This window comes from Erpetoichthys calabaricus, chromosome 8 (genome assembly GCF_900747795.2).
Source record: "Erpetoichthys calabaricus chromosome 8, fErpCal1.3, whole genome shotgun sequence".
In the NCBI taxonomy this organism is placed as follows: Eukaryota; Metazoa; Chordata; class Cladistia; order Polypteriformes; family Polypteridae; genus Erpetoichthys; species Erpetoichthys calabaricus.
This window is the reverse complement of record NC_041401.2, coordinates 161,906,995-162,195,352: the sequence shown is the minus strand read 5'-3', so window position 1 is coordinate 162,195,352 and position 288,358 is coordinate 161,906,995. Positions and strand designations below refer to the sequence as shown.

General features: G+C 40.0%; 1 protein-coding gene and 1 pseudogene across 5 annotated transcripts; both read left to right on the top strand.

Annotated features, from left to right (window-relative positions):
- Nucleotides 1–117,589: 117,589 nt before the first annotated feature.
- Nucleotides 117,590–264,875, top strand: LOC114656226 (zinc finger protein 362-like). 5 transcript variants are annotated; one of them, XM_028807698.2, is made up of 9 exons: nt 117,590–117,740; nt 216,890–216,953; nt 228,599–228,845; nt 228,947–229,072; nt 232,152–232,476; nt 236,538–236,762; nt 237,011–237,089; nt 257,869–258,027; nt 259,733–264,875. In XM_028807698.2, the coding sequence occupies exons 2-9, from the start codon at nt 216,891–216,893 to the stop codon at nt 259,847–259,849; spliced, it is 1,341 nt and encodes a 446-aa protein (XP_028663531.1). In that variant the 5' UTR covers nt 117,590–117,740; nt 216,890; the 3' UTR covers nt 259,850–264,875. The 5 variants fall into 5 exon arrangements, with proteins under 5 accessions (XP_028663531.1, XP_051786337.1, XP_028663529.1 ...); XM_051930377.1 differs by having other exon boundaries at nt 117,605–118,140; XM_028807696.2 differs by lacking the exon at nt 117,590–117,740 and adding an exon at nt 166,948–167,039.
- Nucleotides 264,876–283,064: 18,189 nt separating this feature from the next.
- LOC114656809 (uncharacterized) lies at nt 283,065–283,218 on the top strand (annotated as a pseudogene).
- Nucleotides 283,219–288,358: the final 5,140 nt, after the last annotated feature.

Genomic DNA, 288,358 nt, shown 5'->3' with positions numbered 1-288,358 from the left:
GGTACACTTTTACTTTATGCAGATAATCAAAACATGTTTTTTCACTATGAACAGCTGACATCTCAATCTGGTTGTAAAAGTTTAATCTAGTGTGCCATCCCATACACTAGCAGCCTTTTGAATCCCTGCAGCTAAAGGCACTAACCAATCTACAATGCTTATTTCTTTTGGGAGTTCTAAGAAAACCTATACCTTGTGCTCACAGTGTACACCAGGGGTATCCAGCTCCAGTCCTGGTGGGCTGCAGTGGCTGCAGGTTTTCATTCTAACCATCTTCTTAATTAGTGAGCCATTTTTGCATGCCAATTAACTTGTTTTGCTTAGTTTTAAGTGATGTGACTCAGACCCCTTAGTTGTTTCTTTTTTCCTTAATGAGCTGCCAAACAATAATGAGACACAAAACAAGCCGCCACATGACTAGTTAATCTGAAAATAAAGAAGGGTGAAGGTCTCGGTCATGTTAGTCAGCTCAGGTCACCAAAACATCTTGACGGTGGTCTTAGAAAAAAACAGAAAATCAACAGTCTGCTGTGACAGAATGAGAGCAGCAACAAGTCATGATATTCAATAACAGCTTTAAGTAACAGCAAGAATTGGCTTCTCATTAAGAAACTGGTTGGAGTGAAATTGGCTGGAGTTTGACGTTCCAATTTAGCTGGTCATCTGTTGGCTTATTTCACGTCTAATTTCTGTTTGGATGCCATTTAATGAAGAAACGAATCAATTCAGAGGAATGAATCCTTAAAAACAGGGCTATTAAAATGAAGGGAAGAGGAATTAATTAGCAGTGAAACTGCTCGCTGATTAGGAAAAGGGTTAGAATGAAAACCTGCAGCCACTGCGGCCCACCAGGACCAGAGTTGGACACCCCTGGTATAAACTTTTGAATTCATAATTTCTGTAAGTTAAAGGGGGCAGAGCCATTGATGGCCATTTATTTTAGAAACAAGTTTGCAAAACAACATAAGTTCTAGGAAACATTGCTTTGAGCACTTTGCTTTTTCCTCCTTTCTGCTTACGAACTCTAACTCAGAAGAAGACCTATTTGAATTTAGAACCCCAGGAAGGACTAGAACTTTACGGAAAGATGAGATCCACACTCACTGAATACAAAATCCAGCCCACACACTAGACGAGTTAACTTGAATGGGTGTTGTTTTGAGTTTCAGAAACACCGCCACATTGAGCAATGGTTGGAGAAGCCTGAAGATCCTAAAATTGATGAGCCCACCAATTCATGGGAAGCACACAGGTTTGCAGTTTGCTTTACACATTCCATTTCCTACTGTAGAATTATCTGGAAACATTGAGGTTAGCAAACGCATTGTTTTTCTCTTTCTTAAATGTTCTGAACAAAGACCAAATTGTTGGGTCTTATTGTTGGTTTTGTCCACTGAAGTGAAAAGTGTTATGGTCTAATTTTTTTGTTAAAGGTTTATTTACCATTTGGGGGGTTTGAAACATATAGAATTGAATTCAAAGTCCACATTCATTCTGGCAATACAAATTTGTTTGAAATAGTTCAAATACTTACTTGTTTTACCACAACTGCATTTTGTTTTATTATGTATGAATTACTTGGCAGACATCTTTATCCAAGGCAACTTACAACATCAGAGATACAATTGACTACTTTTCCTTTTGATTTTTTAGTTGTAACACAGACTAGCTTTGAACCCACAGCCTCAAGGTTTAAAGGGCATAACCTTAACTCCTATTCCATACTGTCTTTTCTTATGGCTGCCACCATATTGTAACTACAATGTTTCTATGCTCGGATGGTCCGCAATGTAAGACTGAGACTTCATCAGTGCAACCATATAAGGACCAGTGAGTTGACTTCCTCTTCATCTGTGATTGCAGATTAAACCTGAAATGAATGTTGATTCTCTGTTTTCAGAACTTTCGCAACAAACTTTGAGCTAGATTTTAGGGCTAAATTTTGTATTGGGTAAAAGATCAGCCTGTCCTCTTGTTTGCAGACTTTGGCTCAAATCTTAGGCTACATTTATTCTTTCAAACATTTTAGATCTAGTAAAAACATTTCTAGGATGTTAATTATTTTAGTTTCTTTATTTTTACTATGCAACATCATACCTTAACAGAACAGGGTTTGGGACTTGTTCTGAGCTTCACAGAACCCACATTTAGTTCACACTGTATTTATATGGAATCATGGAAAAATTATTTTTCTCTTTAGAAAATATGAGGAATATCAAAATCGAACAGGTCTTCAAGAGACTATCATTTAAATCTCTGTTAGCAGAAGCATGGCTTGACCCAAGTTTCAGGATGATTTGACTTGTGACGCATGTGGCATTAAGGAGTAAGGAGGATCATGTAACACGAGTACCGGCTTGTTGCCATTAATGCTTATCACCAACCTCTGTAATTGTTGCTACAGTACATGTTTCAGATATACTAATATATTAAAAACTGAAATCCAAACCCTCTTTTTAATGACACTCTCTCTTGCTCTACTAATACATATTAGTAATTAAGGCCATTTCTCATTTCTTGTGAATTTGGCTAACACAGTTATCATACATATAAGAACAAAGAAATGTACAGAATATCAATGATGCACTTATGACTTGGAATGATTATTTCAAACTCCCAGGAAGATAACTGTGCAGGAGCAAGTCAGACATGTGAACTAATAAAGAACAATGCAGGATAAACAGACCAGAGATGGTTCTCATTTCTTAAGGGACCTTAGTAATTTAAAAAGTGTACATTACAGAATATACAAGAGGACAACAGACGATTGAAAAAAAATCAAAGGGTTTCAGACAATAAAATGATTGCAGGTAAATTAATATCTCTCTATTATAATCAAAGAATCTTGGGAAGAGAGAAGAGACGTGACTTTCTCAGGGAGATACTTGTACGTCCTGCGAGACGAGACTTTGTGCCAAGAGATTTAACCATACCCGGGGCTGGAAATAAAAGACGAAGAGTAGATGACAAAGTAGAACGTCGTAAAGAATTCAAAAACGTTGGCACGATACACATGGACAGTAGGTTAGAGTTAATGAAAGTACTAAAATTCGAAAGTCTCCATAAAATGATAGTAAAGATTGCATTAGTACAAACAAACGGAAATTATTACTCGGTGAAATAACGGAAAAGCGAAAAGAGATCGAATATATTGTTCAGATTTAAACTTTAAGTTGGAGACTTGTAGATCGTCTAATTCGTGTTGCCATCAGGGAAAAATAGTGCTTCTTCCCAATGAAGAGGTGTATTCGTGAGAATTAAAAGATTTGTTGTTTGGTGAAAGTGAAATCCAACACTGTCACGCCTGGGTCACAGAGTTGCACAGATACACGAGATTTTAGAGACAGAAACATTATTCAAACACTTCAAACAAATATAAGTGTCTTTCAGGAGTGAATTGAGCTCCGTGTGTAGTCGGAGGGGACAGTTCTGTCTCTCAATTAAAAGAATTGAAAATCTTCCTCTTCATAGGGCCACACCTCCGGAGCGGGACCCCCAACAGGAGCAGAGGATGTCTGGGGGAGAAGAGAGACAAGGCAGTGAGACAAAAGGACAGCTACTGTTAAATGTCTGAAGCACTGGGCGAGATGTAGATCACTTGGCACGGCGGCAGCAGCAGCAAGCCAGCAGCTGAGAGGAGGTTAAAAAAAACTATTTGTTTCCCATTGTATAACCGTTTAAGAGGGGGTTCTTGGAGGAGCAGGTGCTTTCAGCCCCCTTCAACCGAGTGGCAGAGACACTGGCACGTAGCAAAGGCCAGGGGTTGGCGAGCGAAGCGAGCAGGGGGCAAAGCCCCCTAGTTTTAATTAAAAATTGAATGGTGTGAATATCCTAAATTTTATATGTGGGGTAATATTTCTTCTATTATAAGGGTAAATTTTTATAGTAGTCAACAATTCATTTTTGATTTAAATTTTTTTTTGCATATGTTTTTGTGTTGTGGAGATCAGCCCAACTACAGACAGACACAGGACACACAGAAGTCCCAAAAACACACACGTTTAATTTTCTTTAATGTTTTTTACAGCACCGCATAATGCACAAATCCCCAAAAATACTCACAGTCCTTATTTTCCTTCCTTCTCTTTTTCTTCTTCTAATCTTCTCTGCCGCCTATACTCCTCTCCCACTAGCTCTGTCCTCTGCCTCCCGACTCCGGCTCCTTTAATGGAGTGAGGCGGCCCCTTTTATAGTTTACCCGGTTCTGCTCCAGGTGCTCCCTGATGACCTTCCTGCAGAACTTCCTGGTGTTGCAGAAGTGCTGCATGGGCACCCAGAAGCACTCCAGGTGTACCTGTCTCCTGTTCCGGCAGCACTTCCTGGTGTGGTGGAAGTGCTGCAGTCCATGGCTCCGGAACCATCCTGTCGCCCCCTGGCAGTGGCCACGGGCCCTAACAGGTTTGAGCTTCTAAGCCCCGATCCCATGGCCCTGATGCCAACCAGGGCGGCTGCCCCCTCTGTTGTCCTGGGGGGGGGGGATGGTATTGTGCCTCCCCCAGTCCGCCCATCCTCCAGGCATCCCAACTAGACAGGAGCCCCAGCCGTCCGCCACAGTGTATCAAACATGCAAAAGATCAAAATTAAAATAGATACAGGTGGAAGCTGAACTACAATGCCACTTATTTGCTACCAAGTAAGTATTTGCCACCTGGTTACATGCTACCATCTGCACTATTCATCAACAGCTGTAGACTGGCATAGAGTCTGCTCTTTCTGTTAATTATGAAGCATCATCATGTTTTTGTCTTACTTTTCATAACTGCATTAACTTTTCAGTGACATTGGATTTTTGTGCTCCTTATTACTTAAGTTGCCTGCAAATAGCCAAGAATTTCTTGTCACTAAGTCAGTCAACCAAGGACATGATTGCGGACAAATTTGTTGGTCCCCTTACAGCTCATTGAAAAAGTGATGCGTGCCTTCTGAAAAGTTATGAAATAAAAAACAATTGTTCAGTGTATACCTGCATGCCTTTGATGTGTCATTGAGTAAAAGCAAAGCAAGTGTGAAAAGAGATCAAATATCGCTTATTGTACAAAGACTTTCTAAAATGGCCTGGACACATTTGTTGGTACCCCTTGAAAAGACCATAAATAATTGGATTAGAGTGATTTTTCAAACCAGCTGTTTTCTTTCATTAATATCACACCATTTCTCCAATCGTGTAATCATTTAGCATATCTAAATGGAGAGAAGTAATTGCTCTGCTGTTTGGTATCATTGTGTATCCCACACTGAATATGGACCAGAGGAAGGAAAGGAGGGAGTTGTTTGAGGAGATCAGAAAGAAAATTATAGACAAACATGTCAAAGGGAAAAGCTGTAAGACTATCTTCAAGCAGCTTGATGTTCTTGTGACAACAGGTGCAAATATTATTATAACGTTTAAGGTCCATGGAACTGTAGCCACCCTCCCTGCACACAGCAGCAAGAGGAAAATCGGCCCCAGAATGGGCAGAAAGATAGTGAGACAAACAGCCACGGACAACTTCCAAAGAGATACCCTCTGAACTCCAAGGTCAAGGTCCATCAGTGTCTGATTGCATCATCCTTTGTTTTTTGAGTGACAGTGGGCTCAACGGAAGAAGACCCAGGAAGACTCCACTGTTGAATGAAAAGCATAAAAATGCCTAAAAAAATTTGTCACAATGGGTATTGACAAGCCACAATGCTTCTGTGAGAATGTCCTTTGGACAAATGAGACACTATTGGAGCTTCTTGGCTCTATGTTCACAGAGGAAAAAATTAAGTTTTCAAAGAAGAGCACACCATACCTACTGTGAAACATGGAAGAGGCTCAGTTATGTTGTGGGGCTTCTTTGGTGCAACTGACATGGGGTGTCTTGAGTCTGTCCAGTGAACAATGACCATCAAGACATTCTGGATTGTAATTAACTGCCCAATGTCCATCTCAATTGCAGGTCATGGATCCTCCAACAGGATATTGACCCAAACATGCAGCTAATAGCACCCGTGAATGGCTAAGAACAAAACATTGGACTATACTGAAGTGGCCTCCTATGAGCCCTGATTTAAATCCTGTTGAACATAATGGAAATAAATTAAACATGCAGTGTGGAGAAGACCCCCTTCAAACCTGGAGCAGCAGGAGCAGCTTGCTCAAGAAAAGTGGGACAACCCACCGATTGACAGGTGTAAAAGTCTCATGGAGAGCTACAGGAATCTCATATTTGCAGTGATTGCCTCAAAAGGCTGTGCAACAAAATATTGGGTTAAGGTTCCCATCATTTTTGTCTATGCCATTTACATTTATTTAAAGTGTTTTGTTGAATTAAAAGTCTGATTTTTGTTATATATGAAACAAACAATGATGGGTGCCCATTACATTTGTCAGTTGCAAGTTATTTCGGAAACAATTGTGGGTTTTTCATTTTTCATGGAGGAGTACCAACAAATTTGTCCACATCTTTACAGGGTGTTCCAAAAATGTATACATACTTTGAATTATAAATAAAATGTTTATTAAGCTACATCTATCTTTAATAATTCAAATTAAAGAAGACAAATGCAGAATCATTTTCAGTTACCGCAAGTGTTTAAACTGCTGGCCATTCTGGTCCAGGCACTGCCGATGAAACAGATCAACATTCAAAGTGTGTATACATTTTTTGTAACACCCTGTATCTGGAAAGAGAGAGGGAAAGAGACAGAGAGACTGGACAATGGTGATTCTGCATTAAGGTAATGTGGGCATCTGAGGCTACAATTCACACAGGCTTATCAAAATTGGACAATAAAAGATTGGAAAAATGTTGTCTGGTCTGATGGATCTCGATTTCTGATGCGACATTCAGATGATAGGGTCAAAATTTGACATCCACAACATGAAAGCATGGATCCATCCTGCCTTGTATCAATGGTTCTGGCAGGTGGTGATGGTGTAAATGTGTGGGGGATATTTTCTTGGCACACTTTGGGCCCAGGATCACCTTCCAGACTCTGGTATGCAATACCTCCCTGGGTGAGAGGGAACACGGTCACTCACTGTGTCCTCCGTTGTTTCTGTTACTACAGTGCGGTGAAACAGCCCTTTGAGGGCAACTGAACTCCGGCTACAGCATCCCAGAGGGCCTGCTTCTCCGGACTGGGATGCTGTAAAGCCAAGACTTTCCCAGAGAAGGGAATCTCACTTCAGGGTGGAATTCCCTATGACTGACCTGCTCAGACAAGTCCTTTATTCCTCAAAGCCTAGTTGGCTAGGTAGCCATACAAGAAGTCTGTTTTCTGTTTGCCACCAATCGCCTGTTTCTGTTCTGTTTTCTGGACAATATCATTAAATGGGGTGCCACCATTGGCAACCCAACTATTTGTCTGGCATTCATCATGATGTATAGAGATTAATGGCGGGCAGGGGCTGATGTCCCAACCAGAATCGTCCAATGTTCCTTACCTGACAATGAGGCTGTGATAGTGAATGACCACATGGAAAGGCAGATTTTTCCTTTCCTTAACCAGGGGATTGGAAGGGGGTGCCAATGTGGAAGTCAATACGTTGGCATCCAGGCAGGGATGGACTAAAGATCAAAGACATCCTGTTCTGACTATTTGCTTCCCCGTGCACTAGGTGGCAGTGTCCCTGGGCTACAATACCCATACAGACTGTCGTGGGGCATGCTGGGAGCTGCAGCCCTGTTGGGTTATGGGGATGCTGCAGGAAGTAGTAATACCTTTTTGTGGATCTTTTGCCTGATCTAGGAGTGCTTCCTACTGCCAATGTTCAGGCACTGGAAGTACTCCTAGGTCACATATATAAAAGAGAGCAACTCTGCTTCAACCAGACGAATTGAAGTCGGGTGTGGAGGATGTTCAAAGCTCACCTGGGAGGAGTAGAGGAAGAAAGAACGAGAGAGACAAGAATTGTATTTTCTGCAAAATGTTGTGTTGAAGGTACTTTATTGTAATAAACCTTTCATCTGAACTCCATGTTTGTGTCTGTGATGTTGTGGCTGGGGTTTAGGGCTCTGTGGCACCCACTACGGTGCATACTATAAATATAAAATAAATATATATGAAATAAATTACTAGATAGATAGATAGATAGATAGATAGGTAGATAGATAGATAGATAGATAGATAGATAGATAGATAGATAGATAGATAGATAGATAGATAGATAGATAGATAGATAGATAGATAGATAGATAGATAGATAGATAGATAGATAGATAGATAGATAGATAGATAGATAGATAGATACTTTATTAATCCCAAGGGGAAATTCACATACTCCAGCAGCAGCATACTGATACAAAAAAACAATATTAAATTAAAGAGTAATAAAAATGCAGGTATAAACAGACAATAGCTTTGAATAATGTTAACGTTTAAACCCCAAACCCCCCCCCCCCCCCAACCCCCCAGGTGGAATTGAAGAGTTGCATAGTTTGGAGGAGGAACGATCTCCTCAGTCTGTCAGTGGAGCAGGACAGTGACAGCAGTCTGTCACCGAAGCTGCTCCTCTGTCTGGAGATGATACTGTTTAGTGGATGCAGTGGATTCTCCATAATTAATAGGAGCCTGCTGAGTACCCGTCGCTCTGCCACAGATGTCAAACTGTCCAGCTCTATGCCTAAAATAGAGCCTGCCTTCCTCACCAGTTTGTCCAGGCGTGAGGTGTCCTTCTTCTTAATGCTGCCTCCCCAGCGCACCACCACATAGAAGAGGGCGCTCACCACAACCATCTGATAGAACATCTGCAGCATCTTATTGCAGATGTTGAAGGACGACATTCTTCTAAGGAAGTATAGCTGGCTCTGTCCTCTCTTGCACAGCGCATCAGTATTGGCAGTCCAGTCCAATTTATCATCCAGCTGCACTCCCAGGTATTTATAGGTGTGCACCCTCTGCACACAGTCACCTCTGACGATCACGGTGTCCATGAGGGGTCTGGGCCTCCTAAAATCCATCACCAGCTCCTTGGTTTTGATGGTGTTCAGGTGTAGGTGGTTTGAGTCGCACCATTTAACAAAGTCCTTGATGAGGTTACTATACTCCTCCTCCTGCCCACTCCTGATGCAGCCCACGATAGCAGTGTCGTCAGCGAACTTTTGCACGTGGCAGGACTCCGAGTTTTATTAGAAGTCCGATGTATATAGGCTGAACAGGACCGGAGAAAGTACAGTCCCCTGCGGCGCTCCTATGTTGCTGACCACAATGTCAGACCTGCAGTTCCCAAGACGCACATAATGAGGTCTCTTTGTAAGATAGTCCACGATCCATGCCATTAGGTATGAATGTACTCCCATCTCTGTCAGCTTGTCCCTAAGGAGCAGAGGTTGGATGGTGTTGAAGGCGCTAGAGAAGTCTAGAAACATAATTATTACAGTACCACTGTCTCTGTCCAAGTGGGAGAGTGATCGGTGTAGCATATAGATGATGGCATCCTCCGCTCCCACCTTCTCCTGGTATGCGAACTACAGAGGGTCGAGGGCGTGTTGGACCTGTGGCCTCAGGTGGTGAAGCAGCAGCCTCTCCATGGTCTTCGTCACATGTGACGTCAGAGCGACAGGCCGGAAGTCGTTCATCTCACTAGGACGTGATACCTTTGGGATTGGGGTGATGAAAGATGTTTTCCAAAGCCTCAGGACTCTCCCCTGTTCCAGGCTCAGGTTGAAGATGCGCTGTAGAGAACTCCCCAGCTCCGACGCACAGACCTTCAGCAGTCGTGGCGATACTCCATCTGGACCCACTGCTTTGATGACACGAAGTCTCTTCAGCTCTCTGCTCACCTGTGCTGCCGTAATTGTGGGTGGGGAAGTCCCTCCTATGCTGGTATCAGCAGAAGGATGGGTGGAGGGTGCAGTACTCCGAGGTGAGAGTAGGTTAGGGTGGTCAAAACTGTTAAAGAAGTTGTTCATTTGGTTTGTTGTCTTCACGTCTCTCTCGATGGTGGCACCCCGCTTCGAGCTGCAGCCAGTGATGATCTTCATCCCATCCCACACTTCCTTCATGCTGTTATTCTGCAACTTCTGCTCCAGCTTTCTCCTGTACTGCTCCTTTGCTGCCCTGAGCTGGACTCTGAGTTCCTTCTGCATGCGCTTGAGCTCATGCTGATCACCGCCTTTAAAAGCCCTTTTCTTCTGGTTCAAAAGGCCCTTGATGTCACTTGTAATCCATGGCTTGTTGTTATCATAGCAGCGTACAGTTCTTACTGCAACTACAATGTCCACACAGAACTTGATGTAGTCAGTAGTGCAGTCAACAACCTCCCCAATGTTCTCACTATGTGATCCCTGCAGGATATCCCAGTCTGTAGTTCTAAAGCAGTCTCTCAGTGCCTGCTCTGATATTGTAATAGAGGGTAGGTACTTTAGGAACTTTCAAAACTTGACTCAATGTTATTTTGGAGAATTAAGCAGGTAGGATTAGAAAGCTTTCTTAGGTTGAATATCCTGTTCTTAAATACACATGCTGTATATGTAAATATAGTGTCACACAATGCAGTGAATAGCTCTGCTGCTTTGTGAATCTAGTATTCTGTGTTTGAATCGAGCACCTGGCCATTGTCTCCTCATGTAAGACTGGATTTTCCACCCACATCCCCAAAGTGATGCAAGATGGCTAACTGGCACTTACAAATTGTTCATATAGGGGTGTGTAAGTGGACCGGACTGGTCTTGCTGGAATTCACTTAGAGCCCACTGTGACCCCAAATGTATTGGATAAATTAATGATTTCTTCTAGGAGCATCAAAGAGAGAAGTGTTGGCCCTGAGTGGCCCTCAAGGTGTCAGTCTATAAATTAACTATCTGCTTTCACTGATGAGTTCCTTCCTTTCATTTAATTCAAAACCATCAGTTAGTGAGTAATCACAGAATCTTTTGGACAGCCTCTTATAACTGTGTCCCCAATCTACAGTGTGGCCTGTAAACATGATACAAAAGGATCCCTGTTTATAAAAAGAGTTGAAGATAACATCATCCATACATACATCCATTTCAGGGATGTCAAGGTCCAAGCTTATATTGGCAGCACTGGGCATTAGGCAAGGACCAACTCTGCACAGGGCACATGTAAAGTCACGCATATCTTTGGGATGTTGAAGAAAAACTGCAGCCCCCAGAGTAAAATTGTTTTCAAACACATGGAAGAACATGCAAACTTCATGAAGATATTTCCAGACCTTGGTGCTAACCACTGCACCCCTATGCCATTTCTGCAATATTCAGTTCAATAGGAATGTGTTTAGCATTAGTTGAAAAGTTGATGGACTGACTGATTTATTGTCCACTGCTCTTAATGACAATACTTGACACAAGTGAACCACACATGCAGTAAAATCAAGACAAGATGACTGCTGCAGTAAACTCACAGTGCGTTGTTATTAAATATTTCTTGCTCAGTACACACTATATAGCAAAAGCATAGGGAAAATAAAGAAAATAAAAAGACAATGTACAACCAATAGAACACTTGCATTTTGCTGCTATTCTGGCATATCATTTAAAGCACTGGGGGATAAGACTTTAATTTAAGCAGTCAGCCACTTTGTCTTCCATTTTGCCAGGCTCCTCATTATTTTTTAGTAGGTAGTCTGATAAATCCACCTGCCTTTCTTTTAGAGACCTGGAGAAGATTGTCACCTCTCCATCCTCACTGATGTTGACCATCCAAATGTTCAGATCAGCACGTTAGTCATATACTAGACATGTCACCTTCAGTCTTATTATTCAGTCAGTATTACTACAGTCGGACTATTTTCAGTAACTATTGGATCAGATCCTTACATGTGGAGGCCCATTCAATAGCTACTGGTTCATTCAAAAAGAAAAAGCTCTTCAGGTCTGCTTTCTGCATAAACATATCTACAGTGCATCCGGAAAGTATTCACAGCGCATCACTTTTTTGACATTTTGTTATGTTACAGCCTTATTCCCAAATGGATTAAATAAATTTTTTTCCTCAGAATTCTACACACAACACCCCATAATGACAACGTGAAAAAAGTTTACTTGAGGTTTTTGCAAATTTATTAAAAATAAAAAAACTGAGAAATCACATGTACATAAGTATTCACAGCCTTTGCTCAATACTTTGTCGATTCAAGTCTTTTTGAATATGATGCCACAAGCTTAGCACACCTATCCTTGGCCAGTTTCGCCCATTCCTCTTTACAGCACCTCTCAAGCTCCATCAGGTTGGATGGGAAGCGTCGGTGCACAGCCATTTTAAGATCTCTCCAGAGATGTTCAATCGGATTCAAGTCTGGGCTCTGGCTGGGCCACTCAAGGACATTCACAGAGTTGTCCTGAAGCCACTCCTTTGATATCTTGGCTGTGTGCTTAGGGTCGTTGTCCTGCTGAAAGATGAACCGTCGCCCCAGTCTGAGGTCAAGAGCGCTCTGGAGCAGGTTTTCATCCAGGATGTCTCTGTACATTGCTGCAGTCATCTTTCCCTTTATCCTGACTAGTCTTCCAGTCCCTGCCGCTGAAAAACATCCCCACAGCATGATGCTGCCACCACCATGCTTCACTGTAGGGATAGTGCCTGGTTTCCTCCAAACGTGACGCCTGGCATTCACACCAAAGAGTTCAATCTTTGTCTCATCAGACCACAGAATTTTCTTTCACATGGTCTGAGAGTCATTCAGGTGCCTTTTGGCAAACTCCAGACGGGCTGCCATGTTCCGTTTACTAAGGAGTGGCTTCCGTCTGGCCACTCTACCATACAGGCCTGATTGGTGGATTGCTGCAGAGATGGTTGTCCTTCTGAAAGGTTCTCCTCTCTCCACAGAGGACCTCTGGAGCTCTGACAGAGAGACCATCGGGTTCTTGGTCACCTCCCTGACTAAGGCCCTTCTCCCCTGATCGCTCAGTTTAGATGGCCAGCCAGCTCTAGGAAGAGTCCTGGTGGTTTCAAACTTCTTCCACTTACGGATGATGGAGGCCACTGTGCTCATTGGGACCTTCAAAGCAGCAGAAATTTTTCTGTAACCTTCCCCAGATTTGTGCCTCGAGACAATCCTGTCTCGGAGGTCTACAGACAATTCCTTTGACTTCATGCTTGGTTTGTGCTCTGACATGAACTGTCAACTGTGGGACCTTATATAGACAGGTGTGTGCCTTTCCAAATCCTGTCCAATCAACTGAATTTACCACAGGTGGATTCCAATTAAGCTGCAGAAACATCTCAAGGATGATCAGGGGAAACAGGATGCACCTGAGCTCAGTTTTGAGCTTCATGGCAAAGGCTGTGAATACTTATGTACATGTGCTCCCTCATTTTTAATAAATTTGCAAAAACCTCGAGTAAACTTTTTTCACGTTGTCATTAAGGGGTTTTGTGTGTAGAATTCCTAGGAAAACAATGAATTTAATTCATTTTGGAATAAGGCTGTAACATAACAAAATGTGGAAAAAGTGATGCGCTGTGAATACTTTCCGGATGCACTGTACAAGCTCCATTTTGAGTGTTAAATCTCACAGACTTATGGCGTGATTCTAAAGCAATGTCAACATGAAGGATGGTCATGTCACATTTCTAGAAGTAACCCAGTTACTGATACATGACAAAAATGACATGCAGAGGCAGTAATGATTTTAAGTGTACTGCAGGCTACCCAGTCTGTTGGCTTGAACTACCGACTTAAATTTTATTTCCAGATTTTGCCTCTGCACATGCTAAACCTCAACACAATTTTGCATCTTTAAAAATGAGCACTGTTGCACTTCCATTTATACTGGCTGCACTCTAAAGAAGTGCCCACTGTGAGATATGCGAGATAGGCAAAATGAGTAAATAGAAGATTATTTCTGTGCTTTTTAAAATCATTTTCACAGATATGAACAGACAAGGGTGAAGCATGACTAAGCTAAATTTCTGGTTGCTTTAATGCTCCACAAGAAACTTGTAACCAAACTTTTAACTGCACTTTATTGGTATTATAGTGTCAGTGCCTGACATGAAATGGAAGAAATAACAGAAAAGAGAAACCTCACTGGGTGGAGGATGGCTGAGAAAGCAACTCTTTGTGATCCTCCATGCACATACACTGCTTAAGGGCTTGCGTGTCACTTACAGAATAAAACAGCTACAGCTGTCGGGTGTGTCCTTTGGGGAATGCTTACATTTCCAGGAAATGAGCAACTCATTGAATATTCATGACATTTTACATAATATTCAAAACTCCAGGAGTGAGTATCTCATTGAATATTCAGAAATCTAGATGATGTGTACCTTACTGAATATTCATGAATCCAGAAAAATGCTACCTCATTAAACATTCATAAATCCAAAAAAACAAATATGGTTTCATTAAATAATCAAAAATGCAGAAGATGGAGCACCTCATTAATTATATGCATACACAAAGAAGATATATCATCTCACTGGATGTTCAGAACTCAAGATAATGTGCACTTCAGTGATTAGTCCGAGTTTAAGCCTACTGTCACAGGTGCACAGTACTCTCAGATTCTATGTTGTACATCTGACCAACATGTAACACATCGCCAGTCTCCAGCTCCAGCAAGTGTTACTTGTTAAAAGTAGACCTTAAACTTGAAACCTCTGGATTCTTCTTCTTTGTAAAATCATACTCCCATGTTTTAGAATGTTATGTTATGTAATCAAATGAGCAGCTTGGTTTATGTTACTCATTCTGCTGGGTGAACACCTCATAGAAAATTCAAAATCTTTGGAGAGAGTGTCTCATTGAATATTTATGACGCAACAGGAGGAGCAACTTATGATTTATTCATAAATCCATTGGTGGGGCACTTCATTAATATTTATAACTCAGAATGAGGTGCACCTCATTGTCCACAGAAGGCACACTTCATTAAACGTTCATAAATCTGCAGGGTGAGCATCTTATGGAACAATCAAAAACCCACATATGAAGAGTTCATTGATTATTTATAACCTCAGAGGATGAGCAACTTATTTAATGTTCTTGACTCTGCAGGATAAAATCTTGTAGAACAATGAAAATTTCAAGGATGATTGTCAAATGAAATATTTAAGACTCAAGATGCTGTGCACCTTACAGAGCGCTGAAAACTCAGAAGGATGTGCACCTGATTAAATATTCATAAGTGGAGAGGAGGAGCACTTCATTAGTAATCATAGCTTAAAATCATAGGTAACTCACTAGGTGTGAATAGAAAATGCATCTGTACACCTTAGAGAAGGTCCAAAACTAAAGAGGATGAGTATCATAACTCCAGGGGATGCCCACTTAACTGAATGTTCATAGATCAAGATGATGATTTGGAGGCTGCGTGGGAACCTACTTCAGGTATTTGCAATCCTCATAAGCTTTGATAAAGTAGATCCAGCAACAATCTTTCGTCCTAAAGGTGAATCACATACTCAGGACATCTGTGGAAATTAAGGGGAAGTGCATTTAAAACTGAAGCCAGGAAGCACTTCTTTTATGCAAAGAGTTGTGGGACTCTGGAACAAACTATAGAGACATGTAGCTTTTAGAAGAAACCTTGACAACCTTTAAGACGAATCTGGATGAGATGCTGGAACAGCTTAGCCATTAGTGAAACAAACAGGCTTGATGGACTGAATGATCTCCTCTCGTTTGTCAAATTTATTATGCTTCCTATATACTGTATACAATTTCTCATTCAGGAACAATAAAGTTCACAGTGATCTTGAACTTGATCTTATCTACACTTATTATTATTTACTCAAAAACATGATGTGTAAATTATTAAATAGGACACATTCAGCATTCACCTCTCCAATAATTAAAAACTCATGAAGATGTGCACCTCATTCATAATTTAAGAGGAGGCATGCCTCATTAAACAGTACTAGCTAGGCGAAGACAGGTAATAGAATAAATGTTAAAATATTTGAGATCTCTTGCCCAAAGTGTACCCTCAACGTTCCTCCAATTCTTTCCTCTGTATCCTTGTGTGCTTCCTCTCTCAATCACATCCTGTAAGTCTGCTACACAGACTATTATTTCAAGGGGACTTTCTCAACTCCTGTATGTTTTTTGACTACCCCAATGGTAGACAGGCTCTCATTACCAGCTGTGAAAACATTATTTGTATTCTTGCCTCCGTGAATGTGACACAGTTAGCACGTCACTAGTATTTAGCAATCCAACATTGCTTAGTACATTATTCACTTTGTTATCATTAAAATGCTCCATTTTAAATCCTTTTTTGTAAAAACAAAACAAAAAGAATGGTTCTCAATCAGAAATTGAATTTTCATGTTATCAGACATACTACTGAGCCATCAAAGCCAAACCTGCCAATTAAATGGATTGGAGGGCCCAGGCACACACACATACATAGGCACAGACAATAGCATTTTATTATGTGATAAATTCAAAAATGAAGAGAATGAGCATCTCATTTGGTACATTATATGGTAGTAGAATTATTATGCCTTCATAATGCCTCACCTCTTTATAGTTTTGTTTCTTTTTAGTCATTCTGGTTGTCACAAAAACCAGAGACGGGAGTCATAAAAGGTTTGGTGCAGCCACCCGTATAATGTTTCCTGGCTGCCAAAGGGGTAAATTAATAGCACTGATATGCACAGATTGGAGTCCAAAACGGAACTTATTAGGTTAGTCGAATATGGTGGCTTTAAAAGTCAGCAAAGGAAGTGAGGTCATCAAGGGCAGAAGCAGAAGGGTCCTCTTCCATAGGCTTGGACCCAGATGTGATGTCATCAAAAGGGCCGGAACCGTAAGTCTCTTCATTCATGGGTTCTCCACCGTAAGTGACATCATCCAAGGGCCCAGAACCGGAAGTGATGTCATTATGCCCGAAACCAGAAGTGTCATCATAAGGGCCAGGCAGAATTTCCCGTGAACATTCTGCAGGAAAGTGAGAAAAATTGTCAATGCACTCCACCACACCCTGGTCTGGTGTGGAATTGCTCTCATTTACTCACATATATATATTTTTTATATTTTCGTTGGAAACGGTGAAGGTGGGACGAATAGTAATTGGCCATTAAAAAGTTGGTACAACTGGTACAACACTGGGAAAATTGCATCGCATTGATGTAATTTGTTTTTGAAATTCTTTATAGAGTTAAAAAAGGTGCAGAAACTTTTTGAACATCCTTCATGTGTATACATATATATATAAATATATATATTGTCACAGGAGGCTGGGGGCCAGACCCAGCCGGGATGCCTGGTAGGACGGGGAGGCAGTCAGTACGTCCCCCGGGCCGCAAGGGGGTAACCGCCCTGGATAAGCAGGGGACCACAGGGATGGGGCAAGGAGACACAAACCCGTGGGGGCCCATGGCTGCCGCCAGGGGTTGCCCCAAGTCTCCTAAAGCCCGGGAGATCTGCACTTCCGCCACACCTGGGAAAGTAGGGGAAGATCCTTCCAGCAACACCTGGAGTGCTTCCAGGTGCTCATGCGTCACTTCCTCCACACCAGGAAGTGCCACCGGAAGAACATCAGCAAGCACCTGGAGCACATCCAGGTGGATATAAAAGGGGCCGCCTTCCTACAGTCGGAGAGCTAGAGTTGGGAGCGGGAGCAGGACAAAGCTCCCGTGAGGAGAGGAAAGGCGGCCCACGGACGTTCAGAGAAAGGCCTGTGTGGAGGGTGATTGGTGCTGGGAGCACTGTGTGCTGTGAGGACTTTATTGTAGGAAATAAACGTGTGTTTTATAAAGAAGTGGTGTTTGTCTGATGGTGTTCGGACCCGTGCTCACAATATATATGCAGTGATCCCTCGCTATATCGCGCTTTGCCTTTCGCGGCTTCACTCCATCGCGGATTTTATATGTAAGCATATTTAAATATATATCGCAGATTTTTTGCTGGTTCGCGGATTTCTGCGGACAATGGGTCTTTTAATTTCTGGTACATGCTTCCTCAGTTGGTTTGCCCAGTTGATTTCATACAAGGGACGCTATTGGCAGATGGCTGAGAAGCTAGATTGCTTACTTTTATCTCTCTCTTGCGCTGACTTTCTCTGATCCTGACGTATTGGGATTGAGCAGGGGGGCTGTTCGCACACCTAGGCGATACGGACGCTCGTCTAAAAATGCTGAAAGATTATCTTCACGTTGCTATCTTTTGTGCAGCTGTTTCCTGAAACAACATGCTGCACAGTGCTTCGCATACTTAAAAGCTCGAAGGGCACGTATTGATTTTTGACTGAAAAACAAACTCTGTCTCTCTCTATCTCTCTCTCTCTCTCTCTCCCTGCTCCTGACGGAGGGGGTGTGAGCTGCCGCCTTCAACAGCTTTGTGCCGCGGTGCTTCGCATACATAAAAGCCAAACAGCCCTATTGATTTGTTTGCTAGAGATTGTTTTCTCTATCTATGTGACATTCTGTGCTCCTGACACGCACTCCTTTGAAGAGGAAGATATGTTTGCATTCTTTTAATTGTGAGACAGAACTGTCATCTCTGTCTTGTCATGGAGCACAGTTTAAACTTTTGAAAAAGAGACAAATGTTTGTTTGCAGTGTTTGAATAACGTTCCTGTCTCTCTACGACCTCCTGTGTTTCTGCGCAAATCTGTGACCCAAGCATGACAATATAAAAATAACCATATAAACATATGGTTTCTACTTCGCGGATTTTCTTATTTCGCGGGTGGCTCTGGAACGCAACCCCCGCGATGGAGGAGGGATTACTGTATATATATATATATATATATATATATATATATATATATATATATATATATATATACAGTATATATATATATATAACCTACAGATGCTCTTCAGCAAGTAAGGTGAATTAATCCTTGCAAGTTAAAGCAAATAATTTGCACAGGTGTCCCTACTTCTGTTGATTACTAATTTTTCCATTGTTAGGTCTGTTTCCTGCATTTCTTGGGGCATGGCCTCTGAGGTCGTGATGTGTGTTTAGTGGGATAAAAGGATGGCTAGCAGTTCAGTTCCTTATTTGGTCTGCGGATACCAAAACTCTCAAAAAAGCCACTTGTAAAGCTCTGCTCACATGTTACTTTCAGCTTTGACCTCTTTTCCGTTCTCTCAAGTTTGCATTTTTGTCTCCTGTTTGGTTTCCTTCGCTTCTTGAGCCATTATATTTTCCTATGTGCATCTTCCTGTCGTGCTCAAAACTTTTATGTGCCTTTAAGGTCAGGGTCATGATCTCTGTGAACACAATCCTAGAAACAGGTGAACACATCATGGCAATGGGATCCACAAAATGGTGGCAACCTGAGAGAAAAGACAAAATGGCATTGCAGAAAAACGTAAATCCATTTTACTCTTTGTTAAGGTGAAAAAGCACAAATATAAATCCAGACTTTTGAACTGCCCTGTGTCCAAACCCAATATTCAATATATACAGTAATTAGCCAGAAACTCTGACAGAACTTGCACAATACATTTTTAAAAATCAGAGATCCTAACAACACTATTATGGCCACCATGATCTCCCAAGTCACACGGTGTTATGATTTGTGCTTATTTAAAATTATTGCTCATCTATTGGAGTTCTGCTTATAACACTCTATATCTGAGTATAGGTTTTTGGAGGCATAGAGCCCAGTGTTAGTATCAGTGTTTTGTTCTGAGATCTTGTTTTAATTGTTATGTATTTTTTTCGTGTTTTTTTTCTGATGCCATATTTGTTTTTCTGGGCATTATCATTTTGAGCATCGATTGCTACAACCCTCAGAGATGCATGACGTTGATGTTATCACTGCAAAAGGATTATAGATCAGCACTTTGCATGTCCCAGGTCCTCAGTTTGCAGATAATTCAAAAGAAATCATGTTGCTTGTTGTGTTCTTGTTTAGCATTTCAGACCCTTTGTACTGAGTTTACTTTTTAGGTCTGATGAAAAATTGCACCAATTCTTAACATTATCTTTTTCTGGTATTTTTGACATTTCTTTCTCTAGTCACCCTTATTAATCTTTTTTATGGCAAAAATAATAACACACAGCATGTGCATCACGAGACTATGAACCATTCAGCTATCAGACATGCAAAATGTGGGTGAAGTTTAAAAACACAAAAGGGAAGAGTCCATGAAAAAACAATTACACAAAATAGAAGTATAATAATGATGTCACAAAGCAATGCTAAAAAATATGAATCACAAATAACAGTATTGTATTGTAAGATAATAAATCATGAAATGACCCACAGTTAACAGCTTCACATCCCAGAGTTAAAAAAAGGACATCACAACTACATTTATCTTATGTGCGATATTTCCTCTTGAAAATGACACTTTACAATCAAACAGCTCTGTACAGATAAAAAACAGTGGATTATGGGCTTTATCCTTAAAATGAAGCAGTTTGTTAACCTTTAAACCACCACATATTTGGGGGGTTAATGCATTCCCAGACGCCAAATACTTTTTTGCTGCACTTTTTAAGGAAACATCACAATTCACCAAGAAAAGGTGAAATTTTAATGGAGCACATATTTTTTTTTCATGCAAAGAGCATCACAATTACTGCAACGCTGATCTGATCATTTTACACACTGCCAATGAACTGTAAAAACTATAAAAAAAAACTACTGCAACAATCTATTGTTATATGTACAAGGTGCAACTGACACCATTGATTAAATTAAGTAAATCACAGAGCCAACTGCGCTTGAACTGTCTGCACTCACGTACACAGAGATGCTTGCAGGCTAGTCTAGTGCAGCTGCTGAATCCCAGCAACAGTGATACTGCAGTTCTGCCAGGGCCGGCAGTAGTCCTGAGCTGGCTGCTCAACAAATGTATGGCATGGACTGATCAGCTCCAGCGTGCTGGCAAATTGCACTGGGAACTGACTATAGCAGGTTGTGGTGGTTTAAGGGTTAAGGTTGGTAATTATATTTCTACAGTCCCTTATACATTGATAGGACCTCCACAAGACAGTGTGACCACCCCTATATGCCTCAATGCTTATATTAATAGCTTGAGAAGATCAGACAGCAATTGTGTAGTTCTCAAGTTTGCTGATGATACCACTTTGATTGTACCTTCTAACAATGTGGCACATTTTGAGGAAGAGACCAAGAGGATTTAAAGAAAGTGCCAGGAGCAGAACCTCCAACTGAATGTGAGGAAGTCAAAATAGCTACTCATTGATTTTACCACTGGTCATCCAGTTGAGAGAGTCAATAGTTTTATGTACCAGGAACTATATGAGATGACAGTTCAAACTTTTATGTACCAGGAACTATATGAGATGACAGTTTAAACATTTAAAGAAACTGTGACTCAAATTTCTCCAAACTATAAACACAAACTGAAAAGAGCTAGTTCACAAATTTCTACAATTCTCTTGTAAAATTAAATGCAGCACTCAAAACCATGTTCTCTTCTCAAAATGGATTCTTTCCACTAAAACAAAGCACACAGCTATTATATGTTTATGTCTTACAGAGCATCAAACAAACACTGATGTGATAAATTCAAATCACTATCACCAAAAGTATTCATGTGTGTTCTGGCTTCATGTTACATATTCAAATGCATACAAGTGTGTGGAAATCAGCTTCCTTTTTCTCATTTTGGTGAAGTGTGGAGTTTTTTGTCCCGAAATAGCATTTACAGTACTGCATGTGTATGCAACACAAATGTTACCTATTTTAGTACTAGATAGATAGATAGATAGATAGATAGATAGATAGATAGATAGATAGATAGATAGATAGATAGATAGATAGATAGATAGATAGATAGATAGATAGATAGATAGATAGATAGATAGATAGATAGATAGATAGATAGATAGATAGATAGATAGATACTTTATTAATCCCAAGGGGAAATTCACATACTCCAGCAAAATGTAGCAAAACTCATTAACTTCACCTATGTAATGTAAGTGCAATGAGAACCACTACAAAGAAAATCAGTGCACAGATACAAAAAGTTAACAAAAGAAATATTTATTTGTCACTGCATGGCAATGTGTCCAGCTGGACTGACAAAAGCAACTGCAAAATGCACTGGAACAGATCCCTCGGCATCCCAGCTCTGATCCTGGTCAGGCCAGAGGACCTCATTGACATCAGCTGTGATGTTCTCCCTGGCCAAGCAGGGGGAAATACACCTTGCATGGCGGAGGAACTTCCATTCCTGGCATTCATCTGTGTAGATGTCATCATGTGCCTCTTCCATTGCCTGGAGTAGTGCCACACACTCATGGGGTCTGCATTCATACACTTTACACCAATATGCTGAAAAGAATTCCTCTATTGGATTTATATAATATAAATATAATGGAAGGTACAACACAACAAAACGTGGGTTTCTGGTGAACCAGTCATGGACCAGAGTGGACCCAGGTGGAAACTTACATTATCCCAAACAACAATGAAGGTGGTCTTTTCCCCTGGAAGGATGAGGATATTTTTGAGTTTGTCAAGGAATGTTAGCAAATGAGAGTGTCATAGGGACCAAGTTGTGGATAGCAAAGTATGACTCCAAGCTGACCAATAGCAGCACACATGGTGACATTTCCACCACGCTGCCCAGGGACATTGACAATGGTATGGTTGCCAATAATGTTCCTCCCCTGCTGTCTGGTCTTCTGCAGGTTGAACCCTGCCTCATCAATGAAAATATATTCATAGGGAACAGCACAAGTTCATACATTCTCTGAAAAAGGGAGAATGAGCATATCAGACAAAAGGCTTACACACAAGATCCCTCGCTACTTCGCGGTTCACTTTTCGCGGATTCACGACTTCGCGGGTTTTTAAATACAAGTGATTGCCCACCTATCGCAGAAGTTATGTTCCAGACCCTTCAGCAACAGGAGAAAATCCGCGATATAGAAAGACCATATAAATAAACATTTTTATAGTTTAAGCCTTAAAATACCCATCCCACATGCTTTAAACACATGTAAACTTATAAAACACACTTTGTTAACACATATGATATGTGGATGTCGGGCTAAGGATATGAGTAACATCTCACTATTATAAAACATTTTAACTTCACGCAAGACAAGACAGTGAGACAGGAAAATTGGTGATGTACGGGCTTTTAAATTATTGACAGGCAGAGCGACAAGCAGCACAAAGCCAGCACAAAGTCCACTTCTCCTTAGCGTTCATTCAGCTCCCCACCCCCTTGACAATGCGAACTGCGCCTCCGGGGAGGGGGGTTTGAGCAAACGTGCGTTCAGCCCTCACACACGCACACACACACTCCTCCTTCTTCCGAACGCACAGAGCGACAAGCAGGCATTTTGGCAGAAGCAGCACAAAGTCCATTTCTGCTCAGCGTGAGTTCAGCTGCCCCCCTTCACAAAGCGAGTGCAGACACATTGACGTCTGATCGCTGCGTGCAGTGTGCAGTGTTGGTCTGCGGTGTTTAAGAATGTAGAAAGTGTTTAAGAGCATAGGAAGTGTTTATAAGAGCGTGGGAAAGGTTAACAAGAGAGTGAGAAAGGTTTATAAGAGTGTGGGAAGGGTTTATAAAGCCTTAAAATATGTATAAATAATAAAATAAATATAGGTCGCTACTTTGCGGATTTTCACCTATCGCGGGGGGCTCTGGAACGTAACCCCCGCGATAGGTGAGGGATTACTGTACATAGTAAAATGTCTATATAGAGTATGGAGGGGATGCTGCTCTCACATGCACATATTGGTATTGTTGCACCTTAACCCGGTCAGAGTTGCACTCAAATGGAACACAATATACCTGTGTCATCCTCAGCTGGTGTTGTTTCAAGACATGAGTTGATTGTGGACAGGCTAACCTGGTCAATGTTTGCAAAATGGACATTGTCTTCCAGGACTTTGTCTCTGATTTCCCTCAAGGTGATTGCATTATTTTCCAAAACCATGTTGATTATGTTGGTCTCTTCCTCGTCTGAATTTCTGACCTCTGCCACCTCTTGCTGGCAATCTTTCTGTTCTGTGAAAAATATATACACACATTATAAGATACACATTTTACTCTACAGCTATGTAAATGTAAGGCAATACATTACACTATAGGGTACATTTCTGTGAGCACTGTAGATATCCACAGAAACCATAAAGTTATGATATACTGTAATTACTGTAAAGAGTACTGTAAAATTTCTCAAGTAGTTATTTACCTATTCACTTCTCTGAAGGCCCTGATAACTGAGGCTACTGTGACATGGCTCAAATTCTGCTGGACTCAATGCCCAGCTTCAGTCATGATTACGCCATGATTGATTACGTGGTCCACCAAAGTTGCACATATTTCATTGGAAATATTGGGTCATCTTTGCCTTCCTCTTCCTCCTCCTCATCCTGGATTGCCTCTGCTGTCTGCCAGGCCTCCTCCTCCTACTCTTACTCTCACTCTCACTCTCACCAGTGATGTAGGAAGGCGGGTGCGGTGGGTGCGGCCCGCACTGGGTACCAGCTCTGAGGGGGTGACAAAAAATGAATGCACCTTTTTGTTACATAAAATAACATGTCAAACAATTTACATGGGCTTTAACAATCCCTAATTGCAGTAAATTGTGGGTGAACGATGTGATGCTGTAATGATTTAGTATTATTGTGTGGTGCGTGGGGGGAGGGGTGTTCTGTCTCGTTTCTTTTGAACTGTGCTGGTGCTCAAGTAAACAAACAACCGGTTCTGTGACTCATTGTCTCATCCCTGCCATAAATATATCATCGCCCCAAGTCGTTCTGTGCAACAGATGATATTTTTAACCTGAACATTATAACAATAATAGTGTGAATTTCCCATTGGGATTAATAAAGTATCTATCTATCTATCTATCTATCTATCTATCTATCTATCTATCTATCTATCTATCTATCTATCTATCTATCTATCTAAACAAGTTAACTTTAGGATCGTTCTACGAGCAAACGGATAATATCTCCCTCCCCATCCCACTATTTTAAGGCCCCTATATATACAAGCCGGGACACATGACAAAATCATGTGTCACAATTCTGGTTATTTGGCGATTTGGCGTAATTTTTTTTTTTACAGAAATTCCACGCCTAAGAAGATTTCTAAAAGCCACCAAAGTTCCAAAAGAAGAGTCTCTTGGTTGGACTTCCTTAAGATTCTTAGAGTTTGTGGTTGAATATGAACTTTTAGACTCTGTTCCCAATCTCACTTTAGCATTAAGATTTTTCTTAACTTTATGTGTTTCTGTTGCATCATGTGAGAGGAGTTTTTCAAAACTCAAACTAATTAAGAATAATCTCAGATCCACTATGAACCAAGCACAACTCTCTAGCTTAGCCATTTTGTCAACTGAAAATAGTGTAGCTGAAGGTATTGATTTTGATAACGCAATTTCAAAATTTGCAGAACAAACAGTTAGAAAGAAGAGAATCTAAGTATCGTGTTAAAGTACAGTTTGTTGGATTAGAGCCTAGAGGACGAAACTTGTAAACAATTGAGTTTTCATTAAATTGTATTATAATAATAATAAAGTTATGCACTAGGTACTATCACTATGAAAAAAGATTTCTTACATTGTACATTAAACTGGCTTATTAATAAAAAGGCATTTTACTTTTTTTTTATTCATAAAAAATTGTTTACAAAATAAATACTTAACTTTATGTCCTCTTTACTTAACCAATTGAATAAAAAAATTGCTTTCTCAATAAATTTCATTTTATATTTTGGTGGACATGGGGGTGACAAGTTTAAACTCCGCACCGGGAGCCACCAGATCTTGCTACGCCACTGATTCTCACTCTCACTCTTCCTCTGTGTTCTTGCTGATTCATCTTCTTGCCTAACACCCACATAAGTTACCTAAGGCCTCTTTTGTACTCTTGACACATGACTGAATTGTTCTTCCATTTGAGTTTGCACAGGTGCAACATGAGTAGTGCTAAATGGTAATCAGGGTGTTGCATTTTGAAGGCCAGCATTTCTAGGTAAATAAAGTGTTCTAAATGATGCAATTTGCATTCAGAGATTTGTAAAACTGTGATTTAGAATGATATTGGAGTGAGACCAATGGAATTGTGCTTAGAGTTTAACCGTTTGGAGTCATGCTGTTGATACATGAGCTTCACAATTTCAGTACTGTGTGCATAGTCCAATTTCTTGTGTGTACAAAATGGAGAAAAATTGTAAGAAGGCTGAAGAAAATTAACCTTTCAACTAGCAATCTACGGAACTATTAAACATGTCATATTGAAAACGTATTGTCCTTTTCATTTCAGGCCTGGTTTGGGAGACTGTCTATGGCTAATAAAAATAAACTTAGGGTCTACTCTTTGTGGGAAGAGAGAAATGGGATCAGTGGTAGCCCAAGATGGAAAATTATATGCACAGATAACCCATAGAGGTAAGTATGGATGGAAAAATTGGAAGAAGTTACCAGAAGTATTGTGTGATCCAAAAATTAAGGCAAAATTTAAAGGTAAGGTTTTAAAGACACTGGTAAGACCAGCAATGATGTATGAAAATGAGATATGGTCAGTGAAGGAAGCACAGGAGATGAATCTAGATGTGGCAGAAATGAGAATATTGAGATGGATGTGTGGAATTACAAAAAAGGATAGATAGATAGATAGATAGATAGATAGATAGATAGATAGATAGATAGATAGATAGATAGATAGATAGATAGATAGATAGATAGATAGATAGATAGATAGATAGATAGATAGATAGATAGATAGATAGATAGATAGATAGATAGATAGTGTCAATAAATAAAGAAGTTTCCACAATGGAAAAGAGTTGGGGACCGTCCCCGTATAATGTCCAACGGCCAAATAAAGCAAAAAAGGCAAAATCTGGTTCAAAATACTTTTTACAGTAATTGACAATGGAGTTTACAAAGATGCCGTTTTTATACTGAAGAAAATGGTGGGCGGAAATGATGTGGCAGGAGATAACGTCATAACTACCAGATGGATGTGACATCATCAAAAGGAAACTGGATGACGGAAGTGATGTCGTCAGTGGGAGGCGGATGAGGAAGTGATGTTTGATGGCCATCTTGGAAACCAGGAAGTGTGAGAGGTAAGTTATTTTTCTTCTTTTGGTCTGATGAAAAAGAGAGAGTGGCATTAGTTCTGCAAATCAACCCTTTGTGTCGCGATGTTTCACTCACCTCAGGGCTTGTTGACTGCTTCGTAAGCGCACGTGTGTGACAATCGATAGATAGATAGATAGATAGATAGATAGATAGATAGATAGATAGATAGATAGATAGATAGATAGATAGATAGATAGATAGATAGATAGATAGATAGATAGACACACACACACACTTTGATCTGAACACACACCAGAATGACTGTAAAGTAATAAAATTAAAAAGAAAGACAGGTTCTGACTTGGCTGTCACATGCACTGTGAGGCGTTATGCAGGTATAGTGTTATGGGTATAAAGTATTTCTTTACGCTCTTCTGTGTAAATTCCTTATTAATGTTAGTATGTCAGAGAGAGGATGTGTAGTGTTGTTTATAATGACACTCAGTTTTGTTTTAATTCTCTCCTTCGCTATGACCTCCATGTGTGTCCCAAAACTGACCTTGCCCTTTTGATTAACTTGTTGATTTGGTGGGCCTCTTTTGATGTTACCAGCCCAGCACAGTTGTAGAAGATGTGAAGGATGTCACTTCCCACATTAATGGAACACAGTCTCCTAAAAAAAGAGCCTGCTCTTTCCTTTCTTATATAGTTCCAGTGTGTTGGCGAGACCAGTCCATCCCTAAGTACTCGGCTGCAAGAGTCCTTACTCGAACCAGCAGCGGTGAGCACAACACACCCACCCTGCTCCGCCTTCACTGGCTCCCTGTGTCTTACAGAATCGAATATAAAATCCTACTAATAACCTACAAAGCCTTAAATAACCTCACGCCAAATTACATCAGTGACCTTCTCCATCACTATGTGCCTGTCCGCCCACTAAGGTCCTCTGATTCTGGCAATCTTGTTGTGCCCCACACTAATCTACACTCCATGGGTGACAGGGCCTTCAGCTGTATAGCGCCCAGACTCCGGAATGGCCTACCAAAATTAATCAGGTCAGCTGACTCCATGAATTCTTTTAAAAAACAACTCAAAACTCATCTGTTCAGGAAGGCTTTTAGCTCTACTTGACTTTATTCAGTTTACCTCTATGTCAAGATGCTCATATAACCTGTGTGACAATCGATAGATAGATAGATAGATAGATAGATAGATAGATAGATAGATAGATAGATAGATAGATAGATAGATAGATAGATAGATAGATAGATAGATAGATAGATAGCATAGGAAAGGCACTATATAAATTATTATTACTTGTAACAGTGGACCACCTCTACATCCACTTAACAGGGATGGCTGGATGATGTTAAAGGCATTGGGGAATTCAAAAATCATAATCCTCACAGTGCTGCCAGTTTTGTCCAGGTGAGAATAAGCCTTGTAGAGCAGACAGATAATTGCATCCTCCACTACTCCACTCCAGTCTTTGTCTGATAGACACACTGCAGTGCGTCAAGGTCATCTACCACAAGAGGACTGACATAGTCCAGGAAAGTGTCTCAGAGGTCTTCATGATGTGAGATGTAAGTGCCACTGGTTTGTAGCCATTAGATGAACAGTTGCCTGCCTTCTTTGGAACAAGAACAATGCAGGATGTTTTCCACAACAGCGGCACTTTCTGGATCCTTAGGGACAGACTGAACAGGTGACAGAGTACACCACAAAGTTGGTCAGCACAGACCTTTAAGAACTCAATGACTGACTCCATCTGTTGCAGATTTGGATAAAACAATCAGAGTTACAAAAAAATGTGGGAGAGATATCTAAGAGAGTACAGGAAAGTAGACTGAAGTGGTGTGGACATGAGATGAGGAGAGACAATGAATATTTGGTCAAAAGGCTGATGGGAATGTAAGTACAGGAGATGAGAAAGTGAAGGTAAGTGGATAAAGTAAAAGACAATCTGAAGGAAAAGGGCTTGACTGAGGACGAGCTGCAGGACCGAGGTGTAGGGAAAAGGTTGGTCAGGCACAGCAACACCACATAGAATTGGGAAAAACTGAAGAGGGAAAAGAAGAAGAATGAGTCAGCTTTTGTGGGCAATTGCATTTAGGGCTTCAAGAATTGTAAAATAAAAGAGCAAAAAGAAAAGCAGATAAGATTGAACAGGACCAGACATACTGCTTAAATAATTCTTTCTAAATTTAACCTCTGGGAGGCAACACTTGCTGCTAAAATGTAAAAGAACTAGAGGTAGGAATTGTTTTATACTAACAGTAATAAAACTTTTAAATAAGCCAAATTCAATTTTGTTGAAATAATTGCTGGTAATTATTTTAGAAATCAGTTTTAATGTATGTAAATATGGCACTACAGTAATTTGTATTTTATTGCAGGCCTTGTATGTAGGAATGTGTTCTTGTATGTTTACGTCTGGATCAAAGCATACTTCCACTTGTGGGCAATACAGGTAAACTAACCATAATATCCCTGAATTCGCTGCCACTTTAAATTCAGTCACAACAACTGTCATCTGTTTGTTAGATTTGAAACTTCACATTTCTTAATTACAAAGATATTTGTTATCAATTGCAGTTGAAAGTTTTGTGTTTCCATCAGAAAGGTAGATTGTGTCCTGCTTGCATTGAAAGGCTTCACATACTTTAAACCCTGTGACTAATGATCTCTCTTAATGACAGAATACAAAAGAAAGAAACTGAGAGTACTGTAACCCCCCCCCCCCCCCCCCCCCCCCATATTTCCACCCACACTTGGATCCCCTTTTCTCCCGAATTGAGGCCATTACCCACCACTTCAGTGTCCCAGACCTTTGACTTTCCAAATAGCAGGGCACACCAGAAACAAACAGGTCTCCCCCTGACAACAGAGTGATGGTAGAAAAATAATCGTAAAGTAATTATTTCCTAATAAATAAGAAAAATGCTAAAATATTCAGTTTAAAATTACTAAAATAATCACGTATATACTGCTACATTAGCATTAGCATTAGTACAAAACAGGGCTAAAGGCAATAATGTACACTAGGAGCCATAATGTAAAACATCAGTTAATAATATCATATTGATCAGTGTTCAACTACCTGGGAGGGGGCAGCATGAAGACTGAAAATAATTATTGTCGTGTAATAAAAGGGATATTCCATAACATACAAAGAGTTGGGGAATGTCCCCGTATAATGTTCAGTGGACAAAGCAAAGAAATAATTGAAAAAACAATCAACAACTCAAAAAAGCAATTGACAAATAAAAACAATGACATGGCGTTTTCATAGAGAAAAAATATGGCAGGTGAAAATGATATGGCAGGAGAGGACGTCGTAATGGGGGGTGCGGAAGTGACGTCATCATTGTGAGACAGAAGGTGATGTCATCGTTGATGTGACAGAAGTGACGTCATCTTCAGGAGCCGGAAGTGACGTCATCCTCAGGGAGCCAGATGTGACATCATCAACGGGAGACCGGATGTGACGTCGTCATCTGGAGTCAGATGTGGAAGTGATGTTGGGTGGCCATCTTGGGAATCCGGAACGTTATGTGGTGAGTACATGGGATTATTTCTCTTCTTTTGGTCTGATGATCAAGAGAGAGAGGTGTTAGTACCATAAATCAACCCTTCATCTTGCAATGTTTCACTCACCTCAGGGCTTGTTGACTACCTCCTAAACGCATGTGTGTGACATTATAAAATAGCAGCAATATACTAAACCACTAAAAATCAAACTACAGCAGAGATGTTAGACTTATCTTTTTTAAAGCCAACCACTTCATCAATATTCAAAACATGTTGCATATAGCAAGTAATGACTTAGTTTTCTCAAAGACCACCTTTAAAGTGTGTCTCGCATATAGATTGGAAATAATCACAAATATAAAGGTTTAGGGTATCCACCCCGTATATGTGAAAAGAAAAAGCAAAAGTGAAGCAATATAGCAATCTTTACAGAGTGAGATCAAAACAGAACTGAAGTATAGTGAACAAGATGGCATTTATATAGTGGGTTGACAGGAAGGGGTGTGTCTCTGGTGTGTGGAACCGGAAGTGAGGTCAGAATAGTCAGGCGGGTCTGCAGAACAGGAAAGAAAGAAGGTGTTGCTGGACGTTGCCACTCCCATTATACTTATTTAAGCTCATCAGCTGCCTCCCATTCACACGTGTGTGACGCTATACAGAGTTTAGCTGGACTACATTTACAAATGGCATTAAAATACATCTTGGGTGTCATCATCATGTCCACATAGACTGGATGGGCGCCTCACATAACACACAGCAATTACGAGTTTCATTGTCGTTCATGTTTATGTGCGCAACACAGTGCACAACAGCTGTTAAGTTAGCATCTGAACGGGCTACTTGTAATGATCCAGCAAGAACAAATGAAAACAAGGTGGCATACCACCCTTCCATAATGAACTTTAGTGTATTAGCATGATGGCAAAGATATGACAGTTTCTTGAAGGAGTTAGGACCACACACAACTGCGTCCACTCTGTGTCACTCCTGTGACTCACCCGACTGCTCCCATCACCCTACACACTTCTTTTATCTTTACTGCTCACTTGATTGTTGCTTGTGGAGGGGAAACACGTTTGCATTTCCACTCATGCTGAATGTGGCTATCACTGGTGGAAACGCTCCAGTGCTGACTCCAGAGGGTAATGAAGTAGCTCCGCTAATTATCATATGAAAAAATGTCTGCATTTTAAAAATTACGGTGGATTTTTTTATTTTGAAAATTGCTTGATCATTTTGTGCTTAAATTAAAAAGTGTTGCTTAAGGCTAGTAAGAAGTGAGCACCTTATGCTGTTATCAAAAATATCTGCAGTGAGAAATTCTGTATTTTGGTAATTACCGGTTAGTTTTTACTCTTAGAAAAGTCATTTTATGTTATGATTAAGGCATTCAGGTACTGGTAAAATCACTTTTATTTAATTAAAATATAAGACTGTTCTTGAAATGGTGTAATTATTTTGAATTATGCTTTAAAAAGCACTGGCCGTATATTAGCACCAGCAGCAAATGTGCTTTTGTTAATAAATGTAAGTTCAAGCACCTTTGTCAAGACTGGAGCAAAAGCACAAGAAGCCTGTGTAGTGTTGCCCTAACATATTCTCATGGTGCACTGAGGGACCTTGGAGGAAAGATTTTTGAAAACCAACGATCTGAATACTCAACCCCAAAATGATTATTAGAAAATATTAAAAAATATTTTTTGTATTTTTCATCTCATGTTTTTACGGAGAATGGATATAACAAAGTTTCTGATTGAATGAAACCAAATGGTGACCAACTCTGCACAACAGCAAACAACATCTGGTTCGAAACTGCATGTTCACAAAGGCTAATGGGTGGTTCAAACACACACCGAGCAGCACTCTGTTGGTAGTCTAGTTGAAGCCAAGGTCAAATGAACAAGGACACTCTGTTGGCCTGTGCAGATCAGTAAGCTATTTGGGTACCCATCCATAGTAAATATATAAGTTTAATATGTCACTGTGCTCTGTACAAAAAAATATATATATTTTATAAATCCACTTACACATACAGCTAACACAAGGCCAGATTTAGCACACAGGGGCTCATCATTTAGAACTGCTAGGCAAGCATTAGAAGGCAAGAAAGGGACAACTGTGAAATGGGCATTGTACTATTTCTGTGTGTCAGAGTCAGCATGACATTGGATCTTCTTTTCCTTGTTTGGAATGGCATGATTTACCTAAGTGGGGGCCTGCACATGGAGAAAGAGTATAAAGCCCTGGAACATTGCCCGGTACACCTTTGAAGCCAACAGACGGATGGGAGATACCGTCATCCGATCCAGAAAATCCTTTCAGCAAAGTGACAAAAATGGCAGACTGTATACATCAGGCATCCACTTTGGTGATAGTCTTGTCATGGCTTCCTCGTCTGTTATGCTGCGTAAACCTTCATTAAAGAAAGCTAAGTTATTGCTCCTATGTGATTTCTTTCTGCCATATCACTAAGGGAGGGGTACCGTCTTTTTACATTATATCTATATAGATTCAGATTATGTAACATGCCGCAATTACAAAGGAACTTGTTCCAACCAGGCTGGATTCACCATCTTCCACAAACGTTATGGTACGCCAGGTCATGAGTAGCAACAGTGAACAACATAATCCATTGATCTTCTCTGATGAAGGCATCCATGGTCATTTGACTTTGGCTTCAACTAGACTAACAATTGTGTGCTGCACTGTGCGTGTTTAAATGACCCATAAACCATCATGAACATGTTGCATTGCGTCAGCTTCTATCCATTGCAGTTACCACGTAATTTTCAAATGGACTTTGCTTTTTGATTTTCCCTCATAAAATAAAAAGGATATTAGCTAATATATTTGCTTTGTTGATGTGGGCTTGTGTGCGTGATGTTGATGGCTGACCATCTTTCTCTTCTCGCTTTAAAACCTTTCTACTCATTTAAAAACTTTTCGTGGAGTCATGCTTTTTTCATTTCCGTAATGAGCCAACATCCTTTAGTGAATTTCAGCAGGTTTCAGTCCTTTTCTCCAAATAAATCTCACTACAGTGCATTGTTCAACAATGATAGAATACCACAGCAAAGCATCCATGGTCATTTGACTTTGCCTTCAACTAGACTAACAACTGTGTGCTGCACTGTGCGTGTTTAAACGACCCATAAACCATCATGAACATGTTGCATTGCGTCAACTTCTATCCATTGCGGTTACCACGTAATTTTCAAATGGACTTTGCTTTTTGATTTTCCCTCATAAAATAAAGAGGATATTAGCAAATATAAAAAATAAACAAATAGATATAGAATAATGATTAATCAAGTTTAAAATATATAATATTTTCTTATTGGTGGACTAGGTAACTTAAAAATTAATTGGATTTCACAGCAGCTTGATGGAGAATGGAAATAAATTGCAGCTCATGGTTAAAAAAACAAAGTTTTCTTTTCTATGACTGCTCCAGTGTCTTTTAAAAAAGGAATAGTCACACAACAGATATTCATAACTTAAATAAACTTAGTCAGTATTTACAACTCCAGAAAAAATTACTTAACTATCTTACCTTACACATGCACCACTCTAGTTTCAATACTCATTCTCATTTTAGGGTGTAAGTGGCTGAAAGGATGATTATTTATTTGCCTGATGCCTTTATCCAAGGCCACTTACAACATTATGTTACAATTAGTTACATTTCTTTTGGTTTTCCAAATGGAGCACAGGCAGGTCAAGTGACATGCTCAAGATCACACAGTGTCAGTGGTGGGATTTGAACCCACAACTTCAGGGTTTGAAGTCCAAGGCCTTAACCACTACACTCCACTGCCTGCCCATGTTGCAGAAATAGGATGATGAGCTCACTCTCCATGACCAGGTGACATGCCTAGCAATTGTGGAAGTTCAGCCCCCAAACACAGACAGACAGACACCAGATGTCCAAAAATCACACACGTTTAATATTCTTTTCCTTATACAGCACCACACAATGCATAAATCAGCCACAATTAGTCCCTTCTTTCTTTTCTCTTTCCTCTATTCTTCTGCCGCCCTCACACCTCCACTCGTAAGCTCTGTCCTCTTCCTCCCAACTCCAGCTCAATTAATGGAGTGAGGTGGCCCCTTATATAATGCCATGAATGTGCTCCAGGTGCTTCATGATGATTTTCCTTGCAGCACTTCCAGGTGTGGCAGAAGTGCTGCAGTCCAACGCTCTATAATCATCTGAGCGCCCCCTGGCGGTGGCCATAGGACCCAACAGGGTTGAGTTTCTAAGTTCTGATCCCGTGGCCCCCATGTGGACTAGGGCGGCTGCCCTCTCATGGCCCAGGGGAGGTATTGTCTTTCTCCCAGTCCTTCGAGGCATCCCGGCTAGGCAGGATACCCAGCCATCCACCACACAATCTAAGGGGGCATTGGAACAGAACAGCTCTCCCACTGAATCACAAGAAGTCATTTGAGATGATCTGAACATCAAGACAAGATGACCCAATCTTTAGAAGGGGCTTCCCGAAATAAAGGATTACTTTATGTTGCAACTTTGGCTATTTGGCCAATGTTTCTCCACAAACCTGAAACTAAGTTGTGAAGGCATAACAACATCAAGCATTAGAAGAAAATGGCTTGTAGCTTTACTTTTAAAAGTGGTTTGTGTTCTTGAAGCGTGTACAAGATGGCAGCACATCTCCAGTGTAGGAGTCTCTGGTCCAACAGATAAATGGGGTTACTTATCAACCTTTGAATTCTTGGCTTCTCATTTGTGTCTTGGTCAATGGCATGGCCTGTAGAAAAAAAGATGTAGGAGAACATCCAGGAGATGTGAAGGAATTAATGTAAATCACTAGCTGGTATCACTCTGGAGGGTGTTGAAACTGCTGCTGGAGACAGACATCAGACCAGGCTACATGTGTGGAATCTTCATCTCTCCAGTTTTTTGAGCCTGTGTGCACAGCAGCCTCAGTCTTCTGTTCTTGACTGACAGGAGCAGAACCAAATGTGGTCTTCTGCTGTTGTAGCCCAATTGCCTCAAAGTTTGATGTATTGCGCATTCTCAGATATGTTTCTGCTCACCACAGTTGTACAGAGTGGTCATTTGAGTTACTTTAGCTCAGGGGTCTCCAACCTTTATTCTCCTGAGAGCTACTTTTACAAAATAAAAATGGCTGAAAGCTACTTATGTTTTCTAATGTTTATTCTCAAAGCTTATTTCATCCCAAACAAACTGAATAAGCTTGTTTTGCCTGAACATTTACAAAATGTTGTGTCCACAACTCAAATTTTGCATTTAAACATCACAAAAAAAATTTAGTTCACCTGCAAGTGCATTTTGTATGTCTGTTTGCATTTTCGAGTGTATCTCACACTATTGAATTAAAGCATGAATGCTGTCAAAACAAAACAATGCAATTCCAAATTCACTTCACAAGAGTATTCACATGTCCAGTTACATGTGTTTTTTAGTTAGTGAGATGACTGGCACTGCATGGAGTCAACAAGAGAGGCAGGTGTATGGTGGAGTGGAGCCACTTAGGTTCACTCTTATGGAGTCATCTAAATGTTCATCTGTCAGTCTTGTTCTCAACTTTAATTTCATGACATTCATGTCAGACTCACAGAGGTATGGAGACCCAAACAAAGCAGACATTTTCAGAGCTGCTTGGTGAGGATTCTTATAGCTATCTGGCTATACTAAGCTCTAGAAATGCTGAGAATGCTGTTGAGATTTTAACTGCACATTATTTTGAAGGTTTACTAATATACTGTATAATATATAAAATACAATGTCTCTCTTTCTGTCTGTATGTCTGTCCGCTTTTCACGAGAGAACTACTTAACGGATTTAGATCAGGTTTTTTTCTATAATTTGCTTGAACATTCTGGTTGATTTTGCGACTTCTCTCATTTTGCTATTCATCATAGTTCGCTTGCAGTACCGATTTATTTGCACAAAGCCAAGGGAGGGGCCTTTCTCACTCACTCACCAACTTCAGGGTGTGTTCCTTAACTCCGCTTAGCTAGCGATCGAGAGAACAATTGAATTCAATTTTGTTTGATATTCAAAATCAAGTGTTACTTAGGTCTTGATGAGTTTGAGTCCGGACATTCTCTTAAGCATATACCGCATTGAAAAGATAGATTGCAATTCAGATTGTGGATCGTGATTTTGTGTTAAAAGGATTGTGATATGGTTTTTTGGAAAGACCGCCCACCCCTAATTTGACTAATCAAGTTTTCAAATTTATGTTGAATTCCTTAACCCTTTGACAAGCTACTTGGAAAGGGGTTGCGAGGTACCGGTAGCTCACAAGTGATGTGTTGGAGACCCCTGCTTTAGCCTTTCAGTCAGCTTGACCCAGCCTAGTTATTCTCCTCTGCCCTCTCTAACCAACAAGGCATTTCTGTCCCAGAACTTCCACTCACTGGATGTTTTTTTTTGTATTTCTCATTATTTTGAGTATACTCCAGAGACTGTTGTGTGTGGAAATCCCAGGGTATCGGCAGTTACAGAAATACCCAAACCAGCCCATTTGGCACCAATAATCAGGCCCCCGTCCAGATAACATTTCTTTTTCCTCATTCTGCTGTTTGACATAAACATTAAGTAAACCTCCTGCCCTGTATCTGTCTGCATGATTTTATGAATTGCGCTGATGCCATATGACTAGCTTATCAGACAATTTGCATGGATAAGCAGTTGTTAGAACTTTAGAACATTAGAACAATCTAGACGAGAACAACCCCACCAAGCTCACCAGTCCTTGTCCACTTAATTCTTCTAAAAAGCAGCAAGTCTAGTTGTAAAAGTCCCTAAAGTCCTACTGTCTACCACACTACTTGGTTGTTTGTGTAAAAAAAAACTTCATAATGTTTGTGTGAAATTTACTTTAACAAGTTTTCAACTGTGTCCACGTGTTCTTGATGAACTCATTTTAAAATAACAGTCTTGATCCACTGGACTAATTCCCTTCATAAGTGTGTAGATGTTCTTAATAATTTTCTCAGTAAGAGTATAAATTCCAGCTAGTAAATTATTCCTAACAATAGTAAATGTGGCTTGTATTGTATCCTGTGGCCAATGTGGCTTAAAGGTAAAAGTGCCAGTAAAGGCTTTTGGTTCAAAACTACCTACTGACTCTGTGAGCAAATCCATGCAAATCCTTTAACACAGAGGTGGCCAGATCCCCATCATCATAACGACAGCTTATCTCAAGGTCACATATGCCTCAACGCTATGTATGTTAACACTACATAAACCAATCAAGAATGTGTGTACCTTGAAAACAGGATAAAGGGAGATTATAATATAATCTTTTTAATAGCACATCTAGTGAGGCTCAGATAAGTATCAGATAATGCTGATAAAATACCTGTGTGTCATCGCACACCTTTCATAATTTCCATTGAGTTAAATCCAAGTTAATGTTATTGTACTGAGTCACAGTTAACAGTGAGGGACTAAGGAAAGCACACAAGTGTTTTCAGTGATGAGTGATGGACTCACAAAAAGTCCACCCACTAGTGAAAAAACAATGTGTCCGGCAAATACCCCTCTCTACATAAAGCTTTGATTTTCAGCAGTAAGATACTATTGGCCAAAGCATACAAAAATGCTAAATTCTTATATGTGTAGAGCAAAATCTACTTTCAATCAAAATAAGTGTGCCAAGTTTCATTTGGATCAATGATTGATTCCTCAGCTATCATGTTTACAGGACCCACCCTGATACACACACAGACAGACATCACTCCAAAAGCCTAAAATATGTTGTGAAGCTTGGGTCACAAAGTTGCACAGGAGAGTTCAAGGAGTTGAAACTTTATTGCTGTTCTGCCAGTTACAAAAACAAGTCTCTTACAGAGGTGAACCGGCCTCACAGAGAACAGCTGTCAAATGTGATGCATCATCCCCAGCTCCTGCTCAAAAGAACACACAATTTTCTTCATCAAGGGGATCCAGTAGGCCAGCGGCAGCGGTCACAATGTAAACTTGTTGTCAGATTTTTGACCCCAGTAAATAAACTGCTCAAAACAATTAAAGTAACACTTTGTAAACACATCAGATCTCAATGGGAAAAAAATCCTGCTGGATATCTCTGCTGATATGGACTGGTAATGTGTTAGGAATGAAACATCACATCGTTTGATGAAAATGAAAATTATCAACCTACAGAGGGCTGAATTCAAAGACACCCTGAAAATCAAAGTGAAAAAATAATGCGGCAGGTGGTCCATTTTGCCGAAATTTCATTGCAGCAACTCAGAATCGTACTCAGTAGTTTGTGAGGACCTCACATGCTTGTATGCATGCCTGACAACGTCGGAAGGGGGGGGGGGGGGGGGGGGGGGGGTTTGGCATGCTCCTAATGAGACCACGGATGGTGTCCTGGGGGATCTCCTCCCAGATCTGGACCAGGGCATCACTGAGCTACTGGAGAGTCGGAGGTGCAACCTGGTGGTGTCAGATGGACCAAAACATAATGTCCCAGAGGTGTTCTATTGGATTTAGGTCAGGCGAGTGAGCGTGGGGGCCAGTCAATCGTATCAACTCCTTCATCCTCCAGGAACTGCCTGCATACTCTCGCTACATGAGGCTGGGAATTGTCGTGCACCAGGAGGAACCCAGGACCCACTGCACCAGCATAGGGTCTGACACATGGGTCCAAGGATTTCATCCCGATACCTAATGGCAGTCAAGGTGCCATTGTCTAGCCTGTAGAGGAGTCTGTGTGTCCCTCCATGGATATGCCTCCCCAGATCATCTGACCCACCACCAAACCGGTCATGCTGAATGATGTTACAGGCAGCATAATGTTCTCCACAGCTTCTCCAGACCCTTTCACATCTGTCACATGTGCTCAGGGTGAACCTGCTCTCATCTGTGAAAAGCACAGGGTGCCACTGGTGGACCTGCCAATTCTGGTATTCTATGGCAAATGCCAAACGATCTCCACGGTGCTAGGCAGTGAGCACAGGGCCCACTAGGGGACGTCGGGTCCTCAGGCCACCCTCATGAAGTTTGCTTCTGATTGTTTGGTCAGAGACATTCACACCAGTGGCCTGCTGGAATTCATTTTGTAGGGCTCTGGCAGTGCTCATCCTGTTCCTCCATGCCCAAAGGAGCAGATATCAGTCCTGCTGATGGGTTAAGGACCTTCTACAGCCCTGTCCAGCTCTGCTAGAGTAACTGCCTGTCTCCTGGAATCTCCTCCATTCCCTTGAGACTGTGCTGAGAGACACAGCAAACCTTTTGGCAATGGTACAAATTCATGTGCTATCCTGGAAAATTGCAACTACCTGTGCAACCTCTGTAGGGTCCACGTGTACTTTTTGTACTTTATATACAGTAGATGCTGACAGTATGCACTCACTACCCACTTCATTAGATTTGTCTGTCATTTCTTTTTTGTGGATTATGACCTTGACCCAATGGTGGCCCTGACTTGTGAATCATTGGTAGATAAAATCAATCAGATGATGTGGATATTTTCTCTAGCTGGAAATGAAAAATGATAGATAGTTAGCATAGAGTGACTGTCCTCTCAGTTATCATTTTGGTTCACTTTTTTGGGGTTTGTTTAAGTTTTGCTTATTTGCTTTCTGCAGCTTGTGTTGTTAACTGGTTCTGCAGAAAATGTGTGTCAACATAACTTCAGGCTTGTACAGGCTTGAGCACATAATGATATACACTTCATGACTTAGTATGAATATATTCTGGTGCTAATCTGGATATCCCAGATGTATTGTTTTGTAGATTATATTATATCTATCTTTATCCTGTTTCCAAAACACTTGATAGATTTATTTAGCACTGATGTGTGTACTGCTGTGGTTTGTGTGACCTTGAATTTTAAAATCCTTATTTCCTTATATATATGTGTATATATATATATATATATATATATATATATATATATTGCATGCTTATATTATTACCAGTAATGGTGCACTGCAAGATAACGTGCAGTGAATCCACTTGACTTGAGCATTCCTAGTTTTCATCCCCTTTCTCTGTATGTTTAGCATTTGTTTCCTCAGAGGTTGATGCGCTTGATGCTTCCTGAGCAGTTCTTCTTTTCTCTACCCTAGCAGCCTGCTTCTTCTCTTCTTCCGTTGGCATCTTTTCGTGTTAAAACTGATTAAGTCAGTGTTTGTCTTGCAATTACTTAGTACGTTTTCTTTAATTTTTCACTTAAGATGGCACTTAAGTCTTCGATCTGCCTCAAGAATGATTTAAGATATGAAGAGGTAGGGGAAGTGACGGCGAGTTGATCCTACAATAAAATAAAATAAAAAGAGGAATAACCTTAAAGGTCAATCATCACCCTGAAAGCGTATAGTAGATGTCACGTAGTATATGTGTACTAAATTTCAGGCCAATTGGTCAAATGGTTTGCGAGCTACAGGTGATTTTAAATCCTGGACAAACAAATGGACAGCCACGGTAGCATATTATATTATCTAATTTATATATAAAGATAATAATAATAATTTTTTACATTTATATAGCACTGTTCTCACTACTTGCCGCTTCGACCACCACTGGTATGTAACATCCACCTGGTTGACAGCAGCCACTTCTGCAGCAGTTCCCTCACCATACATTAGCTGTTAAGTTGTAAGAGAGATAGCCAATTAGAGACAGTCGATGATTAGGCAGGCCAGAATGACTAGGCCATGGAGGGCCTGGACATCACGATACACCCTACTCTTTACAAAGGATGCCCAGGGATCTTCAATGTCCACTGAGAGTCAGCACCTTGGTTTTATATCTTGGTGCCATTTTTACAGCACAGCATCCCTATCACTGCACTAGGGCAGGGGTGGGCAAAGTCATTCCTGGAGGGCCGCAGTGGCCGCGGGTTTTTGTTCCAACTCAGTTGCTTTATTAGAAAACAATCCTTGCCAATAATTAAATTTCATGGCTTGTTAGTGCTTTAACTCTGCTATGTCAAGTCATTCTCATATCTTAGATTTTTTTTTCCATTCTAAGGATATCATCCAAATACTTTGAAGTGTAAAACGGATAGGTAATTCTCAGTCCTTCACTTTTTTCTCTTCTCTTTCCTTCCAAGTATTTAATTAAACCAAATAGTGCACAATAAATACACACAGGTGTAAAGGGTAACAAGCAAAATGGATAACTGCTGGTTTCTTTTGTCATTTGCATCTTATTGCTAATAAGGAGCAACTAAAAACCGAGAATGCAGCTGTTTAAGACTTAAATAAGCAATAAGGGTTCAAAATCTTAATGAAGGAGATAACTAAAATGAAGCAGAAGTGTTTCTTGAGCAATAAGTGCTTCTTATTAAGCAATTGGGTTGGAACAAAAACCTGCAGCCACTGCAGCCCTCCAGGAATGACTTTGCCCACCCCTGCACTAGGGCATTGAGATTCATTTTCAGACCTCTGGGTAAGTACCTTCAGCTGGACTCTCCAACACCTCTTCCAGCAGCAACCCAAGCTTTTCCTGTTTGCTCTCCCATCCCAGTACTGGCAGGGCCTGAACACGCTTAGCTGCAAGTGGATGACATCTTCTGAGGGGCATGTGGTATGGCTGCTAACAATAGAACAAGCACTGGCACATAGAAATTACAGTAAATAATATGCAAAGCTAATAAAAACCAACAATAATGTAAATAATTAAGATAAATAACAATATTTCCATAAGCAAATTAATCAAACGTAAGCAAAAGAAGACATAGATAAAGAGATTTAAATGCCAGTAAAGGGAGGAACCCTGGATGAAACATAACACTGTTATGGCTTTGGTTTGCCTTTTCCTACAGCACAGCATGTCAGGTAATGCAAATCATTTGTTTGTCTTTAAGCAGTACAGAATGAGAAGAATGTGGCAGTGTCTTTCTGCTGGCTGGCAGGTTTCACTTAGTAAAGACGTTAAAGAGATGGAGAGGAAAAAGTCAGTGTGCTAAGCCTGTCATTTAATGTCCAGTACTGTCACAGTATCTTGTATCAAAACAACTTACGTCATCGTTATCTCACAGCGTGTCAATCAGACAAGGAAGCCCTGAATAAAGGAATCAAATGCATATTGTTTTGGCGTCCAGAGCCAAGCGTTTTAATGGAAAGCTTTCGACCATCTTTATCCAAAGAGAAATATCCATGGAAAAAGGTTCAAATTCTATTGCTCCTACTTTACAATTCTTTTCTTTTCTACTTGTTATAACTGCCACATTATTGAAAAGAAATGCTGTGAATTTCATTCACTTTCTGTGTGTGACATTAAGGGAGTGAAGGGGCAGGAGATGGTCAGAGTCTGAACTGTAAGCTGAAGTGGCACAAAGAACTATTGGGAATTAGACATGAGAAACGATTTACTAGGAATTGTTACCCAAACTGGGTACGTAGGGAATCAATACGTCAAGGGGCACACTGGGAATCTGATATACTGCATGGTCAGAGGGTGAACCATGAGGTGGTATGATTTAAAGAATTCAGAGTCAGTAGAGGGTCTCTTTCAAGAACACATGTACAGGCCCGGATGTTCACTGGCAAACTTAAGAAGGGCCTGCACATGTGCCTTCTTGAGCAGGGGGGACCTTGTGGGCGTTGCAAGATTTCAATCCATTACGGCGGAGTGTGTTACCAATGGTGTTCTTGGTCAATGTGGTCCCAACTGCCTTCAAATCATTAACAAGCTCCTCCCGTGTAGTTTTGGGCTGATCCCTCACCTTTCTCATGATGATCCCCACCCCATGAGGCAAGATCTTACATGGAGCTCCAGACTGAGGGTGATCGATGGTCATTATATACTTCTTCCATTTCCAAATAATCACAGCAACACTTGTCGCCTTCTCACCAAGCTTCTTGCTGAAGGTTTTGTAACCCATTCCAGCCTTGTGCAGGTATACAGTCTTATCCCTGATGCCCTTTGACAGCTCTTTGGTCTTGCCCACGGTGGTGGAGAGGTTGGAATGGAAGAAATTGATTCTGTGAACAGGTGTGCTTTATACACATCATGAGATGAGATCAGGAGTATCTGAAATTTATTGATTCATTGATTGTGGGAGCCAGAATTCTGGCTGGGTTGTAGGGGATCAAATACTTATTTCACTCAATGATATACAAATCAATTTATTAAAGATGCTAAGATTTTCACTGGGTGTGATGAGGATGGATAGGAATAGAAATGAGTACATTAGAGGGTCAGCTCAATTTGGACGGTTGGTAGACAAAGTCAGAGAGGCGAGATTGTTTTGGTTTGGACATGTGCAGAGGAGATGAGATGTTAAGAATATTGGGAGAAGGATGCTAAGGATAGAGCTGCCAGGGAAGAAGGGGAAGGCCTAAGAGAAGATTATTGGATGTGGTGAGAGAGGACATGCAGGTGATGGATGTAACAGAACAAGATGCAGAGGACAGAAAGGTATGGAAGAAGATGATCCGCTGTGGCAACCCCTAACGGGAGCAGCCGAAAGAAGAAGAAGAAGGTTTTTTCTGGATTTTTGGTTAATATTCTGTCTCTCTCCATTAAAATGAAACTACCATAAAAATTAGAGAGTGTTCATTTCTTTCTAAGTGAGCAAACTTAAATTCAGCAAGGGTTTAAATACTTATTTCCTCCACTGTGTAAGTTCCATAAATACTAAAATACAAAAATTACAAAATAAAAAATACATAAATACAAAATTCCCCACTAGGGGAGGAATTCTATCACAACCCCAAGTAGGAACATAAAAGCATTGAAGGATCTTTATAAAATATAAAGCTTTATTCTTGACAAAATCATTCTGTGAACAAAAGCAAGCTCCATTTGACACAAAGGCAAAACTGAATTGCCTAAAAAGCAAAGGCAATCCTAACCAAACAAATTCCAGTCCAATATCTGACGCAAAGTCAAAAAACAGAAAAAGGTTCAAAAATACTAGAAATCCACAAAAGTTGCAGCAGTCAGTTTTCCAAATAACAGGCCCTGCTTTACTAAAGAACAAATGACTAAAAGAGGGCATTCAAATCCAGTGATAAAGAGGCTCTGAAGGAAGTACAGCGTGTGCTGAAGAAAAAGCTGTGTGAAGGAAAGGAGGCTTACAAAGTTAAAACAGCTAAGCCAAACTCACTCAGAATAATATGACAGGTGTCTGGAAAGGACTGGGCATGGTTACTGGACTGAAACAATTGAGGGCTCAGGTGCTAGATGGGGATGTGGACAAAGCTATGGCCCTGAACTAATTTTTTAACAGATTTTCTCTCCCACTGCCTTCTCCTTCCAATGACCAGTGTCCACACAACATCCCAACTACATCAACAACTCCTACCATGTTAACTGGAATGGCTAGTGACAAGTCCACCTCTGACCCTCAGTGAGGGTTGTCCATACCTGAAGACCAAGTAAGGAGTCAACTAAAGAAGCTACACACAGTAAAAGGTGCAGGGCCGGATGAAGTCAGTTCTTAAGTTCTTATGAGTTCTTAAGGCCTGTGCTGACCAACTTTGCGGTGTCCTTTGTCATCTGTTCAGTCTGTCCCTACAACTTCAGAAAGTTCCATTGCTGTGGAAAATATTCAGCATTGTTCCTGTTCCAGACGCCTCTTCGCCTAATGACTACAGACCAGTGGCACTTACGTCTCACATCATGAAGACCTTTGAAAGACTGGTGCTGGACTGTATGAGTCCAATTGTAGTAGACCACTTGGGCCCACTGCAGTTTGCCTATCAAACAACGATTAGAGTGAAGGAAGCAATTATCTATCTGCTCCACAAGGCTTATTAAAGTATCTATCTATCTGTCTATCTATCTATCTATTCTGACCTGGACAAAGCCGGAAGCACTGTGGGGATTATGTTTATTTTGATTTCTCCTGGGCGGCACAGTGGCGCAGTGGTAGCACTGCTGCCTCACAGTAAGGAGACCTGGGTTTGCTTCCTGGGTCCTCCCTGCATGGAGTTTGCATGTTCTCCTCATGTCTGCATGGGTTTCCTCCAGGTACTCCCGTTTCCTCCCATAGTCCAAAGATATGCAGGTTAGGTGCATTGGCAATCCTAAATTGTCCCTAGTTTGTGCTTGGTGTGGCAGCCGGGGTTTGTTCCTAAGCCCTGTGCTGACTGGGATTGACTCCAGCGGACCCTGCGTTAGGATATAGCGGGTTAGAGAATGACTGACTGACTGATTGATTTCTCCAGTGCCTTCAATACCATCCAGCCATCCCTGATAAGGGGTAAACTGAGAGATGTGCAGGTGGACGAGCCTGTGGTGTCCTGGATAATGGACCATCTGTCAAGTAGATCTCAGTTTGTGAGACTCGAGGACTGTGTTTCTGATATGAATGTGAGCAACACTGGAGCACCACAACGAACAGACCTGTCACCATATACTGAAAAAAGGCAAAAGGTTTAAGTAATTGTCTTTACAGACTTTAGTCCAAAACAGAACTGGTGAGACAGACAAAGCATGGCAGTTTTAAAGCTGGGCAGGGGCAATGACATCATCTGGGCAGGAACCAGAAGTGATGTCATCGGCCCCAGAACCGGAAATGACATCATCATTAACCACAGCGCACCACCCCTCCCTTCCTGTACCTTTGCACACCCCTTCGCCATCGAGCAGAAGACACAGCCACGTATTCGAAGGCTTTCTGCATTTGCTCCAAGTGGTGATAACAGGGCTCAGGAGCAGGGACACGTACTTGTTGAGTTCTACACAGAGACAGGTCAGTTCTCCCAGAGCTTGAAACCGCCCAAAGTCCTTCAATGACCTCTATGAGGCCAATCATATTTTGAAAAGGTTGTCCCCAGGCTGGCTGGGTGAGATATTCGGGCAATGAATTCAACAGGAGGCAACAATCAAGGCGTTATTTATATCCGGCCTTAGCCAGCACCCGATTTTGCTGCATAGGCTAAATGCCTGAGAGTGGGTTGGCCGCTTGAGATCAAATATCCACCAGAAAAGTTTCCTCACCTGCTGGCTCGGGGCTCCCCCACCTTTCCCAAAGGACTGCCTTTGTGGGGTTCTGTTGGGCAGTCACTCACTTCAAGAGTCCAAAACAAGCCTCTTGCATTTCCCCCTTCTAGCACGACTCTATTCTGTTAGCCCCCTTTGCACTCTCCCATTGGTCTGTACTTAGTGCTGACCCCTGGGATGGAGCTTGCACCTGTTCATTCCAACCCGCGACCCACACCCTTTACTCAGCCACTTGGGTACAGTACTCTCCCACTTGGACCCTTAAGGGCTGAAATTCAAAAGTCAGGTCGTGCTCCCGGTTCCTCATGGAATCAACCATCCTGCCAGCTACACCACTGTGAAATAAATGCCAATGACACTGTTAAAAAGCCCAGGTGGAATTTCCTGTGGTCAGTCTGCAGAAGAAAAAGAGAAAGGATTGGTGCACTCTGCCACGCCTTGGTCTGGCATGGAATTATCCATTATTGAGCCCTTTAGCTGCCTCCCATGTGCACATGTGTGACACAGGCTTCTTTAATCTGAACATTACAGTACAGTGCAGCACAATCCTTCCTCCCTTTCTCTCCTTCCACTCTTCCTCATCAATCGGGCATTTATGGTGGACTTGCTAGGCAGAAGCAACTCTTGAGTAAAACGCATATGACAGCCAGCTTGGAGTTCTCAAACGGTTTTTAAAGAACTCTAAGAGCACAAAGGAAAACATTCTCTGGTCTGATGAGGCAAATACTGAAGTTTTTGGGTAGAACTCCAATGACTATATCTGGCAAAAACCATGCACTACTAATCACCAGCCCAATACGATAGCTACAGTGAATGTCAGCATCATGTTTTTGTATTGGGGTGATGGGACAGGGAGACTGATCAGAACTGATGGAAGGATGAATGCAGCCAAATAAAGAGTGTACGTGATGTTGGACTGGGGCAACAATTCACCTTTCAGCATGACAATGAGCCAAAGCATACAGCCAAGAAGATGATGGAGCACCTCTGGGACAAGTCAGGACTGTCCTTGAGTGGCACAGTCAAAGCCCAAACTTGAACGAATAGAACATCTGTGCAAAGACCTGAAAATGATAGTTTAAAGACACTTCTCATCCAGTCCAGTGGAGATTGAGAGGATCTGCCAACAAGAATGGGTTAAATTGCCCAAATCCAGGTGTGCAGAACTTGTAGAGATTTACCCAAGAAGACTCAAAGCTGTAATGGCTGATAAAGTTGCTTCTACGAAGTACCAAATTAAGAGTCTTAATACTCATATGAATTAGAAATTTCAGTTTTTGATTTTTAAAATTTTTGCAAACCTTTCTGAAAATATCTTTTCACTTTGTCATTATAGGTTATTGAGTGTTGATTCTTCTTCTTCTTTCGGCTGCTCCTGTTAGGGGTCGCCACAGCGGATCATCTTCTTCCATATCGTCCTGTCTTCTGCATCTTGTTCTGTTACACCCATCACCTGCATGTCCTCTCTCACCACATCCTTAAACCTTCTCTTAGGCCTTCCTCTTTTTCACTTCCCTGGCAGCTCTATCCTAAGCACCCTTCTCCCATTATACTCAGCATGTCTCCTCTGCTCATGTCCAAACCAATACAATCTCGCCTGTCTGACTTTGTCTCCCAACCGTCCAACTTGAACTGACCCTCTAATGTACTCATTTTCTAATCCTGTCCATCTTCGTCACAGCCGATGCAAATCTTAGCATCTTTAACTCTGCCACCTCCAGTTCTGTCTCCTGCTTTCTGGTCACTGCCACCATCTACAGCCCATATAACATAGCTGGTCTCACTACCGTCCTGTAGACCTTCCCTTTCACTCTTGCTGATATCCATCTGTCACAGATTACTCCTGACACTCTTCTCCACCCATTCCACCCTTCTTGCACTCTCTTTTTCACCTCTCTTCCACAATCCACGTTACTCTGTACTGTTGATCCCAAGTATTTAAACTCATCCACCTTCTCCAACTCTACTCCTTTCATCCTCACCATTCCACTGACCTTCCTCTCATTCACACACATGTATTCTGTTTTGTTCCTACTGACCTTCATTCCTCTCCTCTCTAGAGCATATCTCCACCTCTCCAGGGTCTCCTCAACCTGCTCCCTACTATCGCTACAGATCGCAATGTCATCAGCAAACATCATAGTCCATGGGGACTCCTATCTAATCTCGTCTGTCAACCTGTCCATCACCAATGCAAATAAGAAAGGGCTCAGAGCTGATTCCTGATGTAATCCCACCTGCACCTTGAATGCATCCGTCACTCCTACCGCAGACCTCACCACAGTCACACTTCCCTCGTACATATCCTGTACAACGCTTATGTACTTCTATGCCACTTCCGATTTCCTTTTACAATACCACAGCACCTCTCGAGGCACCCTGTCATATGCTTTCTCCAGGCCCACAAAGACGCAATGCAACTCCTTCTGGCCTTCTCTAAACTTCTCCATCAACACCCTCTGAGCAAACATTGCATCTGTGGTGCTCTTTCTTGGCACGAAACCATACTGCTGCTTACTAATCATCACCTCACATCTTAACCTAGCTTCCACTACTCTTTCCCATAACTTCATGCTGTGGCTCATCAATTTTATTCCCCTATAGTTACTGCAGTCCTGCACATCACCCTTATTCTTAAAAATCAGCACCAGTACACTTTTTCTGCACTCCTCAGGCATCCTCTCACTTTCCAAGATTCCATGAAACAATTTGGTTAAAAACTCCACTGCCATCTCTCCTAAACACCTCCATGCTTCCACAGGTATGTCATCTGGACCAACGGCCCTTCCATTCTTCATCCTCTTTATAGCTGTCCTTACTTCCTCCTTGGTAATCCGTTGCACTTCCTGATTCACTGTCTCCTCATCATCCGACCTCTTCTCTCTCTCGTTCTCTTCATTCATCAGCCTCTCAAAGTACTCTTTCTATCTTCTCAACACACTCTCCTCACTTGTGAGTACATTTCCATCTTTATCCTTTATTACCCTAACCTGCTGCACATCTTTCTCAGCTCGCTCCCTCTGTCTAGGCAATCGGTACAGGTCCTTTTCTCCCTCCTTAGTGTCCAACCTTTCAAACAACTCATCATTTGCCTTTTCTTTAGCCTTCGCCACCTCTCTCTTCACCTTGCGCCATATCTGCTTGTTCTCTTGTCTACTTTCTGCATCTCTCTGACTATCCCTTCTTTTTCCCCAACCTCTTCCTCTGTATACTCTCCTGTACTTCTCCATTCCACCACTAGGTTTCCTTTTCCTCCTTCCACTTTCTAGATGTCACGCCAAGCACCATTCTTGCTGTCACCCTTACTACTTCTGCTGTAGATGCCTAGCTATCTGGCAACTCTTCACTGCCACTCATTGCCTGTCTTACCTTCTCCCTAAACTCAACCTTGCAGTCCTCCTTTTTCAATTTCCACCATTTCATCCTTGACTCTGCCCTCACTCTCCTCCTCTTCTTGATCTCCAACATCATCCTATAGACCACCTTCCTATGCTGCCTAACTACACTTTCCCCTGCCACCACTTTGCAGTCTTCAATCTCCTTCAGATCAACTTTTCAGCATAGGATGTAATCTACGTGTGTGCATCTTCCTCCACTCTTGTATGTCACCCTATGTTCCTCCCTCTTCTTAAAATACATATTCACCACAGCCATGTCCATCCTTTTCACAAAATCCTCTATCATCTGACCTTCTTTATTCCTCTCCTTGACACCATACCTATCTATCACCTCCTCATCTCCTCTGTTTCCTTCATTAATATGTCAATTGAAATCCGCTCCAATCACCACTTTCTGTCCCTTGGGTACACTGTCCATCACTTCATCCAATTCACACCAGAAATCTTCTTTCTCCTCCATCGCACACCCAACTTGCAGGGCATATGCACTAACAACATTCATCATCACACCTCCAATTTCCAGCTTCATAATCATTACTCTGACACTCTTTTCACCTCTAAAACACTCTTGACATACTGTTCCTTCAGAATAACTCCTACCCCATTTCTCCTCCCATCTGCCCCATGGTAGAACAATTTGAATTCACCTCCAATCCACCTGGCCTTACTCCCCTTCCATTTAGTCTCTTGCACGCACAACATATCAACCTTCCTTCTCTCCATCATATCTGCTAATTCTCTCCCCTTACCAGTCATACTGCCAACATTCAAAGTTCCTACCCTCAGTTACACTCTCTTTACCTTCCTCCTCTCCTCCTGCCTCCGGACACGTCTCCCCCCTCTTCTTCTCCTTCTTCTTCTTCTTCTTCTTTTGCCAACAGTATTTCCGCCAGCGCCCTGTTGATTAACAGTACTGGTGGCGGTCATTGTTAACCCGGGGCTCGACTGATCCAGGATGGAAATTTATATTGTTGTCCGCATGTTGATTTGGCAAAAATTTACACCGGATGCCCTTCCTGACATAACCCTCCCCATTTATTTGGGCATGAACAAACACACTGGTTTGTGCATCCCCTGTTGGTGGGATAGTTTGTGATACTGGTTTACTTTTTCATTATAGGTTATTGAGTGTTGATTGATGGGCAAAAAGGCAAATGTATACATTTATAGTTAAATCTACAAAACAGTAAAGTGTTTGGAAAGTAGCACTGTATACTGTTTTTTGTATCTATCTGACATTATTCTATATTGGATGCAGCCATGCTGTTTATGGGTCATTATTTAAAATAATACTAGATGTGGGGCACGTGATATCAAGAAAGTGAATGTACAAAGGTCAAGCCAATTGATTTCTGGATCATCCAAGAATAAGAATCCACAAAAGACTTTCACGGTAGGCTTGGCTTTTTACTAAGGATTCATCTTCTGGTCGCACTTTAAATCTTTTTAGTGTCTACACACAGACATAACAACAGATCAGATAGAACCCTGCTGGGGCCCGTGGTGCCTGGACAACTCCGGAGCCTTGGTCTGCTGCACTTCCACCACATCCCGGAAGTGCTGCCAGAAGAGTAGTTGAATTCCCATGCAGCACTTCCGCCACACCTGGAAATGCTGTCAGAAGGTGATCAGAGAGCACCTGGAGCACATCCAGGTGCAGTATAAAAGAGGCTGCCTCACCCCATTCAGGGAGCAGTTGGGAGGCAGAGATCGGAGCTTGCGACTGGAGGAGTGGGAATTGTGTGTGCAGAAGAGAACTGTAAAATAAAAGTGTGTGCTTTTGGGCATTGTGTATCCTAGTGTCTGTCTGTGGCCAGGATTAACCTTCACAATACGCCCAGGCCGCCAGATGGAGCCCTCCCTGCAACATGGAGGAGCCCCGAATGCCAGCAGGGAATCATGGACAATGGAGTCTCTATTCACAACCCTGCTGGATACCATAGGGGTCGCCAGAGGATGCTACAGGGAGGCTCAAGGACTTGTATTTTCCCTATAACCCAGAAGTACGTCTTAGTCACAGCGACAGAGGAAATGACATACTTCCGGGATGAAGAAGAAGAGTTTTCACCTGACCCAGAAGTGCTGGATAATCACATGGACTGAGGGATCAGAAGCACTTCCGGGTCAAGGACTATAGAGGACTATGGGAGATCCCAGATGGGCGAGCTGAGTCGGGAGGAAGGGTGACAACGCGTCTGGGAGAGGAGGATTGATTATTGTAGTGATTATTGGATTATTTATGAGCATTGTGGAGTGGAGGGTGCTTGGTGCACATTATTATCCAAATAAAATAAGTTATTGGACTTTTATCTCGCATCTGACGTCTGATCTGAGGCTTCAAGGGGATGACAGCGCCCCCTATCTGTCACAATATATATATATATATATATAGGCCCTGACCCGACAGACACTGACACATCCGGGGGATGATAAAAGGAGCCGTCTCACTCCATTGGACGAGCCAGAGTCGGGAGGAAGGAGACGGAGCTTGTGTGTGGAGGAGTAAAGGTAGCAGAAAGAGAAGAAGAGTGAAGAAAGAAGGGACTGAGTTTGGGCTGATTAGAGCATTGTGAGGTTTTGTGAATAAGAGATGGCAATAAATGTGTGCGCTTTGGACATTTGGTGTCGTGTCTGCTGTGTACAGGGGGCTGCATTACCACAATATCAAAAAGAGTTACAACAAACTTATGCATGATATTTGGGCATTGAGTCCGAGGACAAACAGGTGGCATGAACTAGAGGTTCCTATGCATAATGGCTTAAAATGCCTACTAGTGGTGGAAAACCATCAAACCCTGGCTAGGCAAAAAAAAGCAAACATAGAATTTTTGTCAATAAAAAAGATATACTTTTACAAAAATGTTCTATGCCACAAAATAAGCTCTGAGGAATACAAAAAAGCAGCAGGGAATTCCTGAAAAGACAAAGGCAATCCAAGGCAAACAAGATCCAACCCACAAACAAAGAATATAAAGTCAAGAACAGTGCATAAGTTCAAAAAACCAGCAATTTCACAAAAGCACAGAATAAGCACAAAAGAAAATCACCAATGGCAGTGTAATGAACAGCAAGGGACTGTGGGTTTTCCTACACCTTCATGGGGCTGAGGAAAGTACTTTGACGATGAGAAACAAATCGCCCAACCTTTTGGGGAACCATCCACAAAACACATGGAACATAAAAGAGCAACCATAGACACACTGAAATTAAATAATACACAAAACTACTGTATATACTCATGTATAAGTTCTCCCGCGGATAAGTCGGGACTTGATTTTACTGTATAATTTCTTGTATTTTATAAAGTCGGCCATATAAGTCGAATGCAGAAGACTCATGCTATTGGTCCAAGAGATTATGATATGCTAACGCCCACCAGAGAGAGTAACCACGGACCACGCTGCCTTTTTTTCTATGTGGGTGTGGCAATACGCTGTATCAGTGCGTGCTCCTAACCTCTCTCTCTCTCTCTCTCTCTCTATTGTGCCTACGTGACCACACGGTAATATCCAAACCATTCTGAAGCAATGTTTGCACTGATTTGTGTTTTATGTATCTCACACCCTCATACACCTTTATCATAAGAGCATCTACGATGGAGCATTTGATCAGAAGAAAATATGAAGCTGGTGTAGACACTAGGGGTCTTTCTTAGTCCGTGAAACCCAACAGACAGATGTTCAGGACACACGTTTAAAAGCAGCAAGCAGAATTTTAATTCTTTTCTTAAATATAGTGCCCCAAGGCACCACAATCACCACAATTCACAATAATCAATAATCACCAATAATCACAATACTATAATTCTCCTCCCAGCAGCTCCATCACACTCCCTCCCAACTTCGGTTCTCTCTCTGCTGGGTGTCGACCAGTCCTTTATATTCCTTGACCCGGAGGTGCTCCTCCCCTTCCTCCGGGTCAAATGACACCTCATCAGTTCTTAAGCAGCCCGGAAGTACTGTGGGCTTCTGTCCTCCTGACTCTGAAGTACTTCTGGGTTGTAGGGAAAGTAGGAGTCCCCAGGTCCTTTATGAGCTCCCCCTAGTGGCACCCACGGCATCCAACAGGGTTGAGGAAATGGATTCCATGTCCCAGGATGCCCTGAGGGAATATGGGGTACAGCTACCATCCAAGGGAGCTGCCACCTAATGTTCTGGGGCAGTGTCCTAAAAATCCTGCCTTCCTGCATTCTTTCAGTACAGGGACGTCCTGGCAGGATTGAGCTGCCGGCCGTTTAATCACACTGGTTATAAATTAAACGTCGCTGAAGTAGCGAAAAAAATTGTTAATTGTGCTGCTGCAACAAAATTCGATGTGTCTGAGAAACTGGTGCAAGATTGGAGTAAGATGTAAAGAAAAAATTTAAGTGTCATATTTTTGAACGGGCGTATAAGTCGGGGTCTAATTTTATGATCGATTTTTCGGGTTTCAAGACCCGACTTATACGTGAGTATATACAGTAATCAGAAACACAATAATGCAAATAATTAACACCACTAATACTATTAACATAAACAAAAGAAGACAAATTGGACAAACGGACATAAAGAAGAAATCTGGGAGGAACCCTGTCTGAAACATAACAACAGGGAGTTCATGGAGTTTGGATGAGAGGTGAGTAAGAGAAGACGCTGAAAGGAAATTAAAAGCCCAGACAGAGAGATCATGTCTGAAGAGTGATGTTGCGCCGAAGAGATGCAGAGAATTAGTGGCTGACCTACACCATTTATTAATGGACCCCTGGGGTCAGAAATGGTAGAGTGGGTCAGTACATGAAGAAGCAAGTGTCAGAGTATATGCTGAAAGTTAGTGGTTGATCTGGGGAGACTTTAACAGAAATGGCAGCTGAGTCAGTAGAGGAACTGGGGAGGTGATTCTAGAGACACACAAGAAATCCAAGTCTTAACTGAGTGATGGCTTAATAATAAACGGGGGGGGCAGGGTCTAAACCAGGCACACGCAGAGTTTCTGCCTGCTTTATTAACAAACCGGGTGGGGAGGGTTCTGATGGTGTCGAGACCACTGCTACAGACTGTGAGACATTCATTGATAGATTGTAAAGTATTGCTGAGGTCAGTTAAAGTTGTCAGAGCAGCCAACAATCATTCAGACTGCTCGCTGGGCAATAAATTCAGAAGCGGCAGAAAGCCAATGATTAAATAAGCATTTCTTGACAGGCAGGAGATCTGACTGGGCAGCTTGCCTCACACCCAAGTCTTATCATTCTGATCTGAACACTTTATTCTTTGGTCCTCGCAGTCACCAAATAAATGGCGGGAGATGAAGTAAATAAGCTATACCGAGAGGCAGCGGCGTAGCGTGGGTGTCAGCCACCCGGGGCGGAGGAAAATTCCGCCACCCCCTTATTTAGGTATGGTTCAAATTTTTACAAGATATTATTATTTATTGTGAAATTTTGCCGCCCCCTAAAAGTGCCGCCCGGGGCGGGCCGCCCCTGCCGCCCCCACTACTCTACACCACTGCAGAGAGGGCAGGCAGTGGTTCTGGAGGTAAAAGAGAATATTTGCAGCTTTGGCGAGTCTGATGGTTATACAGGTATAATCTGGGCTTTGTTATTAGGGTAGTAAGGGGGGTTCCACCTTGATACATTATGGCAGGGAGCAAAGAAAACAGAGACCCCTTATGCTTACCTTGCAGATGTTCTGTCTGGATTTAAGTTTAGCAGGACAAGGTAAAATCAAACAGGAAAGGGAGATGGATGAGACAAAAATCAAAGTGAAAGTTGGAGCACAAAGGTCAAACCCGTGAAACAGAATATAAGGATTTAACACAGCCAAAACAAAACCAAAAATCAAAGTCAGAAAAACATGTAATTAACTTATCTGGGTGACTCCTTTAACCAAAACAACTTACAACATTTGAAATACACCTGGTTACATTTGTTTTGTTTTTCCAATTGCAGCACAGACAGGTGACGTGACTTACTCATGGTCACACAGTGCCAGTGCCCACATCCTCAGGGGTTGAATTCCAAAGTCATAACCACTATGCCACACTGCATATACAGTACATGTGTAAGTCTTGGCCATGAAAACATTTTTTTAAAACAACTCACTATCATGTCATTATCCACAATCCTGGATAGTTACCTTCAGTGGGATGCAAGTGTAAATATCCTTGCGTCAATGACATCATCTGTTACGACTTCTGGTACCGGCCAACTGACAACCCGCCATCACATCAAAGTGGCAGCAGTGCAAAATTGTGAAGACCATGCCAAAACAAGGAGAAATGCTAAATAATAATGAACAAATCTAACTTGTATTAAATACAAGATTACATCTTTCTGTTGTATACTGATACTGATACTCTGTGTAAGAAAGGACAGAGCCGGTTATACTTCCTTAGAAGGCTGGCATCCTTCAACATCTGCAATAAGATGCTGCAGATGTTCTATCAGACAGTTGTGGCAAGCGCCCTCATCTACGCGGTGATGTGCTGGGGAGGCAGCATTAAGAGGAAAGACGCCTCACGTTTGGACAAACTGGTGAGGAAGGCAGGCTCTATTGTTGGCATGGAGCTGGACAGTTTGACATCTGTGGCAGAGCGATGGGCGCTCAGCAGGCTCCTATCAATTATGGAAAATCCACTGCATCCACTAAACAGTGTCATCTCCAGACAGAGGAGCAGATTCAGCGACAGACTGCTGTCACTGTCCTGCTCCACTGACAGACTGAGGAGATCGTTCCTCCCCCAAACTATGCGACTCTTCAATTCCACCCGGGGGAGTAAACGTTAAAATTATACAAAGTTATTGTCTGTCTGTATACCTGCATTGTTATCTATCTATCTATCTATCTATCTATCTATCTATCTATCTATCTATCTATCTATCTATCTATCTATCTATCTATCTATCTATCTATCTATCTATCTATCTATCTATCTATCTATCTATCTATCTATCTATCTATCTATCTAAAAGAATCCTGGGATGAGACGTGACTTTTTCAGAGAGATACTTTCACGTCCCACGAGATGAGACTTTGTGCAAAGAAATTTAACCACGCCCAGGGCTGGAAATAAATGACAAAGTGTAGATGACAAAGTAGAACATCATAAAGAGGTTCCAAAATGTTGGCGCGATACACATGCAGAGCAGATTAGAGATTATGAAAATACTGAAATTCATAAGTCTCTCGAAAGTCTCAAAAAAATTATAGTAAAGATCACATTAGCGCTAACAAATGGAAATTATTACTCGGTGAAATAACGGAACAGCGAAAAGAGATCAAATATATTGTTCGGATTTACGGAGACTTGTAGATCATCTAATTCGTGTTGCCATCAGGGAAAGTAGTATTTCTTCCCAATGAAGAGACGTATCCGCGAGAATTAAAAGATTTGTTGTTTGGTGAAAGTGAAATTCACATACACGAACGGCAGAGACGTGAAGTGGATGGCACATAGCGCAGGACGGGGGGTTGGTGAGAGAAACGAGCAGGGGGCCAAGCCCCCTAGTTGAAATAAAAATGAAACTGAGAATTCCACAACTCCAAGAATACAAAATAATTATCACAGTAAAAAATGTATTAAATGACTGAAAAAGTAATCAAAATTAGATTCTTAATTCAAGCATTCATAACAGCAGGAATTCATCATGAGTGTGAGTTTTATTCCCACCATTTGGATTGAGATAGATAGATAGATAGATAGATAGATAGATAGATAGATAGATAGATAGATAGATAGATAGATAGATAGATAGATAGATAGATAGATAGATAGATAGATAGATAGATAGATAGAGTGCATCCGGAAAGTATTCACAGCACATTTTTCCACATTTTGTTATGTTACAGCCTTATTCCAAAATGGATTAAATTCATTTTTTTCCTCAGAATTCTACACACAACATCCCATAATGACAACATGAAAAAAGTTTACTTGAGCTTTTTGCAAATTTATTAAAAATAAAAAAATTGAGAAAGCACATGTACATAAGTATTCACAGCCTTTGCCATGTAGCTCAAAATTGAGCTCAGGTGCATCCTGTTTCCCCTGATCATCCTTGAGATGTTTTTGCAGCTTAATTGGAGTCCACCTGTGGTAAATTCAGTTGGTTGGACATGATTTGGAAAGGCACACACCTGTCTATATAAAGGTCCTACAGTTGACAGTTCATGTCAGAGCACAAACCAAGCATGAAGTCAAAGGAATTGTCTGTAGACCTCCGAGACAGGATTGTCTCGAGGCACAAATCTGGGGAAGATTACAGAAAAATTTCTGCTGCTTTGAAGTTCCCAATGAGCACAGTGGCCTCCATCATCCATAAGTGGAAGAAGTTCGAAACCACCAGGACTCTTCCTAGAGCTGGCCGGCCATCTAAACTGAGCGATCGGGGGAGAAGGGCCTTAGTCAGGGAGGTGACCAAGAACCCGATGGTCACTCTGTCAGAGCTCCAGAGGTCCTCTGTGGAGAGAGGAGAACCTTCCAGAAGGATAACCATCTCTGCAGCAATCCACCAATCAGGCCTGTATGGTAGAGTGGCCAGACGGAAGCCACTCCTTAGTAAAAGGCACATGGCAGCCCACCTGGAGTTTGCCAAAAGGCACCTGAAGGACTCTTAGACCATGAGAAATAAAATTATCTGGTCTGATGAGACAAAGATTGAACTCTTTGGTGTGAATGCCAGGCATCACGTTTGGAGGAAACCTGGCACCACTCATCACCAGGCCAATACCATCCCTACAGTGAAGCATGGTGGTGGCAGCATCATGCTGTGGGGATGTTTTTCAGCGGCAGGAACTGGGAGACTAGTCCGGATAAAGGGAAAGATGACTGCAGCAATGTACAGAGACATCCTGGATGAAAACCTGCTCCAGAGCGCTCTTGACCTCAGACTGGGGTGACGGTTCATCTTTCAGCAGGACAACAACCCTAAGCACACAGCCAAGATATCAAAGGAATGGCTTCAGGACAACTCTGTGAATGTCCTTGAGTGGCCCAGCCAGAGCCCAGACTTGAATCCGATTGAACATCTCTGGAGAGATCTTAAAATGGCTGTGCACCGACGCTTCCCATCCAACTTGATGGAGCTTGAGAGGTGCTGCAAAGAAGAATGGGCGAAACAGGCCAAGGATAGATGTGCCAAGCTTGTGGCATCATATTCAAAAAGACTTGAGGCTGTAATTGCTGCCAAAGGTGCATCGACAAAGTATTTAGCAAAGGCTGTGAATACTTATGTACATGTGATTTCTCAGTTTTTTTATTTTAAATAAATTTGCAAAAACCTCAAGCAAACTTTTTTCATTTTGTCATTATGGGGTGTTGTGTGCAGAATTCTGAGGAAATAAATGAATTTAATCCATTTTGGAATAAGGCTGTAACATAACAAAATGTGGAAAAAGTGATGCGCTGTGAATACTTTCTGGATGCACTGTAGATAGATAGATAGATAGATAGATAGATAGATAGATAGATAGATAGATAGATAGATAGATAGATAGATAGATAGATAGATAGATAGATAGATAGGCACTCTGTTTTGTTTTAATGCTGTCCTTCACTATGACTGCCAGAGTGTGTCCCCTAACTGAGTTGCCCTACGTTGCCCCTCTAGTGGGCATTTTGAGTATTTTTCATGACTTTATGCTTTGGGACTTTCTAGCTTATGACATAAATAAAAGTACTGTACTTGTAAAACCTATTTGAAAGTATCCACAGTCTTGAATGATGAGAGACATTAGCCACCCGCTTATATACGGTTGCATTAATGATGTCATGTGGCATGACTTCTGAGGCCAAACCCCCAGCAATGAACCATTGTGTCATGGTAGCAAACTCAAAAAATGGAGACATCCATTAAAAACATGTTGTTGTGTCGGTATTCCCAAATAAAAGTGAGAAAATAACGTAACAAATCCAAATTCACACTGGAAGTAAAAATGAAAGTGAATGTGACCAAAACCATGACAAAAAAAAATTAGATAACCTCTAAGAAAGATGTATCAAGCTCAGGCGAAATTAATAAACAAAAAGAAGTCTACCCTAACATCAGGGCTTTGTTGTCTGTTTTTGACCTCAGCCCAGTTTTTTGACTTTGATTTCTATCTTCTTCTGGTCTGGCAGGGTCATGAATGTAAAGTTTAGACACATACAGAATTTCATTTTCCTAATTATTTGTGCCTTTAGTCAATTTTTATCATTACTAATATTGCAGTGCTTTTTCTGACACCAATGTAGTGCTGTGTGGTGCTTGCCAGCACTGGCCCAATGGATTCATGCTCAATTTTCACTTTTTTTTAGTAGCTTGCTATTCTTAAATGGAACACTAGCTTTAAGCCACATTATGTAGGAAAAATGTCAAAACTTTGCAGGTTAGCCATTTTTATTTGCGCCCCTGCCCGCTGGCTCTGAAGCTGCTCATTTGCATGATGGAATGACAGCTCATATCATGGGTAAATCATCCCTGGCTAATGTAAGTTATCTAGCACTGCTACATTGTAATGTTTTATCATCACCACTTTCTATTTAGTTTTGAATTCTGGTTGTCACAAATGTTGTGTGTTTACTCATTGCCACAGCCTGTTTATGGGCACTATGCATGTTACTGGTTACAAAACTCAGGAGTCTTGTGACATATTGTGTCATTAATCCCTACCGATACAAGATGGTGGCTCACTACCTTCAGTATCCAAGTTTGCGGAGATCTTTAGCTAGTCAGATCTTTCCAGGGATAAATGAGACAAATCTTTGTGAGTTCCTTTTGATGTCAAGTCTGATTAGTGTTTTGGTCTTTGATTTTTTCGGTATTGTGAGTGTCATGGAGGACAGATGGGCATTCTGGCTGGATGACAACATGGCCTTTTGCCAAGATAGATGGACAAGCATTAGCCAGAAGCCAGGAATAGTTCCATTCCCCCATACATTAGATGGCAGTAGTTCATTGGAGATGTTCCAGCTTGGACACCGACAGGGGGTCCATGGGAACTGGAGTCTGGAAGTACAGCCCTTTCAGGATCTCTGGGTTCCACAAGAGGGCGCTGTTGGGGCACAACTGTTCTGTTTCTCAAACATCGCAGGAGTGTGGCCCACAAGTTATGCCGGACCACTATGGAGTCAGAGTCGGAAGGCCTCAGGCAACACTCAACTGGTGGAGGAAGGAGAGGAGAGAGTTTCATGGTTTTGTGTAATTATTGACTTGCTTATTGGTATAAAGTGCTTGGTGGATTAAACATCCATTATTTGAACCTGTGACTATGTTGGGAATTACTGGGTCTAAGGTTTGAGGTTTGGTGGTGCTCCCTAATGGTTACAGTATCTTTTGACTTCAGATCTTTGTTAGTATTAAGATGTTTGTTTCCCTTGTCTCCTGGTCCGGTTATTGATTAATCCTGACTGTGGCAGTACAAGCAGGGCAGATTCAGGTTGCTGTTAAAGGGTATGCCATGACTCTGCTTTGAGAGGAGGTAATATGGCATTCTACTGTGAGAACCTCACTAACAGAAAGAAAGCATCACTCTTTGCTAGGTTATTCCATACTGACTCTCAAATGATTGCCCATTACTTGCTAATGCCTGCCTAGAGTATAAAGTGTCATTATGCTATGCATTTTGTCTGGTCTTTTAAATGACAGTGCTGGCTGGGCAGCAGTGGCATCAGATTCTTCTCCTGCATGCAGACCAGCACTTGCTATCAAAATAAATCTTGGACTGAGTCACTCACAGTGCAGTCTGGACTTGACTGATAATTCAGAGGGGAAAAGAGCAAAGTGGACATCCACAGAAAATCCATTGCACAATTGTGCTGACATCCACAAAACTTCACATTACAAGTCACTCACAGGCAGCAGAACTGGAATCAAGAAAATGAATCGCATTCAGAGACTGTAAGAAACACCTCCAGGTATACTGGAGGATGCATATAATAAATCTACACAGCTCACGCTCTCTGCAATGTGCTTTCTGATTAACTGCACTTCCAATACAGCCCACAAATTACTGAGCAAGAAGAGCCACATGCACAAGGTGGTGACAGGCCAATCTGGGACTGCGCCATTAAATGCTGTATGGAGTGGCATGATAACATCTCGTATTGTCCTCTCTTTTACATTCTCTGGAACAAAACCTGGGAAAAGCACATCAGCCCAGGTCCTCCAGTCCTCTGTCCTGAGTGAAGAAGTCGGAAAGGCCTGGTGAAGCACTTACAGGTATCAACGTAAACCCTTGTCCAGGGCTACCAAAGTGAGGCTTATTGGCTCAAAAAATGCATGGAGGCCCTCCCATTCCAAATGTATCTCTAAACTCTGCTTGCTGTTAGTGATGCTCCTAACTTGGTACCAAAAAAAAACCAAAAACAAACTCATAATACTAAAAAACAATTTTTAAAACCAGAGTAGAGAGGCGTTGAGTAAAATGGCACCTTTTATTGGCTAACTAGAAAGGTTACAATATGCAAGCTTATGAGGTATCCATCCAACCATCCATTTTCCAACCCGCTGAATCCGAACACAGGGTCACGGGGGTCTGCTGGAACCAATCCCAGCCAACACAGGGCACAAGGCAGGAACCAATCCCAGGCAGGGTGCCAACCCACCGCAGTAAGGTATCCATAATGGCTAACAACAACAACAACATTTATTTATACAGGGTGTATCTTTGTAAGTATATGTGATAGAAAAAATTCGTAAGAAGGATTAGACAGCTATGATGTATCTAGTTTTTTTTTGTCTTTAGAAGTTTTATTTTGGCCATACTTGGGGAACTGAAAATCCACATGAGTCTGTTAAACATGAGAGAGATTCTCCTAAAGTTAATGTGTGGTGTGCTTTGGGAAAAAATCGAGTCATAGGGCCATTCTTTTTTGAAGGGCATGTTGTTAATGGTGATAGCTATTTAGAAATGCTGCAAAATTACTTTATTCCTCAACGTGAACAATTAGGACTGATAGAGAATACAGTGTTTTAACAAGCTGCAGTGGGCTGGCGCCCTGCCCAGGGTTTGTTTCCTGCCTTGCGCCCTGTGTCGGCTGGGATTGGCTCCAGCAGACTCCCATGACCCTCTGTTAGGATATAGCAGGTTGGATAATGGATGGATGGATGGATGTTTCAGAAAGATGGTGCTCCTTGTCACTTTGCATGTTAGACAGTTTCTACATGAGAAATTCCCTAATAGATGGATTGGAAGAGCTGGACCACTTTCTTGGCCTCCACGTTCACCAGATTTGACTCCATTGGATTTATTTTTATGGGGACATGTTAAAATTAATGTTTATTCAACCAAACCTCGATCTTTAGAAGACTTACAAGCTAGGATAACTGATGTGATTGCTGGTATTACTGAAAATCAGCTTGAAAATGTCTTCTGAGAACTACAGAATCGTATTACCCTTTGTATTAGTAATGATGGTGGACATGCTGAAAACTCACGAGAACAATAAAAAAATTAAGTGTTTCTTCTTTCTAATCATTTTTACAGATTCTTTCTATCACATATACTTACAAAGTTACAACTATTTTAAATTGCACACTGATTTTATGGACACCACGGTATAGCACGTTTCCATACAAATGAAGTAACTCAAAGTGCTTTACAAGATGAAAAAAGAAAAAAGAAAAAATATAAAAATAAAATTAGGCAATACTAATTAACAAAGAATAAAGTAATGTCCGATGGCCTGGGAGGACAGAAAAAAAAACAAAAAAACAAAATCTGCAGGGGTTCCAAGGTCACAAGACCACCCAGCTCCCTCTGGGCATTCTACCTAACATAAATGATCTCAATCAGTCCTCATGGTTTTCAGGCTTCACATGGAAGAACTTGATGATGATGGTCATGTGGACCTCTGGCCTTTAATCCATCAGTGTATGGACTGCACGGTGCTTTGATCAGGTGGTGGTGGCGCAGAGAAAGTAGGGCTTAGTACAGATATCGGAGTAATGAAAAAAATAATTAAATGCATATACAGAATATCAGGGTTACACTAAAATGAAGCTATGAGAAAGCCAAGTTAAAATAATTAGTTTTTAGCAGTTTTTTAAAGTGTTCCACTGTATTAGCCTGGCAAATTTCTATTGGCAAGCTATTCCAGATTTTATGTGCATAACAGCAGAAGGCCGCCTCACCACTTCTTTCAAGTTTAGCTTTTGGAATTCTAAGCAGACACTCATTTGAAGATCTAAGGTTACAATTTGGAGTGTAAGGTGAAAGACATTCTGAAGTATAGGATGGAGCGAGATTATTTAAGGCTTTGTAAACATCGTACATCACCTTAGAACTAAAACCACAGTATTAATACAAAAAATGTCTCAAAAGACTGCTAGCTTTTAACAGAGAAGACCACAACTTAAATTCAGTCGTGCTGATGACAACACAAAGCATGACCTCAAGAATCATCCATTATCCAACCCGCTACATCCCAACTACAGGGTCACGGGGGTCTGCTGGAGCCAATCCCAGCCAGCACAGGGTGCAAGGCAGGAAACAAACCCCGGGCAGGGCGCTGGCCCACCGCAGGGCACGCACACACACACACACCAAGCACACACTAGGGACAATTTAGAATCACTAATGCACCTAACCTGCATGTCTTTGGACTGTGGGAGGAAACCGGATTTCCCGGAGGAAACCCACGCAGACACGGGGAGAACATGCAAACTCCATGCAGGGAGGACCCGAGACCCGGGTCTCCTAACTGCGAGGCAGCAGCACTACCCACTGCGCCACCGTGCCGCCCACCTCAAGAACCAAGGGCCCTAAATTGTTATGACCAAACAGCGCACAAAAATGGCAGAATAGTATGTGACAGTGTTGTATCTCAGCCAGGTTTCCTCCACCGACTGGGATTCAAAGTCTCGTTTTATATCTTAGTTCATTTAGCTTTGAGTCATTGAGGTACGTTGTTATGTTTGTCTATGTTCCAAGTGTTTTGTGGGTGGTCCCCCAAGAGGCGGGGCCACCTGCCAATCATTGTCAATGACTGCCCTCTACCCTATAAATCCGGAGGGACTTCCACAGTTCCTCGTTGTTCATTTCAGATGATGTAGGGAGTGGAGAGTTTACTTGTGCTTTACTGTTGTGCTTGTGCTTATTGTGATTTTCTGGATTTTTGCCTTTCTGCTCTCTGTTTTTGACTTTGCCTTGGATTATTGTTGTAGGACTTTGTTCGGCTTTGCTGGCAACTCCTTTATGCCTTTTGCGCTCTTTGGAGCTTCACAATGCAATAGAGCATTTTGTGTGAATAAAACATTTTATTTTATATCAATCCTGCATTTGCCCTTATATTTATCTGGGGTTTAACAGGAAATCCCCCCTCAGTGGGCATTTTGAAAGTGTTTTTGGAACTTCTGTGCTTTGGGACTCCTACTCATAACACAGAGAAAATAACCAGAACTGACTGGGATTAAAAGTTAAAGTATAAGCAAGAGGCAGAAAAGAGACGGTAGAGTGGTGGCAGCTGATGTTAAAAAGAAGTTGCTTTAACTCCCCAGCACAGTTCAGTTACAAAAACACATAGTGAAAATATTTAGTATGAAAATATTTCTACTTAAAAATACAGTTCAGTCCCAAAATCGCACACAAGTGGGAAAAGCAAAACAAAAAAACACACAACACTTAATAAACCCCACTGGCAGTCATTTTCCAAACCATTTTGTGCTGAACAGGGCTGTGGGGGTGTTATAATATGTTTGTTATAATATTAAGTTTAATGTCACTGTCTCTGTGCACACCGTTATGGATTCATTCATACAGGCAGACCAAGTATGGTACGCAGGGGCTCAGCATTTAGAATTGCCAAGCCAAGCACAGGACTAGATAGCCAAAGACAACTGGAGGATTGTATAGTCAGCCTAAAGACAGAATAGTATATTTATGTCCTCTGTCAGGACAAAATCTTCTTTCCTTGTTGGGAGAATGAGAACTGCATGTAGGCATTGTGCTATTCCTGTAGTTTTTGAAGGTGGAGTTGAGTCCTTTCCTGTCCTTGTTTGGATCCAGAGAAAGAGCCTGACGTGGAGCAACCAGTATATAAGGATGGACCTACTGCCAATACACTTTGAAGCTATCGGACGGAAGATTATGTCCTCCGTCCGGAAAATCCTTTCAGCGTAGCGACGAAAGATGGCAGACTGCGTAGATCAAGATTCCCACCTTGATAGAGTCTGTCATAAGCTTTCCATCTGTGATACCGCGTTAAATCATCAGTAAAGAAAGCTAAAGTATATTCTTTTTTCTCATGTGATTTTTGTACCGCCATAATCACTATGGGAGGGATATCACCTTTTATATCATATGTCTATATTTTTCGGTTACTTAACATGTCGCAATTTCAAAAGAACACATTTCCGGAGAGCTAATGCCTCCAAAGGAAACAGGGGGTCTGCTGGAGCCTATCCCAGCTAGCACAGGGCACAAAGCAGGGAACAAACCCTGACAGAGTGTTAGTCCTTTGCAGGGCACACACAAGGGCCATGTTAGGATCGCCACTTCATCTAACCTCCATGTCTTTGGACTGCAGGAGAAAACTGGACTACCCAGAAGAAACCCACGCAGACATGGGGAGAACTTGCAAACTCCACACAGGGAGGACCCTGGATGTGATTCCTGGTCCACTATACCACGATGCCGCCCTCTGGACCCCACTGTGTCACTCCTAAAAATAATCCATCCATCCATCCATTTTCCAACCCATTGAATCCGAACACAGGGTCACGGGGGTCTGCTGGAGCCAATCTCCTAAAAATAATGAAAAATGGAAAAACGCTTCTATTCACAAGGGCTCTGACTTGCCTAAATAGCACAAAGAAGGAGTTAAATCACAGCCTTTCAATCGTCTTTACCTCAGCCCACAATGATTTTAATAAAGCTCCTTCTATGACAAAAACACTCACAGGAGTAAAACAAAGCTCCTGTTTTTCAGAAGATCACTGAGCCACCATACTACTCTTCCTCTGGCTCTCTCTTCACCCATGATGCTCACTTGCTTTCTCACAGAATCGATTGACCTCTTCCTACAGCAATTGCTGCCCTTTATAAAGAGAAAGCTTTCTCAGCCACCTATTCTATCTCAGCATCCAAGCACAACCCGTTTCTAATGTTAATTGGTTAACACAAAAAGACATCCACAAATATCTGAAACTAACCAAACTAAAACAGAGAGAATAAACAATCAATAAACCAAACCTTAAACTGAAATATAACACATTCCATAAATCATCTCCCCCAAGCCCAGCATTGTGCAAGTTCACACCTCGCAAGATCTAGCTCAAGGTTCAGTTCACGCAGATTAAAATGAATAAATTCACGTTCATAGTTCACCATTTAAATTTCGAACTAATTCATGTTCAGTTCAGTTTGTTTTGTATTTCTTAAGGAGTGAGAATAAATGACCCAATGGTTTACTTTTTCCAATTTTGCATACCTTATATTAGGCTATTACAGTGTTCTTGAATAAAATACAATAATTATGAAGACTTTTTTATTTAAAAACACTTTATTGAGTTATACCCAGCAACAAACACATGTAACCATATATGCTAATATCCTCCCAGTCAAAAAAGAAATTAAATAGATGGAAGTATCCATATAAATTTCCGCTCTGTTTCCAACCGTGTGACACAAATGATGACTGTGGAACCAGTGTGTGGGTGAATTAACCGATTACGCTGCTGGTCAAAATTTGTGTCACATATTGCACATCCAACAGGGAAAAATACAAAGTGGCCTCGTGAAGTACAATGTTCTCCTAAAAGCGAAAGCGGAGCTTCACCGCGTGCTCCTGTCAGCGGGGGTGCAGCTTAAGCACAAGCAGGCAGACACAGACAGTGCCTATTTGATTTGATGTTATTTTTTCCAAATACAAATAAATGGCAAAATATTTGTATAGAATAAATATTCGTAAAAACCCACTATTTGTGCTCATCCGAATACCGTATTCGGATTCAGCTCCACTAAGGCAAAGCGTTTAACCTGGACTTAAACCAGATTCAGAATGTCACTTAAAACTGAACTAGCTCACGTTCAAGTTCTTTACTTGCAAATACGTTACGTTAAGTTCACCATTCTTAGAAAAATGAGCTTGTTCAATGAATGCGCTCTTTTGAACTAGTTCATGAACAACACTGCCTAAGCCAATTAATTCAAGTCCTCCTGGCAGCCTGCAGGCGCTTGGTCAGAACAGCAAATTTAAACCTGACCAGTTGGCACGCATGCACACATATGAACAGACTCATAGACTAGGAATGGATTGGACTCACAAAGAGGTAAGCACATGTTTGCATTAGTCCTCCTACACTGTAAATTGTATACTAAAGTTTAACCAATGAAAAAACGTTGTGACTGCCAGGGTCACCCTCATGGACAGCAGGAAGCCCTGCATTGTGTCACTTTATAAAATGCTGTTCAGTCAGTAAACCTGACTGTTCAGCACAGTGAGGCTCATGATGCCATAGTATGAGGCCCCTAAAAGACCCATGAAATGGACCAGGGCCCTCCTTGATCTGACTGGAGAAGGCCTCACCTAAAGCAGCCTGACCCTAATACTCTACTACCCAACTTCGGCCTACACAGGCCCAAATGAAGACTTGGCTTCAAAATTACAAAAATAACGATTAACGTCCCAAAATATCAAAAATGCCTTTTAAGAGAGAAGGAAATCCATAAGAAACCTTTAACTTAAGAACTGAGATAATCTTTATAAATTAATATATTTATTGAAAGGGACAAAAATCAAAAGTGGCAAAGGCAGAAAAAAATGAAATGTGAGCCCCTAAGCTGTAGCATCATCTCAAGCCTAAATCTAGCCCTGATAAAGTTTCATTTGGGAGTATGTTCAGGCTCCACCATTCACCCGAAATGAGTCACTTCAGCTGCCAACAGTCTACTTGTATGTGCAAAGCATGTTGGGAAGTTAATTATGTTAAAAGGCATTACATACTGTAAACTACAGCTTGTGCTTTTGTGTTTAAGTGACACTGGCTTCTAGGAAAGTGACCATGCCAAGGCTCTGAGCTTGAAAGCTTGATCTCAGAGTGACATCTAGTGTTCCACTGTTAAGAAGACACATAAAATGAGACAGCTGGTCACACAAGGATTTCCAAGCACAAGCCCGAAGTCCAGGAATTCACGGAGACTTGGATATAAAGTGACAATTTATTGATGCAGGAGTAGCAAAGAGCCAGTGCAATAAAAGGAGGAAGGGTACAAGGGAGCCAAACACAGCAATGGATGGGATCTTTTGGATGGTAATCAATATAAACTTGCTGATGAAGGTGATCTGGTGGCTGTTCCATGCCTTTTATCTATTTACTTTTCAGTAATTTCATTTTGGACAGTTGCTCAAACAGTGAAGCACACTGCCATGGTGATAGAAGCCATTGAGTGTGAATTCTATGTCTGGTCATCGTCTGGTTGGGCATGTCACTTTCTCCTTGCGCTGTTTGTGGCTTTTCTTCACTATTACAAACATATCTATGTTCAGTAGGTGGTAACTCTAAACTGGCCCGGCATGAGTCAGGTTGCCCTTTTCAATTACGGTGGCTCCCTTCCCCATGTCAGTGAGGCCCAGAAAGACTTTCTAGAACTTTGTTACAAACAGAAAGAGCGATGATACAAATACGGTGCCTTGGAAAAGTATTCAACCCTCAATACTGTTTTCACATTTTATTATCTCAGATGCTAAACTTACAATATACTGAAGTCAAATTTTTCCAGGTGATCATTGAACAAGAATAGCAGTTGCCTTTATTTTGTCATTCTGAGTTGCAGAAGTCAGTGACTGCAGTTGGAGACATTGTCCAAACCTCAACAATCTTCAAGGGCCTTTATGGAGGAGTGGCAAGGAAGAAGCTCTGACTCTCCTTACCGATACAAAAATTGCAAATAGTCACTGCAGGGTATGTCACAGAAAGGTTTGTGATCTAATGAGACTAAAGTGGAATTTTTTAGCTTGAATATTAAACAGTACCGTGACAACAAAAAGTGTTCACCCCCTTGGATGTTTTCCCATTTTACGGTTATGCAACATTGAATCCCAGGGGATCTCATTTGGCTTATTTGATACTGGGCATCATAAAAAGACTCTTTAATGTCAGTGTGATAACAGGTCTCTTCAAAGTGGGATTAATTAATCTACTCTATGTATATAAAATCCTAAACCTAAAAGTGCAACGGTGACGTTTTTATGTCACGTTTTTTGTCATGCTTTAACTCAGGCTTATTTTAAAACCTACATATACTGTATATGTTTGGTATCATTCTCTTCAGAAGTTATCAAACTTTAATGTGATGTTGTTAGATTTTCAGATTCTTTTTCCGTTTTTAAATTATAAACTAAAAAATATCAAGAACTCATGTCCCGCAAGACGAGAATTTGCGCCAATAGATTTAACCATGCCCAGGGCAGGAAATAAAAGACAATGAGTAGGACAGCTGCTGTACAGGCTTTTAAATGTTCGAAGCGTCATGCGAGATGCAGCTCACACGGCACGGCAGCAGCAAGCCAGCAGCTGATTGAGCAAAGAGGTGGTAAAAAAAAAAACGTATTTGTTTCCCATTGTATCACTGTTTAAGAGGGGGTTTCGGAGGAGCAACCGCGTCTCCTTGGGGTGTGTTCAGCTCCCCTCTTCACAACGTGAGCAGCAGAGACACAAAATGGCTGGAGAGCGAAGCGAGCATGGGGGTTGGAGAGTGAAGAACCCCCTAGTTTCAAATATAAAACACAAAATAATTGATCGCATAAGTGGTAGTATGACATACTAGTATATCATCACTGGTATGGCCAACTGATGTTAGATGTCACGTAATTAGTTCACTGCAGTCAGTGTGGTGGCCTAACCTACACAATGAAGACAAAAGATCACCCCAAGCAACTCAGTGAAAAGTTGATTGAAAATAAAAAGTCAAGGAATAGAGACAAGAAAATATCCAAGTCACTGAATAGCTCTTGGAGTCCAATTAAGTCAATCATGAAGAAATGGGAAGAGTATGGCACAGCTGTAAAGCTACCTGGACTAGTGTCACACACGTGCACATGGGAGACAGTTTAAGGGTGTCCCAGATGGATGGGGACCCTACCCAGCCAGGACGCCTGGATGGTCCCTGTGATGGACAATACCTTCCCTGGACCACGAGGGGGCAGCCGCCCGGGTCTGCTTATGGGCCACTGGACCGGAGCTGGGACACTCATCCCTACCGGAGGATGTGGCCACCACCAGGGGGCGCTCAGACAGTTGTGAAGTCCTGGATGGCAGCACTTCCACCACACCAGGAAGTGCTGCCGGAAGAATTCCCAGGGGCACCCGGAGTGCTTCCAGGGGCTCTCTTGACACTTCTGCCACACCAGGAAGTGTCGTCAGGGGGAGCACCTGGAGCTCATCCGGGTCAGTATACAGTATAAGATGTATAGAAGCTGAGCCAGAGTTGGGAGGAAGGAGATGAAGCTTGTGAGGAGGGGAGTGGAGGTAAAAGGAAAGAAGAAAGAGAAAGAGAAAGAAGAAAGAGTTGGTGGAGGAAGGCATTGTGGTGCTGTAAAGAAAATAAAAGAAGTGTGTTTTGGACATTCTGGTGTCGGTCTGTCTGTGTCCGGGGGTATGCTTTCCACAAGGGCTTGAATAATTGTGTTTCTCTTTGGCGCTGTGCTCTGAATCTGTCTTCTCTTTCCCTCTGGAGACCAACAGAAGAGCTCACCTCTTGGAGACATCACTTCCGCTTTCAGTACCGTCAACCCTGCCTCCTAAAGACACCACTGCCACTTCCAGTCCCTGTGAACCCACTTGTTCCCGTCACCCGACCTTGTTTTCATTATGTACCTCACTTCTGTTTTGGACTCACGTCTGTAAAGACCTATTGTGATTTGATTGCTCGGTTTTGCCTATACTGACTATATGAGGTGGCTACCTAAAACATTTTTCTGTGTTTTATTTTACAGTAGACTATCCATAAAAATGGAGAGACCGTACAAGAACAAGACCACAGTCCAAATCCCATTACTGCCAGAAGGGATCCCACTCCACTGGGCCCTTGAACAAGGTCCTTAACCTGAACATTGCTCCAGGGGTTTTGTACAATGACTGACTCTGAATTCGTCCTCTCTGGGAGGAAGTATATCAGATTTTTTAAAAATTAAAAGACTAGTGAAGGAGGCCTCCAAGACACCTATGAGAACTGTGCAGGAGTTGCAGGCTACGGTGACTGAGACCGGAGAGACTGTGCAGACAACAACTGTTGCCTGGGTGCTTCACCAGTCACAGCTTTATGGAAGAGTGGAAAAGAGAAAAACACACAGAACATCTCAGACTTTTGCCAGAAGGCACATGGGAATCTCTGAAGTTAGCTGGAAGAAAGTTCTATGGCCCTCAGAATAACTGCCATGATTGGTGTTAGACAAATGCTGCACATTGTGAAAAGCACAACATCCCTGTCATTAAGCATGTTGATGGCAGCATCATGCTGTGGGGATGCTTCTCTGCAGCAGACCCTGGAAAGCATGTGACGGTAAAATGAGTGTAGCTGGGAATTCCTGGAGGAAAGTGGGAGAAGATTAATTTCCAGCAAATCAACAACCCCAAGTGTGATGTCAAAGCTACAATGAATGGATTAAAAACACCAATGTGAATGTCCTGGAGTTGGCTGAGTCAGAGTACAGATCTCAGTGCAATTGAGAATTTGTGGCTGGACTTGACAATGGCTGTTCACTCACAATCCCGGTACATCCCGACCACAGTTTTACAAAGGCTGGGGAAAAGGTCCAGATGTGTAAAGCTGATGGAAGCCTGAGCAGACAGACTCGAGGCTGTCATGGCTGCCAAAGGTGCATCTGCTGAATGCTGACTTGAATGGAGTGAGTAATTAGGTGATCAATAATTTTGTGTTTTATGTTTGTAATTAATTTACTGTATACCACTTTGCAGAGATCTGTTTTCACTTGGGAATTAAATGGTTTTCTTGTTATGATTAATGTCAATAAAACCAAATGAAATCCACTGTGATTCAATTCTTCTTTTTCTTTTGGCTGCTCCTGCTCTGCATCTTGTTCTGTTACACCCATCACCTGCATGTCCTCTCTCACCCATCCATAAACCTTCTCTTAGGCCTTCCTCTTTTCCTCTTCCCTGGCAGCTCTATCCTTAGCATCCTTCTCCCAATATACCCAGCATCTCTCCTCTGTACATGTCCAAACCAACACAATCTCACCTCTCTGACTTTGTCTCCCAACCATCCAACTTGAGCTGACCCTCTAATGTACTCATTTCTAATCCTGTCCTTCCTCATCACACCCAATGCAAATCTTAGCACATTTAACTCTGCTACCTCCAGCTCTGTTTCCTGCTTTCTGGTCAGTGCCACCGTCTCCAACCCATATAACATAGCTGGTCTCACTACCGTCCTGTAGACCTTCCCTTTCACTCTTGCTGATATGCGTCTGTCATAAATCACTCCTAACACTCTTCTCCACCTATTCCATCCTGCCTGCACTCTCTTTTTCACCTCCCTTCCACAATCCCCATTACTCTGTACTGTTGATCCCAAGTATTTAAACTCATCCACCTTCGCCAACTCTACTCCCTGCATCCTCACCATTCCATTACCCTTCCTCTCATTTACACACATGTATTCTGTTTTGTTCCTACTGACCTTCATTCCTCTCCTTTCTAGAGCATATCTCTCAGGTTTCCTCAACCTGCTCCCTACTCTAATAATAAAATATGCAGACTTTTAGGAGGTGAATATGTATGCCATCAACTATTTTGTGTTTTACATTTGTAATTAATCAAGTACACTTTGAAGAGATCTGTGTTCATGTTGATATTAAAGAATCATTTTCTGTTGGTCAGTATCAAAGAAGCAAAATGAAACTCATTATGATTCAATGTTGTATAAAATAAAACATGAAAACTTTCAAGGTGGTGAATACTTTTCATAGACATTGTAGATTTGGTGTAAATTTGACACTGCACATGAGCCAAGTAACATCATCCCCATTGTCATACGTGGAGCTGACAGCAGTATGTTGTGAAGATGCTTTACGGCAGAAGGGACTGACAGTCTGGTCAGAATTGATGCTGCACAATACAAACAGATTTTAAAGGAGAATCTGCTCCCCTACGTCAGAAAGGTGAAACTGGGGAGGAAGTTGGCCTTTCAACAGGACAATGACTCAAAGCATAGTGCCAGGGCTACAACGGAGTGGCTTAAAGTGAAGAAAAAACCTATCAAGTGCTGCCCACCGCACGTCAAAGCTTGAACATTTTTACAAGGAGTAATGGGCAAAACTGCTAATTTAAAGATTTCTCTGAAAAGACTACTAGCTACGAGATATGGTTCAACCAAGTACTCAACAGGGAATATAATTACATCTCAGCTTTTGGAATTTAGTTTTTTAATGGTTTATAATATTACTAGCTGTGTAAGCCCGTGCTGTTAAAAGCCCGGGGTCCTAGAAACTATTGAACTCATCAGAAAAAAATTTGAAATGTAGAGATGTCAGGTAATTGAAAGGAACTACTTTGGGTATCTCTCTCCTAGGAGGTTTTGTTTAGCCAACGTGCTCGCATCGCTTGTGCATTAGCGGCGGGAGGAAAAATAAAAGGAATGCCATTTTACCGATGTTAGTGGCTAAGCGACTTTCTCTTTCTTCGGAGGTTTCATTTTGCCGACGCGCTCGCCTCGCTTGTGTATTAGCGGCTAAGAGAGTTTTCTGTTTTCTTGGAGGCGGAGCCCTCACCCTGACTCCACCTCTCACTTCCGGGTCGGACAGACACACACACACAGTTCCACACGTAGACGTTTATATATAAGATTTCTTCTTTAGCAACACTGTGTTTGATTTACAAATAAAGATCTACACTGAAACTGATCAAAATCCCAGAAAAAAAGGCCAGGGGGACTGAATACTTTTTAACATTTTCAAGGCACTGCAGAAAGATGAATAAATTAGGATTAGAATTATTCTCTGCAATGATTAAACAGGTTAAAAAGTGAATGGATAATTAATAATTATTATAGGGTAATGTGAATGTGCTCAGAGCTATAAGATTTAAATCTAAGCCTGGTCATAGTCTGTGTGGAGTTAGATTAGAAATAGATTAGATTAGATTACATAAACTTTATTAATCTTATGGGGAAATTCAAATGCATACAGCAGCAGAAACATAAAAAAACAATGATACAGACTTACAGGACAGATAATATCAAACAATTAATCAATCAATCAAAAAATAAACTTAATGACCACATCGGGTGAAAGCAATGAATTGCCAGATAGCAGTGGGCAGAAAAGACCCCCAGAGGCACGTCTTATCACACCGTGCTGGAATGAGCCTGTGGCTAAAAGGGCTCCAAGTTGAGTGCCTCCTGGAGGGGATTTTTCAATGTGGCATCCAATTTTGCCATCATCATCTATTCCACAGCAGCTTCCAGTGTGTCCAGGGTTAGCCCTGTAATGGAGCAAGCTATCTTGATAAATTTGTTCAGGCATTGTGCTTCTTTTGAGCTCAGGTTGCTTCCACAAGAGACCACAGCGTAGAACACCACACGGGCTACTATAGACTAATAGAACATTTCCAGCGCAGTGCATTTCACGGTGGCGCAGTGGGTAGTGCTGCTACCTCGCAGTTGGGAGATCTGGGGACCTGGGTTCGCTTCCCGGGTCCTCCCTGTGTGGAGTTTGCATGTTCTCCCCGTGTCTGCGTGGGTTTCCTCCGGGCGCTCCGGTTTCTTCCCACAGTCCAAAGACATGCAGGTTAGGTGAATTGGCGATTCTACATTGGCCCTAGTGTGTGCTTGGTGTGTGGGTGTGTTTGTGTGTGTCCTGCGGTGGGTTGGCACCCTGCCCAGGATTGGTTCCTGCCTTGTGCCCTGTGTTGGCTGGGATTGGCTCCAGCAGACCCCCGTGACCCTGTGTTCAGATTCAGCGGGTTGGAAAATGGATGGATGGACATTTCCAGCAGTTCCTGAGTCTCCTTAGCCAGTCCAGTCTGCTCTGACCCTTCTTGTATGGTGCCACTGTGTTGTCAGACCAGTCCAGTTTGCTGTTTATGTGAACCCCCAGGTACTTGTAGCTCTTCACCATTTTCACGTCCTCCCCTGAATGGTGACTGGTCTCAGAGGCTCCTTGGAATTTACACTTTCTCCCTGTAGTCGGGTGGCTTTTCTTGATATGCTGTCAAAGTCATGCAGACTAGAAGCATTGACATCTCTAATTTGGCCTGGTATGAGTGTGTGGAATGGCACAGTTGTTAGGGCTGCTGTCTCACTGCTCCCAAGTCCTGGGTTGAACTCAAAGTCCAAACCCTGTGTAAGTGGAGTTTGCACATTTCCTCTAAGTTTTGAATGACTTTTTCTCCATGTTCTTTCAGTTTTCGTCTTGCATGTTAATTTAATTGGTGACTGTAAACTGGCCTAGTGTGAATGAGGGTACACAGTGATGGACTTCATCACATCCAGGGTTGGCTCATACCTTGTGTCCAACATGACAGCTTACTTTTAATTTTGTATTGGAAGAAGTAGTGTCAGAAAATGGCAGATACTGTAAGTAAATAATTTATCAAAATTGTGTTTGACAGAGTGTGACACTGCAGTGTCATCTGAATTGAAAGTGCAATGTTAAATACTGTATATATAATGGGAATGCGATTATGTTTGCAGTTAAATTATTTATTTTTTTGTTTTTCTTCCTGCCACTCACCTTGTTGTGACTCTCAGGTGCCTTGCTGCTAGTGGTCCCTTGCCTCATTTCTCCTGTTCTGCCCACAAAGCACACATGGATCCCGGGAATGGGCCTGTTGGGCTCAAACGTCAGGGAGCCCTCCTGAAAAATAAATCACCAGATTCTTGGAGGCTGATTCCAGACGTGTTGGTAAAGATTTTTGCTCCCCTCAAAAATCTGTTTTTGGGTATCAGAAGTCTCTGTATTAATTTATTAATTACTAGTATTAACCTAGCTGTGTTTTCCTCTTTATTTAGATCGGTGTTGTTCTATGTTGGCCAGGATTACAGGTAGGATATTAAACAGAGATAATGCTGATGGCTATAAAGTTACTGTTCCTACAGAATCTCTCAGACACAACTCACTGCCGCAGGTTTAGAGTGCAGCTTGGGAGCTTTGGCAGCTGCAGTGCTGTCAGCAAAATTTCAGTGTCGCACCGTTCATTCGGCTCTAGCGGGGACAGTCTTGCGAACTTGTGACTGTGATTTTTGTGATCACGTTATTCTCCAGTTTATGTTATTGCAGGGTCTCAATGGATTTGTGTTTTATTATTTGTTGCAAAGCATGGATAGGAGATTGTGTTTTTTTCCCAATTTGCCAGCACTTTGTGTAAAGCACGCCAATCCCAATGTAAATTATTGCTGTGTAAATTAAGTAGTATAAGCTATCTACTCAGCAGGTATAATGAAATTATTAGATTATGTCCAAAAGTCTTATGACTATATAAAAAGTATGCATTTGGTTGAATAATTCACTACTATTTGACATGTCTGTAGGTTGGTTCTAGCAGGACCAGGGACCCATGGATTTGGGATCCATCACTGATTGCAAATGACACATCCTACCACTGATACTAACAAGTAAAGAGTGTTTATTTTGTTGATTTGGTGTTTTTTGAGTTACAGCATGAGATTCAAAGTTCACTTTATCCATCCATCCATTTTCTAACCCGCTGAATCCGAACACAGGGTCATGGGGTCTGCTGGAGCCAATAGTTCACTTTATGGATTTGGATTTTTATTTTCCCTGAAGATCTCGGTGCAGTGAGTAAAGAGCAGAGTGAAGTTTTCTATCAGGATATCAAGGACATGGAAAGAAGGCACCCAGGGACGTTGGGATGTTAAATAAATGGTGGACTGCTGCTGTGTCATTCATAGGCGAACACAGAAAAACTGCAGGTGACAGAAACTGCAGAAACAAAAAAACTAAGAAGTGACAGAAACTAGAAAAGGTATGTGTAAGTCAGTGAATACTTCTTGTTATTTTCTTTACATGTGAATGGAGTACACTGTGCACTGCCCAGGATTGGTTCCTGCCTTGCACTCTGTGTTGGCTGGGATTGGCTCCAGCAGACCCCCGTGACCCTGCGTTGGAATTCAGAGGGTTGGAAAATGGATGGATGGATGGATGGATGGAGTACACTGTACATAGTATCCATATACACTGTCACAAAAAGACTCCAGACAGTCAAAAAGGTTTGGGGCAGCCACCCGTATGTTCTGATCCTGGCTGCAAAAGGTTGAAAAAATGATTGAGTAGTTTACAAGACTGAGTCCAAAACAAAACTGAATACATGGAGGTAAGATGGCAGTTTTAAGGGCTGGTGGAGGAAATGATTTCATCAATGCCGGAACTGGAAGGGAAGTTTTCGGGGCCCGGAAGTGACATCATAAGAGGCACCACAACCGTGAGTGATGTCATCAGAGGTGCCGGAACCTGGCAGGATTTCCCGGGAATGGTCTGCAAGGAACTGAGAGAGACAGTCAGCACACTCCGCCACCCCCTGTTCTGATGTAGTATTACAGTTACTCAAGCCCTTTAGCTGCCTCGTAATCGCACGTGTGACAACACACAAACACATTCACATTCTCAAATCCACTTAATCCAACTCAGGATCACCAAGTGCCACCAACCAACCCCAAATAGGTGCTAGTCCATCACATGGCACACTCACACGCGTTTAGATTAGATTCTTTACCTATCTGCTTAATTTATTAGATGGACTAGATAAATTCATGTTAAATTAATCTTGTACAATTTTGAATGCATGAATAAATTGTATCACTTGTTACATTTTAACACAAAATCTTCATACTGTAAGATATATGTAAGTCAAGTATTGTGGTTTTCTTTACATATATTGTTTAAAATGTTAGACTGACCTAATATTTTCATGTTAAATTGATTTATAACAATACCAGTAACGGCGCACTGCAGAATAATGTGCAGTGCATACACTTGACTAGTTTTCATCTTCTTTCTCTGTACGTTTACCATTCTTTTGCTCAGAGGTTGATGTGCTTGCTGCTTCCTGAGCAGCTCTTCTGTTCTCCACCCTAGCGGCCCGCTTCTTCTCTTCTTTCGTCGACATCTTTTCACATGAAAACTGATTAAGTCCGTGTTTGTGTTGTAATTACTTAGCATGTTTTCCTTAATTTTTCACTTAAGCTGGCACTTAAGTCTTCAATTTGCCTCAAGAATGATTTAAGATATGAAGAGGTAGGGGAAGTGACGGCGAAGGTGGTGGGAATGAGAATGGCCGCCCGTACTGGCCGCTGCCAAGAGTTGATTCTACAATAAAATAAAATAAAAATAAAAAAGAGGAATAACCTTGGAGGTCAATCATCACCCCGAAAGCAGATAGCAGACGTCATGTAGTATATGTGTACCAAATTTCAGGTCAATAGGTCAAACAGTTTGCGAGCTACAGGTGATTTAAAATCCCGGACAGACAAATGGACAGTCACAGTAGCGTATTATATATAAAGATTTTATACATAGGTAAATTGTGTAATTTGTTACATTTTACTTAATTTTTTCTCAATTTTGTACTTAAATGTGACATGATGGAAACATTCTAATTACAACTTATTGTTGTGCTCATGAATGCAAATAAAAATAACTATTCACAATTAAATAAATTTTTTATGAGTTTAACTTTGCAGACCTGTGAATTGTTTTTCATTTTTTATTTTTATTTACATTTTACAGCCATATAAAATAGATCATAATGAATCCTTAAAGGTACATGTAAGTCAATAAATACATATTGCGGTTTTCTTTACATATATAGTTAAAATTTTTAAATTGAAAAAATACTTTATGTTAAATGGATTTACAACAATATTGTATACATGAATAAATTGTGTAATTTGTTGCATTTGTTACATTTTATGGCAAAAACCACATACCGTAAGGTATACAATGCAAAAAATGCATATGCAAAAAATTTTTAAAAAACCTTAAATGGGAGATGTTTTGCATTTATTTAGCAAAAATACCTGCCAATGGGTGTCAGCAAAATTTACTTGACAAGATTTTTTTAAAGTGAGCTAAAATATCGTAAATACAATTTTTTTGATATGTCAATAATTCTTACAATAAGGAAAACAAGTTTTAATGTCATGATACAAATACTTTTCACTTGCTTAGATTCCATTTTTTGCAGTGTATGTACGAGGGACGTTCAAAAAGTTTCCATACTTTTATATGTTCGTTGGAAATGGTGAAGGCGGGAGGTGAAGTAATTGGGCATTAAAAAGTTGGTACAACGCTGGGAAAATTGCATCGCAAACAAAGGTGATTATGTAGAAAACTGATGTCATTTATTTTTTAAATTCTTAATAAGCAGAGTTTTAAAAAAAGTGTGGAAACTTTTTGAATGCCCCTTATAAGTTAATAAATGCGTTTTTTTGTTTGCATTGCATATCTGTTTAAAAATTTAACATCGATTAGATATTTTCATGTGAAATTGACTTGGAACAATTTTGAAAACATGAGTAAATTGTTTCATTTGTTACATTTTATGACAAAATCTGTATACTGTGATGTATATGTAAGTCAATAAATATATTTTGTTATTTTCTTTACATATATGGTTAAAAATGTTAGATTGACTAAATATTTTTATGTTAAATTGATTTACAACAATATTGTATATATGAATAAATTGTGTAATTTAATGTTAATTCATTTTTTTCTCAAATTTGTACTTAAGTGTGACTTGAGGGAAATGTTCTAATTACAACTTTTTATTGTGCTCATGAATGCAAATAACAATAACTATTCAAAACTGAATACAATTTTTATGAGTTTAACAGTCCCATGGGATTTTATTTTAATTTTTTTTTTATTAACATTTTGGAGATTGCTTTGGTAGCCTCATCTCATCTTCCCATTCACTGTTCCTGGCGAGGGTTATGGTGGCAGCAGGCAAAGCAGGTCATCCCAGACCTTCCTGACCCCATCTACAGATTCCAGTTCTGCTCAAAGAGTTCCCAAGCATTCCAAAGCCAGCCAAGAGACATAATCCTTCCAGTGTGTCAATGGTCTGCCACAGGGTCTCCGCCCAGTGGGGCATACCAAGGTCAGTTCCAAAGGGAGTTGCCAAACAGCATTCTTACGAAATGCCCAGACCACCTGAAGTGGCTTCTCTTTAGCTGGAAGAGCAGCAACTCTACTCTGAGGCTCTCCCGAAATGCTGAGCTTCACACCTTGTTGTGCCCAGCCATCTTGTGAAGAAACCACATTTCTGCTGCTTATACTCACGATCTTATTCTTTGAGGCATTATCCACAGCTCGTGACCATAGGTGAAGACAGGGATGGACATCAGCTGGTAAACTGAGAACTTTGTCTTTGGATTCATCTCCATCTTCACCACCTTGGACCGGTTCAGTACGCAGAGAACAGAATTGTAATGAGCTTAACTGAACTGTGATTGGCTGGCATCCCACCAAGGGTTGATTCCTGTCTCGTAACTTTGTTGACTCCCAGTGACATTGAATATGATTAGTTGGGTTAAGACAACAGATGGATGGAGGGGATGGATAGTCACAGCTTTACTGTACTTAGCAGGTTTCATTAGAGAGGACAAGCACCTTGTGATGAAGAGTTGTAATTTAAAGTAATTTAGTTTCATAATTTCAAATCTTAACACATGTGAGTGTGCCATGTGAAGAACTAGCATCTATTTGGGGTTGATTGGTGGCACTTGGTGATCCTGAGTTGGATTAAGTGGGTCTGAGAATGTGAATGTGTTTGTGTGTATATGGAGACTGTGTACAGTGTGCTCCATTCACATTGTGAGCTGCGTACCCAGCTTGACTGATAGAAATCTAGTAGACTTCTGGCCAGAAGTGAACATTCAGTTTAGTTTATTGTTGTATTGTGATGTTCACTAACTGCAGGCTCAGAGTGCTGTCACAAGCTCTCAGGTACATGCAATTACAAACTTTACAAGTGAATAATTAAAGAGTGCACATAAAATATGGGTTTTCCTGAACATACAAGAAGACAAAGCAGTTCCAAATGGATTAACATAAATGGAATCCAACAGCAACCGTCCCTTAATATAATTGTTGAACTATGGAGAGTTGACAATGGAGGAGAGGAAAACACAGACTTCAGTCAGTAGTATCCCTGGAGAAAATAAACCCTTTAGGAGTCTAGAGTCAGTTATGACAGAGAAATTCAAATGACAAAGTCAGACACAGCCGCATGAACTCAGCTGCTGGATGGCAGGTTCTAGTATAATCAAAACAACATGGGTTCAAACGCCCCCACCACCCCTCAAAGTGGACTTCTCTGACCAGTCCACCCTATCTGACTACTTATGTGTCAGTAGGTGCTAACCACTGACAGAGGCTGTCTGATATCTGGTAGCTGCAGCCAGTGTGTCACGTTCAATCCTGGGAAATCCTGATTAGCCATTAGCCATTAGCCACACACTAGGATTTATTCTTGTGACTCATTTCCTGTCATGTCTGAGCAGTGCTGCAGTCATTAAAATCTTGTGTCTCTAGTGAAATAATCTTCTCATCACCTGCAGGCGAGCTGAATTAAGTGTTCACTCAGATTTCTTACTTTTTACTTTCTTGAAATCGTCCAAAGATTCGATGTCGAAATTGTGATGAATCTCGACATTTTAGACCTCCCTGACTTTCTCGTATATGAAGTATTTGGAGGGTATTGGAATCCTCCACAAATTCCATTTCGAGATTTTGATGAATCTCAACGTTTTAGGCCTCCCTGAGTCTGAAAATACCATTTTTGGAATTATGTATGTGTGTCTATCTGTGTGTCTGTGTATGTAAACATAATAACTTGAGTACACTTTTACGTAGGTCAACTAAATTTTGCATACAAGTATTAGATACAAAACGTAGATTTCTATTAACTTTTGGGCTATTTCCGTTAACCACTTTTATTCATGCAGCTGCAGAGTCTAATTTATTCAACATTACTTTTATAATAATTGTGTGGCTTTGTTCTGCTTGTCACTCTGCGTGTCAATAATTTAAAAGCCTGTACAGCAGCTGTTATCCTGTCTCACTGCCTTGTCTTGGGTGAAGTTAAAATGTTTTATAATAGAGAGATGTTACTCATATCCTTAGCCCGACATCCACATATCATATGTGTTAACAAAGTGTGTTTTATAAGTTTACATGTGTTTAAAGCGTGTGGGATGGGTTTTTTAAGGCTTAAACTATAAAATATTTATTTATATGGTCTTCTATATCGCGGATTTTCACCTATCGCTGATGGGTCTGGAAGCTAACTTCCGCGATAGGCTGGTGATCACTTGTATTTAAAAAACCCGCCATACAGTGAAGCCACAATATGTGAACCGCGGTATGGCAAGGGACGACTGTATTATTAATTTAATTTGTTGTTGATGGTTCTTTAATGTACATAATATAAAAATATAAACATTGTCTTACTCCTCAAAAATCCATCCCCATATCTGAGTATACTAGAAAGTCTAGGGGAGAACACTCCTGATTTTTTTTTTAAACAAACCACAGTATGGTTCAGAACAGCTGATGGAGTTACAACAGAGTTTGGACTGGCCATCCTTCTTTTGGGATGTTGCGGATGATTAGGAATTAATGTTTTAAAACTCGGATCAATGGTGTCATGGAAAATGTGACTGCCAAGATGTTAAAACACAAGCAACCTTTGTCATATAAACATGATAATCAAAACTGAAAAATGATTCAAGGCAAGCATCACTGCTGAAATATCCATCTGTACTGCTGCACTGGACTTTTAGGTCTTTTGTACTAACACCCCATTGTCTAAGGTGTTTGGTCCAGTCATACCAGAGGCCAACAACAGATAAATGGAATTTGACATTTGTCACCACAGCTGCATCACATATTTTACACCTTGGTAGATTTTTTTTATGAATTAGAACTGAATGAGATGTAATTTGTCATTGTTGTAGGGCAACATGTTGAAAATGCACACACCTTTCATAAAAGCTGGCTACAAAAGATAATTCAGAAAGCAGCAAAAAACCTCATTTTTTTAAATTCTTAATAAGAGAACATTATGTGTCAGTATTCTAACCTTTCCATCCAGTTCAGAGTCATGGGGATGTGGTGCCTATCCCAGCAGCACCAAGCTCCAGGCAAATGCAGAAGACACTCATTCCCACTCACCCACGTCAAAGTTGCCAAGTAACAAATAAAACACATCTGTGGGCAGTTGGGGGGAAGAAGATAAAAGAGAAAAAATAACAAGAACATGAGCAGAACCTACAAACCCCAAATAAAGATTGATCAGCCAATGGAGGTGAAACCAAGACTGTTCTGTAGTACTGTCCAACAACCTTATAAGAATATTTTTGATTACTAAGACATTGTGTGATAAACAACATCACATTACTGCTAAGAACCAGCCAGCACACAAACTCAAAAAAATGTTGTAAGAACCACAAACCAGATCTGCACTTTACTTAGAACTAATGATGAGTGAACCCTGCTGAATTTGCTTGATGTTGAGTTAGGTGAAATCACAGAAATGTTCACAGCAAAATGCACTGTGGAGATGGAGGATCTGAACTGTTGTTTAGTGGATTAAAATGGTGTAATGGTCTTGTAAGTGTCCCTGAGGGCTAGGGAAATGTCTGCATATTATGGAGGACCAACCAGAGCTGTGCGGTAGGAGTGCTAACCACTGCATCAACGTACCTCTCTTAATAGACAAAAATATAAAAACAGTCAAATTTCTTGCAAATAGCAGCAAGAAGAAAAGGAAACACGAATTCCTAACTTTTGTCCCCCGCATATTCGATAACAGGAACTAACCTGTCTTGAAAACAAAAGTACAGTTTGTTTGTTTGTTTGTTTTTCCCCTAACGCGTTTGCACACTAACTGCCACTGCTACCAAATAAACACTAAAGCACATCAACTGCACAGCACTCTGGGTAATATTATTAAAGGAGTAGGCTCATGTATTACACACAGTTGGCATAAAAGTCCATATATTTTGACATTACCATAAAGACACAAATACACTAACACATTTTCTGTTTCCTTCTGTGACTACATTTTTTGTTTAAAGTTCTCCAGTAATTTTTAGCCCACTACTAGGGTCAGCAATATATACTTGAGAGGGCTGTCCCATCCAACATTTTCTGCTACAGTTCTGTAATGTCACACTGGCCTTGCAAAGTTGGGGCACTGTGGGAAAAAAAAAGTTTGTCAAAGTTGACTGCACAGTGAATTTTCAGGAAAATACTTGGCAAATAGAAGAAATGCTTTGGCAAATACCACCAATTGACACTAATATGGACTGACCCCTCAAGAGCAGGCCTCACTATCTGAGGCAGCCTGTCCCAAAACTCAAAGGACAGGCGTACGGCCTGTACAGGCCACAATCTGGGGCAAAGGCTTTAAGTCTCATATATCCAAAGAAGAGATAAAATATCTGTAAAACCTTCTGAACAAGACAACTAAACAAAGATCATTTAATCTCTCTGTTATAAAAGAAAATCTTGAGACAAGACTTTTTCTAAGAGATTTTTGCAAGTCCTGCAAGTCGAGACTTTTGCCAAGAGATTTTTGCAAGTCCCGCCCTCCTATCAATGATTTTTCAACCACGCTCATGCTCCTCTCATCTCTCATTCATGTGAATGCTTTTGTCAGACACAGTTTCTGTGCTCTCAGCTCTTATAAATTTTTATGTTTTCCTCACTTTAAGTTCCCAATAAAAGAAGACTTATTATGTCCAAATCTTATTGAAGAATTTCATTCCGAAGGGTTATCAACAGAAGAAATGAGTACACGGGCAATCCTAGCATGAGAAATTATGAAGTCAAACGAATTAACACGAAAATTGTCGATCGGTTACACTGCAAATTGGTTAAATGTGTGTCATAGACTATGCTAAAATGGTTGGAGGTGATATTGCGGAAGATGAAAACATCAAATTACAATATCCCGTAGAATATATACAACCGTTAACACAGTCCGGTCTTACACCGGCCGAATTACTGTTGAAAGAAGGATGTATCATAATGTTATTGCGTGATAACATTAGACACCAAAGGAGATCTTGATATGCCATTCATATTAAAGCATTTACAGTTTCCCGTTAGAATAGCTTTTACTATGACAATTAACAAATCACAGGGACAAACATTCGAAAAAGTCAGTTTATTTATTAGAGAGAAAGAAACAATGTTCACTCACAGGCAATTATATGTTGCGCTTTCACAATGTAAGTCCAAACACAGAATTAAAATTCAATGAGATATTGACAAAAAGTTAACTCAAAAAATTGTTTTTACTGAAGTTTTACAGTAAAAGTGTAAGTTTAAAAAGTATTTGCATTTTAATTTCAAAGCCAAACAGAACAAAAATGAAAAATGCAAAGAATACCAATAACGGAACATGAAACATAACTTTCTTACAATTTATTACTTTTTACTATGATTACTCACTGTAATGTAAAATAGTTAGTTCTATTATGGATATGTAACAATTCCCATTTAAATTGTACATCCGCATCCCCATATGTGAGCGGCAGATCTGTGAAGTGGCTAGCGTGTAGTGCCTGCCCTGGGGTTGGGCGACCGAAGCCAGCAAGGGGCAGAGCCCCCTAGTATTTAAATATTTATTAAAAAAGATTAGTGAAGTAAGCTGAAAAAGGTAAGGCAGGAAACTGAGCAAAAAAAAAAAAAGGTTTTGCCTAAAAATGGAAAAACCTAAAGTAACAAATCACAAAAACAGAAACAGTACCTTGTAGTCAAAGCTGGGGTCAAAACTCGTAAAAAAGAAAAAACGAAGAAGAAAATCACCAAAACAAGAACCCAAATAAACACATTGCCGAGGCTCCAGAGTAACAAAAGTTTCAAATTAAATACTAGCATGGACTGTACCCCAACTGCACAATTCTGACATTGTATGAGGAGATGAACTATGACAGAAAATGATCAAAACTAGTAGCTCAAAGGACTCAAGCACCAGGCAAATATCAAGACAAAAACTGTAGTCAAAATTTCATTAGCAAAAGTTCAGAACCAGAAAAAACAGAGAAAACATGATTAGCGAAAGGATGTTTGAAAAAAGGGTTTTGTATCAACAACTCAGAAGAGAAGATGGCCTTTCAATTGACCTTTTAACCGATCAGGTAGATTAGCTACATTTCACAACCCCAACTATAGGCATCTTGAATAGCAGCGACTATTACAAATAGAAAATGGCAGCTAAACCAGCCCAAAAAATCTACAACTATTAAACAAAGCAACAAAATAAAAATAAAGATCAAAATTGAGTTCAGAGACCCCAAAACCTCCAAAATGATTTAAATGAACCCATAATAATGTGTGTATATCATAGCTGGTGTCCCCCCTCCTTCTGCTCAATATAAAGGAGACAGAGCAAAGAACTAAATAAACTACATATATTATTAACATAATGAAAAAATAGAAAATAATAAATGCAATATGCAATAAATGAAAACCATAATCCTCTTTAATAAAATCCCTGTGTGCGTCCAGGTGTCCGTGTGTGGGTGTCTTCTGGTGAAGTGCGCATGCGCGGGGCACGGTGCGATGCGCGATATTACTGTCAGTGAAAGTTAGAGGTGTTTTACGGAAATACAAACCAGTATTACTGCGAGAGGAAATTAAAGGTACACAATACAGTGACGCATATTACAGCCACATACAAGCCAGTATTACTGTCAGAGGAGATTAAAGGCATATTACCGACGCGCACGCATGTATTACCGCCAGCGGACGTACAAGACAGTATTACTGTCACAGAAAATTAAAGACACACAATACACGACGGCAGCCCACGAAGAACGGTCAGCTCAGCAAGTAAACATCAACAAAAGAAAGGCTGAAAGAAAGAAAAATACAACCAACAAAAAGAATGAGGTCAAAGTCCCTTGCCATTTAATATAGACTTAATAAAGTATCTATCTATCTATCTATCTATCTATCTATCTATCTATCTATCTATCTATCTATCTATCTATCTATCTATCTATCTATCTATCTATCTATCTATCTATCTATCTATCTATCTATCTATCTATCTATCTATCTATCTATCTATCTATCTATCTATCTATCTATCTATCTATCTATCTATCTACTAATGTTTATGCACTACTGTTCTAGCGCCCGTTATTGTAACGGGCTAAATGACTAGTATATAGTATATATATAATGCTAATATCTGTTCATCTGTCACATTATTACTTGTGAACTAAAAGTGCTAGAATCTTGACGTTGTTTTTAATCAGCTGGATATTTTCTGAAAATTCAAAACATTTTAGGTTTTTACTTGCATTTTATTTTAGTAGCGTTGGTCCCATGAGATAAAATAGATTTAGATTTTGGCAGGATGCTGGCTTAGGGGGAGGACCAATGGAAGGAACTGGGGTAGGGTGGACATGCTGGCTCTCCACTCTCACAACCTTGAGGCTGAGTCATAATGACCCTTATGCAAGTTCACCTATTGATGCCATGTTATGGCTTTTCCTTCTGCTATAGTCATGGTCGATGATCTTCTAGGCAATCCATCAGAGGCCATGAGCGATTGAAGCAGGGCAGATTCGAGGACCTCAGTAAACCATCCAATCAGTAATAGCAATAGATGGTGTTTAAAATGGGGCAGGGACCTAATCAGTGTGAGTTTACTTAGAATTAGTCATTCGTGTGGAACACTTTCACGCTCCAGTCCCCACCATGAATACTGTTCAATAGCTTACCCACACCAAATAGACACATAGCAGCCAAATAGATATATGGTGATCCATTAATTTTATTATGCATACAGCCCCGGACTTCTAAGGGCACCACAGACCACCTATTGCACAAGCAGTGTGGTGTAGTGGTTAAGGCTTTGGACTTCACACACTGAGGTTGTGGGAAATCCCTGTAATGACACTGTGTGAGTAAGTCACTTGAACTGCCTACGCTCCAAATGGAAACCCAAACGAAATGTAACCAATTGTATCATAAATGTTGTAAGTTGCCTTGGATAAAGGTGCCCGCAAAATAAGTAAATGTTAATGTATTGCAGGTGTGTGATAGGCCTCTCTGAATTTGTTTTGTACTGTGCATGACCGCGAATAAGCACAAGCAAACTGTGGATGTCGCGTAATGGGTTGCATCTTTGTAACAGGAGATAAACAAATCCATGGGAACAGAATCCATGGATAGCAAGGAGTTGCTATACTTAATATACTTGATCACCTTTATGCATCTTTTGTTATTCTTCAGACAGAATTATTTTCCTGGCTTATGTTTAAATTCCTTTTATTTGTCTTTTTTACTCATGTTTAATCATTTAAATATTTTAGTTTATATCGTTATTTATGCTTATCATATACATAAACGTCTACACGTGGAAGTGTGTGTGTCTGTTTGTCTGTCCGGCCCGGAAGTGAGAGGTGGAGTTGGGGTAAGCGCTCCACATATGAGGAAACCAAAAACTCGCTTAGCCACTAATAACACAAGCAAGGCAAACACATCGACAAAACGAAACCCCCAAAGAAAGACAAAGTCGCTTAGCTGCTAATACAAAAGCGAAGTGAGCACATTGGCAAAACAGTATCCTTTTTACTTTACCTTCCGCCACTAATGGACAAGCGATGCGAGCACATCAGCAAAATGAATCCTCCTAGGAGAGAGATGCCCAGAGTAGTTCCATTCAATTACCTGACATCTCTACATTTCAATTTTTTTTCAGACGATTTCAATAGTTTCTAGGACCCCGGGCTTTTTACTGCACGGGCTTACACAGCTAGTTATGTCTATAATTATGTGTTTTTGTCAGTTGTGATTTCTATTTAGTTTCTGTGTAGAAGAGAATGTTCTGTTTTGCTGCTTGTATTTTGTGGATGGTTCTCCAAAAGGCAGCCACCTATCTAGATAGATAGATAGATAGATAGATAGATAGATAGATAGATAGATAGATAGATAGATAGATAGATAGATAGATAGATAGATAGATAGACAGACAGACAGACAGATAGATAGATAGATAGATAGATAGATAGATAGATAGATAGATAGATAGATAGATAGATAGATAGATAGATAGATAGATAGATAGATAGATAGATAGATAGATAGATAGATAGATAGATAGATAGATAGATAGGATGCCCAGGAGGACCGGAGGAGGGCTTGTGCCTCCTCCAGAACACGGTTGCTTTGGGGGCCACGGGTACAGAGCATGGAAGCTCTACCCTGTAGGGGCCCGTGGCCACCGCCAGGGGGCGCCCCAATGCCTTGGGAGCCCTGGACCTCAGCACTTCCGCCACACCCGGAACTGCTGGGGGGAAGAGGAGCAGGGACACCCGGAGTCCTTCCGGTTGCGCAGCCAGCACTTCCGCCACACAAGGGAGTGTCGGCAGAAGAGTGTCAGGAAGCATCTGGAGCCCATCCGGGGTGTATAAAATGGGCCACCTCTCTCCAGTCAATGGCAAGAGTCAGGTGGAAGTAGGACGGAGCTCAGAGGAGAGGAGTGGAGGCGAACCAGAGACTGAAGGCATTGTGTTGTGTGGCCAAGGACTTAAGGGGTGATTGGTGCTGCGGCACTGGGTTTGTGCACTTGAACTATTGTATATAATGTATAATAAATGTGTGTGTAGTAAAACCATCTTGTCTACCTGTCTGTGTCCGGGCTGTTCCCCACAATAGATAGATAGATAGATAGATAGATAGATAGATAGATAGATAGATAGATAGATAGATAGATAGATAGATAGATAGATAGATAGATAGATAGATAGATAGATAGATAGATAGATAGATAGATAGATAGATAGATAGATAGATAGATAGATAGATACTTTATTAATCCCAAGGGGAAATTCACATACTCCAGCAGCAGCATACTGATAAAAAAAACAATATTACATTAAAGAGTGATAAAAATGCAGGTATAACAGACAGTAACTTTGTATAATGTTAATGTTTACCCCACGGTGTGGAATTGAAGAGTCGCATAGTGTGGGGGAGGAACGATCTCCTCAGTCTGTCAGTGGAGCAGGACAGTGACAGCAGTCTGTCACTGAAGCTGCTCCTCTGTCTGGAGATGACACTGTTCAGTGGATGCAATGGATTCTCCATGATTGACAGGAGCCTGCTCAGCGCCCGTCGCTCTACCATGGATGTCAAACTGTCCAGCTCTGTGCCTACAATAGAGCCTGCCTTCCTCACCAGTTTGTCCAGGCGCGAGGCGTCCCTCTTCTTTATGCTGCCTCCCCAGCACACCACCGCGTAGAAGAGAGCGCTCGCCACAACCGTCTGATAGAACATCTGCAGCATCTTATTGCAGATGTTGAAGGACGCCAGGCTTCTAAGAAAGTATAGCCGGCTCTGTCCTTTCTTGCACAGAGCATCAGTATTGGCAGTCCAGTCCAGTTTATCATCCAGCTGCACTCCCAGGTATTTATAGGTCTGCACCATCTGCACACAGTCACCTCTCATGATCATGGAGTCCATGAGGGGCCTGGTCCTCCTAAACTCCACCACCAGCTCCTTGGTTTTGCTGGTGTTCAGGTGTAGGTGGTTTGAGTCGCACCATTTAACAAAGTCCTTGATTAGGTTCCTTATACTCCTCCTCCTGCCCACTCCTGATGCAGCCCACGATAGCAGTGTTGTCAGCAAAATTTTGCACGTGGCAGGACTCCGAGTTGTATTGGAGCCTATCACTTTTGAAGAACTGTTTCCAGTCTAGTAAAGGTTGATGGGAAATGTAGTCCCTCATGGTACATTGTATGTACTTGGGTGTTGACAAGTTCACCTCTTATTGTGTAGTGTTATTCTTTAGATTTTACTAGCATTTTTGCTCTATTTATGGATTTCAACTTTTGGTTAATGTAATGGATCTTGATTACTGAGGATTACCTTTTTTTTTCAACTCCCTTTTTTACTCTTTTGAGCATTTTGCTGTATTTGACTCTTAATGTCATAAATATTCATTGTGGGACTTTATCTCTGCTCCAGCTGGAACTACGCAGTTTCACCCCCAAGTGAGAAACTTTGAACTTTTGAGGCTAATTGTTTTGAACTTTAAAACTTATCTCCATTTTGAGGTAGGTCTAGTCAGGCCTTAAGCCCCCTTGGTCAGGTTTGCTTTGGGTGAGATGTGTTCAGTAGGTTTTTTGGAGGCCTCGCCCCTTTGCTATTTTCTGGAACTAGAATTACTGTATAACATCTTTGAAATTACAACTCACAAGTTTCATACACAATTACAATGGCACATACAAGACTTTAATAATTTTCTCTCAAAAACATTACAATTACAGTAAATCATTATAGTTTAATCACCTGAACAATGCGCTTAAAATGCATAAACAGCACAACAAGAGCTTTCCAAACAGTCCAGCTGATCCTCAAACATTCTCAATATCATGACAAAACAACAAAACAAGATCTGCCCCTCTTTAAACTCCAGCATTTTCATCAATTTAAATTTGTGTTTTCTGTTACTTTGTGGTATAGTGACTACCTATTAAACCCTATTTATACTTATCTTGTTAAGCTTGTATGCAGAACGCAATGCAGTGCGCACATTCTCTCAGCGGCCAAAGCCTATTTATACTTCTGATGGCCCGTTTGATCAGTGTGTCAGTAAGCAGCAGTGTGGTGTATCATTTCACAGCAAAAGAAGTGGATTGTTTATATGACTGTTCAGCAAAAATGGCGATGCTCGAAGAGACTCTGCTGATGTAAGAAAAGTTGTCCCTGTTGTTATCAGTTTTAAGAGAAAAAGAAATAGAAGGTGGAATGTCAGACCCATTAACCAAAAGCTGTGGGCAAGTACTCAGGTGCCCATATCAACTCACTTCCTCCACCGCCTCTCCTTGAAATTTTGGATATGTGTTGTCGCACTCATATTTCTGCATTGTCAGGAAAATTCTGTGTTCAGCACATGTTGAAAATCCAGCAGCCATTTTAATGTCATATTTGCCACACGATCCTCTCGACCAGCATAAATGCAACAAAAATAAACCAGCTTTATACATACTTTCAAGTCTGAAAAACAAGAACAATCAGTAGTACTCTCAAACAAATTAAACAACAACAATTCATTCAAGAACGACAAATAGAAAATAATTGAATATAATTAGAAATTCAATTTTTATTTATACAACTTTCAAATATAAAGCCCTTAATATCAGAAACCAGAGAGAAAAGCATATAAACATTGGTGACCTTAAATAAAAACAAAATAATATGAATTAAAAATAACAAGAGATAAACATTAGCAAAATGTAAGGATCTTGACATACTCTATTAGACTTGGAGTGAAAAATGAAAAAATGATCAATGCAAAAATGTACAAAATATCCGACAAAGGATAAAGAGAGAGGGTACACAAAGTAAATCAAAAATTAGAATAAAGTACCAACAACTGTAAGCCAAAACACAAACCAAAAACTGAAAATCCAGAGATGGTTTTAAAATCCAAGGCCCTGAATAAGTAACAAAACCTCAACTTTTAGCAGGGGAGCCCTGCATAATTAGGTGTTACTCAGTCAATTCCCCCAACAAACAACTGAGACTGCAACAGCATCTTATTTAGAGGCTCAGGTGCATGACATAATTGGTAGTTCACCTGAGAAATAACCAATAAGTGGAGGACTTGCTCCCCTGTGGCACGATTTTATGAAAAGCAGGAGAAAATAATAAAAACAAATAAATGAAACAAACAAGAAAAGGAAGAGAAGGAAAGGAAAGGAACAAGGCTCTAACTAAATCTTGACAGCATCTGGCTTGAATCTCCATTCCCCTCATCTTAACTGATTTTGCAGCAGCAGGATGTACTGACTCAAAAAAAAGACTGAATAACTGAAATGAAAATGGACCAAGTGAAGAGATGTGGTCGGGAAACCTGCCAAGTTAGTACCAGAAGATCAAATGATTGATCATCAAAGTTCAAATCACTAGTCAAGAATCAAAGCTCAAAACAAAAGCAGAGATCAAAGCCATTATAACAAAAAGAATGAAAACAAAAGTTGCAATAGCTCATAGGATCCTATTCACAAGAAATTGAAGAACAACATTCATTATAGCAGAGCTTTCCTCCTATGGCATGGTCTCCAAAAGTAGGCTTAAGGGGAAACAGTGTGTGAAAACGAGAGATCAAACAATCAATTGTTAAAGCCCAAAATACTACTCAAAAATATTAAAGAAAAACACCCACTATAACACTGGATTGATAAAATTTAATATGTTTAGGAATGCTTCTATATTTTGATACAGTGTGTATGGTGGTACAGTGGTTAGAATGTTGTGGAAAAAAATTTCCTCCATCTTCAAAGAAGGCAGTCACAGAGCCCAGATGAGAATACTTTATTTGCGCAGTTTTTTGCACACTGGGTATGACGTTAAACTGCAGTCCTCCAACTTGCAGGGAAATCATGGGGGTTGGTGGCAGGATTGGCACTCCAGCCACCGTAAAAAAAACTTCACATAGCTCCGAGACGACAGAAAGGACTCCATTTTGCTCTCCGCGGGAGTAGCTCTGCTGCAGCCGCACATAGGAAGGCTGCTCGTATCATGAAGGGGATGTGTGAAAGCCCTCAGGAGCCCCATCCCCAGAAGAGTCGAAACCGTTGGAGAGCCAATGGGGTCAGGTCTGTTGGGGATCAGAACTGGTGTGGTGCTGAGGCTTCGCTCGCTGCACGGCAGCACTCGGGTCCCAATTTGAGTCGGCCCATACGGGTAGGCGCATGGAATGTCTTGTCTCTCCGACAAGATGATCATCTTCCTCTGCTGTCGAAGGAGCTGCATAAATTCCGCATTTCAGTGGCGGCACTCTCTGAGGTGTGCAGACCAGGGACTGGCCAAATCTCTGTAGGTGGATACACCTTTTACTGGTCTGGTCGCTCTGATGGCTGTCATACTCGGGGAGTAGCTGTTGCTGTAGCGGATTGGCTTCTTCCGATGGTGTCCGATGTCACTTCTTTCAATGAGCGTAGTATGAGACTCTGATTACGGCACTCCCTGGGTGCCTTGTCTGTCATCTCAGTGTATTCTCTGACCGCGGTGAGTGATGTCTTGACGAGGGAGACATTTTATTCGCAGCTTGGTGGTTGATGGGTGCCCACGAGGTGACACTCCTCTGGTCATGGGTGACTTCAATGCAACCACTGGCACTGACAGGGCTGGCTATGAGGATTGTCTCAGTCCCCATGGGTCTGGTGACCGTGGCGAAAGTGGCTCCATGTTCCTTGACTTTGTAAATGGTCAGGGGCTGCGAATCGCTGGATCCTGGTTCCAGTGCCTAGAACCGCATCGTTGGACTTGCTACTCCAATCCTGGTGGTGCGGTGAAGGAGATCGATCACATCCTTGTGCGCAGACCCTGGAGGCTCTTGCAAAACTACAGGGTCTACAGAAGTGCCCAGTTTGTGAATTCTGACCACAGACTTGTTTTTGCTACTCTTAGGATCAAGCTTAGGTCCAGTAGGTTACCACCTACTAGGAAAATGAGCCTGGACTTGGCCAGACTCCAAGACCAGGCTGTTTCAAATGAGTTTACATGCAGTTTGTGTGAGGAACTTGCAGATTTAGATATGACTGCCGATCCTAATGTGATGTGGGAGACGTTCCGTGACAAGACCCTGAAGGTTGCTGAAGGTTGTGCTGGTGTTCCCGTTGTTCCCAGAAGGAGGTGTTTCATCTCGCAGGGCACCCTGTATATCATCGAGAGGAGTCACAGTGCACGGCTCAATGGCAACTCTGGTCTGTACTGGGAACTGAGAAGGACGGCTGCGAGGGCTCTGCGGGCAGATAAAGAGGCATTTGTTAGAGGAATCTGTGAGCAAGTGACACACCATCTGTGGTCTAGCGACCCACGTCTTGTTTACAGAGGAATCGAAGCATTACGCACATCAGAATCTGTTCATCGGAGAGTCGCAGTCAGGGCGCCTGATGGAATGGTCCTTACGGATGACACTGCAAATGTGACCCGCTGGGCTGGCTACTTTGAGCAGTTGTTCAAAGCTGATCCTTCAGCTAATATGTTGGATATCTCTGGGTCCACGGTCTTTGAGGCTGATCCTCCAATTAGCTGTGAACCACCCAATCTCACTGAGATTACACAGGTGGTGAACCAGCTGAGGGGAGGAAAGGCTGCAGGGATTTGTGGTACCCGGGATGAACTTCTCCAGGCTGGTGGTAAGGCTGTCCTCCTGACATTGCAAGCAATCTTTTCTTCCATTTGGGAGACTGGCATCATCCCAACTGACTGGAAAACGGGACTTGTCATCCCTATCTGGAAAGGGAAGGGTGATCGCCTGGATTGCAGCAACTACAGGTGGATAACACTGCCTTCCAGTGTTGGGTAAGGTCCTTGATAGGGTCGCCCTCAATAGGATCCATGATCACTTGCTCACCTACCAGTGACTGGAACAGTCTGGTTTAGGCCTAAGAAGTCTACCATCGACTACATCCTGGCACTGAGGGTTCTCATGGAGTGCAAACGCGAATATTGGCAGAGTTTCTTTGCAGCCTTTGTTGATTTTCAAAAAGTGTTCGACTCAGTTGATCGAGCTGCCCTGTGGGACATCCTGAGGGTTCGTGGGATCCCCTCAAGGTTGCTAGGTATCATAGTCGGCCTGTACACTGGTACTGTGAGTGCTGTGCAGAGTGGTGGCAGAACCTCTGTGTTTTTCCCACTTGATTCTGGGGTTCGTCAGAGGTGTGTTCTCCTACTCTGTTCAATGCTTGTATGGACTGGGTGTTGGGCAAGGTCGTGGGGTCCAGCGGCTGTGAGGCATCTGTTGGTGATAAAAGATTCACAGATCTTGACTTTGCTGATGATGTTGTGATCTTTGCAGAGTCAATGGAGGCTCTGATTGGGGTGCTCGAGAGACTGAGCGAGGAGTCTGAGGGTCTGGGCTTGTGAGTGTCCTGGATAAAAACCAAGATCCAGGCCTTTAATGACCTCTTGGGCACAGCCATCAGCAGTGTGTCTGTTTGCGGAGAGAGTGTTGACCTTGTCAAGAGGTTTACTTACCTTGGCAGTGATATTCATATCTTTGGTGACTCTTCCTTTGAAGTCAGTAGATGGATTGGGAGAGCATGGGGGGGTCATGAGGTTGCTGAAAAGGGGTGTGTGGCGCTCCCAAAATCTATGTAAAAGGACGAAGGTCCAAGTCTTTAGAGTCCTGGTGCTTCCTGTCTTGCTATATGGTTGAGAGACATGGACGCTATCCAGTGACCTGAGACGAAGACTGGACTCCTTTGGTACTGTATCTCTCAGGAAAATCCTTGGGTACCGTTGGTTTGACTTTGTGTCAAATTAGCAGTTGCTAATGGAGTCCTGAATGAGGCACATTACCTGCATTATGAGGAAGCGTCAGTTACGGCACTATGGCCATGTGGCGCGTTTCCCCGAGGGTGATCCAGCTCATAAGATCTTCATTGTCAGGGACCCGAGTGGCTGGACCAGGCCAAGGGGTCGCCCGCGTAACGCCTGGCTGTGGCAGATAGAGGGTCATTTCCGGAGGGTGGGACTGGACCGCGTGTCTGCCTGGAGGTTGCCAATCGGGATCCCAAGTTGTTTCGTCGTGTAGTGGGTCCGGCAATGCTCTGTACCAGTGCATGCTCCCCAGCTTGACTTGTTATGCACAAATGTTCCAGTCCGAGGAGTGAACAATTAATTAAACAATTAATTTTACACTTTCTTCTAATGACATCACCATATCTAATACATCACATCATCTGACTCTTAATATGCAGAACTTTATTAATTCCTCCAATCAACTAACGTAATTTCTGACTTATGCTGATTCTCCCATTATTCTGAACAATACTTCATTAAGAGGGGTGTTGAGTGGATTGTTTTATTGATGTTGAGAGAACTACTTAACGGATTTAGATCAGGTTTTTTTTTCTATAATTAGCTTGAACATTCCAGTAGATTTTGCACTTCTCTCATTGTGCTACATATCATAGTTCGCTTGCAGTACCAATTTATTTGTATCTTAGCTAGCGAATGACAAAACTACTTAATGGATTTAGTTTTTTTTTTCTATAATTTACTTGAACATTCCAGTTGATTTTGTGATTTCTCTCATCCAAGAATTATAAATATATTTGCGCTAATCTGAGACAGAGGCTGTGGGCCGAGGGGAGGAGGAAGCGTGATGAAAGGAGTGGGGAGCCAGGCAAGGCCCTACTCACTGTTCTGTTTACTGCAAGGGATGGCTAGTGTATATATGTAAATTCATGATCCTAGAGTTGGTCACCTTAACAAAGAAAAATCCACCCTATTCATATTACTCAACAGGTACACAATCCTAAACTAAATGGTCTGAAGTATACCACAAGTTTCCCTTGAGTTAGTTTTAAACCCAAACAGTTCATAAATTCAACAGCTAGGCAGTGGATCACCTGGTGAATTATCTTAATAGCCTGTTCATGGTTTCCCTGCTGTAGGAGAGTTAGGGCCATGGGCATTCTAAAGATAGCTGTGTAATCTTGATTATAAGAGAGCAGAGAAAAAAGTGACAAGTAAAACAAGTTAGGTGGTTTTACTCTGGTTAAACACATATATAACTGTTTTCCCTTACCTTTCAGTATCTCTTCTGGTTCAGTTAATTCTAGGATGATGCTCTTCCAGGCAGAGTTACTCTAAGATAATCTTGGATATTTCACTATTATAAATGGCATTTTTTCTTAGGACAGGACTTCGACAAACAGGGTGAACAATTTTGTTACACCTGCATATGTACCAGATACCTATCAGGCTTAACTGGATCTTAAATTCTTCAGATTGGTTTTGAGTCCTTACCCTGTGTTTGGTCATAAAAAGTGTTAACTGAGAAGATTCCTTGATGATCCAGGGTTAATAAAAGCCCATCGATTGCTGAAGTTATTAGAGTAACTGCCATGGAAAAGCAAATAACCCCTAAATGATGCCTATGATACCACTAATTAATAGAACCTCATGTAATAATCAGTGGTTCTATACCAGGGGGCCATGGCCCACTAGGTGACCCCAGTAAACTTCCACAGGACCATGAATGAAAATATAAAGTAGCAGCAAAATGCTATAATCACAAAAAATCAAGCAACAGGAGGGGTGACATTGTTATTTTTTAAAACACATTGCTTTAAAACTTATAAGTTTGGCATTTTTCAAGTCAAACTTACTTCTTCACAATCATAGCATACTGTATATTTGTTTGCCACGTGCAATTGAATTTTAAAGTGAAGCTTATTTTATACATTTTAAAAAGTAACAGGGCATGGTTGCAGGAACCTATTCCAAAAAGCAATGGAGGAAAGGCTGGAATAACCCCCAAATAGGGTGCCAGCCCATAACTGGGCGAACACACACACACACACACATTCACACGGACCACTTCAACAATGCCAATCAACCTAACCTGTGTTATAATTAGGATCACATTATTTTTTTATTTTGTAAATTCTAATGTCTTGACTGCTATTTTCAGGTCCTCCTATCGTTGCCAACTTGACATCCGTCATCCTGGGCAGTGCAATGGGATAAAATGTGGCTTCCTTTTATTACCTGATCTGTGTATATAACCTTTGATAAAGAAAAAAACTAATTTTATTCTTTTGTGCGTCCCACAAGTTTTGTTCGATTTGATATTTTCGCCTGTTTTCTCGAATCAGATTCTTGTCTATCATTAAAATATGGTAGCTATTTTTATTTGTTTTAGCTTCATTTTTTACGCACTTCTCCCAGTTAGCTCAGAAAAATATTACCTGTTAGTTCCTGCATGTGTTTGGACTGTAGCACGAAATCAGAGTGCCCAGGAAGAAACTACATGCAGGAAACAAGCAGGAAGAGAACCCCATTCTCCCTACTTCTCACCCTCATTCGCTTGTCAAGAATCTTGTTTTCAGTTTAAAAAGTCATTCCCAGGAGGCTTATGTTTCCTGTTCATGATGCATGCTGATAATTCCAGAAATAATTAATTAACAATATATTTGCAAAAAGCATGCATTTTGCATGTTTTGTGTAAATGACTGCTTATTTGGGATGTGGATCATCCAAAAGAAATAATGTGAGATTTCTTTTTATTCCTATTGAAGTTTTGAACACAATTTGCCACTGTACAGCATTGGTCACTATTGGCTTTAATTATTACACTTTCCTGTCTCTTTTCTGCAGAAAAACACAAGATTAAAATTTTGCTCAGCCATAACTACAAAGTACATGAGGTAGTAACATATAAAAAGAATATCATTTTTGGATAGAGTATTTCTTTTTTTCAGTATAAAGTTTAGTAAGTTTAATACAGATGCTTTCACATTGGTACAGTGGTAGCACAGAGCTGTCATTCCTGCCTCATAACACCAGGCTGTGCATAGTGTTTGTATGTTTTCCCTGTGCATTTATGGACTGATTAGTGTTAGTGTGCTTTCACTCCAAAACATTGTCCTTAGTTCTTCTTTTACCATATCCTCAGTAATAGCGACTCATACATGAACAATTTCAATAACTGGTTTGTGGTGCTTAAGTTTACTATATCATACACTCTACCTTTTTCATTTTCCAAGTATTTTTTTATCAGAAAGTGTAAGGTGCAAGTAGCTTGACTCTTTCAAAAATCTTATATTTTTAATAAATGCTTAATGCAGCATAAGCAGTTTAGTTCAGATATGCTGTTATGTGTACAAAGTACGATGAAAGTCACATGGGTCAGTTGCAGTGTACCCGAGATATTATTGCACTAGCAGCAGATCAAGACCAGGGTAGGTACACTGCACTGTAATAAGAGGAGATGATCCTCAGGTCCAACTGCTGCCTCAGTGAACAGCGGAACAAGATCAGTCACAAGTTTAACGGATCTGCAGCTAGTCTTGTTTTGGCCTTTTCTTTGTCCTCAGTTTGATCAGCTGGCCATCTGATTGCCCATTAATGACAGCATGCTGGCAAGTAACACCTTACCCTCTCTCAATTAATGATAAGACACAACATATTTCTTTCAATTTAAAGGGACAGACAACAGGGAAAAAAGTACATCCTCACGTAAACTTGCAAAAAATAATTGCAATAATTAAGCTAAAATTCAGTATCTCTATCTTTATTGTAAAAGTTATTTACTACGAGAGTATGAAAGGCCCCAAAACCCTATATGCCAAGTAATGGCAGCAAGAGTTACAAGTTAGTAGAATCATATCTGAAGCATAATGATCTCTCTGTAACTCATTTGCCAATTGTGTATGCGCTTAAAAATAAAGCTGCCAAAACGGTTCTTCCAAGTGATGTCATAGGAAAAACATTTTTGGTTCCCAAAAAATCCATCCACATGAATGTTCCAGCAGGATTTATTTATTTAGATCCATAACAAGTTCCATAAACAGCTATGAATGGATGATAACAAATTTGTAAATTACCAATAGACCCCTGATTTTAAAAGGATTCTGGGTGCATACAATCAGACAGGCTATGTTCAAGCTATCTTGATCTGTCATATCCTGCTAGTTGGCCAACTATACATCTCAAGGAATGGATCAAAAAGAGCATTACGGAATTACAGAAAAGTTATTTTTAAGAGTGTAGAAAATACAGAAAAGTTTATAAGTGTCATTCATTATATGCCCAACTTCTCCTAATAACTGAAGTAATCCAACAGCCACCCAAGCATATAACATACCTAGTCAATGGATGGAGAATGTTTATAAAGAACATCTCATCACCAGGCAAACTTCTTAGTAGAGCACATGCTCTATGCAATACATATTGTGAGAGATCTCATAACTGATCTGGACGACACTCAAAAAGGAATACAGTACTGTATAGCAGAAACTGGCAGCATCTTTCAATGCACGTCTTCTGAACTGGCAGCTGAGAGATTTCTTAATTAGGTATATTGATTATGCACTTTTTTATTGAAGATTAACGGTTAAATGTATGTTGGTCTATATTTTTCTATTTCTATTGTTACGCAATATAAATATTTCTGTGCATCACTTGTCTTTTTTATGGCATCAAGTTAAATACATATGATTCAGTATCATGCTATACTTCAGTCCAAATATAAATATAAAGTATGGTTTCTATATTATTTTAATGCCTGTGTCCAAGAGGAAGCGCTGGCTCCCTGGGAATGAGTTCTTTTTTGATTGCAGCTTATTACGTAACCCGAATCTATATAGATATAAAATAAAGGGCGATACCCCTCCCTAGTGATATGGCAGTAAGAAATCCATCCATCCATCCATTATCCGACCCACTATATCCTAACTACAGGGTCACGGGGGTCTGCTGGAGCTAATCCCAGCCAACACAGGGCGCAAGGCAGGAAACAAACCCCGGGCAGGGCGTCAGCCCACAGCAGCAGTAAGAAATCATACAAGAGAAATAACTTAGCCTTGTTTAATGTCAGCTTATGCTGCATAACAGACAAAGGAAGCCAATGACAAAAACCAGTTCGGGAGTGGGGACCTGAGGTGTCGAGTCTGTCAGTGTTCGTCAGTGCAGTGGAAGGCATTTTCGGAATTGGATGACGATATCTTCCATCCGTCCGTCAGCTTCAAAAGTGTGCTGGGCAATTGTTCCAAGGCTTTATACTCTTTCTTCACATGCAGGGCCTGAACATGCAATACCAAACAAGACAACGGTACTTAAACAAGGAAACAGTTCCATGCTGATTTAAACAGACAGAAATAGTACACAGCATCTGCATGCTTTCCATTTGTTCCAGTCTGTTTTATGTGATATTGCTTGCCTAGCAATTCTATATGGTGAACCCCTGTGCTTAATCTGGCTCTGTCAACTGTGTACGTGAGTAGAAAAAAGCAGATTTACAGTATAAGATATATTTCCAAAGAGCACAGTGACATATTAAACTTATGCTTATTACAATGCTATATAAAAGCTTTTCATGTTTGTAACAGTCTGTCTAATTTGTGCAGAATTCATTTTGTAACATTATCTACTGTACTAAATCTTTTAAGGCTGCTCAGGAGGTGGTCTAATTTAGGATGCAACTTTGTTGCCCTACTCAGACTCCAAGAGGTACACTGTAATTGCATTTAATTTTAAGTCTTGGTTTGCTGCTTGTCCACAGCTCCAGGACACACTGCAACAGCACTAAACCCGAACGTTAGTCTTGTTACAGTAAACTTACTAAGACCAGATCAGCATGGGATCATCGCAAAATGATAGTACTCTGCAAATGACCCATATGTGTTCCTTTTACCACGCAGTCACTCGGCATGCATATACTGTAGTTCCTTAGGCTTTGTAAAATAACAACAAAGAATGTAATTGGAGGGTTGCTGTCATAACTCCACCCACAACGACAAAAGCAAGCAAGAAATGTATCCTTACCTCAAGGAAATCGTACCAAGAACCTGTGATTAATTATTACTCTTGTTTGCCATTGTTACCATAAGCATGCCTCAGAAATGTCAAAGGCTTTTTTTCTTAAATTGAAACATTTGCCACTTCAAATTGGACACATTTGGTAAGTTTTAGGGCTCATCCTCACAGTGGAACCCCGGTAATCATTGCTTCCATTATAAAACACAGGCTCAAACTAGTTGTTTTATTTTTTATATTTAAAAAATATGCTTCCTGTATTTAACACAATTTCAGGTGGCAAACTAATATATACCATGATTTTGAAGAAACAACTGACCGGAAAATATTGAACTCATTCTTTAAATCGTAGGAATGAGCTCTCTGTATGTGAGAGCTGACAATCACTGAGCACTTACATGGAAGCACAATGCATACAATGCAGCAAAGACGAATACTGAACATGGATGTTTTAGACCTCACACACAGAAGATAGGCTTGTCTGTCTAATATCTTGAGTTTTACATACCACGACAGAATGGAAAAAAGAAAGAAACAAGGGACAGAGAAAGCAGGTGAACTTGTCATACCTGTAAATCCTTTGCACAGGAACTAGCTTTTGGCTGTCAAATAAAGGGGCAGGGTCGCAAAACATTGGAAATGTCAAAATGTGTTGGAAAGTCATCAGTCATGTAACTTGAAATCCCCAGTGACGTCTACTTCTATAACTGGATATAGTCAAGTGACAAGATCAGCTATTGTAATAATACATTTTATTTATATAGCGCCTTTCCCATGCTCAAGGCACTTACAGAATATTGTGGTTATCAAATTTGACATCCTTTCCGGCTATAAGTTGAGTAATATGATATTGGCTTTGGGCACTGGTACCCCTACTGGGGTGCCTAGAAGGCAGTTTTCTGAATGACTTTCTGTCTGAAGCTGCATCTGAGTGACCTCACCTCCTCTAAGGTCTGAACAGCCTTATCACTGATAATTTGAACTGTTACCTTATCTAGCAAACAAATTCTAAATACTGAAAGTGGACTAACCTCATGGGCGGCACGGTGGCGCAGTGGTAGCACTGCTGCCTCGCAGTTAGGAGACCCGGGTTCGCTTCCCAGGTCCTCCCTGCGTGGAGTTTGCATGTTCTCCCTGTGTCTGCGTGGGTTTCCTCCGGGCGCTCCGGTTTCCTCCCACAGTCCAAAGACATGCAGGTTAGGTGGATTGGCGATTCTAAATTGGCCCTAGTGTGTGCTTGGTGTATGTGTGTGTTTGTGTGTGTCCTGCGGTGGATTGGCACCCTGCCCGGGATTGGTTCCTGCCTTGTGCCCTGTGTTGGCTGGGATTGGCTCCAGCAGACCCCCGTGACCCTGTGTTCGGATTCAGCGGGTTGGAAAATGGATGGATGGATGGACTAACCTCATTGTAGCTCACCTTTACTTACAGCAACTAATGTCTACTGACTATCTTGCAAATGTTTTGATTATTTCCACTAGGATGGCTACTTTCAAATAAAGAAGGAATTTCCTGATTATCAGATACATAGGAAAATGCCTTTTCCATTCCCATCATGCTTGTTCAGTCACAGTATTTTTGGATCATTGGTAAATACATTGCAGGTGAGATTACTATAGCTAATAAACTTATTTATTAGCTCAGGTATGAGTGGCTGAGTGGTACGTAGAGTTAAGTCCATAAGTATTTGGATACAATTTTCATAATTTTGGCTCTGTACACAACCTCAATGGATTTGAAATAAAGCAATCATTATGTGATTGAAGTGTAGACTCTCAGCTTTAATTTAAAGGGTTTGCCAAAAATATCGTATGAGCCTTTTAGGAATGACAGATGTTTTTCTGCATGGCCTGCCATTTCCAGGGGCTCAAAAGTATTTGAACAGTTGCCTGATAAGCTGTACCATAGCCAGGTAGGGGCAGGTTCCTCATTATGTTATTATCTGTTAAGAAGGTAGAACGTCCAGAATTGATTCCAAGTGTGGAATGTGCATTTGGAAGCTATCACTGTAAACTCTCAATATGAGGTCCAAAGAGCTGTCCCTTCAAGTAAAAACAGGCCATCATTTGGCTGAGAAAACAAAAAAAAACTTTAGAGAGATAGCGGAAATATAAGGGGCCTCATGTATAAATGGTGCGCATGCACTGAAATGTTGCGTAAGAACGTTTCAACGTTCAAATCGCGATGTATAAAACCTACACTTGGCGTAAAGCCACGCACGTTTCCATGGTACCTCATACCCTGTTGTACGCAAGTTCTCCGCTTGGTTTTGCAGACTGGCAGCACCCAGCGTCAAAGCAGTGCTACTGTTCCTGTGTGGTTACCCTTTGTTAGATCCACATCCACAATGGCAGCTTTATCAAATACACAGAAATTAACCGCATATTGTTTATAAGTTTAATGCATCTGATTGTAATTAACCTGTAACAATATAATGGTCCACAGAATGGTCAAACTATTCTAAATACCATAACTGCTTTAACGTTGTTACTCTCACTGCACCTTCTTCTTCTTCTGTCAGCTGCTCCCGTTAGGGGTTGCCACAGCGGATCATCTTTTTCCATATTACTCTCACTGCACCACTTGGAGTATTTATATCACTGTATCTGAGTGTGAATCACAGATCTACAGCGATTGGAAAGAGAATTATCGGTATACAGCATCAAGCACTCGCTGCCTCAGCCATTCGCTATTTGAACTGCTCTCATCTGACCAACGCTTCACAGCCTTTCCTGTTCGGACCTCGCAGTTCACAAACAGTTTCATCCCAAGAACTATACACGCACTCAATCAGTCTATCAAGTGCTCCTTGTAGAACTGTTTGTACTTGCAAGTTACCGTGAGGTAATTGTACTTATGATACAGTTATAATATTGCACAACCTGAGCCACTTTATAAAGCGCGTATTTACATATGATGACGATATCATTTTTAAGATGAAATGCAGCAAAATATGTTGATTATATTATACAGATAAAACTTTAACTTTAACTACATGGTGCCGGAGCGCTAGAGACCTTGAGCTTTGTTCACGGATTGTTCCTGCCTCGCGCTGTATTCATGCTGTGGCTGGCGTGACACTGGAAGGATAGATGGATAGAATAATTAAACATTACGAAGATATTTTGATGTTCCTTAAAAGTTTTGGAGAATCGGCGTTCTAAGCTTACAGATGGCGTAACGTCTATTACAGAGCTGATTATGTGGCGATTGGATATTTGGAGAAAGAAAAGTAAGGACAGGAATTGGGGGTTAGTACGTTTGAAAAAGACAGTAGTTCTGTAATAAAGCATTTCATTGAAGGTCGCGCATGGCGCAGCAAGCATCTTGCTGTAAGACATGAACAATCACTGCGCCACCGTGTCCCAAGTTTAATAACATGCTTTAACTTATATCATCATGAAAATGATATCACGTATACTTCTCAGTATTTTAATTATTCAGAGAGCTGTAATATTATGAACGTAATGGATTCTGTGTCCTGTCGGAGGAAGAGCACGTAGTGATTCAGGCACATAGAGCACATATAAGATCAAATACAAAACAAAGCATTTAACGTGCTACTTTAATTACGAAGGGATTTGAGAAACTAGTAAATTAAACGATTTTATGATGAAGTTTATGATGTTCAACTTTAATGACAAAATAAACAACGTGATTAAAGTGGAAATTTTGAGATTAAAGTTGACATTTTGTGCTTTTTTCACACTGTGTGCCTTTTATTTCACTGTACCCTAATAAGCTTTCATATGACACTCAGACGGTGGGCAACGGGTCGCCTTTTCACGCCGACTTTGATATGTGGCAAATTTTTTTATTTCGGGCACTGCGCGACTTTGTGAACTTGAGTTTTCGAGTTTCTCCGACACGCTATGTCACTCGATCAACTTCCTTTTGTTGCTTATATAACTGTTTAAACCAACAAATAGTACGTTTTTCTTTGCCTCCATTTGGTATTCGCTGAAATTCTTCTATTTTTCCTCGTACTTTTACCATTGCCTTTTCACAGAACGCTGGGCTTAAGGGCTATTTATATTGATTTGCATATTCAAAGAGGTGTAATTCTGGGAGGAGTTGGGGAGGGACAGCAAGCGCGTGCACGTGCGTTTATTTCCACGCTGAGTGGGATTAATGTAGCGGAAGAACGCGGAAGTTGGCGAACGCACAGATTCCTGCATCTGGATTTTTCTGTGTGTAAGCACATTTCGGCTTTTGTGCTTATGTCATGTTATAGTGCGAATTCTACGCACGGCATTATGCATGAGGCCCAAGGAGTGGTCAAATCAACCATTTGGTACATTCTTAAAAAGAAGGAACACATTGGTGAGCTCAGCAACTCCAGCAGGCCTTCAAAACCACGGAAGACAACTGATCTGGATGATTACAGAATTCTGTCCTTGGTGAAGAAGAACCCCTTCACAACACTTAGCCAAACCAAGAAAGCTCTCCAGGAGGTAGACCTATCATTGCCAAAGTCTACAATCAAGGGAAGACTTCATGAAAGTAAAGACAGAGGGTTTACCTCAAAGTGCAAACCACTGGAAGACCTTAAGGATAGGAAGCACAGATTAGACTTTGACAAAAAACATTTTTAAAAGCTTGTTCAGTTATGGAAGAATTTTCTTTGGACAAAGAAAACTAAGGTTAGTATATGCCAGAATGTTGGAAAGATTATAAAGAGAAGAAACGGCTCATAATCTGATGAATACTACTTCATCTCTGAAATATGGTGGAGGCAGTGTTAAGGCATGATCATGCATGGCTGTGAACGGAAGTCGCTCACTGGTGTTCATTAATGATATGACTGCTGGCAAACGTACCAGGATGAATTCTGAAGTGTACAGGGTGTCTATACTGTCTGCTCAGATTCAGCCAAATGCTGCAAAACTGATAGGACAACACTTCACAGTATAGATTGACAATGAGCCAAAACATACCGCGAAAGCAAACCATGTGCTTTTTAAAACAAAGCAGTTGAATATTTTTCAAAAGGCCAAGTCAATTAACTGACCTCAACTCAATTGGACATGCATTTCACTTGCTGAAGACAAAACTGTTGGCAGAAAAAGTCCAATGAACAAGCAGCAACTGAAGAGAGTGACAATAAAGGCCTGGCAAAGTATCACTAGGGTGGAAACCCAGCACTTGGAGATGGAAATGGACGCCACACTTCAGGCAGTTATTGACTATAAAGGATTTTCAACCAAATATTGAAAATGATCACTATATTTATGTTAGTTGGTCCAAATACTTTTGAGCTCCTGGAAAAATCTATGCAGAAAAATGGCTGTCATTTCTAAACAGCTCATACGATATTTTGGCAAACCTGAAAAATTAAAGCTGAAAGTCTACACTTCAATCACATAATGATTACTTTATTTCAAATCTATTGTGGTGGCAAATGGAGTCAAAATTATGAAAACTGTGTCACTGTCCAAATACTTACAGACCTAACTGTACTTTGCACTCAAAGTGTTTTTATAACTTATTTCTGGACTTTAAAAAGAAAGAATTAAAAAATATTTAAGCCCTAGATCAAAACCTTTATTTTTCCTGTATTACAGGTTTATGTTATGGTTGCTGTTCTTTCATAAAATGCTTGTCTGCATCTAAGCGCATTCTGTTTTAGTTCATATCAGCATTTTCTGGAATATGTTTATTTAATGATATTTTAATAAAAATACTTGCTTTTAGACATTATGAGCATATGCCTGATTGATTTCACATGTGGTTAACGTTATTAAATTTTTTCATATATCATTTGATTTTGCTTGCTATTTTTCCAATGTTGGTTACAATCTTGTATTGTATCAGAAATTTTATCTCCTTTCCACATGCAAACATCCATCCATCCATCCATCCATTGTCTCCCGCTTATCCGAGGTCGGGTCGCGGGGGCAGCAGCTTGAGCAGAGATGCCCAGACTTCCCTCTCCCCGGCCACTTCTTCTAGCTCTTCCGGGAGAATCCCAAGGCGTTCCCAGGCCAGTCGAGAGACATAGTCCCTCCAGCGTGTCCTGGGTCTTCCCCGGGGCCTCCTTCCGGTTAGATGTGCCCGGAACACCTCACCAGGGAGGCGTCCAGGAGGCACCTTGATCAGATGCCCGAGCCACCTCATCTGACTCCTCTCGATGCGGAGGAGCAGCGGCTCTACTCTGAGCCCCTCCCGGATGACTGAGCTTCTCACCCTATCTTTAAGGGAAAGCCCAGACACCCTGCGGAGGAAACTCATTTCAGCCGCTTGTATTCGCGATCTCGTTCTTTCGGTCACTACCCATAGCTCATGACCATAGGTGAGGGTAGGAACATAGATCGACTGGTAAATTGAGAGCTTCGCCGTGCGGCTCAGATCCTTTTCACCACGACAGACCGATGCAGTGCCTGCATTACTGCGGATGCCGCACCGATCTGCCTGTCGATCTCACGCTCCATTCTTCCCTCACTCGTGAACAAGACCCCGAGATACTTGAACTCCTCCACTTGGGGCAGGATCTCGCTACCAACCCTGAGAGGGCACTCCACCCTTTTCCGGCTGAGAACCATGGTCTCGGATTTGGAGGTGCTGATTCTCATCCCAGCCGCTTCACACTCGGCTGCGAACCGATCCAGAGAGAGCTGAAGATCATGGCCTGATGAAGCAAACAGGACAACATTATCTGCAAAAAGCAGTGACCCAATCCTGAGCCCACCAAACCGGACCCCCTTAACGCCCTGGCTGCGCCTAGAAATTCTGTCCATAAAAGTTATGAACAGAATCGGTGACAAAGGGCAGCCCTGGCGGAGTCCAACTCTCACTGGAAACGGGTTCGATTTACTGCCGGCAATGCTGACCAAGCTCTGGCACCGATCGTACAGGGACCGAACAGCCCTTATCAGGGGGGCCGGTACCCCATACTCTCGGAGTACCCCCCACAGGATTCCCCGAGGGACACGGTCGAATGCCTTTTCCAAGTCCACAAAACACATGTAGACTGGTTGGGCAAACTCCCATGCACCCTCCAGGACCCTGCTAAGGGTATAGAGCTGGTCCACTGTTCCGCGACCAGGACGAAAACCACACTGTTCCTCCTGAATCTGAGGCTCGACTATCCGATGGACCCTCCTCTCCAGGACCCCTGAATAGACTTTTCCAGGGAGGCTGAGGAGTGTGATCCCTCTATAGTTGGAACACACCCTCCGATCCCCCTTCTTAAAGAGGGGGACCACCACCCCGGTCTGCCAATCCAGAGGCACTGTCCCTGATGTCCATGCGATGTTGCAGAGGCGTGTCAACCAAGACAGTCCTACAACATCCAGAGCCTTGAGGAACTCCGGGCGTATCTCATCCACCCCCGGGGGCCCTGCCACCAAGGAGTTTTTTGACCACCTCGGTGACCTCAGTCCCAGAGATGGGGGAGCCCACCTCTAAGTCCCCAGGCTCTGCTTCCTCATTGGAAGGCATGTTAATGGGATTGAGGAGGTCTTCGAAGTACTCCCCCCACCGACCCACAACGTCCCGAGTCGAGGTCAGCAGCGCACCATCCCCACCATATACAGTGTTGACACTGCACTGCTTCCCCCTCCTGAGACGCCGGATGGTGGACCAGAATCTCCTCGAAGCCGTCCGAAAGTCGTTCTCCATGGCCTCCCCAAACTCCTCCCACGCCCGAGTTTTTGCCTCAGCAACCACCAAAGCCGCATTCCGCTTGGCCTGCCGGTACCTATCAGCTGCCTACAGGGTCCCACAGGACAAAAGGGTCCTGTAGGACTCCTTCTTCAGCTTGACGGCATCCTTCACCGCCGGTGTCCACCAACGGGTTCGGGGATTGCCGCCACGACAGGCACCGACCACCTTACGGCCACAGCTCCGGTCAGCTGCCTCAACAATAGAGGTACGGAACATGGCCCATTCGGACTCAATGTCCCCCACCTCCCTCGGGATGTGGTCGAAGTTCTGCCGGAGGTGGGAGTTGAAGCTACTTCTGACAGGGGGCTCTGCCAGACGTTCCCAGCAGACCCTCACAACACGTTTGGGCCTACCACACCTGACCGGCATCCTCCTCCACCATCGAAGCCAACTCACCACCAGGTGGTGATCAGTTGACAGCTCCGCCCCTCTCTTCACCCGAGTGTCCAAGACATGTGGCCGCAAGTCCGACGACACGACCATAAAGTCGATCATCGAACTGAGGCCTAGGGTGTCCTGGTACCAAGTGCACATATGAACACCCCTATGCTTGAACATGGTGTTCGTTATGGACAATCCGTGACGAGCACAGAAGTCCAATAACAAAACACCGCTCAGGTTCAGATCGGGGGGGGCCATTCCTCCCAATCACGCCCTTCCAGGTCTCACTGTCATTGCCCACGTGAGCATTGAAGTCTCCCAGAAGAACGAGGGAGTCCCCAGAAGGTATGCCCTCTAGCACCCCCTCCAAGGACTCCAAAAAGGGTGGGTACTCCGAACTGCTGTTTGGTGCATACACACAAACAACAGTTAGGACCCGTCCCCCCACCCGAAGGCGAAGGGAGGCTACCCTCTCGTCCACCGGGGTAAACCCCAATGTACAGGCTCCAAGTCGGGGGGCAATAAGTATACCCACACCCGCTCGGCGCCTCTCACCGGGGGAAACTCCAGAGTGGTACAGAGTCCAGCCCCTCTCAAGGAGATTGGTTCCAGAGTCCAAGCTGTGCGTCGAGGTGAGTCCGACTATATCTAGCCGGAACCTCTCAACTTCGCGCACTAGCTCAGGCTCCTTCCCCTTCAGAGAGCTGACATTCCACGTCCCAAGAGCCAGCTTCTGTAGCCGAGGATCGGACCGCCAAGGTCCCCGCCTTCGGCCACCACCCAACTCACACTGCACCCGACCTCCTTGGCCCCTCCCATAGGTAGTGAGCCCATGGGAAGGGGGACCCACGTTGCCTCTTCGGGCTGTGCCCGGCCGAGCCCCATGGGTGCAAGCCCGGCCACCAGGCGCTCACCAACGAGCCCCACCTCCAGGCCTGGCTCCAGAGTGGGGCCCCGGTGACCCGCGTCCGGGCAAGGGAAAATGCCGTCCAAAATTGTTTTCCATCATAGGAGGTTTGTTTAACCGCTCTTTGTCTCATCCCTCACCTAGGACCAGTTTGCCTTGGGTGGCCCTACCAGGGGCATAAAACCCCGGACAACAGAGCTCCTAGGATCATTGAGACACGCAAACCCCTCCACCACGATAAGGTGGCGGTTAAAGGAGGAGCACATGCAAACATGCAATTAAAAAATTTTCTCAACCTCAAATACAAACTGCACAGGGAAAGTAACTTATAACAAATATTACTTTTGGGTGGAATATTCTTTTAACAAATCACAATGTTTATTACTGCTTCGTTTCTAGTTTCTTACAAAGGAAATGATTCAAATAAATGTGCTTGGAAGTAATCAATTAGGTCCTAATCAGACAGAAAGGCACTTTGATCAATAAGCAGAGGGGGCAGGGCCTTGAGCCACCATAGTCACCACTTTATGCACGTCCCTGCCATACACCACGGTTGGTTCCAGAGTCAATGCTGGGTATAGAGGGGAGTCTGTCTATATCTAGTTGTTATTTTTCAACCCCCAACATGAGTTCCGACTCTTTCCTGGTAAGATAAGTTATACGAGATATCCAAAACCAGCCTCACTTCTCAAGATCTAATATACTCTGATCTTGTCTCCTCATGCCCCTCGCCCAACTGACATTGCAGCTGGCCCTAACCCTTCACCTTGTAGATGGTAATGTTTAATTAAAGGGCGTTTTCGCACTCATAGTATGTTGGCTTTGTTTTCCGATTCAGGAAATGATTTGTTGCCTTGCTTCAATTTCCAGTTAGTTCGATTACGTTTCAAACTGCAAACTTTCATCTGAACTAAACATATCAGTAAACATCCCATGGACATGTCATGAACTTATTTTAATGGCCAGAAACATTTTTTTCCCTCAGAAAAGATATCATGGAGGTTCAACAACACAAGCGCTTGCACGTTACCGTATATTCCATAATATTTTGGTTTATCAAACAACTGGAAGAGTACTATGCATTGTATGAAAAGAACACGCTTCAAATAGGCAAATGTACAAAAGAAGGCAAGCTCTGCTGATGGTACACACTAATGTGCTTCAGTTTTCTTCAGTTTTATAACAGTAGATGTATTCAGGTGAGCTTTCTTTAATTGTATTAAACTGTGTATTTAATCTCCAGTAGCCATCATACGAATGCAATGTTAAATTAGTTTATTTTAAATTACATGCATATTGTCTTAATTTTTATAAGTACTTTTTAAAAATAAATGTAGAATGTTTTTTTTAATATTTACTACATACATTATGTCAAAATTATTCTTCCTCTGTGTCCACATCTCGCCTGAAAAATGATCACATAGAGTGGACACCCCACCAGTGTGCATCACTTTCATGGTATAAGATTAGGGGGTTTGACAGTCAGTCTCACAAGGCACTTTTATTTGTTTCTCACCACCTATGTACAGTATGTAATTTAACTGACCCATGCACAAGAGAAGCTCTGAGCCTGAATTAGGTGCTAGCCTTGCTCTTATGAAACGGGTAATCATGCAAGTTGTTTTATGATAATTGTGTTACACATGTACCTATGTGCACATTAAATTTGTATCTTTTTAAAGCTCTACGATAAGCACCAACTTATTATACTGTGAATGAGATTCCCTAATTACCGACAGCAGATACTTAGTGGCACTACTAGAGAATGCACAATTTTTTCACAGCATTACTTGGGGTTAGACTGGCCCAGTGTCAGATTACAGTCATATCTCAGGCAAACAGCTCCAAGGTTCACTTAGTACAACACCCACACAACCCTTTCTAAAGAGTCTTGGTACGGTTGTTTTGGTTAGTACCAGAGTGCGATTGGGGAGTTCACATCTACCTAAAACAAACCACACTACAGGTGAAATTGTTCCAGCATTTGGAAAAAAAAATTTAAAAAATCACTCCAAATGAACTAGGTGTGAAAAACACTTTACATTGTCATAAGTAGCTTTTATGGATTATTTCTTGTGTGATCCATCATCTTTGCCCAGTTGTCCATGCATAACATAATGTTGCACTCAACCCAGGTAACATAATTCTATGTGCCAAAATTAAATGCAATCCAGTGTGCTAACTACATTGCAATGTAATGCATATGCAAATGGTGCATTTCATTTTAGCATGGATTTATTGCGTCATAAAAAATAACATACAAACCAAATGATCAATTGCTTTTCACTACGGCATGCAATTTTTGTGGAAGTTTAAAATTACAATACAAAAGCGCATTGAATTTTACTTTGTGTCCATAGATTGCATTTCACAAATAAAAGCAAGGCAAATGTATTTAAAGTTGCTTAGAGGGTACTCCAAGTATATCACATTTTGATTCAAGGTAACATGGTAATCATGCCAAAACTGAATGTAATCAAAGGACCAATCAACATGAAAAAGGTGGAGTAAAAGGCATTCCACTTCTAAACATTTCTGCTTAAGAGTAGCCAACATCAAGCGCATGCAGAAGGAACTCTGAGTCCAGTTCAGTGCGGCGAAGGAGCAGTACAGGAGAAAGCTGGAGCAGAAGTTGCAGAATAACAGCATGAAGGAAGTGTGGGATGGGATGAAGATCATCACTGGCTGCAGCTCGAAGCAGGGTGCCACCATCGAGAGAGACGTGGAGAGAGCAAACCAGATGAACAACTTTTTTAACAGGTTTGACCACTCTAACCCACTCTCATCTCGGAGTACTGCACCCTCCACCCATCCTTCTGCTGATACCAGCATAGGTGAGAGTTTACCCCAACCCACAATTACAGCAGCCCAGGTAAGCAGAGAGTGGAGGAGACTTTGTGCCAGCAAAGCAGCGGGTCCAGATGGAGTATTGCCATGACTGCTGAAGGCCTGTGCGTTGGAGATGGGGAGTCCTTTACAGTGCATCTTCAACCTGAGCCTGGAACAGGGGAGAGTCTCGAGGCTTTGGAAAACATCTTGCATCACCACATTCCCAAAGGTATCACATCCAGGTGAGCTGAATGACTTCCGGCCTGTTGCTCTGATGTCACATGTGATGAAGACCATGGAGCGTAAGCTGCTTCACCACCTCAGGCCACAGGTCCGCCACACCCTCGACCCTCTGCAGTTCGCATACCAGGAGAAGGTGGGAGCGGAGGATGCCATCATCTATATGCTACACCGATCCCTCTCCCACTTGGACAGAGGCAATGATGCTGCAAGAATTATGTTTCTGGACTTCTCTAGGGCCTTCAACACCATCCAACCTCTGCTCCTTAGGGTTAAGCTGACAGAGATTGGAGTAGATTCATACCTGGTAGCATGGATCGTGGACTATCTTAAAGACAGACCTCAGTATGTGTGTCTCGGGAACTGCAGGTCTGACATTGTGGTCAGCAACACAGGAGCACCGCAGGGGACTGTACTTTCTCCGGTCCTGTTCAGCCTATATACATCGGACTTCCAATACAACTTGGAGTCCTGCCACGTGCAAAAGTTCGCTGATGACACTGCTACCGTGGGCTGCATCAAGAGTGGGCATTAGGAGGAGTACAGGAACCTAATCAAGGACTTTGTTAAATGGTGCGACTCAAACCACCTACAACTGAACACCAGCAAAACCAAGGAGCTGGTGGTGGATTTTAGGAGGCCCAGGCCCCTCATGGACCCCGTGATCATCAGAGGTGACTGTGTACAGAGGATGCAGACCTATAAATACCTGGGAGTGCAGCTGGATGATAAATTGGACTGGACTGCCAATACTGATGCTCTGTGTAAGAAAGGACAGAGCCGACTATACTTCCTTAGAAGGCTGGCGTCCTTCAAAATCTGCAATAAGATGCTGCAGATGTTCTACCAGACGGTTGTGGCGAGCGCCCTCTTCTACGCGGTGCTGTGCTAGGGAGGCAGCATAAAGAAGAGAGATGCTTCACGCCTGGACAAGCTGGTGATGAAGGCAGGCACTATTGTAGACATGGAGCTTGACAGTTTGACATCTGTGGCAGAGCGACGGGCGCTGAGCAGGCTCCTGTCAATCATGGAGAATCCACTGCATCCACTGAACAGTATCATCTCCAGGCAGAGGAGCAGCTTTAGCGACAGACTGCTGTCACTGTCCTGCTCCACTGACAGACTGAGGAGATCGTTCCTCCCCCACACTATACTATGCGACTCTTTAATTCCACCGGGTGGGTGGGTGGGTAAACATTAACATTATACAAAGATATTGTCTGTCTGTATATCTGCATTTTTATCACTCTTTAATGTAATATTGGTTTTTTTTATCAGTATGCTGCTGCTGGAGTATGTGAATTTTCCCTTGGGATTAATAAAGTATCTATCTATCTATCCATCATTCTATCTAATGTTATCCCCTGAAGATGTACTACATTACCGACGGTGTTAACGGTTGTAGATATTCTTCAGGATATTGTAAGTAGATGTTTTCATCTTCCACACCATCACCACCATTTCAGCATAGTCTATTGATACGCATTTAACCAATTTGCAGTGTAACCGATCATCATTTTTGCCGTTAATTCGTTTGACTTCATAGTTTCTCGGTGCTAGTGCCCGTGTACTCATTTTTACTGTTGATAACCCTTTGTGATTAAATGTCTTGTTGGAGCAAGAACTGTGTCTGTCAAAAGCATTCACACGAATGAGAGGTGAGAATACCATGTACGTGGTTTTCTATGGTTGAAAGGAGGGTGCGACTTGAAAACATCTCATGGCCAAAGTCTCGACTCGTGGAATTTGAAAAAATCTTCCAAAGAGTCTCGTTGCAGGATTTGTTTTTATTATAATACAGAGATGACACAATAAAACCGTGGTAAAATGAAAAGCATCAAGGGCACATGCATTACATTGTAATGCAGTTAAGAAGTTGAACTGCATTTAATTTTGGCAACAATTACCTTCCATAGCTTGCTACCACATCAAGGTCACAATCCTAGGTGAGAATTTTGGAATTTGTCGCAACTTAAATTAAGGTTTCATAAAATACTGGAGACGATGCATTAAAAAAAAATCACGCCAGGAATCCTGAGCTGCTTTTTGTTGCATTAAAAGACTGGCCAGGCTTAATGTAACCGTGGTGGTCACCACGTCGTACAGACCTGTGAAAGTCAGCGCCAACATTTCACGATCCATTTTCCAATCCCTAGTGACGGGATGCGAGTGTGAATGGAGAAAACCCGCTATGGCTCTAGACATCTTAAAAGCTAACGAGACGCAATTCCTAACTGTATGGACGTATTGTGCATCCCCTAACAGAACCTACCAGCGAAAATGTGGGAACAACCTAAAGGAAGAAAAAAAGCTGATGATGTACTAAAACAAATGCGCGAATAGAACATATTTAGTTTACTTTTTTTTTTTAAATAAATGATAAGCAAAGAAGTCATTTTTGCGACACCTCCTTCCTGCGCGCCTCCGACAAACAAGCCATTTTGGGAGCAGCGGTTTACGACAAAACGCCCGCTTAGTGTTGTTCAGCGACGTGCGAGTTATTATTTTATTCATGTCATTTCTTCATATCTTCCACAGCAAATTAAAGGTTCCCCTTGATACCAATCGGCAGCCCTAGCCCTTCATACCACCGGCGCCGAGCATCATGAACACCGCGCGCCCGCCTGCTCGCAGCCCCCAGAAGTGAACAGCAGGCGACCCGGAAGGTGTGGACGCGCAAGGAAGGCGAGCAGGCAGGGAGAACATCTCAACCTTTTTATATGTATACATATTGATATATATATATTCATTCGCCAAAAGCTGCAATCGGCGTAGCAGGTCTGTATTATGATCTTTCTCTCTTTTTCCATCTTAGCGTTGCAACTTTAAAAGCACTTTTTGTTTACTGGTGATAGGATTTTTTTTTTCCGGAAGATTTGACTTGCAAAAAAAAAAAAAAAAAAAAAAAAAAAGTTGCAAATTAAAAAAAAAAACAGCCCAGGGAAAGCCAACAGGCGTACGTTTCAGGGAGGGAGAGCGAGCGCGAGGGAGAGACACACACATGCGTGTCTTTGTAAGATTTGTCGTTTTGCAAGGACCTCGATGAGTTCCGCGAGACGGGAGTCGGCGTGCTTCGGCATTTGCAGCTCGCGGCTCGGAATGGCACGAAAGGAAAGCGAGCGGCGAGAAGAAGCCCCAATCGGCCATCGTGCCTTGCCGAGGGAGCACTTTTTGCAAGGCATGATTGTTGTAGGAAGTGTCAAGTTTTTTTTTTTTCCTTCTTCGAGCCGGGCTATTCAAACCTGCAGTTCTTTGTAAACAATCGTTCTCACACTTAATGCAAATAAACTGAAGACCGATTTTGCTTCGTCTTTTGTGCGATTGCTCCCCTAATGGCTCGAGCAATTTTGGGATCTGCAGAATATGGCGTCCTCGCCTCTTATAAAAATAACACGGGCTGCCATTTTTGTTTTTCTTTTGTCTGAAAATTTTAATAAAAACTGTCTGAGAATGTGGGTGAGGCGGCAAGAGAGGGGCGCTGACTGGGGGGTTTTTTGAGCTTGGGGGGCGGGGTGGGGTTGTATTGCGGAGAGTTATTTTTAAATCTGCTTGCTATGCGGGCTCTTGTTTGGAAGAACCTCTAGTGTTTAACAAAAAGTTACTCAACTTTTCTCCAGTTGGAAAGCGATCGGATTGTCATTTAATGCGCGGTTTTAAAGAGTGATTCTGGAATGAACACCGTTATCTGTATGCCCTCCTTTGGGACTCTGTATGACGCGAAATCAAGTGGCACTATAATTTTTAGTTTATATTATTACGTTTTCGAGTCGCGTGTCAGCCATCACTACTGTGTTTGGAATATTGCCTTACGTTATGATTCTGCATACGGGCATCGCATATTTATCGTAGTCGTATAATATTTAACCTGTATTTTCACTTTTTCTATACAGTAGGTGCATTGATTACCAATGTTTCGTGTTTTTTTAATAGCCCATGCATTATACTTGCCTTTGCTAAGGCTTTTTTCTTTTTAATTTAAAATGAAGTTCATTTCATGACAGATGAAGATGCCTCACTCTTTAAGTATGCCATGCCTAATTAAGTTAATCTTTTCCGAGTTTTTTTATTCATTGCATTACAATGCTTTATACCTTTCACATTAAATGTGAGAATGGCACCTATTGAGTTCAACAATCACACCTGTGCACATTCTTCCCGTGTCTATATGGGTTTGTCACCACACCCACAGCACAACAGTGTTATTTTAATTGCTGATTTTAAATTTACTTGAGGAGGGTGAGTGAGTGAGTGGGTGGGTGCTGTTAGAGCACAGGTGTCGAACTTCGGTCCTGGAGGGCCGCAGTGGCTGCATGTTCTCATTCTAACCATCTTCATTAGTGAGCCATTTTTACTGCTAATTAGCTTCTTTTTCTTTTGCTTTAGTTTTATTGAACTTGACTCAGGCCCTTTAGTTGTCTCTTTTTCCTTAATTAGTAGCCAAACAATAATGAGACATCAAACAAGCCAGCTTCTCACCAGCTCACCTGTGGCCATCTCACAATATCTGAAAATAAAGAAAGGTGAAGGTCTCAGTAAGGCTGATCTCTCAGGTCACCAAAACATTTTGACGTTGTTCTTAGAAAAAAACAGAAAAATAAACAGATTTGGAAATGTCTGCTGTGGCAGAATGAGAGTAGCAACAAGCCATTGAATTAAATAATGGGCTTAATTAACAACAAGAATCAGCTTCTCATTAAAAGAATGGTTGGAGTGAAATTGGTTGGAGTTTGAAATCCCAGTTTAGTTGGTCATCTGTTGGCTCGTTTCACGTCTCATTTCTGTTTGGCTGCCATTTACTGAAGAAACGAATCAATTCAGAGGACTGAATCCTTAAAACAGGGCTATTGAAATGAAGGGAAAAGGAGTTAATTAGCAGTGAAAACTACTCACTGATTAGGAAAAGGGTTAGAATGAAACCCTGTAGCCACTGCGGCCCTGTAGGCCCGGAGTTCGACACCCCTGTGTTAGAGAATGACACTTTTTCCAATGTTATTTCTTGCTTTGCACCTGATGTTACAGGGGTAGGTCCCAACCTCACCACAACCCTGAATTAGACAACACAAGTTTGAAAAATGTTATGTTCAGTGGGCCGGTCCAGTTCTTTTGATTCCACATGTAACACTGAATTAAACTAAGTGGATTCAGGAAATATATATTCATAATGTGGCAGCATGGTGGTGTATTGATTAGTACAGCGGCCTCACAGATCCTGGCTTTCTTTTCTGGTGGTGTACATTCTCCTTGGGTTGGCACTGTTTTTTCCTCTGGATGCTACTTATCCTATTCTCAACATGTAACGTGTATGTTATTTTAACTCTAAACTGGCACAGTATGCAGTTAACGTGGAATGTGCATGTAGGGACAGACTGATGTTTTGTTCAGTGTTTATTCCTGCCTTGAGCTCAGTTCTCCTCAGGGGAGACTTTAATTACCTGTGACTCTTTATAAGTGAATATTCAGCATGCTTTAATGATAGATGACGTGAGAAGAATGGGCCTTGACCCACTGGAGATGCTCAAGAATACATGATGATAATAATATTCATTGAACATACTGTGTTTCTGCTATTTTATTAGAATGGAGTTTCCACCACGGAATTGTCCCTCAGTCTGGAGACTTGTTCTCATGGATTGGACACTCTAAACCCGCCCATAGTTAGTTTTTGGGTTTTAAGGAGTTTCTTTCATGATACCCTTGTGATACTCACTACTGTTGTGATTAATTCTTTTTTCCAATTAGTAGTACTGGAAAGGTTAACTTAAGAAAATGAATGGATTAATGTTTGCACACAATGAGCTGTCATTCTCAGCCATAATTTTCATGCTGTGCTTGATCAGTCGGTATTATATTTAGCAACCTTCATAATGTGCACCAGCATAAAATTGAATATAAAGCAAAGAATAAGAAACATGAAATAACAGCCATTCTTCCAGTTTTCTGAACCTGTTAGTGCAAGATCATACAAAGCTTGATTCCATCTTGACAGGAATTAGTCATGGATGGACATTTTAATACATAGCTGGGCACACTTGGATGCACATTTACACACTTTCATAACAGGGCAAGTAACTTAGCAAGCAGGTCTTGCTCACAAAGACATGGTAAGAACATGTGGACTCCACACAGAGTGTGACCAGGTTAGGAAGTAAACCCAGGTTCCTAGGCCTCTGAGTTAGCAGCACTTTCCACTCTTATGTATGGTGCCAGTCCTGGCACACCCCATCACAATATACAAGAATACAGAAGTGTAGATAAGAGATAAGAATTCTCCAGTGAATTATTTTGTTATTGTTAAGAGACTACAAATCCAATGTGAAAAAATCGGGAATTAAAGAAATAAATATCATTTTTACATTTTCCTGTGTGGATGGTTAAATTTTGTGATGGCACAATGACGTTGCTGCAGGGTTGCTTTAAATTTGGTGGTGCTTGTAGTTTTTTATTTAAATGCTTTCCCTTGCGGATTCTTTTAGTTTTAAAATTGACAGAGTGGAATTTGAAATCTCAAAGGTGTTTATAATGTTTTCTGTAATATACCACATGCTCATTTTGTTACCCAATACGTAAACCCGTTTCATGTAATTCAAGATTGTGGCAGACCAGAACTTGTTCCAACAGCATATGGAGTGAGGTAGGAACCAACTAAGGACTGGTTGCCAGGCCATAACAGAGTGATGCCCCAACCAAGGTCATCATCAAATGGGGCTAATTTTAAATCAGCCGTTAACCTAAAATGCATGTCTTTCTGATTTGTACACATAGAATCTATGGTTTAACAAAATTAACCACTGAACCTCCCCTCATAGCGTGATAGTTTTTAATTGTAGCTAAAGTTTAACAACATCAAACCTTAGTATCTAGCCATAGAACAGTCATTTAACTCTGTTAACTTTTTTGCTTGATAAAGAATATTAGGTGGACACTAGTGTAATTTCTGAATAGACTGCTGTTCATCAAGAATAACTCTGCCCCCATACTCAATATAAAAATAATTTCTGTAATAATTTCTTAATGCTGCAGTCTAAAGTATAACTTTTGCATCTTGCAATGCCTGTGTTAATAACCGTTCAGACATAGTGAAGCAACAATGATGAACCTGGATGATGGTTTTTATAAAGGTGGGGTTATCATAGTGACATATTAATATTCTTAAAAATCTTTTCATCTGTTAAGTCATTGCAAATTAGCCAGTTTGGAAAATGAATGAATGGATGAATGAGTAATTGTTAAAGTGGGTGCCTGAGTATGGTATTCAGTGACCTAGCAGTCTGTTTAAAACCAGTTTCTTTCTTGCACTTGGTGTTACCTGGGTAGGCTCAGGCCCCTGATACCTTGTGATGGAATAAGAAGAATCTGGGAATGTTATATTATTCAGTTTTATACAGTAATCATGAGTTTGGAAAGTAAATGAAGGCATTAAAGGGTATTGCAGGTTCCCTTTGAGGATATTAATTTGAATATCCATGGCATGATTTTTAACTGGTATGAAAAGTTGTTGTTTATGCTGTATAAAGAATGTGTCTTGTGCAAGCCTTTGTTTTTTTCTGACGTGAAATGCAGCATTTTTGTTAATCATCATAATTATTTTTTCAATACTAATATACTAAGTGATTAATAGGATAGAACCTATTAAAGATATTGACAGTGACCACCAAGTGTAAACTCGCAGAGTCTTTAAAGGATACAGTTGATTATTTAGTCCACAAAATCTTCTTTTTTTTTTTTCTTTTTTTTTTTTCTTTATTTCGCCTTATACAATTTCTTGTATTAGGAATTTGTTAGTTTTCGCATACTCCTTGGGGTCAGAGCACAGGGTCAGTCATTGTACAGTGCCCCTGGAGCAATTACAGGTTAAGGGTCTTGCTCAAGGGCCCAGCAGAGTAGGATCTTTTTGGCAGTGATGGGGATTCGAACCGGCAACCTTCTGGATACCAGCACAGATCCTTAGCCTCAGAGCCACCACTCTGCCCTAAATATTTGGCCTTATACTGTCTGCAGTCATTTATAAATTGTGTATACTTAAGCAACTGTGGTGGCTGGATTTTGAGGTATAACATGTTTGTTTATACAGTATCATACACAAGTACACATATGTACAGCGCAATACATATGCAGCGTTTTGTTGTATATCAGTCCCTGCCTTTACATGTTGTTTTGCTGTTGGAGTGTCATGCGTACTTGTCAACTTTTCTTCTTTAAAGTCTCCACACATGGTACAAGGTTTTATTTAGCGCTCTGCTCACAGAAAACCTGTGACCTGGGACTGATCCTGCCAGCATCTTTTTATTTTTCATAATTTTTCTCTTGGGTGGGTACTTCAATATTGATTGAGACCTTTCATGTCTTTGGTGGCAGTTGATTATGTTTACCTAAAAATAAGGGGGGGGGGGGGGGGTGGGCTTTAAACTCTTCGCATTAGTGTGGCTAACCATTTCAGCTTTGTATGAATACTAGCTGTGTTATTTTGCTTTGTTCGGGAAATTTTCAAAGTCATTATAATGCTGGATATATCAGAAGTACCATGTAACAACCTAAGAAGTTTTCAGTATACAATAGTAGTATTTGGTACTGTTACAAAGGTGATTTAAACTTGATTCATTCAAAGTTTAAAACTGCTAAAAATCTTGACTCTTCATTAACATCAGAGCCTAAATTAGCATTGCATCAAGTTTGAATAAATGTCCACCAACAAAAAAAAAAAAAATAAAAGCTACTAATTATTTGTGCTCATTCAGAAGCACCATCATATTCTCTTCTTATCATATCCTGAAATACAGCATCATCACCAACTATAGAAAAAAAATGCTCTTCATTCTGTTCAGTTGAGATTGGCTCCATCAGTTAATTTGAAGTGTTTATTTTTTTCTTTTTAACTTCTTGTTTTTTTAAACTTCAAAAAGTGCTTAACACCAATTGTTAGTTGGTATTGTGAACTTATTGCAGTTTGCATGTGCCTAACAGTGTTGCCTTTTTGAAAAACACAAGGCTTATGCACTGATTAAAAAAAAAAAAAAGTACTGTAATCAGTTTATCTCATATTTGATTTATACATATGGTATACACAGTAAAATGATGTGCATGTGTGGTTAAGTGCATTACGCTGCCACCATCCGATTGTCTAATTTTTGCTTTGTGGATTATGTCAAGTATAACATAATAAGTAATGATAAGCAAAACAGCTTAGTTTTCCTTTGAATTAATATATTAAGCTTCATGTGCAAATTTGCAATAGTGAAAACAGGTATTTTTTTGGGATTTAGAAGTTTGTAAAGTTTTTTTTGCCCTTGGGGGGGCTTTGGAAGGATCTACCATCAGGGCATTCTGGGTGCATGCCCAGGTGCCCTTATCACACCTTCAATTGTAACCACAAAGCTTACGTTCTCCAAGATTACAAGCCCCACTCAATCCCCTCAAAGATCAATGAATCAATCTGTTGTCCATTTTCTGAAATAATCAAGAGGGACCAAGCCATACCCCTAAATTCGAACACTTTTTAAAGAATTTTAGAAAGAATGAAAAGAAGATCGCTGTTCTGAGTTTGGCAACACTGCATACACTGGTTTTGGCAAAAGGTTTCTCAGAAATGGGTTCAGATTAAAATAAATTGGGGAAAATGCCTTTTGTAAATGCAGCATTACTAAACACATTCCAAGATGAGACAAAAAAAAGTTCTCTAAGATAAATGCTGTAATTCAGCAAGACAACAATATAGTTATCCAGACATGGTTGGGGAAAAAAAAAAATAGAACACCAGTTGCTACCTATCATGTCATGCGACATTTGTCAGTGATCTTTAAACATTGTGAGCACTGATGAAATTGTCTGGAGCAGCGACCTGATTGATAGGAATTGCACTTGCCACGTCTGCATTTGCCATAAGGTTGCAAATAAGGTGGTGAGGGTAATATTAAATACCATCCTACTGGATTGGTTGCCCCAAATTGACTATGTTCACAGCGAAAAGTGCGTGGCAAGCATGTGTGCTTTATAGCACTTAATGAATGTGTCTTCTTAGAGCCTCACTTTCTTCCTTTCACTTTGTTTCTGCAGATGGCTTTTATTTGTATAAACCAGACATTAATTTCCCTCTCGCTATTGTATTAATAATAAAGACAAATATCAACAAATAAACCATGTCTGCTAATTTTCTTTTTTCTACAACATCACCAAATTTTGATCAAATCAGTCAGAGCATTTTTGAGATTTTGGGGTATTAAGTTTTTATGTTGTGTGGGAGGGTTACCCTTAAATATTGATATATTGAAATGCCCTTTCTTAATGGATACCTACTGTCCTAAATGTACCATTCTGACAAATTTCAGCGTTTTAGCTAAATAAGGAAATAGTGCTTGAGTGAATCAGTCAGTCAGTCCGTCACTCAGCCTTTCATTATGTACAGTATATACAGTGGGTACGGAAAGTATTCAGACCCCCTTCAATTTTTCACTCTTTGTCATATTGCAGCCATTTGCTAAAATCGTTTAAATTCATTTTTTCCCTCATTAATGTACACACAACACCCCATATTGACAGAAAAAAAAAAAGAATTTTTGAAATTGTTGCAGATTTATTAAAAAAGAAAAACTGAAATATCACATGGTCCTAAGTATTCAGACCCTTTGCTCAGTATTTAGTAGAAGCACCCTTTTGAGCTAATACAGCCATGAGTCTTCTTGGGAAAGATGCAACAAGTTTTTTACACCTGGATTTGGGGATCCTCTGCCATTCCTCCTTGCAGATCCTCTCCAGTTCTGTCAGGTTGGATGGTAAACGTTGGTGGACAGCCATTTTTAGGTCTCTCCAGAGATGCTCAATTGGGTTTAAGTCAGGGCTCTGGCTGGGCCATTCAAGAATAGTCACAGAGTTTTTGTGAAGCCACTCCTTCGTTATTTTAGCTGTGTGCTTAGGGTCATTGTCTTGTTGGAAGGTAAACCTTCGGCCTAGTCTGAGGTCCTTAGCACTGTGGAGAAGGTTTTTGTCCAGGATATCCCTGTACTTGGCCGCATTCATCTTTCCCTCGATTGCAACCAGTCGTCCTGTCCCTGCAGCTGAAAAACACCCCCACAGCATGATGCTGCCACCACCATGCTTCACTGTGGGGACTGTATTGGACAAGTGATGAGCAGTGCCTGGTTGTCTCCACACATACCTCAGTGCAAGACACATGACAGCCCGCATGGAGTTTGCTAAAAGACACCTGAAGGACTCTGAGATGGTGAGAAATAAGATTCTCTGGTCTGATGAGACCAAGATAGAACTTTTTGGCCTTAATTCTAAGCGGTATGTGTGGAGACAATCAGGCACTGCTCATCACTTGTCCAAGGGTCTGAATACTTAGGACCATGTGATATTTCAGTTTTTCTTTTTTAATAAATCTGCAACAATTTCAAAAATTCTTTTTTTTGTCTGTCAATATGGGGTGCTGTGTGTACATTAATGAGGAAAAAAATTAATGTAAATGATTTTAGCAAATGGCTGCAATATGACAAAGAGTGAAAAATTGAAGGGGGTCTGAATACTTTCCGTACCCACTGTATATATATTACATAATGTTTGGTAATTTTGCTTGAGTTAATTGTCTTTTTATAGTTATTGCATCTTTTGTATACTGAAAGCAGCAAAACAAGGGACTTAAACAGTATGTATAGCCCGAGATAGCCAAAATTATTAGTACTTTGTATATCAGATTATTTTATTTTTACAAGACTAAAGGAGTTTTGTTAAATTTTGTTGCAACTATGAAGATTAAAGCCAATAACTATTGATGTGTGCAGATTGCTAGGCTCTAATGTGGCATCCTTTGTACAACTGTGCCATCATGGCTAGCTGAATTATACCTTTATAGATTTGTAAGTCATTTTCAAATTTAATTGGGTAATGAAGTGAATGAAAATGAGTGACTAACATTAAAGGATACATATGGTATTTTTACTTCACAATCATGGTATATAGTAATTTGCCACATGAAGTTGTGCTCTGAAGTGAGACATATTTTATAAATTTTAAAAAATAATTTGCTAGTTCAGGCTAATGCTAATGGGTACTGGAGTCCCTATGTGAAAAAGACATTAAAAATGATTATGTCCATTTTTAAGCCAAAAGATTGAGTATTGATGCGCACCTTTAAATTGTACACATATTACAAAACAACCTATCCATGTCATTTGAAAAGGAGACCACCTATGCACTTTATTTTGCTGCTGATCTTCTCCATGGAAGTTTGTTAAGGAGCTAGTATGGATTCACCACAGAAAATCATTGCCAAGCGTTGTTATTGGTATTATGGAATGCTGATCCCCACATTCTTTCACTATATGGGACCTTATTTAGGTTATTTCCCAAAATCATTACCTGCAGCCACCAGTATGATAATATAAATATACACATGTACTTTGGTGATCTAGAGACACACATAGCATACAAACAAATGACAAGAACTGAACAGTCATCAAGTATTAATCAGGTTGAAATTTAGTACAGATGTTTTAGCATAGGCAGAGTGCTAGCGCATAGCTGTCATTCCTGCCTCACAGATCAAAGTTCTGCATGGAATTTTCACATTTTTTCTGTGTATTTACGAATTTATTGGTATTGATGAATGTCAGTGAGTTTGCTCACTCAAAAATGTTGTCCTAGGTTCTTTTATTATCATTCTAGTCATTTAGCCCGTTACAATAACGGGCGCTAGAACAGTAGTGCATAAACATTAGTAGGAACAGTCTATATTAAATGGCAAGGGACTTTGACCTCATTCTTTTTGTTGGTCGTATTTTTCTTTCTTTCAGCCTTTCTTTTGTTGATGTTTACTTGCTGAGCTGACCATTCTTCGTGGGCTGCCACCGTGTATTGTGTGTCTTTAATTTTCTGTGACAGTAATACTGTCTTGTACGTCCGTAATATACCTTTAACTCTTTTAGGGCTAATTTTTTTTTTTGTTTCTTTTCTCCCAGGGCTGAATATTTTTCCAAAAACTAACATTTTTTAAAAAAGAACACAAAGCAATATTGTTTAACATATCAAATCAACAAAAAATATTTACTTTTGACAAATGTTACTGTCTTGCATGTTGTATGAGCCTGCATACTCTATGATTTCACATACATGTCACATACATTTTACACAGCAAAGTCTGATCTCGCTCAAAGCAGCCAATTTCAGTCATTGCCACATTGCACTCCTTACAATATGTGTTGTTTTGATGCCTATTTTTCAATTGTCTGTTGCTGCATTTTCTAACATATATTGTTAGTGTGTACTGTAGAGAGACAAGTCACCCATTTGCCATCGTGCCATGCCACTGCCACCAAGTTTTCTGCTTGCATGAAAACCGTATTGTCACCTCTTTTCATCTTCTGAAACTTTATGAACTTTATGTATGGCATTATAGCCTGGCTCACCCCATGGGATTTGCTTCTGTTTATTACAGAAGTGAATAAAACTTTGCAGCAGCACGTACCTAAGCCACCAGGGGACAAAACACGTTTGGACCAATGCTCCCTGAAGTTATATCACCAGTTCTGTCCCATCTCTATTTGTAATGCCACAGCGTGCTTCATCTCGTCTTTCGTTGTGGGTTTCCACTTTGAAAAACGAGAATGCGATGCAAACTCAGCCCACGATTAAAAAAAAATCTCTGCCTACCTGTTTGTCTCGTCTGACAGTAGCTGAAAAGCAGCATCAGGAGAGAGCAGCCTGAAGTACAGCAGCTGGTGATCTGTCGTGTCCAAAAGCAAGCCATGCCGTCTTGTAAACTACGGTAGCCAGATCGGCTCTCAACGGATCAATGTATGTGTATTTATCCCATGCGAACCTTGCCGTAGATGCATCGGCTACGCGAAGGCACTCAACTGGCAGCAGATCCGCTCGCGCGGCATCGGCTGGTGTTTGATCAGCTGATGCCTGCTTCTAACTCTCTTGCTCGATCTCCTGATCACTGCCAATAAAGTCCGATTCTGAAAAATCAAGAGTCCGACTCCGCGGTAATGCGCAAAACAACGTCTGCCAAGTGTTTTCTTTTCTGCACTTGCTTCGCTGCCTTTTCACATGTCAGTGCCATCTTGCCTTTGTTTACATTTCGCAACTCACGCACACGCAATGTTTATTTGCCGAGTCAACGAGTCTAGCATTCCTCCAAGCACAGAGGGAATGCCTGTGACGTGACAGTGAGATTTGTAGCCATTAACAGCTGATTGTCGCCCTTTATCCCTGGATGTCGACTTTTGTCGACATTCGCCTTCAACCCCTCCTGTCGACAAAAGTCGACACCCGCCCTAAAAGAGTTAATTTTCTCTGGCGGTAATACAGGCGTGCGCGTCGGTAATATGCCTTTAATCTCCTCTGACAGTAATACTGGCTTTTATGTGGCTGTAATATGCATCACTGTATTGTGTACCTCTGCGGTGGGTTGGCACCCTGCCCAGGATTGGTTCCTTGCCTTGTGCCCTGTGTTGGCTGGGATTGGCTCCAGCAGACCCCCGTGACCCTGTGTTCGGATTCAGCGGGTTGGAAAATGGATGGATGGATGTATTGTGTACCTTTAATTTCCTCTCGCAGTAATACTGGTTTGTATTTCCGTAAAACGCCTCTAACTTTCTCTGGCAGTAATATCGCGCATCACACCGTACCCCGCACATGCGCACTTCACCAGAAGACACACACACACGGACACCTGGATGCACAAAGGGATTTTATTAAAGAGGATACTCAGTAAGAGTGACTGATCATACATTAAAAATTGTAGATAATTAGTTTGTGATGCTTTGATCAATTTCATTGTGATTGGGCTCTATTGTATACTGTGTATTTTTCACGTTGTATTTTTTTTTATCAAGTATGACATGCAGGTTACTTGGCTCTTTCAAAAATATAAGACTTTTATTTAAAATTCAATGCAGTGTAATTGGTTCAGTTCAAATGTATTTATATGTGTATAAAGTAAAATTAAACTCTTATGTGCACTAGCGGTATTCACCACTATGCTACCACTCAGTGTGAATCTCTCTTTGTAGGCTATGTAAAATAACACAGCATGTTATAGGTATAAAGTAAGCATTATTTAAGAAAAGTAATCGTATGAATTAAGCACACATTTGTCTGTTGTTACAATCCATGACCAAACATAACTACTGAAGATACAGAATTGCAGAAGCAAAAGTAGCATAAGCAGAATGTAGCTTGGTAAATTAGGTTGTCTTAACTCTACTGATAATGCCTGCTGCATGCAAGAAACACCCTTACCACAAGAAAACAATACCAAGAAACTGTGATAGTGCTTATTATTTCTAGTTTACTTTAGTTGTCACAAGCATGCCTCAGAAATTGTAATGGGCTCATTTTGTTAAACATGATACTTTGCAACTTCACAGAGTTTTAAGGCTTTTTTTGCATTGGCATTATTATACATTTTATAAGATATCTAATGAGTAAGAGCAGGCTAGTTATTTTTCTCAAATGTGAAAAATATGCTTCACTTTAGAATGCAGTTTCATGTGTCAAATTGATATTTACCACGACTGTGAAGAAGTAACTTTGTTTTGAAAAGTACAGAACTTGTTGAGATTAAAAGTCCTTAAGAACCTACTTTCAGCTAAACTATTAGATAACTTGTTGCACAAAAGTTCAGTTCTCATTTCAAGTCATGTACAAAATGAACTCAGAAGAAAAAAGTTTATTCCTTAAAGAAAAACTGCAGTAACAGTCACAGTATGGCATTATACAGGCTTATTCCTGTTGGTATAACTGAGTCCCAAAAGTGTTTCTTGACACACTTCTGCTGAATAATTCCTTGGCTGAAAGTACCCACTGCTAGTGTGTTAGAGAGAGGCTGTGAAGCATTGTTCATAATGGCGCTTAGTTTTGTTTTAATTCTGACCATTGGTACAGTCGTCACTGATGAATAACTCCATCAGTTTTGTAAGTCCTCAAATGTCCTTGTGGCCTAGTTATTTTATAGGGAATAGAAAATGCTTACACTATTTGAAGTAAGAATTTTCAAGTGCTTATTCAGCTTAAGTATAAACTGTCTTAATCATTCTAACAGCACGCTACACAAGTTATTTTGTATGCTTTACATCCTTTTTGTACGCTTACTAGCTCTCAACAGCAAGGATATAAATTTTGATCACATGGCATAGCTGAGAGTAGAACCGCTTATAACAACTGTTAATTATAAAGACACCCAGCTTAATAACATGGAAAACAGTACGGATACCTTTCTCAGGTGAGGTTTTATTTATGCATTATGTTTGTTTAAACAAATAGTACTGAAGTACACTTTTGTTTAGGAATATGAGCATATGACATGTTTGGGAGTTAGCAAGCTTGTTAACTTTCAGTGTTCCGATATACTTCAGCAGACATGCAGTTCATACTATTAGGATTTGCTTTCACATTTTTTTGTGTTAGATAAAATGGGAAAACTGTTTATGGTATAAACCCTATTCAGCTCAGCTTGGTATTTTTCAAAAAGAAACCCCAATGAAAAACCTGTCAAGAGCTTGTTGTGCTGAACTGGATGTATGGTGTCCAGACTAACAGAATAACAAAAAAACATCTCTTCTCAAAGATTACAAAAAACTAATAACTGTGTCCCTCAGCTTGTTTTATTTGGTAGCTAAAACTAAAGGATTAATAATTAGGATGTGCATGCTGGACATGTCTAAGTGCACTTGCCAGGGAGTGTAAGATGGCAATGAGGATGTCATAGCCAATAAAAGCACGCAAACAAAACCATAGATTAAGTAGCTTTGAAACCTGATGTGTTTACACATACTGTAAGTACAGTCATGGCCGAAATTATCGGCACCCCTGGAATTTTCCCAGAAAATGCACCATTTCTCCCAGAAAATGATTGCAATTACAAATGTTTTTGTATATAGATGTTTATTTCTTTTATTTGCATTGGAACAACACAAAAAACAGAGAATAAAAGCCAAATCTGACATCATGTCACACAGAACTAAAAGTATTACATAATTATTGGCACCCTTTCAAAATTGTGGGTAAATCATTTTATTTCAAGCATATGGTGCTCGTTTGAACTCACCTGTGGCAAGAAACAGGTGCTGGCAATATAGCAATCACACCTGAAGCCAGTTAAAATGGGGAAAAAGTTGACTCAACCTTTCTGTTGTGTGCCTGAGTATGCCACACTAAGCATGGGGAACAGAAAGAAGAGCAGAGAATTGTCTGAGGACTTGAGAACAAAAATTGTGGAAAAATATCAACAATCTCAAGGCTAGATGTCCATCTCCAGAGATCTTCATGTTCCTTTGTCCACTGTGCGCAACATAATCAAGAAGTTCACAACACATGGCACTGTAGCTAATCTCCCTGAACGTGGACGGAAGAGAAAAATTGATAAAAGACTGCAACGAAGGATAGTCCGAATGGTGGATAAACAACCCCAATCAACTTCAAAACATAGTCAAGGTGTTCTGCAGACTCAGGGTGCAACAGTGTCAGCTCGAACTATCCGTCGACATCTGAACGAAATGAAACGCTATGACAGGAGAGCCAGGAGGACCCCACTGCTGACACAGAAACATAAAAAAGCCAGACTGGAGTTTGCCAAAATGTACTTGAGGAAGCCAAAATACTTCTGGGCGAACATCTTGTGGACAGATGAGACCAAGGTAGAGCTTTTTGGTAAAGCTCATCATTCTACTGTTTACAGAAAACGGAATGAGGCCTACAAAGAAAAGAACACAGTACCTACAGTCAAACATGGTGGAGGTTCTAAGATGTTTTGGGGATGTTTTGCTGCCTCTGGCACTGGATGCCTTGACTGTGTGCAAGGCATCATGAAATCTGAAGACTACCAAAAGATATTGGGGCGCAATGTAGAGCCCAGTGTCAGAAAGCTGGGTCTGCGTCAGAGGTCATGGGTGTTCCAGCAGGACAATGACCCCAGACATACCTCAACAGAAATGGTTGAAGACAAAGCGCTGGAGAGTTCTGAAGTGGCCAGCAATGAGTCCGGATCTAAATCCGATTGAACACTTATGGAGAGATCTCAAAATTGCTATTGGGAGAAGGCGCCCTTCAAATCTGAGAAACCTTGAGCAGTTTGCAAAAGAAGAGTAGTCGGAAATTCCAGTTGAGAGGTGTGACAAGCTTGTTGATGGTTATAGGAAGCGCTTGATTTCAGTTATTTTTTCCAAAGGGCGTGCAACCAAATATTAAGTAGAGGGTGCCAATAATTTTGTCCAGCCCGGTTTTTGAGTTTTGTGTGAAATGATGTCAGATTTGGCTTTTTTTCTCTGTTTTTTTTGTGTTGTTCCAATGCACATAAAGGAAATAAACATGTATACCAAAACATTTGTAATTGCAACAATTTTCTGGGAAAAATGGTGCATTTTCAAGGAAACTTCCAGGGGTGCCGATAATTTCGGCCATGACTGTATAAAGTGTTTCTCCCTTTCTGTCAGTATTCTTAGCAGATTAAAGCAGATGGTTTGACTCCCATACTTCAGGGGTTGTTGCACAGTTTGTATTATCTTGCCTTTGCTGGAAATGAGTGTGTGTAATTCTCTGCACTGGCACAGTCCACTCAAACATAAAATGGAAGTGTACAGAAAACTCTCCAAATGAGTACAGTTGCCTGGATAGACAACATTTTGGTTCTACAGATCTACAGGACGGTAGGAAGACCAGCTATGTTATATGGGTTGGAGACGTTGGCACTGTCCAAAAAGCAGGAGACAGAGCTAGAGGTGGCAGAGTTAAAGATGCTAAGATTTGTATTGGGTGTGACAAGGATAGGTTTAGAAGGGTCAGCTCAGGTTTGAGGGTTTGGAGACAAAGTCAGGGAGGTGAGATTGCGCTGGTCTGGACATGTACAGAGGAGAGATGCTGAGTATTTTGGGAAAAGGATGCTAAGGATAGAGCTGCCAGGCAAGATAAAAAGCGGAAGGCCTAAGAGAAGGATTGTGGATATGGTGAGAGAGGACATGCAGGTGATGGGTGTAACAGAACAAGATACAGAGGACAGAAAGATATGGAAGAAGATGATCTGCTGTGGCGACCCCGAATGGGAGCAGCCAAAAGGAGAAGGAGAAGATGCTAAGGATAGAACTGCCAGGCAAGAAGAAAATAGGAAGGCCTAAGAGAAGGTTTATGGATGGGGTGAGAGAGGACATGCAGATGGTGGGTGTAACAGAGCAAGCTGCAGAGAACAGGAAGAAATGGAAAAAGGTGATCCGCTGTGGCAACCCCTAATGGGAGCAGCTGAAAGAAAAAAAATTTAAAATATGTATTTATATACAGTGCTTAAATTTTAGTACATGACTGTGAGAACTGCACCTTTTATTAAAAATCCTAAATTTTAACATAGTAAAATGGGAAAATCGCAGTGCTTTAGTAAGACAAAAAAGTTAGAATATGTACAGGTGATGTAACATTCAAGTATACAAAGGTTCAGGTAGTTAAAAAACAAACATAAACAGGTTTGCAGTAACTGAAATAGCTTTCATAGACATTGTGTAATTTCTCAATTTTTGCTTTGAAATTGCTATACATTTCTTAGTTGTTGGTTGTGGAGTATATTCCCGATTGCAGTTCATATGTCTTAAATTAAAAAGAAAATTGAAGGAAGTAGCTAATAGAAAGATAAAATCTATGTTTATGTCTCCAGCTACAGATTGTGGCCACAGCAGTGTTAGAATGTTCCTTAGGGCTGTTTTGAGAAATTTTGCTTTGTTTGATGAAATGAATATATCATTGAAATTATTTATTCCTGGACATGTTTGATTGCACTTTCTTGAAATATGTGAGATATGGTTGTTAAATTAGCCAAAAAAATATGGTTTGAATATTCAAATTAGGGTTGTGTGTGATACACGTTCTGCGGAGTCTGTAACCCCTGTATCAAAGGTCAGCATACTACTGGGACGTATGGAACGTATATGGCTCAGTTTTGAAGAGCACCAGGAGTATGAAGAAAACAAAATCCTAGACTGTGTTATCAGAAAAATTCTAATCAGGTACCCCTTCAGGAGTTTTCTCTGTAAATGAGACATTTAACCCAAATAATTAACACTATGAATAAAACATAAAGTCCTTAAAATTCTTAATATATAAAGGGGTAGTTTATGTGGTACGTGTTTGTAGAATTTGTGACATCATAATTTGAGTATCTGAAAATTCTGTACAATTTTTTTTTTTGCTACTCCTTATACAATCTAGTTTGTTGTGGTTCTGGTTGTCATTCAGGTTTTCTTTTGAATTAATTTTAAATATTTAAAGATGTAAAGCAATCAATGGGATTTCATCCATCCATCCATTTTCCAACCCGCTGAATCTGAACACAGGGTCACGGGGGTCTGCTGGAGCCAATCCCAGCCAACACAGGGCACAAGGCAGGAACCAATCCCGGGCAGGGTGCCAACCCACCGCAGGACACACACACAAACACACCCACACACCAAGCACACACTTGGGCCAATTTAGAATCGACAATCCACCTAACCTACATGTGTTTGGACTGTGGGAGGAAACCGGAGCGCCCGGAGGAAACCCACGCAGACATGGGGAGAACATGCAAACTCCACGTAGGGAGGACCCGGGAAGCGAACCCAGGTCCCCAGGTCTCCCAACTGCGAGGCAGCAGCGCTACCCACTGTGCCACCGTGCCACCCCTGGGATTTCATTACAGAGTTAAAAAAGTTCCCTATTAGCAATTAATATTATGTAGTTTAGTACAAATTTTTTTTTGTTCCACTGTAAAGTGCTCTGTGACAGATCCATTGCAGAGTTTGCAATGTTAATGAAATAGCAGTATTCATAGCGGTAGAAATTCTATTGGACAGAATCATTTGTTATAGAACATCAGGTTTGGATGGATGATTTAGGGAGGAGTTTATTATTGACGCTGAGGCAGCTTGAGAAGCAGATACAGTATAGTGTGAAAATATCAAAGCTTTGTGCAGAGAGGCATTGCCAAATTTCAAATTGTTGCTATTCTTGCACAGTATTATGTAGAATTCAGCAACATAGCTGCCCTAATAGTTTGATTTTTAAGGCTTTGTTGATGAGCAGCAGAGTCTGGAGTAATGCACTTTACAAGCCTGTTTGTGTTTTTTTCTCTGCTGGTTATTAGAGTTCAAAATATATGCATTACAATAAAAGTTATATTGAAGCCATCATTTACATATTATAAAAGTCAAATTACAATATATAAAACACAGCCAATCAAAAATGCAATCAGTACAACATTTCAAAGGAATCTACAGAAGAGTTAGGCACTTCACTGTCACCCAATGTGGAGAGCGGTTCATTATAAAATGTTTCAGCTTAAACAGTAGATTAAAACACCAATGTAAGATGTTGCTTTCCAATTGAATTATTTAGGGTGCATTGAGATTCTTCCACTTAGGGTAAACCAATCAACATCATAACAGTGTGGTAAATAGAGATGACTGTGTATTTATTTCTACCTGCTTTACTTCCAACTATTGTTAAGCAGATAATGAATAAACATAAAACAAAAAATTACTAACCAAGGTAACTTTCAGCGATGTCCTGGTGCATTCTTCTCTCTCCTTCCATCAGCTACTCCCTTCAATTTTTTTTTTATTTAGAGGTTTAGGAGTAAATATATATGTCCAAGACTATCTGAAAATATTCTTAATTAAGGACCGTCCCGAAACAAATGATTTGGCAAGGCCTTTGTAAAATGGCATTGTTCACAATTGGGATCCATTCCATGACACATTTTGGATATTTTTGTTCAATAGAGGTGTGTGTGATGCACAATTTTAAGATGAATTACATCATGTTTTATACAGGTTTATGAAGAATGTATATTCTCAATAACTGAGTCATGTTGTCTGCCTAAATTTAAAAATATAAACTGCCCTTTCCCAGTGTTGCAAAAGATGTTACTTGATGGAATCTAGAGAAACTACCATAAATGTCCATATTGCTAATTAAAGGACATTTATAGATGTTTAAGCATTGATACTGATAGAAGATCATGGAAGTAAAGCAGGTTACTTTCAACAAAGTTTCTGAAAGGTAACTAGAAAAAAATGTTTTGATGGAATCCTTTATGTAAGATATAGTTAATTAAAGAGTGCAATATTGTTTGTATAAAATTAGCAGCATTTTAATAGAGTTCTGAAAATGGCAGGAAACAGGCTAGTAATATAATGCCAAAAACAGTCCCTTGTGTTCCAGTAAAGGCTTACACTACATGGTAGTAACTGCTCATTTCTACCCCTGACCTGTATTCTCCAGTTTCTCTTCGTTCTTTGTTTTCTGACTTAATAGTTTCTCCATGTTACATATAAACACTAGGTCTGCTTTTCTCAGCATTATTTACATCTTACCACTTTATGTGAAATTATGTATCTTCAGCATTACATTACACTTAGGGACTTTAAGTCTTATCTGCCACCTGGCTGCCTAGCACATCAAAATCTCTCTGAAGAGCAGTTGTTTTTTCCTCAAGGGTCTGTAACACTTCCACCTACATTTTATGTGATGCTTTTCAAGGATCCTGTGACAGTTGTTTTTTTTTTCTGTTCTTCCCTCTTCTCAATGTAGGATCATTAGTTTTAGTTTTTCTAAAATGTAAAAAAAAACGATTGATTCATAATAAACTGTATGTTCTAAACAATTTGATTCCAAAGTTTGTTTATTTGTCCTTTTTTCAGTGTTTTAATATTGCACCTGACTTCTCCGAAATTGTAACTGGATTGAGAAATAGATAATTAATCTGTTTTTTCCATTGTAGTCCCAACATTTAGAAAATAGTGCTTGTTGAATCCCTAACAGAATGTTTTATTAGTTGTGTCAATTGTATTTACAGTAACAGGTGAAATTAGTCAGATTAGAAACATTTCTAAACATTAAACAGAAGTGAGCTGAGTTTTCTGTCTCATTGTAAATTCATGTGTAGTGTCATTTTATGACATTAACATCTTCTGACTTATTATTGTTGTTGTTGGATTATCAGCATGTACTGAACAATTAACATGCAATACTGTTCTTCATCAAATCTTTAGAACATTAGACACATTTTGATGAGAACTGGCCATTCCACTCTAGCTTGCTAATCCTATCCATCTAATTTCTTCAAAATAGCATAAAGTTAATGTTTGAAAGTCTCTAAATTCTACTCTCTACCATACTTCTTGGTAATATATTTCATTGTGTATGATTCTCTGTGTGGCCCTGAAATGCAAAAGAGAAAGTTTAAAAAAAGAAAAAGGGTGATGCCGGAGGTATTCCAGGCATCAAAAAGCAGATGGCTGGTGGGTGTAAAATACAAGGGGTGGCAGCAAATGGGTGTGTAAAGAAAGGAAAGATAACATGCATTCTCAAACTCTGTTAATCCAGTTTAATGTCTTGTTCCAGCAGCACTGTATGCAAGGCAGGAAGCAGCCCAGGTTAGTGAAGAAGTACATTACAGGGATCACTCTTGCACACATCCACACGGGCTGGTTTGCAATTGCAAATTATCCTAACACTCATATTCTTATAGATGTGGGAGGAAAACCAGTGCAAACAGAAGGAGGTCATGTAAACTCCACATGTCAGTGTCCAGGCGTGAGATTCAATCCAAAGAAAAAAAAATATACAAATGTAATATAAAAATATACCTGTTTATTTAAAGAATGCAATTCTATCCTGTATGAAACTTTGCTAGTATAATGGCATTTAGATATTAGAAGGTTTGATTGACTATTTTGTGTGAAAACTGTGAGTGTTTTAGTATATTTTGAAATTTCTATGTAAAACACAATTAGAATTTGAACTATTGTGATGTTTATGGCAAATCTCTTTCATTTTCACCATAGTATTCAGTCAATACAAGACAGTGAAACATCCAAACAAAGAGACCCCTTTGATATCCTGAAGTTCCGTGTACACTGGGACATAATCTAGCACTTCGTAATACTGTACATTAAAAGCATTCCAACTTAATCACAGAACAGTCAATATGATCTGACTTTAATATGGGCATATGTATCTATGAAAATGAGAGAAAAACATATTATTTTGTACTTAATATACAAATACAAGTTAACAATAAATGTATTAGAAAGTAAAAAAGATTTTCAGAGCTTCTTAATCTCCATGCAATTCATCACTGTAATGCATAGCATAGATTTAACCCCTTTCATAGATGAGCAAAGAGACAGTTCTAGAAATTACTATGTTAACCATGCTTAGAACATAGTCAGATTTGCCCATTCACACAAATTAGGATAATCTGGGACAGTGTTCTCACATGGTAGTCTCAGGTGAAGGGGTGGATATCGTGAAAGGTACAACAGAGGCCTTTTCCTTTGTCTGAAAAAGAAAAAAAATGGCTGACAAATAACAGCAATTAAGTGCAACATTTGATCTTTTGGTGCCATTCATTATTTGTAATTTATTTTTCTTTTTTGATACAATTTACTTTGATTATAAAGAAACTTGAAATGTAAGCGATATTGTGTATAGGAAATTATAAAATAACAAAACCAAGAATGAAGCAGCAAATATCCTAAGTTGTATCCAACTAATGCTACTACATTTTTTATTCCTTCCCCAAGGAAGGAATAATTGCACATCAACTGTTTCATCACTGCTGTTTGAGCACACAAGTCCCTTTTTTTGTGGAAAATGATGTTGATGATCCCTGGATGGGTTTGGCGTTAACCAGTCTCATAAGTTTCTTCCTTGATATAATTAGAGAATAGCCGTCTTTTCTCATAGTCGACCTAGTTTACAGGCACTTATCAAAAAGCCATCCTTGCAAAACAATCTTCTGTGAAATGATCAAGCTATCCTCAGTTTTTATATGACGTCACCATAGTCTCATATAATTAGATCATAAACGTCAATACCAGCACATCACTGCCACATTTAGTTTTCTTCTCTTTGCCTTTTTCTGTTTTATTCACACATAAGCAGGCCCAGTCAATTCGTGGAAATTTTAAAATTGGTCTTGCCCTGGAAAATTGCTGTGTTGAGTTTCCTGGGATACTTGACGATGAATTTGTTCAGATTGCCCTCAACACTCAGACTGCGTGTGCGAAAGGGATTAATGTGTAGTTTGAAAATGCTTACCACTGGGAAATTACCATTTATTTGCCCTGTGATTGAGTGATACTGTACTTGTATATGCTTTTCTATTTTTGATGACTATTTTTTTATTTCCAAAATATGAAATGAGACAGAATCATAAAATAAATTGTATTTCCGTGGATGAAATGTTTCTGCCCAGTAAAAATCTTACCACTCCTTACCCTTGTACAAAATCATTGTTTATTTATTAATATTTACAGCTTGATTGTAATAAAATGAAATAAGGATAAAAACACAACACGCAAACTACTATGTAGGAAATAAAGCTGAAGAATTACAGTCCCATGGCACTTGTCCTACCCCTGTCTACTTTACATCAACAACTAGCAGCATAAAATACAAAAAATTGTTAATCTCATCACCTCACCCATCACTGCCAAGTGGAATGACCTTATCATTAATAATTAAAAGGAACAGAAGATAGCCAAAAAGTTCAGTTACTATGTAAGACTAATACACTCATTCTTCCTTATTAACCTGTTAGTCTTATGTATAGTTTGGTAGTTAGATTTTCTCTCAGTTATACTTTTTATATATCATAAAATAGGAGATTATTGATGTAGCTTTCTTTATTTATGTAGCAAACAACTTTAGATTTTCCTGAAAAATAAATTAAGTCAATAGTGAGGCTTCCATTGCTATCGAAGCTTTCACCTGGAATTTAGACATGTGTTAACCATGACCATTGGCAGAAAGGTGATGTTTCTTTCATAATTTGAAGTTCCTTTCTTGATGAAAAGCACCAATGACGGTATTATTGTGATGCAAGGCCCATTGCATGTCACTTTTAAAGGCATCAGATGCAGTGTACAGATGCAATAGAATTAGATTTTTCAGAGTATAACTGAATTTTGTAATTTATTATATACTTTACTATATATTTTTACTAAGAGGAAGTTAAGAAACAAGACGGCTTAATTTGTACTGTGGGAGCTGGAACAACCTCCCCAATAATAGTATGAATATTTAAGTGTATACAGTAGATAGCTCCTGGGGGTAAATAGGTAATTTGTTTTACCTTTTCAGTGGTGCTTTGTTTTCACCATTTTGTGTGTATTCTTTCCTTTAATAAAACCCTCATAAGGTTTTTGAATTCATAGACCTTTGCACAAAACTTTATGCTCCCCTTGACCAAAAAAAAAAACAACTACATTTTCAGACATTTTTATTAACAGTCATGAAAATGTTATTTTGAATTCAAATTCAGTTAGTCTTATGTAACCATCAATGCATCCATTTTCTATCATTTTTGTCCAGTTCTGGATCTGAATATAATGTATGGATACTGTATAGAACATACGTACATACCAGGTTAATTCAGAGTTATCAGTTAACCTAATGTGCATGTTTCTGACATGTGGGAGAAATCCAGTGGAGCACATGTAAATGCTACACAGACAGTACCTGGACAAAGAATCTACACTGGTACTGTGAAGCTATGAGAAAACAGCACTAAGAAGAGCTACACGAAATAAACATTCTGTTGAAATAACAAATGCAAATAATATTTCCTGTGTAACAAGTACATTTGTATTATTTGCATTTATTCAAGTTTTTAACAATAAAAATATAATTAGATTTTTTTCATTCAGTTAGCTAGTGCTTTATTTGGCCCAAAAGGTAATTTAGCTTTTAAAATAGCTTGAGGAATACAGAAATGTTATAACAAAGAACAACAGCCAGCCCCCTTCATACACACACAAGAATTACAAAAAAGAGGAAAAAAACTTCTGGCTAAACTAATGAGAAAAGAGTGTTTACAGTGAGTCATTAGAAAGACGTATAAAGTATGAAGAAGCCCCAGTAGCATTTCTTGACACATTTCTGCTGAATAATCCATTGGTGCAAAGTACTCAAAGATAGTGTGTCAAAAGGAGGATGTGCATCATTTGTCATAATAGCCATAAGATTTGTCTTCATTCTTTTCTCCACTACTGTCTCAGGTGGGTTGAGAGTGCATCCCATAATTGAGCCTGCCTTCTTAATCAGCATATTATATTTTCTTATTTCAGGCCTTTAACTTGTTAACAACAAATAGCAGTATTGACATCTAGCTCAAAGTACAAAACGTAGACCTCATTTTTTATATTTGACACATGGGTTGTTCATTTGGTCTGATATAATGATATGCACCCGATCCCTTCCCATCACAACAGTCTTTTTCTCTTCAGATAGAGCCACGCGTTTTTCACCACTTCCTCTCTGTATTGGTTATCGAACTGTCCACTTTCATAGTTGAGAAGTACTTTGCTGGCCTGGTTTGGAGACTGTAGCCTTGGATTCGCAATGTGTACATCTATTTATCGTTATTTTCACTCCACTATTGCCCACCAAGCAAAGTTATCAGTTTTTATCCTTACAGCTACAAACCTTGTTCACGTGGCCCAATTAGGTACAAGAAAGTTTATTTATTTATTTATTTTATTTTATTTTATTATACTTTATTAATTCTGAAGGAAATTTCTTGGTTTTTCGCATACCCCTTGGGGTCAGAGCGCAGGGTCAGCCATTGTACAGCGCCCCTGGAGCAATTGAAGGTTAAGGGCCTTGCTCAAGGGCCCATCAGAGTAGCATCTCTTTTGGCAGTGACAGGGATTCGAACCGGCAACCTTCGGGATACCAGCGTAGATCCTTAGCCTCAGAGCCCCCATGCTTCTGTTGCTGGTGTAAAAGGCTGGACAACAGAATAGGCAGATAAGACCAGTTTTCTTATTTGTAGACCCTTGTTAGTATTTTTTAGGATTTTTGATTTTTTTCACCTATCTTGTACACATTCTGTTGACTTTTATATTTTCCTTCCTGGATAGACAATTGGATAGACACACAAATACACAGAAACGTGTTATTTTGTTAAGGTGGATAATATTTGGATAGAACAATGATAAACAATTGTTAGCACTATGACCTCATAGTTCCAAGGACATACATTTGCTTTCCCACAGATGGTAAAAAATCTTGTTGATATTATTTTGTACAATCAAAAAAGCATTAGATGGTATTTTTGTGTTTTATGCAATGCATAATGCATGCACACACATACACAGAGGGCTGGATTCATGTGTCAAAAATGTCTTGCCTGCCTTTTGGATAACCGCCTTAATAGGGCCCTATGAAATCCTTTTATTTTTTCACAAATTCCATTTTATATTTTTTTATTATTATTTTTGATTCAGATTTTGGGGTTTTTATTGGTTTTTTTTGTTTGTTTTTTACTGTACGTAGCAACAGTTATAACAAAACAAACTATAATGAAATGGCACTTTACATTCCTTTTAATGAAACAGCACACTAGTACAACTGAACTTTATTTTGCAGTTCCATTTATCAGGTAGGAGCGTAGATGCTCCATGATGCTGTATGCTGAGACTGCAGTAGGATAGTGAGTGCTCTCCAGAATTGTAAGAGCTGTTACTAGTTTGATGCATCCTTCTGAGATGAAGGTTAACTTCACATTTAGGGTCTAGGATCTTTGTTACAGCCTGAGCTGATGTGTTCTCAGCCAGAAAGAACTTTTTGTAGAGGTGAATATGTTCAGCGAAGTACCCTACTGATTTGAACCAGCTATTCCTGTTGGTGTTTCCTGCCTCAGGAGTTTCTTGCAGGCCTCTTGAAGAAGGCTGACTTTACCCACATCGCTGGTGATGCAGCCTCGTTAAAGTATTTATAGTGCTGCCAGGTCTCTCCCACCAAAATAATGACATGACACAAGTAGGCTAAATGTACACTGTTAGGCATAACCCCTTTTGAAACTTCCTGGTATGCTTTCACACAGTATAATGCATTCTCTGTAACTACTGCTAAAATGTCATTAAGATTCAGCTGATTGTTGTGAAGAGACTGAAGTGCTGCCTGTGGAAAAGTTGCAGCTCTCCATAAAGTTAACATCTGCCAAAAAGTACTGGTCTTCAGTACCTGTAATTGTAATTATGTACGTAAATTATTTCTAATGATTTTTAAACCTTAAATGTTTACAGACTGAAAATGTGCATCATTATAATCTGTGGCTTCATCTACTGCATATCTTAAAATAATTAATTTCAAAGCAAAAACGAACTAATCTGCAAGATGCTAAATCTGGGAATTAAACAGAAAAAAAGAAAGAGAGACCCGCTTTTAAGTGGTCATTGCATCTGAGGAGAAGACTGTTTTTCTGCCCAGGTTTGTAGGTGCTGAGTTTATAATGGAAGAGTCAAATGTGAACCTTGCGTGCCTCGTCACTGCGAGGCAAAACATTTATTAAATCCAAAAACGTTGTTAATTTTTAAAAGAGTACTATGGTATACTGGCAAAACATGCAGAGAAGTTGTTGTCTAGATTCGTAAAAGTCGCCGGAATTTTGTTGTGCCCTTAATTTTGCAGTTAAGGTCGTGTTTCTTAGTTTTTTTGATGTAGTTAGGGTATCTGATACTGCTTGCTTCGATATTTCGTGCAGCTAGCTAATTCGCCTGCCTTTAATGAGAAAACATGCAGGAAACACACGCACAAACAGATAGAGGCACGACTGAATTTCTAAATGAATTGCGTTCACTTGAAAAACAACAAACTAGAAAATAGTATCTGAATGATAGAACTACAGATTATTCAATCGTCTCAATTCAGTCACCCCTTCAGTCTCTAAATTCCGCACATTTCCGTTTTTAAATCTAAAATCCATTTTTATGCATTAATTCCGTGATTCCATCCGTGTTTTCTGCATCACAGAAATCATAGTGCCCTATCTTTTTTTAAAGCTTAGTTTTTAAAGTGTGTAGTGGAGACCTTCTGAACATTTTTTTCATCTTGGTAGTTGCTCCTTGGCCTTATAAACATTTGAGAAATCTGGCTGGCACTTACTAATGTGGAAATTAGTGCTAGAATGGAGAATAATAAATGTATTTTGATAGCCTCTGCCTCCACTGCCTTGCTTTACATAACATTAAATTTTATTATGTATTAAGTGTTAAGCCCTGTTTTCACACTAATGGTGTTCTGAATTCATGTCTCCTTGCCAGTTATATGGAGAAAAATTTCTTTCCTCCATTTTGCTACAGTCTTGGAAACATAACATGCTGTATGTGGAGAAGATTTACTTGTTTAGCAGTGTAATAAATATGATATAGACAATGGGAATTTGTAATTGTTGAAAGTTTAAGAAAATTATAAAAATAAGTAAAATGTTTAGTCACACTGTCATCCTGAAAAATTAATTGGTGATTTTAATATCAGTCTTTGCCTTGATTACAAATTAACACATAAAGAAAGCATAGTTAGTTAGTTAGTTGTTGATTGATAGCTCATGTGGGTATTTATAGAATGTCTTGAAAACAGGAAAAAAGCAGTGGATTATTCTAACAAAATGATAACTACTTGAGTGTCAGAAAAATGTAATAAAATAAAAAAACAAGTGTAATAAAAACATAAAAATTACAAAATAAAATGAAATAATAAAATGTGTTAATAATGACAAAGAAAAACAAATATATTTGTAAAACTACACAGAGCAGTGAAATAAACAATATAAATACAGCAGTGTTCTCCCTAGCGTCTTTCAGCCGGTTAGTTGAGCACATGGCTGTCATCTCGCATGACATTACGAGATGACAGCCACAGATCTACAGGCACAGGCAGATCTAATGATCTGCAGAGATGGCAAGGGATGAGCGGGCATGTGGGCAAATATTTTAGAAGCAGGATCGCATGTGGTGAGGGGAGAGGCGTGGGGCAGAATGATGCCATCACTCAATGTTGAACAAGCTAATAGTGGGAACGAGGCGGAGCGGAGTTCACAAGCAAAGAGTATGGGGAGGTGGGCTTTCGAGAGGGGGCTGTACATGGTAATAGCGGGGGTGGAGCGGCAGTTCACTAGCAAAGAAGATGTGGAGGTGGGCAGACGAGAGGAGGACTGATAAAATGAAAAAAGTCTAGTGGAACCAGCCTGTCAGATATCAGAAAAAGGATGTCAGGAAGTGACGTCTCTATTCTCAGTGTCAGTGGAGTCTGTAGCATACAGCTGATCTCTTCTTGTTCAGTACATAGCAAACCAATATGTATACAGTTGTTTAAGCATTAGGTGTGTTGTGTGTGCATAAATCCTTGTAGCACTCCTGTGGTTTCTGTTAAAGTGACTCCCTCTGCTTTTTTTATATTTGCTCATATTTGGACCTGCGTCCATATTGCCCAAAGTGTGCAGAAACCCTTGCAGCACACACTGTGTCCTCAGCAAAAGTTTTGTCACTGAATTGCTGAGGGTTTTGTTAAAGCGACCCATCTGCCATTCCTTTTTTGTTCATGTCTTGCCCTGCTGTAGTGCAGGTGTGCATTGAATATCCAACAGGCTTCCACTTTCCCACTCAAAAGTCTTATTCATGGGTACTTTTAATTTTTTCCAAACGTTTTACCAACATGAGTAAAAAAAGTGTTCAGAAAACAACACTGCTCAGTTTTTTCAGAAAAGAGACGCCACGAACTGACTGTGCAGGGTCAACTCCTGATGTGGCAATTTCAGACAAAGACATTGCAGAGGCTGGTCCATCGGGGGAAATCTCTACAGCACACACTCTGCCATTTGATAAATCTAAGCACTGCTTATCCGGCATCAACCAACAATGGTTTAAAGATTTTGATTGGCTAATGGTCAAACGAAATGATAAGTGGTGCTCGGTGCTCATTATGCATGAAATATTCAAACAAACACCCCCCAAGGATGGAGTTACCTTGGGTAAACGTGCTATGCACAAAAATTCGAAAAGAAAGCTTGCTGGACCATGAAAAAAGTAAAACCCCCAAATAAAGTACATATATAAATCCATAAAAAATCCAATAAAAATTGGGAAAAAAAATCAATAAATCCATTAAAAAATCTGTGGTTAAAATGCAGTCTAACTCCTCCTGATCTCAGCCCAACTCCTTCTCTTTCTCCCCGGCTCACCCATTGCTCACATAGCCGGCGGAGACTCCGCAGCCACGAGCTCCTTTCAGCCGACCTCTTGGCTGCCTCCAGGCATCACGGCCAGACCGTCCGAGGTCGGCTCTCCTCCATTCTTCCTTCACGCTCACTTGGTCGCACCTCAGAAGCCTAGGGAGGGCACCTGCCTTGCTCGCCACACTCCACCTGGATGTTCAGTGGGGCAAACTAGCCCCTAGAGCGCTCCAGCTAATGCTTCTTCACAGGGCCCCAGCTCGTGCGGTCTCCTCCTTTCAGGTGGCCAGATCATCCTTCTAAGACTGCCTTTCACTTCCTTTAACCTCCTTCTGTTTCTTTTATTCTTTGATTTCTCCATCTTTGAATTCTCCCCCTTGTGCTGACTCGTGTGTGTGTGTGTGTGTGTGTGTGTGTGTGTGTGTGTGTGTGTGTGTATATGTGTATATATATATATATATATATATATATATATATATATATAATCACGTCTCAGTGGGCACGGTGCCTTAATCACCCGCTGCAGGAAGCCAATGAAGCAATTGAGAACGATCGCACCCACACGTGCAGGAATGACTCACCCCAACTACCTCATTAACTCCCCGCAGTCGCGCCCACGGAGAGCAGCACAGCTCTATGGATTTAAAACTGGCCCTTTATTTATTTATTTTTTGAAGCCGCGGACCTACTATACCACATTCTTTTCGATCATTACTCCAATAATGTTAGCCCTTCAATTTTAAAATATGAAGTAGCAGGCAAGAATGGACAGTTGCGTCAAAAATGATCAGAAGTCAATCATACAAAGACTGCAGTCCAAAACAGATTTTACTAAAAATGGCAACAACATCAGAGCTCTAAGAGTCATTTCCAAATTTAGCCAAACTAGCGTATATTGGGCTAGTGATCCCAGTGAGCACAGCTGAATGTGAAAGGGGGTTTACTGTCTGTGAAAGGTTCAAGACATGTTTGAGAAATCGCATGAATCAAAGCACGCTGAATAATCTCATTCTGATCTCCTTGGAGGGCCCAGATCCTGGGGACTTTGATTATGGAAAAGCTGCAGACAACTGGGCCTCTAGGAAGAAAAGAAGAATAAGTATTTAATTGAAGACACCTTCTGCATATGCAAGTTGGCTTTGAAGAATATTTTTAAATTTTTCTTCATTAGGTTTCCCATACTTTTTTTCCATTGTTTTCACTTTTCCCGACAGCGACAATACTTGTGCCTCTTAGTTTATGTCATAACAATTGTTACTTTAAAATTTTTGTTAGGGTTGCAGGATCCTGAATTGGATACTTATTAAATTTAATAAAAATACTGTGGCACAAGTGTCAAACCTTAAAAAAGGAAGTCATATTGAGCAATGGGAAATAATTAATAATAATTAACTAATAAAAATAGTGCACATTTAATTCCCCCCCCCCAACAAATTTCCCCGTCCCGCCCCACCCGGCTACTTTTTCATGCCACCCGGTTAGAAAACATTTCTGGAAAGAACACTGTACAGCAATACCTGGGTTAATGAATCCCAGGTAATGAAGTTAGCAAAGTTGCTTAATAACAAAAATCTGTATAAAATGTGCTGTGGCTTCCCTCCCAGGAAATACTAATTTGAGATTGTATGGAAAATAGTCCAACAAGTTACACCTGCAGTCTCCAATCATGCCCATTTTGTTCAATACCCATAAAATTGATAAGTTGACTCCTTTTTGTCTTTTATCCAATTTAAGAGATAAATCCTACAGCTGTTTTACAGGACTTGTAGCATGACAGTAGAAAAGGGTGTTGTGCAACCTCAATTCTCCGGTATACATCAGGCACTGAAAATGGGTTGAGGGAGAACTATGCCACTGTAGTAGCACTTGTGAAGATTTCTGTTACAGATCTTGTTCATTTTTATGGCATTTATAAGTATTGGCTTCTGTCATAATGCACTCCTGGTTCATTTTCTACTTTATATCCTGAATGGTTCCACTGTTTAACTGAGGGAAATTAATGGCTCAGTTTTCTCTTATTTGAGTTTACGCTTAATCCATTTGTTGACTCATATGTACATTTTTAAGCTCACATTTTCATCTAGAAGAAAGTTTCAGGAACTTGGAACAGGAACAAACGAGACACACTCTACACACCCCCACAGTAGCACACAATGCATGAGCCATCGAGGTGAACACCACAAACAACCACATTCACCTCACAATAAGCCATTTCCCCTACATAGATGTTAGTATCCTGTATGTATAATTAAACTTTACCTGTTAAATATAATACAGAATATTGAGCAATGCATATGTTTGGGATGAAGGAGAAAGCTGAAGAACCAGACAGAAAAGTAATGAGCAAAATCTGCAAGCTTCACACAGACTGTTAACAAGAGTTTAAATTTAATACTGCTACCTGAGCTATTAGACAGCATCACTAACAATATTGCCACCATTTTTTATCTCCTCTTAAAAACTAAATAAGAAGCAATCAACCCTTTTTTTGTATATAGTAGCGTTATTGTAGTTACTTGAAATATTGCTACCACCCAAATGATTGTATGCTCATCTAATAAATGTCTAATGAGCACAAATACTGTATATTTCTCGGGGGAAAAAGTGAAGCTGCAAATTTTCTTTACTGTTCTTAAAATTCTCCATAAATTCCAAAATTCACTTGGGAACAATGTGAATTTATACATATAGCTAGCCACGGTACCTGTCAAAGACAGGTAACAGAATAATAAAATCTCTTACCCTATGTGTACTTTCAGCTTCTTTCCTCTGTATTCACGTGTGTGTGTAAACCTCTCTTCACCAGTGCTCTTTTTCTCAAGCTTGTTCCCATAGATCCTGCTTCTCAGACTCTGTCATTATTTTCTTTCTTAACCCTGATTTTATACTTTCCATCTTTGAAGGTGACTTTCTCAGTGTACACGTTAACTCCTCCTCAATCATACTATACTCGCATTTCCTCTCTTTTCTTGTCACCCAAGACCAATCACACCAAAGCCAAACTGATCAATCAGATTGCTCTGAGGGACTGGATACACATACCTTTGTGTTCTATTCTATAGTAAATATATATAATATATGTGAGTGTGTGTGTGTATATATATATATATATATATATATATATATATATATATATATATATATATATATATATATATATATATATATATATATATATAGTAACAAGAATTGACAAGAGACATCAAAAAGGACTGATGTCGTATAACGTTGGGGTAGCCACCCGTATAATATGCCCTGGCTGCAAAATGGGTATGTTTATTGTTGAGTTGTGTTCAGGTTCAAGTCCACAACAGAACTGATTGAATTACGTAAAGATGGCAGCTTTAAGGGCCGAGAACAGAAGTGACATGATTGTGACCAGAAGTGGCGTTGTTGTGGTCACTGAAACCCTGTGGGATTTCCCATGAATGGTCTGCAGAGGATCGAGAGAGAAAGTCAGTGCACCTCACCACCCCCTGGACTGGCGTGGAATTGTCATTATTCAGGCCCTTTAGCTGCTTCTAATTCACACATGTGTGACAATACATATATATACAGTCGATTCCTGTTAATTGGGACACATTAGAACTAGGACATTTTGTCCCAATTAAGTGGCTGCCCCAATTAAGTGAATTCCACATAAAATTAAACAAATAATTTTCTTTCAATATTTTAATAAAATTATTGAACCCAAATATAAATTATAAGAAAATAATATAAGCTGTGAAGGAAAAATTTTTCTGTGAAGAAAAAATAATAATTAATTCTAAAGTAAAATAATTAGGTATGTACATACAATTTAATGCTTTTGTTTTTGTAAGTTTGTACTTTGTCCTTTGCAGTTCATCTTTTCTGTAATGCCCATTCCTCACGCAGTTGATTTTCTTGTTGTAAGAGACACACTATGGTATATTTTGGTACACCAGTTACCAGCAATGGCTTGTATTAAATGGCTGGCTTTTAATTTTATCCAGCAAAGCAATTTTACTTGAAAGTGTAAAATAATTTCTTGGCACCTTGGCAAGGGTTATAATTTTATAAATAAAATTGACAAAAAAAAGTTTACTTAAACATTATACTTACACGAGAGGTAATGTAGGGGTAACTGAATATGGTTTGGTAGTGGTGACGGTAGACTATTAAGCAGACATGTGCTACTCCACTCTAAGATTGTACTATCTAAACTTACCAGTGCTTCTTCGACGGGTGACGATAGATGACTGACTTGCAGCAAGCATCTGCTACTGTCCCAATTAAGCAGAATGTTGTCCCAATTAAGCGTTTAAATTATGTATTAGTTTATTATTTGGTTTTCATTCCTTGAGATTTGGCCCAAATAAGCGGCTGTCCCAATTAACCGGTGGCCCAATTAATCGAAATTGACTGTGTGTGTGTGTGTGTGTGTGTGTGTGTGTATATATATATATATATATATATATATATATATATATATATATATATATATAATATTGTGGTGGATTGCCGGCTTTCGATTCCGCCTCCCACCCCCAGGCCGCCAGGAGGAGCTCTCCCAACAGCGTGAACGTCCCCCGAGTTCCAGCAGGGCCTCATGGACTATGTAGTTTTTATACGCAGCCCTGCTGGATACCTTGGGGGCCACCAGGCGTCGCTGTAGGGGGGCTCGTAGGCTCGTATGTGCCCTATAACCCGGGAGTACGTCATGGTCACGTGACGGGAAGAAACGACGTGCTCCCGGGGTGAGGAAAAGGACTGTTTACCCTGACCCGGAAGGAATAAGGAACTGTGGACTGTTGGGCAGGAACCACTTCCGGGTCAGGGGGTATAAAGGACTCATGGGTAAGCCCAGACATTGAGCTGAGCTGGGAGGTAGGAGGGCGAAGTGTCTGGGCGAAGAGGATTGGTTTGTGAGAGAGTTTATTGAAATTATATGAGTGTGGAGTGGAGGGTGCTTTGTGCACTGTACAAGAAAATAAAGAAGTCTTGTGCTTTTACAACGTGTCTGGAGTGGTACCTGAGGGTCCAAGAGGTGGACAACGACCTTATCTGCTACAATATATATATATGTATATATATATATATATATATATATATATATATATATATATATATATATATATATATACATACATGTGGAGGAGTCAAGCTAAAGTTAGAAAATGGGATTTATTAGAAAATGGAACGAACCTTAACAAAACTGATAATGTTATTTCTCAGTGTAGTCTCCACCCTTCTCAATGCCTGGAAGGGCCTGGATTCCAGCAGAATAAAAAGTTTTGTCTTGTCTTTGCAACTATTTGTGCACCCAAGTTATTGTCAAGTACTACATGCTGAGGGTTACTACAGTCACTAGTGCACGTTACTGTGACTTGCTGGAGACCAGTGTGAAGCCTGCTATTTGATCCAAGCGGCCCACACACTTCTAAGGACACCAAGGCTTGTCTGGAGAATCTGGAGTTTAAGGTATTGCCACATTGTGCCAAATCTGGTGAAAAAGCGCAATGTGATTTCCACCTTTTTGGATTGCTAAAAAAAAAAAAACATCTAGGTGGCCGTCGATTAAAGACAGATGACGACATGAAAAAAGTACTCATTTACACACACACACACACGTACACACACACACATTTTATATATATATATATATATATATATATATACACACACACACACACTGTGGAAGCGAAGGTCTGTGTTACGATTTGCATATTTGTGGCTAGAGATCCACAAAGGGAGAAAATGAGTCACGTATCTTAAAATAGTTTTTTATTCCTACGCTTTCAACAATCTGCCAGGTGTCATCATCAGAGGAAAATGATTAGACATACTGGAATCAAAGGCAGTATATACCTGGTGAAGGGTTTGAGGATGAAGGCTGACCACAGGTCTGAATTTCAAAGGGGTCTTGTGGATTTTTGGGAAGCCATAGAATTCTGGGCAGATAGCATCATTCGATTTCATTTTACATTAATCAGCCTAACAGGTGGACCAGCTTATCTAAAAGACTGTTTCACATGCTAAAACATTTAACATATGACTCAGATTATTCCGTCAATAGTGCTGAGATGGCATTACGGTGCCTGATCCATTGCTCCTGATGAAATCATGGTTTCTTTTGATGTTGTGTCGTTATATACTATGATCCCAATTCTTCCGGCCACAGAGACTTTACTTACAAAACTAAATAACAACCCCACCATAATGACACAAATGAAGGTGACCACTAAAGACATAATGCATCTCATATCACTTTACCAAAATACTCCCTTCCATTTTAATGGAAAATAGTATAGACAGAAAGAAGACATGCCAATTGGATCTCCGTTATCAGGACTTTTATGGTTATGCAGCGATTTGAAAGCGTGGGTCTTAACTCAGTTCAGACCTAAACTTTAAATGCACTACATCGACGACACATTTGTCATATTAAAAAGTAACCAGCTGAATAAATTCTACAACCACATCAACTCAGTATTCCCCACAATCCAATTCATGATGGAAAAAGAAATAAAAGGACACATCAATTTCCTTGACATTTTTATTGAAAGAGGTAACCACACAATTTAGTTACAAGTGTTTATTGCAAGGATTGTTATGATGAAAAAATACTACACTTTTCCAGCAACCACCCTTTATCACATAATCGGAGTTGCGTTAGGACTCTGTTCAAAAGGATTAACATCCATTGTAACACAATGGACATAAAAAAGAATAAAATACATTATCTTTCTTGTCTATTCACATCAAATGGCTACCCCAAGACATTTATTAAACAATGCCTATATACCATAGGAGACGCCACAGACCTCCGCAAACAATCGACTTTAACTCAGTCCCCTTCCCGTACATACCACACCCTCCCTTATCATTGTGGCATATCAGAAAGTACAGCACACGTCCTGTCCAGATCTGGGATCAAGATAGCGTACAAACCAGCAAACACTTTACAGACTATCCTTTTCAATGCTAAAAGCAAAAAGTCAACCATGGAGACAAGAAACGCAGTTTACAGAATTCCATGCAATGCATGCCCAACGGTATTTGTGGGACAAACATCTAAAAGACTCGCAGCATGTATACAGGAACATTACAGTGCCGTCAGAAGGAAAGAGCCACGGTCACTGATTTTAACACATATAAGTTCCACCGGACACATGTTTACCTGGGACACTGTGAAAGTAAAATTCAGGGGCAACACTAAGAATGCCATAGAGCTAGCTGGATTGTGTCTCTCTAATGAAAACACCATTAACAGACCCTTAGACTTGAACCCAGCATATGCAGTCTTAAAAAGAAGAACATCTAAATAATAATAAAAGACTTAATGACCAGCACCTTCTGAACCCCACCTTATTAATCCACCCAAACCCTCTTACAACCTCCCCCTCCATCCCCACCCTTCACCAGCTATATATTGCCTGTGATTCCTGTATGTCTAATCATTTTCCTCTGACGATGACACCTGGCAGGTTGCCGAAAGCTTAGTAATAAAAAATTATTTGAACACGTGACTCATTTTCTCCCTTTGTGGATCTCTAGCTACAAATATATACTGTGTATGTATATGTATATATGTGTGTGTATATATATATATATATATATATATATATATATATATATATATATATATATATATATATATATATATATTTATATTGTAACAAGGCACTATATAGGCACCTGACCCAACACAGATGCCAAGAAACATTTATTTTCTTCACCTGTGTGGCACATCTTCCCTGTGATCCCCACAAGCATAACACAGTCCCAAGTACAAATAAACCACCACCAAAGCAAAACACTCTCTTCTTCTTCCTCCTCCTCCACCACCACTCCTCCCAGGCAACCTTGTCCTCCTCCTCCTCCTCCTCCTCCCGACTCTGGCACCTGGAGTGGTGGGTGCTGGCCCCTTTTATGGTTCACCTGGAAATGCTCCAGGAGCTTGATTGCCGAGTTCCGGCTGCACTTCCGGGTGTGGTGAAAACACTGCCCATAAGGGCTCAGGAGTTCCAGCTGCAGCACCCCCTGGGGGCGCCTGCGGGACCCAACAGGGCTGCACCCAACTCCAATTCCCATGGAGCCCTGCGGGAAACCAAGGCACTGCTCCAACCCAGGGGGGTGGCCATCTAGCGTCCAGGGGGAGGTGTTGCACAGTCCATGGCTGCTCCCCCTGAGCATATAACGAAGCATATATTTATATATATTGCAGTCTTTGCATTTATATATATTTCCTAGGAACATCTGAGTACTGGGGTGTTTTCTGAACAAAGATTTTTAGTGAAGCAGTATTTAGTTGTATGAATTTAAATCAAATGTGAAAAACTGGCTGTGCAAAAATTTGGGTCCCCTTGTAATTTTGCTGATTTGAATGCATGTAACTGCTCAATGCTGATTACTTACAACACCAAATTGGTTGGATTAGCTCGTTAAGCCTTGAACTTCATAGACAGGTGTGTCCGATCATGAGAAAAGGTATTTAAGGTGGTCAGTTGCAAGTTGTGCTTCCCTTTGACTCTCCTCTGAAGAGTGACAGCATTGGATCCTCAAAGCAACTCTCAAAAGATCTGAAAACAAATATTGTTCAGTATCATGATTTAGGGGAAGGCTACTAAAAGCTATCTCAGAGGTTTAAACTGTCAGTTTCAACTGTAAGGAATGTAATTAGGAAATGGAAGGCCACAGGCACAGCTGCTGTTAAACCCAGGTCTGGCAGGCCAAGAAAAATACAGGAGCGGCATATGTGCAGGATTGTGAGAATGGTTACAGACAACCCACAGATCACCTCCAAAAACCTGCAAGAACATCTTGATGCAGATGTGTATCTGTACATCGTTCTACAATTCAGCGCAATTTGCACAAAGAACATCTGTATGGCAGGGTGATAAGAAAGAAGCCATTTCTGCACTCACACCACAAACTGAGTCGCTTGTTGTATGCAAATGCTCATTTAGACAAGCCAGATTCATTTTGGAACAAAGTGCTTTGGACTGAGGAGACAAAAATGGAGTTATTTGGTCATAACAAAAAGCACTTTGCATGGCGGAAGAACACTGCATTCCAAGAAAAACACCTGCTACCTACTGTCAAATTTGGTGGAGGTTCGATCATGCTGTGGGCTGTGTGGCTAGTTCAGGGACTGGGGCCCTTGTTTAAAGTCGAGGGTCAGATGAATTCAACCCAATATCAACAAATTCTCCAGGATAATGTTCAAGCATCAGTCACAAAGTTGAAGTTACGCAGGGGTTGGATACTCCAACAAGACAATGACCCAAAACACAGTTAGAAATCTATAAAGGCATTCATGCAGAGGGAGAAGTACAATGTTCTGGAATGTCCATCACAGTCCCTGACTTGAATATCATTGAAAATCTATGGGATAATTTGAAGCAGGCTGTCCATGCTCAGCAGCCATCAAATTGAAGTGGAGAGATTTTGTATGGACAAATGATCAAAAATACCTCCATCCAGAATCCAGACACTCATCAAAGGCTATAGGAGGCGTCTAGAGGCTGTTGTATTTGCAAAAGGAGGCTGAACTAAGGATTGATGTAATATCTCTGTTGGGGTGCCCAAATTTATGCACCTATCTAATTTTGTTATGATGCATATTGCATATTTTCTGTTAATCCAATAAACTTAATGTCACTGCTGAAATACTACTGTTTCCATAAGTCATGTCATATATTAAAAGGAAGTTGCTACTTTGAAAGCTCAGCCAATGATAAACAAAAATCCAAAGAATTAAGAGGGGTTCCCAAACTTTTTCATATGACTGTATATTTATATATATATATATATATATATATATATAATATACAGTGGAACCTCGAGATACGATCACCTCTGTATACGAGAAATTCAAAATACGAGGAAAGTATGAGCGAAAAATTCAGATCTAAATGCGAGCATTGACTCACGTAACGAGCCACGAGCCAGGCTGTGGGTATAGCTCGCGGCTTAGCGAGGGGGCGTGGTAGCAGTTGCGAGCCGTGATCTGCGGTGTCTGCGTTTCTCACTTAAGTGCACAGGTGGGAAACTGCCCACATCCATGATTGTTCCTGTGGCTGATGGGCTGCAGCTGCCATGTCCTCCCCGCATATATAGAGAAGCGCGAGCCGGTTAAGGGGGAGAAGTAAAAGAAAAGAGAGGAGAGAGAGCGCAGGCAGGAAGTCGGTGCGGGAGAGCGAGCGAGTGCAGGCTCGCGTGTAGCTGAACAGTGAGCTGAACAGGCGAGCCAAACAGCTGAAGCAGGACGGTGTAGAGAAGGTCAGCTGCATTAAGAGTGTCTCGCCTGTTGCAGAGCCCGCAGGTGAGACGCTAACAGAGAAGCAGCACCGGGGATTGTCATCTGTTTTTTAAAGACTGCATCCTGTTGACGTTTTAACCTCGTGTTAAAGGATTGTTATTCTTGTGTATTTTAAACCTCCATTTCACAACTGTTTTAAGGATTATTTATTTAAAGATTTATTGAATGCTCTACTGCACTTTGGACATCTGTTTTGATTCTTTTAATAATCAGTTATATTATTTACCAGTGTTATTTATTAAAGGTAGACTACAGTATATATAATTTATCAGTGTTATTTGTTAGGAAAATTGATTTTTATGTTAATATATTTGGGGTGCGGAACGGATTAACTGGATTTCCATTATTTTCAATGGGGAAGTTTGTTCTAGATACGAGAAATTCTCTATACAAGCTCAGTGCTGGAACGAATTAAACTCGTATCTAGAGGTTCCACTGTATATATATATATATATATATATATATATATATACATACATACATACACTAGGGAGCTGTGCCCCCTGCTGGCTTCACTCACCAACCCCTGGGCGGCTCTACCGTTCGCGTATGGAGAAGCGAATGTACAATTTAAAAATTGTTATTTTCATGGGAATTGTTACATATGCATAATAGATGTAACTATTTTACATTACAGAGAGTAATTAACCATAGTAAAAAATAGTAAAACATAATAAATTGAAAGAAAATTGTTTCATTTTGCGATAGAGGTATTTTGTAACAGTAGGGGGCAGTACCGCTCCCTTGAACCCTCAGGTACCAAGCCAAACACCAGGTAAAAGTGCAATACTTATTATTTTTATTATAACAATAACGTGCACTAAGCACCCTCCACTCCACACTACACATACAATAAACAATACTAATCCAATTCTCTATCCCAATCCTCCTCTCCCAGACACTTAGCCACCCTTCCTCCCAGCTCAGCTCAGCGTCTGGGCTTTCCCAAGGTCCTTTTATATCCCCTGACCCGGAAGTGGTTCCAACCCTGCAGTCCATGATTCGTTACCACTTCCGGGTCAATTAAAAGTCCTTCATCCCGGAAGCACGTCGTTCCTTCTGTCCGGGTTATAGGGCACATAGCATTCCCAAGCCTCCCTACAGCGGCTCATGGTGGTCCCCATGGTATCCAGCAGGGCTGTTTATAAAAATTACATGGTCCATGAGGCCCTGCTGGAATTCGGGGAACCTCCATGCTGCTGGTAGGGCTCCATCTGGCGGCTTTGAGGTGTGGGCCGGAATATATGGCCGGCCATCCCTCACAATTTGTTGTGTTATACGTTTTCCTTCTGTTTGGCTTTGAAATTAACATGCAAATACTTTTTAAACTTACACTTTTACTGTAAAACTTCAGTAAAAACAGTATTTGGAATTTACTTTTCATCAATATCGCATTGAATTTTGATTCCGTGTTTGGACTTACATCGTGACAATGCCCGTGAGTGAATATCGTTTCTTTCTCTCTAATAAATAAACCTACTTTTTCGAATGTTTTTCCCTGTGATTGGTTAATTGTCATGGCAGAAGCTCTTCTAACAGGAAACTGTAAATGTTTTAATATGAATGGCATATCAAGATCTCCTTTGGTGTCTAATGTTATCTGCGGAAGATGTACTACATTACCTTTCTTGCCCCCTGTTAAAATTTTACATGCAATAACATTACAATTCATCCTTCTTTCAACAGTAATTCGGCCGGTGGAAGACTGAATAGTGTTAAAAGTTGTAGATATGCTACGGGATATTGTAAGTTGATGTTTTCATCTTCCGCACCATCACCACCAACTGTTTCAGCAGAGTCTATTGATACACATTTAACCAATTTGACATGTAACTGATCGACAATTTTCGCGTTAATTAGTTTGACTTCATCATTTCTCGGTGCTAGGATTGGCCGTGTACTCATTTTTTCTGTTGATAACCCTTCGGGATGAAATTCTTCAATAGGATTTGGACATAATAAGTCTTATTTTATTGGGAACTTAAAGTGAGGGAAATGTAAAAATTTATAAGAGCTGAAAGCGCAGGAACTGTGTCTGACAAAAGCATTCACACGAATAAGTGATGAGAGGACTGTGGGCGTGGGCAGTTAACTGTAAATGGTTGAGAGGAGGGCAGGACTTGAAAACTTTCAGCATTCAGCAGTGAGGGTAATGTAAAAGTCAACATTGAGTGGTATGCCAGTCCATTCCAGGGCCCACTCAATCACACACTCATGCACAGAGTCATTGTAGAACTGCTGATCAGTCTAATATTTACATGTTTTGGATGTATTATTAAAAACTTATGCAGACTCAGGGAGAACATACACACTCCTGGGTGTGTAATTTGTACCCAGATACACTGGATCCACGAGGCTGCATTATAACCACTATCCCAAAATGTTGCACATACCTGAAATATGTTTCTGCTAAAGCACCGATAAGATGTGAATTCTTGCAAAGCACACACCTCTATGTTATTTGCTGGAACTCTGTTGCTATTTAAAGCTTGTGTTAGGAGATTTGAAGGATAACTGTTCACATTTGTAGCTGGAAATTGAATTTGTTTTTGTATAAAATATTCTAGTAGTAAGCATTTCTGGTAGAAAGTGGCTTGAAGATGCTTTTGCATCACAGGTTTAAGGATTTAGGTTACAATCTATATGTGTATATATATATGTATATAAAACTTTCTCTGGTTTATTCACACATTTTATATGAATGATAACAAAAACTGGTGATACATAATTTGTACTGTATGAGTAAGCCTGGATACTGAACACATGAATGTGCCCTGTAGTTGATTGGCATCTCATGCAAGTTTATATCATACTTTACACACATTACTGACATACAGTGGTGTGAAAAACTATTTGCCCCCTTCCTGATTTCTTATTCTTTTGCATGTTTGTCACACAAAATGTTTCTGATCATCAAACACATTTAACCATTAGTCAAATATAACACAAGTAAACACAAAATGCAGTTTGTAAATGGTGGTTTTTATTATTTAGGGAGAAAAAAAAAATCCAAACCTACATGGCCCTGTGTGAAAAAGTAATTGCCCCCTGAACCTAATAACTGGTTGGGCCACCCTTAGCAGCAATAACTGCAATCAAGCGTTTGCGGTAACTTGCAATGAGTCTATTACAGCGCTCTGGAGGAATTTTAGCCCACTCATCTTTGCAAAATTGTTGTAATTCAGCTTTATTTGAGGGTTTTCTAGCATGAACCGCCTTTTTAAGGTCATGCCATAGCATCTCAATGGGATTCAGGTCAGGACTTTGACTAGGCCACTCCAAAGTCTTCATTTTGTTTTTCTTCAGCCATTCAGAGGTGGATTTGCTGGTGTGTTTTGGGTCATTGTCCTGTTGCAGCACCCAAGATCGCTTCAGCTTGAGTTGACGAACAGATGGCTGGACATTCTCCTTCAGGATTTTTTGGTAGACAGTAGAATTCATGTTCCATCTATCACAGCAAGCCTTCCAGGTCTTGAAGCAGCAAAACAACCCCAGACCATCACACTACCACCACCATATTTTACTGTTGGTATGATGTTCTTTTTCTGAAATGCTGTGTTCCTTTTACGCCAGATGTAACGGGACATTTGCCTTCCAAAAAGTTCAACTTTTGTCTCATCAGTCCACAAGGTATTTTCCCAAAAGTCTTGGCAATCATTGAGATGTTTCTTAGCAAAATTGAGACGAGCCCTAATGTTCTTTTTGCTTAACAGTGGTTTGCGTCTTGGAAATCTGCCATGCAGGCCGTTTTTGCCCAGTCTCTTTCTTATGGTGGAGTCGTGAACACTGACCTTAATTGAGGCAAGTGAGGCCTGCAGTTCTTTAGACGTTGTCCTGGGGTCTTTTGTGACCTCTCGGATGAGTCGTCTCTGCGCTCTTGGGGTAATTTTGGTCGGCCGGCCACTCCTGGGAAGGTTCACCACTGTTCCATGTTTTTGCCATTTGTGGATAATGGCTCTCACTGTGGTTCGCTGGAGTCCCAAAGCTTTACAAATGGCTTTATAACCTTTACCAGACTGATAGTTCTCAATTACTTCTGTTCTCATTTGTTCCTGAATTTCTTTGGATCTTGGCATGATGTCTAGCTTTTGAGGTGCTTTTGGTCTACTTCTCTGTGTCAGGCAGCTCCTATTTAAGTGATTTCTTGATTGAAACAGGTGTGGCAGTAATCAGGCCTGGGGGTGGCTACGGAAATTGAACTCAGGTGTGATACACCACAGTTAGGTTATTTTTTAACAAGGGGGCAATTACTTTTTCACACAGGGCCATGTAGGTTTGGATTTTTTTTCTCCCTAAATAATAAAAACCATCATTTAAAAACTGCATTTTGTGTTTACTTGTGTTATATTTGACTAATGGCTAAATGTGTTTGATGATCAGAAACATTTTGTGTGACAAACATGCAAAAGAATAAGAAATCAGGAAGGGGGCAAATAGTTTTTCACACCACTGTAATTGACTCTGGTATATAATGGAGGAATAGAAAAGGATTCAAAACATGAGCTTATAAGACGGCATTTTGTTTTTCATTACTAATAATTCATAACCTTTATCTGACATTTTATAGCTGAAATTAACTGGTGATAAGAAACAAGTGTCATGTTTTGGAATGCTTTTGAAAATGAGAAACTGAAGAAATAAAAAAGGTAAAGATGAAAGCCTGGCTAGACCAGCAATCTAGAAACTTAAATGTTTACTGTCTGAACTTCTCCAGTTCGAAAGTGACGCTGTTTACATCTGCCCAGCTCTCAATAATCAATATGAAGCTTGCATCTAGAATTGGACTTCATTTCACTGAACTCTAAAGAGCAGCTTTTTCCCAAAACTCAAGAATGAGAGTTTCAGCCTGCACAAGGCACAAAAAAATGGGGGAAGGTTTTTAGTTCAGTTAACCCAGTAAGTGAAACCGTGAAAATCTATGGTCCCAAAATTACAAAAAGCAACATTCTTTCAATAATTAAAGTGTTTATCCTCAGCAAAAACAAAAGACAGCCAGAAAGTATGCCTAAAGACAAACCAGATGTACAAATCCAGTCCTTATTTCAATAAATGTAATCCCAAGACAGTAGCAAAAAAGGTCAAAAACAGAAAATCAAAACACTTAGAACAGTTAAAATTTTTAAATATTTAACAAGAGCCAGACGGCGGTATACATACTATACATCAATGCTGAAGCCCCGTACTAGAGCTGTTGTAAATGTAGGGTTGGTCTCCCAGCACGGCATGAGGAGGCCCAGTCACTATAGGTTCAACATTTAAAACACAACATATAATAAAAGACCAATAATTTCATTATCAATATCATACAATAAAATACATATAAAAAGAAAGCAAGAACATACTCAGCAATACACCAAAAACAATAAACAAATAAAAAATGCAAGAAACATAAGCTTGGAGTAAAACCCTGGCTATGCCATCATAACTGATCAGGCATTTGTTTACATCTTCAATTAATGAGTTCACAGTTTCTTGTTACGTGTACCAGTCTTTATAAGCCTTTCTGACTCTCTTTGAGTGCACTTTGGTTTTCCAGGAGCGAAGCCCTTCCTTCTACTTTGAAAAGTTTTTCCTTTAAACTGTTTTTGCTTTTCACTGCTATATCACAGTATAATTTGCTGTGATAGGGCAGCACATATTCTAGTTTTGTAAAGGAGTTATGTTCATGTTAAAGTATTATCAGCATTGGAGCAATGTTGCACAGTACTAAATGGAATCCTTGAAAAGGTGCTAATTGTTTCCAGCAAATGCAACAAGGGTTTAATTTGTGTAGTTGCTCAGTTTTGAAATAAAAACTTGTTTGTATTGTAATTGTAATCTTTGATGAAGTCCTATTAAGCAAGTCTAATGTGCCTGTTGATTAATTATTTCTGGGTCACGCTTACAAGCCGTTAAACAGGTTTATGCTAACAGGGTTTTGTGCTGTGTAATCGTAAGACTTTCTGGGTATGAGGACTTCATGTTAATAGACATTCCATGGATTTATCATAATGGATCAGACAGTCAAAATCGTTGGTTTTGTCTTTGTTTAGTGAACTGGATACTTGCTTTCATGGTAAAATTCAGGCTTGACTCTGCTGTCTTATATGCTTCAGGAAATGCTTTGTGATGGTCAGCTGTCTGCATGCCTAGTATAATGTTTTCTTCTTGCAATGAATGGTATCACACTGCAGTGCTTAAGGATTCATGGACTGCAGCATATTGTTCTTCACTGCCTTTCTTGTTTTTCCTAAGGAAAAAGCTCAATAGTACTGCACTTTATAGAGCTTGCCTTTATTATCCCTGTAAACGGAAAGCATGGATACATATTGATAATAGTTTAGGTGTTTTAAGTAGATGGTACTCTCAATATAAAGAGTAAATTTAAAAAATATTACTTAATAAAAACAACAGCAGTAAGAAATAAACTGATGCTCTGTGCAAGAAAGGACAAAGCCGGTTATACTACCTTAGAAGGCTGGCTTCCTTCAACATCTGCAATAAGATGCTGCAGATGTTCTATCAAACAGTTGTGGCGAGCGCCCTCTTCTACGCAGTGGTGTGCTGGGGAGGCAGCATTAAGAGGAAAGACGCCTCACGCCTGGACAAACTGGTGAGGAAGGCAGGCTCTATTGTTGGCATGGAGCTGGACAGTTTAACATCTGTGGCAGAGCGAAGGGCGCTCAGCAGGCTCCTATCAATTATGGAGAATCCACTGCATCCATTAAATAATGTCATCTCCAGACAGAAGAGCAGCTTCAGCGACAGACTGCTGTCACTGTCCTGCTCCACAGACAGATTGAGGAGATCGTTCCTCCCCCAAACTATGCGACTCTTTAATTCCACCAGGGGGGGTAAACGTTAATATTTAACATTATACATAGTTATTGTCTGTTTTTTTCACCTGTATTATTATCATTCTTTAATTTAATATTATTTATTGTATCAGTATGCTGCTGCTGAAGAATGTGAATTTCTCATTGGGATTAATAAAGTATCTATCTATCTATCTATCTATCTATCTATCTATCTATCTATCTATCTATCTATCTATCTATCTATCTATCTATCTATCTATCTATCTATCTATCTATCTATCTATCTATCTATCTATCTATCTATCTATCTATCTATCTATCTATCTATCTATCTATCTATCTATCTATCTATCTATCTATCTATCTATCTATCTATCTATCTATCTATCTATCTATCTATCTATCTATCTATCTATCTATCTATCTATCTATCTATCTATCTATCTATCTATCTATCTATCTATCTATCTATCTATCTAAATAAGCCTGATAATTAGGAGTATCACTATTGAATTTAATTGCAGGAATAAAGTATAGCTTAGCAGCAGAGAGAAAACTGGCTTCTGATAAGGCAGGTGGGTATCAGCAATTAAGCAAAGTGTGTTTTTGCATCATCTACTGGCCCCTTCTGTCAAATTTGGAAATTTTAAAAAGATTTGTCATTTCTTTTCTTTCATCAATCTAGATGAGTAAATCAACAGAATAAGATCACTGCCCCTATTGTGTATCGTAAAGGAGACAGCCGTCAGAAAGGGCTTTTGACTGTAAAAATTCCTGCTGCGATACCCCAAAGATTTAGCAGCAACTAGTCAACCTGGATGAATCTGGAAATTGGTTGTTAGGAATTTTATCCAAAATCATAATTAGAACAGTTTGGGAATATTTCAGTTGCACAGTGTTAGGCAGTAAGAATGTATGGTATACAGTACTTGTTAGAAATCAATATTTTCTTGTTAAGGAGAAGCTGTCTAGGAGTTGCATAGTTTGGTGGCTACATGGTGTACTATAAGCCATTTATATAGGTCTCTTTTTGTGCCTTCTAAATCTTAAAAAAACTGATTGTCTTATCCATGTATTCTTGCACTAAGTCTACTTTGCATTTGTCTGATTGTGTAGAATTCCAGCCATATTCCAGTTCACCCCCTTTGTCGTGATCAAGGAGTTGTGTGATCTGTTCTGCTCTTGCTCAAGTGCTCTTCACAAAATGTCACTTGGAATTGTATGGTACTCCTAAACATTTTATTTTTGGCGATGTAGTTTGTGTAATTTAATACTTGTACACCATTGCAATGAACACTACATCTTGCCTGCAGAAGGGGCCTGAGTTGTCTTGAAAGCTTGCATATTGTAATCTTTTTAGTTAGCCAATAAAAGGTCTCATTTTACTTGAATTCTCACTACTCCCAAAACATGAAAATCCAACTGCATCTCCAGCTAGATCCCAGACCATTTAGCCCAACAAGAAAAGGAGTTCTGTGTAGCACTTAGACACTGTTCAATTTGTCAGGTTACTAATTCATCCCATGCTGTGACAGAGAAAATTTATTTCAGCTCTGAGGAAATTCTTTTTCTCTTTAGGAAAGCTGACTACATATTGCATGTTTTTTACGTGGCTTGGAATTGTAAACTGCACAGAAAAATGATTAAGCCTTTCTACTTATAGCTTTGTTCCCAAAATGTCAATGACAGTTCTTTAGAATGGCATGGCAGGTTTTAAATTGTAACTATGCCTGACATGCCAGTGGTGCTCCCAAATAAAGATATTTATGAATATGTGGTGACACAACAGAATGAATTTAGAAATGATATTACCTAACTATCCAGTCTCACTTCACTGTTCAGGTTAGTTGTGATTTTGAATGACAGAAAACATTTTTCTTTCAGACAACAATGAATTTTATGTTCAATAATAGTTTTCATTTATTTTTACCTAACTATCCAGTCTCACTTCACTGTTCAGGTTAGTTGTGATTTTGAATGACAGAAAACATTTTTCTTTCAGACAACAATGAATTTTATGTTCAATAATAGTTTTCATTTATAAAAATACATAAAAGTGGAACCCTAACTGCACTTTGCGTATATCAGTTTGTTTTAATATTACAGTACCCAGGTAGCATTTGTGGTGCTTTACAAATGCAGCATCTAGTGTTCAAACGCACTCCTTCCTGTGTGGAGTTTGCTCTTTCTTCGCATTTCTACATGGATTTCTTTCCACAACATCTGTGTGTTCAGGGAATTGTCAGTTTTAATTGTGCATGCTGAGTGCACCCTATCATGAACCTTCTTGAGCTCTGGGCTGTTGGGATAGTTTGTGTCTTCCTAGAACCTTGGTGGGATAGGTTGTGCCTTTCTGGGACCCTAAATTGGATTAAATACATTTCTTACTATTGAACACCCCTTCCCACCCTTTCCTCCTCACATACTCTCTTGCCCTGCCATTGTCTCCTTATTTATATCCATTCAATGCATTGTTGGATTCAGCTTGTTTTATAACTCTCACTCACTGGGAAACTTGTAAGGTAAAATATCAATTTTATTCTAAGGCAGTTTTTAATAGACCTTACTATGGAAGGTACTATATGTTATAATGGTAGCTTGATTAGTCGTTCCTTAACGGTTATACCTGATTCTTTCTCATTGGTACCAGTGTTTCAAAGGGACTGGATCTCTTCATGTGTACCTAGCCTAGCCTTCTTCTGATATGCTCAGGGATGCAGTGAAGCAATGAGCTTTTTACTTCCTCTCCCAGCTGCAGTGGCGGTCTGCAGGCTCGGCTGGTAAGATTCTCTTCCCCACCCCACCCCCATTTGTAATGGGTTTAACCACTTGGGGTCCTGCTGCTACTTGTTTGCAGAGCTATGTTTTTGTCCCTCTTGTGTTCCTGTATTCTGTTTCTGAGAGAGGGAGGGAGGGAGGTAGGGAGAGAAAGGAAGAGAAAGATCTGAATGGAAAATGATTGGGAAGCGAGAGCATTTGCAAAATGAAGAAGGAAAGCAGAAAATGAGAGGAAAACACTGGTGAGAGAGAGCGAGAGAGAGAGAGACAGGGAGAGGGGGAGAGCTTGAATGCATTCTAGCTCAAGATGAAAGAGCGCTGCAGCTGCAGCCACACACAGAAACCACAAGCTTCATGGAGGAGCCAGGAGGAGTGTTAGCTTTGATTATGTCTGTTAGAAATCTTTGTTCTGTAACTTAGACAATAGGGAAATGCTTTAACTTATTGCATATCAAAGGAAATGCTCAGTGTTGGTTTAAAAAAAAAAAAAAAGCCTGCAAAGAAACATTCTGCTGCTGGGATGCAGCAGTCGGCCTCAGATTTGCATGGCCTGGACTTAGCTGACTGCCAGGATGTAGATGATAAGGAGTTTATGCATGTGTGTGGCTGTGAGTGTGTGTGTGCGCGTGTGTTTCTTTGCTGCAGTAATCCCCTGCATGCTACTGTGAATTGAACAACAAAAGGGTTTCAGCTTATAAAGTGTTTTATTACCCCTGCACACTGTGCTCAACCAAGCTGCTTGGTGATCTCAAATTTGATGCTATTGTAATTATAGGTGACTTTTTTTAATGAAACTTCAAAATACAGTAGCATTTCTTTTTTTTTTCTCTTAAGTACATTTTTCATGGGTCGGACCTGAGTGGATTGCTGGTTAGCTGTACTTATATACATCCTTCAGTGCATCATCCTGCCATTTCTTAACAGCAGCATTAGGCCCAGTAGGGGGCTTGGCAGCAGCACTCTGTGAAGTTTGTGCGATTTTCAATACAATTTATACAGTGTGCTTTATGAAACTTTGTGTGTTCACAGACCTGTACAGACAAATAGGATGTAAACTTTGTAGAATACAAAAATTGGAAAATTTCAGTGTGTTAGTGTGTACTTAATGCTTAGAAGCCACAAAAGTAATAATATGAGGAAAACAAAACTGAAATTCACATTGCCACTTCACACGCATTTCTAGGAAATGTGTGCAGCTATAGATCCTGCAGATTTTCACACTTGTTTTTTAGTCCCATCCTTTGTGAGGCCGATGTCCCTTTTTCTGAAGAATAAAACACACCAAAATGATTACTCACTCAGTACCACATTTTGATTGGTCCAAAAGTTTCCATTTGCTAGACCTGTGTATATCAAAGTTTGCATTGGGTTAATGGTGATATTTTTTTATAAGATGCTAATAAATTACCCCGAAATACAGTGGAAACATAACATTCACTATTTTGCAGAAATTAGGCACATGTTGGGCCTAAGCAGTCTGTTAGCAGTAGCTGCCTCCTGGGCTGAAATGGGTCCTTTTGTCTTAGCTGTCAAAATCTGTAGTGGGATTGTATCAGTATACAGTATACAGATGACTAGTTTTGCAAGTCAAGGTGATGTCTTTTGTGTGACTCCCGGGTGGACTTGAATCAACATTAATTGTGAAGTATGAAATGATTTTCAATAAGCGATTTGAAGCTCCTGGACAAAGAGGCTAATACGTAGAATAAGTCTTGAGTAGTGAACATTTTAAACAGTTGAAACTCGTATATTTAATGCTGACTGTTGCATCTCATAATGGTAAAAAAAAAATCCCTGCAGAGTAGCAAATTCCAATTTTAAATGTTGACCTATTAAGCAGGCTTTTCTGGCAGAAAAACTGCATTTGTCAAAAACACTAAAAAGCCATCCAGAGGTGAAAACACAGTTGATTTTGGATTTTTTTTTTTTTTATATATATTTTTGCCAAGCCACAGTCTGTTCACTCCAAAAGACTATGTGGCCATAGTAAGGTCAAACTGTTGAGAGTGGTAAGTACATTTATAACTTATTGTATCTTTGATAGCTGAAAAGGTCATCGTGTTAGAGCCCTGATCCAATGGGCTGCATTGCCATAACAAATTAAACTTAATTTGTTTGTTTTATCTCCCCATACACTGCAGTGTATCAGTATACAGTGGTGTAAATGTGAAACTTTTTTTGCAATTGTTTTTGCCAACAATGTTAAGTGGGACAGAAGGCACACCCATTACAGATTAGATAAGATAACGTGGTTTAACAAAATATCAGGTTTTAGTCTTACTTGTCAGAATTTGTACATTTTGTTTCTTCATTGGAAGATTATATACCAAGCATGCATTTCTTCAACCTTACTTCCATTTAAAAACATAATCTTTGAAAATGTGAAAGGGTGTAATATTTAAGGTGGTATTATCTGAAAAGCTGTTTCTGGACAGCTGTTTCCACATCTCTGGACTTTAGAGGCAGCAGTGCTGATCGTACCACTACTGAGCCTCTCCAAGTTAGAGCACTCAGTTGTTATTCAACGCCATATAATCAGTTGAATGTAGTCCACTTTGCACAATGAGTGTTTCTTTCATGAGTTCAGATTACCTGTGCTTATCTCTGTGATGGTCTACCTTTTTTTGTTTGTTAGGATATAGCGGGTTGGAAAATGACTGACTGACTGATTATTATTAAAATTCTTAATAAAAGTACATCATATAGACATAGGAAAGTTTAGCACAAAACTTGAGATTTTTGGAAAGGATCAATCAAGATGACATTGTTAAAATTTACAAGGTCATCAAAAGTGTCCAAATATTGTGCATTATAAAAAAGCTGAAAAAAATGACACTGCTGTGGACCTGAATAAACATATTCTGAGGTAATGGAAGACCAAGAGATTTGACTTCTCAAATACAATTATACTCTTCAGTAGCAGAAATTGGGGAAAACTGTACAGGTGATTGCTAGGGTGCTTAACAAAAATACATTTCACATGAGAGCAGCAAAAAAGCCAATGTTAGGGAAAAAAAAAAAGATTCTATCAAATCTTACATACAGTTTTCCAGAAGGTACTGTATGTGAAAGACTCAAGAGACAAAGTGTGAAAAAGGCATTTGGTTAGATAGGAACAAGATTAAAATAGGGTGTCACAGTGTTGCAGTGGTAGTGCTGCATTCCTTGCAGTAAGGAGACCAGGGTTCGAATCCCAGGTCCTCCCTGCATGTTTTCTCTGTGTCTGCATGAGTTTCCTGAGAGTGCTTTAGTTTCCTGCACCTGATCCAAAGATATGCAGGTTAGGTGAATCGGTAATACTAAACTGGGCCCCAGTGTGTGTTTTGTGTGTTCGTGTGTGTGTCTTGCCTCACCCTCAATGTAACCCTGGTTTGGATTGGACATGACAAAATTGAAATATTTGGCTTTAGCATTGAGTGGTGTGTTTGGGAAAGCTATGGAGTGAGTGTTGGTGGTAACTACATAATAATTTGGGGGTGCTTTTCTACATTATACATCAGAATTTGGAAAAATTGCCAAAACTGGAAGAAATACAGAAAGAGCATAACAATGTAAAGTAACTGTAGAAGCTGAAAAGTCAATGTTCTGATTTTTCCAAAACAAACGTGCATCTCAGTTCAGTCAAGAATGTGTTGCAGAAGATATAAACTACTGTTCATCAATGGTCCTGATCACATTTGTGGGTGACTGAGGAATTTTTGCAAAAAATTGATACAATTTATAACAACAACAACATTTATTTATATAGCACATTTTCATACAAAAAAGTAGCTCAAAGTGCTTTACATAATGAGTAAAATAAAATAAAAATAAAAGACAAAATAAGAAATTAAAATAAGACAACATTAGTTAACATAGAAAAAAAGTAAGGTCGGATGGCTAGGGGGAACAGAAAAAACAAACAAAAAAAAAACTCCAGACGGCTGGAGATAAAAATAAAATCTGCAGGGGTTCCAGGCCACGAGACCGCCCAGTCCCCTCTGGGCATTCTACCTAACATAAATGAAATAGTCCTCTTTGTATTTAACATGCACTAAACATATTGAGACCTATTTGGAAAAAAAAAACTTTTGATAAGTGTAAATTCTGCCAAAACTCTCTTTTCTAAATATTGAGATATGACCTGAAAACTTATAGAACTTTTTATTTAAATCAGTAGTAATTAATTCTATCTGGATGTACAGTTTTTTCTCACTTATCCCAAAGACGTACCTATTAGGTATTTTGACGATTCTAAATAGGCCTGGTATGAGTAAACAGGTAATTGCATTAGTTGGTTGGATTTTGCCTTTTACCTTATGCTTCTTAGATAAGTATCATCTTTCCAGGACATGGAATAAATAGTTTCACAAAACAGATGGATAAGTTAAAAACATATATGTATACTTTTTTCTCATTTGACCATTATGTATCATTGTATTATTTTATGGTTTAGTGGCAAAACATTTATTTTATGTTACAGTACAATATGAATATGTCCAAGATGCAAATAAGTGTTAATAAAAATCCATCAATAAGGGTGAGTCACAGCTTTCAGCATATAAAATGTTCATGGAGTTATTTTCTATAATTAGTAAAAGTAACAGTTTTCTGGAATTAAATCCAAGATGTGTTTGCTGAATCAGTTCAGTGAATTACTAAAATGAAATAATTCTCTTGATATGTGAAGGCCTTTGTTGTGCTCCTGCAAATTTTTGTTCTGACTTTGGATTACTTGCTTTAAATAGGTTTACCTCTGTTTCTTTAAATGCTTCCATGTGCATTCTGTGCAACACCAGCTGTTGGCTCAAGAAACACTAAGTTCCTTTGGCTGATTGAGTCTGTCCGATAGAGCCTCTAGGTGAATAGAGCATTAATATACTGCTCTTCTTCCTAATGGCAAAAATAACTGTAAACCAGCCAGCAATATCTTTCATGTTAAAAATCTACTGCACTTTATCCAGTAGTTTTCTGTATTGGAATAATTACCTAATCCCAAATGTTTGTTACTTTACAATGGAGGTTTCCATAGTTCTGTAATTATTCATTGATGACATGTGCCGTAGGTTCCGAAACTTGTGAGTGATTTTCACAAATAATGAAGTGCTATGAAATTGCAGTGATTCAGATGTGTTGTGCTTTCTATATTCTGTACAGTTGAGTCAAACTTTTAGGCATATTTTGAATAATGTGGCACCTCTCAGCAAAAAGTTAAAATATGCTTTTTATTTAATCTGTTTGAATTTTGCTTTTTATGCAAAGTAATTTTCTTTGATGCATACAGTAATGTATTTGCCTCGTTTAGATGCTGCATTGTTTCTTAGAAAATGAAAAAACTTTCTAATATTCATCTGATTGAGGATTATTTTCTTAATAATCAATCTCTTTGATATTTGAATTGGTTTTATGTGCATTTCTTTGTTTTCAGTGTCATCTGTAATATGGCTTAAATTCACACTTAAACAGGAGTATGTCTAAGAAAGTGAGTGATACTGCAATATAGCACTGTTTGTTGTTCAGGTGACAAGCAGGGCTGATCGGAATACGTACTTTCCTTTTTGGAGAGTAATGTTTTTCTTGCAGAGGTTTTTTTAGAGCAATCAATGCCATTTGCAATCAATAATATTTAGCACTGTTGCCCTTTCTTCATTGATGATGTTCAGGGTTACGTTTTTGTTGTCTTGTTGCAAGTATTTGACATGGTTTCCTAGTTGGTGGAGTGGATGCATTATCTAGCAGGTATTTTCTCTGTTTTCTTTTCATATAGTTGTTTTACCCCATCTAAACACAGCAGCTGAATCCCAATTCAGATATGACTCGATAGATCTCAGAAAAGTCATTTGTGTTATTCTGAGTTGTCAAAGATTGATGACTGCCTTTGTCTGCAAAAAGAGAACTTAATTCTCATGTTAGCACAATTATTTAGCACCAGCTTTTAAAGAAATGACCAAGTTTACTCTTCTTTAATGAATATATAGTTACTTACTATATGATACACCTTTGTGAATGTCAGGTATTTAGGTAAAACATAAACCTTTGTGAACATAATTGTATTATTGCACGCACAGCTGGAGTTCTTTATATTTTTATCAGTGACAAAGGCATTCAAAATATAGAGTAAAATATTTGTAGCATAGTATTGCTTATTAACAGATTCAAAATTGGCTTTACATTTACAAATGATTGTCTCTGCCCTTTTTAGAAACTGCATACTTTTGATTTTATCTCAAACCTCTGCACAGATCTTGTTTCTTTTTTTCTTCCTGCAGGCAACAAAATAATGAAAAGACATAGTCTATTATTATATAGCTGCAATTTTGCAGCAACCCTTTGCCTCCACCACCCTGAATTTTTTTTTTCCACTTTATGAAATGCAGTAAGGCTACTGTTCTTGAGATTAGGAGTGATTGCATACTTTACAGTTGTAACAGTCCCAGAATATGCTACACACATCTTAATAACCGTGTTTTTCTTTCTTTCTCTCTATACTATTCATAACTGTGCTCGAATAGGGGTGATTGTTGTTTCTGGATCATAATTACAATTTTTCTATTAATATCTTTCCAAAATTATTTATGTTGTTGCTTTCCCTAACAAAACTTTGGACATGCTTTTAGATCTGTGTCATTTGATTACCAGATCAAGGCAATTGTTCCCTGATGTCATAATATTCCATAAACCAGAGATTCTGTGTTTAGTTTTCTGCTGCCTTGTTGCTTCACAAAAATTCAATTTTTAGTCCTGCAACTTTTAGCCCATTTGAATCTAAATTCAAAATGTGAAATAATAATATTATTCAGCTATCAAGCTAATTGACTTAGCTCCATCATTATAAGATGCACAATACCTTCCAGTTAACCCAGTGTCATTACTACTGCTTGATTCCACACCTCATGAAGCATCTTACCCTATATGAGTTAGCATCTAACAAGGACAAGTTCTTTGATGATAAGAGCATTTGTTTAGTTGTGTTGAAGGTAGAGAAAAGGAAGTTGCTTTTTGAGTATACAAACAAATTGGAAGAGTGCTGCAATCAAGATATGGCAGAAAGCAAGAATATGTATAAACAACTGTGTGACAGTATGGTGTAGTGGTTGCAACCGTGGACTTTAAATGCTAATGCTGCCAGTTCAATCTCTGCTTCTGATTCACTGTGTGACCCTTAACAATTCACTTAAACTGCTTGTGCAGTACTTGTAAAAAATGTGTGTAAACACTTGCATCTCAGTCTTGTAAATTGCATTGGATAGATAGATCAGTTAGACAATTATTATTATTGTTATTATTATTATTATAGAAATTATTTTTATCATGATTGTGCAGACATGATCTTGGGTCTGGTGTTAGGTTTGCTTCCATAATTGTAACAAGGGGTTTTACAACTGTTACTTAGCTCTACTTTTAATTGCTTAATGACTGACTTTTTTGTTATGGGAAATAGATCAATAGACACAATATACTTGGTGAAATTGTTTGGAGTTTGTTGTATGAAAAGCTTTTCCTTAATGTGTGACTCAATGACTACTAACCTTTGCTGTTCAAATGTGACATCTATCGATGTCGACTTCTTGTTAATGAAAGGGTAAGCTTTCTAATTGTGCAGCTGTTCTAGTAACTTTGCCTACTATTTAACAAATATAGAGCTTAAAATAAGCTTAATGATATTCAGTGCCAAATTTATAAAGTATTAATAGACTTTATCTACCAATGGAATGAAATTAGAAAACTTGATACTTTAAGATGTCTAGCCAATATGCTTAGGGTGGCTTTTTTGGTGCACGTCTGCAGAAAAGCTTTGAATGGAGCTTCTGTAGTAGCACTTCTTACAGTGTAATGATTTAAGCCATTAATGCTCATGATTGGGATGACCTGAAATTTTGTGTCATTTTTTTTTATTTATAGCTTAGCTTTTTCATCCTATCTTTGCATTTCCTAGATCTCAATTTATTGATTGTGAAGATACCATAACAGTATAGTTACCATATTTAATTAAAGCTGCTCTGAATGTACACGTCCAATGTATGAACTGTTTTTATGTGGCAATGTGAGTTTTGGTCACCACAAGGGTTTTGCACATCATGTTTTGGAATGTTTTTCTGTACATTTGCTTTCCAAGTTTACATCTTTATTCTTTCCACTTTACTAGGCTTGTAAATTTGCACTATGGTGAGTTGAGAATTTGTGGCACAAGTGATAAACCCTTCAATATTTAGATTGGGAATTGGTGGAATAGAGTCATTAAACCACCAGGTGGTGATCAGTTATCCGCCCCTCTCTTCACCCGAGTGTCCAAGACATGTGGCCGCAAGTCCAATGATACGACCACAAAGAGACCACCTGTTGGTAATAGGTTATTATTTCAAGATATTCCAGAGGAAGAAAGACCTTCAGGAGTATCCCAATGATAAAGAGTGCAAGTTGTGTTCTGTAACATTCCACCCCGAGACTGTCACAATTGTCAACATAATTTCTGCTGGTTGCTGAGAGGCTGGCCACTGTCCCTGACTAGAACAGAGGAGACATTCCTGCCCTAAATACAGACCGGGACCTCATGTATAACAACGTACATAGAATACACAATAAAACATGGTGTACGGACAAGAGAGAAAATGTGCGCATGCACAAAAAAATTCAGTTGCACAAAACCGTGCATAAGACAACTTCCACGTACTTCAGCTCCATAAATCCCGGTCAGCATGACAAGTAACACACGTGCACGTATCTACCGTTCCACCTTGACTCCTCCCAGAATTTTGCCCTTTTGAATATGCAAATAATGTAAATAGCCAGTTACGGTCAGCATTTTACGAAAAGACAATGTCAAAAGCACGGGGAAAAAAAACTTAATCGAATACGAAGTGGAAGCAAGGAATAACATACTATTTGTTGGCTTAAGCAGTGTTATAAGCAACAAAAGGAAAGTGAAGGAGTGATACAGCTTGGTGGAGACACTTAAAAGTTCAATTTCAGAAAGTCGCATAATGCCCAGAATAAAAAAAAGAAGTGGTCAGATGTCAGATGAAAAGGCAAGTTGTAGCCCATTGTCTAAGTATTATATGGAAGTATAGGACACAGAGAAAAGAAAAAAAAAATTTAGGGACACAGTGAAGGAATAAAAAGATCAAAATGTGGACTTTAATCTTGAAATTTCCACATTACTCTCGCAGTTTATTTTCTTATTAAAGTAGAATGTCGTAAACGTCATCTTAAAATCAATTTACTTGAGTTTCTCAAATCCCATTGTAATTAAAGTACCATGTGTTCCCCAACCCAGTCATTAATTACTGCAGTAATCCCTCCTCCATCGCGGGGGTTGCGTTCCAGAGCCACCCGCGAAATAAGAAAATCCGCGAAGTAGAAACCATATGTTTATATGGTTATTTTTATATTGTCATGCTTGGGTCACAGATTTGCGCAGAAACACAGGAGGTTGTAGAGAGACAGGAACGTTATTCAAACACTGCAAACAAACATTTGTCGCTTTTTCAAAAGTTTAAACTGTGCTCCATGACAAGACAGAGATGACAGTTCTGTCTCACAATTAAAAGAATGCAAACATATCTTCCTTTTCAAAGGAGTGCGTGTCAGGAGCACAGAATGTCACATAGATAGAGAAAACAATCTCTGGCAAACAAATCAATAGGGCTGTTTGGCTTAAGTATGCGAAGCACCGCGGCACAAAGCTGTTGAAGGCGGCAGCTCACACCCCCTCCGTCAGGAGCAGACAAAGAGAGATAGAGAGAGACAGAGTTTCTTTTTCAAGCAAAAATCAATACGTGCCCTTCGAGCTTTTAAGTATGCGAAGCACCGTGCAGCTGCACAAAAGATAGCAACGTGAAGATAATCTTTCAGCATTTTTAGACTAGCGTCCGTATCGTCTAGGTGTGCGAACAGCCCCCCTGCTCAATCCTCCTACGTCAGGATCACAGAAAGTCAGCGCAAGAGAAAGAGAAAAGTAAGCTGGGTAGCTTCTCAGCCATCTGCCAATAGCGTCCCTTGTATGAAATCAACTGGGCAAACCAACTGAGGAAGCATGTACCAGAAATTAAAAGACCCATTGTCCGCAGAAACCCGCGAAGCAGCGAAAAATCCGCGATATATATTTAAATATGCTTACATATAAAATCCGCGATGGAGTGAAGCCGCGAAAGGCGAAGCGCGATATAGCGAGGGATTACTGTACATGCTTCTTAAGCAGACTTTCTCTTTTGTAAACAGGAGGTTGCAGGCATTGATCTTCACACAGAATACATTACATTCATGATATTATAGCTCTCTGAACATTGTAGAATAGTAAGATGTATACTTGATATCATTTTCATGATGAAATGCATTAAAGCATGTGTGAAACATGAGGGGGGCACGGTGGCACAGCAGTTGCAATGAGCTGATGCCTCATCCAGGAATTTTTCCTGCCTCCCGCAAGATGCATGCTGGGACATGCGTGACCCTGAATGAAATAATTTATTGCAGCAGTACTGTCTCTGCCAAATGTACCAACCCCCAATTCCTGTCCTTCTGTTTTCATTCTCCACGTAACCAAGCTAAGAATGCAGATTCTTTAAAACCTTTATGGAACACTAAAAAATCTTCGCTATACATGTTTAATTATACCATCCATCCAGGGTCGCGCCAGTCCCAGTAATCAGCAAGTGCGAGGCACAAACTGGTTCAAATAGACTGCGGCATGGCTGAGTGGAATCCATTCAGATGCTGATGGCTTTCTTTAGGCAGCATATGCTAGAAATATCTTCCAGGGCTGGAAGCTGTATCCCAATAATCCATGGTGCTCTCGACACAATCTGCTGTAGAGCTTTCCGATCGGCTGCTGTGCACCTATGATACCCCACACACATAGAATGGATTGAAGTATTCTGAGTGATGCACTGAGAGCAACAACGCTAAAAGTAGCTATGGTATTTGAAATAGTTTATTCATTATAATCAAGTGAATTAAATTTGTAAATGATGTTTAGTTAATTTCGATATCTATAATAATAAAAGGCAAAGCCCTCACTGACTGACTGACTGACTCACTGACTCACTCATCACTAATTCTCCAACTTCCCGTGTAGGTGGAAGGCTGAAATTTGGCAGGCTCATTCCTTACAGCTTACTTACAAAAGTTAGGCAGGTTTCATTTTGAAATTCAAAGCGTAATGGTCATAACTGGAACATATTTTTTGTCCATACACTGTAATGGAGGAGGCGGAGTCACGTATCGCGTCATCACGCCTCCTACCTAATCACGTGAACTAAAAACAAGGAAGAGATTTACAGCACGAGTCACACGCGGGAACGAAGGTAAATGACGTTAATTTTTGACTGTCTTTTAATACTGTGTAAGCATACATATTAACACATGTGCAATTAAACGTGTGCATTTACGGGGTGATTTCTCAGGCTTAAAAGCTCACCTTTTATCAAACGCGGGAACAAAGGTAACTGACGTTGTTCACTGTCTTTTAATACTGTGTAACCATACATATTAACACATGTGCAATTAAACGTGTGCATTTACGGGGTGATTTCTCAGGCTTAAAAGCTCGCCTTTTACTAAAAAGGTAAATGCAAAACTATTTTCAATCAGTTTATTGAAACGCTCCCGTTAAGGATTGCAATAACATATTCGCGAGATAAAAGAACGAAGTAGGGGGAAATGGAGGAAGAGCCGCGAACAGCTAAGAGCAAAAAATTAATTAAACAATTGAGAACGGAGCGAGTTAAGCATACAAGCATGTTCATAAGGGAAAGAAAGCACGGTGTAAAACGTAAGTTTAAATTAAGTTTATAGAAACGCTCCCGCTGCGGATTGCAATAACATATTCGCGAGATAAAAGTTTAATGAGAACACACGAGGTATAAACGAACCACACGCCGTGGCGCAACGTTAGGGGCAACAGTTTCAACCATTCTATGATCTGCTTCTCGCAACTGAAAGACGGCACATGGCGGATGTTAGCCGACTTGCTGACCGCAACGTTAGGGGCTTCAACTATGGCGCTGACGCCACATCTCAGTGCCAACACTTTGCAGACTGTACTTAAAAGACACGCCCTCCTCACTGGACAGTTAAAAACACCAATCAAACTAACGATGACATCAAGTATTACCCAATCAAAAGTAGGAAAGGAGGCATCTTCATAAAATGCGTGTGGGATGATTTGCATGAGACGCTGCTTTAAAAAAAAAAATGATAAAAAAAATACGGGATAAATCCCGTCCAGTATTGATTCAAAACGGGACGCGCAATTTCATTCTCAAACGCGGCACGATTCCGTATTTTAAAGGACGGGTGGCAACCCTACAGTGCCAGGTAACCACCCATACAATCAGATTGTGATTCAGACTAGGAATGCAATGAATGTAATTACCCCGATCTACATACAAGGCGAAAGTCTTGCAACATTCAAAGATGATGGTTTGGGATAATTAGTACTTATTAAGTACACCATGGAACATAAAAGAGCTTATGAAGCCTTGAACCGAAAAAAGCAAGATCTCAGAGATCGTAAAAAAAAAAAACGAGGTAATGTCGTTTTACTCGCTGTAGATTTTAGTGAAACATTACCAGTTATTCCACGAGGTAGACCAGCAGATGAACTCAACGTGTGTTTAAAATCCATGCTTCTCCCACGGTCGGTTATATGTCGCGTGTTCTCGGGTAGGTACACCAAAAAAATTTATACATTTAAGCATGTAATGGGCAAAGAAAAAATGAGGTATACCCGAAGGCACTGCAGTAGTACTCAATGTAACTTTACTTCTTAAATGTTAATGTTTTACTGTTTAATCATTTATACGCTTCTTATATATTGTTCAAATTCTTTTATCAAAATACCAGTGACAGCGCAATGCACGATAACATGGAGTGAATACACCATACGCATCTGCCCACGGCCGCCCTGGTGTGCGCAGATAGGAGTTGATTCTAAAATAAAATAAACATAAAAAGAGTAATACAATCATCACCCATAAAGCGGATAGCAGACGTGACGTATTATATGTGTACCAGATTTCAAGTCAATAGGTGAAACGGTTTCCAAGCTACAGGTGATTTAAAATCCTGGACAGACCAACAAAAAGCCACGGTAGCAAATTATAGAAGAAGATTTTACTGTTTAATAATTTATATTTATATGAAATGTGCTTCTTATATATTACTTCATATTCTCATATGATAATGATGTTAATGTTGTTTATATTGATTTCTATGTTATTGTAAGTGCATCTATGTGTGTATATGTATGTATGTATGTATGTATGTGTATATATATTTATATATATATATATATATATATATATATATATATATAAAAAATATATGTGTATATGTATATATAATATATCTGTATATGTGTGTATATGTATATATATATGACAGCAACACTCATAACAATGACAACACAATTACATTGACAATCATGTTACGTTATTTTTAAAATGTTTCCTTTACTTTTTCATAACCCCTTTAACACACTACTTCTCCGCTGCGAAGCGCGGGTATTTTGCTAGTATTTGATAAACCCCACGTCACTAATGCAAATCTGAAAAAAGGGAGACCACACAGAAACAGTAGCACTGCTTTGATGCTGGGTGCTGGCAGTTTGCAAAACCGAGCGGAAATGTGCGTATCCAATGGGGTAGGCTGTCGTGAGAATGCACGTAGCTTTATGCCAAGTTAAGTTTTCATACATTGTGATGTGAGCATAGAAACGGGTATACGCAACATTTTTGTGCATGCGCACCATTTATACATGAGGCTTCAGGTACCCTGAAACCTTCTTAGGAGCATTTGTTGTTTAAGGACAGGCAAGTAGTCATGGAGGAGTGGTCCCTGGTGCCACCAAAGTATACTCTAACTTAGGGCTTTAACTAGGGCTTTGTGGATATTGCAAATAAACCCAGAAGTGAGAGCTGATACTTTAATGTCTTTCCCCCCCTAGTGCTAAAGTAATTCTAGAATCAAGAGGAGAATTGGTGAAAACTTATTGTGAAACTGAATTCTTTTGTGTGATACTGGGAGGTTCAAAATACATAAACTGTCTTACTTGACAGTGATATTCAAAAGCATGTAATAACAGTAGGTAGACTAGGGTTATATTTAACTCTTTTAGGGCGGATGTCGACTTTTGTCGACAGGAGGGGTTGAAGGCGAATGTCGACAAAAGTCGACATCCAGGGATAAAGGGTGACAATCAGCTGTTAATGGCGGCAAATCTCACTGTCACGTCACAGGCATTCCCTCTGTGCTTGGAGGAATGCTAGACTCGTTGACTCGGCAAATAAACATTGCGTGTGCGTGAGTTGCGAAATGTAAACAAAGGCAAGATGGCACCGACATGTGAAAAGGCAGCGAAGCAAGTGCAGAAAAGAAAACACTTGGCAGACGTTGTTTTGCGCATTACCGCGGAGTCGGACTCTTGATTTTTCAGAATCGGACTTTATTGGCAGTGATCAGGAGATCGAGCAAGAGAGTTAGAAGCAGGCATCAGCTGATCAGACACCAGCCGATGCCGTGCGAGCAGATCTGCTGCCAGTTGAGTGCCTTCGCGCAGCCGATGCATCTACGGCAAGGTTCGCATGGGATAAATACACAAACATTGATCCGTTGAGAGCCGATCTGGCTACCGGAGTTTACAAGACGGCATGGCTTGCTTTTGGACACGACAGATCACCAGCTGCTGTACTTCAGGCTGCTCTCTCCTGATGCTGCTTTTCAGCTACTGTCAGACGAGACAAACAGGTAGGCAGAGATTTTTTTTGAATCGCGGGCTGCGTTTGCATCGCATTCTCGTTTTTCAAAGTGGAAACCCACAACGAAAGACGAGATGAAGCGCGCTGTGGCATTACAAATAGAGATGGGACAGAACTGGTGATATAACTTCAGGGAGCATTGGTCCAAACGTGTTTTGTCCCCTGGTGGCTTAGGTACGTGCTGCTGCAAAGTTTTATTCACTTCTGTAATAAACAGAAGCAAATCCCATGGGGTGAGCCAGGCTATAATGCCATACATAAAGTTCATAAAGTTTCAGAAGATGAAAAGAGGTGACAATACGGTTTTCATGCAGGCAGAAAACTTGGTGGCAGTGGCATGGCACGATGGCAAATGGGTGACTTGTCTCTCTACAGTACACACTAACAATATATGTTAGAAAATGCAGCAACAGACAATTGAAAAATCGGCATCAAAACAACACATATTGTAAGGAGTGCAATGTGGCAATGACTGAAATTGGCTGCTTTGAGCGAGATCAGACTTTGCTGTGTAAAATGTATGTGATATGTATGTGAAATCATAGAGAATTCAGGCTCATACAACATGCAAGACAGTAACATTTGTCAAAAGTAAATATTTTTTGTTGATTTGATATGTTAAACAATTGCTTGTGTTCTTTTTTAAAAAATGTTAGTTTTTGGAAAAATATTCAGCCCTGGGAGAAAAGAAACAAAAAAAAAATTAGCCCTAAAAGAGTTAATTCTGTAATTACTGGCTTCTCTGCTGTACTAACTGTGACCTAGCAAATAATACACTAGACAAGTTTACTGGTTCAATTCTAATCTCTGACTTACTGTATAAACACAGAACTGTGTTTGTTGACAATTGTATTGTTGTTCTATAAACATTAGGTGCCTGTCTACCATGAAAGATACTTTATAAAGTAAAGGCTTGCTGTTAGATTTGCGCTTGTTTTGTGAAAGTAATACAATTTCCATAAAATCATTTAGACAATGTAACTATAAACAATTCCGAGTAAACCTTTTGTGGGGAACAAAACAATTTTGAATTTTGATATATAAATATTTAGAGGTAAATCAAACTTTACACTTTTGGCCCCTTAATGTTGTCCTGTATGGTGCAGAAACTAGTATATGAGAAATTTATTAAAGGAATATATTTTTTTTTATGTTACTTAAGCCATGTGGTCTACAGTGATGGCTGAGAAAAAAATGGAAGATTACATTTCTGATTGAATGTGAACCTATATTGACCTACACTGGACAACTGCAAATGTAATCAACACCAATGAATATATTTCATTGCAGCAAAAGAGCATAATCAATTTAAAAGGTGTTGGTTATTTCCCTTTCTGAGGTAATGATTACTTTCAATAGCAAAGTCTGACTAGTCATATCTGTTTTTAGTGCTTAAAGCAAGCCCATTCAAATGGCAGAAGCAACCGCTGAGTGGCCCAGCCTGTGGTCCCACCAGGGCTCCAGACTGCAACTAAAATGATTGCAAATGCGACCAAAATTAGGTTTGGCAATTATCAGCTCTACTTTAGTTTTAAGTTTCAATGATTTCATTTGCCACTGGCAAACTATTATATTGTAACAGATGCAAAAGGCCATTTTTTATTGTTGAGCGTATGTCCCGTTAACATATGTGTCGGTACAGGCTCCCCTTGCATATCCTTAAAGCGTATAAAGGCTGGTTTTTAATCCCGCACTGGGTGCGAAGGAGTCGAGGCGAAAATGACATCAGAGGTGCAGACGCTCACCGGAAAATATTTCTAAGCACACGCTGCTGCTGAGGGGACAGCCGTGAATTTCAACATGAGGTTGGATACGCTTGTGCCGGAATAATGAACGAAAGGCTGAATATGAAGCAGCCATTCATCAAAATAACAGGTAGGCATGCAAAAAATTTGAGATTCCTCTGCCCATCATATAGGTCCCCTGTTATGAAGATATCTTTGCCCCGTGGAATTCAATTTGTCCCTTCTGATTTTGTGCAGGCACACTAAGGTGTGATTGTCACTGATCTCCCTGTGTTTGTGCATCTTTTTGCTTGCGGTTTCTCTTTTTATTTAACGCATACTCCATGGAAAATTCTGGCCTATCCATCAGTAAACAGGTACAAGCAGTCACCTGCATGCTGTTTCGTCATGCACGGTGATGTGATGAAGTCTACATTTTAAGGTTGCAGGTGTACTACTGTTACTTTACTGGGCTGGTCTGTGATTGACGGCGGGCAGTAAACTTTGTTAAAATGGTATCGAAAATTGCAGCTTTGTTAGTTGTTACTTAAGTCATTTTGGTGTGCTCAGTATATGTTCTGTTACCAATAAATTATTCAACGGGAGCTCATCAACAAAGAAACATGGAAAATGATTTAGTAAATATAATAATAGTAATAATTATAATTAATGATTCATTACTTGACACCCAAGAACTCTGTACAAAAACATTTTGAAATCCATATTACTAACCGAGAATTGTAAACCGGATATGGACGCAGGTACATGGCATGCCCATGGACGCAGGAGACATAGTGCGCAGGCGCCAACAGCGAGCGAAGTCTGATCCACCGAGAACGAAGGAGTCACAGCTCAAAAACGAAGGAGCTCAACTAACGTAAACAAGAAATGAGGCAACGCGCCCATAGGTAACGACACAGCCACACAATAAAGAGGATTCAGCCCACTGCCCCAGAGTGAAACGGGAAATACTACGGAGTCCACAAAGGTCCACAACACACAGCATAATCAAACCCGAGATAGTACGGAAAGCGCAGGCGCCTACAACGCGCTTCTGAACCATAGCTAACCACCGCAAGTGAATTCTGATACACCGCCAAAACCGAAAGAGCTCAACTAACAGAAATACGAAATAAAGCAACGACCACAGACAATACGGAACCTAACCGTCCACACTACACAGCATAGTCAAACCCGACATAGTACGGAAGGGGCGGGCGCCTACAACGCACGTCGTAACACACCGCAGGCAAACCCCCGAGATGGTACAGAAGCCCCAGAGATACGGAATCCACAGCATATGTGAATCACATTACAGTAATACAATAATATGAGTACTCACAGACAAAACAAACACAAGAGGCTTCGGCGTCCCGCCCCACAATCAAACCAGAGAGAGTACGGAGTCCCCAAACGTCCATAAAACACAGCATAGTCAAACCCGAGATAGTATGGAGGGTGCATGCGCCTACAACGACAACCACATAAAACACACACACGGCACCGGAGGTATAATATTAATAAACGAACGCTCCGTATTACACGGACAGAATCACCAAACGTCCAGAGTACACAGCATATGTGAAGCACATTACAGTGATCCATTACTAACAGTACAACCACAGAACACACAGACGCGAGACCTGATGGACATACGGAACCGTACACATCCACACTACACAGCATAGTCAGACCCGACATAGTACGAAAGGTGCAGGCGCCTACAACGCACTTCTAAAACACCACAAGCAAAAACCCAGGATAGTACAGACGCCCCAAAGATCCGGACTCCACAGCATATGTGAATCACATTACAGTAATATAATATTATAAGTACTCACGGACGTAACACACACAAGAGGCCTCGGCGTCCCGCCCCACAGTCAAACCAGAGAAAGTACGGAGGCCCCAGACGTCCACAAACCACAGCATAGTCAAACCTGGCATAATACGGAGGGCGCATGCGCCTACAACGACAACCACAGAAAACACACACACGACACCACAGGTATAATATGAATAAACGAACGCTCCGTATTATATGGACGTAATCCCCAAACGTCCAAACTACACAGCATATGTTAAGCACATTACAGTGATACATTATTAATGGTTGCTAACAATACTGTTCACTTAAACAATGCCAATCTCCCATTACAGCTGCATTTGCCATGACAATCAACAAATCCCAAAGACAGACCATGGACAGAGTCAGCCTTTACCTCTCTGAGCCTGTATTTAGACATGGACAACTTTATGTTGCCATCTCAAGAGTTTGGCATTCATGTAACGTTAAGATTATAATAACCACTCCAATAAATCTCATGCATAGATCTGCACATCTATACCTACATAACATAATAATTACACTGCTATTGTCATTTACATATCTTACATAGACCTACAGATATCGTGGCACTGAACATAATACATATGTAACAATTACCAAGACAGACAATGATCTCTATCGGATGTATTTCGTGTTACCCAAGACCAGGGGTTGGCGAGCGAAGCGAGCTGGGGCCGGAGCCCCCTAGTAAATGTACTAATCTACTTTCACGTCATACGTGCAGCCTTGCTCTTAAACATTTACTCAGGTAGTTTTTTCTCAGTATGGGGGATTCCACGGGAAAAGCGTTGTTGTGGAACTCCAATTTAACCTCAGTCATATGAGTGATTAAACCCGTATGAATGAAATAGTTTAAGTTCTATCAAAAATAAAATCCCTTGACTGTCATAACCACCCATTTAAATTTGGAGGGGGGGGGGGTCTAATATTTCAAAAGGGAAACAAATGTTATTGCTAATACTGCACACTTTTTTTATTTTTATGCACTTTGAGATGTGCCTGGGTCAGATGTGAACAAAATGTTTATTTTCTTATTTCAAAAGTGGAAAAAAGTATTGCTACTACTTCATATTCTGTTCAGTTATAGCTGTTTTGTTGTTTTTTATACAGTTTTTGATGTGCCTGTGTCAGATGTGACCAAATTTAAAAGGGAAGCAATGAATAAACACTACTTATTTTTAAATACGTTCATTTGTGTTGATTTAAAATTTGTCATTACCTGCTACTTACTGGCCACTGAAAGTGTCTGACCCAGCTAAATTTCTTGGCTTGGAAATCTGGCCCAAATGAATTTGTAAATGAATAGCCCTGGCTTAAAGTATATTATAAGGATGCATACCTTGGCTTTTATATTTTTAGAATGACTTGTTTTAAGAAAGAACTGAAACAAGAATTTGGTATTATTTTGAAAAATGTGGTACACGATTACACAGTGAGGAGAAATGTTGTCCAACAATGTGTATATTTTACTTTGTTATACTAGAAGGCATTATTCTTTGTTTATGTTTTTGAATCCTTAATGCATTTCCAGAAACCTTTCACTTGTGTAGCTGAGGTTGGTTGTGACTATGATTTTGTTTAATTACGACAGGATATATTCTACTAGGGGGCTCCGCCCCCTGCTCGCTTCGCTCGCCAACCCCTGGCGTTGGGACATGAGAAAGAGTCAGATGTATGAATTAGATATAGAATAGTGTGCAGCTTTGGATGATGCCCATAGAAATAACAAATTGAGTGTTTGTCATATATTAATGTTTTATTGGAATATTTCTTTGTATACAACATTAGCAGTAAAGATGGTGTCTTGTCCTTGAATGAGTCCTCCTTGGCATGGATCATTTATAATTTTAACTTTAACGTCAGATGAACGGCGAACACGTGAGAAGGCAACATAAAGTTGTCCATGTCCAAAAACGGGTTCAGAACGGTAGATGCCAACCTTGTCCATGGTTTGTCCTTGTGATTTGTTGATGGTCATGGCAAATGCAGGTTTAATGGGGAACTGTCGGCGTTTCAATGTAAAAGGTAATTCTAGCTCAGAACTTGTAAGGTCAATTCTAGGAATGAGAACAGTATTGTTAGCATGTGATCCTGTAAGAACTGTCGCTTGAATATCATTGCGTGTCATGGTGTTGACGACTAACCGTGTGCCATTGCATAAACCCTGTTTTGTGTTAAGGTTTCTTAATAGCATGATTATTGTTCCATTTTTAAGGGCAAGGTCGTGTTGTGGTAATCCGGCAGGGTTAATAGTATTCAAATATTCTAAGGGGAAATTTATATGTTCATTGTCGTCATCAGAGTCAACTTTGTCTGAGCTTAGAAAGATCTGTGTCTCTCCAGGAAGTAATGAAATGACTTGGTTATTAATGTGATTAACATTAATATTTTTTGGACATAATATAGTGCGTTGTGTTAACAGGGGTATTTGGTCTAATGTGATTGCTGTTCCAAATATCTCTTTTACTAAGTCGTCTGAGATAAAGGATTGTGGAATGGAAATAATATCTGGGTGAAGTCCATCTGTATTTGTGAGTGTACCATTTCCCAGTTGTATTAGCCAACTGTTATATTCTGGATCTGGACATCGCATGTTTTGTACCAACTGTATTGTTTTAAAGCAATGCCAATTGTCTGCGTATTTTAAGGTGGACTGAAATATAGCTGAGCGCATGGCATGTGGAACAATAGCTAAGCATTGTCTAAAATCTCCTCCTAATAAAAGAACTTTTCCTCCAAAGGGAATATTATTATTCATCAACGTTTGTAGAAGTTTATCAATGGTGTTGAGTAAGTGACTGGATGCCATTGTACATTCATCAATAATTATCAGTTTTGCAAGACGGATGTCTCGGGCATTGCTACTGTGAATGTTCATAGTGGATACTGATGTCTCTGTGATTGGGACCGGTATTTTGAATATTGAGTGACATGTACAACCATTTATTAACAGATTTGCTGCCACTCCGGAGGATCGCAGTCACTGTTAATATGTTTCCTTTTCTGCAGTTGAACGGTTAATAGTGCTTTATTGTAAGGAGATCCACCTATGCTGACACCCATGCTGTCTAGTGTGAAGGTGTTGACGTTCACTTTAGAATATGTGGCTTTGGGTGTCACTTCTTATGGATGTGTGTGTGTGGAGTTGGTGAGGATTGTTGTTGCGCGAGCGTCTTCTTTCTTTTTGTGTTCCTGTGTCTTGTTTGAATCCCCCTCTTTGTGTGTGTCCCGTCCGTTGCTTGTAGGGTCTGTGGGGTGGGCTTCGCTCGCCAACCCCTGGTGTTGGGAATGACAAAGAGCGTGATGTATGAATGAGATATAGAATAGTGTGACGGTGTAGATGATGCAAATAGAAATCAAACAATAAAGTGTGTGGCACAGTGTAAAGGTTTATTTGAAAATTTCTTTGTACACGCCGTTTAAGTGTAAAAGGTAATTCCAGCTCAGAACTTGTAAGGTCATTTAAGATGGTTATTGTTGTGATCAGAGTCAAGTTTGTCAGAGCTTAGAAAGAGTTGTGTCTCTCCAGGAAGTAATGGAATGACTTGGGTATTTATGTTTTCCACATTAATATTTTTTGGACATAATATAGTGCGTTGTGTTAAAAGGGGCATTTGGTCTAATGAGATTGCTGTTCCAAATGTCTCTGTAACTAAGTCGTCGCAGATAAAGGCTTGAGGAATTGTAATAATATGTGGCTGAAGTCCATCTGTATTGGTGAGTGTACCATCTCTCAGTTGTAATAAGCAATTGTTATGATCTGGTTCTGGACATCGTATCTTTTTTACTAACTGTATCTTTTGAAAGTAATGCCAATTGTCTGCGTATTTTAAGGTGCACTGAACAATAGCTGAGTGCATGGCATCTGGAAGAATAGCTAATCACTGTCTAAAATCTCCTCCTCATAAAAGTACCTTTCCTCCAAATCGAATATTATTATTCATAAACGTGTGTAGAAGTTTATGAATGGTGTTGAGTAAGTGACTTCATGCCATTGGACATTCATCAATAAACAACATTTTTTCAAGACGGATGTCACGTGCAGTGCCACCGTTAATGTTCATAGTGGATACCGATTTGTAGGATCTAATGCAGTTGATAAAGATTTAACTTTCAGGTACATCGTCAGTTATAAGCTTCTGTAGATATTCAGTATATGAATGTAAAGAAGGCAGTCTAATTTGACCCTTTTGACAACAACGTGTAAATGTATAACTTGTATTGCCAGTTGTTTCTTCAGGGAAGTGAACTGAATGACAATGATTGCAAATGACATTCACTAATCCGAATGAATTTTCCTGGTGTATGTTTTCCTTGTGCCGTTTGAGAGGTGCGTTGTTGCATGTGTAGTATTTGGGACGTGTTGTTTTGGAGCTGTAATCGATTTGCCTGTGCTGTGTGAGAAGCCCGTTGTAGCCTTCGCTGCCATTAACGTATGTCTGAGACGGGAGGTGTTTCGTTTTGAATCCGTGCCTGTTGCGATGCAGCACTTTGATTGATAGATTGCGTCATGTGGATCTAGGATGTAGATTTGTGCATATTTGCGTTGTTGATTTGTTTCAGGGTGCACTGTTCCAATGCGATGCAGTATTTGTGCACATATGCGAAAGCAGTATGGGCCATTGCCTTTTGGTGGCCTGATATTTACTCCGGTATATGCAAAAGCAAATGAACTATTGTAGGATCTAATGCAGTTCATAAAGTTTTTACTTTTAGGTACATCGTTAGTTAGAAGCTTTAGTTGAGCTTTGCGTTTTTGGAGTCGAGACATTTTTTCTTATGGATGTGTGGGGGGGATCGTTGTTGCGCGAGCGTTTTGTTTCTTTTTGTGTTCCTGTGTCTTGTTTGAATCCCCCTCTTTGTGTGTCCCGTCCCTTGCTTGTAGGGTCTGTGGGGTGGTTTTGTGTTCTTTTTTTTGGTGTTCCATGGGCTTGTTGAATCCCCCTCTTGGTGTGTGTCCCGTCCCGTCCCGTGCCTGTAGGGTGGGGGTGGGGGTGGGGGGGTATGGTCGTGCCTTGCTATTGTGCGCTCGTCTGTTCTTTTTTTTTTGGTGTGTTTAGTTTCGTGTGCAATGTGTTTCGTGCTTTCCCCTCGTTTGAGTACTCTGTAATGTTTTTTTTCCTTATTTTGGTGCTTGTTGAGCCTCATTTTTGTGACTCCTTTCTGTATGTGCTCACTCCTGTTTTCTGTGCTCTTGTCGGACTCTTTTTGCGCTTGCGTCTCTCGCGGACCCTCATCCGCCTCTCTCGCCCTCTTTTGTCCGCCTTTCTCGGGTCCTCAGCCGACTCTCGCGGACTGTTTGTTGCGCCGGCGCAGTACGTCTTTTTGCAGCTACGGCACATGGCCGGATGTGCCTGCGTCCATCATCCGGGTAATATATTCTATATGCAGGAACTTTGCTTTTGAATTTTAAAGCTTTCAAAAATTTGCAGGTTTTTACAAATGTTGAAGTTAGAAAGCTGTTTAAGTGGTGAATGTGGTCTAAACAGCCTAGGTCCACATATATTCTAGTGATTTGAAGGAAAAAAACAATACTTGGAGAAAATCCACATAAGCAAGGGATGAACATGCAATCTACACACACACACGCTCAGGAAATTGAGCCAGAGTCCTAGGAGCCATAATGCAGCAATGCTAGCCACTCTGTCACTATGATAGTTACAATCTGTATTGTAAATCTGTCATTTTTATCTGTATAGTCAAATTCACTTGGTGAGTAAATATAGTGAGTGCTCAGATAGTAAGTTTAAAATGTTTCCAATTAACATACATGTCAATTGTTTATGCATTCTTCATTTTCTTTACTTTTTTCAGTAAGCTGTCGTCGGGTGTGAGTTACTGTACTGGATCCAGTTTACAAATGAGGTGGTAGTGAGATCTGAGGATTATTCTGTTAGTTATTTCAGTCTGAGTCTTTTTTAAGTTTATTTATTTATGTATGTACATCTGTCAACTGATCACGGTAGAATAGTTCTGTGAAAATTAAGGGTTTGGGCTTATTATATCACTACATTAAGAAAGGAATACTTACACTAGGGGCTGCTACACCTTAATTATCTTGCTTATTGGAAGAGATATGAATCATGTATGCTTGTAAGATGACAGTCCTTAAAAGTGCAGTACTTAGTTTGTGCAAAGGTACTTGCTTCCTGTTTCTTCATCCTCCCTGCTGTTTCTTTGGAATTTATCACAAATTTGTTGTCCCTTATGGAAGCATTGCCCCTCTCCATAATGAGGATTGTTGTCCCTTTAACATTTTGAAAAAGTTGTTTTGCATACTTTGCAACATCAGATGTTTTTAATATGCCTTTAGGAATTATGAGAGGCATTTGAAGCAGGTGCTTTTCTTGTAGTCATATGCTAGTCTTTGTACTCTGTATTACATGTATGTGTAAGGAAAAAAATTAACTTAGTTTATTTTCACCATGTAATTTTACAATAAATTTATTACGTGGTAGCAGAAGCTGTTGTAGATGGCTAATTCTCCATTGTAGATTTGTCTCTGCTGTGTGGTTCCATTTAACTCCAGTGCCATGCTGTTTAAGATCTTGGTTATCTTCAGACCTCATTAATCCACTTCAGTTTTTCATTGAACCGAGCATGTCTCAGCAGCATTTTCAGTATGTACAAATACCCATTACTATGTTTGGCTAAGGATGGAAGAGTAGATGGTATGTCCTCTCTTTGTAGCAATGTAAGGGAAGAATTTACAAACAAAGATGTATATTATGGAGGCATAAAAATGAAACTGTTACCTTGACTTTGTTCATTTTTGTTAAGCCTGGATATGATTCAGAAGTGAAACTGTAGAATTTAATAGCAAGAATGCAGATGGTAAATACCACTTCAGTAAAGTGCACTGTGATTGACCATATCAAAGAGTTTAGTTTTGTATAAAGTGGAATACCTGTGTTGGCTGGGATTGGCTCCAGTAGACCCCCGTGACCCTGTGTTAGGATATAGCGGGTTGGAGAATGACTGACTGACTGAAATACCTGATTATAGATTATTTTAGTTAGTTTTTTAAAGGAGGCTCTGGGTGTGAAACGGTTGGCATCATGGAGACCTGCGGTGGGAGGAATCGTCACTGGCCGTTCATTACGGACCATTTGAACCTTTAACATGCCAACATCCTGTCATTACTTTGTACCTGCTTAGAAGGACATCTATGAAAAAAAAAAGAACGTAAGCCGGTCTTAGAGGGAGCGGTAACAGTTGTGGACACTTTTTGTGACTGAAGACAGAGAAGAAAATTAAAATTAGTCAAAACCTTTTATTAATACATACCAGGCAAGGGTAAAATGTCAGAGAAACACAGTCCCAGGACACCGCGCTTCATCTGCCTCGAGCGCAGATGTCCTTGTTCTTTTATACCTTTCTAATCTCCTGATCGTTGACCATGTAAGCAAAAAATAGCATCCTGACTCATTGTACTTTTCCAGTTTTTGTAAAGTCATTACCCTAAAGGTATATTTTCTTGTCACACACATCATCAAAAGAAACTTCCAGAAAGTATACATGCTTTTTGTCACGTACGCAAAACACAAACAAGTTTCATCACTCTGTCCTATTTTCTATACACACATACATTTTGTTCAATTACATCTTTTTATGTTTTCACACTCCTCCCTTTTTGAACAAAAATGATGTGGGCCTATAAATTCTATCTTGAAATGGTTGATGAAGGGGAAGGGGGAGAGAAAATGGAAGAAGCTATACGAGACATGCGCTCATCATGTAGCACATATGCCCTTTCCATAGAGGCGGTAAAGTACTTAGATATTATATAGCGACACAAAGGGATAATACAACAACCAACCAGGAGGAGGAGACAAAATGTCACAACCAAAGAAATGAAAACAGATCTTATCCATTGTCCCCAGGATCCGAAGGAGGATGCAAACCACTGATCCCAGGGATTTGTAATGCCAGAATTAGTGGAAAGTTCTTTAGAGAGAGCAGTGAGGCCTGCCAATGCACGAGTTATTGATCCATCTGGCGCGGTATTATTTGGAATATATGTACAACAAGCATCACCAAACATAGCACAAACACCTCCCTTTTCGGCAAGTAATATGTCCAAGGCTAGACGATTTTGCCAAGTCATCAGAGAAGTACGATCAAGCTGTTCATGTATGCCTTCAATAGCGTCTTTGGTGAAGTTAAGGAAATGTTGCTGGTTATAATAAAGGTAATTAATCCAGTCTACATTCTTATTAATAGTAATTTGGGGTATGATAGATTCAAAACCGGCTGCGACTTGATTCCTAGCTTTAAATCTGTCTGGGACACCCCTAGGGACTCCAATAGCATCTATGTATACTCCAGGGCCATGTAAGGAGATATTAGTAGGCATATGGAAAAGAGAGCGGGTATGTCGGAAATAAAAAGGAGGTGTGAAATAATATGGGGAGTGAGAGGGAGGTAAGGATAGAAGTCCAAAAGGCATAACTAATTGGATTGGAGCACAGGTACCAGACCAGTTAGGGGGAAGGGTGGCAAATAATTTGGACCTACTGCACATCCACCAAATATCTGATCTAGGAGTGGTTTGGGAGAGAAGAAAGGTAGACAGAACGGTGTTCAGAGAAAAATTAACCTGAAAAGTTTGAGAACAGAAAGAAAATGGTAATTCACCTACCCATGTCGCTCCATTAGATTTGAAACATGTATAATTTCCTTCGTGAGTTTGAAACATAGGGGTATCCATGTGACGGGTGGGGGAAAAAAGAATAGATAGATTAGAACACTTTGAACTAGAGAGGGGTTTCTTGGAAGTAGTGAATAAGTACAGAAGGCAGGGCAACCCCACGGGGTCAGAAATGTTAGATAATGGGAAAGGGACTGTAGCTAAATGAGGACGGGCTGCAGCACACGCATAACAATGAGAACGATTAACTTGCTTAGCTGAATAGAGAACCCACTGCAACCACCTATTCTGATCTCCATAACCAGTTTCTACTGAAAAAGTGGATGAAAGGGTAGAAATATTCATAATCCTAACAGGAGAAAAATCTGAACCAAAAGTTGGGGAGATGGGTGTGTGTGCCAGAGAATGAGGGGTGTTAGTAACAGGATCGTCAATCTTAATTAGAAATCTCCCTAAAGGGTCTGTTCCAGATACATATACCCCTAATACATAAATACCTGAGTTACAATGGTTGTCAGCACATACAATGAGAGGCATGTCCTTTTATGATAGAAAACCGATTTTTCAAACCGTATTTTTGGGCCTCAAAAGGTTGATAACCCCAGTCCTCAGTTCCAGTGTTAGCAAAAACCCATTGCCAGTTGTCGCAGTCACTTCCCCTCATACACACGTATTTGTCAGATCCGGTCCACTGAGCTTGTCGACCAGTCCCACAGTTGATAATAGAGCAGAAATCAAACTGCACTGATGTGGTAATTCCCAACGGGAAAGTCAAGGTGACCAGGGCAGTAGACAAGGGAAAAGAAAAACATAGTAGCACAGCAATCAAGGGTGCCATCTCTTGTAATGTGAGGCGTGAATCCAGGCAGGCAATCCTTCAACTTTCACGGCGTGTGGTGTGGATAGAAGAATTTGGAATGATCCTCTCCACCTAGGCTGATGCCAGTGTTTCCTCCGAGTATCTCGAACCAGGATCCAGGTGCCCAAAGGAATTGGTAAATCCTTGGAAAGGGGGCTGGTCCTCCAGGCTTGATCAACCTGCTGGTGGATTTCCTTCAACGAGGTTCGCAAACCTGCAAGACTAGAGAGAAAATCATTGGGAGAAAAGGTTTGTTAGTGTGTTTATGAGTCCAGACTCCATCAGAGAGGGACCCTTCTTTGGACCATTTTCTCCTTTCGATATCCGTGGCTGCATTCTGTAAAGAAATAATTTGATTATCAGGGTCCTGGTCATTTCTCTGTTGGAATAAAGAAATTGGTGTGTTATTATATGCAGCCTCTTTAGCAAAGTGGTCAGCTAAATCATTCCCTTTGCTAGCAGGATCCTGTTTTCCTGTGTGAGCTTGACATTTAACAATCGCTAGCTCCGATGGTTTGGTTATAACTTCTAAAAGGGATTCGATCAATTTCTGATGTTGGATGGGTTTGCCAGTACTGGTCTTAAGTTGTGCTTAAAAGTTATCTATGTAACATACTTAAACGCGTCTTTTCCTTCATGCTTATTATTAACAAGGAAAACATACGTGCTTGAACCTTTATTCGTATCAAGTGTGCTGACCACTGCGTCACCATGCTCTTCCTTTATAGTACCTAAAATACACAACTTCCATTCATATTACAACTAGACACACATTCATATCACAATTAGACACATTCCGCTTATCGCCAAAAAACTTGTCTCCCTTCTCATGTAATATTATTAAAAGAGTATTTTTCCTTCAAACTTGATCAGGGTTTAAAAGGAAAAATACTTTTGTATATTTACAAGCCTTAAACAAAAGTGGAGACATTCATTTGCGCTAAACCAATTACACAAATCGATAATTATCTTTTTCAGTTTTTAGTTAGAGCTCTCCAGTACTGGTCTTAAATCCCCTTAGTTTCCATAGTGTTCCATGATCATGGCAGACTCCAAAAGCATACCTGGAATCTGTATAAATTGTTACGATCTTCCCTTCGGACAGCTGACATGCTTGAGTGAGTGCTACGAGTTCAGCTGTTTTGTGCACTTAGCTTTATGAAATTTGATTTGCTTCCAGCAGGCGGTCCCCTTGGACCACTGCGTAACTGGTTGAGGGCGCTCCATTTTTCAATTGTAGCATTTGACAAAGTACAGAGTACATTCTGATACTCATAGGGATCCCTTTAATACACTCTATAACACACAAAATCACCCAAACCATTTTCAACACACTTCACCCCAGTATTATTCTATATTTACACTATATTTGGAAACAATGCAGCAAAGGAAACAGAAACAAATGGACTCTGAAGAAAAGCAAGTTCAACTCTTCAGGACAAACAAACATAAAACAGCCTCTCATGATGTTAGCTGGTGTTAACACAATCCTGCTCAGCTAAACGGCGCCGGTTTCCAGATCAAGGAGACTTCGTTGGCGAACTGAGTCAGCGACAACAAGGAAAAAAAAACTTCCGTGGCGATCCAATTACGACAACAAGGACAAATCCAACTATCGAGAAACCACACGGTACGATACCACAGCAAGACCGCATTCCCAGAAAAAGGCTACAGTCACAGAGAATATTAACTCACAAGAAAAAAGAAAAGGACAGAAGAAATTTCATGAGAACTACATCCGTGCTTGCTAATACAGCTTCTGTTGTTGCAGCCACAGCACGAAGACACGGAGGAAGTGCTGCGGCCACTGGATCCAGTTTTTTAGAAAAAATAAGTCACCGGTCTTTGTTTATCTCCATGTTGTTGCGTCAGTACTGAATTCATAAATCCCTGCTTTTCGTCCACGAACAAAGTGAATGGACGAGAATGATCAGGCAAACCTAGCGCGGGCACAGATAAAAGAGTAGCTTTGAGGGTACAGAGAGCCTTCTCAGCCAATTGTTGCAACGGCTGTGCTCTTTCAGTAAAATTTAGAACCCACTGTCTGCAGTAGCCCAGAATACCTAAAACAGACATAACCTGTTGTTTTGTTTAGCTGCAGCTTAACCTTAGAAACTTTATGGCCATTTTCCCACAGAAACAGCAACAATTTCTGGGTGTCTATTGTACAATTTTCTTCCGTCGCGATTTCCATCTACATACTGTTTTCCGGCCAAACGCCGTTTAAATTTACTACTTCCGGCCAGACGCCGTCCAAATTTTTGGGCAAGAGCTTAACCAGAAACACAAAGGGCTTCTCTGTATCCCTGAGGCATGACGGTCCATGTCCATCGGCGGTACCGCGTTTGACGAGATCGGGATGTACGGCGGAGATGCCAGCCTCTGCTTCGGGAGACAAAGGATATTGGGCACGGTGCGGGCGGAAGGAGGATTTCGGGTGGATCACCAGAGGCTCACAGTGGGCTATCCTTTGAAACACTACTTTAGTTATTAAATGGTCAGGAGTATCAAAAATACCCGGAGTAATTTGTAACCAGTCTGTTCTTTCAAGGCATTTTTCCACCCATGGCCCTGTTTTCTCCCATTTAACAGTGTGAGATTTAGCTACGGAAAATATGAGGCACTATTCTGCCAAGATAATATATGTGCTGTGAGCATGTAAAATGAACAGAAGCAGCTACCTTTGTGGATGAAATAAAAACACAGTAGATATGAAGGGTTTCGGGGCAAGTACCAGAAATAAGGAAAGATTCTAGTGTAAAATGTCAGGGGCCTGTAAATTGGGAAAAAGACAAGGGGAAAAAGAGTGTAGGGCTTTGAGGAGAATGGTGTGTGGGGAAAAATCTAAAGTCCATGCTGCAAAAGAGGGTTTGGGGTAAGGGGTAATTTGACACAACAACTTTAGGGTTGAACAAAGTATGTCCGCCAGGACGTGACTGGACTTGAAGAGGTTTTGATACTTGAAGAAGATGAGGTTGTCCAGAAGCAGTAAGTACAGTAACAGTTTCGTTCGAAGCAGGGACCTTTGCCAGCTAGCGAGTAGATCAAGTGGCACCAGTGTCGATTAAGAAAACAGTCTCAGTGCCATCAACGAACAATGTCAGTAAAGGATCAGTCTCTGAATTATGAGTGAGCAAAGGTAGTTGAAAAGAGTGGCTGGAGGTCCCAGCGTTTTCCTATGGCCAGTATTGTTAGTCAAGGGTGTCAGAGGAAACAGGTGGAATAAGGGGAGGTGGGGGTTGTTGCTGTCTGTGAGGGCACTCTCGACGAAAATGTCCAGTTTCACCACAGGCGTAGCAAGAGAAGGAATTAGCAGTGGAAATTAAGGGAGAGGGAATAAAAGGATTCTTAGTGTGGTCAACAGGAGGAGCTCTAAAACCACCTCGTCCTCTTCCTCGTCCTCGTCCCCTAAAGCCATATCCTCGACCTTGGTCAGGAGCATTCCTGGTATAATAGTTCATCTGTGCTGCCAATAATTTGGCATGAGAGTCCGATTCGGCCTGTTCAGCATGTCGTTTGACTTCATCAAACGTGGCACTTTCCCACTCAATACAGGAAGTGCGGACTTTGTTTTGTATATCAAGGCGCAAGCCGGAAACAAAAGGTGGAACTGCAGCTCGGGTGCGGTCATCAGCATTTCCCAAGCCCGAGTGATTAGCCATAAGGTCTTGAATCCTATGTGCCCATTCATCAACCGTCTCGTCTTTCTTTTGTTTTGCAGCAGAAATAAGGGACCAGTCCGTTCCTTTTTTATATTTTTCTGCAATATTTTGTCTCAACGCCTCCCATTGTGGGTTAAATTCGCCTTCTCCACCTATCCCCTGTCCTCGAGTTAAAGCTGGGTTCCATACCCATGGAATGTCATTGCGGACACCCCTGCTAACAGTGGCCCATGTGGTCCCAAACTTTCGACGAAGTACCTGGGTCCATTCAGCAGCATTAGGCTTATACATGCTATCTAACTGATCAAGTTGTTCAACAAATTTTAGTCCTCCTACTTCCTTTGGATCTGGAAGTGCATTCACGACATCTTTTAGTTCTTGGATGTCCCAATTCCGATTTATCATAACTGTTGTGGGATTTTGGGGTCCAGCTGGATGGGCAGGGTTATAATGGGGATTGGGAACTTCTATTAAAGGGCAAGTAAGTGAAGGATTAGAGGAGAAAAAAGTTGGAGCTGGTCTGTGAGTGGAGGTTTGACTTCGAGTGCATTTGGAGACGGGGGTTTGTCTAGTACAGGGTGGGTCATCACGATGGGTTGAGGGGTCATAGTGATCTGTGCCTGGGGAATCATCGGGAGAAACTTCTGCTAGTTGTAGTGCAGGGGGGGGCAGTCGGAATGGGGGATAGAGGAGGGGATAATGGAGGTGTCTGAGGTTGGTTCTGAGGAGGGGAAAAAAATAATAGGATAAATCTAAACCTGTCTTCTTTACTATAAATTTTCTAGGAGACCCATTTTTACGGGGCGTCTGTTGATCCTCCGAAAATAATCCTTCCAGCACTAATGATTTTGATCCCCCTGTGCGGCGATTAACAGGCTTACTGTTATAAGTTCCCATTTTGTTCCCTTGCCCTCCCGGGTTCTGTATTTAATTTTCCAACTATATACTGATTCGCCTAATCCCTTGTACGTATGAATCAGCAAGGCATTAAGTGTGCCACTCACTAAACCTAAACTGTTCCCTTCTTAGTTCCAAGGGGAGACACCTAACTATCAACTGATCCAGTTCCCAGGAGAACACGGTTTTGTTGCTTCTTCCGTATGTAGATTTATTTATTCCTTCCTAACAGCAATCCTGCAATCTGTGCTCTTTTCGGTTTATATTTCCATACCACCCCGTTACTCGTCCCGTTAGCCTGTCCGCTCACATCCCCGGATTCCAGCTCAGGTGACTTCGTGTCCGATTCGGTTCAAGTCTCCATCACCTTAAGCAACCCGTTGAGATATGAGTATGACTAGACGGTCAACAGGAAACTCGCCCTCCCGTTATTTAGAAAATAAAAAAATATTCGGAAATCCCCCGGTGCTTACCCCAGTCTGGAAGTGTGCAAGCTCTGTCTGGAAATCCGTTCAGTCACTGTGGATGTAGCAAAGAGGAGACCAGGGGCTCCTCACGCAAGAACTGTTTCAGGACAGGGCAGTCCTAACTTTTGCCGGAGCTGCATGCTCTGCTGCCGGATATCTCAAGTTAACGGCAGTCCGCTGTTAAGACGGATCACTGAAATGGTCTCGCTAGAGGAGTCGACCGGCCGTCTCTTGCCCCACGTCCGGCGCCAAAAACTGTGGACACTTTTTGTGACTGAAGACAGAGAAGAAAATTAAAATTAGTCAAAACCTTTTATTAATACATACCAGGCAAGGGTAAAATGTCAGAGAAACACAGTCCCAGGACACCGCGCTTCATCTGCCTCGAGCGCAGATGTCCTTGTTCTTTTATACCTTTCTAATCTCCTGATCGTTGACCATGTAAGCAAAAAATAGCATCCTGACTCATTGTACTTTTCCAGTTTTTGTAAAGTCATTACCCTAAAGGTATATTTTCTTGTCACACACATCATCAAAAGAAACTTCCAGAAAGTATACATGCTTTTTGTCACGTACGCAAAACACAAACAAGTTTCATCACTCTGTCCTATTTTCTATACACACATACATTTTGTTCAATTACATCTTTTTATGTTTTCACACAGTTTATGGGGAAGCTGAGGAATTTTCCTGAAAATAGGGATACCTATATGTGTGCATGCCAGTAACAATGCACCCGATAGATGGATGAAGTAAGCAAGATTTCCACCTTAAAATTAGGCTTTATGTAGTGTAATGTCTTTTCAGTGTCCCTGATTGGGTTATGCCTATCCATCATTAAGGATTGGTCAGGAAAATGGTCCCAGCATAGAAAAATAAGAGTTGCCCAGCAGAACAAATAAACAAATTTGTTTTTGTGCTACTGTGCTTCCATTTTTCAACAGCTGGTCCATTTGGGTATGTTACAGTTACAGGAAGTTTGAATTTGAGGGGCCAGTACATGGGGCATCACATGCACATTGTATCTTTTCTTTACTGTTGCATAGTTCAAAGGACACTCCGGTTATTCAGTTTGCTGTTTTCAATCTGTATGTCTTGCAGTGCATCTTACTGCAGTGGTTTGTGCTTTCATCTCACTCGTTCATTACAGGCTTTTTACAATACTGTTGAGTCAATGTTAATTAATGCCACATCAAAATTGTACCAGTGGGAGCTGTAAACCACCGTATGAGCAACTTGTGTGTCAGGCAGTATTATGAGACAAGTAAATCAGCAAATCAGAAGTGAGGAAATAACAGGTAATGAATATTTAAGCAGTAATATAACCGCATAATGAAAGCAGCAATCAAATGTTTCATTCAAATGCATGTTCTTCTGGGTTTTGCAGAAAGTTCCTTATGTAGCATAGCTATTTTCATTTTTTGGTGTTGGAATATTATTAATGGTATCTGCCAAAACAAATTGCGCATTTTGTTTTACTATTTAAAAGCTCACTTTTAAATTTCATAACACTTATATAATAAGTAAAGTATACAAGTAAATAAATTTGTTGTGTCAAGTGCTTCATCCCAGACAGGTTATTTATCGGTCCAGATACCATATACTAAGTGTAGTGACTATATTGCATTTAAAGCAAACAATTTCTGAAAACAGAGGCACGGCCTTTCCTATTAGCCACACTTTTAGGTAAAATCAAGACTTCACAACCTTTCTTTCTTTGTTTACCATTAGCACCTTTGGTTAACTGAAACATTTCAAAGTACCAACCTTTTTTGTATTAAGTGTTAAGTAATTATTGTATTTGGGTGGGTGGGTAAACGTCTTTTTTTTTTTTTTTATGTACACCTAATTTTTTAAATAATTTTTTTTTGTAATGTATGAACAATAGTGTGTTTTGGTATGGACTAAAAATGAAAAAACTCTGAAAGTTTTCATACTTTTAATTAATAAAAATACACAGTTTACAGCTGAAATTTTATGTGTAGCATTTCCACCCAGGGGAACAACAAATGGAGTTTTATTGCCTTTGGGTGGTTTCAACATAGGGTTCAAAATCAATTCTACAGTCATTGTGGACTATATAATTAATCTTAATATTTGCACAAGCTAAGTTAATTTACTAACACTTTCTGTCCTTTAGCTGAAAAATAAACACTGCTAAAACCAATACTAAAACATTCAAATATTATCATATCATTGTCAAATGAATTTATGCAAAAAACGAAAAAATTCAAATTTTTTTTATTGACACAAACTCTTAGAAGCTTCTTTTATAAAAACCCACTTTTCAAATCAGATTTTTTTAGGAAATCACTTAGTCAGATCTGTGACATTTACTGTTATGAAAATACATCATTATATGGGGGAGGCATTAGCTGGTTAATGACACCTATGGAAGAAAAATATTTAATGGACAAGTAAAATGATCCCATATTGTAATTGTCTGGAACTCCTCATGCTTTCATTTTCTAAGTCTTCCCCATCTTTATTTTAGATTTGTTGTGTCTTCGAGTCAGATCAAGTGACTTTGCTGTCATACCATCCATAGGCAGTGTTGCAGCATACATACTGTGGTACGAAGTAACATTATCCTGGACCACAGTACAACATACATAAACAGAGGACAATGGCAAGAAAAGTAGAGAACTATATTATGCTATAAGTAATGGGTAAATGAATATATAGTAATAAATTGAAATAGATAAATAAATAACTGCATAAACAAATAGAATATAGAATGTGGTGAGAATGGGAGAGGTAGGCTTGCTCGCTTTCCTCAGCCACAGAAGGAAGTGGAGATGCTGCTGCACCTACTTGGCTATTCAGGTGGCGTTAATTGACCGAGAAAGGTGAGCTGCCAGGTGTACATCAAGTAATTTGGTACTCCTGATCAGTTCTATTGCAGAGCCCTCAGTGTACAATGATGTGCAAAAAGCATAGGCCTTCCTGAAGTCAACAATCATCTCTTTCGTCTTGTACAAATTAAAAGACAGATTTTTTACTCTGGCACCAGTCTGCCAATTGCCAAATCTCTATTCTATACACTGACTCGTCCCCATTGCTGATGAGACCAACCACCTTTGGGTCATCAGCAAACTTATTGATGGTGCTAGAGCTCTACACAACCATTCAATCGTGCGACAGCAGAGTGAACAAAAGTAGGCCAAGTACGTGGCCCTGGGGGCATTGGATTTGGGGTCACAAGTTCTCAGTGTGATGGTGCTGGAGATGGTGTTTCTGGTTAGGACTGCCTTGGAATCTCTCTGTCTGGAAGTCCAGGATCCACTGGAAACAGCGAAGTGTTAAGAAACTTTAAGGCTACTTTTGGTTTATAAAATGTTATTTTTATTATTATTAAATCAAACTTGTGGATTGTAATGCATTCTCATAACTGGAAACTGCATCGCTTTTGCTCCTGTACTATCCAGATATATGTAATTTTTGCTTTTACTCGCCACATTTAGTGATTACGTTATTGTAATGAACATCAGTTTGACTTCAAAAACACAACAAACAATATAAATGTAGTTTGTGCTAATTTGATTTTGGCAATTAAGTATTCTCTTTTAGCAGTTACACGAACTGTGACTCTCCAAGATTATGCTCTTCTGTTGACTCATTAAATGTTGAACAGAACAAAGTAAATTGGTTATAAATTGGATGAGTAGCTACAATCAGAGGGTGAATATGAAGTCTCCATTCATTTAACAAGGCTATATATGGTGCTGTATTAAAAGGTGATTAGCCTAGCCAACATTTCAACTCCCTCATTAAAAAATGCCACATTACTGGTTAAAATGATTGTAACTGATAGTTGAGTGGTCACAACATCATACTCTCAAAGCAAGCATGAATTGAATATTTTTTTTATTTCTGAACTGATTTTCAAAGCAGATAGTAGTGTTAATAATTAAAACTTTTTTGACCTTAAAAGTGCAGTGGAATACTTAATGCTTTATAAGGTGTCACTACAACTGCAACAACTTCTCCCTCACCTCCTTCTTTCTGCCTTCATTTGCGCATGCTTGTACTGATTTTAATTTGTGTGTGTTCTCTTACATACCACTCCATAACTCCTTATGTACCCTATGTTGACAGCCATTGCATTATATGATTGACCTGAGCTAGCTTAAGTGCCTTCAGTGGTGTTAGATCTAGTTCTGCTGCCGTCTGAGCTTTAAAACATCACAAGGCCCAAAGGCATGCATTTTTTCTGCAGTTAAGAACTTCCATGACATACAGAAACATGTCAAGATCCTGTTGTTTTTTTCTGTTGTATTCCTTTGATCTGCAAAGCCAGTTACTTTACTTACCAAAGACAAAAATTTATTTTGCAGTTGTTTTAAACTTTGTCATTTCTAGGGCATTAATAAGACTTGACAGGAGACACTCACTACTAACACTTTCCATGTGCTGCTTACAAGCCTGTGTTTGCTCCTGTTCAAGAGTTTATTATTCCTTTTGCAATATATGTCAGAACCTATTATGCTTTTTATTATTTTTTTTATCAAGTTAGTATTTGCCTGTTTAATGTCAAGGTTGGAAAAATATAAGGTCAAACATACTTCTAGAAAGCACCATGCCCTTTTTAGAATGAATTTTGTGGTGAAAGTGAAAGCCTCGCTTTTTGAGATGTCCGCTAATAGTACGAGTATACTCCTCCATTGGTGAAAAGTGTGACAGAAACAAAAGCAATGCTTTAAAAAATAAACCCATTCATTGCCACCCCACTTAGTCCATTTTTGGTCATGTGTAATACAGTCTATTCTAGTTACATAGGGCACAAGGACTAAACAAGCCCTGGATGGGGCAATAGTCCATCATAGGACACAGTCATTCACACAACTACAGGGGTGCATTTAGAGTGCACTTTGTTAGAATGTTGGAGAAAACCAGCATCACCTAACCAGACAAGGAAAATGTTCAAATTTCACATGGAGTGTGCTCAAGCATTAATCATTATTCTGCAATGTTGCCCAGAAAAATGAAAACATAAAGTGACTGTCCTCATTTTATATTGCGCTTTGTTCCTGAACCCACGTAGGACTTTCTTATTGCTGACTCTTTTGGAAAATGTTATATGCATATTTGGCATTTTCATTTCATCCATTTCAAACATGCCACTTTGTCAGGAAGGTGCTTCAATTGAAAGAAAAATAATTCCTTAAGAGTGATGTTCAAACAACAACCCCATGACTAAAATTAGTGCTGTAGTCGGTGTTTAAACAAACTTGATATTTTTAAACAGCTTTTAATGCAACTATTGGGAATATATTTTTCTTCAAGATGTTGAGTCTGAGAAACTTTATTCTGATTCTGTTGTGGCTTTGGGTCTGTCGGACCTATTCCTGTCAGTGTTTCCAAATTCCTTTTGATGGTTTTAGAAACTACTCAATAATACCTTGGCTTAATTTGCAGTTTTTTAAAGGACACACCAGTACTTTTAAAGGTTATGATGGTCTGTCTGTCTTCCTTTCTTAATTGCCTTTTTCTTGCCATTATAATAGTAATGTACAGTAAAATATTGTCCATAAAATCCTTCAGAGGGTATTGCAACATAGTTTGTCCCAATACTGCTTTTATACAGACAGTGGGTTTGTGGTTAATCCACAAAAGCCAGGACACTTGTTGAACTTGTTTACATCAACTTTCAAGGCTTAATTAACTTCCATTGTTACAGAAAAACTGCGAATTGTTACCGTTACTTGCTCCCTAAAAATGCCTTTTTGTATTTCTCTGACAATCACATTATTTTTCAGTTTTTGGTAATCTAAACTTTTTGTTTTGTTTTGTTTTTTTTTATGCTGGTTTACTGCTTAGTATTGTATAATTTTAGGTTACATACTGGACTTGAAATGCTTAAGTTTCAATTAAAACTGGAAGTAGATGGTGTATATATGAAACATACCGTGTATACATCATATGTGCATGTGTCTGTGTTTGTACAATATATATAAACCAACATTTATGTATATAGCACTTTCCAATGCAAAGTATAATTAAAGATGCTTTACAAATGTTAGTAAGTGGAAACAATAGAAAAAAAAATTAACAAATCCATATTACTAACCGAGAATGCTAAACCGGATGATGGACGCAGGCACATCCGGCAATGGGCCGTAGCTGCAAAAAGACGTACTGCGCAGGCGCAAAAAGAGTCCGCGAGAGTCGGCTGAGGAGCCGAGAAAGGCGGACAAAAGAGGGCGAGAGAGGCGGATGAGGGGCCGCGAGAGGCGGACAAGACCACAGAAAAAAGGAGTGAGCACAGGAAAAATGGAGAAATGAGGCGCAACGAGCACCGAAAAAAGGAAAAGGCACATAAAAAAGTAGTCAAACGCAGGCAAAGCACGAAACACATTGCACACGAAACTAGACCCAAAAAAAAAAAAAAAAAAGAGGCTCGCGCACAACAGCAAGGCACCCCCCCCCCCCCCCCCCCCCCACAGGCACCGGACGGGACACACACCAAGAGGGGGATTCAACAAGCCCATGGAACACAAAAAAAAAAACACAAAACCACCCCACAGACCCTACAAGCAAGGGACGGGACACACACAAAAAGGGGGATTCAACAAGACACAGGAACACAAAAAGAAAGAAGACGCTCGCGCGACAACAATCCTCAACCACATCCCCACACACACACACATCCATAAGAAGTGACACCCAAAGCCACATATTCTAAAGTGAACATCAACACCTTCACATTAGACAGCATAGGTGTCAGCATTGGTGGATCTCCTTACAATAAAGCACTATTAACCGTTCAACTGCAGAAAAGGAAACATATTAACAGTGACTGCGATCCTCCTTATTACTTATCCATATTTTGCATGCTGAGAAAGAAACAAGTCATGAATACACAGTCACGGGTACAAAACGAAAAGGAAAGGATAACAGGAACAAACACATGAACACGAAAGAAACAACAAAATAGACGGCTATGCAGCATAGGTGGATCTCATTACAATAAGGCACTATTAACCGTTCAACCGCAGAAAAGGCTCCGTATTAACAGTGAGTGCAATACTCCTTATTACTTATCCATATTTCTAAAAGAAAAAATGTCTCGACTCCAAAAACGCAAAGCTCAACTAAAGCTTCTAACTAACGATGTACCTAAAAGTAAAAACTTTATGAACTGCATTAGATCCTACAATAGTTCATTTGCTTTTGCATCTACAGGAGTAAATATCAGGCCACCAAAAGGCAATGGCCCATACTGCTTTCGCATATGTGCACAAATACTGCATCGCATTGGAACAGTGCACCCTGAAACAAATCAACAACGCAAATATGCACAAATCTACATCCTAGATCCACATGACGCAAACTATCAATCAAAGTGCTGCATCGCAACAGGCACGGATTCAAAACGAAACACCTCCCGTCTCAGACATACGTTAATGGCAGCGAAGGCTACAACGGGCTTCTCACACAGCACAGGCAAATCGATTACAGCTCCAAAACAACACGTCCCAAATACTACACATGCAACAACGCGCCTCTCAAACGGCACAAGCAAAACATACACCAGGAAAATTCATTCGGATTAATGAATGTCATTTGCAATCATTGTCATTCAGTTCACTTCCCTGAAGAAACAACTGGCAATACAAGTTATACATTTACACGTTGTTGTCAAAAGGGTCAAATTAGACTGCCTTCTTTACATTCATATACTGAATATCTACGGAAGCTTATAACTGACGATGTACCTGAAAGTGAAATCTTTATCAACTACATTAGATCCTACAAATCGGTATCCACTATGAACATTAACGGTGGCACTGCACGTGACATCCGTCTTGAAAAAATGTTATTTATTGATGAATGTTCAATGGCATGAAGTCACTTACTCAACACCATTCATAAACTTCTACAAACGTTTATGAATAATAATATTCGATTTGGAGGAAAGGTACTTTTATGAGGAGGAGATTTTAGACAGTGATTAGCTATTCTTCCAGATGCCATGCACTCAGCTATTGTTCAGTGCACCTTAAAATACGCAGACAATTGGCATTGCTTTCAAAAGATACAGTTAGTAAAAAAGATACGATGTCCAGAACCAGATCATAACAATTGCTTATTACAACTGAGAGATGGTACACTCACCAATACAGATGGACTTCAGCCACATATTATTACAATTCCTCAAGCCTTTATCTGCGACGACTTAGTTACAGAGAGATTTGGAACAGCAATCTCATTAGACCAAATGCCCCTTTTAACACAACACACTATATTATGTCCAAAAAATATTAATGTGGAAAACATAAATACCCAAGTCATTCCATTACTTCCTGGAGAGACACAACTCTTTCTAAGCTCTGACAAACTTGACTCTGATCACAACAATAACCATCTTAAATAACCTTACAAGTTCTGAGCTGGAATTACCTTTTACACTTAAACGGCATGTACAAAGAAATTTTCAAATAAACCTTTACACTGTGCCACACACTTTATTGTTTGCTTTCTATTTGCATCATCTACACCGTCACACTATTCTATATCTCATTCATACATCACGCTCTTTGTCATTCCCAACACCAGGGGTTGGCGAGCGAAGCGAGCAGGGGGCGGAGCCCCCTAGTATTCTAAGAGTCAGATGGTCAGTGAGAAAACAAAAAACAAGAATAGAGCTCCAGTGGAGAAAAAAACCTCTGGGGTTCCACGATCAAAAGCCCACCAAGATCCTGCTTAGTATCTGTTTTATATCTAAGATACAAAAAAAGAATAAAAAAGAGATCCATCAAGGTCAGGACCTCCATATTTTCTTTCTTCCACCAGCCTCAGGGGATTTTGTCTAAATGATGGTGGCACAGGGCTGCCACTGGATGCCAAGATGAGAAAATAAAAAGGCAAACCATGCCATTACTCTCAAATTTAACACAAAGCCAGATTTTAAAAAAGTACTTTTTAAGATTTGATTTAAACAACTCTAAAGTGCTGGCCTGACATATCTCAACAGGTAGATTATTCCAAAGGTTTGGAGCATAGAAACTAAAAGCATTCTCACTGTTTTTAATGTTTTGCTCTTGGAAAAGCAAGCAAAGTAGTATTTAAGGATTTAATGTTACATTCAGGAATGTAAGGCGACAGACATTTCAAAATATATGAAGGTGTAGCACTATTCAAGGCCTTATAAATAATTAGTAATATTTTAAAATTGATTATGAAAGATGCAGGCAGACAGTGTAAAGATACTGTTACTGGTGCAATGTGATTAGAATTCTTCCTTTTAGTTGGGATTCTTGCAGGTCCATTGTGCACCAACTATAAATGTTTTTTATATTCACCGGTCTAAAAGAGGCCCCTCGCGGATCTATGGCTCAGACACGTCGATTCCAAGTATATTGACATCTGACTGTGTTCACTGGCGTAACGCTAGGGCTGTCTAAGGAATAAACATGGGCCATCTTCATCCTCTTCAGGAAGTGTCTGCTCCCTACACTCCCGGCTGTTCCAACTTTAGGCTCGGCCTTTTGAACACTCGCTCCATTACTAACAAGATCTCGCTGATTAATGACCTCATCTCCCTGAACCAAGTGGACATGTTTCTTCTTACAGAAACTTGGCAACAACCTGGTGACTATTTACATTTAAACTTGCTGTCTCCCCCAGGCTATAGCCACATATCTAAACCTAGGTTAACAGGAAAATGAGGTGGCCTGGCTGTGGTTTATAGATCTACCTTGACAATGAAGGAACTCTCCTTTTTTGAAGTCACATATTTTGAATATATTACTGTTAAAATGGTTTCCTCCCCTCCTGTACTGCTGTTATTAGTTTATCGCCCTCCCAAATCTGTGGTGAACGTTCTGTGTGAATTTAATGAACTTCTCACTGTAATCTCATCTCTTTGCCCTGCTGTAATTTTACTTGGTGATTTTAATATTCATGTTGATATCAACTGCTCTATTACAGCTGAATTTATCTTAACTTTGGATTGTTTTGACTTGACACAGCATGTGGATTTCCCCACTCATACTCAGGGTCATATTCTTGACTTGCTTTGTTCAAATGGCTTGAATAATGTCTCTGTCTCAGGTTCACTCTCTGGTATTTCAGATCATAAGATTATTGAATGTAACTTTAGCATTATTACCACTACATCTGTCAAGAAAAAGTCTGTCTCCTATTGCAGCATTAGGTCTGTTAATTCTGATTTGTTTGCTGCTTCTCTTCTGTCTTCGTCTCTTTTTGAATTGCATAGTCTTCCTTCTTTATAAGAAAACGGGCCTCATAGTTCATTCATAGCTTTACACTGAGCACATACTTAAACATAGGGATGCCCTTAACACTGCTTGCTCCAACTATTATTCCTCTGTCATAAATGGTGCTAAGTCTAGGCCTATAACTCTTTTTAGAACTGTTAATAAACTCCTCCAACCCCCTCCTCTAGCATGCCCCAATACAGCTGAACAGTGTCAGGCTTTCTTACATTTCTTTAATACCAAAATTGATCAAATCTATCACAAGTTTCCCCTCCACACCACAGTCACTCACTCATTCTGATCTGCCATCTCCATCATCAAGACTTGCTTGTTTCTCACCTGTTGACTCTCTTGCCATCTCTGAACTTACAGTATTAATAAGTCTAATGCCTTCTCCTGTCTGCTTGATCCTGCCCCCACTTCTCTGCTTAAGACATGCGCATCCATAATTAGTATTCCTGTTGCCTCATTGGTAGTATGTTTCAGTTCAGGTTCTGTCCCTACTGTCCTCAAAACTGCTGCAGTTACCCCAATCCTTAAAAAAACCTTACCTGGATCCTTCTTCTCTCTCCAGTTACAGGCCTATCTCTAATCTCCCTTTTTTGGCTAAGGTGATGGAATGCGTGGTTGCTACACAACTCCATGCTTTTCTTGTAGATAATACACTCTATGAGCCTTTTCAGTCTGGCTTTCGTACACAGCACTGAGACAGCTCTTCTCTGTGTAGTCAATGATCTTCTCCGGTCTGCAGATTGCAGTTCCCTTAATATTCTCCTCCTTCTTGACTTAAGTGCAGCATTTGACACTGTTAACCATGAAATCCTCCTGTCACATCGCTCTGCTGTAGGCATCTCTGGCTTAGTCCTTCAATGGCTCACATCTTATCTTTCTAATAGGCAACAGTTTGTCACACTCGGCCAATATAAATCCTCCACCTCACCTGTGTCGCATGGTGTCCCTCAGGGTTCAGTCCTTGGGCCATTACTTTTTCTAATTTATATCCTTCCTTTGGGTCAGATTATTCGCAGACATGGCCTTAACTTCCACTGTTATGCAGACAATATACAGTTATATCTTAGTACAGACTCCCCTACAGATTCACCTCCCAGCACACTCATGGAATGCATCACTGATCTTAAGCTATGGATGGAAAATAACTTTCTCAAACTTAATGCCAATAAAACTGAAGTGTTACTGGTAGGTCCAAAATCCCAGCTTTCTAAGGCATTCAATTTCTCTATTTCTGTTGATGGTACACTTGTCAAACCTGCTCCTGTTGTCAGAAATCTTGGTGTTTTGTTTGATTCATCACTTAACTTTGAGTTACACATTAGGTCTCTTTCCAAAATTTCATTCTATCATCTCCATAACATTGCCCGCCTCCGTCCATTTCTGTCCTTGTCTGATGCTCAAAATCTGGTTCATCTATATATATAAAATCCCTATGTGCGTCCAGGTATCCGTGTGTGGGTGTCTTCTGATGAAGTGCGCATGCGCGGGGCACGGTGCAATGCGTGATATTACTGTCAGAGAAAGTTAGAGGCGTTTTACGGAAATACAAACCAGTATTACTGCGAGAGGAAATTAAAGGTACACAATACAGTGATGCATATTACAGCCACATACAAGCCAGTATTACTGTCAGAGGAGATTAAAGGCATATTACTGACGCGCACGCCTGTATTACCACCAGAGAAAATTAAAGGTATATTACGGACGTACAAGCCAGCGGACGTACAAGACGGTATCCTTCAATAAGGGCGCGCACAGGCATCCTTCAATAAGGGCGAGCCTCAAAAGGGCGACCTCAATTGGGCGCAGCGAATAAAGGCGCGTGTAAATAAGATCTGCACCTTTGTTGCTCTTCACATATTCCAGAGCCATTTGAACTAAATTATCTCGAACGCCTTTATTCACCGCGCTCAATTGAGGTCTCCCTTATGAAGCTCGCCTTCTTGTGCACGCCCTTATTGAATAGAGCCGTACAAGACAGTATTACTGTCACAGAAAATTAAACACACACAATACACAGCGGCGGCCCACGAAGAACGGTCAGCTCAGCAAGTAAACATCAACAAAAGAAAGGCTGAAAGAAAGAAAAATACGACCAACAAAAAGAATGAGGTCAAAGTCCCTTGCCATTTAATATAGACTGTTCGTACTAATGTTTATGCACTATTGTTCTAGCGCCCGTTATTGTAACGGGCTAAATGACTAGTTGTTTCATAATGTCTCATATTGATTACTGTAATTCCCTCTTCATTGGCCTCCCTGCAAAATCTATACAGAAGCTACAGTATATTCAGAACTCTGCAGCTAGAGTCCTCACCCACACAAAGCGTTTTGCTCACATCTCCCCTGTTCTCTCCCAGCTTCACTGGTTACCGGTTCCATCAAAGATTAAATTCAAGATTCTGCTTTTCACCTTCAAAGCCGTACATAACCTTGCCCCCCTCTACCTCACTCAGCTACTAGCTCCTTACACTGCTTGTTGCTCTCTCAGGTCCTCGAGCAGTAATCTCCTTACTGTCCCACGTACCAGACTCTCCACCTTGGGAGGCAGCTCCTTCTGCTATTGCACCTCAACTCTGGCACTCTCTTCCATAGTCTCTCCGAGATTGCTCCTGTTTCAGCATTTTTAAATCGCAACTGAAAAGTTTCCTCTTCTACGAACTTTTGTCATCTGTGTAATTTTTTTTTTTTACTCTGTATGTAAAGCGACCTTGTGTTTGTGAAAGGCGCTCAATAAATGTAACCTATTATTATTATTATTATTATTATTATTATTATTATTATTATTATCTAAACAGTTAAAGACAAAGACATGTATAAACTATTTTGCAACCTCTAAAGACATAAAGGACTGAACAAGTGCTATGTTTCTTAAATGAAAAAATGCAGCTTTAGTGACATACTTAATATGATTTTTAAAATAAAGTTCAGAAGTTTATAATGAACTGTTAATTTAGTCTTTTTCCACTTCCATTCAGCATTGTGTCATTCTTTTTTCTGTATTCTTACTGCATGATTTTTTCCAGGGCACTTTAACATTGTTTGGCTTTTTGATGACTTATTTAGGCATTATAATATCTGCCACTGCCTTCAGTTTAGCATCAAATTATTGACGATGACATACCATATTGCCATACCATATTGGCCATTGCTATCAGTTTAAAAGTGAGCGGTGGCCTCTGACTGGCATTTTAAAATATCAGAGAATTTATTGCCGTTGTCTTTTATAAGTGTGTTCTTCATTAAACTTAGGAACAGAAACATATGTGTTAAAATACAGTAATGATCGGAGATAGCCATTTCCTCAATTTGTTGCTTATTAATATTAATTCCCTTTGATATTACTAAATCATAAGATATGGCCAGCTTTGTTTGTTCTCTGAGAGACATATTAATTAAGATTGAAAGAATCCAGAAATTCCAAAATGTATCTTGTTTTTGGTTGCCTGGTTTATCCAATTAAAATTAAAATCGACAACTATTAAAAGCTCATCATATTCATTCATTACTATAGGTAATAAATCTAAGAATTTATCAAAAAACAAGGCATTATATTTTGGTGGATGATAAATTGCTAGTTATACAGTAGAGCTGATGAGTGAGGTTTCAAAATCAATAAAATTGCGCAAATTGATTTCTTTACAACTTAAAAGGTTTTTAGAAAATGTTAGTTAAACTCCCACCCTTTTTCCCTACAGGGACAGACTGTAAAAGGTTAAAGTTTGGTGGGACTGTTTTAACTAAAACAGGGGTTAAGTTAGCATCAAGCCAACTCTCACAAAGAGTTAAAAAAAAAACAGGAAAAACTCTATTAGTAATAGTTTTGGAGTAGCGCTTATGGCCCTCCTAATGGGTACATTAAAATTAGAATGAGAAAACTCACTGAACCATCTTTATACTTTGCAAGGAAAAATTGAGTTTTTTTTTTTAAAAAACAATATACTGAATATGGACCTAAGGAAAGCAGGACACAAATGTCTTCCAGTTAGAAGGTGCTCAATCCAGGTTTCGTAAAATTGAGTCTCCCAGTAGGAGCAAAGCAATTTGGTAAGCTGCTGAAACAAAGTTGAGATCCTCAAAACAGCTGCTCAAATGCAACATCAGCACTTCTCTGAGCATTTGAGGTAGAGAACCCCGTTTCCATTGGTGCTCCCACATTGGAAGCAGGAGTAAAACAGATACTTTCCAGCTTCAGGCACTAACTGGGTGTGGACATGGCCAGCAAGCAATTGCTGAAGCCGGCTCAGGATGCCCTGCTACATCACACTGTAGCTTAAGGTTCTTTCAGGTGCCTTGAGTGAGAGTGAAACTTAAATATCTGTTTCTCCAAAATCTTCAGGTCATACCACCAGCTGTTCTCAAATTGTACTAAATGGTTTTCTGTGTGATCTTGCCGATGAAAAAGCGGAAAATATATATTTTTCATAAATAGTGTAAATATATATCATATACAGTATATAAAACTGAATTCATAGGTCAGAAACATTGAAGAGGGTGTCTTGTTGGTGTACATTAAAATTAGTGAGAGACAGTCAAGCTGCTGTGCACTTTAGATTAGATCATTGCTAATTTATAATTATTCCTGCTTTTGAAAAATGCTTACTTAAATTTGGCAGATTTAATTTTGCATTGTAAGCTGCTTAATAAAATAAAATTTTTAAAGGGTGGTCTCCAGAATACTGTAAGTGGCATAACGTGTCACCATAATCTCAAAGGGAAGGCTTTTTCATTCCTGACCAAGCTTTTAGCTCTATTCACACTGTACTTTTCAGAAAAAGAAATATGCTCACATGAAATGAAGATTCAGTGATTGTGAGACAGTTGTGTTCTGTTGACCAGTTCACTTTTGTGAAGAAAAATAAACAGATCTCATTTATCTTGAGTATCCAACATATTTGGGGAGTTATGGGGGGGAGGGGGGGTTGGGTTAGAGATAATAAAAGTGTTTATGATTCCTTTTTTCTGCAATGGAAACAGTTGGTTGAAGAAAAAAATGTCTGTTCTACTTCATGCCTGGGCCTGGGCAGACTATACCTTTTATTTATTTTCAAACTTCTTCTATTTGAAGTTGTGCATCAGGCAATTGTGTACCTAAATATTGTTTTTAAAGTGTTAATTCACTGGAATGTTTAATTTGGGTTAATTAAAGAAACACACAATGGGTAGGATTATGCTTTTAACAACCTTTTTTCACACCGACAGAAAAAAGCATCTAAAAAAAAAAATAAAAACTAACAACTGACATACAGTTAAGACCCTCTTTTACTAGGTGAAGTAGAGAAACACATTGGTGTTTTTATTCCAACTACCGTTTCATTCCTGAGGGGAAAAAATTCATGTTGAATTCACAAGATGTCCCTTTAAACATTTTCAGAGGGTTCAAATCCTACATTTTATACAATTAACTTGGTGCATATAGCAAATCCAAATAGGTTCTTTGGCCTGTACTGTTGTGTGAACATTTTATCACATTCACATTATACTTAACAGCAAGTTTTGCTGCATCCATTATTGTACATTGGCTTCACACACAATGATGCCCAGGACTGTAGGGAATGGAATAAAAGGATTTGGTGGTGGCAGTGGCAATCAGCTAACCCAAGTAAACATGGAAAATGGTCATTAAACTGGTGATAATCTTGAGTGCCCACACAAGTTGCTGCCACTCAAAAAGATCTTTATGTACTTTACTATATTTCAGGGCATATCTATTTTGTTTAAAGTGTGCCTATTTATGAGAGTATGTGGTGGTCATTAGCACTTCCACTAAGCAGTGTTATCAAAGAACATGTAGGTATTAGTACATTCCATCTACATACAATCCATCAAGGGCAAACTACCCCAAAGGTGACAAAAATTGTTTTGTTTTTTTTAATATACAAGACATTGCTCAAAAAATTATATTCTCTTTCTATAAGTCTTTCCTTTTTGCAGTAAAGTTTATTTGAGCCTATAAGTGAAGCTGATATTTTGACTAAATTGCAGCAATAATTTCACATGCTCGCATGTGTATTAGCAGATACGCCCAGTAAGCACAGTTGCATGGTTGCAACTGCTGTGATGATCCATGACATGAAATGCAATTAACACTGAAGGCAATAGATGACAGAAAGTAAATTTTCGTACAATTACTGTATGAAAGGTAAATTCATAAATTCACACAACTTTAGATGGAATGGTGATGCCCAAAATACACCTGAAAAATCACATATTGCAGTAGTTTGACCTAGTGATGATAGGAGATCAATATTGTCCACCTTTAATTTGAAAGCCTAATATCTGTCACCTCAACTACTATTTAGTCTGCTTAGTCTAGCTGCATCCCAGTGAGTGGAGAACTATTCCATTGTTTAATGAAATTTTCCATTAACCAGCTTCAGTCTATCATCATGAGCTCCAAAAATGTATTTTAAAGTAACAGCTGGCATCATCTTAATATATTCCTTTTATAACTTTAAAGCTTTTATCATTATATTTTCTTTTCTTATAACCCATTTTTCTCTCAACTCAAATTAGTAGCTTTTATTTAGAATTTCTTTAGTGCTGTTATGTTCCCCTTTTATGTAGAAACCAAAATTGCAAACAATATATTAAATGTGCCTCTCAAATGAATTATACAGCATGGTTTGTAAAGGCACTATATAATCCAGTATCATGTTTTTTTTCTTTTTAAACACTTCTTTCATTGTCTAGTATGTGGATAATGATGAGTCCACTAATATTTTACTGCGGTATGCACTAATGAGAGATTCAACACTGACGAAATGCTTTGTTTGTATTTCTGATTTTAGCCAAAATTCCACATCACAATAGCCATGCGTTTCACAAATCAAAAACATTGGCTTATTCTCTTATTTTCATCTTTGGTGAAAGTGAGAGGTGGAAATACTGTTTGCATTTTCCTATATTAACATGAAATTCACAAGTCCTGTCAATTAAAAAATGCAGCTTTCTAATGTACTACTGCCCTTTCTGTTTATAATTGTACAGTAATTTTTGTCGATTTTGTTTCAGGATGGCAGAGCCACGGTTTAATAATCCCTATTTCTGGCCACCACCTCCCACTATGCCCAGCCAGGTAAGAATAATAATAATGATAATGATAGTGATCCTGTACCTGTTAACCTCCATTTCTTTTTCAGGGATTGTAGCCAACAACTTCCGGATGATAAGCTTTGAGACAATCAATAATTCTTTTGGTCAAAGCAAAATGTTGGAGCTTATTCATTTAATTTCTTCATTTTTCACCTTTTCCTGCGGTGGGTTGGCACCCTGCCCAGGATTGGTTCCTGCCTTGTGCCCTGTGTTGGCTGGGATTGGCTCCAGCAGACCCCCGTGACCCTGTGTTCGGATTCAGCGGGTTGGAAAGTGGATGGATGGATGGATTTTTCACCTTTTATTCTCAGTGTACTCCCTATAAATAATAAACCAGATGTCTTACTGTTGGGGGGAAAAAATAACAAACATATACCTTCTTCTTGATAAGACTTGGCCATTAGAATTTCACTGTACTCTATACACGAGAATACTTCTACTACTACTATTACTACTAGTACTATAACCTTACATCATGACATTGGACAAAAGTATCTTGATAGATATACTGCATAAATACAGACAAAAGATGTTGGAATAAACTTTAATTTTTATTACTTTTATATAATTCTGTAGTAATCCAGGACTTAAACACCTGAGCTATTAAGTAAGACATTCCGAAGTAGCAAGAGACATGCTTAGGATCTCTAAAACATCACTCTGTTTGTATGTATCCATGTTTTTACCAGTTTCCCTGGTATCTTTTCCTTACTAGTTAGGCATCATAGGGTCTAATCTGATGAAGCTAGTAAGAGATGACACTGTGTAGCATATCATTTTACCTGCCTCTGTCATTAATTTCAGATACTATTAGAATATTGGAGCATAGTGCCAGATGGAGGATTGTAATATAATGGATGTGATCTGTAAGCAGGAAGTAGAATGCTGCTATGATTTAATGCTATTTTAAGTGTTGTCGCTGCCTCATGAGTAATTCATTATTAGTATTATTATTATTATTAATTGTCGCAAAATGATACATCTATTCCCTTTGAGTCAAAGCTATGTCTTGCAATGAGCACTTCCATGTAACTAATTTGTTGGTGTTAACATGGTTTCTCGGATTCTTATACATAGTATATATAGTCTTTATTCATTTTTATTTTAAGCAAGCAAGTCCATATACAGCAGTACCTGTACACTTGTGTGCTATAAACTTTTTTTTAATGCATTGTATTTAAATATGCTTTTTTTTTTTTTTTTTTTTACAGTTCAATCTCATTGTGATGATTTGGAGAGAAATATGTACTTTTCTGAGTAACATGTAGATTGTTTTGCAGTGGGACAGAATCAGGCAAAGTTATTGTCATTTCTATGAGAGTGCATGCAATTGTGGAAGTGGTGCATTTACATTAGAATATTATTTTGTTTCCTGGCTTTGATTTTTTTTAAGCATACTTATGTGTGTTTTAAAATTTAACAGTTAAACATTTCAGAATTACATGGTGTCTCAGATGCTGCTTGGAATGGTTATTATACGTACATATTTTAGGTCCTCAGCTTTCTTTTACATCACCAATTTTTGTTTATTGCTCAGTATAAATCCTAAGGCTATAGCAAAATTATGCAGTGGGTTTGGTATACTCATATTTGTCACTATTAAAGATTATTTGGACTAGAAGATTTAGAAGTCAACCTGGCCCTATTATTATTATTTGTAGAGCAGACTCCTTTATTCAAGGCAATTTACATAGTAAGATATAATACATAAAAGAATGAAGGAGCAAGCATCAAAAGAAACTGAGAACAAAGTAAAAAGCGAGCACAAGGGAGTAGAACTACTACATACTGTATTATCCCTGCAACTGGACTAAAACAGAAAACAGCATCCTAAACTCTTTGTCTCCTGTAGGGGAGAAACTGAACAGTTCCAAAATTTTTTATCAAAAGGTGCATTTTAAAAAGAAAATTAGGTGCAGTTTAAATAGGTAAAGGGAGATCATTCCATAACTTTGGAGCAAGTGCAGAGAAACCTTTGTCCAGGCCTTGGCATGTCTGGAAAGAGGGAATGGTCAGCAGACATTCCATATTGAGGTGCTGATTTTTCCTATACAATAAAATCAATATTATTATTACTATTTCCCAAGGGTAATATTCTTGGTGAGATCAAGATTTAGAACACAGTTTTTAATTTCTTTATAACTGATACACAAGCAGGTTGACTTGTTCATCAACATAAAGTGAAGTAAGAAGCAGAGCTTAAAGCCTGCGATTTAAAACCAGTCATTTTGCCTTTATCTTCAAATCACTGTGTTTACCACAAAATTCAGACATTAACTTGTACAGGTGTGTACTTTCATTGGTGCAGTCTTAATGAATTAATTTTGCATCTTTTAGTTGACTTAATAAATGTTTGTGTGAAGCGATGTAACCAGTTTTCTTTGCCTTAAAGCTATTTGATATCCTCAGATGAGGGCAGCTGCATATGGATGAGACATCCTCACTTTTCACAAAATCACCGACCTAACATGAGGTCATATTGATCAGATCTGCATCTAGTCAGAACCTAGAAAACTCATAAATATTTGCTTTGTTATTGTTACATACAGTTCCTAGAGCACCCGCAAATTGTGAAAAACCGCAAATTTTGGATGTGGTTAAAAAAAAATGCCTATTTTTATAGTTTAAACCCTAAATATGCCCCGAAAACACTTTAATTTAATTTCAAACTCAGCTTAATACATTACCTAAAAATAAAGAATGTAAAGGTAAACCCATATACTGTACAGTACTGTACTGCTATGTCTTCCACAGTGCTAGAATGTAAAATACCGATGTTACCACTATGCAGTTAGGCAAATAAATATTTGGACAGGGACAACTTTTTTCTAATTTTGGTTCTGTACATTACCACAATGAATTTTAAAAGAAATAACTCAGATGCAGTTGAAGTGCAGACTTTCAGCTTTAATTCAGTGGGGTGAACAAAACGATTGCATAAAAATGTGAGGCAACTAAAGCATTTTTTAACACAATCCCTTCATTTCAGGGGCTCAAAAGTAATTGGACAAATTAAATAACTGGAAATAAAATGTTCATTTCTAATTCAATACTTCATTTAAAACCCTTTGCTGGCAATGAGAGCCTGAAGTCTTGAACTCATGGACATCACCAGATGCTGGGTTTCCTCCTTTTTAATGCTCTGCCAGGCCTTTACTGCAGCGGCTTTCAGTTGCTGTTTGTTTGTGGGCCTTTCTGTCTGAAGTTTAGTCTTCAACAAGTGAAATGCATGCTCAATTGGGTTAAGATCAGGTGACTGAGTTGGCCATTCAAGAATTTTCCACTTCTTTGCTTTAATAAACTCCTGGGTTGCTTTGGCTGTATGTTTTGGGTCATTGTCCATCTGTATCATGAAACGCCGCCCAATCAATTTGACTGCATTTAGCTGGATTTGAGCAGACAGTATGTCTCTGAACACCTCAGAATTCATTCGGCTGCTTCTGTCCTGTGTCACATCATCAATAAACACTAGTGTCCCAGTGCCACTGGCAGTCATGCACACCCAAGCCATCACACTGCCTCCACCGTGTTTTACAGATGATGTGGTATGCTTTGGATAATGAGCTGTTCCACGCCATCTCCATGCTTTTTTCTTACCATCATTCTGGTAGAGGTTGATCTTGGTTTCATCTGTCCAAAGAATGTTTTTCCAGAACTGTGCTGGCTTTTTTAGATGTTCTTTAGCAAAGTCCAATCTAGCCTTTCTATTCTTGAGGCTTATGAGTGGCTTGCACCTTGCAGTGCACCCTCTGTATTTACTTTCTTGCAGTCATCTCTTTATGGTAGACTTGGATATCGATGCGCCTACCCCCTGGAGAGTATTGTTCACTTGGTTGGCTGTTGTGAAAGGGTTTCTCTTCACCATGGAAATGATTCTGCGATCATCCACCACTGTTGTCTTCCGTGGACGTCCAGGTCTTTTTGCGTTGCTGAGTTCACCAGTGCTTGCTTTCTTTCTCAGGATGTACCAAACTGTAGATGTTGCCACTCGTAATATTGTAGCAATTTCTCGGATGGGTTTTTTCTGTTTTTGCAGCTTAAGGATGGCTTCTTTCACCTGCATGGAGAGCTCCTTTGACCGCATGTTGTCAGTTCACAGCAAAATCTTCCACATGCAAGCACCACACCTCAAATCAACTCCAGGCCTTTTATCTGCTTAATTGATAATGACATAACAACGGACTTGCCCACACCTGCCCATGAAATAGCCTTTGAGTCAATTGTCCAATTACTTTTGAGCCCCTGAAATGAAGGGATTGTGTTTAAAAAAAATGCTGTAGTTGCCTCATATTTGTATGCAATCGTTTTGTTCACCCCACTGAATTAAAGCTGAAAGTCTGCACTTCAACTGCATCTGAGTTGTTTCATTTAAAATTCATTGTGGTAATGTACAGAACCAAAATTAGAAAAAAGTTGCCTCTGTCCAAATATTTATGGACCTAACTGTATGTACTGTAATTAATGCAAGTGTGTTTTCATTGCCAGAAGCCTTAGAAGGTGCAGGGCGTTTCGGTAGCATCTTGGGGCTTTAACCCATAAACTGTCACATACTTGGCGGTTAATGCATCCCTGAATGCCAAATACTTTTTTGCTGCACTTTTTAAGTAAACATCACAATTCATAAAGAAAAAGTGAAATTTTAACGGATCACATTTTTTTTCATGCAAAGAGCTTCACAATTACTGCAACACTGATCATTTTACACACATTGCTAATGAACTGTAAAAACTATTTTAAAAAACTACTGGAACAATATGTACAAGGTGCAACTGACGCCATGGATGAAATTCAGTAAATCACCGAGCCAACTGCTCTTGAACTGGCTGCACGCAAACACACAAAGGTAAACGTCGCTGGCAGTAGACAAACATCATAGAGGAGCACAATGGGAGAGGGACCCCCAACAAGAGCAGAGGATGTCTGGGGGGGAGGAGAGACAAACAAATCAATCAGCCAAAAAGGACAGGTTGAGTTCAGGGTGTCGTGTGAGAAGCATATCACATGACAGAGTAGCTGCAAGTAAACCCAGCAAGTAAGAGAACAGTGTGAAGGTAGTCAGTCAGCGTTTTTTAAAAGGGTTTTTTTGAGGAGCGTCCGTGTCTTCTAGGGGTGTGTTCAGCCCCCCTGCTCACAAGGGTCTGGTAGTGGTCATGAGCTTGCTGCTCAACGAATGTACGGCACTGAATGATCAGCTCCTGCGTGTTTGCAAATGGCACTGGAAAACGACTATAGCCGGTTGTGCCGGTTTAAGGGTTAAGAGGAACAAAACAGAAAACACAAGAACACTCAGCTGGAGATGCATCACAGTCAATCAGCAGCAAAGAGAAATGAATAATGCTATAGCAGTCCTTTGCAGCTAAGATTCACACTGTCAAGAAGACGATGATTTTATTTTTATGGTGGAGATTCCAGGGACGCACCCAGCCTTAGCCCGACCAGCACACACTCACAAACAGAGACAAAAACAAAGCAAACCGGTAAACAAACAGCAAATAAAGAATGTAATGAAAATAAATGAAAACAACAATACCACCCCTGTTCCCCTTACGGCGATTACATATTAAATACAACAAAGCACAAACAAAACACACACAATAAATCATGAAAAACAGCAACAGGTGAAATGTAATGATGAAAATAGATAGTCCAGAGATCCGCACGTTGAATGGCAATGTAAAGATAGTCCTACTGCTAGTTCCTGAAATGGTGAAGACGGGTGGACGGGTTCAGGAGCGCTCCTTTCTTTCCAGGATGGCCAGGAATCCACTTACAGTCCTCATGTACACAGGCAGACAGCCGACAATCCAGATGCCAACCATGAAATGATCCAGGACAAAACGATTAAGTACAGATAACCCAACAGAAGGCAGACAGACAGGAACTTGAAACACAAATTACAAAACTTTTTTGTTTGCTTTTGGTCACCGGCCCCCTTTTTAAAAGCCGCACTGACATCCTTTGACCCCAACAGCCCCATCACCCTCAGCAGAAGACCAATCAGAGCCACTGCTGGGAGTTGCAGTTTCAAATTCTATTGGCTACTTTCACCATCCCAAGCCACGTTTTCCTCAACAGTTGCTTCCTGTTCTCTGTACAATACAGTATTGCCACGAAAAAAGCCATAAAAATTGCAGAGGATATTTGTGGTTTCCGCTAACAATTATTAGATAGGTTCTAAGGAAAAATCCGCAAATGACTGAGGCCGCGAACTCTGAACCGCGACTTCACAGGGGTCTACTGTATTTTAAAATTTACAACAATTATAAGCTACACATTGGACTCAGATATGATAAAGAATAAAAATGATTCTCTGTAGAGAGCATTCATTTATAAAGCTGACATACCTGGTTTGAATGTTGATGTGCAGGATTTTAGCTCTGCCTGTTAATTGATGTAATATTTTACCATGAAAGTAGGCATGTCTCTAAAGATTCTTTATAACCCATGTAGGATGTATTATTTTACCATGAAAATAGGCATGTCTCTAAAGATTCTTTATAACCTACGTATGATATATTTTATTTTGAAAATACAATTGTTACTCCAATTTTTACTTTTCCTATGATGTTTTTGTATTTCAGAAGCATTTCTCTGTGAATGCAGTTAGAACTGGGTCATTTATGATCTATTGGGCTAAAGGCTATCCCAGTCAAAATGCAAGTGGTAGGAGCACACATAATTTGAGGTTTAGGTACTGATGTGCACAGTGAGCTTTGGTGATTTTTAAACTTTTCAGAATTCTGTTTGTAGGCAACAACATACAGGAGCAGGCAATGAAATATACAATGGATATGGCACCTGAAACAAGAAATGACCATATATTGTAGTTTAAAAGCCCATTTCAGGTAAAGCCTTTTTTAACATTTAGGACACCAGCAGCACAAAGAAAGTGAACACATGTACATTGTCAATAAACGGACGCTTGAGGGCGCTGTTGCCCCGTGAAACCCAACAGACAGATGCAGACACAAGTTTAAAAGCACCAAGAAGTAATTTAATTTTATTCTCCAAAGCACCTCCACCACCATAAACAAGCAATAACTATAATAATCACACAATACTAAATACAATAATTCTCCTCCTCTCCTCCCAGCAGCTCCGTCACACTCCCTCCCAACTCCGGTTTGCTCACTGGGTTCCCATCAGTCCTTTGTATAGTTCTTGGCCCGGAAGTGCTTCTATTCTTCCTCCCACATGACTTACTAGCACTTCCGGGTCAGCTGAAGAATTCAAGTTTTCAATCGGCTCGGAAGTACTTTGAGGTTTCCATTGTCTTAGTCCATTAGTACTTCCGGGCTAGGTGAGAATTTATTTTCCCACCAACTTCTCACAGTGTCCCCTGGGGGCACCCATGGTACCCTGCAGGGCTGTGCTGCCAAACTCCAAGTCCCATAGTGCCCTGCGGGCATCGGTGACACCGCTGCAGTCCAGGGAAGCTGCCATCTATCGTCTTGGGGGAAGCAGTGTTGGCAAGTCGCTGCCTTCCCCCATCCTTTTATTCCAGGGGCATCCCGGCCGGGTTCAGCTGCCGGCCGTCCATCACATTGCCCTATCCTCAGCTGAGCACCGTAGGTCGCAGTGGCCTGCCCCGCAAGGGTTGTCCTTCTCCAGGAGGGACTGTCTTCAGCAACTGGACTGTGGCTTCGTCCGATAAAATAAGAATTGGAGAACTGAAGGGAGAATATTGCACAAATGCTGTCTTTTAATCGCCTCCCCAGTTCTCCACAGACAATTCCTCCACATATGGCATTCATAACACAGCTGCATCCCTCTGGATATTCTGGCCATGTAAGACTGAAGCAGGCTGGAACTTCAGGCTGCGCCCCTCTGTCAGCTGAGGTTGGACTGTCTCTCTGCCCTCACGGAGAGCGTCCTTCAAATACACATGAGCTTGCAGCTCCACGTGCTGTACTATCAGGAGGTCCCTGCTTTACTACCAGGACCTCCTTTTCAATCTGGTGTTTACTTACAGTCTGGGTCTCTCTATGCATAAAAGAGAGACCCTTTGCTGTTTGCACCCCTCTAGTTTTATGGCTGACCGGCACCGATGTCTCATGGGTCGAAATAACCTGGAAGTCAGCACTAACCAGTGGCTCCGACTTATCCGACCCTTCCACCGTACACTCGGTCATCACCCCTGCGTTCATTTGTGGGATGCGAAATTACTTGGCAGCCGATATGAGTCGATCGGACTGCCTCTGCACTCTGTGTCTCCTTATCCTGTACGGTACCGGTAGAACTCACATGTACATCCAAATCAACCATCTCAGGAGGCTTCCGACCAAACCGCAGCAGGTATTCCTTCACAGCTGATAGGACCTGGAAGAAACTTTGTACAGGCTGGATCAGCTTTTCCAGCTCCCGTACATCAATGTTATTATTTGAACCAGCCGGAGGTGGGCTCGGGCCATCATCAGCCCCACCTCCTAGCTGTGAGCCAATGAGCATGTCCGTCTCTGGCACATGCTCTGTTGGGACTCGCACAAGCTCTTGGGAATTGGAGTTTCGAAATATAGAGTTCCGGGGTGCCGTCACTGGCCGACTGCGATTCGGCGGCTCTAATTTAGCTGTGAAAAGTTCAGTCATACCCCATCCCTCTTTACCTTCATATGTGACGGGCGTTGCCTCGCTCGCCTCCTCCTTCCCCTTCAGGGAGTTCGGATCCGTCGGGGAAACAATGACCTCACGTATGGAACGACGCTGACCTTCTCCTTCCCACAATCCTTCGGGACAGGTCACGTGTCCTGCTTCGACAAACTGCAGGAAACCCTCCTTCTTATGTGGCGCTTTATCGCCATCTTGGTTTTCCCAGCCTGCCTCAGAATAGTCCACGTGACTGCTCTAGCCGAATAGGATCCCAAGGTTCAGACTTCTAGATCAGCAACTCACTCCATCATCACTGCCATCTTGCTCTGGTGGGTTGTAACATAAGTATGTATCCGACTCAGTTTCAAGGAGTCAGGCTTCTGAAAAATAACTAAAATAATGTCCCGGTGAATTGGACGCTCTTTCGGCACATACCTCACTATTCCGACCGGGGTCTCCCAGTTTGTAGAGGTTGTCCTTTGCGCCCGACATCCGATGGCCGTCCCGTTTCCATTAAGCTCAGGCCCTTTCGGCGTCAATCGCCGCCATGTCTTTCTCACTTCCCACCAGGTATGTCCATAGACACACAGCGTCATCTAGAGTCTGCTCTTTTTGGGTTCTCCCATTCTTCTTCCTGGATTTCTTCCCCATCACGGACTGATATACAGTGAGGCTGTCTTGTGTTGCAGCGCTGCCTGTTGGGTTTGCGTCTGCGTTAATTTTAAAGGTTTTCTGACCAAAATAGATGGCCAGAATCCTGCCGACTATGCCAATGTCAATAAATGGACGCTTGAGGGCGCTGTTGCCCCATGAAACCCAACAGACAGATGCAGACACAGGTTTTAAAGCACCAAGAAGTAATTTAATTTTCTTCTCCAAAATGCCCCAAAGCACCTCCACCACCATAAACAAGCAATAACTATAATAATTACACAATACTAAATACAATAATTCTCCTCCCAGCAGCTCCATCACACTCCCTCCCAACTCCGGCTCGCACGCTGGGTTCCCATCAGTTCTTTATATAGTTCTTGGCTCGGAAGTGCTTCTATTCTTCCTCCCATGTGACTTACTAGCACTTCCGGGTCAGCTGGAGAATTCAAGTTTTAAATCGTCCTGGAAGTACTTCGGGGTTTCCGTTGTCGTAGTCCATTATTACTTCCGGGCTAGGTGAGGATCTGTATTCCCACCAACTTCCCACAGTGTCCCCTGGCGGCACCCATGATCCCCCGCAGGGCTGTGCTGCCGAACGGCAAGTCCCATAATGCCCTGCGAGCATCCAGGGCACCGCTGCAGTCCAGGAAAGCTGCCATCTATCGTCTTGGTGGAAGCAGTGTCGGCAAGTTGCTGCCTTTCCCCATCCTTTTATTCCAGGGGCATCCCGGCTGGGTTGGGCTGCCGGCCGTCCACCACAACATGTATATTGGGTAATACGTAGCTTAGGGTACTGTTAGTAGAATCTGAATATCTCTCCCTCGGTCCATTTTTATATAGTGCTGTTTTTGGAACACATCCATCACAGATTGCTTTACAAGGTAAACCAAAGAAATGTTGAAAGTAACATGAAAAATTACTGCATAAGACCATTCAATAAATACTAAATTATAAGCTTTTTAAATCAATTTAAGTTAACATGAGCTGGTAGTACAGGGGATTCACATGACTATTTGAGCAGAAAATATACTAAAACTGATCAGTACTGAAGATTTCCCTTTGAGAATAACGTTACAAGTCTAGCCTATTAAACTGGAAGAGAGAGAGTGTGATTTAAATGTGACTGTTGGCAGAACCTCACAGACATTATTAGGGTTAGTAGCCTCAGACTTAGCCCCCAGTGAAAGCTGAATAGTCAGAAGGCTGGCATCACAGGATCTCCGATTACTTTGCAAGGAATGATGACAGGCAATCAGAGTACTAAAAGTCAGTAGCACAGGTTTTGAACATAATAGGATTTCAGACAAAAAGTTTGTGTAGTCAACCAGTAAATGGCTGATATGTTCATTACATTTTGTCCTTGTGAGAACCCTGTCATGTTCTTAACTTGTTGGAATTTTGAATATTTGTACAAGAAGTCTATTGAAAATGAATAGCAGAAATCCTATTGAGAAATGGTTAAGTTTCACAGAGCATTGCTGCATGAGGGGAGAGAAAGTCAGACTCTAGCAATGCTTTGCAGGTGATAGAAAAAGATCAAGACTGCTGCATCGTAGTGATTTGTTGATGTATGACCACATTGCTGTGGAAAATGGACAGTGGTAAAAGCTTTCAGAAACAGAGATGTCATGAGATAAAGCTTTCTGAGAGCCCATAAGAAACAGTTGATATAATGAAAAGATGCACATTACCCTGGAGCTGGGTACTGCTAAATGTTTGTGTGCCTAACTTACTATTATTCAAAAATTGTGCAAGGTACTAGCCTCTGAAAGACCGGGTAAAAATTCTACTAAGAGTGGAAGCAAGTCATGCTTTTTAGTACAAAGATTTCGACAGTATTCTATACTGAAACAGCTTTTATTAAGTTCAACAGTGAATATGTGACTCTCACTAAGCTTGTTAGTGACCTTTATAATTGTAATTTTATGTTGCTAGAAATATTAGAGAAAACGTATTGACTGTTGGGCAGCATGGTGGCTCAGTGACCAGTGCTGCTGTCTCATGGTTTCATTGTCCTGGGTTCAAATCATGTGTCAGATTATCATCAATGAGTAGCTTTCACAATCTACCTCTTTGTGTATGGGTTTTCTTTTGGGTACTCTAGGTTTCCTCCCACAATCAAATGTAAGTGTGGATGTGTGCAAGAGTGGCTCCTCACTGAACTGGCTCCTTGTCATGGATTAGTTCCTACCTTGCAACCACTATAACTGAGTTCTGCCTCCCTGTGATTTTGATTTGAATTAAGCAGATCTGAGAATGATATTACATTATATTGATAGGTGTGAGTGCACATATTGACACTTATTTTGAATGAGGCCTTAAAGAAAGAGTCTATATTAAGTGGAAAATGTTCTTGAAATGATAAAGCACACACTGTTTTACTTTCAGCTGGATAACCTAGTGCTGATCAACAAAATAAAAGAGCAGCTAATGGCAGAAAAGATTCGGCCCCCCCACCTCCCCCCTACTTCGGTCCCATCTCAACAGCCTTTACTGGTGCCACCTACCTCTTCAGAAAGTGGGCAACCTGTGATGTCCATCCCCAAACTGCAGCAGGTTCCTGGTCTTCATTCACACACACCATCCCAGCCTGATATCGCTCTTCATGCTCGGCCAGCATCCAGTACTGTTACAGGTAAGCCTTTTCTGTTTTTATCCAAATGGTCATAGGCACCATCATCTCTGTTTCATAGTCTGTTATGTTATGAAGTCTAAATTTTATGTTTGTTTCTTTAGGCCTTATTCTCGGAGATGTAAACTTGAATCTCGATGATAAGAGCTCTGTAAAAGCAAAAGGGCTGTGGGAAGACTGGCATTTACGTCAAATCATAGACCAACCAATTAGAAAGAATCATTTATCAGGTAATCCACAAAATCATTTAATCTTTGACCCTTTCTTTTAAATTAGTAACTATAATTTGAATGGAATCTTGTATGCTAATCTTGTATGACACCCACAGCACTACTCATTCAAGAAAACTAAAAAGCCACCCATACCTTCTTTTTCAGTTGAAACAAACTGGATGTTTTACGTTTATTCTGAAAGTTATTAGTCTGAATGAAATACATATATGTCACAGCCTCAAGAAAACAATCATTTTTTTGTTGTTAAAGCATTAAAGTTGTTTATTCCTAATTTTTGGTAAAAGTTACAAATGGTGTCTGTGATGATGCAGGTTCGACTCCATGCTCCCATCTTCTATCCGGGAGCCCTTGAACCCAACACCGTTGGTAATGCTACCGATGAGCTAAGCAGTGAGGCAACAACATAGAAAAAGGATGGTGCAAAAGTGTCAAGTGCTTTTATTAAAACAATCAAAACAATGTCCAAATAAATAAGGTGCAGTGATTCAAAAATCTTCATTAAATAAATAATCCATAAGAACAATTGTGAAACGTGGAGGTTTAAAACAATAGAAAAACAATCTTTAAAAACGAGGTTAAAACAACGCTGGAGCAGTCCTGTAAAACAATTACAGAGCCCGGTGCTTCTTGTACCCCGGCGTCTCTGCTGCTTCTCCCATCTGGGCCCTGCAGCAGGCGAGTGAAAAAAAATGATTTGTGTTTTGCTATTTAAATTGCACTAATAATGCTTCACGGACATTTTATTAGTGTGTTAGAAATGTTTTTCTGTAAAATAAGTAATAAAGTATTGAGCATTATCATTTTACATTTGACAGACATTTATGCACATCCAAATTTTTGAATATCCTCAGGACAAACTCATTCATATCCCAGGTCCCGCCTGTATTTCAGTTACAAATAAAAGAATCTAGTGTATTTGAAAATTTAGAAATCAGAATGCAATCGTCAGTCCAAAGTTAAAATCCCAGAACTACTAGGAATTACATGGTAGTTAATATGTTCAACTTCAAATTAAAATTTGTTATCACGAGTACAGAGAACAAAATAATTCATACTTATATGTCTGACCAACGTGCAATTGGTCACTACTCTCCAAAACCATTATCAGCATGTGCAGTATTTCAAATGCGAACCTTAACTGGAAATCTCAGATAGATCTAATGAGATTTTGGAGACATATCTTCCTTTATACAAGAATGGTCTGCTTAACACAAATGCACAGCAAAAGTAAAAGTGCCACAGAGAATAACTTGGCTCTTCCACAATTACAAAAACAAATTACTACTAAATATAGCTTAGCAAAACAAAGAGAAAGAAAAGTGAAATTCTTCTTCAACAGGAGTTTTCTTTTAGTCACCACCTCAGAACTATTCATTTAATGCCATAGAGCATGCACAGATACTATAATGCTAGATTAGTTATAAGCATTCCGTTTTTTACAAAATTTCAGTCTGACAAATTTTTTTTATAGGTAGGATTCACTGTGCAGTCAATGACCCTGTAGATTGATGCTACTGACAAATGCACCGTTTATGAGTACAACCTGTTTTTGTCTGAGATATTAAGGGAAAACTGTGAAACAAAGCTGTCTTTCTGAATAGTTAGTTAGTTAATCAGAGTTCTAGCATTATTTTTGTGTGGCATTTAAGGTAAGAAACAAAGCAGTCTGCACATTTTTAGTTAATTTAGTTTTTGTTGGTAAGTGCACCTGTGATCTGTTTTTGGAATCCAGGTATGACTGCAACTACTTTTAACAGGTGTAGTAACATTGTTATTCTTTTCTGTTTGTACAAGACTTTGAGCTCTTATTCCTTAAGTGTTTGTTGGCATGGTTCATTCTATTACACATACTGTAGCTTCAGAACCAGGATTCTGTTTACAACTAAGTCACTTGTGTGTGAAGAGTTGTAAATGAAGGATTTCTCCAGAAAGTTCAGTTTCCTTGTACATCCCAAAGACATTCATGTTGAGTTGATTTGCTACTCTAGTTGTCCCAGTATGAGTGTGGCATCTGTTTTCGATGGACCGTAAGTCCCTAGATCATGTTTCTGCCAGTATTTAGTCAGTTTAAAATATAATGAACATTTTTGGTATGCTCTATTGGAGTATCTTTAACTTGGAGTCTCATATACTGTGTTCTAGTAATAAACCCCACTTTACATTCTGTAAGGTTTATCTCTATACTTGCCACACCTCTATGTAACTATTTTTTTTAATATTTCTGCATGTATCTTATGTACCTGCTCTTCTGTTCATATAGTTCTCTATAATGGCTAGTTTCAATTATGCCATAATTCAATTTTAAACATTAATGTTTTGAATGTTGTACTCATTGTATTTTTAACTGAAATTAATATATTTTACTCCAAAATAACATCATAACTTTGTAGAAATAGTTCTAATTGTTCAGTCTTCCAATTGAAAGTTCACATTACATTAATAGTACCTTACATTAATGTATCAGACGATATTCCTTATGCAAAATCTTTTGAACTATATTACAGACTGTTCTTTATTTTGTTTTTGATTCTTTTTCATGATTTATAATTTGATCATCTTTTTGTTCTTTTCATCTGTTTGCTGTTCTAAAATAAGCCACAATGGAAACCATACATAACTGCATCTTTGTTATGTAAAACGAAATACGAAACTTACAACAAGGGGAAATTATTTATTATGCAGCTTAACTATTTCACAGATAAAATATTATTCTTGTTATCAGATTTTCAACTCTGTCAATTCTAGGAATCATTCATGTATGAATCTAAAAACTCTGCCAATTTTCTGGTACAGATATACACATTTTTGGTTAGTTATCCACTTTAATTTGTCCAAGTGGGCATGAGTGGCAATAAAGTGGCACTGCATCTAGGTTGGATTCTGGTCTTGTACTTGATGACATCACAAGACTCCTGTGGCGCTTTATTGTAATAAGTGTATCTGAAAGTTAATAAAGTGTGTCTTGTAATTTACCAATTAGCTTTTCCCTTTCTAAATTGACTGAGGCTTAACAAAGACAGTGAAACTTTCAAATTCAGTATCTTCACATTATGTCCCTCTCTTGTTTGTCTACCAGGACTCTCCCTTTCATCACGCACATCAGAGGCTGTTACCCCAACCACTCCCACCTCATCCAACCAGAGTCGTCTTGGTGGAGCAACATCTCCAAATCATGTGTCAGGATTGGCCAGTGGACCAGCTCTGGAACCAGCCAAGAGTGCAGGACTATCTGGGTTGTTGGGAGTCCCAACCAAGACAGAACGTGGCCGCAAGAAGATTAAGGCTGAGAATACTGGTCCGCTGTTGGTGGTGCCATATCCTATCTTAGCATCGGGCAATGACCAGTCCACCGTCACAATCACTGCCAAAGAGGGGAAAACGTACAGGTTGGAAAATAAGCGGTAGAGTACCACTTACAGAGTACCAGATACCGTGTTTCATTTACAGAGTTTAACAAATCACACAACATATTTTTAAGCAATTCCCAGTCTTGTGTCCTGCTTTGCACTAGCAGCCAAATTAATTTGTGGGGAGAAAAAAAAAATAATACACTGGTGGCTATTGGGTTCTTTTGATTTAGTGTAAGGAATCCAAGATGGGGAATTGCAGCTTTCATTATTGGTGACATTTTTTTATAGAGAGCACTCAACCATTTTAGGTATCAAGCAAGCCAAAGACAATACAGTCAACAGTAGTGTCCAAATTTTATTGTCAGTAGTAAAGTTTAGAGCTTGCTATGGTGAGCACTTGCTTATGGCTTCTTCTGCCTGAACATTATTCTTTCCATATTTGCTCTGTGAATATTAAAGAGGAATGCATTTTGTCTTTGACTGTATTTAAGAATAGTTTTGTCATCTGGACTTACATTCAATATAATTATTAATGAAAAAATCATTTTTGAAGATGAAATGAGCATCATGAATAACATATTTTAGTTATAGGAAAATAAAGGTATTTCTGCTGTTCCATGCCTTGCTTTCATCAAACATTGTGCTGCTACATGTATGCTACAAGCTACAGCAGCATTTGGTGAATGCTTTATAGACAGCAAGTATGATCTGAGTGCTCTCTGTAACAGTGCTTTAATCTGTATTGTCTGTCAAAATTAGTTTCCTGCTTTCATTGTTTTTAAAAAATTGGTGTTTGCTTGTTATATCTATATTAGTTAGTAATATTTTTTTCTGAGAAAAACTAAAGCAATCTTTGTATGGTTTTTGCAGTCGTACACAATTAGAGGCTTACGCTTGGCATTACATAACTGATTAGTGTTTCGTTCATCTGAAATATAAGGGGCGTGAAGAATATCACAACAAGAATAATGGTCATTGCCATCAGGTTTTGATTAATGATTGGACTTTGTGTCTATGCATGGTGTTCTTTTGATATTTAAGTAAGCTGGAATTATTTGAGTCCTGTCTGTAAAAGATGTGGAGCATAGTTCATGCTTCTTAGAACTATCATCCTGAATTTAGACCACTAGTATCGATTTTTAAATAGTGTTCAGATAATACCACAACCGAAGCTTGTGTTTAATATTTAGTAAGTAAACATTTTTCCCCAGGGTAAAATTCAGCAAAAGCTGGACATAACGTACTTTTCGGAGTGTTGAGCAAAATAAAGCCCAGATCATCTATGTTTGCAAAATGTTTTCTTAATATACATTAAGAAAGATTTTGTGTGTCTTGAGTTTAATGCAAGGCAATGTAGTCTTTTTATGATGTATTCCCCTTACTTCTTTTGTGCATTTCTCATATTTTTTGTAATTCTTTTCCCAAAATGAAAGAATCAGCTATGTTTTCTATTGTGGTATCTAATGTATCTGATTCAGAACAATGAATACTATGGACTTTGAGTAAAACATAAATTTTTTTGGTACATGTAATTTAAAGCAAATTGCTGATGTACGTTCCCAAAATATACATTACTTCATATTTCACATCTGTTGGAAAAGTGAGATGGCAGTTCAAACTCCCTTGTCCATCTTTAAATCATAAATAGAAAAATTCACTCCCTTTTCTCTTCCTCGTCACTAGACTCATGAGATGTGCTCACTGTTACTTCTGTCAAAGTAGTCATATACCTAATCATGTAAATGAACTGTGAGGGTCTCTGTTCTTAGAGGGCTGCATGGTTGCAAGGTTTCCTTCAAACTAGTTTCTTATTTGGAAGCTGATTCTACTGGTGAATGTACTGCAGTAGTTTAACCTGGGGTGACACTGCAGAAGATTTTAATAATTCCAAAGGTAATTGTTTGAACTTGCACAGAAACTGCTTTTAAAACGTTTACTGTAGTAAAGCCGATCTCACGTTACACAACTTTTACTCATAGGGAATGTCACACTGTACAACTGCCATTGCCGATTTTCTCTCCTGATTATGTCAATTTACACAACTGGAAATCGCTGGAGATGTCAAATTATGTGAATGTGTAATGACTTTTCGGCACAGTTTCACTTTTCCAAGGTATTGCAAACTCATCCATTTCTAACAGCCAATAACATTGTGCCCAACAGAGTCAGTTGCCTAACGAATGATTTGCAGGTATGCCAATTTCGGTTAGTCTTTTTTTCTTTCTATTGTGGTACATAAAACATGAGATATCAGACAGACCAGCCTCTTCTGTTTGTAATGTCCAAACACCTGTACTTCTTATACTTTGTCTCTGTATTATATACATTATCCTTCCAGGTGAGCAATCATTGGTTGTCTGCTTTCATGCACGCCAAGCTAACCCCTATGATTATGTTGGGGTGAGTTACAGATTATTTGGATTGGGTTACTGACTATGTCACTCTACATAATTGGTAGTCACGAAAACATGCCGTGAGTCCCCCAACTTGTTAAGATTGTGTAAATGTACTCTAAACTAAAAATCCATGTAAAAATCCAGCTATGTGAAATGACCTTAAAGCATTTTAATTTTGAAGGGCTGTTGAGCAGCATCATGCATTTCCAGTGTTGAATAATACACTCACAGTGATGTGAAAACTTAAAAATATTAACTCTCATTCCAAAACAGAGCTCTCACTGCTGGTTTAATTAAAATTTTCTGAGTGCACCCACATTTTGGGTGATTTGAATAGAACTTTTTACAGCTAGTTGCTTTTACTAATGACAACCTCAATTAGTAACTTTTTTATGACACACCATGGGGTCAGTAACCTTATCCTAAACCTACTGACATAGGGTTTCAGGCCAAAATAAGGTTACAGTAGTAAAAATAGTATGCCCTGGTTTGCTAATGCAACTTGTATTTAGACAGATTGTTCCTAATCTCCTTTTGAGCAAAAAAAAATTCTTCCAGTGCATGCTGTTTTTGTATATTTAGGTATTGAGAAAAATTACTAAGTGTGACTAACTAAATACACCTAAATTTGTATTTTATTAAAACATTCAGTTTATGAGGGATAGCACTCCTGTGTCATAGTCACATTCCTGGCTTCATGTTATAGCTCAGTTACTGTTTGTATAGCGTTTGCTCTATGTTTTTGTATATTTTTCTAGGTACTCTTGTTTCTCCCCACATTCTGAAGATGTTAAGTTACTTGATGAGAGCAACACTTGCCCACTATGAGTGTAAGCATTTACATGAAGGTGTTGTGTGGTGCACAGGGGTCCCCTCCAGGTTTTGCAGAATGTTGCTGGGATAGTCATTATCTGTGAATATACTCAAAGATATGATTACAAAACATATCTTTCAGAAACTCAGTGAGAAATCAAAACTTTACTATTAGTAATTTTGGAGTTTGCTAGAGAGCAGGAACATGCCTCATAATTAAATAACACAACTATGGGGTCCTGGCATACAGTGTACAGCTGCTGCCCACTAACAGATTCTTTTGCTTGTGAACAGTGTCTAAGTTATGCCATATTTTTAAGAGCCATTATAGATCACTTAAGCTTTAAACACATTACAGATAATTAAGGAACACTTGTTGATGCTTTATTTGGAAGATGCCTATTTTAGACTCTTTGTTGTATTTATATGTTTACTTAAGTTTTCCACATGCATGAATTCCTCAAAGCATCACATTATCACAAAGTGATAAAACATATTGGAACCAGAAGACCAGGCGGATTAATAAAACATCTCAGTAATAATAAAAACATGATCAACCACAATAATTTACATTTTTTGTTTGTATTTCTCTTTGAACCAGTATTTTCTGTTCTTGGTTAATGTGCTACTAATTTTTTTATCATATTTGTTTCCTTTCATAGAAAGGATGTTTGTTCTCTTTTTCTCTTGATTTTATATTTCTTTGCAAAATATTTTAGGAATTAGGTTGAATGTGCTGGTATTCTACATTTCATACTAATGCTACTGTTTAGTCAATTGCTCCTAGCAAGTCTGCTGTCTTGCTTCATTCTTTCTATTTTTATTATTTTCTGCTATATTTTGACTTTTATTTTATGGATAACATGACTTACAGCATTTTTTCGTGTTTCTTTTTTATAACAGGTGTAAAGTATGCCCCTTGACTTTCTTCACCAAGTCAGAAATGCAGATCCACTCCAAGTCACACACAGAAGCCAAACCTCACAAATGCCCACACTGTTCCAAGTCATTTGCCAATGCCTCCTACTTGGCACAGCATCTACGCATCCATTTGGGTGTCAAGCCTTACCACTGCTCTTACTGTGAGAAGTCTTTTCGGCAGCTTTCTCACCTGCAGCAGCACACCAGGTCTGTCTTTCTTTACTTTTATTAATCAATGCTTGTTAATCAATGCATGCTGAAGATCTGAAATATACATGTACAGATTTCTTCACAATTTTAGATTTTTTTAAGTATATATCAGGTCAACGGATGATTTTTATTCGTAGTTCCACTCCCAGTCATCAGGAAAGAGTCTTCATTATCATACAACTCTCAATACATAAGCTTGACTCAAGCTGGAATGGGTTCAAATTGTACATTTTTATTTCTCCTAGAATCCACACTGGAGACCGGCCATATAAATGTGCTCATCCAGGCTGTGAAAAAGCATTCACTCAGCTCTCCAATCTCCAGGTGAGTAATTGTTTTCTGTTAAGTAAACCAATTTTTTTTATTAACACTAGAATTACCAGAGTCTACGAAAAAACTCGTAGATCCGGCCCACCTTAAAACCGTTCTCACCTCTCTTTTGTCTTCTAAATGTGCCGATTAAGAGGAGCAGCGAGCAGCCGGCTATTCCATCCCCCACCGTCGCAGAACGTTCACTAAGTTTTCCCAGCTCACGCCTTTTTTGATTATCTGGGAGTGACTGAACTGCTGGAGTTTTAGAATGGAAATAATAGATCGCTATTTGGAATACATGCATTTCATGCGTGTTTCGTTTCTACAGTAATCTGTGTAAACACATTGCTAAAACAGAAACTTTTTCATATTTTAGTAATAAATGTTACAAAATGTAGGCATAAACTATAGAATCTGTGAAGCCTGAAGTCCAAACATCAAATAAACACTTTCATAAAAGGTTCAAGGATGATACAACAGCTTCCGTGGCTTAACGCTACGGTTTGCTGACTTGGAGCACAGCTGCCCTGCCGTGCTACAGAGACTTGAGTTTGATTCCCAGCTTTGAAGAAAGTGTTTTTTTTTTCCTTAAACGGACATTGAATTTATAAATTGGTATGCACTGCAAATCGTTAATTTTAAAATGTCAATCGCGGTTATTTCTGTTGATTAATTCATGCTTTTTTACTTAGAGTCGGAACAGGAGCTTTTTCAGCTTATTCAGCTTCTGATCTGACTCAAACAGCGCCAGTATAACTTCACACCCGATCTGACGCTGTACGTTTTCAAATAATATTGCATTACTTCGATGATGTTTTCTGATTGGTACTATTCACGTCATAAAATGATTTCTTCAAAACGTCACATATATTTGTCTCTTTCTTTTTTTAAAATGTGCGTTGTAGCACTCAGCAACTGGCCACCTGCATGTTCTTGCGCACACTGAATAAGACAGCGATATATGCAATCATCAGATTCAAATGTTAACAGTTATATAGCACAGAATGGAAATCAGCAGTTCTTAGCATTGCACCACACAAGCTGTCATATCAACCTCCTACTGTAACTTGCTTTCTTTTTTCTTTGGTTATAGTCTTGAATAAAAGTGCACTTGTTTTGTTATACTTTTACATCAACATATGTTCCTGTGTTTGAGTTACATGGGCATGCTCAAAAAATACACGTATAATGCCACGAAAAGTGCATGCAGACACTTCAGTTCGCAAGCATTGGTACGACAATGCAGTCACAAGTACACTGCAGAGCTTTAGCGCGTCTTTATGTGAAAACAGCAGTGTCAGATGGGGAGTGTCTGATGATTTCATATAGCGCTGAAGTTACTGCTCTTTACTATGCTTTCCTCTGCATGTCCTGGAGTACAAAAGAAACAGCATACAGCAACATGTGGGGACTGGCAATATTGGGGGAAAAAAAACATGCGGTCGTATGTATCGTGATACAAAGCAGAACTATAGCGCGTCTTTATGTGAAAACAGCAGTGTCAGGTGGGGGGCGGTAGGGAAGGATCCTGAACGCGACTGAGACAATGAAAAGTGAATTTTAAAAAAAACAACGCTAACCTTTACAAATATCATAAATTACACCAGCTGTTACAGACTGAAATCAAATGTATCTTTTTATTCTAAAATATTGAAAATAAGAACACTTCTCAAAAGGGAGTTGTGCAGGATCGAACTCATGACCTTCTGATTCCCAGTCAGCGACTGATACTGTTGCGCCACGGAAGCAGTGATAGCTAACGCATGTCAATGTCGCACACTAAGGTGGCTTTTTTTGGCGGTGGCTTTTTTTTTTACCTTTTGTGAAAGTGTTTCTTTGATATTTGGACTTCAGGCTTCATACATTATATAGTTTATGCCTACATTTTGTCATTTGCTACTAGAATATAAAAAACATTTCTGTTTTAACAATGTGTTTACACAGATTACTGTAGAAATGCAATACATATGAAATGCATGTGTGCCAAATAACAATCTATTATTTCTACTCTAAAACTTCACTTCACTCCCAGATAATCAATCAAGGCATGAGCTGGGAAAAGCTCGTTTACGTTCTAAGTCGTTGGGGGGATGGAATAGCCGGCTGCTGGCAGCTTCTCTTTATCAGTACATTTAGATGACAAAAGACGCTGGCGGAGAGGTGAGAATGGTTTTAAGAAGCTATTTAAGGTGGGCCAGATCTACGAGTTTTTTCGTAGGCTCTGGTAATTCTAGTGTTAATGTGTGTGCCAATACAGTGCTTTTTGAAAGTCTTCTCACATCACCACGTTGTTCATTCTGCTACCTGAAGAGTGATACTTAGAATGAGTGAAAGCAGAAACATGTTTACTAGCCTATAAAAGTTCTTGACTTTTAATGTACTGTAAAACAACAGTTATACAGATATTCAGTTAAACAGTGCAGATGGTGACATCAATTCTCAGTAAATGTCTGTTTCCCAGCAATAACAGTGAAGAGTGGTTCCTTCTAGATGGCTTGGAAAAATCTGTAGACAGTAATCATTAAATCATTTACATAAATATTTGTTTAGGGTTTATTTCTACTCTTTTACTTGGCTAATTAAAATGCTTCTGTTTTGCGCATCCACTCCATTTGTTTACTACTTGAAATCTTCATCATGTCTCACCCTTGATCCCAAAGCTTTGTCAAACTGAAAACTGAAGTTTTTTTTTTTTTTATACGGCACCATCCTTCCCTTGATCATCTTAAATGTTCCCTGCTGTTAACAAGCACCTTGAATCCACTTTAATTACCAGACCACTTTCTTTTGCAAACATTTCTCAATCTGCACCTTTCAGTTATTTACATTTATTTGCTTGTCAGATGCTTTTATCCAAAGTGACTTACAAAAGAGGAAACATAATCGAGTAACATTAGGCTAGGGCCTGTTTGTTCAGCCAGGGTAGTAGGACAGGTAACAAAGTTCATTGCCACAAGTGAAAAGATGTAATTAATGAATACATTTATAATTGTACACTAATAATCGATAAAGCAGTTAAACTTAATGCAACAACAAATCAACCAACAATATGAAAGATCACAGAATAAAACTTATTTTTTTAATTGAAAAATTATACAGATATTCACAAAACAGATGGTTCTTCAATCGCTTCTTGACTACAGTCTAGATTGAGTCTTGATACCAAGCAGAGGAGGCATCACTAGACGCTGTTCCCTGGCAGACCTAAATGGGCAAGAAAGAGCAGAGTACCTCACCAGTGTCTCCAAATACACTGGTGCTGACCGATTGACTACTTTGTAGTCAAGCATCAGGAATTTGAACTTGATGCATACTGCAGCAAGGATCCAATGTAACGACTGGAAGAGAGGAGTGACATGAGCCAACTCGGCTGGTTAAGTACTAGACAGGCTGCTGCATTCTGGACCATCTGCAGCAGCTTGATAGCACATGCAGGTACTCCTGCCAGAAGTGAATCCATTTGGTCATGAATTTCTTTCAATGTTTCCTTTTGTTGCATATTATTTTTATTTGCTCTGAATTAGCCTTTTTGCAACAGAAAGTTTTACTCTTCATTGAGGTGAATTCTCCTCATTTAACCTAATGTGCCTGCAAAAAGTGAGTTCTCTATAGCAGCGGTTCTCAAACTTTTTCAGTCCTGGGACCCCTTTACAAGCCATACGATATTCGCGGACCCCTGATGCGGCCTGATTTGTCAACCCAAATTATAATAGCATAGCCACAGGCATAAAGTGTAAACTTCTTTTATCTGAAGTAGACTTTATAAAATAAATCATTCTTTGTAGTCATATCATAACAACACTAACTATTGACAGTCAATGATACAGTGTCATACTAAAGTCACAGGACTAAAGCCTGCTTAGCAAAAACAAAAAATGCAAAACAACTACAACTACAATATTTAATGCTTAATACTCATACTGCATAACTACAATACAACATTGTTCATTTAATAATAAAGAGTAAGACTATTAATTTTACAGCTACCTACCAGTGGTAAACGTTTTAATTATTTAATACGTTCAAATGTATTACAAATACAATTACATTAGACTCTAATACACATAGAAACTAATGAGATGTGGGCTTGCTTTTGTCGGCAGAGAAGGTCTATCCTTGGTGAGATTTTTGATAGACACACTCGAATGTCATCTTCCACCTGGAGACGTGATCTAAACTTAGATTTTATCACAGCTTCGCACTGGTAGGTAGTTGCAAATGGGACCAGCACAGTCAATGCACTCTCAGCTAAAAGCGTATATTCGTTCCTAACATTGCACCAAAACGTGGTCAATGTTTGTTCTTGAAATTTAAGTTTGAGACTTCTGTCACTAGACAATTCAGCCAACTGTTCTTCTTCCTTCCCGGTCAAGTCGGTAAGCTGACAACTGAATGGATTTCTGATCCAGTCATAATCTGCAATGTTATCTGTTGGAAAGTACCTGTCAAAGTATTCTTCCATCGCCGCCGACAAATGGTCAAAGATATCTGTTGCCAAGTTATCAATAGCCATATTGTTTTCATTCAGAAATTCAGTTAACAGTTCAAACATATCACAGCTTTTATTTTGTACTCGTGTCTTCCATATTCTCAACTTTTTCTTGAAGGCAGTTATCTTGTCTGTTGTTTTCAACACGCTTGAATCTCTGCCTTGCAGTGATGTGTTAAGTGCATTAAGTTGACAAAAAATATCAGCCAGGTAAGTCAATTTTACAAGCCATACATTATCTGAAACAAACTTCACCAGCTCTGAGTTTTTATCCATCAAAAATGATACCAGTTCACTGCGAAGCTCGAAGACACGTTGAAGTACCTTTCCGCGTGACAACCAGCGAACCTCTGTGTGTAGCAGCAGATGTCGATGATCTGAGCCGCTTTCTTCGTACAGTGCAGCAAACAGTCGTCCATTCAACGGTCTGCACTTTATCCAATTAACTAGTTTAATGCATGTATTTAGCACTTCACCGAAGGATTTGTTTAAATTCTTACTAGCAAGAGCTTCGCGATGAATCATGCAATGTGTGGAAATAATATTCGGAGAAACAGTTCGTACGCGTGCAACAACCCCACTTTAATGACCTGTCATTGCTGCAGCTCCGTCCATACAAATTCCAATACAGCTGGACCACTCAAGCTTGTTAGCAATGAAGAAATCATTTAGCATTGCAAATATATCTTCACCTGTCGTTTTAAGTGGCACAGGTTTGCAGAACAGAAAGTCCTCGACCACATCATTGTCAAAGCAATATCTAACGTAGACCAGTAACTGTGCTTGGCCTGCAATATCGGTACTTTCGTCCAACTGTGTGGCAAATGTACTGCTTTGTAGGCGCTCAACCAATTGTAATTGGATGTCATTGGACATGTCGCAAATTCGCCTTCTGATGGTATCATTTGATACTGGTATAGACAGTAATTTTCGGCTGCTTTCTTTTCCTAACATTATCTCGTATATTTCTAAAGCCGCTGGCATAATCAGACTCTCCACAACCGTGTGTGCTTTTTTGCTCTTAACTATTCACATTGCCATAATATATGAAGCCTTAAGAGCTTTTTCATTCACTGTTGTCGCAGTTCTAATAATTTTCTGCTGATTTGCATACACTTCTGCTCGACGTTTGAAGAAATCAACGGGTTTGTCTTTTAGTTCATTATGCTTTGTTACAAGATGGCGCTTCAATTTAGCAGGTTTCAAACTTTCGTTCGATAACACATTTAAACAAATGACACATTGTGGCTGATCACTGTTGTCTTTGTACGGTATGAATCCAAATTGTAAATATTCAGGATCATATTTACGTAATTTTGCCTTACGCGGTGCGGACTCTCTTTCGGCATCATGTCTCAATTCATCGCCACTGTTTCCATTACCCCCGTGCTCTTCTTCAGATATCCGCTTTCGCTTCAAATATTTATCCATACGTTAGTTGGGTGTGCGAAAAACAATTTAACAAGCAAGAATTACCACTGTATAACTTAATAATTAATCATAAACTGTGCATGATTACAGGCTGCGTCTATAATGACGTCATCATAGAATAGTTCATAGTAGACATATATATACTATATATAGAATATAGAATATAAACAGTAGTGAGGGGCAAGTTGATTATTATTCGCATTATCCGATTGGATAAAATGGCGTTTAGCGAAGAAGTTATTAATTGTAAGCAATTTTCACCCTTTCTTTCGGACCACAGTTTGAGAACCACTGCTCTATAGTACATGTGAGTGCTGAAGTCGGAAAACACCAATTTAGAATTAAAAGCAATTTCTTTATTCTTTATTCTTGGTGAGAAAAAAAACTGTGAGACTGCCCTGTTGGAGAATGTGGGCAGACTGGAAAAAGAAAAAACTGTTCACCCTTTTATCACCTAGCTTGTTCATTAGCTAAAGAGAGAACTGAAAAAACATAACAGTTCATTTTGAGGTCATACATAGATTAGGGGACATCTTAAATTTATGACATACAGGAGTACAGAAAAACAAAACAGTACCAGGCGCCTACATTATCTAAAGAATGTGCCCGTCTCAGTACAAACCCATTTTAAGCAGTTTTCTTTAAGTTCATTGCATTAGTTATAAAGAGATTACATTGTTATAACTTTAATATCTTCATTAGATTATATTTGTTTGATTAGATTAATAATCCTTATTTATTAATTCATAAATTACAATTTTTGTCATAATTTTAAGCAAGAGTGAAGAAAACGATCACATTGATTCATAATATCACAGGGTGTTCTGTTTCACATAGAAGAATTAAATCAGTCTCATATTCTTTGCATAAACATAATTCCTTTCCTACCTAAATGCAGATCAAATCATATAGAAGTATAAAATCATATAGTTTTCTACAGCATGATTAATACAAAATACAGTCATTGGTATTTTGTGAGTTAAATACTTATAATCATCTGCGGTGGGCTAGCACCCTGCCGGGGGTCTGCTTCCTGCCTTGCGCCCTGTGTTGGCTGGGATTGGCTCCAGCAGACCCCCGCAACCCTGCAGTTAGGATATAGCAGGTTGGATAATGGATGGATACTTATAATCATTACAGTTAATAATATTTTTTCTGCTTTCTCATACATTATATGCTATATTGCTATCCCAGGAGAGTGGGTTTTAATCCCAGCCTGGTCAGCATTTGTGTGGAATTATCTCCTTGCATATATTTTTCTCCAGTCACTCAAATTTTCCTTCCACATCCCAAAGTTAAGTTAATTGACATCTCTGAATTACATTGACATAAATGAGCTGTGGTCCTGTCATGGACAAGAGACACATCCAGTAATGGTTACCACTACAGGGATATCCTTCAGTTCCGTATAACACAGAAATAACAAAAGAAGATTGATTAAAGTTGTTAAAAATGGATTTAGACCTTTTAAAAATTGATATGTGACATTAAACCAAATTATGGCATATGAACTCATTATTTTTGCTATCAAGGCTTGAAGGGTGTGAAGACATTACTTTTTAAGTACTTAATTATTTACCCTACACAGTTGTAACTCATGCCCTGCAATGGACTAGTATCATGTCTGGAGCTTGTTCCTGCCTTTCAACTAAAACTGGTATTACAGATCATACACCCTGAGACACTGAATTGGATTAAACAGTTTACAAATATTATGCAATGTTATGTTATAGATCAATGAAACAAAAGTTAAATTTGTATCTAAGCAACAGATTGAAAAAAATGTTCCAGTTTTGTAGACCTGTGCAAGCCACTGCATAGAAATGTTTATTAAATAAAAACAAAGGCTACATAAATTCTGACGTTTTGTAAACCAAATGTGCAAGGTATGTTTGAGGTGCCTTGTCAAATATCATAAACGTTTCACAGCTAAAGAGCTAATTGGGGCAGTGGAGGGTTGAGTGTGGGAGCAAGACTTCAGAGTTTCTGTTAGTCAGTCTCTTTTAGCATTCTAGCAGCTGCCAAAATGAATTTAGATAGTTATGAACCAGTGTACTGCATTACACTTCAAAGGTTGTGTACAATCCAAAAAAATTGTAGCTATAAGCCACAAGGGGGCATTATAGCTTTAAGAACTGGACTGCCTTGTACATTTAAGTTGCATTTCCTTTGTTTGCCACCTTTTGATTCAGTTCTAACTTGGAAATGAAACATTTAGATCAGTAGTTTTCAGCTCTGGGATGCCCATGGCTGGTTTTTATTCCAGTCAGTTTTACAATCACACCAGCCTTTATCTGGTTATCTGGTTTACAAATATTTGTAGGAAATTAATAAATATAAAAAGGAGCAATTACTTTACTGCTGTTTTTACTTTTCTCCTCATTAAGAAATGTGTTTTACCAATTAGTAGATCAGTGAATATGGGACATAAGTATTGTATTTGCTCCATTTTACCATTCAGTGTTCTCTGCATTTGGATACAACTATGGGTGAAAACTCTATAGAAAAGGTGAATTTAAAGAAAAATTGTAAAGGAACTTAAGAATTTAAATTTTTGACAAAAGTAAAACTATTCAGAAATGTTAAGAATGTAAAAATAAAAAGAAATACTCACTAAACAATGAAATCAATTAAGAATAAATGATGCACCGATTGTAAAATTGATTGAATTAAAAACACTTAGCCATGGGGCTCTCCAAGAACTGAAGTCCACAGGTTTAGATGAACAAAAACTCCATCAGCTAGAACAAACTTAAGTGTTTATTGTTATTTATGGCCTGGAGTCCACTGGATCATGCTATAGGTTTATGATGATTAATTTTCAGTATGTTTGTTAATATTTACTTTTTTGATGGTATGACCTACAACTTTCTTCATTGCATTTTCTTGATTTAATTGGCCAAAGAAAATCAAAGAAGCATTCACCAATTAAGTGGACTTTTTGAAGGGTGTAATCAGTATAGACTATGCCTTTACCTTAATATCATAAAAAATTGTGCATATGGTCTTGTCAGCAGTGCGGTGGACCTTGAATTTCTTGGCCATTGCTGACTCACTATGTTCTCATTGTTTTGGTTGTTTTTTAGTCTCTGTGTCATAATGATGTATCTAAATATTTTTTATACCATCACTCTTCAATTTTGTCAAAGGTGGCAACATTTTCATCCATTTCTTGTGATGCTGAAGGTTGGCCAGGCTTTGGGTAACTTGAAAGAAACAACCTGAAATGATGGAATTCTGCTACCACATGATGCTTAGGTGCAAATTATTTTCTGAAAGTTTACTGTTTCACTGATAGCGCAGTACTTAATTTTGTTGTTTTTAGCATCCATGTTGACATGCTTCTGAAATGAGAAATATGTACTATAAACAATAAAATGCTAGAATCGTTTATATTGTATTTTAATACACATTGTCTAATCTTTGGCCAATTACAAATTGGCAGTCTAGAATATCCTTTCAGGTTCAGATCCTAAATTTTTTGATCAAATCTCATAGACGATGTGAAGAGGGCTGTTGTGAATGAGTTCTGTAGTCTGTATGTGAATGTAGCCTGCAAACAACAACAACATTTATTTCTATAGCACATTTTCAACAAATAATGTAGCTCAAAGTGCTTTACGTGATGAAGAAAAGAAAAATAAAAGACAAAGTAAGAATTAAAATAAGACAACACTAATTAACATAGAGTAAGAGTAAAGTCCGATGGCCGGGGGGACAGAAAAAACAAAAAAAAACTCCAGACGGCTGGAGAGAAAAAAAATAAAATCTGTAGGGGTTCCAGACCATGAGACCGCCCAGCCCCCTCAGGGCCTTCTACCTAACATAAATGAAACAGTCCTCTTTGTATTTAGTGTTCCCACTGGAAGGACTTGATGATGATGGTCATGCAGACTTCTGGCTTTTAATCCATCAATGGAGGGACATCACGGTGCTTTGATTAGGTGGTGGTGGTGCAGGTCGCCACCACAAAAAACCAGGAAAAGAAACAGAAGAGAGAGTAGGGGTTAGTACGGATTTTAGAGCCACCATGAATAGTTATAATGAATTGAATATACAGAGTATCAGGATTAAATTAAAGTGAAGTTATGAGAAGGCCATGTTAAAGTAATGTGTTTTTAGCAGTTTTTTAAAGTGCTCCACTGTATTAGCCTGGTGAATTCCTTTTGGCAGGCTATTCCAGATTTTAGGTGCATAACAGCAGAAGGCCACCTCACCGCTTCTTTTAAGTTTTGCTCTTGGAATTCTAAGCAGACACTCATTTGAGGATCTAAGGTTCCGATTTGGAATATAGGCTGTCAGACATTCCGATATATAAGATGGAGCGAAATTATTTAAGGCTTTATTAAACCATAAGCAGTATTTTAAAGTCAATTCTGAATGACACAGGTAACCAGTGTAGTGACATCAAAACTGGAGAAATGTGCTCGGATTTTCTTTTTCCTGGTTAGTATTCTAGCAGCTGCATTCTGCAGTAGTTGCAAAGAAACATGCATCCCACATAGATTTGACTAATGCCTTGTAGCTCTCTGTGGCTATGTAGTTGAATTAAGCAGGTTTAACAGTAGACAAGTTCATTTTTTTAACCCATGTATACACACTTTAAATTGAAAAGTTAAAATAATACATCTCAAAAGCCATGAATTATAACTGCCTTGGGTTGCAGGTGTGAATGCTTTGTGCCAGGATTTTAAGAGTCATGGGCTGTGTTCACATGCTGTATGACTATTTGGACATAACATTAGTGATGTATCAACTTCTTACAAAACGCATCAAGACACACACTTGGAGGAGTCCAAAGCCCACATTTAGCAGTCTCCACTTAATACCAAGTGTACAAGCACACTTTTCTGCAGATACAGGGACTGAATTGCATACAGTGGTGGATTTTAAAATCGCATACCTTCCATAGGTTACTCCATTATAAGCTTATCTACCAGGTTTAGGAGTGCCACTTGACAGTATCCCAAGTTGAATTCAGCATTTTTCCATCTTTGCTGAGAATAGTCTGCCTGTCCTGTCTACCCTTTCTGACTCATTCAGTGGTTTGCCTGGTTCTTTTTGACACTGTCCTAAACTCATTCACCATGACCTGGCCAAACTTCACCCACACTAGGACGTTTGTTTTGGCCACTTTTACAGCTGCTACTTTTATGGCCTGCTAGTACCTCAAAGTCAAATCTGGAGATACTCTTGCTAATGTAAAACAAAAGACAGATTTCTTTACTGCTGGTTTCCACTAGTAGATCTTGCTATCAGCACCATGTAGTTGTAAACAACCTTTTGGCCACAATTACTTGCAGCTGCTTTCACTACATAATTCTTGAATAGTGTCCATTTTGACTCTACATTCCTGACTTCTTCCAAGAGGCAGGAGAAGGTCTACCTGATTTGAGAGCTGAACTTATACTGAGCAGAGGGATTTACTAAGTAGCACACACCCACTACCTATTATAGTATTTTTAGTCTGTCCCAAAAGGTGCTGAATCCATTTCAACCATTAACTGCTGCTCAGATTCATTTATTTTTACCCAAGTGTTCAGGACATACAACCTCAGAACAAATCACATGACTACAAAACAATTGACCTTTGGCCCAAAGTACTCAAGTACCAGGTGTACTTATGAGTAACTTTGAGACTGAGCGTGGTGTTTATTATGGACAAACTGTTACAAGCATAGAAATCTAGTATAATTCACCACCTTAAATCAGACTGGGTTGACTGTTCCTACCATTCATACCTCTCCAAGTATCTTTGTCATTCTTCATGAGAGTAATAAAGTCTCCCAGTGGGAGAATTGAGTAAGAATATGGTAGCTTTCTGAGCACTGAATTCGATGTTTTTCAAAAGTTTATGTACTCTGAATATGTGTTAATTTTCATATACACAAACAACAGTGAAAGTTTTCCTCTATGTATCTCAAATGACATTGATGTGGCTCTTTCATCTTCCAGAACAAACCAGCTATATGTAGCGGTAAGTTAATCAAATCTAGCCAGTATTTATCAAACTTGTACACCGATTTCATCTCTTTTGCCTCTATATAATTTATGTCCTTTGACTAAGGGACAAGTCTCCCCTGCCATGGTTTTGTGTATCTGAGTTCATCGCACTCTTCTTTGCTGTAACCTGACTGACTTGTGATTGATACTGTCTTATCAGACAGAGATCCAGAGGCTGCATTCAAAAGATGCTGCTACAGCAGTTCCATAGACTCTCACACTTTGATTGAAGTTAAGTTGGGCAGTTGCAGTGGTCTCATGTGTCATGCCAAAGAAAAGAGGGCAGTGTTACTTTGTACTGCAACAGTTAATTACATCTTTACATCAATTGTCTGTATACAGTCTCAGAAGTATACTAATAGAACAAGATCTGAAAGACTCTTAGTTGGAGTCAGAACCTTCAATGCAAAAGAATTAAATCATCCTTTACAATTTATTTTTTCTTTCATTCTGCCTTAATTTGCTTCCTTCCTCTGAACATGATAGCAATTTTCCAGTTTAAACAGCAAAATTGCATTTAGTAGATCAGTTAAATTACCTTGCTTATGTTCTAAAATTAAATTATACAAGCATAATACAGCACTTAAAAATAAAATATAAAAGCTGAGGATTTAGTTGTACATTAATCCACTAAAAATGTAATTGGTTTTCTCTCTTAAGCAACATTTATACTGAGAATAATTTTATATTGGCATAATGTAGAGAAAAGCCAAGCAAAATGTCACCTTTTATTGGCTAACTAAAAAGATTACAATATGCAAGCTTTCAAGGCAACTCAGGCCTCTTCTTCAGGCAAAATAAGAAGGGGCCTGGGTTGCCTTGAAAGCTTGCATATTGTAATCTTTTTAGTTAACCAATAAAAGGTGTTATTTTGCTTGGCTTTTCTCTACATTCATAATGGCTAACACGGTACAACACCATAGTACTACAGATATATTGGCATAATAAAAGTTAGAACAAACCACCTTAAAAACAGCATGAACAGTATAGCTACTCCTTGCCTTGTTTTATTGCCATTGCAAAAACATACCATAGGACAATGTTAGTCATCATTTCCCAGTAGTCCAAAGCAGTCGATTTAGCAAAATAGTTGTTAGTGATAGTTATAGTTTCTACAGACTTATGCCAGTTACCAGACGGAAGGGTGAATAGAACATTGTTTGGTTGCTGCAGGTAACATAATCAGCTTTGAGTCCTTTCTTTTTGGTCAGGAGGATTAGAGTGAATGCAAATACAGGGTGGTCCAAAACTAATTATGCAAATATTGCATTGCATTAAAAGTTGCATAGTTAGATCTGGACCACCCTGTATTGACCTTCCAACACAATCGTGTACTTTTTGTGACAATCAATAATGTACTTTCTCATAAAGGCTATGCCCCATGAAAAATTAACAGGTATTCAAAGTGCAGCCACAATCTATGCTTTTTTTTCCCCTCTCCATTTTGTCATGCTATGTAGAACATGAGACATCAGACCGGACAGAAGAGCTTTTCTTCTGTTGGTGAGGTCCAAAGTCCCCCATGTTCCTTTTTCCTCATGACTGCATTATATGCATTGTACTTCCAGATGAGCATTGGTTGTTAGCTGTCGTGCACACAAAAACTCAAACCTGTTTGACTTTGTCAGAGTGAGTCACTGTGCATGTTACATTACTCTGGGTGTGTCAGATTTCATGAGAGACCACCACTGACTGCCAAGATTATGTAAATGAAGGCTGCATCTGAAAATCGCAGGGTAAGTCTTTGAGTTGTACTTGTAGCCTAGCACCATCTCTGTGGATGAACCATCTCTGAAGCAGGATATTACATATATATAAAGCAGGTTCCTTTTATCTTCTTCCTGATGTTAAAAGTCCTTGGTTGTGAGAAATGGATAATACTGATAATAATACTATCATAGTACTTGCTCTATCAGATATATGCAGTGTAAGTGGCTGTGTCTGTTAAATAGAAATGTGCATATGAAATAGAGGGAGAGAGAGAATACAGTTGTGCTTGAAAGTTTGTGAGCCCTTTGGAATTTTCTATATTTCTGCATAAATATGACCTAAAACAATATTATACTTGGTCATTTATTTATTAAGGAAAATGATCGAATATTACATATTTGTGAGTGGCAAAAGTATGTGAACCTTTGCTTTCAGTATCTGGTGTGACGCCCTTTTTCAGCAATAAATGCAACTAAACGTTTACGGTAACTGTTGATCAGTCCTGCACACCGGCTTGGAGGAATTTTAGCCCATTCCTCCATACAGAACAGCTTCAACTCTGAGATGTTGGTGGGTTTCCTCACATTAACTGCTTGCTTCAGGTCCGTCCACAACATTTCGATTGGATTAAGGTCAGGATTTTGACTTGGCCATTCCAGAACATTAACTTTATTCTTCTTTAACCATTCTTTGGTAGAACGACTTGTGTACTTGGGGTCGTTGTCTTGCTGCATGACCCACCTTCTCTTGAGATTCAGTTCATGGGCAGATGTCCTGACATTTTCTTTTAGAGTTGTCTGATATAATTCAGAATTCATTGTTCCATCAATGAAGGCAAGCCAGCCTGGCCCAGATGCAACAAAACAGGCCCAAACCATGATACTACCACCACCATGTTTCACAGATGGGATAAGGTTCTTATGTTGGAGTGCAGTGTTTTCCTTTCTCCAAACATAATGCTTTTCATTTAAACCAAAAAGTTCTATTTTGGTCTCATCCGTCCACAAAACATTCTTCCAATAGCCTTCTGGTTTGTCCACGTGATCTTTAGCAAACTGCAGACGAGCAGCAATGTTTTTTTTGGAGAGCAGTGGCTTCCTCCTTGCAACCCTGCCATGCACACCATTGTTGTTCAGTGTTCTCCTGATGGTGGACTTATGAACATGAACATTAGCCAATGTGAGAGAGGCCTTCAGTTGCTTAGAAGTTACCCTAGGGTCCTTTGTGACCTCACCGACTATTACATGCCTTGCTCTTGGAGTGATCTTTGTTGGTCGACCACTCCTGGGGAGGGTAACAATGGTCTTGAATTTCCTCCATTTATACACAATCTGTCTGACTGTGGATTAGTGGAGTCCAAACTCTTTAGGGATGGTTTTGTAACCTTTTCCAGCCTGATGAGCATCAACAACTCTTTTTCTGAGGTCCTCAGAAATCTCCTTTGTTCGTGCCATGATACACTTCCACAAACGTGTTGTGAAGAGCAGACTTTGATAGATTCCTGTTCTTTAAATAACACAGGGTGCTCACTCACACCTGATTGTCATTCCATTGATTGAAAACACCTGACTCTAATTTCACTTTCAAACTAACTGCTAATTCTAGAGGTTCACAATCACAAATATGTAATATTCGATCATTTTCCTCAATAAATAAATGACCAAGTATAATATTTTTGTCTCATTTGTTTAACTGGTTTCTCTTTTATCTACTTTTAGGACTTGAGTGAAAATCTGATGATGTTTTAGCTCGTATTTATGCAGAAATATAGAAAATTCTAAAGGGTTCACAAACTTTCAAGCACAACTGTATTTATTTATGATATTTTTGTTCAAATTATAAAAACACACAAACAGTCATTATTTAATATCTTGGGTAACTAAAGACTGCTTTAGGGTCTTATAGGCACTGGGTGCCCTCCTTATTGTTATCATTTTTAGTAGATTAATATAAGAGTAAGAAATGTAAAGATGTTTACTGTCGATCAATATATAATTATGGACAATTATTATACATTAAATGCAAATGAAAACACTTTACAAAAAATGGAATAAAAGTTTAAAAGATAATAAATGAAAAGCAAGAATTCTGTTTGACATTAAGTCTTGTTCTGAAACTATTGCTATTTTTCTTTCTGCGATTAGCTGTATAGTTACTTCCAATCTGCCATTATCCCAAAATTTGAAATAATATATCACTGTGAAGTAAGATACAAATAACTGCTGTTAAACTTAAATTATGCTTTAGCAACCAGATAAGAAACAGGATTAAAATGTTTTTTCCTCTTCCTCTCCTAAGGCTTACGTAATACATGTCATGTGGGGAAATACAAGAAGTGGGAGTGCTGGGAAGGAAAATATTTCTCCACTTTACATTGCTTTTGGAAGACAGTAAATTGTTCAGAGGAAGCTATAATATACACTACTCACGTACTGTTGCATATGTATTACATGTAGATCAAGAGGTGAACTGAAAGGGATGGCATTATAAGATGACAGTGACATTCATAGCCATGTACAATGTAAACAAGTTTCTCTTCTGATTCAATTTTTTCATTGCATCTGTGGCCTTTACACATTATTTTCAAGTCAAGGCTAAGTCCTATAGAAAGTTTAAGCAAGGAATAAAGTGCCCCAAAGGGAACTAGAGGAACAGATATGCCCTATATATTTCAGAGTGATAACATACAGTAGTGGCCTCTAGGGGGCAGTATTCCCTGAATTTTTACATTGTGGTCAGGTATAACTTTAAGCAAAAGCAGCAGCACAATCATGGAGAGGAAGGCAGCTTAGGTGGTTGCATTCAGTGCTCCACCAGCATACTACAGGACAGGTATCCCAGCAGATGGTATCAATATCTAACCAGCTTCAAATAAACATAGTGTGGCCAAGGTGGGCACCCAGGAGCTACATCATCTGCTGGTAACCAGATAACCAGTCTCGGAAATAAACACTCAATGAACAGTAAGCCTACAGAATTCCATTTTGTTAATAAAATGAATAGTTAACACCTGTAGTCTATGTTATTTATAAAAATACACTTTGATATAAGACATGAGGCTTCTATTCACCTGTTTTTGAAGGAGCTTATTGTAAAAAAAGATTGGTGATTGGTATCGGCCTTAATAATCCTGATTGGAACATTCCTAAAAATAAGTTTTTTTGTACTAGATTTTATTAATTTATTTTTTAAAACTGATGTTGTATTTAATATGGACTTCTCTGTCAGTATCATAAAAAATTACACACATGATCTTGCTGGCACTAGTCTGGACTTTAAATTTCTTTGGAGTTGAAGAGTCATTGTTTCATAGGATCAATATTGTTACATGTATAGAGGACAGTGAAATTCTTACTTGCACATGCTATTCAACCACTCTCTGACTCCATGATCAGTGAGTATTTCTACTTTACCTTAAAATGTATGTGTTTTGTGCATATGTGTGTATAAATACATGTGTACACATACAGTACACACATAAAAGCATATTGGACGCATCATGAAACATTAAATTAGTTAATTATTTAATTATCTTAAACATGACTACAGATTCTAACACATTTTTTTCCTTTTTAATCCCTGTCAAACAACTACAGTACTTGTTTCTGCTTTTGATCTTACCATGTAGGGCTGTTGGATCAAATATCACTATTTGAATGTGTATGAAAAACTTATTCAAATGCAAACCCTGACATTCAAATGTAAAATGGAGAATTCAAATGTAAATTCAAATTTAAATGTAAATGGAGAATGTGAATTTCCCATTGGGATTAATAAAGTATCTATCTATCTATCTATCTATCTATCTATCTATCTATCTATCTATCTATCTATCTATCTATCTATCTATCTATCTATCTATCTATCTATCTATCTATCTATCTATCTATCTATCTATCTATCTATCTATCTATCTATCTATCTATCTATCTATCTATCTATCTATAACATTTTCCCTTTATTTTACTAGGCACGAATTTCAGCTTTGTGTTACTCCAGACACACCATGCTGCAATACAACTATGCTTTTGTATTTTGGATGTGTTTTGCACATCACTTCCAGCATTTTTATCATTTTAAACTGTTGGTGGCTTCTGGCTTCACATATAATTCAGAAAAGAAAGGTGAAATGAAAATAAGCATTATAGTTATACTGTATGTGTTTTATTTTTGTTGAATCTGTAGTGGGGTAAAAGATTCCTATTTAGTTCAATCTTGTATGTTATTATTTTCCACCAGAACCCCTCTTTACAAACTTATCAAATCAGGCTATTAAGCAGATTTGATTTACCTTCCATAAATTGCATTTTCTTTTTGCAATTTGTTTTGAAATTATGCTGTGTATTTTTTTTTTATTTACTTAGTAGCTTTTAACCTACATTTGAATTTATTCAAACATTTACTTATTTTTAATATGAGTATTTGAGCCATAAATTATGTATAATTTGGCAACCCTACTATAATATTGTAAATTCACTGAGCAAAGTTCTACCTTGCAGAAAGAGTTGCCTTTATGATCCACTTCTTCTAAGAAGATGATAATTATGTACTGTAACTAGGCCTATTTATTATAATTCAGGAAACAAAAAAGTTTGAAGAAATTAAAATGTAACTTGGCAAAATTGTATTATTCATGTATTTAATCAGAAACAGTGCATCATCTATATATATATAAAATCCCTATGTGCGTCCAGGTGTCCGTGTGTGGGTGTCTTCTGATGAAGTGCGCATGCGCGGGGCACGATGCTATGCGCGATATTACTGTCAGAGAAAGTTAGAGTCATTTTACGGAAATACAAACCAGTATTACTGCGAGAGGAAATTAAAGGTACACAATACAGTGACGCATATTACAGCCACATACAAGCCAGTATTACTGTCAGAGGAGATTAAAGGCATATTACCGACGCGCACGCCTGTATTACCGCCAGAGAAAATTAAAGGTATATTACGGACGTATATTACGGACGTACAAGCCAGCGGACGTATAAGACGGTATCCTTCAATAAGGGCGCGCATAGGCATCCTACAATAAGGGCGCACACAAAAAGGCGAGCCTCAAAAGGACGACCTTAATTGGGCGCAGCGAATAAAGGCGCGTGTAAATAACGATCTGCACCTGTTGCTCTTCACATATTCCAGAGCCATTTGAACTAAATTATCTACGCGCCCTTATTGAATAGAGCCGTACAAGACAGTATTACTGTCACAGAAAATGAAAGACACACAATACACGGCAGCAGCCCACGAGGAACGGTCAGCTCAGCAAGTAAACATGAACAAAAGAAAGGCTGAAAGAAAGAAAAATCCGACCAACAAAAAGAATGAGGTCAAAGTCCCTTGCCATTTAATATAGACTGTTCCTACTAATGTTTATGCACTACTGTTCTAGCGCCCATTATTGTAACGGGCTAAATGACTAGTATTAATATATTTGCTTGCTGTTCATAAGGCTTTTGGCATTAGTTCATCTTGGAAACCTTAATATCAAAGTGTAGGAATACTTAATGCTGTCTGTAGTTTTTGAGAAGATTAGTGGTCATCCTTTACTCTGGAAGTCTAAGTGGTAAATCACTATTGCTATAACTGTTGGGACCTGCTCCTAGTTTTTCCAAGGTTGCAGCTTCAGTTTGCACCTCACCTCTACCCATAGCAGGTCACTTTGTCTGGATACTTCTCTTGTCCCCTTCTATCAATGTCTACTACAGTGGAACATTAATGAGGTTGTAGAAATGGAGCAGAGGGGTAAGTTGAAGAAGGAAAGAGTCTGGCAGAGAATCTTTGAACAAACATTGTGTTTTGGTGCCTTAGTGAAAATCTCTACTCAAACCTCTCTTTTCTTGTGATCGTTTTTATTTTCTGTCTGATTGTGGGATGTGGTTTCATGTTGTGCTTTTTTGAGCACCTTTGCTTGTTCCTATAAGAATATGGATGACCTTCACCTGTTTTTGGGACTCATGTTTCATTGTGCCTATTTAAATGTTGTTTTTACCTTCTATCAGCCTTTTTGACCTTTTGCCCATTTTGAACATTATCTTTTTGATTGTAGACTTTAAATAAAATGCTTCTTTTTACCACCTTGTCTTTCTGTCTTGCCTGCTTCTTTAGGACTACACCACAACATAGCCTTTAGCTGCCAAACCTACTTTATAAGTCAGTGTGTCATGTTCAAGTTCAGTGGTTTGGATTTAGCTACAGGAAAGCCAGCACTAATAAGCTGCATTTTGTGCACTTTTAAGTTAGTATGCTAATTGGAACAGTCATCCTTCTGCAGCCTAACAAAATGCATATCTAATCCCCCTGCCCAGTCCTTTCTAAAACTGCTGCAAGATAATAATGCATTAATTGCAGTGAGAACTGAAGCAAAATTACACCTTTTATTGGCTAACCAAACAGTGAGCTTTTGAGGCAGCTCAGGCCCCTGAGTCTGGTATGACCTGGTAGTTTGATTCAAAGTATTGTGACCATTCATGAAAATAAGTGCCACTGGTTTTACTTATGAATTCACTTCTACCTTTCTCCTTGAGTGTTTTGTATGTTTATCTAATTTGCGGAAGTATTTTTGCTGGGTCAGTCTTACAAAACCTTTTAAAAGTTTTCAAGGTGCCCACAGTAGGTGTCAATGTAGTTTTCTTTGGTCTAACCAAAAGACATTCATTCATCTAACAACTTGCCAGAGTAGTGTTATAGTTTTTACTAAATTAAGTACAGAACTCTTACTATTGTATAATAAACTGCAAGTATAATAGCAGTTATCTGATGTTTCTGTTTACTATTTACTGTCTCTTTTAGCAATCTGGGACATGTTCCAGAAGGTCCCATTCTCAAGTAGCAGTGCTGCTAATTTAATTTATTATTATAAAAACTCTTTAGTTTATGACTTACAAATGATATTGTTTATATAGCAAATTAATTTGTTCCATTCGTTACTGTGTTTATGGAAAGTATCAGGTGCAAGCATAGATGTGAGAGTGGTATTGCTGTATAAACAAAAAAAATGTTAACCTTAAAGGGATACTAAGGAGAGCTGTCCTGTTTTGTTCCAGGACAATGCTAAAAGTGATTTGTTTAAAACTCCAGAGGTTTATATGTATTTTGGGTTACTATGTAAATATAGTGCATAGTGTTGATTTATTACTTTTCGTATTTCTTTTATAGTCTCACCAGAGGCAACACAACAAAGACAAGCCCTACAAGTGTCCAAATTGCTACCGCGCGTATTCTGACTCGGCCTCACTGCAGATCCACCTGTCAGCACACGCCATCAAGAATGCCAAGGCCTACTGCTGTAGCATGTGTGGCCGGGCCTACACCTCAGTGAGTATTATTGATGACTACAATGTGAGGTTATCTTATGACAGTTTTGCAAAGAGAGAAGTCAAATTCTACTATCTGGTTTCTGATAAATAAGTAGTTCTACTTGTTATTCCATGAAAAGTTGTTTTATGTAGCTTTGCATTGTTATTTTGTGAAAAACTAGTTAATATTTCTGTCTACGTCAGTGTTCAGAATTGTTATGTTAGATCAGAGAGAGAAAAGAGAGAGGTTGGGAACATGCACCCACCACACAATGAATTACCTTAGGATCCCTGTTAGGACATGAGTGCAGCTGTGCAATGGGTGACACCTCAGCAGCACACTAGTTCGAATGGAATGGAACAGTGTGAGTTTTTTTTTACAGTGATTGGAGTGCCAATCTTGCCACAAACCTCTGTATTTTCTCTTGCAAGTTGGCTGGATGCAGGTTAACATCATACCCAGGACAGATCAATTGCAGGTTAAGGGCCTTGCTCAGGGGCTCAACGTGGTGAAATCACTTTTGGCATTTACGGGATTCAAACCAGCAACCTTCCTATGTCTGGTGCAGATCCCTAGACTCAGAGCCACCGATACTCCCGCAAATGAGATCAGATTACAAACTAAATATGTTTTGTTGCAACCTACTTTGTTTTATCTGTTAGATTACATCAGAAGCTAAAATGCTTTATTGCAAATATTGGAAATTTTACTGAGTACATCATCAACAAGAAAAAAGAAACCCTTTCATTATGATATCAGTTTTCCATTGGGCTTGCTTTTACTGATGAGGAAGTCAAAATGTCTGGTCGCATGCCAAAAGGCATTAGAAAAAACATTAAGAATTAGCGGTCGGCTCTAATGATTGGCAAACCAATAGGCTTTCAAATATTAATATCATTTTAAATCATTATCTTGTCTTTATCGACATAATAGGACTTTATAATATAAGTGAATTATTTCTAAACAGAGGGGGCAAAGCATTCCCTAACCTTTATTACCTGCTGTAAATGAGTTATTTCATTGTTTTATAATAATACCCAACCTCTTTTGTGGTCTTTTTAGAGCTAATACTACAGTTTCTGATCTTAAGTCAACCAAAAAGAACAAGATTTAAATTCAGTAATATGTAGCAATACAGAAAGTGCACAAAAAGCTTAATGATGATCAGTGCTTCATAAACTTTTGAAAGAAAATTCTGAGATATTCAGATTTTCTCAATCCAGTTCTGTTTTTCTGTCAAGTATATGAAAATATAGTAAAGCTTACAAGAAAGTGTTTGTCTCAAAAGTTAAACTCTCTTTTCTTAGTATTTTTGTGGAATATGAAGTGGCCTAGTAGCTTGCTTGACGGAGAATGATATAAGGATAAAATACTGCTGCAAAACAGTCTGATTTTTTAGCAAACTTGCATAAAGGTAGCAAGTAAAAGACTAAAACATCCACATGATGCAGCAGTTTACACCATAATGAATGTTTTAACCCATTTAACCATTCAATTAATGCAACCAGATGACAGGAACAAAGCTTCTTCGGTATTTACAGAAACATCCTAAAAGGTCTCAGACTTACAAGTGCAAAATGCCCAGCACAGAATACCAATATTTAAAAAATAACAACTGCTGATTTCGGTTACCATAAGTGAGAAGAGGTCTTAACCTTGTGGTGTATTGCGAATGGTATCGGAATAATCCTTGATTCCTTTTGGACACCCTCTTGTCTTACAGGAGACCTACTTAATGAAGCACATGTCAAAACATACAGTGGTGGAGCATCTAGTCAACCATCATTCCCCTCAGAGGACAGAGTCGCCGAACATTCCCATCCGGATCTCACTTATTTAAAAATACAGTGACTACAAGCTCCATCTTTGTCAACTGGGTCTTGTTTATAGGGGGCATTTTGTTTCTCCTCTTTTCATGTTTTGCTCCCCTTGATGCAGTCACAACTGGCTGTATTTTGAAGTGTCAGCTCTTCAGCATGTGCCAGACTGTTTGTATTTTAACAAAGCGGGCAGTGGCTAGGTTGGGTGGGTATCCAAAGACAATTTTTAGAGCACTTTTAAGGCCTCATCCTTTTGGCCAAAAAAGATTTCTTCTCTGTTTCAGCATAATAAATGGCAACATTAAAGGCAGCTAAGGTTTGATGTACACAGGTTGTTTGAGACACAGTAACTGCCATCTGTTTTCTCCTCTCCCTCTTTATAATTTTCTTTTGTTGTTTATTCTTGTTACCTTGCAGTATAAATTACACCCATTTTCTTAATTGTATTCCACTGAGACCAATCTGCAGAGAGAAACACCATTTAGACTCCAGTTTTATACTGAAAGTTCTGGTATTGGGCCAACACTCCTGATACTGTGAATCCCAGACTAACCATTACTGTACCTGCTTTGTATTTGTGATCTGTTGCTTCTCACTGCTTCCAACATATGCATTTATGCATTCACGTTTCAGCAAATGTATGTTTACTGTGTCACTTCTCTAACTGCCTTGTCTTTTTATAATCGCTGAAAGAGAAAATTGAATCTAGAAATGTGGAAAGAAATCTGCAATAATACAATCACAGTAAAAGGTGCACTCACGTGACCAGGCTAAATGTACCAACCATAGTATAAGCAAGCTTACCTTAGCCAACAGAGGTCTCTTGTTTACGTGCTTTTCAGAGTTTGTTCATTTACAATTTCTACAGCAGATATTGCTTCAAAATGGAGGTTTTCTTCAAGCTGGTAGCATCCATGTGTAATTTGCCTGCCAGAATTTGCCATGTTGTTTCTTGCAATCTTGGACATAAATTGCACTGTTGACGTATACTGTCCAGAAGCATGAAGACAAATCAGATGCCAAACCATAGGCATTAGGAAGAGTATATTTTCTTTGGAATCACATCATCCTTCTCACAAGGGATTTTGTATCATGTGGCTCTAAAAATTCTGAAAGTTAGGTGAACAAAAGGAAAAAGGTTTCACCCTTTTTAATCACCTCCTGCAGCATCATTCAGTTGTAAAATGTGCTCCAGAAGCTGAGTAGTTAAGATAAGAACTAGTATAGGGGGACAATGGGGAGATACTTAAGTGACTGCAGCATTTAAAGAGCAGAGTTGTGTAGGATGCAGTAAGCCATTCACCAGTTTATGCCAAATGCACTTTTACAAGGTAACTTTTTTGAGAACTGCAGCAAATTTTTACATCTAAAGAGACTGATATAAAGGACTAGTAAACAGTGTCTGTTGCATGTGGTTAACATTTGGTATCCTTTGCGCTGCCTGGATGTAAATATTTGGTTGTCTGTTACAGTTGGTGATAATCAATTGAAGACCGCAGAGCTAAAAAGCTGACCCTAACCCAAAACTTTTTTCCTCTTGTAGAGTTTTCATACAGCGAAGTGATACTATTTGCTTGAATCTGTCTGACCTAGCAACTATGCTGTTTGTCTTAGTATTGCCTCCTGCTTCTTTTGAGCAGAAGGCAGTCTCAGCTGTTTCTCAAGCCCACTGCCTGGTGCACAACAATGAAGTAGTGTGCAGTAGTTAAGGGGATTGTTAGAGAAGCTACAGCATGGCATAATCATAGAAGGAATGCTTTAAGCTAATTACTTTGTCAATATGAAGTTTTTGTTAACATGTAGCATGAAACTTTAAAGGCTGTTTTAGCTCATTAGTGCCCAGACATCCTGCCAGCTATCTAGATGTCTCCAGTCACAAAAAGACCTTAGGGAGCTTGCTTTTTCATACTAGTGGAAAATATCTAACTGTTGGAATAAAATTAATGAGTGGGGAGTCTCCCAAACATGGCAAAAGTGCCCAAAGTAATATGCATCCTTCACTAGAAAAGCACCGAACCTTCTTTGTTTTTCTAGGGTTGAGAAGCTTCATGTAGTTCTCAAGTTTATTATCAGTGTTTAATGATCTGTAGAGAGTCCTTATGCTTGACCAAATTATTGCACTAGTAAAGCTTTATTTTAATGGATCTTATTTCAACTGATAGTTGGTACAGTTTTTGTGATATTGTGGGAAAGTACCCTAGTCTTGTTAGAATCTGTAAAATGCACATCACATGGAATGCTTCAGAAATAAAATGCAACAAGATGAGTGTGTGGCTCCATTTCCAACATCACAGTAGTACTATCAATTTGAAATCTGTAGTCTGAGCAAATACAGGCTTCAAACTGCCCAAAGACCATTTGTTATGCTTTTAGGTGCTGTACTGTCAAAACACACTGCCCTTCCTTTAATTTGTCTTCTCTGATAAATCTACCATCAGTGTTTTGAACACTTTTTTTTTTAACTCTGCAACATCTGAAAGACTTGTGTAAAGCTGTGTCAAAGTTGACACACACACAATAGCAAATTGTTACAGCCTTCTGAGAACTGCAGTCACCCAGTTTACCCAATTCTTGTGAGCAATGTTTTGTTTGCACTAAACCCACTGACAGAATCAAAACTGATCAGATTACATACTTGTGTTGAACCTTGTCCATTGTATTTAAAACATTGCAGGCTCTGGGCTTTTATTAACACTCTACTGGAATTGTACAAGTAGAAATGTTCCTTTGTAGGAAGCTCAATAGAAGCTACAGATGTTTGTCATTTTTCTCATGATAAATTTAAGTTTTGTCTCCGTTGTGATGTTGCCCTCAGCATGTCTTGGTGAACAGTGTTTAGTTTAGCCAAGCCTTAACATTCAGCCCCAAGACATAGTCAAAGATTGGTGGTTTTAGGGACTTTATAGGAGCACATAAATAAATTAAATATGCCCCCAGCTCACTGATAAAGTAGTTGCACATTTTTAAGAAATGGGACTGTGGTTCAGCAAAACCAAACCACTGCACATATCGTGATTGGTGATGCTTTGTGATTAACAGAAGAAAGCAGTCAAATTGAAGACTTTACAAGTCACTAGATAGGAAATAAATGTTGTGGCCTGATAGTTAAATAAATGGTACATTTGTTCTATTGATTACTAAAGGTACTCTCTACACTGTTTCCATTAGGACGCATGTGTTTAAGGGACTGCTCTTTGTGTAACTCTGTGATACCACTAATGGTACCACCTGCTATGGATGCATATGAATGGCAGGCTTTATTTGCTAATCTGAATCAACAAGCATTTTGCAGAAAGTATGCTTTGTCCTAGCAACATCTCCTTTTATCTTTTTGCGCTTGACACCAAGCATTTTTTATAGTGTGTTTTTTTTGTTTTTGTTTTTTTTTTTTTGCACACAGGGCACTTGGTTGTCAAAAAATAAAAGCAAACTTGTGTGTGCACTGTTTATTCATCAAAACAACTTCCAAACTATAAATAGCGTGATTGTGCTGAGCAGAGAGAAAAGAGTGCTTGGGGGGCACTTTAATACTTCCCCATCACTTAGGGCACTTTGTGACATTCACACTTTACCAGCTTCCTACGCCATTTCTCTTTGTATATTTGTGTTTCTTTGAGAAAGTGAGTGCCTCATCTCATCTACAGCCTCAGTATGATACAATGTCGATGTGCCAAGAGGTTGTAGAGCAGCATGAGTCATGGGTCCTAACTGTGTGGTTTCACCAAGTTTCCCACAATGGCCTTTTAGGAAAAGGTCACAGTATGCTCGCTGATTTGGCCAACAGCTTTCCTTTGTTTGTAGACTGATGATTTTGCTATGCTGAAGAAGCATGATAGTGTTGTTGGGGAGCATCATGGGATGCAATAAAGAAGTGTGCAGTATTCAGGAATCAAGGTCATCTTTTTAAAGAATGTGCATTTACGTAGCTCCTAGAGAAAACAAAGTGGGGTTTTAAATGTTGCACCATGGGTCTTGACCTACTTTTTATTCCTCTTAAGGTTTTCTGTCTAGCTAAATGCACCCTCTTGGTTGCTGTGCATCAGTGGAGGACTCACTCATTGTGTGCTGTCTTGTTGTCCTTTCCCTTCAGTATTTAGCCTGGTCCTCCCAAGCACCCATACCACCCCCCACCCACACGCATTCCTCACTGCCATTAAATCGTCTGCACCTCTTAGTGCTGGGCAGAATGGATATTCTGAATATGTTCCTAGCCCAATGGTGAAGCAGACACCCCTTGCACTGAAACAGACATAGCACATTAACTCCCCTGTGCCCGTCCCTCACTCTTAGAAGCAAAACGTGACAGCTGAGGAACAATGGAGGGCTCTTGGCACCCAAAACAGCAGTCTACTGGGCTGCTAAAGCTGACAGCGTATCTGTGGGCTTTTTATTTCATTATATTTTTGTTCTCTTTTTTTAAGAGGGAGATCTTATAGAATGGAAGTTAAACTGTTTAATGAATGGCGTAACTTTTTACTGTTTTTATATTTTAAATTTGCAAGGGTTAAAAAAAAGAAATCCCTATTTTTAGGGTCTTGTTAAAACAAATCCTGTGTAGATATGTTTATGTATAAAAAAAGACCTTGTTATGTCATGTAACTTTTTTTTCTCATGTTTAAATATGACTTAACTTTTTATTTTGTTATTTTTATACACATTTAAAGCCTTAACTATATCACTGTATCTTTATGACTTATTTTCGTTTTCTCATATTGGTGTTGTCCTGTAACCAGTACTGTATCTTATTTTTTGTTAGCATGGGATATACTGTAAATATACTATACAATACATACTGTTAACCCATTTTCTATATTAAAAATGATATATAGTTCTAGTTATTATAAAAAGAACAAAATCTTTCCCCCTTTGTCTTGCATTGTGGTACCTTATGAAGTTTGCTTTGGCTGTATGCTCTACAGCCAAAATGTTACAAACACAAAAAAAATAAAAAAAATAAATAAAAAGAGTGAAACAGATTTATGTAAAAAAATTAAAAACACTTTGTATCTTTTTGTTGTTAAAATAAATGCTGAATCTGAAATTGCAGCCTCTGTTCTGATTAGTATTTTTTCCTACTGATCTGTAAACATGCCATGAGGTGTTTTTATATTATTAGTGACCTCCACACCTTAAATTTCAGTTTCTGTTATTAAATGGAATGTGATGAGAGGGTCTCTTCAGGGGCAGTCATCTCTCAGGTGCAGCTTGTATACATACTGGTACTGGTTATGTACCTTCTTATACAAGTATACTGTTGTGCTATGCCATTTTTTTAGTAATTTATTTATGCTCTTGTTGCAGTTTGGTTTGATCTCTCACCCTTTTGGGGGAGGTTCGGAGTCGGATAATTCATTTTTAATGTTTGTTTTTTGATTTACCAATTACCTTAAGTGTTGTATAATTTTGTTTGTATCATTTTTGACTGCCATTTTGTTTTGTTACGGTTACCGTCACTTTATTAGCCCATCGTTAGGACAGTGTCCCGCATTGTCAAGTGTTCATGTTCAGAGGTTGTAACAAGCAGGTAAACTTCCCAATCCAAACTACAGGTTCAAAACCCTAACAAAACCTTTGCTAAAATTACCTTTGATTGTCTTTTCAGTACAGTTGGTGGGGGTTGTAAATAATTTTACTAGTACAATAAATGCTTTGTCAAGTGCAAGACATGTAGATAGTTGTAGCCACACCAAGAAGCCTTTAAACTTGCATCTTACTCGGTATTCAGGTGATCTAAATCAGTGTAGGTGGTTTTTAAACCAGTGTAGAATGTAATCTGAAGCCCAGGCTACCATCTACTTGGACAGTCTTATGTGGGTTGTCTTTATAATTGCTCTGCTGGATTAAAAAACAATGGCATCTATGATAAGGCTTAAGGCTTTATTTTAGGAGTGTGTTATAGATCACCCAATGCAGACAGTAATTTCTAAACACATCTTTTTAGTAATTTTAAAAAGGCAAGTTTACATGGGGGGGACTTTAATGATCTGAATTTTAATTGGGATAACCTTGCAAAGGGAGGACCACAACAACAGGAGTTTTTAAAGGTAATTACTGTCTATTTTTTAACACAGTATGTTAAAGCACCAACGTGGGATGAAGCCTGTCTGGATTTAGTATTTTGTAATAAACAAGATATAATTGAGGGTGTAGAGGTGATTGAACCACTAGGGTCAAGTACAATACAATACAATACAATTTATTTTTTGTATAGCCCAAAATCACACAAGAAGTACCGCAATGGACTTTAACAGGCCCTGCCTCTTGACAGTCCCCCAGCCTTGACACTCTAAGAAAACAAGAAAAAACACCCCCAAAAAACCCTTGTAGGGAAAAAATGGAAGAAACCTTGGGAAAGGCAGTTCAAAGAGAGACCCCTTTCCAGGTAGGTTGGGCGTGCAGTGGGTGTCAAAAAGAAGGGGGTCAATACAATACAGTACAATACACAGAACAGAACAAATCCGCAATACAGTATAAAAATAAAAATTTTAGAAGTAGAGTAGAATTTTTACAGTAGATGATATCACATAATATGATTTGGATTTGTTTAGAGTCCTAGAAACCTCATTCATCAAGCTGCCTCCCCCATTTGGCCATTCCACAGCTGAAATAGTGCTAATCTGATGAAAGGACCCCTCTTTCCTAAGATTCCTGCGATCCTCCATCAGGGATGACTTTACCTTAGATAGGCAAAACAACTTGGCAGGTGGGCCGTGGCACCAAGTGCCACATTTGAGTGCCGAGAAGAGAAACAGAATAGGTGAGGGTTAGTATCAAATTATAACTATCATGTTACTTATGTTTTAGTGCTAATGACTAACAACAGAGATGCAGTCTGTACAGTTAATCAGCAGCTCTAGTCAGGATATGCTAAACTGAAGTAGTGAGTCTTCAGCCGGGATTTAAAAGCTGAGACCGAAGGGGCACCTCTTATGGTAGCAAGCAGACCATTCCACAGTTTAGGAGCCCTGTAACGAAAAGCTCAACCTCCCACCGTTATTTTATTAATTCTTGGAATCATTAACATACCGGCATCTTGAGATCTTAATGTGCGCTCATGTTTCTAAGTCATGATAAGTTCAGACAAGTAAGCCGGACCTTGGCCATTTAATGCTTTATATGTTAAAAGGAGGATTTTGAAATCCGCCCTAAACTTAACCAGGAGCCAGTGTAAGAATTTAAGAACTAGAGTTATGTGTTCGTATTTTCTTGTTCTTCTAATAATTCTTGCAGCAGCATTTTGGATTAACTGGAGGCTATATAAAGAACAGTTTGAACATCCAGTGAACACCATATTGCAGTAGTCAATCCTACTAGAAATAAATGCATGAATTAATTTCTCAGAATCCTGTTTATTTAGAAAGTGCCTTAATTTCCCAACATTTTTAAGATGGAAGAAAAATGATTTGGACAACTTTGTAATATGAGCTTTAAATGACATGCTAGAGTCAAAGATAACTCCTAGATTATTGCGGGCTGATTTAGTAAAATTAATGGGGATTCCAACTGAGTTAAATGATGACAGAATATTGTTGTGATCAGCGTCATTCCCTCCAACAATTAACATCTCTGTTTTATCTGTGTTTAAAGACAAGTAGTTCTCATCCATCCACTCCTTTAATTCACTAACACAACTAATTAAAGACAACTTTGGAGAAACTTCATTTGATCTAAATGAAAGGTATACCTGGGTGTCATCTGCATACGAGTGAAAATGAACATTATGTTTCCTAATGATAGATCCCTGTGGAAGCATCTAAAGTGAAAACAGTAAAGGTCCCAGTACTGAGCCCTGCGGGACACCATATCTCACTTCTGTGTATAATGTTGGGAGTCCTGTCAGCACATTTCTGTATATATTGGAATCGATTTGATAAATAAGAACTAAACCAAGCGAGCACAGTGTCTGTAACCTCAACATCATTTTCTAGCCTATGCAGTAAAATACAATGGTCAATGGTGTCAAATGCTGCACTTAAGTCCAACAACATAATTACAGTGGAGTTTCCTTCATCAGAGGATATCAGAATGTCATTTATAACCCGCGTTAGTGCTGTTTCTCTACTATGACCAGTGCGAAAACCAGACTGGAATTTCTCAAATAAAATGTAATGTTTAAGGTGTGGGTCTAGGTCTGATTTTTTTAAGTAATGGTTTAATGACTGACACTTTTAGTGCATCAGGTACTGTGCCATGCAATAATGAACTACTGATAATGTTTAGAATAGGTGCTGCAAGAACATCCATTGAACTTTTTACTAGTTTTGTTGGATCTGGATCTAGGGAACAAGTAGTGGGCTTCATTTTAGAAATTAAAGTTAAGACTTCCTGCTCAGTTACAGGATTAAAATTACTAACGTGCTGAATGCAATATGAGGCAGGGTCTGCTAAGCTAGTATTTGGTTTGTACTGTGATGCTGAGATCTGGGATCTTATATTTTTAATTTTCTCATTGAAGAAGTTCATAAAGTCTGTACTGCTAATATATGTTGGTATTTTGCACTGTAGATCTGAATTTCCATTTGTTAATTTAGCCACTGTTCTAAACAGTACCCAAAGATTTTTATTATTGCTATCTATTATTGTAGAATAGTATTCTGAGCGAGCTTTAAAGAGAGCTTTTTTATATTTTTTAACACTCTGTCCATACAATTTGAAAGACATGTAGCTTTGTTGTTCTCCATCTGCGCTCCAGTTTTCGACACTCTAATTTAAGAGCTCGAGTTTTTTCATTAAATCAGGGAGAGTTTCTATGTGCTTTGATCATTTTTGTTTTAAGGGGAGCCACTGCGTCCAGAGCATCTCTCAAGGTCACATTATAATGTGATGTTAGCTGATCTAAATTGTTTTCCACGTTTACATTTAATGTTAACTGATCTAAATGGTTTTCCATAATTACACTCGACTTACTCAAAGTATCTATAAATTTTGAAACAGAATTACAATCTAGATGTCGCACTGTCCTTGTTTTAATCTTTGAGTGCATTGGCAAGGGCAGGACTAAATCAAATGTAATTCAGTAGTGATCAGAAATAACTTCATTTAATAGAGTAATATTTAAATTTTGAATTTCAACTTTGTAAATTATAATTAAATCTAATGTGTGGTTATGATTATGAATTGGACCTTTGACATTCTGACAAAATCCTACTGAATTTAACAAATAAGTAAAACATTTGCTAAAAGTGTCAGTTTCCAAATCAATGTGTACATTAAATTCCCCCATCAATACTACGTGATCATAATTTATAGCCAAATCAGATAAAAGGTTGCTAAATTCAGTCATGAACAATGACTATGGCCCTAGTGGTCTGTAGACTAGCACTATAATTGTGTTGGAATCTGTTTTAATATTTAAAATGAATGCCTCAAAGGATGTAAAGTCGCATAAATTTTTAGACGTGATTTGCATTTTGTTACAATGAATTATTCCAAGGCCTCCTCCTCGACCTGAATCTCTAGACTTAAGGAATGACTATCCGTCTGGTGATGCCTCAGCTAGGGGAACAGTGTCACATTTACTAAGCCAGGTTTCAGTGAGAAGGCACAGATCAGATTTTGTACTTAATATAATATCATTTACCAAAACAGCTTTACTGCCAAGAGAGCGAATGTTCAATAAGCCACATTTAAAACTGCATGCTTCTTTCTGAACTGGTGATATATTTTTTGTTTTAATGTGAAGTAAATTTCTATTATAGATGCCCTTGGTGGAGGGTCTGGTTTTATCCTTTGATCTAATTATACACCTTATTTTTTGGTTATCAGGTAATTTAAGGTTTGCATCAAGACTAAATTTACTTGTTGCCCCACAACAGGGATTATGGGTAACAACTTCAGGACAGTACCAGGTGGGAAAAACAACAGCCTGTGATTTAAGATCACATGACTGCGGCCTGGATGGTGCTCTAATCAGTCAACCAGGCAGTTTTGCTGCCATATTTTTAAAAATCCAGGCCTTTCCCAAAAATCATCCCAATTATTCACAAACGCTGTGCTTTTATTTGCACACCAGGTTTCTAGCCAGCAGTGAAGGGAATGCAATCTGCTATAAATCACATCCCCTCTATATAATCTTGGTAACGGGCCAGATATAACTAAACTAAACAACATTTTCTTTTAGCTTTGGTGCATAGAGAGATGACGTTCCTCTTTAATACCTCAGATTGCTGTAAATAAATGTCATTAGTGTCAACATGCAGCAATAAGGTAGATACTTCATCGTCGGCAACACGGTCCAATGCAGCCTCTATATTAGAAATCTTGCCCCCTGCGAGGTAGTTAACATTAACTGCTGGTTTAACACAGTTTGGAATTCTAACATTCCACACTATGGAATTACCAATTATGAGAGCTTTCTTATTCTGTTTCCACAGGCGCTATGGAGTGCTGAGAATCTGTTCTGGGTCCGAATTGGTGACCTGGGTGCCGAGGGACTAAATTTTGGCTTCTTAGACCCCCGTCTTACTGTTACCCACTTGCCCTGTGGCTGAATTGGTGCTGCTGACTTCGGCCACGCACTGACTACAGTGGGACCTGAAGAGACTGAAGTCGAATCAGAAGTAGCCGAATTGTCTGAACAAACCGAGTCGATCCAATTTTCGGTTTGCCTAATTGCTGTCAGGTTCCTAACGCAGTCCTCCAATTTGCGTATTTTCCCAACCAACTCTAAATTAACTAAACACTTTTGGCAGGTGAAGCTGTCTACACTGTCGGGCGGAAAACCTGAACTGTACATACAGCAAGATACATAACATATAAACGTCCCCTCAACAGGCAGAGAGCAGATAGAACTTGCGTTTAGTGTTAATATCATCTTCTCCGTTTGTGTAGTAACTTCGGTGCTTTGGCGCTTTCCACGTTCAGCTGAATCACTAAGAGACCGTCAGCTTTAAGTTTCCACCACCCGCTGAGCAATCGACTTTGATTTCTCACTGCCGGTTATTTCTCCTGGTCAGCTGCCGGCTATACTTCAGTTGAACTTACTCGGGTGTTTGCGAAGGGCTACATGCCTGTGGGAGACGCTGCTGCTCTGTGCTTCCGCTCGCTGCTACTCCGAAGTGGTGTGGCCTAAAAGAGGGTCAAGGGAACATAATATAAAGCAATTATCAGTGTTTCGTAAGAGTGCAGATGCAAGGACTAAAATTGTTAAGTTGAACTTTGGTAGGGCAAATTTTGAGCAGATTCAGCAAAGTTTAAGGAGGATAGACCAGGATAAGCTTTTAAGTGTGTAGACAGTCGAGAACCAGTGGAACAGGTTTAAAAATGTTTTACATATAATGCAGGACAGGTACATACCTAAATTTGGAATTAATACGAAATTTAAAAAAAACTCCATAGTGGGTGAATGAAGAGTTAAAAAAGAAGCTGCAAAGGAAAAAATGGCTGTATGAGGCATATACAGTAAGACTAATAACTCCAAAGTGAATTGTAGCGTGTATGAGAATATGAGGGTAACCATTAAGAAGGATATTAGGGAGGCTAAAAGACAGTTGGAGAGGAATATAGCAGATAAGGCGAAAGACGACCCAAAGAGATTCTTTCAGTATTTCAGTAGTAAAAGAACAGTCAAGGAGGAGGTCAAGTGCATCAGAAATAGTAAAGGGGAATTAAAAGATACAGACAGTGAAATAGTGGACTCTCTAAACTTGTATTTTTCTGAGGTCTTCACAAGTAAGAAAATGGATAACCTCCCAGCGGTAAACGGGACAACTAAGGACATACTGAAGGATTTGGAAATTGTAAAGGGAGAAGTGCTGCTCAGATTAAATAGGCTGAAATCAAACACATCACCAGGACCAGATAATATTACCCTCAAGTTCTTAAGGAGACTAGTGAGTACCTATATTAATTGAACACTTTTTAATCAGTTTATAGCATCAAGTCAATGAAACCTCTGGGCTATTGCTCTGGTTATTTAAGTAGTAGAGGGGTTGTTAATCAGTTTCAGCTGCTTTGGTGTTAATGAAATTAACAACAGGTGCACTAGAGGGGCAACAATGAGACGACCCCCAAAACAGGAATGTTTTAACAGGTGGAGGCCACTGACATTTTTCCCCTCCTCATCTGTTTTTTCAATTGTTTTTCATTTGACTAAGGCCAGTGTCACTACTGGTAGCATGAGGTGATACCTGGACCCCACAGAGGTTGCACAGGTAGTCCAACTTCTCCAGGATGGCGCATCAATATGTGCCATTGCCAGAAGGTTTGCTGTGTCTCCTAGCACAATCTCAAGGGCATGGAGGAGATTCCAGGAGACAGGCAGTTACTCTAGGAGAGCTGAACAGAACCCATCAGCAGGGTCAGTATCTGCTCCTTTGGGCAAGGAGGAACAGGATGATCACTGCCAGAGCCTACAAAATGACCTCCAGCAGGCCACTGGTGTGAATGTCTCTGACCAAACAATCAGCAACAGACTTCATGAGGGTGGCCTGAGGGCCCAACATACTCTAGTGGGCCCTGTGCTCACGGCCCGGCACCATGGAGCTCAATTGGCATTTGCCATAGAATACCAGAATTGGCAGGTCAACCACTGGCGCCCTGTGCTTTTCACAGATGAGAGAAGGTTCTCTCTGACCACATGTGACAGATGTGGAGAACTGACAGAAGGCATGGAGAACGTTATGCTGCCTGTAACATCGTTCAGCGTGGCTGGTTTGGTGGTGGGTCAGTGATGGTCAGGGGAGGCATATCCATGGAGGGATGCTCCGACCTCTACAGACTAGACAACGGCACCTTGACTGCCATTAGGTATTGGGGTGAAATCCTTGGACCCATTGTCAGACCCTATGCTGGTGCAGTGGGTCCTGGGTTCCTCCTGGTTCACGACAATGCCCGGCCTCACGTGGCAAGAGTATGCAGGCAGTTCCTGGAGGATGAAGGAGTTGATACCACTGGCCCCCACACTCGCCTGACCTAAATCCAATAGAACACCTCTAGGACATTATGTTTCAGTCCATCCGACACCACCAGGTTGCACCTCAGACTGTCCAGGAGCTCAGTGATGCCCTGGTCCAGATCTGGGAGGAGATTCCCCAGGACACCATCCATCATCTCATTAGGAGCATGCCCCTCCCCCGACGTTATCAGGTAGGCATAGAAGCACGTGGGGGCCACAAAACTACTGATTACGATTTGGAGTTTCTGCAATGAAATTTCAGCAAAATAGACTAGCCTGCTGCATCATTGAATCACTTTGATTTGTGGGGTGTCTTTGAATTCAGCCCTCTGGAGGTTGATAATTTTCATTTCCATCTAATGATGCGGCATCCTTTCATTCCTAACACATTACCCAGTCCATATCAGTAGAGATATCCAGCAGGATTTTTTTTTCCATTGAGATCTGAAGCATTTTCAAAGTGTTACTTTAATTTTTTTGAGCACTATATAAACCTTTGACACGTATTTTCTAGGAAGTCACTGAGCACTCGAGAGATTCCAAAGGACTGGAAAATGGCAGATATCATCCCTTTATATGAAAAGGGTGACAGGGCAGATCCAAGCAACTATAGCCCAGTAAACGTAACATGCATCACAGGAAAATTAATGGAAGGAATTATTAAGGATTAAGATTGAGCAATACATGGAAAAGACAGGAGTTTTTTCTGAACAGTCAGCATGGCTTCATAAGAGAGAGGTCATGTTTTACTAACATGCTGGAATTCTATGAGGAAGGAACAAAAGGATATGATCAAAGTGGAGCATATGAGATTATTTATCTTGACTTTCGGAAAGCATTTGATAAGGTGCCACATGAGAGGTCGGGCATCAAACTAAAAGAAGTGGGAGTTCAGGGTGATGTTTTTAGATGGGTGCAGAATTGGCTCAGACACAGAAAGCAGAGGGCGATGGTGTGAAGAACCTCATCAGAACTGGCCGATGTTAAGAGTGGTGTTACACTGGGGTCAGTGTTAGGGCCGCTGCTATTTTTAATATACAGGGATGGGCAAAAGTAGGTTTACAGTTGTACAAATGAAAAAAGAAATGCAGGTAATGATTACTCCAATAGCTTTAATTGTTAACTCAAAAGAATGTTACAATTGCACAGTGCCCTTAGGTACAATCTAGTAAGTGCTCAAATTGTCAGCTTTATTATTTACACATTTTTGTAGTCTACTTGCTACACTCAAGCACACTTTGGCACAGAGTTCTTTATTGTCGTCAGTTTCTTGACATGCTTCTCTTATGTAGCCAATCATGTCGTCCACAGTATGTGGTTGTCGTGAAAAAACATTACACTCTTTTTTAATTTTCTCCGGCATCCTGTAAATGCCAGAATCACTAACAAATCATTTTCCTAGTTGTTAACATTCACTGGCCGACCACTTTTTGGAGCATTAGAGATGGACCCAGTGTTGTCGAATTTACAACGTATTCTGTAAATTGTCTACTGACTCCATGAATTCCTTTAAAAAACAACTCAAAACTCATCTGTTCAGGAAGGCTTTTAGCTCTACTTGACTTTATTACCTTTCTCTCAGTTTACTTCTCTGCCAAGATGCCAATGTAACCTGTATGTGTGTGCTAGACCATCAATTATGTTGTCTGTTTTTTTTCAGAATTTACTGTCTTAATCTTCTTTATTTATTTATCTGGTTTGTACAATGCTATATACTGTATATTCTGCCGTTCTTTATTATATTCTGTAAGTGCCTTGAGCATGGGAAAGGCGCTATATAAATAAAATGTATTATTATTATTATTATTATTACTTGGTGGAGGTGTAGCAAATTGTTCAGCCCTTCCAGTATTGTTTAAATAACCACTTTTGTTGATCTTTGGTTAAATTACCAGCCATCATCACCTAATGTAAGGATACTAAATAATAACAAAAAGAAGAAGAAGAAGAAGAAATATTCACCTCAACGAACCAGGCATGAGAAAGTTTGTTATGTCTTTTTATTTCTGTTTGCAAAAAGGGAGATCCCTGCAGCTACCAGATTAGCAGAAGGCATACTCACTGCAGAAAAGGTGCAGCCCTTATTTATACAGTGGGCTCTTATAACTGACTTGCATTCAAGCCACTTTGATCACACGGAGTAAGTCTTCACTGATTGGTTAAACCACAAATTTTACATAGCGCAGTCCAGGCACCTTGCTCACACAGTATTGGTTAAACTACAAAATCACATGCTGTACACTTTATCTCCTTTATTCTAATTGTTTAAAGTTCATTCCCCATACAGGGTTCTTGAACCTTCACCGTTTCCTGCAATTGCTCTGTCCTGGGTATGACATTAATCTGCATCCAGCCATGCAAGCAGGTCCTCCAACTTGCAGGGAAAACCTGGAGGTTGGTGGCAGGATAGGCACTCCTGCCACTGTAAAACACCTCACACTGTTCAGTGTGGTGCTGAGGTGTCACCCGTTGAACAGCTGCACTTGGATCTCAATTCGGGTGGTTTGACGTGTGGTGGGTGCGGCAACTTGCTGTAAACCATGCATGTTCCCATTCTCTCCCTTGGCGGTGGGGGGGTGGGGGCTCATTCCACTGGATCCTCTAAGGGAGTCATCGAGGTCCCTGGCGACAGAAGTTTGCCTCTCCCTGCTATACTAATTCTGATGGGCATCCTGGTAACCTTCATGGAAGTCTGTTCCCAGCCAGTCATGTAAAACCAAGCTTTCTAGTCATGTAAATTCAAAGCTGACAGGGGGTCATGTGAAACCGACTTTTCTGATCATGTAAATTCAATGTGGACCAGGGAGGTCAGGTAAAACCATGTTTTCTGATCATGTAAGATAGCTACATGACCCTCTGTCTAAAGGCTCTTCTGCCAGTTCCTCTAAGGGATCGAGACCAGGCAGTACTCCATTGTTGGTGGGGAGGTCCCACCATCGTCCGGTGGTCATCGAGATGTACTGGCCAGATGATCCCCAACCCTTCACAAAAGCCTGCATTCCAGAGTGGGAATACCACAGGCCGCCTGCGGAGGGACCTTGCTCCGCCTCCCTGGGCATGGTTTGTGGGTCGGCCTAGTACTCTCCCTGGGGCTCTGGTCCAAGCTAATACCCTGTCAGAGATTTTCAGCAACAAGCTTTTTAAGACTTCAAAAAATGACTAAGTCCCAAATGACTGGGAAATCCCATACACAGAAAATCCCAGGTCACCTCCGGGCACATCTCCTGTTTTCACAGGAGATGGTGACAGCCACCGTTCCCTATAGCTGTTGGTCAGGGAGACTGTGATCAACCCACCGACAAGATCGTTGGGTGCACAGAGTCCGATGAGTGAGGACCTCGGGCTGGCCAGCTCAGGCCGGTGCTTCAGGCCCTTCGGTTGTTACCCACCATTTGGACGTCATATGTGGACCTCTGAACCACCGTCCTCTACCTTTCCTGATTTGGGGGCTTGGCACCGGGGGGCATCCATACCTCTGTGAGCGTGAGACCAATTGGTTCCACAATTGGTGGGTGTTCTCCCACACAGTAGTCCTACACCACGGGTGCTTGGGGAGGGGTTGGCCAGCTCTTTGAACCACATGGGCCTGAGCACCCTGGAGACATGATTTCTATTGCACTCAGAGGTGAAAGAGAGTATGGATCCCACCCCCTCCCCGCGGGGCGCCTAGGTGATGCCTTCCATGATGGTACTGAACCATCATTAGCACGGCCCAACAGGGGGTCTAGCTGCCACTTTCATGAGCCTGGCATGACAGGGGGGCCTAGTTGCCACTTTCTTCAGCCTGGCCTGACGAGGGCCTAGCTGCCACTTTCCTCAGCCTGGCCTGACAGGGAGGTCTAGCTGCCATTGTCCTTGGCTTGTTGTGCTAGAGGGCGAATCAAGATGATCGAGATGTACTCAGCATCCAACGAGGAAGGGCCTCTGATGGGCCAACTCAGGCCAGTGCTTCATGCCCCGTGGTTCCTCCCACCCTTAAGACGAAGTCACGCTGGTCTCCATCCTCTGTGAGGGCGAGAACGATAGGTGGGTGCTTTCCTCCCACATCTAGTGGTTCTACGCCATGGTTGCCTCAGCCCTGCGTGGAGAGGGTTGTTACATACCCTTTCCCACACGCGCCAGCCCTCCCTCCTGGGAGATCCGATGATGGCGACCTTGGGGGGTGTCTCCAGGCCGACCCATGACAGCCCCACTGGCATCTGTCGGAGACACGTTCTGAACACCTTGCTTGGTTAATCCTGCAAGTAACACACTCTTGTCTCAGAGATTAAGTCATGCATGTCTAAGTGCACACTGAATTGACAGTAAAACTTCAAGGTACGGCCTATCAGAGACTGACCTGGAACAGACAAGCGAAAGCCCAGACTCCTTGGGACCACAGTCCGCTGCATTATCTCCAGTTGAGAGAAAAAATGGGAGCGAATGTGCAAGTGATGCAGGTCACGATAGCTCGCCAATTTGAGAAGGTCACTTGAAACTGGAAAAGGCCTTGCAGTCCGCACTTTCACCTACTCCTCGCGAGCCGGGAACATCGGCTGTAATAGAGCCCGCCGCGTCACCTACAGTGCATGAAAGCAGAAATGATCTGTCCAAACTGAAGGTGATGATCGCTGAGCTCAAGCAAGAGATAAAGAAAGATATTAAGAAAGAAAGTAATATTATGCTCAAGACAAGCAAGAAGACAAGCGAGAAGCTGCGGCGGGAGCTGCAACAGCTGCGGCAGGATAATAAAGACTCGGAGAAACGCGTATATAATCACTTTGAGGCGGGCCTTTAAATGTATGCTGGAAAAAATTGAGGAGCACATTCAGGAAAATGCGTCTAAACTGAGAGCGCTCACCGATCAGCTGGAAGACGATAAGCAGACATTCACGACTCAAATTGAAACAGCTGAAAATTTAGCATCCATCGCTGATCGAAAAGCAACAGCTGCGAATTCCAAATGCAAAAAACTCGGCTCTGGAAGATAGATGCAGAAGGAATAATATTAGAATTGAAGGTCTACCTGAGAATTGCGAAAGTCCAAACCCAGTGAAACTCGTAGCCGAACTACTCTCCAAAATAATTGGAGAGGACTTTAAATCAGACACTGAGATAGCTGCATCTTATCGCATACGGGGATCGAACAACTCCAAACCTAGGACTTTTATTGTGCACTTCGAGAAGTTACAATCTAAATTACTGTAAATGTAATGTCACTTCTCAGACAGAAATAAGAGATTATATTTGAAAATAGGGAGAGAAAGAGAGCAAGCTATTTCTAATCTATTCTTTTAATCCTTATAATTATAATTACCGATGTAACAATAGACTGTATGGCAATAACCCCTGGGAAAATTAAGGTCAAAGCTGTCTCATTTTCAGTTAAGACACAAAATGATATCAAAACTTCAGAATCAATGTCTCCAAGACGGGACAGTTAATTTTGTGAGCTGGAATGTTAAAGGCCTGAATCACAAATTAAAGAGAAAGAAAGTATTCTCTCACCTAACGGGTCTAAACGCTAAAATAGTATTTTTACAGGAGACCCACTTACAGTATTAAGCAAGGATCAGTTCTGGCTGCAAAAAGACTGGACTGGCCAAATGTTCCATTCCAGCTTTACAAAAAAAAATAGAGATGTGAGAATTCTCATACATAGAACAGTCTCATTTGTAGTATCAGATGTGGTATCTGATCCTGAAGGGAGATACATCATTGTTATGGGTTATTTATTTAATTGTAAAGTGATTTTTGATAAATGTTTATGCACCCAATGTGGACGATAGGGAATTCATCCAAAATGTATTTGCATCCATTCCCAATGTGAACATTCATAAAATTTTATTTTTTGATTTTAATTGTGTTTTAAATCCTGACCTACATAGGTCTCCTGCCACAGGGGCGATGACATCTAACACTGCAAAGACAATTACACAGTTTGTAACTGACCACAACTTATCAGGCCCCTGGAGATTTCTAAACCCAAACTCGTGAACATATTCGTTCTACTCACCAGTGCATCATTGCTACTCAAGAAATGATTATTCCTTTATAGATAATAATTTCTTGCCTACGATTAAATCCTGCAAGTACAACACTATTGTTATTTCCTACCATGCCCCTCTGATCTTGGAGCTAAAATCATTATGCCCCACATGCTCATCTCGCAGATGGTGTCTTAACCCACTTTTATTAGCAGATGAGAACTTTACAGAATTTATATCAAAACAAATCAGTTTTTTTCTAGAGATAAATATGTCCTCAGAGGTCTCTGCAGGGACACTCTGGGAAAGCCTGAAGGCCATTTTAAGAGGACAGATTATCTCATATCTTTCTCGCAGAAATAAATTGGAAACCAAGCAGATATCAAAGCTAACAAGCGAAATTACTAGAATAGATCAAGAACATGCCAGGTGTCCAAGTGAGGCTCTTCATAGGAAAAGGCAGGCTCTGCATTCAGAACTTAACTTCTTGACAACTAGAGAAACTGAACAACTAATTTTTAAATCAAGACATCATTACTATGAACATGGAGAGAAAGCTAATAAGCTTTTAGCTCAAAAATCCACAAGCATGAAGTTCGCAATGCAATCCCAGCAATCACCAACACAAATGGAAACAAAATCATTGACCATAAAACTATAATGCACACATTTAGAGACTACTATAAATCCTTATATTCTACTGAGCTTAAAGAAGACAACACACAATCTAATGCATTTCTGGATACATTACAGATACCACAAATAGATACTCTTAGTGCAGAGGAATTGGAATTACTAGATCTATAAAGTCACTTCAGAGTGGGAAAGCAGCAGGCCCCGATGGCTACCCTGTTGAATTTTATAAGAAGTTCTCCACTCAGCTAGCTCCCCTCCTACTAGCAACATTTACAGAAGCTAGAGACAATCAAATTCTACCTCAAACTTTTTGCCAAGCATTAATCACCGTCTTTCCTAAACAAAATAAGGACTTATTACAACGTGCATCATACAGACCAATTTCACTTCTGAATAATGATGTTAAGATACTCTCCAAAGTCCTAGCTAGAAGGATGGAGAACGTGCTGCCTTCAGTAATATCACAAGATCAAACTGGATTTATTAAAGGCCGACAGTTAGTGTCCAATCTTCGACACCTGTTTAATGTAATATATTCACCCGCAAAGTCAAACATCCCAGAGATTTTATTATCCTTGGATGCAGAAAAAGCATTTGATATGATTGAATGGAACTACCTTTTCACTACATTGGAGAAATTTGGGTTTGGCCCAAACATTTATGCATGGATCAAACTACTGTATGCCAATCCAGAAGCTTCAGTTTGTATTAACAACATTTGTTCAGAATACTTTAAACTAGAACGTGGTACCAGACAAGGATGCCCCTTGTCACAACTACTTTTTGCAATCACCATTGAGCCACTGGCAGTTCAATGTCGAAATGATTATGAGATAAAGGGGATTATCAGAGAATGGCTTGAACAGATAATTTCTCTGTATGCAGATGATATGGTACTGTATATATAAGACCCACAAAGTACTGTACCTACAGTCTTTACAGCACTTACAGAATTTCAAAAGATCTCTGGTCTCAGAGTTAATTTGAATAAAAGTGTGCTCTTTCCAGTGAATTCTCAAGCATACAATATTAGATTGGACACCGTCCCTTTAATCATTGCAGATCAGTTGAAATATCTAGGGGTAAACATCACAAGTAAACATATAGCTCTTTATCAACAAAATTTTGCCGTCTGTATGGAAAGAATTAAGCAAGACTTGCATAGATGGTCAACCCTTCATCTCACTTTAGCTGGAAGAATTAACATTATTAAGATGAATATCCTTACTATGCTTCTCTTTTTATTTCAAAACATCCCAATATACGTCAATAAATTGTTTTTTAAGAAATTAGATTCAACCATAACCACATTTATTTGGAACTCAAAACATCCACGTATCCAAAGAGCGACCCTACAAAGACCTAAGGCAGAAGGTGGCATGGCTCTACCTAACTTTCAGTTTTATTACTAGGCAGCATACATACAAACTATAAAAACCTGGACACAAATAGATGAACATACACAGGTAGAAATAAAATCCTGCTGTACTTCTTTATATTCCTTGCTTTGCACCCCAATAAATGCAAGGTATCGGCAATATACTAATAACCCAATTGTGCTTCACTCACTCAGAATATGGAACCAATATAGATAGCATTTTAAGATGGAGAATCTTTTATCTGTAGCACCTCTGCACGAGAACCACCTTTTTCAACCCTTGCAAACATATGCAGTTTTTAATATCTGGAAAATATTTGGGATTAAATCACTTAGAGATCTGTACATAGACAACGTCTTTGCATCCTACAAACAATTACATTCTAAATTTAACTTTCCAACAACACATTTCTTTCACTGTCTTCAAATTAGAAACTTTGTTAAACAGAACCTGCCCGAGTTTCCTCATCTTCCACCTCCCTCTATGCTGGAAAAATATTGCTCAGTTTCAAGGACTTAGACAGCATTTCTGCAATATATAAAATAATTTTATAGTCCCTCCCTTTCAAAGATCCAAAAGGTAAGTGACAAAAGAATCTCTCACTCAACATATCAGAAAAGGAGTGGAAGGTAGCAATGCAGAGAATTCACTCCAGCACCTTATGCACAAAGTATACAATTATTCAACTCAAAATTGTATATCGAGCATGTGTCTCGCTTAAAATTGTCCAAAATGTTTCCAGGGCAAGATCCAACCTGTGAACACTGCAATCAAGTTCCAGCCTCACTGGGTCACATGTTTTGGGCCTGCACCAAATTAATATCATTCTGGACCAAAAATTTTAAAAGCCTATCAGACAGCCTTGGTGTCCCAATCCCTCCTAATCCACTTACAGCTGTATTTGGTGGACTTCCAGATGGGCTTAAAGTGGAGAAAGACAAACAAACTGTGATTGCCTTTACTACACTATTGGCATGTAGACTTATTTTGCTAATACCTATTTAATGTAAGTCCAAACCACCTGAATACCACAGCTAGGAATAATGGAATAGGCCTCCAGTTCTATTTTGCAGGTTTCCTGAACCAGGGTTATGATTAAGAGGGACTGCCAGGGCATATGTATTGCGCCACTAGAGGGGAAATTCTTGGACTGGTGCAAGACAAGTGAGAGCAAAAACATTTGCCAAGAATGTTTTCATTAATCAAGAATGAAAGTTGTAGTTCCAACCATAAAAGATGCCAACTGGCGATCCGGCTGCGTTATTCCCAGTACCCACCGGGCATCCAACTGGGAAACCAAAGTCTTTGGGTTCTGGGGGGAGTATGGTTGCAAAGTTGTAACTTAAAGGAATTGATGCAAGGGGGGCCACCAGGAGTGGACTCAACACGGGAAACCTCACCCAGCTAGGACACAGAGAGGATTAATAGCTCTTTCTCGATTCTGTGAGTGGGGTTGCATGGCCGTTTTTAGATGGTGGAGTGATTTGTATGGTTAATTCTGGTAACAAGATACCCTTCTACTTAATAGTAATGTGACCATCGAGAGGTCTGCGCCTGAAATTGTTGGCTTGAAATTATTCCCCATGAACGAGGAATTCCCAGTAAGTGCAGGTCATAAGCTCGCACTGATTAAGTCCCTGCCCTTTGTACACACTGCCCGTCTCTACTACCGATGGATGGTTTGGTGAGGTCCTTGGATCGTCCATGCCATGGTCGCTTGTGGCCTCTGGTGGAGCACCGAGAAGACGATCAAACTTAACTATCTAGAGGAAGTAAAAGTCATAACAAGATTTCCGTAGGTGAACCTGTGGAAGGATCATTATCGATTGCCTCCCACCGGGGGTCCTGTGGAGACTGAGACCACACAGCTCTGTCTCTCCCTCCCCGGAACTTCCTTGGGCCTGCCTCCCCCTCTACAAAGGGTGAAGGTCAGTGGAGGGGATCTACAAAGAGTGCTCTCCTTGTCAAGTTTCTGTGCCTGACTCCCCCTGCCTACGTAGGGAACGTCCTCCCCAGGATGCAGCCAGACACATGGCCTGGAGAAGCCTGGGTGGTAGGCGCTACCCTCCTGGGCACCCACCTGGACCTCTCGTCCCACCTGAGCCAGGACGGTCACTAGCTGCCTTCCCCTGTCGGCCAGTGGGGTTACTCAGACACCTACCTAGCTGTCTGCTTCAGTGATGCGGATCAATGACCCAGTGCACCTCCTCTCCCTGCCCGGACTGGGGGAGGCCAACTCTGGGCACCCATGTCACCTGTGCTGAGCACCACATCGCTTTTTTCTCCTCATTGGGCCTTTAACATTGACCGGGTCCACCCCGCGAACCAGTGACTTCATAGCAAGAGACATGAGCAAGACTACTCTTGGCAGTCGATCACTCAGCTTGTGTGTCAATGAAGGACATAGCTAGCTGCGAGAACTAATGTGACTTGCAGGACACAATGATCATTGACACTTTGAACTCACCTTGCAGCCCCAGGTACCTCCTGGGGCCATGTCTGTCTGAGGGTCGCCTTTCTGATCAATCACCACTGCTTGCTTTGGCGTGGCTGGGGAGTTCACAAGGACCCAGGCCCCTTCATACCCCTAAGAGCAGACCCAGGAAGGTGGCGATGTTTCCCTGTGTTGTCCCGAAATGGCCTGCCTGTGTACCAGCACTCCGCCATCGGTAGTGTGGACATTCACCTAGGACTGTGTCTAAAGGGGGTCCAGCTCCTTCCCCATTCAACTCAGACCTCAGCTCAGACGTGACCACCCCTCTGAATTTAAGCATATTGCTAAGCGGAAAAAAGAAAACTAACCAGGATTCCCTCAGTAACGGCGTGTGAAGAGGGAAGAGCCCAGCACCGATTCCCCACCTGCCCCTACTCAGCCGCCCCATCGGGGAGGTGGAGCCAGAGTGTATGCGATAGGACCTGAAAGATGGGGAACTATGCCTGAGCAGGGCAAAGCCACAGAAAACTCTAATGGAAGTTCACACCAGTCCTGATGTGCAAATCAGTTATCCGACCTGGGTATAGGTGCGAAAGACTAATAGTAGCTGGTTCCTTCTGAAGTTTCCCTCAGGATAGCTGGCACTCATTGACACAATTTTATCTGGTAAAGTGAATGATAAGAGGCCTTGGGGCTGAAACAATCTCAACCTGTTCTCAAACTTTAAAAGGGTAAGAAGCCCGGCTCACTGGCATTGAGCCATGGTGTGGAATGTTGAGTGCCTAGTGGGCCATTTTTGGTAAGCAGAATTGACACTATGCGATGAATTGAACATCAGGTTAAGGCACCCGATGCCAATGCTCATCAGATCCCAGAAAAGGTGTTGGCTGATATGGATAGTAAGACTGTGGCCATGGAAGTTGGAACCCACTTAAGGAGTGTGCAACAACTCACCTGCCGAATCAACCAGCCCTGAAAATGGATGGCGCTGGAGCATCAGGCCCATAGCTGGCCATCACTGGAACTGATGGTCGTGAGGGCTAAGCCACGATGAGTAGGAGGGCCACAGGGAGCGTCCCACTGTGACAACTCTGGATGTGTGCCAGGCCTTTCCTGTGGATCGCCCTAGCTGTGGTGCGTGTTGTCTGCCTTTGACGCCATACCCATCTTCCCCATTTGTGGGGAGGAGGGTTGTGGGCAGGAGCTACCACATGGTCTCAGACGGCACCTAACAGCTGGCTTAGAACTGGCGTGGCCCAGAGGAATCCGACTGTTTAATTAAAACAAAGCATCGCAAGGGCTCTGAGAGTGGTGTTGACGCAATGTGGTTTCTGCCCAGTGCTCTGAATGTCAAACTGAAGAAATTCAATGAAGCACAGATAAACGGTAGGAATAACTATGTCGGGGCGGCACGGTGGCGCAGTGGGTAGCGCTGCTGCCTCGCAGTTGGGAGACCTGGGGACCCGGGTTCGCTTCCCAGGTCCTCCCTCCGTGGAGTTTGCATGTTCTCCCCGTGTCTGCGTGGGTTTCCTCCGGGCGCTCCAGTTTCCTCCCACAGTCCAAAGACATGCAGGTTAGGTGGATTGGCGATTCTAAATTGGCCCTAGTGTGTCCTTGGTGTGTGGGTGTGTTTGTGTGTGTCCTGCGGTGGGTTGGCACCCTGCCCGGGATTGGTTCCTGCCTTGTGCCCTGTGTTGGCTGGAATTATCTCCAGCATACCCCCGTGACCCTGTGTTCGGATTCAGCGGGTTGGAAAATGGATGGATGGATGGATGGAATAACTATGTCTCTCTTAATTAGCCAAATGCCTCATCATCTAATTAGTGATATGCATGAATGGATTAACAAGATTCCCGATGTCCCTACTAGAATCAGTGGGGAAAGAAGACCCCGTTGAGCTTGACTGTAGTCTGGCACTGTAAAGATACATGAGAGGCATAGAATAAGTTGGAGTCCCAGGCCTGGGATGCCACCAATGAAATATCGTTACTCATCATTTTTTCACTCACCCGACATCAAGCACCCGAGCCACCCACGGGCATGACCTGATCCAGGGGCAGCTTCCTAACCCCAAAAGCCCTCCCCTCTCCATCTCTATCTTCACTCACATGCACAAAAGATGCCTGGAAACTTTGTGCAAGCATCTGGCTGGTACATGACCACATGTCCGTTCACCATTGGCCCGGGGCTGTGAGGACACCGAATGCTGATGGGTGGGTGGGTGGTATAAGGGAGGCAGATCTTAATAGTTAAAAAGACAGAGGGTCATCCAAAAAAAATAAGACACAGGTCAGGGTCATAGGATGGGTACATGACCAGATGTCTGTTCGCCATCGGCCTGGGGCTGTGAGGATGCTGAACTCTGATTTAAAGATGGTGGAGGGGGGGCTTAATAGTGAAAAAGACAGAGGGTCTTGTAGGTAGGTGTGGGATGGAGCCCTGATGGAGTAGTAGAGGTCATGTAGCATTGGTGGTCAAAGGATCATGCTGGCTGGGAGGCAGAGGGTCATGTAGCCGGGGTGAGCAGAGGGTCATGTAGTTTGCAAAAGGGGCTGGAAAAATTTCTAATTCCCCTCAGGAGTAGAGGATCATGTAGGATGCAAGGTAGTTGCAAACCTACTTTTGCCCAACTGTCCTGGCTACATGACCCTCCTCTGAGTTCACATTACCCTCTGCAGGATGGGCAAAAGTAGGTTTACAGTTGTTCATATGGAAAAAGACATGCAAGTTATGATTATTCCAGCAAACTCACAGCTATAAACCTACTTTTGAGCACCCCTGTATATAAATAATTTAGATAATAATATAAGTAACAAGTTGGTTAAGTTTGCAGTTGATACCAAGATAGGTGGATTGGCAGGTAATTTGGAATCCATTATATCATTACAAGAATAACTTGAAAAGCATATAGACTTGGGCAGATTTGTGGCAGATGAAATTTAATGTCATTAAATGTAAATTATCACACATAGGAAGTAAAAATGCTAGGTTTGAATACACAATGGGAAGTCTCAAAGTTCAAGCAGGTTATGCTCAAGCTTTATAATGCACTGGTGTGGCCTCATCTGGAGTACTGTGTACAGTTTTGATCTCCAGGCTACAAAAAAGACATAGCAGCACTAGAAAATGTCCAGAGAAGGGCAACTAGGCTTACTCCAGGGCTTCAAGGGATGAATTATGAAGAAAGATTAAAAGAGCTGAGCCATTTCAGTTTAAGCAAAAGAAGATTTAAGAGGTGACATGATTCTTCTTCTTCTCCTTTTGGCTGCTCCCGTTAGATGTCGCCACAGCGGATCATCTTCTTCCATATCGTCCTTTCTTCTGCATCTTGTTCTGTGACACCCATCACCCTTCATGTCCTCTCTCACCACATCCATAAACCTTCTCTTAGACCTTCCTCTTTATCTCTTCCCCTGGCAGCTCTATCCTTAGCATCCTTCTCCCAATATACTCAGCATCTCTCCTCTGCACATGTCCAAACCAACGCAATCTCGCATCTCTGACTTTGTCTCTAAACCGTCCAACCTGAGCTGACCCTCTAATGTACTCATTTTTAATCCTATCCATCCTCATCACACCCAATGCCACCTCCATCTCTCTCTCCTGTTTTTTGGTCAGTGTCACCGTCTCCAACCCATATAACATAGCTGGTCTCGCCCGTCCTGTAGACCTTCCCTTTCACTCTTTCTGGTTCCCGTCTGTCTCTTATCACTCTTCTCCACCCATTCCACCCTGCCTGCACTCTCTTTTCACCTCTCTTCCACAATTCCCTTTACTCTGTACTGTTGATCCCAAGTATTTAAACTCATCCACCTTCACCAACTCTACTTCCTGCATCCTCACCATTCCACTGACCTCCCTCTCATTCACACACATGTATTCTGTCTTGTTCCTACTGACCTTCATTCCTCTCCTCTCTAGAGCATATCTCCACCTCTCCAGGGTCTCCTCAACCTGCTCTCTACTATGGCTACAGATCACAATGTCATCAGCAAACATTATAGTCCATGGAGACTCTAGTCTAATCTTGTCTGTCAACCTGTTCATCACCATTGCAAATAAGAAATGGCTCAGAGACATTCCCTGATGTAATCCCACTTCCATGTTGAATTCATCTGTCACTCCTATCGCAGACCTCACCACAGTCACACTTCCCTCGTACATATCCTGTACAACTCTTACGTACTTCTCTGCCACTCCCGACTTCTTCATACAATACCATAACTCCTCTCGAGGTACTCTGCATATGCTTTCTCCAGGTCCACAAAGACGCAACGCAACTCCTTCTGGCCTTCTCTAAACTTCTCCATCAACACCCTCAGAGAAAACATTGCATCTGTGGTGCTCTTTCTTGGCATGAAATCATACTGCTGCTCACTATTCATCACCTCACTTCGTAACCTAGCTTCCACTACTCTTTCCCATAACTTCATGCTGTGGTTCATCAATTTTATCCCCCTATAGTTACTACAGCTTTGCACATCCCCCTTATTCTTAAAAATCGGCACCATTACACTTCTTCTCCACTCCTCAGGCATCCTCTCACTTTCCAAGATTCCATTAAACAATCTGGTTAAAAACTCCACTGCCATCTCTCCTAAACACCTCCATGCTTCCACAGGTATGTCATCTGGACCAACGGCCTTTCCATTCTTCATCCTTGCTAATCCTCCACATCATCCAACCTTCTCTTTCTTTCATTCTCTTCATTCATCTGCCTCTCAAAGTACTCTTTCCATCTGCTCTAAACACTCTCCTCGCTTGTGAGTATGTTTCCATCTTTATCCTTTATCACCCTGACCTGCTGCACGTCTTTCCCAGCTCGGTCCCTGTGTCTAGCCAATCGGTACAGGTCCTTTTCTCCCTCCTTAGCGTCCAAATTCTCATACGACTCATCATATGCCTTTTCTTTAGCCTTCGCCACCTCTCTCTTCACCCTATCTCCTTGTACTCTTGTCTACTTTCTTCTTCTCTCTGACTATCCCACTTCTTCACCAAACTCTTCCTCTGTGTACTCTCCTGTACTTCCCAATTCCACCACAAGGTTTCCTTTTCCTCCTTCTTCTGTCCAGATGTCACACCAAGCAACCTTCTTGCTGTCACCCTTACTTCTTCTGCTGTAGTTGCCCATGATTGAAGTGATTAAAATTATGAAGGGAATCAGTACAGTGGATTGAGACTGTTATTTTAAAATGAGTTCATCCACAACACGTGGACAC

Coding starts and splice junctions, on each gene's coding strand:
- LOC114656226 (XM_028807696.2), top strand. CDS start 166,975: ATGATTGGGAAGCGAGAGCATTTGCAAAATGAAGAAGGAAAGCAGAAA. Junction 216,954..228,598: donor CTCCCACTATGCCCAGCCAG/GTAAGAATAATA, acceptor TTTTACTTTCAG/CTGGATAACCTAGTGCTGAT. Junction 229,073..232,151: donor TAGAAAGAATCATTTATCAG/GTAATCCACAAA, acceptor TTTGTCTACCAG/GACTCTCCCTTTCATCACGC.